A 288,358-nucleotide genomic window follows, 5' to 3' on the forward strand; every position below is an offset into this window, starting at 1 on the left:
AGCGGCCACAGTAACTCCTCCATATCAGACTCTGGCAGGCGGGCGGTGTCCTCCTCGCCGTTCCCGCACAAAGCGGGCCTGTCAAAGAAAAGAAGCGCAGAGGAGCAGGACAGGGCCCTCGACATGAGCGTCACCTCAGCCAGAAACCAAGGACACATCCTCGGCTTCGGCGCTACATCCTCGGTGCTGAGCAGCATGGGCTTCCATCCGGGTGTGCGCTCGGCCTTCAAACCCACCGGCGTCTCCAAAGTCCCGGGCGCGGACGCCTCCAGAGAGGACGCAAACGGGAAGCTGGGCGGCCTGGGTTTCAGCAAACTCATCGGGAACCACCTGAAACCGATCCGCAACGTTAGCGAGACTCTGAACGGGGGAGGGAGCCACCCTCACAAGCGCGCACCTGCAATCATGGACCCCGCATCTCCAATGGTGCCATGCACTAACGCAATCCGAGGTTTCCCGCTGCTGCCTCACATGGAGGAGACCTCGGCTTTTAAGCACGTCGAGAGTCGGATGCACTCCGGCCTGTCCCCGTCCCGCTACCCTCAGATGCCCCCCGGACTCCACTTCGATCGGTTCTCCCTCCCTCACTTCGACGGCGTCAAGACTTATGGCGCAGACTGTAACATCCCACTCATGCCCCTCACCGTCTATAACGGGGAGCTTCTGTACAGCTCGCCGTACTACCCGCTGAAATTCCACTTCAGCAACCTACTCAAGTACCCGGAGTCCATGTCCTACTTCGGCGCGCCCTCGCTGAACCACGACCTGGGCTCCATCACCAACATCGACCGGGAGATCGCGATGCACACGCAGCAGCTGTCCGAGATCACCGCGGAGAAGAACCGGACGAGGTTGGACTCGATGCCCGCTGGGAGCGCCAGCAACGCCGGCTCTGGCAAACCGAAAAAGGGACACCTGTGTCTGTACTGCGGCAAGCTGTACTCACGGAAGTACGGACTGAAGATCCACATGAGGACTCACACGGGGTACAAGCCGCTCAAGTGCAAGGTGTGCTTCCGGCCGTTTGGCGACCCCAGCAACCTGAACAAACACATCCGGCTCCACGCGGAGGGGAACACGCCGTACAGGTGCGAATTCTGCGGCAAGGTGCTGGTGCGCAGGCGGGACCTGGAGAGGCACGTGAAGTCCAGGCACCCGGGGCAGACCGTCAAGAAACTGGAAGAGAAAGCGGGCGGCCTGTTCGAGGACGAGGAGCAGAAGAGCGACAATGACAGTGACGTGGACGTGTGCTTCACCGACGACCAGAGCGACCAGGAGTCGAGCAAAAACAATGATGACTGAGACGCGTCCGTGTCCATTGACTTTAAATTATGTACACGAGAAAGAAAATGTAACGTTGTCCTATACTGAATCTAGATTTGTTTTTGTTTACACTTGAGACACTGGCCCGTCTGAACTATGGCACCACATGGTCTACACTTAATTGAATTATTACTTTTTTGACTGAAAGGGAATTATTATTTTTGTTGTTGTTGTTGTCTGTTTCATCATGCCATTCAAGAAAAAAAAGATCCATATATTTAGTTAGTCAAATGTTCTTTGTCTCGCTCATGCGCACTGCAACAACGGCCAAAATAACCCGTGGCCTTTGGGTTGTGTCGCGCGCTCCTAACCAACTGTTTCAAATGCAAAAGAAATCACAATTGGAATCCTATTTTTTTTCTCCATAAAAATAAACATTTAATGCCGAATATACCACTAAATTATCTCAGATATATATACTTGGCAATGTACAAAACAATAATAATATAACAGTTAATGCCTTTAAAAAAAAAAAAAGTCTCCCCATGAGGAATAATCTATGACTGAAGGCCCAATCCCCTAAAAAAAAAGACAAAAAAAGAGCACTACATTCCATCACACTGGATATGGACGATTCTAGTAAATTATAAGCCGCAAAAGAATATGATTCTTATTTTTCTTTTTTTCTTACTTGGTTTTTATTGTGAAAAAAACAAATGTCTTCATTCTCACCTTTCCCTTTTAAACTGTCAGTTGCACTTTAAAAACAGCAATGGGCATTTCATTTCAACAGGACGGATGCATCGCGATTATTTTTAATCGGATTTATGTTCAGGACTTCATGAAAGATCTTTGCGCCTCGCTGAGTCACACACTGTACTTATACTTTTGCACTTTCTCGCCGAGGTTACGCTTTTCTGAAAGAAGCAGCAGCAGCGCCAGTTTATTTAAGGAGTTATTTCTAGAGAGAGAAAATTGTATTGATTGCAGTTATTGTAAAGAAGTGTAAAGTATGATATTTCACATTTCAGTGGAGAAGTGTTGTATACGTTTGTTTATAAGTGATATTGTCTATGAGCACAATATTGTATTCCCTGTTGTTGGTTTTTGAATACATTTTAATTTAAAATATTAATTGCTTGAGGTTTTTCTTTTTAGCCATTCGTGAGATTGTTCAAAATGAATAACAACGTAATTCCATGTAAACCCGATTAAACTCTACAATCTGATATTCATTTGGTGTTTTCTTTTGTGTGGTACAGTCAGTCTTGATAATACGGTTGAACAGATGTATGCAGATGGTGTATTATAAATCATATAAAACATGTCGTCAGTTATGGCGCAGTAATAAATCCGCATCGAGGCTCAGTCAGTCGGGCCTGTTGAAGAACACCTTCATGACCAGCTGGAGCAAAGCTGTGGCTCCTCGTCATATCATTCCCTGACGTATGACTGAATAATAATAATAACAACAATAATAATAACTATAATATTTTCAGGTTTCAAGTTTTTATTGGCCATTTGTGCCTGTAGTCCAGACACATTGGATGTCTATAGGGCTCTCTTTAGAAATAACACTAGAATAAGAAAGAAAAAACTGAAAATATTAAACAAAACACCATACAGAAGGTGCAAGATATAAGAATAAGAAAGGTGCTATATGTAGAGTTTTGGATACATACAATGTATAATATATAAACAATCTCCTAGAGAAAGAGGTATTTGGATGCTTAAATTAAAGGAGCAACACTGCAATGTTAACATATTACAAGTTACAAGTTCTGCATTAAAATTCTATACTTAAAGGGACAGTTCACCCCAAAAGGAAAAAAACCTTAGTGCTATTTATCGATTTAGACTGTATTGGTGTGAGTTGCAGAGTTTGGTAAATATAGATGCGTCTTCTCCTTCTCCAAAATAAAGGCACCACATGGCACTCGGCTGGTGCTCAAAGCGCCAAATAACACATTTGCAGCAACAGCAATAATAATAGATCATATATAGTAAAACTGCTCAAAACAAGGTTCCATCTTGAGAATCCAGGTCATGATTTCTGGAAAGAGACGTTGCTGTTCAGAATTTTGTTGTTGTTGCCATATCCCATTATATTGGAGAGAAGGCCGACATATACAGATGGTATCCAACACTTTTGGCAACTCACACCAAAACAAGATTGATAAATATAATACAGGTAAGAGGGAACACATTGATTTGAGGTGAACTGTACCCTAATGTATTTAAGCAAATTGCACTAAAAGTAATTGAATACTTTCCCCTGCCAGTGTTAACCAATATTACAATATGTGTATTTAGCATTTTTCAGGGAGATATTTTAGACCAATGTATATGCTTTTATTGTAATATTCAACAATGCATCATATTCATGACATATTTTTACGTACCGTAACTATAGCTGTCAAAAAGTAGTGTTGTATTTCTCTGTGAAATGTAGAATATCAGAATAAACTAAAATGTTACTTCAGCCGTGTCCCATTTCCCCAAACAATCCCCTAATTTCGAGCCTTTCTTATTCATATACTGTACATATATCTATCTATATATATCTATATATCCATATATATATATATATATATATACACTACTGTTCAAAAGTTTGGGGTCACTTAGAAATGTCTTTATTTTTCAAAGAAAAGCACTGTTTTTTCAATAAAGATAACATTAATCAGAAATACACTCTCTACATTGTTAATGTGGTAAATGACTATTCTAGGTGGAAACGTCTGGTTTCTAATGAAATATCTCCAGAGGTTATAGAGGCCCATTTCCATCAACGATCACTCCAGTGTTCTAATGGTACATTGTGTTTGCTAATCGCCTTAGAAGACTAATATCTGATTAGAAAACCCTTGTGCAATTATGTTAGCACAGCTGAAAACAGTTATGCTGGTGATATAAGATATACAACTGGCCTTCCTTTGAGCTTGAAGTTTGAAGAACAAAATTAATACTTCAAATATTAATCATTATTTCTAACCTTGTCAATGTCTTGACTATATTTTCTATTCAATTTTCAATTAATTTGATAAATAAAAGTGAGTTTTCATGGAAGACACGAAATTGTCTGGATGACCCCAAACTTTTGAACGGTAGTGTCTATATATATTCAGGCACAGGTTTAAATAAGCTATCCACACACTTCTGCTCCTCTGCCCATTCAAACATATTTCCCTTCACACAGCAGGACAGACATCCCATAATGACAGCACTGCCTTTCTACAAGATGTAAAGGCATTGAAGATAAACTGTGACGCAGAAAACTGGATCTATGCGTGAAAAGTTGATAGAATCTCTCTCCCTATTTTTAATCTCTTCTGTTTCACCCGTTTTGTGAGACTGAAAACACAAAGAAATACATATAGCAGGACACACACACACACACACACACACACACACACACACTGCAAAGAGACTTGTGAAAATTGCTGTTTTTGTGTTGTTTGATATTGATTATCTAGGTCATAACATGAGTCAAAGATAATGTAATCACGGAGAAGTCAAAAACAAGATAGTTTTTGAACGTGGGCCTTGCCCAGCAGATGAATCGGAACGCCGTGTAAATATACCAACTTTGGAGGATTTCTGCTTAACAGCATCTCCAAACTGAACCTCCTTTTAAAATCCATCCAACATGAAACAAAATGTCGAAGGAGCCGAGTATTACTGGGATTATTAGAAAGTAATCTAATTCCTACATTTTAAATTGTAATCCTGCTTTACTCATAGAAAGCCATGTGGGAGTTTCTCCTCAATGTGTGGGTGCAAGGACACAGGATGTAATGTGCTGTCAGGATGGTTCAGCACTCCGTGGCATATTTGTCTTATTGGGCTTTACAAATAAAATTGAATTAAATGTGTACAAGAACCTGACACTGTTGGGACCGTTTAGGATTTTTTTTACTTCTTCACTTGGCCTTTATCTTCCCTGAACACATTCATCAGAAAGCGGCATATTGAGCAACAAGTGGCGCTCCATACCTGCCACCACTACCCCAATTGGAGCTCTGCACTGTTCCGTGTCAACGGACTCGAGTGGGCGCTTTGACTCCGTCTCTGAAAATAAACGTGGCCTTTTCCTTCCAGATAACAACGACCCAAAGTGAAGCAGAGGGCTGTTTTATCTTCCCATTAGTGAGGGTGAAATGGATGGATGGTGGGGATGACTGCGAGTCAGGTGCCTGCTGCGACGGTTGAGACATCGACCTGGACAACAAAGCCACGCTTTTGATTTGCTGGTTGATCTTTGTTCACCTGCTGGTCACAAGCTTCGCGCGGCGTTTGAAAGAATGAACCGATACCGGCGACCAAAGTAGAATTTTTCCCACAGGGGACGATGACCTCACTCTTCCCATAAGAAAAGTTCAGTGAAAGGAATTATCCAGGGGTGGGGGAGGGGGGAGCGTCTTTGCACTTGAAAGCAAACTGATGCCTACACTTTCCTGGCAGATTTATATCCCGTGCATATTGTCGTGCAGGAAAAGAAACGAAAGGCCAGTGTTTTGCTCATGACATCTCTCCCCACGGCCCCTCCCCTCCCCAACATGAATTATCTCTTCATGATTGGCCACAAATGCACATTCAACCCACAGGAATGATTGCAATGAACCCCAAAGTGTTTTTCGCTCCCAGCGGGGTCGGAGCTCTCTGTGTCCCTTTATGCGGCTGCCCCCCCCCCCCCCCTTCCCCGTGTCCACTGTACCCTTTATTATATCCACAATACTCAGGGTCTCTCCACCGTGGGGCCCCCCCCACATCAGGCTGGACTGAGTCCAGGCGCTGTTTGTGTTTCCTCGGCGCTCTCACACTATAACACCCTGCTCGCTCATCCCCTCCCACCAGCGTTCTCAATCAATTAGTGCCGTTCATTAGTGGGAACATTGGGGGGAAAAAAAAGGAAAAGAGTTTGATCGAGAGAGTTTGACTCCCAGTTTATAGAATTGGATCCAAAAAAACAGAATCCGCTGGCAGGCCGGCCACCGCACCGAGGCCGACTTGTTTTCAGGCCACGGTTCAGTCTCCTCCAAAAGGCTGATGCGGGTAACCTTGATCACAGGAATCCTTTTCAGACACTTTGTCTAAACTGAGCAACGGGGGAGACGCGGCGAAGGTAGCAGATATTTCAGAGACATGTCGGGGTTTAAAAACGACTAAATATGCCACTCAACAGCATTCACCGCAAGGGCTGCAGACCGTGAAGCGGAAAAGGAAGTGGCTTAAGAAGAGAGCTTCATCCGGCAGACGGCTTTTTGAAACATGGAAACGATGCACGGCACACGGCATTGTGTTTATGTTAGACATCGGATTATTGAGATTAACAGATTAATTATTCGTGGCTTTGATGGTTAAAAAAGAAAGAAAAGATGAGGGTCTTTTTATTCGCTATATTAAGACCGCATTTGGTTGGGTTTTAATGGTTGAAGGAGACTGGAGACAAAAGAACAACAACAAAAAAGATGAATATTGTTGCTTGCGCATTCAAATGAGATGCAGAGATCAGATGAAGTCACGAAGCCTTTCTCTTTCTTTTTGCTCTCCCACGGCTGAATGCGTTGCGTTAAACGATTTAACCTCCATTACAGCAGCTTCCGATCTGATGAAGAGGAGGTTAATGCCAAAAGAACATTAGGAATAAAGTTGGTGTGCGAGTTCGAAACATCGGGTCACAAAGTCCTCAGGCGTCCTGATGAGTGAGTCAGCTGTGTGAGGCGTATTCAACCTTTCCTCCGGCTGGAAGGTTAGTGTCACAGAACGACACGGCGATACACACTTTAAGTGAACCCTGACCTTTCTGACAGAGGGGGAAGGTCAGGGTCAAAGGTCGGGGTCAGGCCGGCTTAAAAATGTCTCATGAGCCAGAAAAACTTCATACTGAACTTTTGTATGTTCACTGTCACTGTTTAATACTTCATTTTGATTTAAAAACAGCATTTTATTATTATTTTTAACCACCAGACCGGTACCAGTCCATGGGGTCTTTAGTACCGGGCAGCACAGAAAGAATGAATGAAAACATTATGATTGATTACCAAGGGTCTAAATTAGTGCTGTGAAAAATAACGCGTTAACTCAGTTAATTAAATTACAGGATTAATTAGTTTTGTTTTTTTAACGCATTTAACGCATGCGCAGAATGAGCTTCCAATCCGTCTGTTGTTGGTCGTCTCGAACCAGCAGCATGTCATTCTGTCTCTACGTGTCGCGTAAACACGACTCCGATCTCCGTCTCGCGCGCCGCAGAGCTCGAATGCCGGGACGAAAAAAAGTCACTAGCACCCCCCTCTAAGCGTCTTGATACACCTCAAGAGGCTCGTCTCTGTCACGTGACACGTTACCCCAAAAATGAACAAGCTAGCAAAAATGAGTAAAAAACAAACGTCTTCGGAGAGCTTCCTCGGAAAGAGACAAAGGTCAAAGGGTCAAAGGCCCCACGAGGAGACAGAAGAAGAAGAAAAGACGACGACTTCCAAGAAAAGCTGCATTTAAAAGTCAATATCAGGAGTCCCACTTAAAACACGGGTTTACCGCTACAAATGATTCTCACACGCCCACGCTGCATAATATGTGGCCACAATTCAGCGTAATGGTGAGTTAGATATTTTTATGCACTTTATATTTGTTTTAATGGAGGTTGTATCATTTTATTTCGCCATATTTATCCCACACACCTTGATGCCCAACACCCAGACAACCTGTCAATCACTGCTTCATGGTCTATGAGGACCATCATTTATGAAATGATGATATCGTGCTGGCCTTTAGAAATAATGCGGGTTTAACTCTTGTGTTGCCTTAGGGTCATTTTGACCCGAATCAATATTACACCCTCCCCCCGCTTTAGGATTAATTTGACCCCATTCAATGTTTAATGTCGGTGTTCTTTCGGTAGTCAACAAACAAACATAAAGTGCCTCACACTTAAACTTGGAAAACAATGTTAATTCTAATAATTTTCTGGAGGTTTTAATTGCTGGCGTCAAATTGAACCCAAAGGGTAAAATATGTTAGTAAATATAAAGGTAACAGGAGGGTGAAACATTGAATCGGGTCAAAATGACCCAAAGGCGGGGGGAGGGTGAAATATTGATTCGGGTCAAAATGACCCTAAGGCAACACAAGGGTTAAAGCATTCCCCCGTTAAGAGGCCGCGTTGACATGAAATGCTAAATCAGGATTAGTTAAATAAGGTAAACACTACACCTGCTAAACCCCTGAATGTTGGCATTGTTACTACGAGCAGGTTTGCGTGATGACATCAGTACGAGATACCCGTCGTCGTGCCGACAGCGGCCTCGGTCTTCAGATTTCCACACCAGACACCTCACGAGCTCACGCCGGTTTCTCGTCCGTACTCTCCCCGCCTGGACAACAGGCACGAGGAGAGCTCCAATGACTCGGCTCCATACGGATCAATAAATACATCTACCTGTTGACGAATGAGAAGCTGTGGACAGATACACCTTCTCCGTCAGGGAATTTGTCGTCCTGTCTTCCGTTGCCCTTTAACCCTCGTAATGTTCTCCCAGTTGACACACACCTTTTGTCCTCTGGGGTCAAAAAGGACCCTCCTGGTCTGACTGTTATTCATGGTTCATGTATGAATGTTCAACACATTGTGTTTCACACCTTTAGTCGGACCTTGAATGTGCGGTCGGTCCGTGGGGCTCGTCTCTCTCTGCCGTCACTGGGATGGAAAAGCAGATCAATGTTTCATCTTTGACTGGATATATTCTTCTATCGCAGCTGGGTCCTCTTCCTCACATTTGACCTCATCAGTTGATTCTTCCTCTTCATCATCATGAGTGCAGTCCTTCACTTCATACTCTTCTTCCATTTCAGCTTCAGATGCTACCTCATAACAATGTTCTTCATGTTCCTCCACTTCATACTCTTCTGCATTTCAGCTTCAGATTCTCCCTCATGTTCTTCATGTTCCTCCACTTCATACTCTTCTTCCATTTCAGCTTCAGATTCTTCCCCATGTTCTTCATGTTCATCAGGTTCCTCCACTCATACTCTTCATCCATTTCAGCTTCAGATGCTACCTCATAACAATGTTCTTCATGTTCCTCCACTTCATACTCTTCCTCCATTTCAGCTTCAGATTCTTCCTCATGTTCATCATGTTCCTCCACTTCATACTCTTCTTCCATTTCAGCTTCAGATTCTTCTTCATCTTCCTCCACTTCACACTCATATTCTATTTCAGCTTCAGATGCTACCTCATAACAATGTTCTTCATGTTCCTCCACTTCATACTCTTCCTCCATTTCAGTTTCAGATTCTTCCTCATGTTCATCATGTTCCTCCACTCCATACTCTTCTTCCATTTCAGCTTCAGATTCTCCCTCATGTTCTTCATGTTCATCAAGTTCCTCCACTCCATACTCTTCTTGAATTTCAGCTTCAGATGCTACATCATAACAATGTTCTTCATGTTCCTCCACTTCATACTCGTCCTCCATTTCAGCTTCAGATTCTTCCTCATGTTCTTCATGTTCCTTCACTTCATACTCTTCCTCCATTCCTGCAGCAGGTGGTGTGGGGCCTTCTTCAGAGGAAGAAGTAGCATGTGGTCTGGATGTTGGATCTATCACCTCATCATGATTTCTCCTCTTGAGTTCTCTGAGTTCTCCTCATCAGTTGATTCCTCCTCATGATGTTCAGCTTTGTCCTCCTGGTCATTATTTTCCACCGACATAATTCAAAATGAGCTCACCAGCCTCCTGTGCGGTACAGAGCTTCTGCCTCATCGTGCTGCCTGTCTCTCTGTAAAATGTGAAATGACCCACACCTGTAATAATAGACCTGTTGTTGTTTGTTTGTTGTTGGAACCATTTCTTGACCCCAAACATCAGACACGTTTGGTGTGACACATTGACCCATTCCACCACTTTGACCCCACAGGACAACATACTTTTAAGTTAAATAAATCACCCATAATTCAATTAAATTACTTGAAATGCATTACAGTACATGTCATTTAGAAGACGATTTTATTCCAAACGACTTACAATAAGTGCATTTAACCATGAGTACCAACTATTCTAATCAACCCCTATTATTTTTAGACCATTTGATGAATACAAAATATATTTTAACGACAAAAGATTTCGTCCACGGTCCACGGTCCTCTGTTCTCTGTTCTCTGTCCTCGGTCCTCCATACTTTCTAACCGCACAACAGATTCACATGTACAGACACAATTAGTGCTGCTAGTGTTTCAGCTCTTTTCCCCATTATTGAGTGTGTGGCCTGTCAGCTGGTCGGTCAATTGGACCGAATCAGTTTGGTTCAGTGGATGTAGCCACATTATTTGAAGGTCAGGTCACCTATATTACAGAAAGAACACATTCCCTCACTTACATCTAGTTGCATCTCGCCGTCAAGATTGTTTTTATTTGTCCAAGTTTTGAAATATTGGTTCCCGAGACCTCTATATACAATGAACATCAATGGAATTTTGTCTTTGACCCTCATGATTAAAAAACAAACAAAAAACAAATAGATTCAGCAGCAGCATGCCTGTCCTTGTTACGTCTAGATGTTCCCTAGACCTCACTCCGTCCAATTTTAAACTACTGAACTTTCAACTAATGGGATAGTCTCTAAAACTGGGAACAGAGAAACTATTATTAACTATTAAACCAAACCTGTCTCTGTGGGAGAGGCAGCGAGTGCCCGTCTCACTTTCTCAGCCTGCTTTGGGTCTGATGTGGACTGATGTGCTCTCCTGGAGCAGGTAGACCAGGAGATGAACGCAGGTAAGAGTCAACACGCACAACTGGTCACATGTCCACATGGGCCTACCCACGTCCCTGAACACGAGCACGTGAACCTTAAAGGACCCGTCTGTCGATGACGACCTCCTGGCAATTTGTGCGGTCTCTGACAGAGCGGATGTGAAGTGACGGGGACGCTGCTGGCAGCCATGCTCTCCCGGAGCAGGAAAACCAGGTAGAGTAAACATGCACAGCTGGTTTCACAGAGCTGCATACACACACACACACACACACACACACACACACACACACACACACACACACACACACACACACACACACACACACACACACACACACACACACACACACACACACACACACACACACAAACACACACACACACATACAGCGCGGGAAAAGCACGGAGGAACACGAGAAAACACTGTAAATACGTCTTGACATGCATGTGCACGTCTGTAGGGAAGTTATACAGGGAGGTAGGAAGGACACAAGTTGTAATCAGAAAGATGGACTCATGCCTTTTACAGCCTTTGGCGTAAAGGTAAGAGAAACTGGCTTTGTTTCAGGGGGTAATGAAGGATGACTGCACTGGGGAGCACCATGTACTGGAATTTGTCGTCCCTCTTGCAAATAGTGGCAGGCAGGTGAGCTCGTAAGACAGCCAGCTGGGACGCAGATGGATAAACAAGGAGACATGACGGTAACAAGGCCGGTGCGTGGGCAGAGTCCACGGCTTCAGTCAGAGAGAGACTTTTAGTCCCTGGTTGTATCCCGGGCTGTCAGTTGTGATAGCAGCAGGTAGAAGGTCGAGACTGTGGCACACCAGCTGTGGCTCACTGGTACCCTCTCCGCCTCCGTCCCTCCACCACCTCTGCAACGCAAACACATGCTAAACAGGACACGGTCTCCACGGCCTCCCACATTCAGCTGCAAATGAGCTTCCAGCCTTGTTTGATGTCATGTATAATGAGGATGCATTTTCATTGGCGCAGGTTTCTGAACAACTAAAACCCACTATTGTTCAGGTCCCTCACATCAAGCAGTCAGGTCTGTGAGCTCGGGAGTCTATTGAAGTCCACGTTACAAACACATACAATTCAAAGCCACACATTAACAGACCTATTGTGTAAAAAATTATATTGTGACGATATCCGAGTTCAAGAAACAGGGACTTTCTGAGTAAGTGAGGGAGACATGTGGACCTCCTGGCAATGATGGGCCTCTGACAGAGTGGATGAGAAGTGGTGCGTTGACATGTCAGGGAAAAGAAAAGAAATAATAAACCACATTCAGAAGAAGCCAGTGTTCCACTTGAATGATGGATGACTCATGGGATGGCCTGAGTATATTTAGGGTGACCAGACGTCCTCTTTCCCCCGGACATGTCCTCTTTTTGAGACCTAAAATATGCGTCCGGCAGGGATTCCAAAAACGTCCGGGATATTGCTTCGTCGGATATTTGTGTTTCTCTGGGTCTTTCACAAACTAGTATTTACCCCTTACAAGTTTTGGAAATGGTATCTCCCTTACGTTCCACCTTCTTGCGCGAGCTCTGACTGTCATCTGACTGTCTGTCGAGAACAGTCATTGATAAGATAAGATAAGATATATACTTTATTAATCCCCAAGGGGAAATTAGTTCTCTGCATTTAACCCATCCTTAGTTATTATGGAGCAGTGGGCTGCAGTGATGCGCCCGGGAAGCAACTGGGGGTTCAGTGCCTTGCTCAAGGACACTTCGACTTGCAACAACTAATGGGGAGAGCCGGGATCGAACCGACAACCTTGGGGTTGCAGGACGACCCCCTTACCCCACTGAGCTACAGCCGCCCCTGTCGACCGATCTCAGTGTTGCCAGATACACGATAATTATCCTCCAAATACGAACATTTTGAGCCTTTGGTACGATACTTCACTATGTCCAATCTGGCCACACTGAGCACCTTGCCGCCTCCACTAGTTGCATTGTTGTTTGTGCGGCATGCTATACACTACTACCCCCCCCCCCCCCATCCACGAGTTTAAACTGATTTCTGCTCCTTATTTTCGCGGAGAAATAATTGTTTTAAAAACGGAAACAGTGTTAAACCGTACTGCCACTCGGTTTGAGTGTAAAAACTTCAACGAACACCGGAAGTAAACAAAGTTGCGTTAATTGCGTTAAAATATTTTAGTGCGTTAACGCGGCCAAATTAATCGCATAGATTAATGCGTTAACGCTGACAGCCCTACATATTATTAATGAAAACAATTAAAGGTGGCTAAATTCAAAACTCAGAGCATTTCTACTCTAACAACGACAGCAGTGCTGACAGAACCAACAGCATTAGCAAGTCTCACAGTCTTGCTAACATACCATACCAAAGTCTCCTTCCACACTCAGCTTCACACATCTCAGGACACACACACTCACATATGTACACTTTCTTTAACGCTGCAAAAGCGCGTTTATCTTTTTGTGGCTAAAGATGTGTCGAATGTGATTTACTCATTACACCATACAGAGTGAGAGAAACAAGTGTGAGGCAGTATAAGCTCTAGTTCTCATCGACTGACTGGCGGGTTAAAAGTTGGGTTTAATTGAAGCCCCACAGGCTGCTACAAGCTACTATCGACAGGCTGCTTCGCCCAGTCTATAAGGGAGCAACGGCTAACTGGTTGACTTATCATCCTGTTGGCATTGCTGAGCCGTAACTCAGCCACGGCATTCAGGCTGGAGTTATTTTGTGTCATGTGACTGTTCAAAATATGTCCTCAGCACTGAGGACGAAGGAGTTGCAAAAGCTCTTTAACTCTTTGTTCCTAAATCCGTGTTAAATGTGGTCCATTGATTTCCTCATTACACTCAGCCTACTAAACAACCGGGCGACTGCTTATGCACCGGTCATTACCGTTCAACTCTACATAGGCAAACCTCTCTCCATAATCCCCAAGGACATGTGCTGTGTTGTTGTATTCTGTCTGTGTGTATGCTAAGTTTACAGAATGGAAGTCACAGTAGAAGTAAAGATATCTTTGTTTTCAACAAAAACTCCAATAGTGGGGTTTCTCTAAGTAAACACACATGACATCCCCTTCAAGTGTAACTTAGTGTGAATGTGTTTGTCGATTTGTATTCGATAGCCCAGTGTTGTACAAATACATGCATGCATGCACTGAAGTGATTTCAGTTTATTCTTATTTCCTTTCGAGTGTCCTGTTTTGTGTCCGTCCCCGGCGGAGTCATTGCCATGTCACTCTAGATGTATTTCTCGGCCACTCAACTGGGAGAGGTCAATGTTTTCACGTAGGAAGCAGCGTCTGGGAGCACAAAGTCAACATGGAAACACAGTGAGTCCATCTTCTTGATGGAAAGCATCCACAAGGCTGGGGTGAATAGTTTTCATCCATTTCTGACCTATATTCAAATGCTATGAATGTAATATATAGGCACATCTATTCCATCGAAAGTACGTCAACTCCACCGCCTCGTCTTATTTGTCTACAAGGCAACATAGCAAGGGTGTGTGTGCATAAAGGGACCAAATATATATTTTTCCCTTTTCTATTTCACATCCTCGGGGGGACAATCATTACCAAACATAACAAAGGCTTACTATTTAAACCCTTGCTCCTATTGAGAGCCAAGTCATACAGGCTCAAGAGGAGAACTTAAAAAAAGAAAGAAAAGGAGGGAAACAAATAAAAAAGGAAACAAAAGCTGAGATAGACTCTGAGAGGACGCGGAGGAGAGAAAGAGGACGGGAACGACAGAGAGAGAGAGAGAGGGATGGAAAGAGCGAGACGCGTATAGAGAAGGAGATGGTGAAGAGGAGGCTCTTTTGGGGTGCAGTGGGCTGTGAGACAGGTCCATTCACTGTGATCTAAACACTGTGTCCCACTGTGCATCACTGCTCTCACCCAGGCAGCCAACACTGTGGCCACAGACTCAAAGTTAACCAGTCAACTCCATTACAGTGCAGGGGGCGTGTTCAGACCTGCCACACCAAAGGGATCACACCGGCCGGCCAAGAATATTAATTGCTTTCAAATGAAGTGGAAGTCTCTTTATTGGGTGTCTGGTGTTGGTTTGTTATCTGCGTGGCTGAAAAGGCCTCGCTGCTCTTTGGTCTCGCCGCCTTTGAAAGAGAAAGTGACTCTGGATGAGGTCATTGATCAGCAGGCGCTGTATACTCCCAGTGGGTTTTTGTGTGTCCTGCCCCTTTAACTACCGCTATTGTGCTTTTGCCCATTCAATCCTCAATGCGCTGCGGTCAATAAACATATTTGTTAATGATGCTTCCTCCCCAAATGAAGATTCAGTCCAAAGTATGTTTATGGATTACGATGTTCCAAGTGGCGACTTTTAATAGATAAACAGCTGATGCTCAGAGGAGCTCATTCGTATAGTCACATGTTGGAGAAGTGCAATTTAATTATTTATTCCTTCCTTTATTTATTTTATCTAAAATCTCCAAAATCACATCAAGCGAAAATCCTCTTTCTCAAAGATGCCGAGGTGCACACTGGAAATGCCATTAGAAAGGTGCACAAAGTATTCAAAATACTATAGGTTACTGCCAGGTGTGTCTGCAACGACAATACTACCCCGTCCCCCGTCCCCCGTCCACACTATTGGGACTTCAATCAAACTAAAAAACAAGAGGCAGCGGATGCAAGCGAAGACATCCTAAGATACACACAATTAAACTCACCTAGCTGTGTGGCCTCGAGGCAGCGGCTGAGCTCGGCTACCTGACCGTCACACCTCGCAGGTCGAAAGTTTCCCGTCGGAGAGCCGTGACCAAAAGAGAACCGACGCAACTCCCTTCAACTCCAAAGTTCTTGAATACAGAATATCTTGAGCTCGTCGGCGGCTGGCCAACGTTAGCTAGCTACTGGTGGGATGTGCTGTGCTAGTTTTGTTGTTGTTGTTCGAGGGTATTTGTATAACAGGAATACATCATGATCTAATGATGTCATTTTATAGATCCCGAAAGATGAACATTGTCCCATCACAACAGATTCCGCCCTGCACCGCACACCGGGCTTTATTATTGAGTCTGGTGGATAATCCGCCGCCGCCGCTGCCGCCTGGCTGTGACTGAATGCGTTTCCACCAGTGAGCCCTGTCGGCACCACAATGGCTGCTGCAGCTCAAATCATGTACAGTGTGTCCACCTCCCTGGTCCCCACTGAGCTCTGTGTCTGAGTCCTAGCAGGCTAGCAGGGGGAGAGGATGGAGGACATTATCTGTAATTCTCCTGCCGCCATCTCTCTCTCAAAAGGGGCCCGGGCACCAAACAATGCCCCGCTGCTATAGACTGCTCTGGAGATGAAGACGGAGCTGAGGTTTCACATCCCCATGAATACGGTTCGATATGAATCCAGCTAAGAGAAGAAAAAACATGCTACAGGTTGCTTTCTCAGCTTCCTTTGTGGGAGTATTTCTTTGTGTCGCTGTCTGTCTGGCTCCTGAATAGCACTCCCCCCCCCCATTCCTTCGTTCTTACTATGTTCATTGAAGAAGAAAAAAAAAGGCTTCTAAATACAAGCTATTAGAATATTTCTGTAGATGAGTAATAAGTTATTAGTTACAATTACTGGTCGTCTATTAGTTTGGTATAATAGACTGATTAGGCAGCAGGCCTTTTAACTTCTGAAGAAGTAATTTGTAAGACAGCCTACCTTTGACAAGGCAAAGAAAGGCTTCTTTATTCAAGCCATATCTGGCTATTGTACTAACAGACATGTTATAATGGGATTACTAGGGACTATGGTGGACTGATATAATCAATGGCGAACGCATCATTTTGTATGATTAACAGGTACTGGAGATGAAAAGAGATCTTGGCTAGTGAGAGGGCACTTCAAGCAGGATGAATAGGGTGTGCTATACGCATTACACAACCTATATTTAATGTAATTTACTGCATATGGGGAATGGTGGAGGGAGATTTCTCTCCCTCCATGTGTATTCTAGAGTGACTTCAACACAGTGATTTGTAGAGATTTAAGGGAGGTTTTTGGAACCAATGCTCACCTCAAAATGTTACATGTTGGCCTGTCTGAGAGTGACCTGTGTTTGGCCTTGGGGGAGATTGGAAGCATGGCCTCCTCTGGGCAGGTAGCACTGGTCCTTTGTCAAACAGGATGACAAAAACCTCCATTCACATCCTGGGTCGGAGTTTTCCAAGGACAACCCTCTTGTCGCCAAACATAAATCATATCCCTGCCTGAAAAAACAACCCAAGAAAATATTCATAAACTGCTCACATTTATGCATGGATAATAAAAAGCACATTTGTGTGCGGGGTAAACCTGACAGAAGGTGCCATGCTTGAGGATCGAGGTCCCCAAAGGGTATCAGTGCTCCAACACTACGTGTGTCCCTGAACACAACACGGCCAGTCGCTTCTGTTAAGGCTGTGTGGTACACAGATGAACAGGCGAGGTTCTCCGTACCTCTCCACCCTTCAGTCAGTGGTGCTCCAGGCCGCAGATGGAGCACTGGATTGACACCGGGCCAAATAGCCGGGAACAATATCATCTGTCCATTGGTGGCAGACAAGACGAGTGTATTGCTTTTCTCCCTACCCACTTGTCTCCTCTCTTTATACCTCTGCTTCTTTCCTCGCCTGTTGTTTATTCCAATGCGGCCCGGATTGGAGCAGCTGGTGGGGACACGGGGTTGATTATGCTGTTCCCACAGTGACATATTCAAAGGCGGCCGAGGACGGCGCCATTGTTGCCTCTGATCTGTGGCTGACAGCCCTGCCTGTTGCACCAGCTCCACCCTGGCGAGCTGCTCATGGTGAGCGGGGAGCGGGGCGAGCGTGCAGGGACTTGTACAGTATACGCGCCGGGGTTTGGCCGACAGGCGAGGGGCTTTTGAAGAGATACGCCGAAGGACCGCTGAGTACTTTTGTTATTATTTTATCCAATGCATTTAATGGAAGAACAAAAATAAATAAATCATCATACAACTCTTCTCTCACATTCTAGAAAGCCAGAATTAAACATTGTTTCTTTAGTTTTTTAAGGCCATTCGTTATTTATAAGTAAAAGCAATTTAGGAATTGTTTTTGTTGATCATAATAGTAAAAGAGCTTAAATGATCATCCCGCTTCAAAGCGTATGTCCACTCATCATTAAGGGTGATCAAGAAAAGTGGAAATTTGAACATCTGCGATTCCGACTGGACCCTGAACTCTCCGTTTATGAGCGATGCAACAAGTTCTATCCTCATTCAACCTCATTTTTGTACCAGGAATGACGTCAATAATGGACTATTCTGCACCGCACAAATGACTTCCAGTGATATATATAGTCCTGTTGCAGACTTTTTAGTTAAAGTTTGCCACTTCATATATTCTAACCACAATATTTTCTAAACTTAACCCAGAGTTTTAGTTCCCAGACCCTATTCTTTGTTAACTTGTCTTGTTGCTTTCCCCGAAATAGTATCTTCCATATGGACACGTTCTCAAATAATCCCCCATCCCCTTGTGTTATCAGACTATTCAATGCAAAGTAATCACACATACGCAGTTCATACATAGATCCTAACCTGGCAGCTCCGGTCTGTTCAAAAGCACGAGGACAATACTGTGCACACAAGCACAGAAGAATCGTGTAGCTAGTCACTAAGTCAGTCCGGCTACTTCATGGCGAGGCCCAGTTTGGATCATTCGGTCGGTAATTGCTGCCCACAAGTGAGCCACTCCACATGAATGGAAGTGCAGTAAAGCATCAGCGGCCGTGATCAGTGTCTGCTCCCAGGTAATAGACCCCCCCGCCCCCCCTCTCCCTGCTCCATCCTTGCTTCCCCTGTTGTGTGAGAGGATAAAAGTGGTAAGGGGTGAGGTGGAGGGCTTTCGCAGAATGGGAAGGAGGGTTGGGGGGGGGGGGGGGGGGTGGGATGGGGGGGGCGACGACGACGATATAGGCAGTCCATAATTACCTGTAATGAGACTTTTGTCTTGGAGCATTATAGGGATGTTCTTGAAGTCAGCCTGGAGGTGGTTTTCAGATGGAGGAAGAGCGGCACACGCCTCAAGTCCTCTCACAGCCCATCTCATCCATATGTGCAGTAATAAGTAATTACTGAAGTCTCATTGAAGTCCATGTAGAGCATTCTCCCTCTCTCTTTTCTGAGGCAGATGAATACCCGCCACTCGCCTATTACACAAAGTGACACTCCTGGAGATCCATCCAACGTGTCATCTCAATCTTTTTCTTCAGCCCTACTCGTTCCTGTCGTTCCTCTCCTCCAACCCCCTCCTCAGTTTGAGGAAACAGCTGGCACCCTTTGATGTCTGACTGGCCCCGCACGAGGTCACCTCCACTGCTGCCTCTGACAGGGTATCTATTCATGCTATTCTCAGGCCGCCGAAATCATCTTATATGGCACCATGCTGTAAATATCCACCGTGGGCTCCCCGCGGTGCTTCCCGACACCTAAAAATACTAAAAACTCGTTGGGCCGTTGAACGTCGTCTTTCTATATTCGCAAGACTACTCTCAGGGAAAAAGTAATCCACCAAAATCATCTTTGCGACTTTGGGTAAATTCTGTATTTGTTTTACATTCTGCAGGATGATTCCAGTTTATAAACATGAGTTTTCTATTTGTTACTGTGGTCATTTTTTAGGTTCATCTTTATTTTCTCGAAAAGGCAAGAAACAGGCGGTAACACACGAGCGGCTAATTTATCCAGATTGAATTAACCAGTTATTGCTAACAGGTACAGGGGCACAAACTGGATAAAGATGCTGCCAGTATATTAATGCTGAATATTAATCCTACAACTTCTTCTGTACTCGTCACCCACACAGCCTCATAATCACACATTATTAACTCTGCTTCCTCCCCGGAGTCTTTGTGACTTCTCGTCTCATAGGGTGCATGGGACCTGGATGTGTCTGATGCCTCCTGTCACGGACCTGCTGATGCCGCCCCCCCCCCCCCCCCCCTTTCCTCTTTACCTCCTTCTGTTTCATGGATATTGAAGGTCTGGATCGAGGTCATTATTCATACACTCTGTCATATTCATTGAATGTGTAGTAACTCTGTAACTCTCTTCATCTGGTGACATGACATCTATTCTTCTGTCCATCCTGGAGAGGGATCCTCCTATGTTGCTCTCCTGAAGGTTTCTTCACTTTTTTACCCTGAAAGGTTTTTTTCTATTTTTTGGGAGTTGTTCCTGATCCGATGTGAGGTCAAAGGTCAGGGATGTCGTATGTTTAGATTGTAAAACCAACTGAGGCAAATTAGTAATCTGTGATATTGGGCTATACAAAATAAACTGAATTGAATTGTTAGACTTATTTCTACTATGTGTCTATATGTTTTCATATTTGACCTAGTTTGACAGGTGGTCTGCAGTCTGGAGCTTCATAGAGCTTCCTTCTTTCAATAAAACCAAAACAATGAGCTAAAATAATTCTCTGTAGTTTTCAGGGGAACGGCAGAGTTGGTGAAAATAATTCTCTGTGGCTTTTTAACAATAAGCTCAGCTAGCTAAAGTAGTTTTTTCTGTCATGGATGGATATTATTATTCTATTATATATTGCAAACTAAATATCCATTGAATGGATATCATAATGTAAATGTGCAAAAGTTCCCAATGAGCCTGTGTTTATTACAATACGCTTCTGTTTTGCACATTATTGCATAATTATTGAGATATTAAAAAAAGCTCAGCTAGATATAGTAGTTTTTTCTGTCATGGATGGATATTATTATTCTGTTATATATTGCAAACTAAATATCCATTTGATATCATAATGTAAATGTTCACAATGAGCCCTGAAGTGCACACACACACCGCGATGCTTTCTCCCTCAGCCATCAGTTTGTTTCTCAAGGCCTCATGAACACCATTCGTAAATCAATGCAGCGAAAGAATCCTGCTAAGATGAATTGGAGAAGCTGAAATGGAGCGTTCTGAATGCCATAAGAAGAGTGTCATTATTTGACAAACTTGGAAAAAGTCACGCACTTGATATTTATACGAACTTCAGAATGGAGCTGAAGGGCTTTTTTTGTTGTTGTGAGTATAAAAGATATTTATCTCCATCTTAGCTGCGGTGAAAAAAACATGAGGTCACCAGTGGATACTCCAAACTTAGCTCTTTTTGTTTTGTTGTTTGTCTAGGGTGGTGTGTGTGTGTGTGTGTGTGTGTTTTGAGTTGTTGAGACTTCTACAAGACTTTCTGTTGTCATGGCAAAAAAATAACCCTTGGTGGCGGCACGTGCTTAGACTCTCACACACACACACACACACCTACACACACACACACACACATGTGCGCACACACACACACACACACACACACACACACATATACACACAAACACAAACAGCTGTGCGGGTGGGCCTTGTCATTTGTCCTGCTTGTTTTTCTTTTGATTGCGGGAAGTTGCACTGCAACTCTCAATGCCGGTTGTGCGAGTGAGTGAGTGTGTGTGTGTGCGTGTGTGTGTGTGTATGTGTGTGTGCCATGTGGATCCGTTCTCAGTGTCCACTCGGCACTGGGACTAATTTGCATTCCTTTGTGTATGAATAAAGGACACCTATTCTGAGGACAGAGTTTACCAGCTGCCATCCAGGACTAGTCCTTATTAGAGCCCTGCTGTTCCTCTGAGAACGCCAGCACATGTTCAACACACGCTGCCGCTCACACGGGCACACACACACACACACACACACACTCAAGGACACGTGCACCCCCACAGTCATAATCTATTCATACACAAATGAAAACACAGCAACACAGATGCAGAGGGAGAAACAAACACACACTTCACATGGAGACACTTGCAGAGGATTTGCAAAGCTGTGATTACCAGCACCAGTGGCAATATGCTGGAGGTATCAAAGAAAGGGCAAAGGTCACTGTCCGGCGCACGTCAGTTTAATTTTTAAAATTTTATTTGATACATCTTATGCAATACAAAGGCTTTTTGTGCTTACATTAAGGTCATAGTGGTCACATAAATCATGCAGGTTTAGATCTTGCAGACTCATTTACATTTTCACTGCACAAACTCAAACTTAACTCCTCGTAAGTCTGGTTTCATGTCTCTACATTAACTCCCTAGTCAGTGATTTTAATTCTATTTGGAGCGCACATGTGAGTCACTTTTCTCTCCCACCTCGATCATAATTACAGCTGCAATTTCCTTCTGTTTTTCGGCAAACTCGCCGTCCTCCTGGAATTTAACTCCCAGAGAGCAAGAGGATCAATTCATTCATTCATTTGACATCTACAGGTACTGGTCTTATGTTTTGAGCTGGTTATTAAGGCCATGTGTGTGGACTTCACAATAGTTGTGTCAGAACATTAATAAGGACAGGAATGTCCTCCGTGTTTTGTCCGTTATCCTCCTCAAAGGTGAACATCGTGACTTTGGGCTGATAATTGCCGTTAATTGCTCCCAAACAGCTGCTTCCTCTTCATGTTCGCAGTAGAATAATTATAAAAAAACTGAATTTAACTGCACAACAGCTGATAGCATATACTGTTGTTGTTTATATATTGTACAAACATTACTCTGCTGTCTTTAATGTCATTTTATATACTCATCCAGTTATTAGTAAATTCCATGTATGTGAGCGCATACTGTTTGTGTAACTCGAGTTAAATTCCATGTATGTGCACACAGGCCTCTTCATCATCGAGGTGTGACGAATCAGGGAAGGACCCAATCAAGTAGCCATGAGGTCAACGTGTTAAAACGTATGTGTTTACATAGGCGCCCCGGATTCAAACGTGTTCGTCCTCTGGAGCATTTTTAAACATATCCGTTTTCTGGTCTAACGTAGCAAAAGATAAATACATTCTAAAATGGAAACACAGTGGTGTGGATATGGCCATCGGGTTCTAGGCGTGGGTGCCTCACTCTGTAACTGGTTGTTATAGACTTCCTCACAAACAGAGCCAAGCAGAACACCTCCTCCCCTCTGGTGTTGAATACCGGAGCCCCCCAAGGCTGTGCGTTCAGCCCCCTCAAGTTCACCCACTAATGCTAACGCAAACATTAATTGAGCTTGGTTGTAAAGTTTGCAGTCATCGAGAGTAATGCACTAAAAACAACCTACTGCTTAACATCAGTAAAACCTGATTAAAAAAAAGATTGATTGTTTATTTAGGTTAAAAATAGGAGGGGGAAACACCAATGTTTGTTTGTGTTTTTTCTAATGTAGCAACCATCAACATAGTTTGAAAGAGTAGCCCACTAGAATAGTGTACTAAAGTAAAAATACTAAGTAAAAGATTTACATTTCAGCACAAGTGGGTCAGTTAAAATGTATTTTAAAATTTTTAAGTAAACGATTTCAGCTTTACATTAAAAAAGGTGTTGGGACTGATGATTACTGCATGGTAAATTAAGAATATCTGTATGCTGCAAAATTGATTAGATCAAATATGAACTTATATTAAACTGGCCCAACATCGGCAACAAGATCCCTTATATTTGTCTCTTATGATTATTAATATGAATATATAATTCACGAGAATTAATGGAAAGAGACAAAACTCAGACATTTAAACAATTATGATCAACAATAAATAAAACACACAGACTGTCAGACCCCTGCTGCAGTAAAATTAAACACTTTCTAAAGTGAATCTGATGCATGGAAACAATGCCGAAATATAGAAAATGAAAGTTCCTTGTAGTGTCTTTAAGTAAAAAAAAAAAGTAGTCTTTTAGAAAAGCCTACAGAAAAAAAGACTTACTCACATTAAATAGATTAAATGTCATTTGTCACGTCTCCAACACATTCACATTCGAGTGAAAAAAGCAAAACATGCTGTATTTCTTTGAGAAAGGAAGCAGAGGTCCGTATTACTTTTTAAATGTTCCATATTAGAAGTAATCTGTTATCGACCAGAAAGAGAGAAAGATATTCTGATACCTCCTCAGATTGATAAAACCAAATACAGGCACATGTTTCTCTGTCTGTCTAGCTGTGTTTGGTTTTGCAACTATTTCAGTGAACAGAAAACTATTTCTGTGCTGACGTGTGAAACCGCCAGTCTCTTTACATTTAGCACTTGAAAGCCCAAAGTAAAAAAGAAAAGGAACGAAATAAAACAAATAAAGACGAGATTATGACAAGTAGAAACAGAGGTTACCCTTCGTCTGTGTGTATGGTTCATCGTTTATGTGATGCAAACACAGGTTTTCATTTTAACCATCATTAACACTTGACTCATCAGGAGGGCAGACACGATTAAGTGCAGAGACTTGAAACTTTATTGAAAGTGTTTTGATAATAAGACAGCTTACAATAAAGTAAACTTATGCCGATAACATTTGAATCTTGTACGAGCATTCTTCTTGAGTTCAGAATGGTTTAAATGCACCGAGGATTCGTTGGGAAATTGTTGAATAGATAAATAAACTAACCTTCTGCACATCGTTTCCTTCTGTCGCCTGTCCTTGGATAGTGAAACTCACATACCGGATCATTTCCTCAATAACAAAGATATTGACTGATATATTACTTGATGTCAAAACATTATGTGAGAAACATGTTGATGCTTTTGTCTTTAGCAAGCCGGGCTCCTGCAGCAAACTGTTCACAGGTCTGTCTAAGACAGCAAACAGGCTTCCAGGGTTGTAACGAGGGACGAAAGGCTCAATATATAATAATAATAATAATAATAACTTTATTTATATAGCACCTTTAAAAACAATGTTTACAAAGTGCTCCACAGAGAGTCAAAGCAAAACAAGTGGAATAGCAAGAAACCTATATTACATTTTAAAGTATATTTTAAAATTAAAAATTAAATGGAAAATTCAAAATTAATTAATTAAAAACCAAATAAATTACAAATAATAAAAAAAGACAACTAAATTAGGGGAACCAAAGTTCTGCATAAAAAGACTAGATCACTTAAAAGCTGTTCTATAAAATGGGTTTTAAGAAGTGATTTAAAAGAAGTTACTGATTCTGCAAGCCTCATCCCCTCCGGTAGGTTGTTTCAAAGTCGAGGGGCTCTAACAGCAAAAGCACGGTCACCCTTTGATTTAAGCCTCGACTCTGGAACGGCCAGAAGGGCCCCCCACCGGAGGATCTAAGGCTCACACATATAACTCACAGATCAACTTCCAAATGCTATTGCTTGTCCATAAATCATAAAGATACCTTTCAGACCCGCTCCTGCGCTTCTCCCAGAGTCAGAACTAAAAGCGGTGAAGCTACTCAAATTGCACAATTGCCGGAAGAGTTAAGACATGAGACAATGCTGTCTCCTCTTAAATCCAAGATGAAGACAGTCTACCTGCTTTTAATTGTTGTTTCACTCTTTGTGTTCTTGCCTGCTTTCTTTTGTTCTTTTCATCATTTTGTTTATTGTGCTTTTAAAGCCCTTTGGTAGCTGAATGTGCCTCTTCCTTGCCTTAAAGTAACATTATGCAACAATTGTACCTTAAAATAACAGCTTGAAAAAAATTGTGCCGCTACAATGACTTTTAATATGGCGATTTGCGGCTCCGCCATTGCCATCGGGGGTCTGTGGGGAAATAACTCCGCTATGTAGGATTCTGGGGCGCCCGATCCGGGGCGGATGTACTTCGACCTGCTTTCTGGCAGTGATTACGCAATGTCATATAGTGCCAGTCCACGCTCGCAACTACAGTATAAGGGCGAAGCAAGCGAAGTCTCTTGTAATGAATTAGACGTTCCAATGTAAATTATGAATATGTAGCTTTTTGGTGTTGTCAACAAAATTGTATTCGATCACACGTACTCCACATTCAAACATTTAGAAAACGACGTATATCGGCTGAAAACGCAATCTGTATTTCATCTAAACTAAATGTTGTCATTCTTTTGGTTATGTTAGCATTCATCTCCGATATCACAATGAATAAAACAATGCAGTCATATTTATGTAAAATCTTTGAATATTCTTACCTTATCAGTTGACATCATTTCTTGGTTTCTGACTTCGTCTGGTCATCAATACAAGTGTATGCGAGGCTGCATCTATCGTAACTGGGTATTTACGACACTGAAGTAAACGTTAAATACCTCCAAAACTGAAGGGGGCGCTAAAAGGGAAAAACTCCATTATGGGGCTTTAAGGCTTTTTCATTATGCACAATAATATAACGTATCTTACATGCTAAGGATTAGCATTAGTACATAATGGATAATTTATAGTGAGAGCGAGAGAGAAAAAAATGAGTCCAACATACTGCAACAGTTTTCATGGGAAATGCGTCCATAACAAGCAAACCGCTGCACATGGCACCTTTAACTTTGGATTGTCGGTGGTGATTGTCAGGGTGTGATGAAGCTGCAGTGGAAGGTCTGTCAGTGTCACTTGCTGCCACTCCTCTGAATGTAGATGACTATTAGATTAGGGGCTGATTTGGGGTATAAAAGAAATAAATTGTTCAATTTGGGTCTAATTAGAACAGAAGAATGTAGCCGCTGACCAGCTCGGCCTTGGCTTGAATACCTAATTACAGAGTGGAAAAATGATCCAGCTCGCTCTCCAAAATTACAGTCAGGTTTAACAAACAGACTCTGACCATGACCATCCGAGGGGACGGACTCTCAATTTGTATATTTTATGCTGCTGATATAAAGCATCCACACTTCACGCCCTCCTGAACTCATGCATCTACTCGCGTGTGTGTGTGTGTTTGTGAAGCGGTTGCTGATATTCTGTACACATGACATCTATTGCACCTGTCCATCCTGGAGAGGGATCCTCCTCTGTTGCTCTCCTGAAGGTTTCTTCCCTTTTTTTCCCCCTGAAGGGTTATTTGGGAGTTTTTCCTGGTCTGATGTGAGGTTTTGGGACAGGGATGTCTATGTGTACAGATTGTAAAGCACTCCGAGACAAATTTGTAATTTGTGAAATTGGGCTATACAAATAAACTGAATTGAATTGAATTGAATTCAGGTCTATATAATGTGCTTCTCAGCCAATATCGTCCCACTATTGTTTGAGCTTTCTTTAAGCATTTCTTTTCACCAGTTCGCCTTTCTCTATTTTGCATAAATTGTGTCTCTCTTAATTGTTCATCTGTTAAATAGAGAGTTTGCGCGGCGCACGACGAGCGAGGAACCACAACGGCACTTCAGAACGTGTTGCACACGAGCTAACACCCTGCTACACCTTAGGGCGGTAACAAAGTGCAGCTTTGTGGTGCTTAATCACGATTAACCCTTGTGTTGCCTTAGGGTCATTTTGACCCGAATCAATATTACACCCTCCCCCCGCCTTTGGGTCATTTTGACCCGATTCAATGTTTCACCCTCCTGTTACCTTTATATTTACTAACATATTTTACCCTTTGGGTTCAATTTGACGCCAGCAATTAAAACCTCCAGAAAATTATTAGAATTAATATTGTTTTCCAAGTTTAAGTGTGAGACACTTTATGTTTGTTTGTTGACTACCGAAAGAACACCAACATTAAACATTGAATGGGGTCAAATTAATCCTAAAGCGGGGGGAGGGTGGAATATTGATTCGGGTCAAAATGACCCTAAGGCAACACAAGGGTTAAGAAACAAAAGATATGCTCATTGTGTTTGTTATTACACGCTAAACAATTGATTCAGACGTGCGGGTGAAAAGGTGGCGACGGAGTGAGCGAGAGCAAACGTGGATTAGCACGTGGTGAAGAAGAAGAAGAAGAAGAAGAAGAAAACAATTGCAATTTAATTCTTTGTCGGTGCTTCAGATTTGTTTATACTGGCATTTGGTTCATTTAAATATTTACTGGCCTGCTTTTTATCTTCTCTGTTTATTTATTTTATGCACCGTCTTTAACCTTGTATTGTACTTTTGCTATTTTAACTGTTGAAATGTTTTGGACCCCGTTATTGCCAACTTGTTTTAATTGACTACTGTACTGCACTTTGTGACACTTTGTCTGTGCAAAATAAATAAACTTCACTTACTTACTTACTTATTTACTTACTTACTTCGACCATGATTTTTGTGCAGCTCAGAGGATGCGACAGATACTGTATGTGACTTTTGTTTCCACACACGTCATTGAAAGAAATCAACATTTGAAGGACTTCTCTGGAGGCTTTTTCTCATACAATTAGCCTTCTTCAAGTAAAAAAAAAAAAGAAGAAAGTCTCACAGGTCACAGAGCAAATGGATACTGGTCATCCAAGGGACATGTCCGGCTGCCCGAAGCGTCCCTTATATTACTAAAGACAAGTCATCAAATAGAAGAGTCTGAATTTGTCCTGCTACAATGCATCGAGCAAGAGATTATTACCTTGCGGCGACACCAAGGCTGCAAGAGATTAATTAGAATCCCTCAATCCAGATTCATGTAATTAAAGACGATCTTTGAACCACCACTGAGAAGAATGCAAATGGGAGGCTAAACCTATTCTTCTATTCACGAGCTAAAGGTGACATGATGAAACCTCGTGGTAAATAGACTGTTTCCTCGGCTCTGAATTTTTTTCTTCTTCTTTCACCATTACTCCAATTGTGAGATACTACGAGCTGAGAGAGGAGCATGTGATGGAGTATGACCGCTGTCACAATACAGACAACAGAAAGGCTTGGTGAAAAATGTAATTTCCCCTCCTCTGTGGAGCTGCAGCAAAGGGGGAGGAAAAAATGAACCGGGCAGAATTATTTGCCTGCAACTACTAGAGCTTGTGGTAATTACTATAATGATGTCTCCAAGTCAAGGCACAGCCAGTGCCGCGATCACATAGAAGATGATCAGAAGATTACAATTTCAGGGGCCACACAAGGCAACTATTGTCATCTCGTTAATGCACGCTAAATGAGGAGCAATGGCAGCAGGGACCTTATCGGCCTTCACAAATATGAAGTGTGGTAAACATCTTTGTTTTTATTGCATTCTTATAAATGATAATGAGGCTCGGACATAATATATTTTGTACGCCCCCTACAAATCAAATCTCTTGTGTGACTGATATATTAATTACTGTATTTGTGCATCACAGCTGTTCTACCGAGGTCTTGTTTTCTGTATTCTTTCATCAGAATGTTTGTGGTTTTAATGACTTTAGTTTTCAATTGATAATGACACATCTATTCCACATAAAATAAAAAAAATTACACACTTGAGTTCTTCAAATTTGAGTGTTTTTAGTGTTCTCTACTGATATCACAAAACCGATCAGCGTTGTAAAGTTTTAGACAGCATTTTAGGTCATAATGGAGAAGATAGACATGAAAAGTTAAATTAATAATTTAAAAACAATTTGGCTTTTTGACAGTAGGCCTATAATATTTTGTTTGTCAGGTTAATATCTTGCACTTTAACATTTTCTAGTGAATTTATATAAATATACAACATTAATAACCTGCATGAATGTATTCTCTAATGAGTCTGTTAGATGACGGTTGAATGTCGGTTAATGCTAACTGTTAGCTAGCTTCAAACTTTAACTGTCAAGCACCCTGCAACATTAATGTAATTTTTATAAAGCAGATACTGTAGGTGGGTAAATAATATATAATATACAAAGGTGGATCACCAAGCAGCACACAGAAATGTAGAAAGGTTAGCCATTTCACGAATATAGCCTGCTAATGCTAGCTAACGTTAGCGAGGAGCTGGATGCTATGTCGGTTAGTCCTCATTTTACTAATGCAACATGGGTTGGTTGTATCATTTAATGATGTGTAAACCGACCTGACTACATAGCTATATTAGTCAGAGGTTGTAATAAGTGTGGCTCTGTTTTCATCTCTCAGTCCTTGTTTCTCAGATCGGCAGAAGAATAATGTCCTTAAAGTACTTCCTGTCCCCCAACCAGTACAATTACAAACATGCTTTATCTTTTAATCACATGATCAGGAAATCAGCACGACACTAATTGGTTTGCATTCATTTATTTGGTTATTGTTAATCTATTTTCCTGTATTATAGACCATTATTATTATTACATAAAATTAAAAATGTGTCTGTGATGTAAGAGAACCTTTAAATACCAACCAGAACCAGAACCAGAGTTTATTACACATTTATAACACACCCTCTTAAAACTAGAGTCGTTCTCAGGGTCTAGGAAAGGGATTTTGGGAGAGCGGAGATACGGAGGAGGTAACATGCAGAAACTCAGCAAACATCGCCTTGTGACCGAAAGCAATTTCTTTGTGACTCTGTGACTGGCCCGAGAAGACATGGCAGACATGCAGGGACATGCTGATGTGCACAGATGTTGCCACTCACATCCACAAGCGTGTGACCACAGCCACTGGTTGGCCCTCGCCCGGCGCCCGCTTACGCAGCTTGCCTCTTGGTCCTTCCGCATTACACACTGCCTAATGGTATGTGGCGCCGTACGTGATGGCGGCTGTGTTGCGAGCTCCCGGATTTTGTAGTAGTTTTTTGTTATTTATTCTTCTTATTGCGACTATTTTTGCACAAAACGTTAGCAGCCAGTTAACGTACGACAGATGCACACTTCTGGAGATTGGATCGGCAGTTGCTCGCCGCCTACCAGAGTTTTTCAACTCTTACTCGGACGTCCCGCCAGGAACAGTAGCGGAACTATCTCCGTCCATTTTAGGCGCGATCTCACGCAAACGTCGCCGACGGAGGGGGAAGCGAGCTGGCGTGCTGGTTAGGCTGAGACGTCGAGCCAATCGACCCCACTACCCACCATTTTACTGGCAAATGTACAGTCTTTGGACAATAAGCTATGCGAGCTCCAGGCTCGTATTCAATTCCACCGAAACTAAGGACAACTGCATCATCTGCCTTACGGAGACATGGATGTCGGAGGAGGTTACCGACTCAGCCATCGAGCCGGCAGGATTTTCCGTCCACCGCGGACAGAACAAAGACTCTCTCTGGTAAAGATCGTGGAGGGGTATGTCTCATGATAAACAGATCTTGGTGCAACCAAAGTCATGTACATACTCTCAAGTCGTTCTGTTCCCCGGACCTGGAGTACCTAATGCTCATGTGTCGACCATTCTGGCTACCGCGGAGTTTACAGCAGTCACCGTAACTGCTGTGTACATTCCGCCTCAAGCTAACACGGACATAGCGCTGAAGGAACTCTACGGGGCGATCAGCGAGCAGGAGTCGGCACACCCGAGGCTGCTTTCATTGTGGCGGGGGACTTCAACAAAGCGAACCTGAAGAAAGTTCTCCCGAAGTTCTACCAACACATAAAAAGCAACACGAGGGGGGAGCGGATTCTCGACCACTGCTACACTCCCTTCCGGGATGGATACAAAGCCCTGCTCCGCCCACCGTTCGGCAAATCGGACCACCGCTCCATCCAACTACTCCCCGCCTACAGGCAGAGGCTTAAGCAGCAACCAATCGCTGTGAAGGAAGTGCAACGCTGGTCGGACCAATCGGAGTCTATGCTACAGGACTGTTTTGAACGTACTGACTGGGATGTGTTCAGGGTCGCGTCGGACAACAACGTCAGTGAGTACGCGTCCTCAGTCACCGGGTTCATCAAGAAATGCATAGATGACGTTGTTCCTACCAAGTCGGTTCGGATTTATCCCAACCAGAAACCGTGGATAAATGGCGATGTTCGCGCTGCACTCCGCAGCGTAACACCGCCTTTGACTCGGGAATATGGCGGAATACAAAAGAGCCCGCTCGACCTCCGTAAGACCATCGGCTCTGCCAAGCGGGAGTTCAGGAACAAGGTGGAGGAAAAGCTCAAGAGCCATGACGTGAGAGGTGTGTGGAAGGGCTACAGACAATCACGGACTTCAGAGGAAAACCAGCGGTGAAGAGAACTCCTCTACCTCCCTCCCAGGCGAGTTAAATACATTCTTTGCTCGGTTCGGCGTGAGCGGCAGCCCGCGAAGGCAGCGCCGCCCGAGGAGACCAGCCTGCTGATCATCTCAGAGGCTGACGTGCGCAGAGCCTTCAAGCGGGTGGACATCCGGAAGGCGGCAGGTCCCGACCACATCCCGGGCGCGCCTCAGAGCATGTGCAGACCAGTTGGCAGGAGTCTTCGCAGACATCTTCAACCTCTCCCTGTCCCAGGCTGTTGTTCCTGAGAGCTTCAAGATGTCCACCATTGTGCCTGTCCCCAAACACCCCAAGGTAACCTGCCTGAATGACTGGAGACCCGTAGCCCTCACCTCGATTGTCAGTAAATGCTTGAGAGGTTGGTCAAGGACTTCATTTGTTCCATGTTGCCTGCCACGCTGGACCCATGGCAATTTGCATATCGTCAAAACAGATCCACCGACGACGCATTGCCATGGCACTTCCACCGCCCTTTCCCACCTGGAGGAGGAACTGTTGTGTGCGAATGCTGGTTGTGGACTACAGCTCAGCGTTCAACACTATTGTTCCCGCCAAGCTCGACACCAAGCTCAGAGGTCTAGGCCTGCACTCTACCATGTGCAGCTGGATACTGGACTTCCTGTCGGGCCGCCGCCAGGTGGTGAGGATGGGCGGTACCACCTCAGAGCCGCTGACCCTCAACACGGGAGCCCCTCAGGGATGCGTGTTGAGCCCTCTCTCTACTCCCTGTACACCCACGACTGCACGGCCATGCACAGCTCCAACGTCATCATCAAGTTTGCTGACGACACAACAGTGTTGGGGCTGATCACGGCCGACGACGAGACAGCCTATAGGGAGGAGGTTGGATCACTGGTACAGTGGTGCCAGGAGAACAGCCTCGTCCTCAACGTCAAGAAGACCAAGGAGCTGATCGTGGACTACAGGAAGCGGAGAGGAGAGCACACCCCATCTCCATAGACGGAGTTGCAGTAGAGAGGTCAGCAGCTTCAAGTTCCTCGGCGTGCACATCTCCGAGGACCTCACATGGACCACGCACACCACTCACGTGGTGAAAAGGGCCCAACAACGCCTGTATTTCCTTAGGCGACTGAGGAAATTCAACATGGCCCCCGCATCCTCAGAACATTCTACACCAGTACCATCGAGAGTGTTCTGACAGGTTGCATCACCGTCTGGTACGGGAACTGCACCGCCCTGGGCGTAGGGCACTACAGAGGGTGGTGCGGTCGGCACAGTACATCGTTGGAGGTGAGCTTCCTCCATCCTGGACATATACACCAAGCGGTGCGTGGCCAGGGCCAAACGGATGATGAAAGACAATAACCACCCCGCCACAAACTGTTCACCCTTCTACCGTCAGGCAGGCGATACCGCAGTATCAAGTGCCGCAAACAGACTGAGGGACAGCTTCTTCAGTCAGGCCATCAGGCTGCTGAACAAGGACTGAGACCCTCATTAACACTACACACCAGAACATATTCTGTGAATATCTATGGCCATGGTGTATATTTTATTACGTTGTTTATATATATATATATTGTATATATATATTGTATGTATATACATATATATATAGTCTCAAAAAAAGTGTATATTTTATTACATTGTTTTATATATATATATTGCCATGATGTATATTCTATTACATTGTTTTATATATATATTGTTAATACTTTCTTCTTTTTTGTGTGTGGATATTGTATAGTTTATTCTCATTCTTATTCTTTTTTTAGTCTGCTACTGCTGTCGGGTGTCTTGCACATAAGAATTTCACGAACCGATTATACTTGTATAAAAGGGGATGTGACAATAAAAACTTGAAACTTGAAAACTTGAAACTTGCCCTGTTTGATTGTGATGGGCCCTGAAAGCCAGGAGACATACGTGGCCGTAACAACATCAATGCGCTTCGCCAGGTTTTCAAGTCGGGGAAATGTCTTATTATAATTACTACCTACACTACCGTTCAAAAGTTTGGGGTCATCCAGACAATTTCGTGTCTTCCATGAAAACTCACTTTTATTTATCAAATGAATTGAAAATTGAATAGAAAATATAGTCAAGACATTGACAAGGTTAGAAATAATGATTAATATTTGAAGTATGAATTTTGTTCTTCAAACTTCAAGCTCAAAGGAAGGCCAGTTGTATAGCTTATATCACCAGCATAACTGTTTTCAGCTGTGCTAACATAATTGCACGGGTTTTCTAATCAGATATTAGTCTTCTAAGGCGATTAGCAAACACAATGTACCATTAGAACACTGGAGTGATAGTTTATGGAAATGGGACTCTATACACCTATGGAGATATTTCATTAGAAACCAGACGTTTCCACCTAGAATAGTCATTTACCACATTAACAATGTATAGTGTGTATTTTTGATTCATGTTATCTTTATTGAAAACGCAGTGCTTTTCTTTGAAAAATAAAGACATTTCTAAGTGACCCCAAACTTTTGAACGGTAGTGTATGTGTATTATTTATTTTGCTCCAAAGAGGTGGTTTTCGTGTTTGCCTCTTATGCTTCCTCAATCCCATCCTGCGGCGCCGGGAGAGGAGGGAAGACCACAGTTTGGGAAGAAGGCAAGAGGCGGTGGTGGTGGTGGTGGTGGGAGGAGAGGGGGGGACGGGGACGGTGGGGGCAGCAGCGATCTGCAAATCATTTATTTACGTTCCTCTGCGCTGCCTTGTTTCCTCAGTGAGGACACAGCGATCTGTTGATGTTGATGGGATGAGTGCGGACAGGCTACAGGAAGCACTGGCTTGTCTTTTCTAGTGCTTTGCATAGTGTGCATCATATCCAACCACTGAGGCTCTAATTAATTAATTGAAGCGCTTATCTGCACCAGTGGGGATTGATCCGCAGTCGTCTCATCAGCGAGGAACGTGTCGGCAAATCCACTTTTGACTGGAAGGAAAACATCCAACAGTTCCAGCTGTTGTGTTACCGTGTGCTTCCCGCTCCATGCCTTCTTTTGGCTGTTGTGGATGCATTTTGAGGGAGGAAAACAGTTTTCCTGTATAATACACAAACAATGGCCTGAATTTTGTGACTTTTGAGACTCTGAGAGAACCTTTCTGAATCAGATGTGGAGGGGAGTGCTCGACAATAACAGGCAAAAGAAAACAACATTGAGCTGAAGAAATGGAAATCCTCCTGCACGGCTGCACGGAGAGACATTGTCCTCTGCCCAGCTGTACTTAGAAATGGATCTTATGGGCACGAACATTTATCTGATTTATGGCAATCGGCCAATCCGCATCCCCATTGTTTGCCGCCTGTTTTAGATGCTCGCTCGTTTGCATGCTTTTGCGTGTGACCACGAATAAGAGACGAGACGGTAACAAGCCTTTGTCCACAGGCACCCACACACACCCCCTACACACACACACACACACACACACACACACACACACACACACACACACACACACACACACACACACACACACACCAAGGCATCCCACTAGGAAAAGGTCCCGGATACATACTGCTCACGTACCTCCGTTATTGCTCCCTGAAACATGAATGATTTGATTATTTGATGACAGCTTATTTCTTAAATCTGTTTCGGTACCATATGTGTCTAATATGCAGCTCGTCCGCCGTATGAGTGCCTTGCCCCGGGGTCTGAGGCAGGCCAGTGCAGTTATTCAAACCTGGAGGGAGGATTGGCTTGTGAACTCAGACATGCACACTGCGCTGGGCAAAAGCTCATCGGACTGGATTCAAGTGCATGTTCAAGGATTCTCTCTCTCTCTCTCTCTCTCATGATGAATTAATAAAGCTGCTTAAAGCTGTAAGTGCTGTTTTTGAATATCTTGGCCCCAGCAAACCAACCAAATCAAGCAGAATAAATCTATGGGAAGCCTCTCTTTCATTATTTCCGCCGCCCTCCTGAGGAAGTACTCTCGTTATCATAATTGGTTCCCAGTCTTTGCTCCGGCAGAGTTTTTAAAACATGACAATGTTTCAGGATCCAAACTAACTTTAACCAGCTTTGCAACCTGTGTCTCGTCACCCGTCACGGCTCTGAAGTTGATCTGACTGCATGGCAGAGATGATACGCCACGTTGACCTCAAATGAGTTGAAATGAATCCTATATAGAAATATATCATTGTTAAGTTTATTATAAACACCTCTAGGTAAGAGCCAGACCATCTAAATGTATTGTTAAATGTTCTAGTTACACCTGCCATACTGGCCCTGGCCGTCCCAGTGCACGAGGTGCACGGTCCGATCCCCGTTAGTTGGGTTTCCTGAGTGTGAGGACAACCCTTTTGATAAATGAACATGAAAATCGATTTTGATGCTTTTAAATGTAATAAACATAACCAGGATACTCCAAAGAAAAGATCATAGGTCAAAATGTCTGCTATTTAAAAGGCACATTAGAAGTGAATAGAAACGTACAGTATTTTCTGGTTCCATTTTTTGTTTCTCTAACTTTATCATTTACATGTTTATTATATTATTATAAAGTTCTATCTCCTACACAATACTACACTGATGAATAATATTTTAATATTTATACATGTTGTTGTAAAACTAGCAGATTTCAGCTAAACATATTAATAGATTAATCAATTAGTTGCTTAAGAGAAAAAAATATTTTGATAATAATTTCACTTTTTATATATAATAATATATAAAATGAATAAATGTTAATAATGTTATACATGTATAGTCAAACAATTTATATTTTGAATTATACTGTATATCACAAAGAGACATTATGCAGAGTATGGAACTCAGAATAATCATATATACACATGTATGCATATATACAGTATATTTAAAAACATATATATTTTTTCTTTTTCTTTACGTGCCATATTTGTACTAATCTGCACCGCATGCAACAGATTTGCTATATTTCATCATTTGCAATAGAATAGATTAACATTATCTTATCGACCTAATCTGATTATATTATTCATAAAGCATTTCTGACAAGAAGACAAACAATATTAGAATAATGTAATCCATCCATGAATGGATTGTATTTTATGTTGTGTAGTTGTAGCCTCTGGGGCTTTCAGTGCAGCTGGAGGTCAGAGGTCAGGCGTGTCCGTCTCTCATTCACACCTCGTGAGAAGCGGACAGCTCGCCATCAGAAACCACTGCAAGGCGCAGTTATTGGTTATGATCACAAACTGGAACTGACAGAGAAACAAAAAACAAGCATTCGAAAAATAAAGTAGAAACGAAATAAAAAAATATGTCCTCTGAGAAAAACTTGATATTGATACAGCCTGATTAAAAAACAAATACAATATCGCTACATAAGAAAGGAGACATGATGACATTAAGCCACATGAATTGAACGGACCTGACCGTACAGGAGATGTTGTGATTCTCTCACATGATTAAATATCCTATTGAGTGCTCTCCGCTCAGGTCACATGATCCAGCTGGGGTCGGATGGTCATTACAGGCGTCACCTTTTCTTGTGAGTGTGGTGGTGATTCCCCAGTTAAAAAGATTTAAACATATTGTACACGGTTCTCTTTGTATGTGTATGAAGATAGATTATTCTGAGAGTGTACCATAATAACAAATCAATAAATACAAAACTAAACCATTCTGAAGTACAAAATGAGCAAAAACATACTCTGTAAAAATTTTATGAGACTACAATTACATTAAAAAAAATATTATTGGAACATTTTAAACGGTTATAAGCTCGCTGCAGGGATATCAAATGCCCTGGTTCCAGTTCTTGGCTCCAGACTGGCTCCAAGAAAACCTCCGGAGCAGTCACACTCATCCCGATTGAAGCGTGCCATACAGTGGAAGGCATCGTGAAGTGGGATTAACAGAGTGCATTAAGAATTAAGGAAAAAAGAAAAGAAAAGTACATTAAATGAATACAGTTTTAACATGCTTGTAGCCATGCCAAATCCCACCAAATATTCAGACCGCTACTCGCAACAGGACCGGCCCTTTAACTGATTTACTGTGCATCCCTAAAACCTTTGAATGTAGCAGGAAGGAGGAAACTGGTAAACAAAAGGCTGTAAGAGAAGAGAAGGATTGGTCTTCCTCCTGCGTGGCTGGTGGCACGCTGAATGTCCTCCCCTCCCTCACGAGACGTACAGCAGTGGTTGACTTCATTCCTCCCAGCTCCTCTTGTCAAGGCGGAAAAAAGGAAGCTGACAGAATTCATTCGTCTTCAACGCGACAGGGAAACACAGCACTTTATCCGTCTCGCTCGTCGGTTTGACACGTGAGGAATAAACATGCAGGCAGAGTACGAAACACCCAAAATCACCAGCAGGAATCAATTCCTGCTTTAAAAAAATATATATTTTTGACGCAGACTTTCCATTTGGGTCGGCGGCTTGTCATCAGTGTGTAACAGTTTAGCTCTACGCCTTCCTTTTTGTAATAGTTGTTTTCATCCTGTCACACCATCTCGTCAATCCAACTCCCCTCACCTGCCTCTGATCACCTCGTTAGTCCCTCATTCCCTTCACCTGGTCCTCACGCCCTTCTCACCTGCAGCCCATCCCCTCATTAGTCCCTCACTATTTAGCTCCCTCACTTCCACTTGTCCTCTGCCAGATTGTCTTGTGTTTTCGTGCCAAGTTCTCCAGCGTTATTAGAGTATATTCCTGACCTGCCTGCCCTGACCTCTGATTCTCTGCCCCGCCCCTTTTTGGACTTGTTTGCTTCTTCGACTGATCTTCCGGTTTTGACCCAGCCTGTTTCCAACCAAAGACAGTTATCTTTGTTACTCCTGTCTGAGTCGTGCTTTTGGGTCCACTCTAATAGCGACGTGACACAGTGACTGTTTGACGTTGCTTGTTACTGCGGGGAAGCGAAGCGTTGAACGTTCATCCCGTTATTAACCCCGTTGGTCTGGAACACGAGTGACGCTACGCGCTCTCAGGGCAGGTTGTTGTCCCCCAGATAACAGAAGACGACAACGATGCTGCGAGTTTAGGGTTATGATATGAGAAAGGAGCTTTGTGTGGTTCCTTAAGACATCTTGCCCATTGTAAAATTTTTAATTTGTGATATTGGGCTGTATAAAATAAATTGAATTGAATTGTAATAACCTAATAGAATATGCTTCCAAAGCTGCGTCGGCCTTGGCTTCAAGATTATTGGGAAAAGTGTTTTTTTTCAAGTTTTTGGGGGCAGGCGCAATAAATTAGTAATTTGAAAAGCAAAATCTAGGCCTATGCCTGTAGTCGACTAATTGTATGGTCATCTTTTTTACTTGCGTACGGACGTGAGCCTCCAAAATCCATTCAATTCACTATATTATAGCTCACCAGTTATTATAGCCTAAAATTACAAACTCCCCTCAGAGGGCTTTACAATCTGTAGACAGATGACATCCCTGACCTTTGACCTCACATCGGATCAGGAAAAACTCCCTCCAAAAAAAGTGAAAACCCATTCAGGAGAGCAACAGAGGCGGATCCCTCTCCAGGATGGACAGAAGCAATAGACGTCATGTGTACATTGTTGGTGTTGTAATAAACACATCTGAGGAAACACATGAAAGTGTTGGAGAGTCACAGGTGAGATGCTCCGCCCCCAGACATCCATCCCCCCACCCCCGAAGGCTCAAACAGGTCGCAGTGTCATCATGCCCGTTTGAAGATCACAGTTACAATGTTCACACTTCCCCACGTGCTGCTGGCTAATTGGCCATAATTGCCTCATTAACTGGTCAGTGATTTCTCTTTAATTATTCAGGTTTTTTTACGTTACCCCACAACCCTTCACCCCCCTCCATATTGTCGGCTGTAAAGACAGGGCCTGTTTGTAGTGTCATGTTCAATAAAGTGCGCTGGGATGGGATCCAATTAATATCATGAGCTGAACCCTCGTACAGACGAGAAGGACTGGAACCTAAACGGGGACATTTCCCCGGGACATTATTAAATCTGATTACATCACATTTTATTTGAGCAATGGTGCCTGCAGGGTATACATTTGTCTTAAAGATACACCTTTTAGATCATTAAGCAACCTCTAATCCTAAACTAGTCACCTGTAAATGTCCCCGTGTGAGCTGGAAAGATCAGTATGAAACATTTAAATGTCAGCAATTTTTATATTTTCCATTCCATTCCATTATTAGTATTTTACTTGATTATTCAATTGACGCAGATGTAGTTGAAATCAAGTAATACTGCAGATAAAAAACAAAGAAGCACATTTTGCCACATTTACCATTGGTCTTTGTTGTATTGGTGTAGAATCTGAAGTCTCACGATTTACATTTTAAAACAAAGGTAAATCAAATTAAAACTAACTACATTCACTAACGCTAATAATACTTGAAAAAATGCAAAATATAAACACTTACTTCCTGAAATACCAGTACTTTGTGAGAATTTTTAAAACAAGCTGGACATAATGATTAAAAACATCAGTCAAAAACATACAATAAAGGCACGTAAGAGTTAATGAAATAAATGCATTAATCTATTCATTCTTAATCCATATGTGCTCCTATTGGGTGTCATAGGAGCGTATCCCATCATGCACTTGTCCCCGGATCTCTGTCACGTGACACACACCTGAGTTGGTTATTACCGGGCACCAGTTATTTGATCTTTACTTCACTTGCACATTTATAAACTCTTAACATTACAATTTAAAAGTAAACGTTTGTTTTTCTCGGCGGCTGCAAATTCTACTTACTTTACAAATGAAGGTTCTACAGAACAAAACACGTCATAAACAATCAAACACTGCCATAGATAAAGCTGATCAACAGCATATAAAACGGATACAATCACCTCCATATTGACTGTAAACTGCAACTTTAACGTTGATGCAACAGCAATTTGTTCTCAATGACTTGCCTGTTTAAATAAAGGTTACATTGAACAAATATATATGTATATGTAAAAAGCAAGGATATAATAAAAGATAGTATAACACTATATAATATAATAATGTACTAATATTGTGGACAAGTAGTACACTATGTAAGTAATACTTTCAATGGAGAACTTTTACTTGTATGAAGTATTGACACCGTGGTATTTTTATTTTTAATTTTTAAATTTATTTAACCAGGAAATGCCTCATTGAGATTAAAAATCTCCTTTACAAGAGTGTCCTGGCCAAGACAGTAGCAGTAGCACGTATTACGTCTCTCACCGCTGACGATCACAATGAAGAACACAAACGCCTCAGACAATGGACAAATAGCCAGGACTCAAACACCTTGGTCAAGCAAAACCAGAGGTCAACCAGAGGTCAGCTCAAGGTCTCTCTCTTTAACCCACAGCGTTTCAGTGTGAGGTTTGGATGACCACTTTTTAGCTGTATTTCCAGGCCTGAAGAGTCCTGTGATCTCTTCATCCCCCCCACTTCTCTCTCTCTCTCTCTCTGTCACTCTGATGGCCTTATAGCTCTTCTTTTCCTTGGTAGTCCTATACGAGTATCTCTGAGCCAAAGACCTTCGGATCCTATTACCCGAGGCTAGTGGAGACTCTTGAAATTGTCACCTTATGATCCTCCAGGCCAAACTTAATGGGGCACCAGAGTCCTGACCCGCCCCAACCAGCCCAGTGGATTAGTGCTACTCGGATCCGATCACATCGTGGCCCTTCACAGAGGCCCTTCAGACCAACTCGCCGCAAATCTGAGGCGGCACCTCTTGGCCCGAGACCTGCCCGAGTTTACCCATCGCCCCGGGTCGTGAGGCCGCGCTGACAAGGCCTCTGAGCCCTCGGGGAACTGAAACAGCAGCAGGGAGAGGGAAAGAGAGAGAAGCCGACCCAGAGAGACCAGCATGGTCCGACACATGATGGACCCTCAAGGATCTGAACTGAAGAACATCTGGAGTGCATCGCTGCAGGAAGAGAGAGGCTAGAGTAGTGAGTAGAGGAAGGGGAATATAGGAGGAGAGATATATACATATAGAGAGAGTGAGAGAGAGAGGGAGATAGGGGAAGAGGGAGAGAGAGAGTGAGAGAGGGAGAGAGAGAGAGAGGAAGAAAGAGAGAGAGACAGAGGCTAAAGTGAAGCTCGTCAGCAGAGGAAGGGGAATGAATGACAGAGAAGGAGAGAGAGAGGCAGAGAGAGAGGCAGAGAGAGAAGAAGAGAGGAGAGCGAGAGGCAGAAATAGACAGACATGAAAGATATTTTTCAAAGATAGATATCAAGTTCTTCTCCAATGGAACTTTTAAGATGAGGCTGGTTCTGTTTGTTGATGGACAATCGTGTTTGAGCAGGCTGATGTGTGTGTAACATGTATGTAACGTGTATGTAACATGTATGTAACGTGTATGTAACATGTATGTAATGTGTATGTAACGTGTATGTAACATTCAATTCAATTCAGTTTATTTTGTGTTGCCCAATATCACAAATTACAAATTTGCCTCAGCGGGATTTACAATCTGTACACATACGACATCCCTGACCTTTGACCTCACATCGGATCAGGAAACACTCCCAAGAAAAAAAAATAAAACCTTTCAGGGGAAAAAAAGAGAAGAAAACCTTCAGGAGAGCAACAGAGGAGGATCCCTCTCCAGGATGGACAGAAGAATAGATGTCATGTGACCAGAAGGAATAATTACAGAGTAAGAACACATTCAATGAATATGACAGAGTGTATGAATAGTTGGTAGTAGTCATGGACCACGATCCAGACCTCCGTGATCCATCAGGCAGATGGAGGAAGAGAGGAGGAGTGGGCGGGGCATCAGCAGGGCCATGGCATCAGACCCAGCCAGGTCCAATGGACCCTATGAGACGTGAAGTCACAAGGACTCTGGAGAGGAAGCAGAGTTAATAATGTGCAATGGAGAGATGGAAATTCATCCATAAGAAGAGAGAGAAGAGGAGATAGGTGCTCTGTGTATCCTAACACGTCTCCCACATGTATGTAACATGTATGAGACTATTAGCACTCGCTCATATAAAAGGTATGAATGCGTACCGAGACTCGGCATTACACATTATTATCAACATAATATTACTGATGTTTCCATTTGCTCTTTTTACTGCTCCGGCGTCATTTATGATGACGCTGCGGCGCACAGCTGCTCCACCGTCCGCCAGGAGACGAGAAGTATCTTCAGGACCTTCAGGGATTTCTTTCTGCAATTCCATGAACTTCTCCTCCGCTTTTTGTTCTACCTTACCTGTCCGCCGCCCGGCTCGCTGACCTTTAAGACGACCTGTCTTTGAAGCTCAACAGCTGATCCGCGAGACACTGCGATAACCAGCTCTGAACACAGGCTCAGCGTACACACGCGCACAAGGACACATCAGGACGAGCGCAGCAGCCACTTGGCGAGAGAGAACAAAAGATAGAATAACAGCGTGGAGACAGACGGCGTTTCTCAATCAGCGTTCTTGTGCGTACTTTCCTCTACTTGTGTCCTCGACTCTCGTGACTCGTGACACGTCATCAGTCACAGCCCGAGTACATGTTCCAATTCAAAGTTCGCTTCTCGCAAAGCACGGTCAAAATGCCCGGATGTGACTTGATCCTCCCACTTTCCGGAGGATGCATCAGAGGAGACTTGTGCGTACTTTGGCCATACCAGTAGATATCGCAGAATGCATTTCACCAGCAACCGGAAACAAGAGCGGAGGAGAAAATAAACTACTGACAGATTACTTTTTATAAATACTACTGTTGTTGAGTCACGGAATGTAATTTTAGGATGTTTTGTTTATTTGAATAATTAGAGTAAACTCAGGAGCAAGAACAGCTGATGTGGTGACGTCATCAAGTCAGCTGCTGTTCCAATCGCAGAAAGACAGTCCTCCCGTTCTCCCGTCCTCCGGAGTCTGGACTCCCATGACCAGACTCCCAAGTCCAGACTCCAAAAGAACACAAGTCTGTACTCGTGTACTTTGAATTGAGAAACGCCGAGAGAGACGTGGCGGAGGCTCTTTATTGCGCCTGAGTAGAAACAGAGGCACGGATCTGAGTCTAATCGCAAAAACCCACTTAAAGAACAACGTCAAAAGAATTAGCTCGTCGGCGCCGGGGCTCGGCGCGACGGAACCAATAAGTTGACAGGGAACTAGTGAAAGTGTGGCGGGCGCGCAGCGGCTGAGAGATCCGGCAGGAACTTGTATGTTGACTAGTCTTATATCTGATTGGATTACTGTTACTTAGACCACATGCAGTGAAGCGTGAGCAACACACGGCTCTTTTTTTAGATTGACTCTCTCTCTCTCTCAAGATCCTGGTGGGTGGAGGCTGCTCCTGAACGCATCATCTCACTCTTCCGGTAAGCTCTGGTTGCCAGCTCAACAGCGAGCATGACTTCTTCTCTCCTCCCTCCTCTCTCTTGCTCAGTGTGTAATGTCTTGTTATCCCCCCTCCCCATGATAATGCAACATGCAACAGCAACAATAGGGTTTTTTTTATTTATGGAGGCAGGTCTGGGTTAGATAGATGCACGCTCCGCTCCTCAGCGGCTATAGCAGCTAGCTAGCTCGGCCCCCCCGCCCCGGAGCGCAGTTCGCTGTTAGCTGTTGAGTAGCCCCGCAAGCCGGATGGTTTAAACTGGGTTGGTAACTGTTAAGTGTCTGGTACGCAGCAGCTAGGTACCTGCACACCACGTTTCAACCACCAAGTTTTTCTTTTTCAGCACCATTTCCTGCTCAGAGACACACTGGCCAGGAACACGGGGAGTGGGAAAATAGCGAGCGGCGGAAGAAAGAAACCTACGGAGGAAGTCGAGCGCCGAAGGGCGCTGCCGGCGGGCCAGGCGGGCGGCGTGAAGTGGGTTTGAAGCTGCTGATAATAAGAGATGGAGATTGCGGTGTGTGCGGCGTGGAGCCGGTGCCCGGGCAGTGAATGTGGAATGGGTATGTGGCCAAGTGTGTGTCGGTTAGACCAATTTGGACACCGTCCCTCTATTTTCTCGCCAATTTCTGGCCATCTTTCCTGTATAGCCGATATAAGAATCAGTGATTTCAAGAATATGTGTCTTTGTGGTGCCCTGCTATGTAGGGGTGATGAAGTGGGGAATAGCTCACCTAAAGTGTGATCTGATCTGATGAGGAGGAGCCTCATCCTGATGAGATGAGATGGCATCATTGAATGATATGACCTTTTGATCACGGACTCTGAATATGACCGACTCAGGTTCAGATCAGGAACCGGGAGCAGAGTTAAAAGTTTGTTCCCCTTCTCCCCAGTTCTGGCCATCATTACTTACCCACCCTTGACTTTAGAGTAGAGACTGTTGTCTCCACCTTAGAGCAAATTAAAGTCATCAAATAACCAGTAACAAGAATAGTAAAAAAAGTATTATACAAGTTAACACAGCAATAATTATTATACAACAACAAACAATATTGTCTCAGTAAAACTCCTAAATATTATCACTCTCTCGTGAATATAAAGCTGTGTATCTGACATAATCAATAAAGTGAATCACATTGATTTATGCTGACTGAAATCACCTGGATTTATGTGAAACCTGTTTGAGCCCTGGAATCACGAATCCTCGAGGCAATAATGACCCATTCCTCAGAGGCATAGTCGAGGTCCAGTAGTAACCGAGGCGAATCAAGGAGGTTAATTAATCCCTCTCCAAAATACAAAGTTTCATTCTTTCACATCCAACCTGGAAATTTCACAGCCAATAAAACAAGGATTTTCGATTTGTGATTCTGTACCGGCGTTTCGATTGTCCTGCGTTCTGATTTATCACTAGTCATCCAAGTAATTATTATAGTTTATATCAATTCTTATTGTTAAAGATTATTTTATAATATGATTGTTTTATATTGTGTTGGAGATTTTAATATCTCTTATGGCTTTAGTGTCCTTGTCTTGGTTCTTGGGTTCTGTCTTTGTTCTCACGATTGTCTTTTCTCGTAGAGCTGGTTGATTAACCTTGCACATGAACGTTTGAACCGATTCCTGTCCTTCACTCGTCTTCTCTGCTCCTCTTCTGAACCACAACTCGCCTACAACTCCAAATTTTCAAAGATTAGTACAAAGTAGTCAAAGATTTCTAACTGAGAATGTCTAACTTAAACTAGCTATCTGTATTTAAAGCGTTCGCCTTCAATTTTTCTTATGACTGCGTCTCTTTAGTTTAGGGACTCCTGGTCTAACTGTTGTCCGTCCCAGATTGGTCTCTTGCGAGACTGCTTTGATCTCTCTGATCTGAGATGGAGAAGAACGTGAGGGAGGAGGTTTGCTCTCTGGAGCCCCTCAGAGAGGAAGAGGAGTGAGACCCGCAACACGAAAGCTGCGTCACAACTAGACCTCGAACGAAAGCAAAATCTCTGGCGGAATAGTCTTAAACATATGTAAAACGCTTAATGCCGAAGAAGGCTCTTAAACATATCAATAATAGAAAAATAAAAAAAAACCCAGGAAAAAATAAAACGAAAAACCAAGCACTCCCAGGTGTAGCCTTGAATAACAGCTAGCTAAGCTCTGCAGTCCTATAAACCTTGGCAGTTTTTGACTTTAAAGACTTTCTTAACTAAGATTTTTAATGAATAATTAAAAGATTAATACCTTTCTCAATAATCTATGTAATAATAATCTCTGCAAGTGGAATGGCCTGATCTGGTGTATGGTTGGATCATTTTCTGACTGGAGTTTTCAAACCTTTCTGGATTCCCATTTTTTCAACTATTCTTGACACTTTCCTGTCTCTTGGACCCCGTGACCGTTTGCCTTTAATTGAGCTTTGGATTAGGTCTAATGCTGCGTCTCTATGTATCAATTATTTAGTAAAAATCTTGCCTATTATTATACCTCTCAAGTGGCTGTTATTAACACTCTGAAAGCTGCTCTGGATCGTACCCTCCTCCTTCCTCCTCTGGATCTCTACCCTCTCCAGAGAAAGCCCTCTCTGGATCCAAAGTTCCCTTTCAAAGTTCCTTAAACATACATTGTTAATTAGTTGTTGTTCATTTAGATTAAAGTGAAAGGACAGAGAAAACACAATTTAGCACTTAAATGAATCATGAATGGCAAACACCAAAAGATGTGAAATCATCACAACCAGATCTGTCACTCCTCACGACAGTGACCTACCTCTACAGACGATGGAGATGCATTACTAGATCTCTGACCTGACACTAATTTTACAGAGACCTATTTAGTCGATTTAATTCAGTTTTATTTTGCTGGATCGAATCCTGTCATTATTTTTGGCTCTAATTTGGTTTTTTAAAGGTTAATGCGTGGAACCGGAAACCCACAGTGCTTTTAATCTGTTATTTACCATGTTCCGTTATGCAATTTTTTTTATATACATTATTGGAAACACTCTTTTATTGTCATGCACATCCGATAAACTATATTAAACCATAAACTAAAATTCTGACTCATTTGAAAGACAAAAAAATATGAAGCAAAAAACTTAAACATGAAAACACTCAACATAAAATTCTTAAAAAACTCTGGAGGCAAAAACTCTTAATGATATACTGATGAGCAAAACCGACAAAAAAACCATCGGCTGTGATGTACATGATCACTCATTGCCTATTTGATGGATGTGTATCTGGTGATCTGGACTCTTTGCGTTATCTTCTGTAAAGAATCTTGGCAAAATCAATCTAAATGTCATCTCTTGGCACAACTGTCTAAAGCAAAAAGAAAATCTCAAATCTACTCAATTCTTCTACAATCACGATCCTAAAATCTGGTCTCAAGCACTGGATTACATTGGATCATAAATACGGGTTCTGATTAATATTAGCTTGGCTCCCTCAACAGAGCTGCACTAAAGCAGATCAAAAATGCCCTGCAACTCAAAATCACTGCACTGCTGCAGCGTGTTCTCAAAACTCTAAAAAGATTTTCTCTCACTCCACTGCTTAAGTGTCTTATGCGAAAACAGTAAAATCCCTTATCACTTTTAAATTCTTCTTAGGTGCCTGTTCATATCTTAAGATGAACTTCATTAAACATCAGTCTTGGAGCCTAGAGCTTGCTCACGATTGGAAGACTACTAAGACTTCCTAGCTTTGTTCAGTATTTCTGAGTCTGGGAAGAGCTTCAGTTATCAAGCTCAGAAGAGATAAGATAGTCTCTTTTTTCAGTCGTTTGACAGCTGGCCAGATCAGAGAATCAGTCCGTAAGACCTTCCTCTGACCTTCTGCACTGACACTTTATAACCTGCCATAGGTCCTGGTTTGCATGGTTGCTCCCCTTCTGCTGTCTTAGCTTTTTTCCTCTGGATTTTCAGGATAGTCTTTTTAACCCTGAGGCTTTTCTCTCCTTCCTCTGTTCTCCTTTTCATCTCTCAATCACGTGGATACGTCTGCTTTCTCCCCCTCTGTAATACTCTGCTCTCTGTCTCACTCATACCATCTACGCTCTGGTTGCCCCGGAGCTCATACTGATGGATCGTCTGGGTGATGGACTGCCCCCTCATCCTGCTCCCACTGTGACCTGATGGATGTTCCATCCCGGATCGTGCTCCTCTCTATCTATTCATACACTGGTCTCCTTTTTGGTCTCCATCTACTAAATATTCCTACTATGAACTATTCATACACTCATCTATTCATTGAATGTGACCCTCTTAAATCTGTTTCATCTCTCCTTACATCCTGCCCTCATTTGTCCCTAGGAGGTGTTTCCTCCCTTCCTCTTGTGCCCCTTTGCCCCTTTCCCCTTTTTTGAATTTTTTTGCCTTGGAGGTGACGGATGGATGTAGACTCACTGACCTCCATGAACGACGTGTCTGTCATTTAAAGGACATGCGATCATGTCTGTGGTTTCTGTGCCTTGAGGCCCGTGTGAGGGGCACAATCAACACAAGGGTTAAATGCATGAGTGAGCCCTGAATAAGATATTAAAAGCTAACAAATCAGTGCTGTGCGTCATCGACTTCTGTGTTTCATGATGGCTCACACGTCTCATCATGAACAGAGTTATCTAAAGTTAGACAGTTCAATGTTTGTGCATCCAAACAACATTCAATTCAATTAAATTCAGTTCATTTTGTATAACCCGATATCACAAATTACAAATTATCGTCAGAGGGCTTTACAATCTGTACACATGCAACATCCCTGACCTTTGACCTCACATCGGATCAGGAAAAACTCCCCAGAAAACTGAAAAAAAAACCTTTAAGGGCGAAAAAGGTGAGAGAGCAACAGAGGAGGATCCCTCTCCAGGATGGACAGAAGAATAGATGTCATGTGACCAGAGTTACAGAAACACATTCAAAGAATAAGACAACATCCAACTGTAGTGATAAAAGCACCTGCAGTTGGAGAACCAGTCAAAAACAGAAACAGATCTATATTCCAGACAGCCTGAGGATACACTGGATACTTTCACTGCTTTTCATTTGGAATACACTCCACAGATTCATTTATTTATTTTTGGAAGCCTATTCATCCGCTTTGTCCATCGTAGGGGAAAAAAAAAAAAAATGGTGGTGATGCTCGACTGTTTTCAATTAGGTTGCTCTGTGTTTACAGGTATTGTGCTCGGGGTTGATGGGCCGGCGCCGCCCGGCCTCCACGCCATTGTGCCTGCCGACAATAGATAATGAGCCATCCGCCCATATGCATCCAGCATAAGACGGACACACTTATACGCAGTATGATTTGACTAAGACCACAGCCACTCAGCCAGTGTTGTCCTCGGTCTGCAATGATTGATCTATTCCGCCTGCATTTAATACAAAAAATGTCTCCATAAAATAATCTGACCTGACCCGGTGAGCGTTTGCGGTGGAGATTCGGGTTCTGGAGTGGAGGGAGGCGCACGGGGTATTCGGCACGAGGTCAATAGCTCCATCAGGTGCTCTTCACGGTCCCGTGAGACGTTCAATGACCAGCACAACGGAGGACTATTTTAAAACAACCATTTGGGCTATTTCTGTTTTGCAGAATTTACTTTAGAGAAATTTTCAATTCAATTCAGTTTATTTTGTAGAGCCCATTCTCACAAATTACCAATTATCCTCAGAGGGGTTTACAAAGTGTGCACATAGACATCCCTGTCCCAGAACCTCACATCGGATCAGGAACAACTCCCAAGAAATAGAAAAAACCTTTCACGGGGAAAATAAAGGGAAGAAACCTTCAGGAGAGCAACAGAGGAGGATCCCTCTGAAGAAATGAAGGTTGCAAAGCTGTCTGAATGATACTGTAAACCGTTATTCACTTCTTATGGGGGCTCATTTATTGGGGTCGTGTTCCACCCTTCACTCTTTAATCCTTAGGCGCCAACCTTATCTTTAGGAGTAGCTTATGGCCGGTTTTTACTGATGTTTATTGTTCCGTAACACGTGCCTCTCGCATCTAAAACGAACACAAAGAGCTGAAAGAGGCTAAAGCTGCAGAGGATGATGATTCTGTTCATCAAGCCTCCTTCACATGCCGCAGAGTCATCGTCAGGATGTTGGTTATAGCAGCTTTAAGAGAAACAAACCACGTTTTACTCCCCTCTTGTTTGAACACATTGAGTTCAGTTACTTGGCACAAAGGTTGTACAAAGGCTGCTGGGGGACGTTTAAGGATACACTGAGCACCTCTCTCCTCTTCTCTCTCTCCTTATGGGTGAATTTACATCTCTCCATCACACATTATGAACTCTTCTTCCTCCCCAGAGTCTTTGTGACTTCACTACTCAAAGGGGCCATTGGACCTGGCAGGGTCTGAAGCCTCCTGTCATGGCTGACATCTATTGCTTCTGTCCGTCCTGGAGAGGGATCCTCCTCCGTTGAAGGGTTCTTCACTTTTTTTCTTCCTGTGAATGTTTTTTTCTCCGTTTTTCCTGATCCGATGTGAGGTCAAAGGTCAGGGATGTCGTTTGTGTACCGACTGTAAAGCCCTCTGAGGCAAATTTGTGATACTGTGCTGTATAAAATAAACTGAACTGAATCGAACAACGTCTTCTGTGGCTCTGGAGGGACCCAGAGTCCCCCTTAATGATGTCATCAGGGTTATCGTTTTGGCTGGATTACAACTAATGTATCGCCTGCGCAATAAACCGAAAGATGTAGAGATTCACCAGGTACTCAAAGTCGAGAATCCAATATATTTATGTGCTTTACCTGCACATAAGGATATCTCTGCTGCTCCGATTGGGATTATTAGATATCTCGTAACGTTATGGCAGTGCGTCCTAAATATCCCAGGTACACCTTGTCACCGTAAGATGTTCTCCAACATGAGAAACTGGTCCGTCCCCCCCCCCCCCCCCCCCCGCAGCTTGCAGCATTATATGAAATGGAAATCTTGTCGGTGTTCATTCTGTGCTCCAGATGGTCGGGTCGCTGTGTGACGGCAGCGAGGAACACGGCGACATGTTGATCAAAAAGAAAGAAATACAGCTTCTTTAAATTTGTCCGTCAGGTGGACAAACTCAGGTGGGCCCTCGAGCCGTGAAGGAGATAACACAGCGGGAGGATTTACACGCAACTGATGCAACACAAAAAAAAAGATTAAAAAAGAGGCCACCTAGCTCGCCGTGGCCACATCAAAGGAAACCTGGTTATTAACGGGCAGGAAGAGCACCAAAGGCCACATTACCATCACACACACACACACACACATCACACTGGCCTCATTTAGAATCAGCAACACACACACACACACACATAACCAACACAAGCGAGGACAAAATACTTTTCTACAACCAGACGCTGTTTTGTTGCCACTCACAATTAATTAGGCAACTTATTGAGCTCAAGATGCAATATGCATGTTAACTTGATGGGTCATGTCTGGTTTCAGAAAAGAAAAAAGAAAGGGGGAAACGCTTTGATGTTTACAGAACTTGGCAGTAAATCACTGGCAGCAAACAATTACAGAATTAATGAAGATCCGGAAACAACAAGCGCGGCTATTGTTGCAAATGCATGCATGTTATTATGTGAAAACACATGCATGTTAAATGTGATTTCAGACAATGGCGTGTGCTTCGGAGTGTATGCAAGCTTATTATTATTATTACTGGTCTTGAGGGGCTCAAGTGTGACGCTGGGCTCTCTTCTGACAATCAATCAGTTCTATTTATTTTGGACAATGGACGATACTTGTTGAAGATCACATTCAAACTGTAAGAGCATCCATTTGTCACACAATACGAATTATTTAAAAAGACACGCACATTACATAAAATAATACGATTAAAAGATGCATTAATTAAAAGCCTTTTATTCTCCCACATGAACAGTCCATCTTATTATTCAACGTTTACACAGAAGACAATACACATCATGTACCACGAGAGATTAAAAACTACATTGCAGCCACAGGAGCATCACAGGTGGCTTTAACTACATGATATACACTACCGTTCAAAAGTTTAGGGTCATCCAGACAATTTTGTGTCTTCCATGAAAACTCACTTTTATTGAATAGAAAATATAGTCAAGACATTGACAAGGTTAGAAATAATGATTAATATTTGAAGTATTAATTTTGTTCTTCAAACTTCAAGCTCAAAGGAAGGCCAGTTGTATAGCTTATATCACCAGCATAACTGTTTTCAGCTGTGCTAACATAATTGCACAGGTTTTCGAATCAGATATTAGTCTTCTAAGGCGATTAGCAAACACAATGTACCATTAGAACACTGGAGTGATCGTTGATGGAAATGGGCCTCTATACACCTCTGGAGATATTTCATTAGAAACCAGACGTTTCCACCTAGAATAGTCATTTACCACATTAACAATGTATAGTGTGTATTTTTGATTCATGTTATCTTTATTCAAAAAACAGTGCTTTTCTTTGAAAAATAAAGACATTTCTATGTGACCCCAAACTTTTGAACGGTAGTGTATGTATTAAAAAAGTGTATACTTGTTTTGAGTGTATATATGAAATACACTTTTTGGCTAATTCTGTGGGAAAATATGGCGTGGTGTGCAAATGTCCCGGTCCAGGGTCATTTAATAATGCCTTTGACTTGTTTGCATGGTGGAGCAGAAGTGAGGGATTTAGGTCACATGCAAATGTCTTGCTTGTCATATTTCCAGCATGTGTTGATCCATCTGGAGCTCGCAGCAGAATAATAAGCACAAGCCTGGCTAGCATGTGCCGACATTCAAAAGGCGGCAAAGACATGCTCGACAGCTAAAGGCGACGTGCTGCGTAGCTTATATAAACCAGGCAAAAAAAATACAAAAAATCACTATACTTGAATTATTAAAAGGGATGAACAGAATCCCGGTCCTAAAAATATAATATCTGACCTCTCACTTGTTGAATTCTCCCTGAAATGAAGATTCCAAGCGGAGGCGTCGCTTCATATCACTCACAGACTCATTGGTGGGGACAGCAGAGGTGGTTTATGATAATTGATAATGATGATAATATTCTCATATTCAGACCCCCACCAGCCGGGCGCTGAGAACTTGAAGGACTCTTGGTGTAACAAGGAGTTGTGCTGTTGTCCCAGTTAGAGCTGTCCCTCTGAACCCGCCGCACGTATAAGAAATAAATGTAAGGAACATAAAGAAAAAAAATATTAAATTAATTATTCAATAAATGTACACGGTTTTTGGTGTTATGGATCCTTTTGGCCACCGACTGGGGTCCATGGAGAGGTCAGAGGTCAAGGTGGCAAACTGGAGGGAAGGTGATTAACATGCCACATTTGTTATTATTGAAAAAAAAATTCAATAAAGGATTGTTTTTCATATAATTCATAACAATATACAACACATCAACGTATAAATACTTTTTGCCTGCCAGTCAAAACGACATCGATTACGTCGTAAGCTCTCAGTGTCGACATGTAACGATGTGCGGCTGACAGAAACACACACACACACACACACACACACACACACACACGGACACGCACGCACAAATGTTGTTCAACGAAACTGACCCAACATACAGAAATATTTAATCAAATGGACTGTGCAATAAGGCGACCAAACTATAAATCATTATCATAATTATATTGTGACATTATATGAGTTAATTAGCAGTATGGGCTGCAGTACACTTATAGGAGGAGAAAAGGAGAAAAGGTTGATAATAAAAAAATGTGTGCATTCAAATCAGTATTTTCAGAAACGCTACACCGAAGTGCCTTTAAGGCCCTTCACTGACCTCTGCTCCAACAATATGTTAGAGCGCCCTCTGCTGGTCTGTCAAAGGAGGACGCTCTCCTCCACAGAGCTGCACATCTCAGCAACGACAAGTTGTCGTGAAACAATATAAATAAATAAATATATAAAAATAAATAAATGTATTTTAAAAATAAAAATAAATATATATAACTATGTATAAATATGAATAAATATATATCAATATATAAAAATAAACATATATATATACAGTATATAAATATATACATATATCAATACATATACATAAATAAATATAAATGTATTTAAATAAATATACATAAATAAATATATATAAATAAATATATATACATACATGAATAAATATAAATATATATATATATATCTGCAATTTTAAAGGGGCAAATTAAAGTAAATCATAAGTTGAGGATAAAACAAATAATGGGCCCTGGGAGTAAACAAAAAAAGTCTGTCTGAACTTCTATGCGGTTCCACAAGCATCCAAGCAGGACATGCTGAGAGTGCGTTGGTGGCCGTGCAGATGGGAAAGGGCCTTTTCGGGCTCAGAGCCAGACAGGCGACGGGGAGGATGGGCAGACAGGCGACATTCCCTCAGGGGCCGTGCTGATTGGCACTGATCACAAGGTCTCCGCAAGGTGCCATTACATGTGAGACTGTAAACAAGGTCAACATGATGTCAGTTACAGCTGCTAATCACCGGCCTGTCTGTGACCAGCAAGGTGCTGCAGAGGGCTGCAGGGTGAGGGGCCAGAGAGAGGAGATACGGTCGTGATATACAAGGGGGGGTTACCAGAAGTTATATTTAGAATATTTAAGCTTAAAGGGTACCTGTAGTGCAAAACAACAACGTGCTACATCCATTTGGCGCATCAAATAAATCATATTTACCCCGCTGCTATTGTCAACAAGTCACGCATAGCCCGAGGATTTACATTTCTTTGTCAAAATTCCGAATCCGTGGGCGCAGCCATTTTGCTAGTTATTTACTCCAGCTCAAAGCTAACTATGACGTAGAGTCGTTGAAAGGAATTCAGCCAATCCGGAGCCACTTCTACACGCGTTGCTTCTTGGGATAGATCGGTGGCCTCAAGAATTACACAATCTATATCAGAGGTGCTCAATACGTCGATCGCGGCGACCTGCCAGTCGATCGCGGCGTAGTATTGGTAGATCGCATGACATTAAAAAAATTTGGCCCGCCCCCCTGTCACTTTCTCTATAGCGCCACATTACAGCAGCAGCATGTCATTTCTGTCTCTACGTGTTGCGTTGACAGTCCTCTGCCCGCCGTCTCGTGCGCCGCGGAGCTCCCGACACCGGTTTGCGCGCATCGGGACGGACGGAGCAAAGAAAAGTCACTAGCACCCCGAACATGTCGGCCGAACATTGCATCAATGAAAGACATCTCCAGCGCTGGCTTATGCGCGATGTAGCTATCAAGCTCACTCTTTTGTGTGAAGCAGATGAGGTCTAATGACACTATATCAGGGCTCTCAAGTCTCACGCATTGAGCGTGAGACTCACGCATTTCGGTCTTATCTCACGCACTCCCGCCACACATCTAATTCCTCACGCTGAAAAAACCTCTCGGCTATTTAATGCTTGAATGCAGGGGTGCTCAATACGCCGATCGATTGTTGAGTAGAAATAGTCACTAGCACCCCCCCCCCCCCCCGTTGACAACTCTTTTCGGCTCGATGCCGGCGCGCGCAACAGTCAGCTGTATCCAGGGCTGGACTGGGACAACAAATAGGCCCTGGCATTTTTGGCCCAGGGGCCCCCCCCCCGGGGACCACCCACCACCAAAACCAAAACACTAATCGTATAAATCTGTCCTTCTGCAATCTGTCCTTCTGTACACATTACATCTGTCCATCCTAGATCCTCCTCCTCCTCCTCCTCCTCTGTCCTTCTTTCCCCCTTTTTTCCCCCTTTTTTTGTTTTTTGGGGTGATTTGGGAGTTTTTCCTTGGGGCAGGGTGTGGGTGTACAGATTGTAAGCCAGATGAGACAAATTTCCATTGTGAATTTGTAAATAATGAAATTGGAATTAAAAATGAATTGAATTGAATTGAAAACTGAACAGTGATATATACAGTGCTGTACAGTCATACAACATGTATAACTACATACCGTACAAAAAGATGACTACATGCAGTACTGAATGGTACTGGTGGCGGTGGTACAGTACTGGTGACAGTGGCCTGTAGGTAACCTCAGGTAGGGGTAGCGTGTAGCTATAGTAATGTTTGTTTTGCTGACTATGACTCTTCTGGCTGACTGCGCCCTGTGCTCTTCTCCTCTGTCCCTGTCCTGCTCCTCTCCCTGCTCCTCCCTCTCTTCTCAACCTGTTGTATGTGTGTTGTGTGTAAGCAAACATAAATCAGCAATGCAGCAGCATAACAGCATCTCTATACACAGCATTCATCCTCTCTCCTCGAGTTTTTTTTTTTCTTTTCCCTTTTTCTTTTTCCTTTTTCCTTTTTTGTGTGTTTTTTTCTCCAGCTCAAGATCAAGAGTCAAGTATCCAGGCCGGTCTCGTGAAACTCCCTCTCTCCTCTCTCTGTCTCTCTGTTAGCCCTCTGTCTGTAAAATGGACCAATGCCAAGTCTGTATGGGCCATGGGCCACGATGGGATAGCCGGGCGGGCCCGGGCAATTTTCAGGCAAAACCCGGCCGAAAAACGCTTTTTTTTGGGTTTTTTTTTTTTTTTGGCAAAGCCCGAAGCGCCTCGCCGCCAGATAAATGCCCTGCAGCCCCGCCAGGGCTGTATCGGGTGCTGATGGAAATCTCACGCTTGCCTGTCTTCAAAACTTGAGAGCCCTGCTATATCATCGGACATAAGTTCGTACAACAAATGCACTCTATGTCTGTTTTCTGTGGCACACATTTCCCACAACTGCACCAAACGTCCGCCGACTTGCGTGCACGGTCCGCACGGTGAAGCATCTGGACCGGCGGTCCTTCGGCATCAACTTCATCAGAATCATCGCTATCATCGCTGTCACAATTCACTAAATGGGGATAGTCTGCTTTTAAAGGTTCAAACAAGTATCCAGTTGCTGAATCAGACAATCTTTCATCGTCCATATTCTCAATCTCTCAGCATTTGTTTGCGAGCGCTCGACGTTGTTTACATTGGTATCTGAACACATCCGCTGTGGCTGGCTGTCGATCTATCAACGATCTGACGTCACACCACCCGCGACATATTCAAGCTCCAGTGCACTGTCGCATGTCGGATTTGAGGACTTTGAACAACCTAAACTACGTATTGTTATTGAATACTGGACCGTCAGTGCATGAATAACCTGTAGAAACACATTATCTTTTGATCTGGCTACATATTGTTTTGCACTACAGGTACCCTTTAAAGTAAAGAAGTTAGCTAGTTGTAAAGGACAAAAGCTTAACGTATTTGATAGACTGGAGGAAAGCGATGGACATGGTTGATGATAGAGATATACTGCTAAAATAGCACTTAAATGGTTAAAAGTAACAGATGAATTGTTAAAATCATTAAACCAAGCTCAACGTATTGGGATTTGGTTTGAATGCCAAAGAAATGTTGAAACAGCATCACGATATATGAGCGTTTTATGTGTTTTGATGCCTACGACTGTGTGGTCGTAGGCGGCGGGTCAGCGGATGGTGTTGACATTGAGACATATCGATCCCCATGTGGAGTGGTGGTCGCCCAGGGCGATATTAAAAAGGGCAAGAGAGGCAAGACTAATGTTTGTCTCTCCAAATGCTGCCCGGGGCTCAACGCTGAACGCTGACTGGTCCGGTTGCTGCTCTATTGATTTCAGACTGGGCAGCAGGCCAGCCGCGGCCTCTGGTACTGACTGTCTGGCCAGTGATTGATTAATTAATGTAAAATAATCTCCCACTTTAAATCAGACAGTGAACACACAAAATACACCGATGGACCATGAAGCAGTTTGACTCCCCTGCAGCTTTGATTGTGTCTTGCATCTGTTTGTGGGTTACATGCGACACAATAATGCAGGTTTCATTAATAATTGCAGGAAATTATTTATTGCACTTACAGATCAACTCTCAATATGGTCTCCTTTCAAAATAGAGCTGAAAATACATACATTTGCACACAACGAGTTGATAATGGTACAAAGATGCTGTGCTAATTGTGTTGCAGTGACAGACATTGGCCTCCGGAGGGAGACAGAGCATCGCGAGATGCATTTCACAGGCACCGTGGACCATTTTCAAGTTGGTTCCTCTCAGTAAAGCGTTCCAGAGATGATGCATGTATGTTCTAAGGCTGAAGACTGAATAAATAGTCATATATTCATACATATCTTCGGTCTTGTCTGATGATAAAGCTACGGAAATGAATTTTGTTCACAGCGTTTCTCCATGGAGGCTAGTCCCTTTTATATCAAAGTCCAACTCTAAACACACTCGTCTTTATCCAGTACAAATGTATCAGTCAGAAATAAATCAAAACCATTTTTATTTGACAAAGAGTCTTTGGATTATAACTACTGTCATAGTCATACACTAGAAGTAACCTCTGAAGAACTCCCCTCCGATATATTACTGTAAAATGTAACTTAACTTGCAATATTTCACAAGTTGGGCAAAATGCTTTCCGTTTCATCAGCGCCTCTCAGGGATTCATACGTTTGCTATTTTTTTTAAACTGCCTTTAGCTTCTTGAGTGGGAGAAGCCCAATACATATGCGTGTGTTGCTACCTTTGATTTCACAATCACAGAACATTTGAAAACTCTACACACGGCTCCTTTCATATCTCAATGTCATACCCTGTGATGATATTGCATGTCGGGGCTCGTCGGGTCTCTCCGTCCCGCGCATTACAGTTTGCACGTCTGCACCGCCATGCTGTCCTCCGGCCAGCGGTACGAGTCCACGGCGAAGCGGTCGTAGTCGGTGCTGTAGGTGAGGGAGTGCACGTAGGCTTCTTTGTCGGACGGCTCCGGGTGAAGAGTCGCCATGTTGTGCTCGTAGGCGTACTCCATGACCTGTAATGCACAGGGTGTAAGGATGTTTCTTTAACTTTCACAAGCACTCATAAAATAGACTCGCAGAGGCGTGATGACCAAGGTACAACGTGACCCAACCTTCAATTCATCTGAGTTTCAAACACAAGGATGTCAAGAGTTTGGAGCTCCTGGGCTGAGGCCCACCTGAGCCTACCTGCCCATCCCGATTTAGAGTATAGATTTAGTTTGTATCCACAAAGACAACAAACTAACGGAGCTCACAGAAGCTCAATCAGGGAGTTGTTTTCAGTTAATTTTTCCCTGCTGGCTGCACTGCGGCACCTTAACAACCCCCCCCCCCACCCCCCCCAAACCGCATGGTGAGGTGCTGAGGCAATTTAGTCGTCGTCGACTCCTCCCAAAAAGTAATCGATAAATAGCAGGAGGTAAATCTTTTTTTCTTCTTCATTCAACCACATTGAATAATTGTCATCCAACAGGTCTCACATTCCACGTGTGTCACGGTGTAACTACTGTCTCTGAGAGGCTGTTTACAACCACATCCTGAGCAGGAGAAACTGTTTGACTGCACGAGCAATGCGCCGGGTACAAAGGAGCTCAACATTTGTCATTATTTATGTTCATGGTGTGTGCCGTTCATTATAAAATAATGCACTTCCAACAAAGGCTCAGCTGGACGGCACCGAACCGCAGCTGAGCGATGAGTCTACAGCGATGCTCCGGAAGCCCTTTGAAAGAACATCTGCTCTGTGCTGCTCTGACCTTGACAGCCAGCTTGAGAGAGACATCCCGGATGGAGCTGAGAGGAGGATACAGCCTTCCCTCTGCCAGGTCCTTCTCCGTCACCAGGTGAGCCAGAGCCTGTTGAAAAGGTAGAACCAGGAGATCATCCAAACAGCTACTTGTGTTTTACTCCCAGCCAAGTACAGAGATCAATTAAATCGGAAAGCTTCCCGCTATAACTGCTAATAATGTAGCATGAAGGCTCGAGGCGTTCATTACATTTTTATAACTTGTCCCTGGAGTGACAGATTTTATTTTTTATTCCAAAGTACAGAACCATGCATTAGGTGAACAATAAGGCTTTAGACTTTTTAAACGAGGGTGTGCATTTCAATTAAATTTAGTTTATTTTATACAGCCCAATATCAAAAATTACAAACTCCCCTCAGAGGGCTTTACAATCTGTACACATACGACATCCCTGACCTTTGACCTCACATCAGATCAGGAAAAACTCCCCCAAAAAAAAGAAGAACCTTCAGGAGAGCAACAGAGGAGGATCCCTCTCCAGGATGGACAGAACTATGTATGTCATGTGTACATGTACATGTCATGTGTGTATACAGAGTACATGTAGGTCTACCTCGGCCGCAGTGAGGAAGACTTCTTCACTGATGTGTCGGATGCCGCAGGCGGTGACCGCCAGGCCCACGCCGGGGAAGATGTAGGCGTTGTTTCCCTGACCGGGGAAGAAGGTCCTCCCGTCAGACAGGGTCACCGGGTCAAACGGGCTGCCGCTGGCGAAGATGCCCCGCCCCTGAGACACCATGAGGTACAGCGACGCATTATTACCATCAATTACTATTACCTCCGCCCAGAAGGTTATGCTTTCATTTCAACAGCATTAAGGTTCACAACTACGGGCCCAATTTCCATTGCTCGGAAAATGTCCTTCTAGTTACTATTATTACCAATTATGGCAATTATCTATGGGGTCAGATCAGTCTCAATAATTGCAAATGCAGACAGAGAGATTCACAAATGCAAACGCAAAGATTCACAAATACATTCCACTGCCCACGTAAATAAATTACGATTTGTTTGTCGATGGCGACACATTTGTTGGTGGGTTTTCGGGACTCCCCTGCCGTGGCTCGATTCGCAAATGCGTCATGTTCAACATCGACTCTGTAGCCAATCAGATGTCGCCCTCATTTTAAACCAGAATATATTTGTGAATTGTTCTTTGCGCATTTGTGAATCATTGTGTTTGCATTTGTGAGTCTCTCTCTGTGTACTTTTGCAATTATTGAGACTGATCTGACCCCATAGTACTCATTATCTCATTCCATAGAGATGACCAAGGAAATCATTCATAGCATGTATGGGACACTTCTTGTGCTGATTCAGGGCCCTCAGTACCTCTGTGAGTGTGTAACAGCTCTCGGCAGTGCATTCTGCTTTGCTGGTCGGGTTGCTGAGGGCGAAGACGATTGGGCGTTCGTTGAAGGAAGCCATGTCTGTGATGATCTGCTGGGTGAAGGCCCCGGCAACCGCCGCCACACCTGCGACACGCAGAAAGCCGTCAATGTGCGATACGATTTTCAGTCGTCCAGCATAAAGTCTACAATGATTTTTACCGATGATGGCAGTAGGTTTCAGCTCCCGAACCACGTCCACCAGCTTCTGCATCTGCGGGTGCTCATGAGCAAACCTCTCCTTCTCATGAGTCAGCTGCTCTCGACCCTGAGGGTTGGGAGAGGAGGCGGACATGAAAGACAAGAAAGCATCTGTGAAAAAGGAAAACAGTACCAAACAACGGATTGATCCTTGGAGACACTGGCATTGCTCCCGAACACTTCACTGCTCAGGTAAAGAAGGATTTCTGGGAGGCGAGACAAAAAAGTGGAGGTGAAGAGATGGGATGGACAAGAGAGGGAAGAGAGAGCGCTGCTGGTGGAGTGAAAGAACAGGAGGACAGTGAAGAGGATGAATCACATGGATAGGGTGGACAAAACAGATGTGCAACAGATGTTGATGCTTTGCAGGGATTCTAAGGACAAACCTGTCATGCAAATTAACCAACCATGAGAAATGTTTACTCTTAATTGTCGAGGAATCTCTGAATGTCAAACTGCTGCGGAAAATCCACCTTCAGAGTGATTACAACAATCAGGGTTCTTACACATTTTGACCAATGGATTTCCATGACTTTTCAATGCCTTTAAACCAAATTTCCACGACCAAACTGAAATCTCGGTATAAACATGAACAATTTAGAAAATGTTGTGCGTTTTTGAGCGTCTTTCTTTAAAAAAACACATCAATTATTTCAAACTTGGCGTAAATGAACATGTGAATATAACAACATTTCCATGACTTTTCCAAAACTTTTATGATTTGAGTTTTTTCCATGACTTTTCCAGGCCTGGAAATGACGATTTTAAAATTCCATGACTTTTCCAGGTTTTCCATGACCGTACGAACCCTGAACAATGTGTGATGCTGTCACATTTCCTTTCGAACTTCTACTTCTATTACTTGGACGCTTCATTCTTGTCAGGTTTCATGGAGTTATTGCGTTCACGCCAGTGTACTTACCTTGACAATGAGACCCTTCGAGTCAACCATCCAGATCTTTTTCAAGCACTCCCCCTTAGGGAGTCCCTCCTTCTCCATGGCCATGGTGATCAGCTCAGCAATCCCCATCGCCGCCTGAAGCAAGGAAGAGGAGTCGCATCATCACATATTAATAGTTTAAGGAGTTTTAGTCAGGATTAGGAAAACATCACAGCAGAGAGAGAGCATTGGGGAAAATTACAAATGACCTCCTATTGCATCAGAAACAGGACTCATCTCTGTACTTGTCTTGTTAGACCTTAGCCTTCAGTTATTAAGCTCCTCTTTCATGGAACCAGCGTCCACCTTCAGTTCGGGAGGCAGACACAGTCACCTCGTTTAAGAGTAGACTGAAGACTTTCCTCTTTGACAGAGCTTATAGTTAGGGCTGAATCAGGTTTGCCCTTGTCCAGCCCCTAGATATGCTGATATAGGCTTATAGGCTGCTAGGGGACATTTTAGGATTCACTCAGCACCTCTCTCCTCTTCTTTCTCTACTTATGGATGAATTTTCATCTCTCCATTGCACATTATTAACTCTGCCTCCTCCCCAGAGTCCTTGTGACTTCACGTCTCATAGGGTCCATTGGACCTGTTGATGCCCCGCCCACTTCTCCTCTCTACCTCCATCTACCTGATGGATTGTGGAGGTCTGGATCGTGGTCCATGCCTACTACAAACTATTCATACACTTTGTCATACTCATTGAATGTATTGTAACTCTGGAATGATTCCATCTGGTCACATGACATCTATTCTTCTGTCCATCCTGGAGAGGGATCCTCCTCTGTTGCTCTCCTGAAGGTTTCTTGACTTTTTTCCCCCATAAAGGTTTTTTTCTATTTCTTGGGAGTTGTTTCTAATCCGATGTGAGGTCAATGGTCAGGGATGTCGTATATGTACAGATTGTAAAGCCGTCTGAGGCAAATTTGTGCTATTGGGTTATATATATATGCTCTCCTGAAAGTTTTTCCTGATATGTTAGACCTTAGTGCTGATGGAAGACTCATCTCTGTACTGGTCTTGTTAGACCTTAGTGCTGCATTCGACACCATTGACCATGGTATCCTGTTACAGAGACTGGAGCAGTCGATTGTCATTTCAGGTACCGCATTAAGTTGGTTTAAATCCTATTTATCAGATCGATCTCCATTTATATTTGTAAACGATGAAGCCTCGATGATCACCGACGTTAGTCACGTAGTTCCACAAGGTTCTGTGCTTGGACCAATTTTATTTACCTTATACATGCTTCCTTTAGGCAATATTATCAGGAAACATTCCATAAACTTTCATTGTTTTGCAGAAGATACTCAACTATATCTATCGATCAAACCAGAGGAGAGCAACCAGCTCAGTAAAATTCAAGCATGTCTTAAAGACATAAAAACATGGATGACAAAAGTTATTTTACTCGGCCCTGAGCACCTCAGAGATCAATTATCTGGTGATGTGGTTTCTGTAGACGGCATTGCCCTGGCATCCAACACCACTGTAAAGAATCTCGGCGTTATCTTTGATCAGGACTTGTCCTTTAAACTCCCACGTGAAGCAAATCTCAAGGACTGCATTTTTCATTTACGTAACATTTAAAAATCAGGTACAAACTGCAGATACATATTGCTGTTGTGTAACTGATGTTACCGAGACGTCACCACACTTTCATTACATCGCTGCAATGTCAACTCGTCAATGGTTCCACCTCAAAAATAAAATATAATTCAACATGCTGTTGGAGACATATTTACAGTCGGCTTTACATACCTCTCCTGCACCTTGGAACACAATGGTATGGTCACACATTTTGCTCTTGGTGATGAGGAGAGCGGCCAGGAGTCCGGCTACTGCCACTGCAGCCGTACCTACGAGTATTATAGCTTTTAGTTTTCACTGATATTTTTCACAGGATGTGTGACATTCATGTTATTGCTGTACCTTCAAGAGCAAAACACAACACTTTAAACGAGGAATCAAATGAGCTGATGCTTTAAGGCGGATAATGAGCATATACATATATATATTGTAATGTATTACCTTTACATTAAGTTAATAAGAATATGGGGACATGATTAATTCTTAACGACTGTGGAGTTGGTATGACTAAGAAATACTCTGCAAATTGTTTAATCATTTCTGCAGGACGAGCACACAAGTTATTCACAATCAAATCTTGGACCCAACGAATATTATTCATATTTCACTTTCTCGTGGAGTTACCTTGGATGTCATCGTTGAATGTGCAGTACTTGTTGCGGTACTTGCTCAGCAGTCGGAAGGCGTTCACATTTGCAAAGTCCTCAAATTGAATCAGACAATCTGTTCCATACCTGAAGAGAAAGAAATAAAGGAGAGAAATAAAGGGTAAGTACCTTTATTGGTGAATGGTCATTTAATAGACACACACAGAGACAGAGACAGAGACACACACAGACACACACACACAGACACAATGAGACACACACACAGAGACACATACACAGAGACAAACACAGATACAGAGAGACACACACACAGAGAACCCCCCCCCCCCCCTCACACACACAGACACACACACACACACCTGAGGGGGGCGCTCTCCCACCACACTGCACCCCCCTGAGGCAGAAATGAAGACGAGCGATGTTAGCTTTTCTGTGCACAAAGTTATAAGAATGGATTTGATTGAGTATTCTGACTATGCACAGTTATATCACAAATATATCAATAAACAGAGAGGAATACTCTTCTGTTATTAATGTCTGAAGTGAGAAGTAAAGCCGCAGAACGTTGTACAGTGTTTGGTTTGGTCGCCGTTGGACAAGCTGACACCTGTTTCCCCGACTTCATAAAGAGAGGAGGTCAAAGGGGTAGAATCACAAACACACCCAGCTGGGGGGGACGAACGCCGAGCCCACCCAGTCGCCCAAAGCAGCCGCGTTCAGTTTGACAAGCTGCTGCTCAGACATACGGTCAATACAGGAGCGCAGGACAGCCAACAAAAAACATCATAAAAACAAAAATAAGCCCTCAGGCCTACTTATTAGTCTGTAAATTTGATTTAGCAGCGACAGGAATCCCGAGTTCCCTTTCAACAGACAGAGCTTTTGTTCGGGGACTTTCACTGGAGGCTTTGCAGAGCGGCCGCGAGATGAAAGACCGACTTCCAGCTGGAGGAACAGAAACAACGACCCGCTGACGGTGTGCAGGACAGCGTCATGTGTCAGAAGCTCGTGGCAGATAGACACTGGACTCCATTACTATATGTAATACTGTATATTATAAAGATGTTCTGACATTGGATACTACTGCAAAACAAGACGTGTCTTAATCATAATATCCGGTATGAAGTAAACTTTTACCTGTCGATGTTGATCAGCTCAAGCTAAGTAGCTACCGAAGCTAATGTTAGCTTTCTTTCGTTGATAAAAGGCTTTCAGGAGGAAGATGTAGGCAAGAGTAACAGCATCTCAGATAGTGAATTTGAACTTTCTCCAGTCCAGAAAAGACCCACGATAATAAACAGAAACTACTCGATCCTCCTTAGAAACCATGCTAGGCTACTTCAGTGCGCTAGTTAGCCAGATATGCTAATGTTTGTAGTCGGATGGTTGTATAGTTTTATAAGGTCTAGAAGCTATAAATCACTCTTCATACAGCTTTCCTCTCGACACACAAAAGCTTGACAAAACTGCTGTGCCTCATTACTGTTGCTAAGCTGTGATTGGACAATCCCTTTTTGGGGAAGGGGTTTCTCAAATAGTCAGAAGAAAAAGAAAAAGTGAGGTTGCATTAAACGTAGAGGATTAAAACATCAACAGAACTACTGAGAATGATTCTGCAGGAGATGGTTGGGATGATGAATCCCATCTGAAAGTACAACTTTGCAGCACGCCTATAACTTTTATTATGTCTATTTCTCAGTGAGAGACAATGGGAGGAAAGGGTGAGGTTGTCTGAAACCTGTATTAAAAACACCAGAGCTCAGGTCTCAGTGCCAAGCAACCCGACCTGAAGTCCTTCCTTGTCCCATTAGTTTAGCAGTTAAGACTGTTTTACTCTTTTTTTTCTCTCCATTTGGCCTTTTACTTTCCTTTCTTTTCATTAAACCCCCACCTCGTAAGGAAAAGGAGGTTATTGTTAAATTCACTAAAGCTGTTTCCCACTTGTTACAGTGGCTGTTAGACGGCTTAAACCTCCAGCAGGAGGGGGATGAAGCTGAGCGGAAGCGGGGCGAGAAAGAAATGCAGGAAGACGAGTTCAACCGCAATAAAAGTTGAATGTCTCGACGAGAGAGAGAGAGAGAAAGGTCATCGCCGGGTCGCCGTTTATCCTCAGGACACCCAAATCCTGATAGCACGACGGACAGCTGACTCACTGCCAACACGGCAGGAGCGACGAGGAGAGAAATGTGTTTTCCATCGAGCAGCGAGCAGCGCTAAAGCACACACAGCCTGTGAGGAGAGGAGGAATAATGAGGCCAAGAAGGGAGCTGTACACTTTTCATTGTGTTGGGGCTTTTGGAGACGGAGACAGGCGCCCTCTGGTTCGGTTTGGTGCAGCTCGCCGCCGGAGAGGTCACACCAGTTCACACAGAACCAACCTGCTGCTCAGGCAGAAAGACCAAAGAGATGCGGGAGTGCAGCTCTCTGTCAAAGTTAATACTCATGCTGCAACTATTCCCAGTACAGAGGATTAGACTTTGAGCTATTATTATACTAGAGTGAAAAACAATGACACGCTTTGAATTCTATGTTCGGTTTTGACATGTCAGCCCAGAAGGATCAGAGTCCTGACAAAGACCTGAGAACCAGTGAGCTGTGAACACGTGTTCACGAGCATCCGCCGACCTTAACTACACGGGGACTATCGGTGAAACATCCCTCTCCAAAATACTTATATATTTATTTCTTATATAGTACATATAGTGGAATAAATTAAGAAGGCGATTGTATTCTTGTTTATTGAGGTGTAAAATCCTGAAGACAAGACATAACCATTCAAAATGAGCTGCAGGATGAGAAGCATTGGGACAAACACAAGAGAGTACCGCGGAGAGAAAGGAGCATCGTCCCGATGCGGAAAGCTCTTTGGTCAACGACCGGAGCCCTAAAGAGAGGGGGACTGTTTTTGACAAAGTGTGTGTGTGTGTGTGTGTGTGTGTGTGTTTGGCCATTTGTGTGCGTCGTCCGCATTGTGCCTGAAGGTCTGTTGTCCGTCCTTGACGACGCTCTGAATGGAACGCCAGAAACTGACAACGCACCTCTGAACAGTGGGATTATTGTTGCTCAGAAGCAACTCACGGAAACTGGAAATAAATGTGGTAAAGGTGCCCAAAGTGCCGTGAAAGTTATGGTCTCATTACTTTTATTGCACAGTTACAATTCTCACATTAACATTACTTCAGGGAATTACACTGTCAAATGTTTTAGATACGAATGACTTATTATTATGGTGTGCATGATTATGTTTAGCTTGGAAACTAAACCCATGAAGACAGAGACGTACCGTTAGAGCCATAACATACATACGTGTATGTCTGTAAAATGATAAAATACTGGGAGGCAGTTATCTAGTTTTGGGCTCCAAATGATTAAGATGTTCAGAACTATGTTAGAGAAGAACTTTTGAAATCAGTTATAGATAATAAATCATCTCAATTCACTTTCACTCATAAACAAACTATAGTGAATGCTGTTGGCCAGTATTAAGAGTTATATTTCACTCACAAATGAGTATTCAGGGTGTGATTTATTTCTAAAAGCAATTTGTTGAACCCTTAGGCTTTCATATTGTGTATTTAGTTATTCCATTCATTGTTACTATACCCGTTATGTTTGAATTTAAATGTATTAAATAGCATTACATATGGCGGCCTCTGCTCCGCCTCTCATGGCCGTTATGATGAAGACATAAAGAGACGCTGGATCCCTGCAGATCCCATTTGGCGGCGAGATCTCTTTCCGTCTCTCTGGCTGGAGCTTTGTCGGCGGCAGCGTCTGTTCACTGACTTCTGAGACCAAAAGGCTGCTGGGAAAGCACTCGCCTCCTCCGGATGAGAACACAGAAGCAAGAACAACTCTGCCGACACCTGCGGCACGAAACCCTGATCACTGGCTGCCCCTGCGTGCGGCAGGTTTCCTCATGACCAGCGGTGATAATCAATAGTAACAGGATCACAAGACGACCTGCGTGCTGTTCTTTGTGGCAAACGCACACAGAATGATCCCCGACTGCACTCAGCTTCACAGTATTTTAGGATGTTTCAGCCCATTGTTTTGGTTCCCTGGCTCGGAGCTGTATTGTCTGGTTCCCTCTTGCTGCGCTCAGGATATTTGTTGTAGCTGTTTTCAACGTGCTCTAAAAACCACCGGAGACCAACAGCAGCAAACAGCTGACCGGCAGTGAGTGACTGCAGCTGGTGAACACAGTGGAGCATTTAGCAGCTAAAGAACCACAGATTGTTCTAAATATTGGACTTTGGACATTCATCAGGCAGACACTGATAATAATAATAATATAAATAATAATAATGTAAAAAATAAATAAATAATAATAATAGTATAAAAAAGAAATAACAATAATACTAATAATAATACAAATAATAATAATAATAATAATAATAATAAAATAATAATAATAATAATATAAAAAATAAATAATAATAATGCTGCTCTAAATATTTATAGAACTTTGTCCGAACAAGTTGGATCACACCACAAAATAAAATGACTTTTGTCAAGTCCTTTAGGTTAGACTCCTAAAAAGTGGGCTGGCTTAAAATGTAGTGTAATATGAAGCAACATGAATAATTGACAAATGGACATATATTATATTGCTGCTGAAAATTGGTCTGCATTCGCTTATGTCAGCACATGTCATATTAGGTTTTTTTGGGGAATAAAACGATTATTGGATTTTGATATAAAATATAAATAAAAGACAAAAAGGGATTTTTGTTGCGCACATATTCATTACATTACATTACATGACATTTAGCAGACGCTTTCATCCAAAGCGACTTACAATAATTCATCTGGGAAGTGATCTAAAAGCCTTCATCATCACTCACTCGCACCTTGTTGCTCGATGAAATGTGATTGACGGTTGCCTGGTAACCAACCCCACACCTGTCATTCAGATATGTTGATGAAAATATTGCCAAATCCTGATTTGTGCCAAGAAGTAAATTAAATCGCATTCTTCCAACCAAGCCCCGCCCACTTAAAACCAGTGAATCGAGCACATGTCAAAAACCTCACCGTTAAATTTACCCGTCACCATTTATTTGCATGAAGCATATGAAGGCAGGCGTTTTGACTTATTTGACGATCCCTCCGGAGACATCTGGAAAGAGGAAACCAGCAGCCGAGACCTTAAACCTCTCGCCGCTGGGCAATGAGAGCAGAACCACACAGAGCTCCTCTGGGCCGGAAACCTTACGACTGCTTATGATGAGAAATACCTGGACTCATTGTTTCCCACAGGAGTATTTCACTGTGTCTTAACACCAGTCCAATGCAATGAGAATAACTGCTGGTGACATTAATATGATTGTTTGACAGCATGAGACATGAGAGGTCACTCAATCCAGGACAGGGGAGTTAGAGTGACCCGGCTCCTTCGGGAGGCCCGGCTCCACGTGACACCTGATGAAATATGTATTATAATATTATCCCCCGGCTAACAGGAAGTAGGTGGATCTCGTATGTACCGGTGGGCGGAGACGAGAAGTGATTCTGTTAGTCAGAGCGCTGCAAAAGAAGGTCACACACAAGGGTGCTCTGTCCAAACACAGCTGTCCAACTTGTGTACACACACACACACACACACACACACACACACACACACACACACACACACACACACACACACACACACACACACACACACACACACACACACACACACACACACACACACACTTCATGGCTGAACCTTAATAAATCCCCAGGCCCCTCACAGCATCTCTCACACACGTTATTTCTCAAATCCAGAGCCGTCGTCGGACAAAGACACATTTTCCATTCTTTCTCCTCTCCTCTCATCCATCCATCCATCCAACTTTCCTCTGTGTTCTTTCTTCCCTCGGTGCCAAGAGTTTTAATAGTTGAGGCCGTTCATGTATTTGCTTGCTACCCAAATCTGTAGGGAGCTTGTTAAAATATACTTTACATAATATCAACATGAGGGCTAAAATACTGGGAATTGTGTTAACGGACTTTGCCGCCAAGCGTTGGATGAGACGTAGATATAGAGCTGCAGCTTAGCACCAACACTGGACCCAATAGAATAAAATCCCCCGACCAACCCCTCTAGAAGCTAAATATCTACTTTATTAACATGTTAGATCATTTGTTTGTAAAACAATAACAGCGTCATACTCCAGCACGTCGCTCCAGTTTCATCTCGACAGCTTCGTGCAGCTCGATTCTCAAAAATCTGCACAAACCAACAATTACAATTGGGATTAAGCGGGGATGAAAAACAGGTTAATGTTTCCCTGACATAAACTACTTTTAAATAAAAAGCCTTGTGTGCATGTGCAGGGCCAATGAGATTAAGGGATCATTCCCAAGACAAGAGCTAACACCTGCTAATTACTCAACAGGAGCGGTGACTGGAGAAGCTGGCCTGGAATCAAACACTCGGTTGCATCATTCCTCTTTAAACCTTTTTTAAATGTGGATTTAAAAAAGAAAATTCCTCCCTACTCCCGCTGTTTATTGATGATGAGTCAATCTGCACTATTTCAGTTCACGTTCCGTTTCCTAGAAAAAAACTCAATCGGAATAATATTTAAAGACTGCAGAGCTGTAATCATTCATTCAATCTCTGAGCCCATAATTACTCATTTTCCGCCAATCTGGCTCCTTTGGGTAAAAAGCTCCGCTGCTCCCTGTAGTTGAGAAGCCACCCGGTTATTAGAGTCATGGCTCCCTGGTGCCAGCTGGAGTGGGCCCAGGACTCTGGTGTGTGCCCATGTGTGTGTGTGCGATGGCTTCATGGCGCACGGGGGACGCAGACACACAGGGACGTGTCGGCATGCATGAAAGCCAAAAGTATACAAAAGTCTCATTAAGTGGAGGACCGACTGCTCCTCACTCCAGAGAGGAGAGGAAGAGATACGATCAGTGTACGAAGAACATGAAACACTTCAGTCTGCCGTGAGCCTCCAGATCGAGCCAAGGCTAACCCCTAACCATGACACCGGCGGTGTGAATTATGCATCCTATCCTTGGGGAAGATTTGGTGAGATGTGTTTCCTGAACACAGAGCTTCCTGTTTACACGCACAATCACTTTGCATTGGTAATAATCATGCGTCATAGTCTGTGCCATACACAGCCACCATACTGGGTTTGTTCTCCCATCACCACGAGAAGAGTCCGATTGGCTGAGTTTCCGTGCACTAACGAGCGAGGCGGATCATTGTCGGCAGGTTCAAAATACATTGCGATAACATTTTAATAACCAGTGTTCAGCTCGACCGCGTCCTGAGCAGTTGGTCAGCCACTCTGTCAGAATTCTGTCGGGAGATGAATCAATAGCGTTATAATGGAAACCGAGGCACGCTGATCACTTTTCAATGAGCCCGTGTTGCCATTCGGCCAGCGGGCAAGACTTGTGATTGGCTGAGCAACCAAAATGTAGTTCAAAGAATCATCTGCGCCTGAAGTTCCAGACCGCCGAGTCCCACGAGGTCCGCCTGGCTCCATCGCGCTGCACACATTTATTTTAACTGCCGTTTGTGAAATTAATTCGCAGACTGCGTACGGTCCTACCTGTCTGACACCGCCGTCATGAACTCATCCAGCAGGTCATCGTAGGCCGGGCCTCGCACTCGCTTGTGTCTCAGCCCAATGTAGAGAGGGTCCCTCAGCAGCTCCTACACACACACACACACACACACACACACACACACACACACACACACACACACACACACACACACACACACACACACACACACACACACACACACACACACACACACACACACACACACACACACACACACACACACACACACACACACACACACATGGGGTCAGAGGTCAGAAGGGAAGGTGAGAGGAGAAAACGGGAACACTAAGAGGAAGACTGAAGGAGAGGAGGAAAGGAAAGAGACAGCACTCAACTGATATCAAAAATTTAAAAAAAGCTCACGCACACACTCACACACATCATTTTTCAATACTCTGACTTTATGATGTTTTGTCCACTATTTTGTCGTTTGCACTGTTTTGTCGTCCTCTAGGTGTTAAGTCTATGTATTGTCTTTTGTCTAATAATAAAAAACTACAAAACCCAAATAAAAATACTGCCCATGGTTGTGCCACTTAGTAACTACACATACGTACAAGAGGAATTGTTTTACTAGCATAGCACTCCTAGAACACAACAGTGAAAATGATGCGGCCGAACCAGAGATACTGTCTTTTAGGTCCCCTGCATCCTTCTTCCTCGGTTTGGAGAGATTTGCGTGTGTTTTGCAAGTAGCTGCTAGTCTCGAGCAGAGATGAGAAGGCCACTCTGCTCGCTACTTTCAAACTCAACACCCCAAGATTAGTTTGGGAAGTATTACTGCATGTGAACACAATTTGAAGTTGGTCTGGCCAACCTTGAAAATAAATACTTTGATGTGTCCAATTCATGCAGCTCCCCTTTAAAACTGTAAGTCTGTAATGTGACGCAATTACATTATAAATAGTGGGTCCACACTTATTTATCAAACTGTGAGTATTTAGACATTTAAATTTAATTGGTGCGTTAAAGAAAGTTCACATTTCCACTACAGTTAGCACCAAAGTGCATCGTTCTACAAAATGATAAAGAAATTAAAGAACAAAAAAGAAGCTTTACCAACTTGTGTGACTTGACTGTACTCGAGCCATAAGAGAACGCATTTCCATAAAGTTGGGGGGCTTTTAATAGATGAATAAAAACCTAAAGTTAACATGTCCACTTATTCCCAAGTGTGCGCCAAGGCCCAAACACAGAGGATCCAACACTTCCCAGAATGCACTTTCATAGTGTCTCGTAAATGCCCACCTGTCTTTCAAACATGCTGCGCAAAGCTCATAAAATTCCTTGTTAAAATGTTTCAATATCTCAATTCCAAATAACCCTGATGCAATTTGTATTTATTCCGACAATCAAAAGCACTAAAGAAGCTTTTTACAAGTACAAACTGCTCTGAGGGATTTCTGTGCAGTCTTGACATTTGACCATGTTTAACCATTTTAGTTCAGTGTGTTAATAATTACACATTGGCACAAAACACATGGGAATGCCATTCCTTGTTAAAAGGTTTAATATTCTAAATATAGCAAACTTAGGTGTCGTAAACATGTTTTGCTGCTTCCTATATATATATACACATATATATATATATATATATATATATATATATATATATACACATATATACCTAGATGAATATCTAAACTAAATTGCCGGGCAATCAATCGAGTACTGTAAACAGTTTTACTGCATAATTACCAGATGTGTGTGTGTTTATGTACGTATGTAGACATCTGGCTCGGCGAAATGAGATGACCTCTTTTTATCTATGTTTATGTATTTATTTTCCTGTTCCTCTAGGTAGGGTGTCCCAGTCTGTTTGTATGTCAACAAAAAGGATGGAAATATCAGTTAAAGTACATGTTTACTGCGTTATGTACCGGTCAATATTTCCCCCCCAAAAAAAACATTAAAAAAAAAAAAATGTCAATGTGAACTCATTCAGAAATTAATTTGCCACAAAATTGTGGAAAATGTGGCAAATTTTTTTTAAATCATGACTCCTAATAATAATTGTACTGGCTGGATTCAAATGAAGCATGTACATATGTGATGTAGGGGGCTATAGAGTGAACTCTGACCTTCGAGACTTTTTTTTAAGAAAGAAAGGGACGCACAAGGAAGGGAGCAAAGAGCGACAGAGACCAGCACAGAGGACGACAGAGAGAGAGACTGTGATGAATGAAGTGGAAGCGGACGTCACCCAGCAGCGCTGATGGATTGCCGAGCAGACTTTGCTTTACGGTATCGGCACATAGTCCATCAGGTCTCTGACATGCTGCACCTGCCCGATACAACATGGCTGTGTCTCAACATACAAAGAGCTGTAGATTTGTACCCAGACAGACCTCGGAGCAGAGACTTGTAACCTGAACCCAGCCGCACTCCATAAACTTTGACTTGTGATCCAGAGCGTCGTGGAGCCTCGTTGGGACAGGCGACCTTTACTTCTGGAGATGGATAATTAGAGGGTGCCACTAAGATGAGCGCGACAGCCGCCTTTCCATGGCAGGGCCAAGAGTTGCCACGTCCAAGAACAGCTCAAATGGTTTATGTAAAGGCACGATTCATTTGAAGTCGACAACACGTTTCCTGGCAGGCTTTTAATGGACAGTTCTAGGCCCGAGTTGGCCAAGTTCAACAGTAACCAACACAAGCAAAACCTTTTCACGTGATGAGAGGTGGAGTGATAGCAGAGGACGCTTTTTTGGTCATTTAACAAGATGATGCAAGAGCATGCAAGGAGAGACGGAGAAAAGACCGTCTGCCATTGAGTTTATGATGGTGAGCTTGTGTTTCATTGTTTGGTCCGTCTCCACGCTGTTAGAAGTGAATGGGATAGTCCTGAGTGGGTTTCTAAAGTGGGCTGACCTCGTTGACATGAGTCTTCTTTCTGTGCCAATTATCTCCCGTTGATTGGGTCAGCTTTGTGTCCTACAGACCGTCCTCTCCCAGAAAGGGATCAGTCCTCGTGGATGGCTTTAATTGAATTGAATTCAGCTTATTTTGTATCGCTCAACATCACAAATTATGAATTCTCCTCAGAAGACTTTTCAATATGTTCACATACGACATCCCTGACCTTTGACCTCACACCGGATCAGGAAAAACTCCCAAGAAAAACCCTTTCAGGGGGAAATAAGAGAAGAACCCTTCAGGAGAGCAACAGAGGAGGATCCCTCTCCAGGATGGACCGAAGCAATAGATGTCATGTGACCAGAATAAATAGAGTTACATTCAATGAATATGACAGACTGTATGAATAGTGAGCTGTCGGCATGGACCACGATCAGTTAATGCCTGCGAGGGACACACTCTGCTCCACTTTTGCTGCTGCAAACCGGTTCAAAACTGATGACTGCTGCACTTTTAATGAGGGAGTTTAAGTCGTTCGACATGGAACCGTCCGCGTTTGAACTGCGACTGCAGCATCTACGCTGAGTTGGTTTTTAACGAAGCAGTGGAACGAGACCAGGGACGAAGAATAGCCCGGACCGGTCTGAGGTAACAGAACCCCGGCATCGGACACATGGAAGCACAGACAGCAGACTGTCCTGGATGACATCATTGACTCTCATTACAGCATGAATGTGTGTGTGTGTTTGTGTGTGTGTGTTAGTCCAGGCAGATAACAGGCTGATGCAGTAACAACTTGACTCCCTCTTGTGCTCTAAGAGATAAGAGCTGTCCAAGTAGTGAGAGCGTATTTATGGTTCTCACACAGCTACCACATTCCTCCAGAGAAAGAATAACAGTCGCACAGTGGCTATGTCTAAAACAGACATTGGAAAGACTCTGAGCCTCATCGTGAACTGATAACAATATTTAAAGGATATAGTTTTTGGGTAAAATGCCAATTCATTTTCGTGCCAACAGTTGGATGATAAGAAGTGAGTTTGTCCTGGTCAGTCTGCCTACTCCACTGCTTGGCTGTCTGCCCGCTTTCCTTTGTCTCTCTCTCTCTCTCTCACTCTCTGCCCCCATATCCACTCAAGGGCAAATATAATCCCATAATAACGGTCATTTTAATAATTAGATGGAGCTACCACTACCTCATAGCCTCCTACCTCCATCTGCTCCCATCATGCCTTCACAGTCACGGCTGCAGACTGAGGCAAGCGTACCGAGGGAAGAACCACTCACACACACACGCACACACACACACGCACACTATTTATCCCATTACAACTCATTGAGCCTGTCATCTCTTTAGAATAAGAGAACAATTTTAAAGTTGGCCAGGGCCGGGCAGACTACAGTAAAATCTATGTTATCGGTATTTCTTTTAAAGTTGTGTGTGTGTGTGTGTGTGTCCCTGTACATGTACAGAATACTTTCTGTTCGGTGCTGATGGATCACTGGTAATGACCTAGTTAATGGTAAATAATGTATTTCTTTCCAAGAGAAGTCTATACAGTAAGTCTCAAATCCCCCCCCCCCCCAACAAAAAAGTAATAATTTTGTTTTAAATACTCAAAAAGTACAACATCGATTTGCCCTCAAACAACTCCAAGCCCATGGTTACAGCTTCTGTATTTAACTAACACATGTATAAATGAAAACTGTGATATGATCATAGCAGGAATATTATTTAACTTTTCATTAACAGCAGCACTGTATGAATCCATTTCACACCTCCAACGTTAAACAAAACCAGCTGATGCTGAAAAGGCTTCACAGCAGCAACCACACGAAGGACAAAAAATTTTTTGTTTTATAATTTTGGAGTTGCATTTCTTGTGTTTTTTTAATAGGTGCTAACTACCTCACACACCTCCAGTCCTCCAACAAGCGTTGGGTGTGTACTCATAATAAAAGAAAGTAATTGCTAATCAGCCAACATTACTGCCCGATACTGAACTTCTGTGCACCGAGCGGCGAGCTGGAGCCGTGTAGAACCTTTTCTTCACAAACACTGTATCAACCGATCCAGTATCTCCAGCTCTTTGGCGAGTTTGCAGGACTCAGATGGTGATTTAAAAAAAAAGATTTACAATGTGTTCATTAGTGAGCTTGTTGAGGTGTTAGGAAAACGTCATTTTGAGTTTTGGACGGAACCAACTGGATGTTTCCACAAGGCCATTAGCTGCGCGGCTCATACTAAAAACACACAGACACAAGAGTGGTATCACTCAATCAGCGTAAACTCAACTATCCCTATAATCTCTCTCAGTATTCAGAGCTGTTGTGGTTGAGGTCCAACAGACAGACATATGTCTGCTGCCAAAATAGGACGAAGAGAAACAAAACAAGGGTTTCTCCTCTCCCAATATTGGCAGGAGATAGGTCGATTGAGGCAATTGGAGCAAATCAAACTGGGAGACAAAAGTTGTGCCGTTACTCATAAATGTCTAAAACAGCCAGCGTGCACCCAAGAATCTAACCTGCAGATGGTTTTATCCCACTTAACCAGAACCGTTCAGAGAAAGCTCAATGTGGAAACTCAGAACGCACAGATATGGCAGCACTAGTAGAGGTCAAAGGGTCGAGCTACATAACGTACTGTAGGTCCATAAAGATAAAGACATGGTGGGATGTCTTCATCCAGTTCCAATGGCATAAAGACGGCTAATGCAATAATGCATATTATATTATACATGAATGTACCAGTCTCCACAGAAGCTTCCAAACCTTCTGGTGTACCATTCTCCACAGAAGCTTCCAAACCTTCTAATGTACCATTCTCCACAGAAGCTTCCAAACCTTCTAATGTATCATTCTCCACAGAAGCTTCCAAACCTTCTAATGTATCATTCTCCACAGAAGCTTCCAAACCTTCTCATGTACCATTCTCTACAGAAGCTTCCAAACTGTCTAGTGTACCAGTCTCTACAGAAGCTTCCAGACCTTCCTGGTTTACCATTCTCTACAGAAGCTTTGCATGTGCTGCTTCCCTTTCACGCCAGTCTGTTGTCTTATTGTGAAGTCCGGCTGGGCCCAGTTTTACCTGTAGTTTCCCCCCCAAAGTTCTTCTCTAAAACGGGTCTTGAAAGGAGAGATTTTACCCTGTTAGGTTTGGGTCTTCTTGGAAGAGTAGTGTTCTCCATTTTGTTAAAGTAAGACTATAGCCCGGTTGAGAATATATTTAGCTTTGGGCCAAACAACTTTGTATGTCACTCATTTATATATTTAATCAGTAATTGGTTAACTAAGTAAGTCATAATGCAAGTGATTTAGTCTTAGTTTAAATTAGTCTCTTTCCAGTCTAACCCATTGTGCATTTACAGTACTTTCTGCTTATTACATTTGTAGTTTAATGAACTCATCCGTCTTCAGCAACATCTCTGATTCTTAATCCACGTGGGACATTTGCTTGAAGTGAACCTGAGTCATGTAAAGTTGGTCTTGGAAGACACAGGACAGCTACTGACGGGCTGAGCTCAGCACACACACATCTGAGGGCTACTCCGCCCTTGGCCGAGATTTGTGTATATTTAGATGTGACGCACGTGTTGCCCTGCCCAGAGTTTGAATCATCTTTTAAGAGACGCCGCCGTAGAGAACAGGGCCTCTAGGTGGGTCACTGTGGCTCTGTTGGCTGGCAGAGGTGAGAGGTGTTTTACCATCTGGCATCCATCAATGGAGCCGCTTACCTCACTCCTGTTAAGGGTGTTTCCGGATTGTTAAGTGTGAGATTAGTTTTCTTTTTTTTGGCAGATGTCTTAGGCCTACCTGGCTATGAAGGCTATAAGGAACATTTCCCTCCCGCCATCAACCATCATGTACTCATGTATTGTTAATGTGTTGGCGCAATATTCTGAGTTAAAGGTTCGGGAGCAGGAAGACCGAGCACACTTGATCATTACTTTTATAAATGACCTCATTTCTCCTCAGGGATGATTAGAGTTTCATCTAATTTAATGTTCACCTTGAGTTCAGCCCCTGCTGTTCTGAAGCTAACCTTCATCTCTGGCCTCAACCATTTCACACACATAGTTGTAGTTTCACTCTACATGAATACAATTAAAGTTAGAACAAATGTGCTCATCTGGAAATGTTTAGCAAAAAATGTTTCTGAAAAGAAGTCAAGTTGAAGTAGCAACGCCACACTAAAAATACTTCACCAGAAGCTATAGTCCTACACTCCAAATTCTACTTTAATTTGACATTTTGGGAAATACACTTAACTTACTTATTTGTCAAGGTTTCTACTAGAAGATTGATACCATCTAATGTTTGTGTAGTAAATATGAAGCTAGAGCCAGAAGCTCGGTGCCTTAGCTTCACATAACGACTGGAAACTCTGCATGTGATGACAAAATCTGCCAGTGGCACCTTTGAAGAGCAATAATAATAATACGTTGGATCTTTTGTTTGTTCATCCGCACTTTGTGCTTGTGCTAACTAGCCAATGTTAGCAAACTATCCTGCTAAAGTAAGATTACACTAAACCTGATAAATATCAGAATGTTTGCATTGTCACGTTAGCATTGAGCTAAACATGTGCTAGCATGACTGTAGACTAGTTACTTATTCTGTCAAATACAGGCAGATGCTATACTATACATGCGTACTGTATAGTTCATAAATGAATACTGTTCACCATAACTCAATATAGGAAGTAACGTATAATTCTGTGAATGGTCTGTTATATTGAGACGTCAGCTCTCACCTCATTGTCTGTGCCCACATCCAGCATGATGGGCAGGCACTGTTGTGGCGGCACTCCTCCGCAGGCCGTGTAGAGGGCCAGCTTGCCCACTGGGATGCCCATGCCACAGCAGCCCAGGTCTCCCAGACCCAGGATCCTCTCCCCGTCCGTCACACACACCACCTGTCGAGCAACAGAAGTGCCAGCTTTAAACAACCATCGCATCTAGACCAATCTGTGTTTAATGCGGCTCTAGTCCTAAATTAGATTTGACATCACATTTATACAACATTTTATGAGAACATAAATGAAGCAGCAGATCTGCTTCCTTGCCTCATGAATTCTAATGGTTTTGACCACAACATGTCCACCCTGCTACCCAGAAACTTGGAGTGTAAGCCAAGCCCTCCCACAGATCACCAGTCCTTTTACTAATTAAGCAAAACATCAGGTTAATTCCACAGCATGAATCAAATCGATTGTGTTCCACTTAATATCAGAAGCAGACGAGTTTCATTTAATATGTTCCTATTTGTCAAAGTGTTTATCTTTTTCCCATATGTGTGTGATGCAGATAACACTGGAACTACTTTTATTTATACAGCCTGTTTCCTCACACAATCTGACAAAGTGTCATTAGTTTTCCAATTTGAACGTTTAAAGCCAAAATGACCATAATTGAAACCATAAACTATTACCCTTGTTTGACTACCCTGGCTACCGTGTGCACTCCCTCTATGGAAATGTTAAAAGTTGGCCGTAATAGGCGAGTTTACGATAAGACCACCCTGGCAATGACAGGCGGCATGTCAGCTCTGAGCTAAATGCCCTGCTGTTGACAGCTGTGAACAGGTGGCTGAGGCTGCAGGTTTATTTGACCAGCCAGGAATGTCAAATAAACAAGTTTCGTCATTCTGAATATAACTAGATCGTGACTTCGCACATAGTTGCTCTATGCAGAAGATTAAAAAGGAAAATGTCAGGCTTTTGGGAAATTGACCAATAGAATAGGTCAAGAGGACCAATATCAAAATCATCCAGGGACCCCCAGTGGTTTGGTGGATTCACTGCATTCGTTTAAGATTACTGCCCTTCAGGTAAAAACATTATGTTGGTTTCTCAGAATGATATTATTCTGATAAATATCATAATCATATCATAATCTATGTCTTTCTACATCATAGAAACATGTGTCGTTGCTGTTTTTAATACTTTTTTGCTCCGCTGCAAAACAATATACAATAAAATAGAAAATTCCATCACACAAACCACCAATTATTTTCAGATCTGTGTCCACATCAGTGGCGGTGCGTCCATAGAGGGCGCTAGGGCGCCGCCCCTCTTAAAATTTTGAGATGAAAACAAAAATATATATATATATAATATATACTGTCAAAAAACATTATATACCAAATCATTTAAATAGTAAATATACCGTGTTGACGCGCTAAATGTGTGTGGGAGACCGTAAGCCTGTCAACAACCACTTAAGTTAAATGTGACATGAATAATATATCGCCACTCATCATCACTGAGAGAAGCCCCTCCCCATTTTCTGAACCTCTTTCATGTGAGGGTGAACCACTTTTATTTTGTAAACCTCTGAAATCCAACCCAATGTTCCTTAAAGCTGCTCTGAACCTCTCATGCCCAAAGTTACAGTGGGTTGATAGTTGTTATTGGACCGTGTTGAGCACGCTGTGTTCTTGAAATAAAGCTTTGTTTTTTACAATATTCTACTCAAAACCTCTTTTCTTCTCATTGCTGAGTGCTATTTAAACCGCGTCGCCCAACTGCGCCCCCCCCCAAAAAAATTCGCCAGCCGCCACTGGTCCACATCACTCATTTTATGTTGACCACCGAGTCAAAGCAAAACTTGTTTAGGTATTGTTAACATTGCTCTGCTTTATTGATGCAGTCAGACAGAGCAAGACTTAGTGTCAATGGGTTTTGTAATATTGGAACAACATGATCATTTTTAAATAAGACTGTTTGAATGCTATCATTTACCCTGACGTCTTTTTCTGGCCAGTTCTGGAGCACCGTAGAAATGTGGCCACGGTCATGTATAGTGATGAACAGCCCCCTAGAAAATGGAAAAACAAATGCAAGAATGCAATTTAGTCGTGTTGTTACGAGATGTGCCGACGCTTCGAAGCGTGTGTTGAGTAATGGAGGGGGCGTTTCCTCGAAGCGCGTATCGAGGCTTGCTTCATTTAGGGGAGGAGCCAAAAATGATGACTCCGAAGCCTCGCTGCCCGGCTGTACCACGTGACTGCTTCGGGAAGTGGTTCAGATATTGCCGGGAGGTTTGACAGCAATATAAACCCCTCAGGCTCCATTCAAAATGTGGGTTGTTAGTTGAGAGTTTGGAGAGTTTAGAGAGAGAGATAGTTTGGAGAGTGAGGAGAGAAGGATAGGTGAGAAGATGGAACTGTTGAGAAACTGTTATTTCTGAATAAAAATGAATAAAATGTCCCTTGTCCTGTACATCACTGTCCAAGTTACACAAGCATATTCAGTCCCCTCTTTCTAGTTACACACACACACACACACACACACACGTTCACTGTCCTCTGCCTGCTTAAGCCCATGCCATTTTCCTAAAGTGACATAATAACATTATTACACAACCTGCCGTATCATATAATACTACCATTTTGGGAACATTTACACACACAGAATACATTCAAAAAATATTTTATTATGCACATATGTGATAATTTATGATTTGGACATATATTTATGTAATTCATAGTCATTCCCAACAGCCATAACAGACACAACAATTCAATGCATCACATTATGTGGTTCAGATACAGCTGCCTGTGATTATACACTTGGCCAGTAGGTGGTTTCGTGAGCACATGAAGCTTCGAGAAATGAACCCTTTCTCGAACCAATTGGCTGAAGTGGTTCGATGCCTCATGAGGCTTCATCTCACCATCACTACAATTTAGCAGAAGCAAGAGAGAAGAGAAAACGACCACACGTCATGCATGTTCATCACGGGTCAATAGTCTGCCTCTTTCGTTTTTGTCTTGTGTCTTACTTTGAAGTCCTTGTGTCATCTGTCTTCCTGTGATTGTCTTTTAAATTTTTTTTTTTTACGGCGGTTGGCATCCATATAATTGGTGCATTACCGCCACCCTCTGGAGTTCTATTCCGTCAGTTGACGCCTTACCCCCAAAACCAACAAAACCCCCCCCCCCCAAAATAAATAAAATTATATATATCTATATATAAATAAATAAAATAAAAATAAAATATATAACAAACCAAAATGTAACCCTCATCCCTATATTTCAATTATACCCTATAATAAACCCCTGTGTCCTTTAAGAACGTGAACAGTACCCTGTGATTGTCTGCCCTGGTCCTGATTGTTTCCTTCTGTAAGATTGCTGGCCCCGCCCTCATTGTGTCCATCTGTGTCGCGTTCCCCGTTGTCCAATCACCTTCGCCTGCCTGTGTATTTAAACCCTGTTCGTCTCATTCCCAGTGTGGCTTCGTACCGTTTGGTCTGCGTGTTGTCGTCCTGTCTAGTTTGTGGAATTAAATATTGGTTTTTGCAGTTATGTCGGCATTTGGGTCCTCTCTCGCTGCGACATCCGTGACACCTCATGACAAAAGCTTTGAGTCATACTTAAGAAACTGTTTGAAGTTTATTTTCTGCCTTTCTTCCTTCTGACAACGACTTTAATGTTGAGCCCAGGGCCTCTGCAGGGAGTTTCTTTTGGACCCTTGAGTCCCCCCACATATTCATTAATCTTAGCATCACCCCCTCCGACCAACCCTCCCTCCCTGGAATGAAGGACAATCCCAGGATAAAGAGATCACCTCTGTGCGTGGGTTCCAGCTGCGGCGTCTTTCCTTCCCAACACACCCATCTGGTTATAGAATGGGGGGGTGGGGAAGCAAAACCTCCTCTATGGGCTAGTGACAGTAAACACATCACTATTAAAGTAAGAGCTCAGGTCCATGCTTGTGAAATAAGACAGTGGAGAAGTGTCAAAACAACACGACACATTGTTAAACGCAATAATAAAACCTAGTGAGAGACGTAAACGTGTCACATAAAAGTGCTTTGATGAGGAGGGTAGCCTGTCGGCTTCGGTTTCCACTGAACAGTCTCCAGCCAGGCAGGCAGCTGTGAGAGGCTAACGTGCTCGCAAAGACAATGCTAACAAGCTCACAAAGACGATGCTAACAAGCTCACAAAGACAACACTAACAAGCTCACAAAGACAAAGACAATGCTAACAAGCTCACAGAGACGATGCTAACAAGCTCACAAAGACAACACGAACAAGCTCACAAAGACAAAGACAATGCTAAGACGCTCACAAAGACAATGCTAACATGCTAATAGTTAGCAGGTATGTTTAGCTTGCTATCTTGAAAGGGACAAACATTTGTGTTCTAAATTTCATGGCAGTCTATTCAAGCCTTGTGGAGATATCTCACAAATGTCAAGCCTCACGGTGATGCCAGAGGAAAGCTTCCGCATCTGTTTAATATGAATGTCTGCGCAACATTTCATGGCGATGCATCAAACAGTTGTTGAGACATTTCAGTCTGGACTAAACCGACAGAGATACCTGCCATCCCTGGAGCCCAAATCAGCAATTTACAGAAAAGGTGTTTCACCATTATATTTTTCTTTCATATGAATTAAAATAGAAAACTTCTTCTATAAATAATTAAAGTTTATACTTACCCATACAAAAGCATGTCATCTTCTGGTCTAGTTCCGTATGCAAGTGGATCATTTCTAATACAAAACTCTCTGGATCGTGGAATATGCCTACTACCAACTATGCCATGGCCCTGTTGAGACTCGGCCCACTCCTCCTCTCTACCTCCATCTGCCTGATGGATCGTTGAGGACTGGATCGTGGAATATGCCGACTATCAACTATTTATACAATCTGTCATATTCATTGATTGTGTTGTTACTGTGTTTTAATTTGTGTGTAATGATTCCTTCTGTACACATGGCATCTATTGCACCTGTCCATCCTGGAGAGGGATCCTCCTCTGTTGCTCTCCTGAAGGTTTCTTCGGGTTTTTTTCCCTGTGAAAGGGTTTTTGGGGAGTTTTTCCTGATCCGATGTGAGGTTCAGGGATGTCTATATGTACAGGTTGTAAAGCACTGAGGCAAATTTGTAATTTGTGAAAATGGGCTATACAAATAAAGTGAATTGAATTAAATACCAAAATTACAATTGTCTTTGTCGTATGATACTATCGTTTTACACATTCTCTGCTTTCAGCTTCATACTATCCCTGTTTTTCTCCTTAATATTGTAAACTGAATATCATTTAACAACATCACCGTGGCCTTTGGAATGGACATGTTCTGACATTCAAATCGACTAAAATTAGTTAATTGAATAGTAAAAACAAAACACCAGATTCATCCATAATGAAAATAATCATTGGTTGCAGCCCAACATGTGGCAAAAAGGAGAGAAAAGAAGACATGGAGGCTGAATGGCTACATTGTCCTCCCTCGGCAAAGAGCTTAGCAGGTGACATACAGGTCACAGACATCTGGCCTTTAAACACTTTAAAAAAATGTTGGCAATAAAACGATGGACATCTGCATGCAGCTACACATCTGTGCACGAGTGGTGCTTGAAATGCACAGGATTCGTTTGTAGCCTGCAGTGTGTGTCTACCTGAGGCCAAGAGGACCACGAGCCACTGCCAGCAACAGGAATATTTGGGGAAAGAGAAGCAATAGGGCTGAAAGGTTGACCCGGCAATATGACTGTTTACATCTTCATGAGAAGGATCAAAGCACACTGGCAGTAATGCCTAATCTCTGTTAACAGCAAGATTATGAAAAACATTTCAGGTTCAGCTTGCCATTATTCCTCTCCTCCTCCAAACACTCATCTTCTGCCATTCTGTGTTTGCAGAGGAGCTGTCGACCTCCTGACCTTTGACCCTGACAAGTACAAAGAAGTAGAGCTGCCGGGGCATTGGTTATGCCTTTTTAACACACACACACAAAAGTAGACTCCTGGGATATAAGATTCCTCTCATATCAATGCCGTTAAAGTTTATATGTTGTGTGTGTGTGTGTGACTGCTGCTGCTGAAATACCACAGTGGATAGCGGGCGTCTGATTTTCTAGATGAGAGGAGGGCCACAAAGCATTGAGCCGCCACGTTTGTACCTTCCTGTAAGAGTGTGGCGAGAACAGAGAGGGTAAAGAAAACAACCTGGCGGCCTGAAACGGCACCGCCGCTGACCTGCAGCCCAACAAAACAACACACCCCAGGTCGTGTGGAGAGGCTGCCGGGGGGGCCGGCGGGAGGAGCGGCTGCTTTCCACGCCGTGACCCCAAAACACGGCCCGCACCACACGAGGAAGCCGGCCTCCGATCGTTGACCCGTGTCCACACAAAACACCGGCAGTCACCGCTCTTCACCTCCCAGCGCATGACCGTAATCTGTTAGCCGACCCACATGCAGTTCCACTGACACGGTGGACACAAATCATTGAGAAAAGACTGTCAAAATGGGGTTAAAGGTCAACGTCACGCTATGAGGAAAAAAATTCAACACAGAGGATTTTTAAACACTGTTTTCTAAATTAGTTTGAAAGGGCCTAATTGGAGCTGAATGAGTGTGACTCTGGCCAGAGGGAAGAGGTAAGGTGAGGTTACACCGCAGCTTCAGAGCCAACACACACATCCACTAGGTACTTAATCTAATAAATCAAACTACAAGGTTTCAATCACATTCAACCCGAGACCAGTCTCATTATACTGTATATACAGTACAATCTTTAATTCAATTTAGTTTATTTTGTATAGCCCAATATCACAAATTCTCCTCAAAGGGCTTTATAATCCGTACACATACGACATCCCGGACCTTTGACCTCACATCGAATCAGGAAAAACTCCCAAAAAATAGAAAAAACCCTTTCAGGGGGAAAAAAGTGAAGAAACCTTCAGGAGAGCAACAGAGGAGGATCCCTCTCCAGGATGGACAGAAGCAATGGATGTCATGTGTCTTTAATTGTATATGAATCGTCTGACGTTAACATGAACCGTTCGCCTGCAGTTGAACGAAATGGGACTTCTAGTTAAGACTTCTAGTTAAGACTTCTAGTAGATCTCTTCCATCAGCCTGCTGGAGCTGCCACCGACCCCAGAACTATGTATACGTTAGATTTATGACTTTCACATTTACCCAGAGCAGTCGAACATTCAATACACACCGTCTTAAAGATTATGAAACGAGACGGGTTCTGTGAGGCCGAGCGCACGGAGCGAAGGTGGGACACGTTTTGCCCATGCGCCACACACACGTGCAGGAACAACATGAACTTATTCTGGAAACTGAAAAAAGCAAGACACTAACTTCTGGAATATAAAAGCAGAGGGATGTCCAAGATACAGTCTGTGTGCTGGAAAAAGAAACACGTCTACAGTGAGAGGAGGAGCTCGTGGAGATCCGTGGCTTTTCAAGACGGGTTCAAACGGCTCCAACATTAACACACTGGATCCCTCTGCCAGACCAGCTGCTGGGATATGAGATATAATTTATATGAAGGCGGGGAAACTTCAACAGGCTTTCACTGAAACATAGGCATGCAGTTGCCAGATTAGCGTTTCTCATTTTGTTATCGAAGGTGAATCAATGTCCTTGGTTTAGAGTTCAAAAGGTCACTCGCGAAACAGTGACGAGATCAGAGACAAAAAAATATCAACGTGAACATATTACTGAGCACGTTTTACATTTATATAACGCGAGTTGACACGTTTTACAAATGAAAACAGAAAACAGAGCAGCAGCTGTATCTCTTTAATCCTTTATTTGATTTGCTACTTCATGCCTCGGCCTTCAGGGGTTACGCCCCCTCCGACCTTCGCCCCTTAAGGTCAAGCAAGAAACAGTCGTCTTTGTATTTTTCACGAACGCACATACCATAATAGAAAATGAGACTACGGTTAATAATCAAGTGGGAAGACTTCTGACTTCTTAGTTTATGGCAATTCTGTTTTCAATTTTCAGACTGTCATATCTTAATAAACTTGACTTTCATGGAAATTAATTCTTCGTGACGTCAAACTGACTAACAGATTGGACCAATTACTTAATAAATGTAAACAATGCACAAGAAAATGTATTTATTTAATGAGCATATTCTTGCCGTCGAACAGATGGAATGGTAGCTTGTGATGCAGCTCGGTGCTTTCTACAATACTGCAGTGTTTCTATCTGCGTTCAGTCAGGGCCACGTTGGAAGTTATAAAACAAACATTTCATCTCGGGATTTACAGGATCTCGACAGTTTGGCTCCATATTATAATTTGTAATGAATGTCAACAGGTAATTTGTCAACACCTTGTCCAATACGTTGGCCTGGTGTACCACACGATGTCTGTCATCATATCAGGTGAGGAGTATCCTTTGAGGACCAGCATCAAGTGAACCAGCCCAGCACACACACACACACTCACACACAAGGAGACATAGTCATTTCTATGGCTGGATGTGGTATCTGACCACACGCTGTAGAAAAGGACTGAGAGCACAATATTTAAGCAATGAGGCTTCTGGGTTTCAACTTTCTTGCTTCCTTCCCCGAGTGGTATTTAATATGTAAATGTCTTTCCATGGAAAGGGGAGATTGTTTTTCCGGTCACGTATTATTGCAAATAGGGGTAATACTTTTTTTTCACATCGATAACAAAATCAGATGTTCCTTCAGTTGGAACACACACACACACACACACTAAGTTACATACACAGATCCATACAACATTAAGGCATGTCCATTTTATTACTGAGATCATGCCCATGACTTTCTTCATACAAATCTTTTCTCAGGCAATTAAGGGAGTGAAGCCAAAGGAGTGAAGCAGTTGGCATCACAAATGATACACTCATGCTGCAGCGCACAAAGCCGCCAAGTGTGTGACTGAACCAATAGAAGAGAAGAAGAACAACTGGAGGTCTGGCAGTGCCACTCAATAACCATATTCATGGTGCAGCCTGAGCTGACGCCAACTGCCCATTTTAAAAATGCCTAAATGCAATGGAAAAGATGAGCGTCAAAGAAACTAAATATGCAACAGAGCTCTGGGAAAAGGGCTCTGTAAACACAAAACGGAACAAAATAAATAGGAACGGCGAAGTGATGCTGATGGCGGGGGAATTATGTCGTATCCGCTCAACAAACAGTCCTCCAACCCATAATCCACCTCTCTCAGTCTCGAAGCACACGTGGCCTTCAGTTCCCGGCGTTTGCTCAATCTCTTGTAAGATGGCCGAGGTTTTTTTAATGCAACCGACAGTTTTTGTTCAACATCACATCTCATCACTAGGAAATGAACCGTGACGGTCAGGAATTCTCTTTCCAGTCCTTCTCTTTCCTCTCTCCATCCAGCACGAATCTCCGAAGACAATGCACTCTTCTTCTTCTTCCTCTGCCTCCCACCCTCCATGGCCCGCTCTGACGTTGTCAGGATTCCATCACATTATAAGTATTCAACATGTTGAGTCACCAGCAAGAACCAGTTCCAGTGCCTGGCCTTGGAAAACCATAACCCGCCCCCATCTCATTCCACTGCAGCCCACTGAAATCAGCCCGGACGTCCACACAGCAACTAATCTTCCCTCGAGAAGCTTTTCCAGACTTGGCTGAGAAGGGGAAACTGGAGAGAATTTGGGGCCAAAATGAACAGAGTTTAGCCAATCTGATGGGTCTTTCACCACTTCGGGTAACACGTCGAGGCAACAGGCACGGAACCTTTTACACAGGATAAACCCGCAGGTGGTGAAAATAGCAACCAGACAGCGTGAGGTTCGGTCGCCCGGTGGTCTACTGGAGCCGAGACAGTCGAGTGTCCGGACGATTGCTGTGGACACCAAGCGTCTCTCTTGTGGGCGAGAACCAGCAGAAAAGGTTCCAGCAAAGCGGCCCTGCTAAAGGAATCAGGAGGCGCAGACCTGATGAACCCAGCTGGCTATTCGAGGAGTTCCAGCCCTCTTGCGAGCAGCTTTTCCATTAATTCCCCTCCGTCCAATGGCAATGAAGTTTCGTGTGGGTTGCAAAGTCACATTCAAAAGCAATTGGGTTTTATCTGTGTAAGCAACAGTGGTCAGAACCGGATATATAGGAAATATTCCAACATGGGAGACAGGTTAAGAGAATGTTGTAAAATCATTGAGCACGGTGTGGATGACAATGATGTATGGCCCGTCATATTGTCTGACATGCACGGAAAAATGTGTATTCAATTTCAGGCATCTCTGGGTTGGTGGCGGGCGAGCTGCTAGTGTCCACTGAAGAACAGATGGAGGAATGCTTTTAGAGTTTCACATTCTTCGGGGCTCATAGCTGAGGAGAATATTCACATACACTGACAAGTGAGAGGCTCATATTTTACATTGGAATATGAAGCCAATTGTGCTTTTGCTTTCCAATTTGGGCTCCCAGAACCATTTATGTCGCATGATGATCAAGCTGGTCTTCAGATTTGAATTGATATTTTGGTATTTTAAGCTGGATGAATGTCTTGTTTTGGAGAACCTGAATAAGGTACCTGTGGTTCATTTAGTGGTTAGCTCTGATTACGGTTTGGTTAGATTGGTGTTTTGGGTTCCAACTAAGATGTAGTCAAAATAAGAAACATCGGAAACATTATGGTTAAAGGATCTTCATTATTATGGTTACAATTGACACGAAGCTTTCCAGTTCAGTTCGTTAAACATTATAACTGTTATGTTTGTGGTTCATGGCGCAAACATTGTGGATATTACCAATAGAACCAGTCTTATTGGAATTATTGGTACGACTCTGTTGAGGTTCGGAAAGAGCAGATCCAATATCAGCGGGTGGAGTTAAAACGTTGCAGACCACTGATTGGTCAGAGAGAATCAACATGTATAATATGGGACATCATGCATAAATGTGCTGTTTTAAACAATTTATTTATTAACTCAACTCAGATTTTTTTTTTAATTGGCAGCTTTCAAAACTACACCAACCACTAACCTGACACACATCTCTTTAACCCTTGTGTTGCCTTCGGGTCAATTTGACCCGATTCAATGTTTCACCCTCCTGTCGCCTTCGGGTCAATATGACCCGATTCAATGTTTAACCCTCCTGTTACCTTTATATTTACTAACATATTTTACCCTTGAGGTCAATATGACCCCAGCTATTAAAATCTCCAGAAAATTATTAGAATTAATATTGTTTTCCAAGTTTAAGTGTGAGGTACTTTATGTTTGTTTGTTGACTCCCGAAAGAACACCGACATTAAATATTGAATCGGGTCAAAATGACCCGAAAGCAACACAAGGGTTAATGGGAGCAACGAGTTCAGACGCAAAAAATATACAAATGCTACATTTACATAAATCATTCCATTAAAAATAATGAGATTACAAGCTTCATAATTATTACTTTTTCATAAACATTAGTCGTACAGTTTTTCGAAGAATGCCAAATTCATTCTACATTCATCATCCGTCATGCAAGAGGAATATGTTCATAAGCAAAGGCCCGCCGGTGGTATTTAGCACTAACTGATGATATCCCGAAGCATAAATCAAAGCGCATGTTCAGGATGCCAGGGGATGCGGATCAAAGAGATTCAGAGGAGGTCAGATCCCATTCCTGTGGTGAGGTCAGAGGTCAGGCCGAGTCAGTCTACAACAGCACCAAAACCAATCATCTCGCAGTGAGATCATCCATAATATCCAGAAGTCAACTATTGTGTTTATTAATGGCCATGTCAGGGACATTTGTAATGTACAGACACTTTGACATAAATGTGCAGAAATACATGGGGGAACGTGAATGAAGCAGTCGGATGGTTTCAGAGATCCGTCTTCGAATCCAGCGTGCTCTGCCAAAAATATGCTCCACTGTCCATATAAATCACACGTGTCACATTCAAACACAATGTTATTACAATTCATTGGTTGGGATCAAATAAGCTTTTACAAGACGAAGGAAGTTGTTATTATATTGTTCGAAATGTGTGAAATTCTTTTGAGCTAACAGGCGTGGTGAATCTGCAGATGGAACAAAGTATGCAGCAGATTTGCTGCAGCATCTTAACATTATAATTACTGACAAATAAGCAAATTGTAACTTCTGAGCCAGTGCCAAAGAAGTGCAATTTGATGCCTTACTCATTTTCACAGAGCCCACTGAACTCCGACTGAATTAAAGATCATTTCACTTTTAACTATTGAAAGAAAGAAAAAGGATTTCATATTCAAGAACAGACTTCAGATGTTCTTTATGTCGTGATGCAAAAATAGAAGGCAAAACTAAAGTAAAACTAAATATGATTTTGCTGTCATTTTCCAATCAGTATCTGTTGTCCTAAATAGCTCTGAAATTATGTAGATGGCATGCATTATGTGCGAGTATGAAGCAATCATTTTGCACATAGTGTAGTTTTTGAGATCAATCTACATTATTAAGATACTGTGGTTGCAATCTTTTCCCCTTTTAAAATGATTTCAAGTATGAAAGAGTAATATTAGGTGTCACTCCCTAATAACAGCCATTGCAACATCTCTCCGGATGTGTTATTCCCTTGCAGAAAGTTGTGTTGACATGTTATAAAAGGATGTTTGTAGAATAGATTTTCATTTGAAAGCCTGTTGATCCCACAGCTCACGAGGCCTTCAGGCGCAGACGGTTATCTTCAAGTTTCCGGTTTCTAAGTTCGGGCCAAATGGATGACAGCTTTACAAGTGTTCACAGCTGAAGCCAAGCAAAGAGCTGATGGAGCCGTCAAAACAGAGACCGGTTAGATTTTAGCACTTTCTGACCTCATGCATCAACTCCAGATGGAGTTTAGAACCGACTAACAAGAAGCAGAGCCGTGAGGAGATATCAGTGTCGGATACTGTAGGCCTCATACCATTCTCAGAAGGTCATATCTAAGTGCAGATATCAAAGTTGTTGTTGTATGTTGGTCTGTGATTGATGTCTGATCTGTGGACTTGGCTCTTCTAGTCAGAGGGGAGTATCCCAGATCCAGATGAGGCAGACCCAGTTCAAGACAAAGGTTTCACAGGTCTGAGATTGGAAACCATTATGCCTCCATATCAATGTGTACTGAGGTTATGGCGGCAATCAGCAATTAGCTTAGCATAGCATAAAGTGTGCAAGAACAGGGGAAAGCCCGGCTCATATTTTCATTTGGGTGTTGGTTTGGATCAAACTAAGAAATCCATTGTGTTCATTAGTGAGCTGTAGAGGTTCTGTTGGACGGATTAAGTTACCTCTACAGAGCCAGACCTGCTGTTTCCACAGATTGTCTTGCATTTCCAAAATGTCAAACTATTATTAATAGGCACTTATATATCCTTGAGGTTTCCTTACCCAAAAGGCAGACATCTAGATTGTGTCGGCGGTGTAGAGTTGAAATAGTTTACTTTACTTGCACATGAATATAAAGAATGTCTATGTTTAAATTATAATATATAAGAAAGATATGCTCATTACGAAGGGTTATTATGAAGGGAAACTATGAAGAATGTATTCGGAAAACATCGAAGAAAGTCACTGCATGTTTATTGTTACTGTAAGATGATTCCGGTATGTATTGATTATAAGAAGTCAAATGTAAGGCGACTAAAGAGATTGGAGAAACTTGGTTGCGTCACCGGAAGTAGAAAAGCTAACGGAAGTAGGGGAACTATTTTTGAGTTGGACCGTTTGCTTTAGGGAGGACTCGCTGCCGTGAAGCCATTAGCCATTAGCGTGCAGTGTTATTGAGAGTATTTGCATGGAACCTGAACTAACCAATGGAAGCCCGGCGACTGGAGAGTATTTAACCCACTGAAACCTTTGTTCAGGCCGATATCGTCCTCTCACGAGAATACAATAGACCGCTAACTATTAGCAACCCGGTTGCTCTTAGTCTGTTGACTCCTAGCCAGGCGAGCGTCCTCGGCTGTGGAACACACAAGATGTTCATTATTTTTGTTATTAAATACTTTTTATTATATATCATTGGATCCTGGACTTTCACGCCGCCCAAGGTTTTTTTTAACTTAACATTTATAAACTTAAAATTGTTCATGTTGCATTTTTCTCTGCACTGTGTCAGACATTTGTGTAGCTTAGTTTAAGCCACTTCAGCATCGACTTCACTTTTCAGACCTAGGAGGTTGCCGCCTGATTGTAACACAGATATCGGAAAGTAACTTAAAGCCTTTTGAAATATTCATAAAATGTAATAACCAGATATTTGGCCTATTACGGTTATGTTTGAATTTTTATTCATTAAGGTGTAATGTGATATTTTGGACGGAGGTTGCCTCGCCACTAATGTGTTTCCCCTATTATTATAATGGCTTTTACATTTGAACATATATTTGAACACACTTACACTCCCTTGCCTTGCAGGTCATAGAGTTTCAGTAAAGAGACTGTGAGTGGTCAATTAAACATACCCTGACACGCCCTCTGGAGGGTGACATGAAAAGGAACACTTCTAATAATCCCAGAGGATCTTTTTATTCATACTACAATTTCAGTATGACTTCACTGGAGCTGCTAAATAATGCATTAATATAATAAACTCTCCTTCCCTGACCAAAGAGCACAGTTGTGTTTGGCTGCTATCCCCACACCATTTCAAGCCGTCACATTTACGTGCGCAGTAGTACTATTTCACCAGCTCACACTGGAAATAATGACTTATCTGATACTCGGAGTGCATTACACTCGGCCTGGTTTGTAGTTTTAAAGTTCAACCCTTTAGCGTGCAGCGGATAATCCATTTAGCATCTGTCACACAAGTTGGCAGCAAGCTGAGAGTCTCTCAATGCCTTTAGTGTGAATTAAGAATAAGTAAGTGAAACGTGACAAGTGTGGAAGGGCCAAAGGAGTGAGCTCTAAAGGACTCAGTGAAACAAGTGTGGAAGGGTCAAAGCAGTAAGTTCTTAAGGACTCAGTGAAACAAGTGTGGAAGGGCCAAAGGAGTGAGTTCTTAAGGACTCAGTGAAACAAGTGTGGATGGGTCAAAGCAGTAAGTTCTTAAGTACTTGGTGAAACAAGTGTGGAAGGGTCAAAGCAGTAAGTTCTTAAGGACTCAGTGAAACAAGTGTGGAAGGGCCAAATGAGTGAGTTCTTAAGGACTTGGTGAAACAAGTGTGGAAGGGCCAAAGGAGTGAGTTCTTAAGGAATCAGTGATAGTGTGGAAGGGCCAAAGGAGTGAAACGATTGCCAAAAGCTTCTTCTACAGTAATAACCTGAACTATATAAATTCACCTCCCACCTTGAGAAGTTGCGGCAGAACCATAAAACCGAGAAGTGAGAGAGGTCGGTGAGTTAATACGACGCCTTATGGAGCAGCCATGTGTTTGAGAGCGTTGACGTCCATCACTCAGTGCTACGCACACGCTCTGTGAATTTTAACGATGTTATCTTTCCTTCACAACTGCTGCTGCAGGGGACCCTTTAAATCTTTAAAGGGAAGTTCAAATTGAAATAAAAACCTCTATCACACTTTATCACACCTGTCAAGGCTGACATGTGTGCATATTGCTTGGGTGCCAAGGCCCATGTTGGCGGTGGCTGGTCGTGAGCTCGTGTAGGAGGGTAGCCAGCTCCTCGGCACAGTCTCTTCATGCTGCGACATGCTCGCGGGGTGAATGGAGAGTAGGGATGGGCATCGAGAACCGGTTCTGTTTTAGAACCGGTTCCCAGTGAACCGATTGTTTGGGATCGTTAGCCAAATTCTTTAACGGTTCTGCTAACGGTCCTCTGTGGCGTTGCGCATGCGCGAACTTTTTTAGTTTCTTCAGACTGCAGCAAACATGGCAACGAGGCAGAAGCGCTCTAAAGTTTGGCTCTATTTCACACGACAAAATGACAACTACGCCACTTGTAACGTGTGTCAAAAATCTATTTCGTCGAAGGGAGGAAATACAACTAATATGAAGAAGCATTTGAACACAGCGTGGAATTAAATGACAGGAATGTCATGTGTTCGATGCAGCAGCTCAGCTAACGTCGGCGCTTCATCTCTTTCTGTCCAAGGTAAACTCCTCCAAAGTGATCACAACCACTCACTGTGTGAAGCCATTTGCCTTTATTGTGTGTCGATCAAGTTATCTTCTGTCCCTTCGTTTGAAGCATACATTTGAGCTCCGGCATTGGTCTCCCATTATCGATCACTTCACGTTTGGATTGAAAGTCCAGTTTTGAGAAATGTTTGATCGTAACGGTGTTAATGATCGGAGGGCGTGTGTTATCAGCAAACGTTCGCGTTATCGTGTTAACCCATTATTAAACTGAGCATATCGATTTTTAATCCATTATTAAACTTAGCATATAGCTACGCTAGCTTAGCTACAGAATCTTCCATTGTCACCCTACATTGAGGCAGAGGTCGTGTTTGCCTCCCCTCTTAATGTGGCTTTATGTCAGCTCAGCAAATTCAGCGATTTTGTTAGTGCCATTTGTTTCATTGTGTAAACCAGCTTTCACTATATAAATAATCTCCATTGCCATCCAATTTAGCTGATGAGGTTCAGAGTCAGACCGGTTCAGAGGCTGGTAGTCTGTCTGGGTCACAGGCTACAGCACGTCTTGTACACCTCCTCATATCTTTGTGTTCAGGCATCCTCCACCCCATCTGAGAGAGTGTTCTCCACGGCTGGAGACACAATAAGTCCTGAGAGATCGCGTATCCTCCCGGAGAAAGCAGACATGCTTATTTTTCTGCACAAGAATTGTTGATGATCCATACAATTGATGGTGCACACTTGGTATTTGCCACTGCTAGTTTCATTTTTGGCAGCTCAGTTCATATACCCTTTAAAAAAAAGGAAGGAGCACTGTAATTTCTAGGAACATGTTTAAATTAAACAGAATACATTTTATTTAAGTTATGTAAGTTTTATTTTAAGTTCAAGAGTAATATCGTATAAATGTTTTTGCTTATTTAAAAAAAGTAAATGTGTATGTATACATACTGTGTGTGTGCAGCATTATATAAAAGAAAATTAATGTGAATAAACCCGTTTGTGCTCTTTTTTTCACCCCTTGCCCAAAAGAATCGATAAGAGAATCGATAAGGAATCGAATCGATAAGCAGGAATCGATAAGGTATCGGAATCGTTAAAATCTTATCAATTCTCATCCCTAATGGAGAGTCACACATGCTGTCAGAGGGATCCTGAACATGTGTGGCCACGAGCTGTTGTCGTTGTCGTTTCCATCATTATCGTGGCGCTTACGAGGAGCCTCAGCTGCACACGGATACGTGGGCGTGAGGAGAGCAGTGGTGCAACCGATTGAGCTTGTGGGAGCGGTCAGGAAATCAATGCGTATTCTTTCGTAGTGGCACTTCAATACTTTCTTTTATTGTTTAACGGCAACAGAAACATACATGACACTCCTCTTAACCCTCCTGTTACCTTTACATTTACTAACATATTTTACCCTCGGGGTCAATTTGACCCCAGCAATTAAAACCTCCAGAAAATTATTAGAATTAATATTGTTTCCCAAGTTTAAGTGTGAGGTACTTTATGTTTGTTTGTTCACTACCTAAATAGCCCTTTAAATATATAAACAAGTTGATATTTCCTATATGTTTGACACAGTGAAAAACCGCCTGGGGTCAAATTGACCCCAAGGAACACCGACATTAAACATCGAATGGGGTCAAATTGACCCGAAAGGTAACAGGAGGGTTAAGACGCTTCGTCTTAAATGCGGTTGAGAAATAGTTTGCCCTTCCGCTCTCTTGCCAAACACACCTGGCTGTACTCCGGTGACGTCGACATATAGCGTTAATGCCCCCTGACGTCATCATTGCGTCATCGTCATCATTTCAACAATATGTCAACATGACTAGGGATGGGTATCGTTTTGTTTTTTTCCGATACCAGTGCTAAACCGGTACTTTTAAAACGATACCGATGCCTAAACGGTGCCTGAACTGATACTTTTTTTTTAAACGCACAATGAGGACATTAAAAACCTCTTCGGCCATATTCCTTGTAGAAGCCGTTATCATGGAGCACTGACACACAACGGATATCTGTTAACATACACAATATATGTTCTCCATTATATGATGTGATATGTATTGTCATGTGCAGACATTATAGGGTTAATCCTGTCACTGTTTTGATGGGCAAAGAGAACAACAAGAGATTGGGCATTCTGAGATTTACAGATCTACATTTGTGTCAGACAGGAATTTTTATGTACAGATTTATGAATAATAATCTGCCACATAATCTGTTACGTATGTTCACAAGGAACACAAATGTCTACGACCACAACACGCGGCTGCGTGGTGGCATTCATATAAATAAACATACAGTCGACATTGTATTTAAAAGCTTCATCTGTAGAGGTCCAAAGCTCTGGAGACAAATTCCGGACGAGGTCAAATCGGCATCCAGCATCAAGGCATTTGCTTCTCGACTTAAACGCCATCTCACTTCATTTTGAAAGTTTTTAATATTGATTTACAGCCTGGCGGCACAGTACAATAGAGGAAAAATATTTAAAATAAAATGTATATCCATAATTTGATGTTCGTGATATTATTTTTATTTATTTTTTCTAAGTTATCATTAGTTCACATTTGTCTTCTATTATTATTTTTACTATGACTTTTTCTTTTTCTTTTTCCTGTTCTGGTTTTTTTGTTTTTTTGTTGCTTGTACGACATTTTATGTTTTCATCCATATGTGTGTGTACTGTCTGTGTGCCTGTGGTAGTTGGGAGGGGGGGTGAAAGGGTTAGGGGAGGGGCCGTCCAACTCCTCATCTCAGAGGAGCCTACAGACCTCGGTCTTTGGACGGTCCTCCATTCGTAAAAAAAAATTCTGTTGTTAATGTCTGTCAGTATGTACATGTTATGTATGTACTTATGGAAAATAAATTACTTACTTACTTACTAACCAATCAGAGGTACTGAAGATGACACGTGACAAATAAAGTTTTGCTTCTGACAGCGAGAGTTCCACTGAAACAAAGTGATGCCCCACGGTCTTAATTCCTCCGTCATTATATTCCCGGTAACACCGGGTATACAGCCGGGACCGCTGTACATCAACACATCTGCTAGCAGACTGTCACGCTCGTAGCTCGTAGCTAGCGCTAGCTACGAGCTAGCTTAAGCATGGTTATAATGGCTAATTTATTATTTCTTGGGCTACTTTTATGAATGCAAGACTTGCAATCAACGTTACGGTACTAATCTGAGTTAAGGCTGCTCGTCATCATCGGTCTCCACGTAACGTGTTCAGGGGGACCGGTGACGGTCTCCCCATCGCGCCCAGCCTGACGCTGGTGTGCTCGACACGGGCTCAAGCGACACGCAGTCAAACACGGCGCAGCCTCCGCTGTCAAAGTTAAATATGATAGGCTATCGTAACCTGCTGACAGGGCAGAGTCACCAGAGAAGTTCACAACAATAGTTTTTTTCAATTTCAATCGGCTCAGGAACCGGAAAGAAGCACCGAAATGTGCGTTGCGTTTCGGTCCGGGTAATAACGGTTGTATTGGAACCGGTACCACATTGGCACCGGTTTCCGGTACCCAACCCTAAACATGACCAAGAGTATTTCATTATGATCAACATAAGTTGATATATAAGCAATAGCATGATTATAATTCACCCACATGGTAACAGATCCAACTAGAACGGGCACTCGGTAGAGCGCATACCTTCGCATATCACAACATTGGGCATTGAATTATGAACATTTTGGCATTAGTTGCATGCCAATTGGATAGAAATTGACCGTGCTATGGTAAAAAGAAGATGTTGACCTTTTCATGACCTTGACCTTTGACCCAATCTAATCAAATGGTCCCCGGATAATAACCAATCATCCCACCAAATTTCATGCGATTTGGTTTAATACTTTTTGAGTTTTGAGAGTAACACGCATACAAATAAATAAATTCACGGTGATCAAAACATAACCTTCCGCATTTTCAATGCGAAGGTAATAATGAGGAACTCAAAATATACAACAGATAGGTATTCCCTTACATTGGAGAGTTGAACGATGGTCCTAAAGAACATAGTTAACATTGAGGTGTCAAATGGGTAAAAGATCCCCGTTACATCTCCTAGTACGCGTACACATACCGGGAAATACATACATGGAAACATGTAGTTTTAGTCCAGCTTTGTTTCCCACTGGATTGAGTAGAAACTCCCAAACCAAGATTTCCCCGAGTCACAGTCCAAGCTTCTTGGCACATTGTGATCTACAATCTCTGGCTTTCAGTTTCCAGTCGGGTGTAAAGCTCACATTATGGCCGACTGGAATGATGCAACAGCAGCAGCATCAGATCCAAACTGCTGCCACAGCGTAAAGTTTGATGGAGCTCAGCTGGCCTAAAGAGCTTTAGTGGAGATGATGGAGTTTGACAGTTTGTTGTTGCTGTGCACAACTAACATCTGATTTACTACTGTACAGTGGATGTTTTTCCAGGTGTGGCATTTCCACTCCAATACAATTGTGTTCGTGCAGGAAGACTTCACACATGTAGTATGTCCTGTCAGAGGATCTATGGGTGAACTGTGACCATCATAAAGCAAGCAATTAGATACTACAGGTCAGGGACGAGGCAGAGCCTCACCTGTCATCATGAGTAAAAAAAGTAAAAAAGAAAGAAAAAAAAGAAAAATAATTAAAGCTGCAGGCAGCGTTGAACGGGTCCTCGCTCACCTGCGCCGGTCAGGGGAGCCGGCGGGATGCCGGCCCGCTCGGGCGAGGACGCAGGCACGCCGGTCGGACTTGACTCAGGCCGTGACTTGTAACGAGCACGACAAGTTTGGGGCAGATTCGACAAAGTCCAGTTTAGCCACTAGGTGGCGCTTTAACTACGTGAACATATTCATGCATCATGTGTCCCTACGTGAAGTGTAGACCACGTAATGTAAAAAAAAAAAGTGATGAAAAAAAGCTGTCTTGTCTTGGAATCGATCACGGATCTCCGGGTGTCCAGTCAAACACTTAACATGCTGAGCTATAGATCTAGCTGGATTACAGGCAGCCGTAGGCGGTCACATTATTTTGGGCAGGACAAATTTGGGGTGGATTGAAGAAAGTCCAGTTGAGCCAGTAGGTGGCGCTTTGAGTCTGTAAACATATCCATGCATCATATGTCTCTAAGTGAAGTGTAGACCACGTCATGTAAATTAAATGTTAAAAAAACGATAACATTATTTTTGCCTTAACCTGGAATCGAAAACAGGTCTCTGTGTCACTAGGCAAGTACCTATTGCTCTGCACCACTGATTAGATGTAATTGCATTAGCTGTAGGGGGTAACATTATCGTGAAAGTGAATAATTTAGGGTTATTTTACTTTTTAATAGGTGTTCCTCTAAAAGATTTGATTCTTTCTTCGTGTGAATGTGTTCAAGCCTTTTTGGCATCATGCATGATATTTATTGGAAGGATTGGATGAGTTTCAGCAATAGTTTTTAACATAAAGAAATCACGGAAAGTACACAAAACGTAACTTTCCTACGGACGAAAAGTCTTTTTTTTTCAGTGTTCATTGTTCAAGTCTTGAGATTCTCAAACAAATTATTAGAGCTGATTCTGGTCGGGTTTTGTGGGAGAAATCCTGAGATGTATAAAAGTGGAAAATGGCAAAATCAAGCAAAACGCCAAAAAACGCCCAACTTTGATAAATTATTGTAGCGCCACCTACGGTTCAAATTGCAAGAAATTTGCTGTCTATGTTTCAGGATGCATTCTGCACATATCCTGAAAGTCTGTTATTTTTTTTACCAATAGTGTTGAAGTTATGATCATTACAAAACAGGACACGCCCCTAAAATATTCGTTGGGCCATAGATGCTTACCACAATGATATATTTGAAAAAAGATGATAGATCTTAGATGATATAGCTTCCATAATCATTATCTCCAATAGATTTGGGGCAGATTGAAGGAAGTCCAGTTGAGCCAGTAGGTGGCGCTTTGAGTCTGTAAACATATCCATGCATCATATGTCTCTAAGTGAAGTGTAGACCATGTCATGTAAATTAAATGTTAAAAAACAATAACATTATTTTGCCTTAACCTGGAATCGAAAACAGGTCTCTGTCACTAGGCAAGTACCTATTGCTCTGCACCACTGATTAGATTTAATTGGATTAGCTGTAGGGGTAACATCGTGAAAGTGAATAATTTAACGTTATTTTACTTTTAATAGGTATTCCTCTAAAAAATATGATTCTTTCTTCATGTGAATGTGTTCAAGCCTTTATTGGCATCATGCATGATTTTTATTGGAAGGATTGGAGGAGATTAAGCAATAGTTTTTAACATACAGAAATCACGGAAAGTACACAATTATTGGCAGTAAAAAAACGTAAATTTCCTACGGACGAAACGTCTTTTTTTCACAGTTTTCATTGTTCAAGTCTTGAGATTCTATAAACAATTATTAGAGCCGATTCTGGTCGCATTTTGTGGGAGAAATCCTTAGATGTATAAAAGTGGAAAATGGCAAAATCAAGCAAAAAACGCCAAAAAACGCCCAACTTTGGTGAATTATTGTAGCGCCTCCTACGGTTCAAATTGCAAGAAATTTGCTGTCTATGTTTCAGGATGCATTCTGCACATATCCTGAAAGTCTGTTTTTTTTTTTACCAATAGTGTTGAAGTTATGATCATTACAAAACAGGACACGCCCCTAAAATATTCGTTGGGCCATAGATGCTTACCACAATGATATATTTGAAAAAAGATGATAGATCTTAGATGATATAGCTTCCATAATCATTATCTCCAATAGATTTGGGGCAGATTGAAGGAAGTCCAGTTGAGCCAGTAGGTGGCGCTTTGAGTCTGTAAACATATCCATGCATCATATGTCTCTAAGTGAAGTGTAGACCATGTCATGTAAATTAAATGTTAAAAAAAACAATAACATTATTTTGGCCTTAACCTGGAATCGAAAACAGGTCTCTGTCACTAGGCAAGTACCTATTGCTCTGCACCACTGATTAGATTTAATTGGATTAGCTGTAGGGGGTAACATCGTGAAAGTGAATAATTTAACGTTATTTTACTTTTTAATAGGTATTCCTCTAAAAAATATGATTCTTTCTTCGTGTGAATGTGTTCAAGCCTTTATTGGCATCATGCATGATTTTTATTGGAAGGATTGGAGGAGATTAAGCAATAGTTTTTAACATACAGAAATCACGGAAAGTACACAATTATTGGCAGTAAAAAAACGTAAATTTCCTACGGACGAAACGTCTTTTTTTTCACAGTTTTCATTGTTCAAGTCTTGAGATTCTATAAAAAATTATTAGAGCCGATTCTGGTCGCATTTTGTGGGAGAAATCCTTAGATGTATAAAAGTGGAAAATGGCAAAATCAAGCAAAAAACGCCAAAAAACGGCCAACTTTGGTGAATTATTGTAGCGCCTCCTACGGTTCAAATTGCAAGAAATTTGCTGTCTATGTTTCAGGATGCATTCTGCACATATCCTGAAAGTCTGTTATTTTTTTTACCAATAGTGTTGAAGTTATGATCATTACAAAACAGGACACGCCCCTAAAATATTCGTTGGGCCATAGATGCTTACCACAATGATATATTTGAAAAAAGATGATAGATCTTAGATGATATAGCTTCCATAATCATTATCTCCAATAGATTTGGGGCAGATTGAAGGAAGTCCAGTTGAGCCAGTAGGTGGCGCTTTGAGTCTGTAAACATATCCATGCATCATATGTCTCTAAGTGAAGTGTAGACCATGTCATGTAAATTAAATGTTAAAAAAACAATAACATTATTTTTGCCTTAACCTGGAATCGAAAACAGGTCTCTGTCACTAGGCAAGTACCTATTGCTCTGCACCACTGATTAGATTTAATTGGATTAGCTGTAGGGGGTAACATCGTGAAAGTGAATAATTTAACGTTATTTTACTTTTTAATAGGTATTCCTCTAAAAAATATGATTCTTTCTTCATGTGAATGTGTTCAAGCCTTTATTGGCATCATGCATGATTTTTATTGGAAGGATTGGAGGAGATTAAGCAATAGTTTTAACATACAGAAATCACGGAAAGTACACAATTATTGGCAGTAAAAAAACGTAAATTTCCTACGGACGAAACGTCTTTTTTTTCACAGTTTTCATTGTTCAAGTCTTGAGATTCTATAAAAAATTATTAGAGCCGATTCTGGTCGCATTTTGTGGGAGAAATCCTTAGATGTATAAAAGTGGAAAATGGCAAAATCAAGCAAAAAACGCCCAAAACGGCCAACTTTGGTGAATTATTGTAGCGCCTCCTACGGTTCAAATTGCAAGAAATTTGCTGTCTATGTTTCAGGATGCATTCTGCACATATCCTGAAAGTCTGTTATTTTTTTTACCAATAGTGTTGAAGTTATGATCATTACAAAACAGGACACGCCCCTAAAATATTCGTTGGGCCATAGATGCTTACCACAATGATATATTTGAAAAAAGATGATAGATCTTAGATGATATAGCTTCCATAATCATTATCTCCAATAGATTTGGGGCAGATTGAAGGAAGTCCAGTTGAGCCAGTAGGTGGCGCTTTGAGTCTGTAAACATATCCATGCATCATATGTCTCTAAGTGAAGTGTAGACCATGTCATGTAAATTAAATGTAAAAAAAAACAATAACATTATTTTTGCCTTAACCTGGAATCGAAAACAGGTCTCTGTCACTAGGCAAGTACCTATTGCTCTGCACCACTGATTAGATTTAATTGGATTAGCTGTAGGGGGTAACATCGTGAAAGTGAATAATTTAACGTTATTTTACTTTTTAATAGGTATTCCTCTAAAAAATATGATTCTTTCTTCGTGTGAATGTGTTCAAGCCTTTATTGGCATCATGCATGATTTTTATTGGAAGGATTGGAGGAGATTAAGCAATAGTTTTTAACATACAGAAATCACGGAAAGTACACAATTATTGGCAGTAAAAAAACGTAAATTTCCTACGGACGAAACGTCTTTTTTTCACAGTTTTCATTGTTCAAGTCTTGAGATTCTATAAAAAATTATTAGAGCCGATTCTGGTCGCATTTTGTGGGAGAAATCCTTAGATGTATAAAAGTGGAAAATGGCAAAATCAAGCAAAAAACGCCAAAAACGGCCAACTTTGGTGAATTATTGTAGCGCCTCCTACGGTTCAAATTGCAAGAAATTTGCTGTCTATGTTTCAGGATGCATTCTGCACATATCCTGAAAGTCTGTTATTTTTTTTACCAATAGTGTTGAAGTTATGATCATTACAAAACAGGACACGCCCCTAAAATATTCGTTGGGCCATAGATGCTTACCACAATGATATATTTGAAAAAAGATGATAGATCTTAGATGATATAGCTTCCATAATCATTATCTCCAATAGATTTGGGGCAGATTGAAGGAAGTCCAGTTGAGCCAGTAGGTGGCGCTTTGAGTCTGTAAACATATCCATGCATCATATGTCTCTAAGTGAAGTGTAGACCATGTCATGTAAATTAAATGTTAAAAAAAACAATAACATTATTTTGGCCTTAACCTGGAATCGAAAACAGGTCTCTGTCACTAGGCAAGTACCTATTGCTCTGCACCACTGATTAGATTTAATTGGATTAGCTGTAGGGGTAACATCGTGAAAGTGAATAATTTAACGTTATTTTACTTTTTAATAGGTATTCCTCTAAAAAATATGATTCTTTCTTCGTGTGAATGTGTTCAAGCCTTTATTGGCATCATGCATGATTTTTATTGGAAGGATTGGAGGAGATTAAGCAATAGTTTTAACATACAGAAATCACGGAAAGTACACAATTATTGGCAGTAAAAAAACGTAAATTTCCTACGGACGAAACGTCTTTTTTTCACAGTTTTCATTGTTCAAGTCTTGAGATTCTATAAACAATTATTAGAGCCGATTCTGGTCGCATTTTGTGGGAGAAATCCTTAGATGTATAAAAGTGGAAAACGGCAAAATCAAGCTAAAAACGCCCAAAACGGCCAACTTTGGTGAATTATTGTAGCGCCTCCTACGGTTCAAATTGCAAGAAATTTGCTGTCTATGTTTCAGGATGCATTCTGCACATATCCTGAAAGTCTGTTATTTTTTTACCAATAGTGTTGAAGTTATGATCATTACAAAACAGGACACGCCCCTAAAATATTCGTTGGGCCATAGATGCTTACCACAATGATATATTTGAAAAAGATGATAGATCTTAGATGATATAGCTTCCATAATCATTATCTCCAATAGATTTGGGGCAGATTGAAGGAAGTCCAGTTGAGCCAGTAGGTGGCGCTTTGAGTCTGTAAACATATCCATGCATCATATGTCTCTAAGTGAAGTGTAGACCATGTCATGTAAATTAAATGTTAAAAAACAATAACATTATTTTGCCTTAACCTGGAATCGAAAACAGGTCTCTGTCACTAGGCAAGTACCTATTGCTCTGCACCACTGATTAGATTTAATTGGATTAGCTGTAGGGGTAACATCGTGAAAGTGAATAATTTAACGTTATTTTACTTTTTAATAGGTATTCCTCTAAAAAATATGATTCTTTCTTCGTGTGAATGTGTTCAAGCCTTTATTGGCATCATGCATGATTTTTATTGGAAGGATTGGAGGAGATTAAGCAATAGTTTTAACATACAGAAATCACGGAAAGTACACAATTATTGGCAGTAAAAAAACGTAAATTTCCTACGGACGAAACGTCTTTTTTTCACAGTTTTCATTGTTCAAGTCTTGAGATTCTATAAAAAATTATTAGAGCCGATTCTGGTCGCATTTTGTGGGAGAAATCCTTAGATGTATAAAAGTGGAAAATGGCAAAATCAAGCAAAAAACGCCAAAAAACGCCCAAAACGGCCAACTTTGGTGAATTATTGTAGCGCCTCTACGGTTCAAATTGCAAGAAATTTGCTGTCTATGTTTCAGGATGCATTCTGCACATATCCTGAAAGTCTGTTATTTTTTTTACCAATAGTGTTGAAGTTATGATCATTACAAAACAGGACACGCCCCTAAAATATTCGTTGGGCCATAGATGCTTACCACAATGATATATTTGAAAAAAGATGATAGATCTTAGATGATATAGCTTCCATAATCATTATCTCCAATAGATTTGGGGCAGATTGAAGGAAGTCCAGTTGAGCCAGTAGGTGGCGCTTTGAGTCTGTAAACATATCCATGCATCATATGTCTCTAAGTGAAGTGTAGACCATGTCATGTAAATTAAATGTTAAAAAACAATAACATTATTTTTGCCTTAACCTGGAATCGAAAACAGGTCTCTGTCACTAGGCAAGTACCTATTGCTCTGCACCACTGATTAGATTTAATTGGATTAGCTGTAGGGGGTAACATCGTGAAAGTGAATAATTTAACGTTATTTTACTTTTTAATAGGTATTCCTCTAAAAAATATGATTCTTTCTTCATGTGAATGTGTTCAAGCCTTTATTGGCATCATGCATGATTTTTATTGGAAGGATTGGAGGAGATTAAGCAATAGTTTTTAACATACAGAAATCACGGAAAGTACACAATTATTGGCAGTAAAAAAACGTAAATTTCCTACGGACGAAACGTCTTTTTTTCACAGTTTTCATTGTTCAAGTCTTGAGATTCTATAAAAAATTATTAGAGCCGATTCTGGTCGCATTTTGTGGGAGAAATCCTTAGATGTATAAAAGTGGAAAATGGCAAAATCAAGCAAAAAACGCCCAAAACGGCCAACTTTGGTGAATTATTGTAGCGCCTCCTACGGTTCAAATTGCAAGAAATTTGCTGTCTATGTTTCAGGATGCATTCTGCACATATCCTGAAAGTCTGTTATTTTTTTTACCAATAGTGTTGAAGTTATGATCATTACAAAACAGGACACGCCCCTAAAATATTCGTTGGGCCATAGATGCTTACCACAATGATATATTTGAAAAAAGATGATAGATCTTAGATGATATAGCTTCCATAATCATTATCTCCAATAGATTTGGGGCAGATTGAAGGAAGTCCAGTTGAGCCAGTAGGTGGCGCTTTGAGTCTGTAAACATATCCATGCATCATATGTCTCTAAGTGAAGTGTAGACCATGTCATGTAAATTAAATGTTAAAAAAAACAATAACATTATTTTTGCCTTAACCTGGAATCGAAAACAGGTCTCTGTCACTAGGCAAGTACCTATTGCTCTGCACCACTGATTAGATTTAATTGGATTAGCTGTAGGGGGTAACATCGTGAAAGTGAATAATTTAACGTTATTTTACTTTTTAATAGGTATTCCTCTAAAAAATATGATTCTTTCTTCGTGTGAATGTGTTCAAGCCTTTATTGGCATCATGCATGATTTTTATTGGAAGGATTGGAGGAGATTAAGCAATAGTTTTTAACATACAGAAATCACGGAAAGTACACAATTATTGGCAGTAAAAAAACGTAAATTTCCTACGGACGAAACGTCTTTTTTTTCACAGTTTTCATTGTTCAAGTCTTGAGATTCTATAAAAAATTATTAGAGCCGATTCTGGTCGCATTTTGTGGGAGAAATCCTTAGATGTATAAAAGTGGAAAATGGCAAAATCAAGCAAAAACGCCAAAACGGCCAACTTTGGTGAATTATTGTAGCGCCTCCTACGGTTCAAATTGCAAGAAATTTGCTGTCTATGTTTCAGGATGCATTCTGCACATATCCTGAAAGTCTGTTATTTTTTTTACCAATAGTGTTGAAGTTATGATCATTACAAAACAGGACACGCCCCTAAAATATTCGTTGGGCCATAGATGCTTACCACAATGATATATTTGAAAAAAGATGATAGATCTTAGATGATATAGCTTCCATAATCATTATCTCCAATAGATTTGGGGCAGATTGAAGGAAGTCCAGTTGAGCCAGTAGGTGGCGCTTTGAGTCTGTAAACATATCCATGCATCATATGTCTCTAAGTGAAGTGTAGACCATGTCATGTAAATTAAATGTTAAAAAACAATAACATTATTTTTGCCTTAACCTGGAATCGAAAACAGGTCTCTGTCACTAGGCAAGTACCTATTGCTCTGCACCACTGATTAGATTTAATTGGATTAGCTGTAGGGGGTAACATCGTGAAAGTGAATAATTTAACGTTATTTTACTTTTTAATAGGTATTCCTCTAAAAAATATGATTCTTTCTTCGTGTGAATGTGTTCAAGCCTTTATTGGCATCATGCATGATTTTTATTGGAAGGATTGGAGGAGATTAAGCAATAGTTTTTAACATACAGAAATCACGGAAAGTACACAATTATTGGCAGTAAAAAAACGTAAATTTCCTTCGGACGAAACGTCTTTTTTTTCAGTTTTCATTGTTCAAGTCTTGAGATTCTATAAAAAGTTATTAGAGCCGATTCTGGTCGCATTTTGTGGGAGAAATCCTTAGATGTATAAAAGTGGAAAATGGCAAAATCAAGCAAAAAACGCCCAAAACGGCCAACTTTGGTGAATTATTGTAGCGCCTCCTACGGTTCAAATTGCAAGAAATTTGCTGTCTATGTTTCAGGATGCATTCTGCACATATCCTGAAAGTCTGTTATTTTTTTTACCAATAGTGTTGAAGTTATGATCATTACAAAACAGGACACGCCCCTAAAATATTCGTTGGGCCATAGATGCTTACCACAATGATATATTTGAAAAAAGATGATAGATCTTAGATGATATAGCTTCCATAATCATTATCTCCAATAGATTTGGGGCAGATTGAAGGAAGTCCAGTTGAGCCAGTAGGTGGCGCTTTGAGTCTGTAAACATATCCATGCATCATATGTCTCTAAGTGAAGTGTAGACCATGTCATGTAAATTAAATGTTTAAAAAAACAATAACATTATTTTTGCCTTAACCTGGAATCGAAAACAGGTCTCTGTCACTAGGCAAGTACCTATTGCTCTGCACCACTGATTAGATTTAATTGGATTAGCTGTAGGGGGTAACATCGTGAAAGTGAATAATTTAACGTTATTTTACTTTTTAATAGGTATTCCTCTAAAAAATATGATTCTTTCTTCATGTGAATGTGTTCAAGCCTTTATTGGCATCATGCATGATTTTTATTGGAAGGATTGGAGGAGATTAAGCAATAGTTTTTAACATACAGAAATCACGGAAAGTACACAATTATTGGCAGTAAAAAAACGTAAATTTCCTACGGACGAAACGTCTTTTTTTTCACAGTTTTCATTGTTCAAGTCTTGAGATTCTATAAAAAATTATTAGAGCCGATTCTGGTCGCATTTTGTGGGAGAAATCCTTAGATGTATAAAAGTGGAAAATGGCAAAATCAAGCAAAAAACGCCCAAAACGGCCAACTTTGGTGAATTATTGTAGCGCCTCCTACAGTTCAAATTGCAAGAAATTTGCTGTCTATGTTTCAGGATGCATTCTGCACATATCCTGATAGTCTGTTATTTTTTTTACCAATAGTGTTGAAGTTATGATCATTACAAAACAGGACACGCCCCTAAAATATTCGTTGGGCCATAGATGCTTACCACAATGATATATTTGAAAAAAGATGATAGATCTTAGATGATATAGCTTCCATAATCATTATCTCCAATAGATTTGGGGCAGATTGAAGGAAGTCCAGTTGAGCCAGTAGGTGGCGCTTTGAGTCTGTAAACATATCCATGCATCATATGTCTCTAAGTGAAGTGTAGACCATGTCATGTAAATTAAATGTTTAAAAAAACAATAACATTATTTTTGCCTTAACCTGGAATCGAAAACAGGTCTCTGTCACTAGGCAAGTACCTATTGCTCTGCACCACTGATTAGATTTAATTGGATTAGCTGTAGGGGGTAACATCGTGAAAGTGAATAATTTAACGTTATTTTACTTTTTAATAGGTATTCCTCTAAAAAATATGATTCTTTCTTTCTTCGTGTGAATGTGTTCAAGCCTTTATTGGCATCATGCATGATTTTTATTGGAAGGATTGGAGGAGATTAAGCAATAGTTTTTAACATACAGAAATCACGGAAAGTACACAATTATTGGCAGTAAAAAAACGTAAATTTCCTACGGACAAACGCTTTTTTTCACAGTTTTCATTGTTCAAGTCTTGAGATTCTATAAAAATTATTAGAGCCGATTCTGGTCGCATTTTGTGGGAGAAATCCTTAGATGTATAAAAGTGGAAAATGGCAAAATCAAGCAAAAAACGCCAAAAAACGCCCAAAACGGCCAACTTTGGTGAATTATTGTAGCGCCTCCTACGGTTCAAATTGCAAGAAATTTGCTGTCTATGTTTCAGGATGCATTCTGCACATATCCTGAAAGTCTTTTTTTTTTTACCAATAGTGTTGAAGTTATGATCATTACAAAACAGGACACGCCCCTAAAATATTCGTTGGGCCATAGATGCTTACCACAATGATATATTTGAAAAAAGATGATAGATCTTAGATGATATAGCTTCCATAATCATTATCTCCAATAGATTTGGGGCAGATTGAAGGAAGTCCAGTTGAGCCAGTAGGTGGCGCTTTGAGTCTGTAAACATATCCATGCATCATATGTCTCTAAGTGAAGTGTAGACCATGTCATGTAAATTAAATGTTAAAAAAACCAATAACATTATTTTTGCCTTAACCTGGAATCGAAAACAGGTCTCTGTCACTAGGCAAGTACCTATTGCTCTGCACCACTGATTAGATTTAATTGGATTAGCTGTAGGGGGTAACATCGTGAAAGTGAATAATTTAACGTTATTTTACTTTTTAATAGGTATTCCTCTAAAAAATATGATTCTTTCTTCGTGTGAATGTGTTCAAGCCTTTATTGGCATCATGCATGATTTTTATTGGAAGGATTGGAGGAGATTAAGCAATAGTTTTTAACATACAGAAATCACGGAAAGTACACAATTATTGGCAGTAAAAAAACGTAAATTTCCTACGGACGAAACGTCTTTTTTTCACAGTTTTCATTGTTCAAGTCTTGAGATTCTATAAAAAATTATTAGAGCCGATTCTGGTCGCATTTTGTGGGAGAAATCCTTAGATGTATAAAAGTGGAAAATGGCAAAATCAAGCAAAAAACGCCAAAACGGCCAACTTTGGTGAATTATTGTAGCGCCTCCTACGGTTCAAATTGCAAGAAATTTGCTGTCTATGTTTCAGGATGCATTCTGCACATATCCTGAAAGTCTGTTTTTTTTTACCAATAGTGTTGAAGTTATGATCATTACAAAACAGGACACGCCCCTAAAATATTCGTTGGGCCATAGATGCTTACCACAATGATATATTTGAAAAAGATGATAGATCTTAGATGATATAGCTTCCATAATCATTATCTCCAATAGATTTGGGGCAGATTGAAGGAAGTCCAGTTGAGCCAGTAGGTGGCGCTTTGAGTCTGTAAACATATCCATGCATTATATGTCTCTAAGTGAAGTGTAGACCATGTCATGTAAATTAAATGTTAAAAAACAATAACATTATTTTTGCCTTAACCTGGAATCGAAAACAGGTCTCTGTCACTAGGCAAGTACCTATTGCTCTGCACCACTGATTAGATTTAATTGGATTAGCTGTAGGGGGTAACATCGTGAAAGTGAATAATTTAACGTTATTTTACTTTTTAATAGGTATTCCTCTAAAAAATATGATTCTTTCTTCGTGTGAATGTGTTCAAGCCTTTATTGGCATCATGCATGATTTTTATTGGAAGGATTGGAGGAGATTAAGCAATAGTTTTTAACATACAGAAATCACGGAAAGTACACAATTATTGGCAGTAAAAAAACGTAAATTTCCTACGGACGAAACGTCTTTTTTTTCCACAGTTTTCATTGTTCAAGTCTTGAGATTCTATAAAAAATTATTAGAGCCGATTCTGGTCGCATTTTGTGGGAGAAATCCTTAGATGTATAAAAGTGGAAAATGGCAAAATCAAGCAAAAAACGCCCAAAACGCCCAACTTTGGTGAATTATTGTAGCGCCTCCTACGGTTCAAATTGCAAGAAATTTGCTGTCTATGTTTCAGGATGCATTCTGCACATATCCTGAAAGTCTGTTATTTTTTTTACCAATAGTGTTGAAGTTATGATCATTACAAAACAGGACACGCCCCTAAAATATTCGTTGGGCCATAGATGCTTACCACAATGATATATTTGAAAAAAGATGATAGATCTTAGATGATATAGCTTCCATAATCATTATCTCCAATAGATTTGGGGCAGATTGAAGGAAGTCCAGTTGAGCCAGTAGGTGGCGCTTTGAGTCTGTAAACATATCCATGCATCATATGTCTCTAAGTGAAGTGTAGACCATGTCATGTAAATTAAATGTTTAAAAAAAATAACATTATTTTTGCCTTAACCTGGAATCGAAAACAGGTCTCTGTCACTAGGCAAGTACCTATTGCTCTGCACCACTGATTAGATTTAATTGGATTAGCTGTAGGGGGTAACATCGTGAAAGTGAATAATTTAACGTTATTTTACTTTTAATAGGTATTCCTCTAAAAAATATGATTCTTTCTTCGTGTGAATGTGTTCAAGCCTTTATTGGCATCATGCATGATTTTTATTGGAAGGATTGGAGGAGATTAAGCAATAGTTTTAACATACAGAAATCACGGAAAGTACACAATTATTGGCAGTAAAAACGTAAATTTCCTACGGACGGACGTCTTTTTCACAGTTTTCATTGTTCAAGTCTTGAGATTCTATAAAAAATTATTAGAGCCGATTCTGGTCGCATTTTGTGGGAGAAATCCTTAGATGTATAAAAGTGGAAAATGGCAAAATCAAGCAAAAACGCCAAAAAACGCCCAAAACGGCCAACTTTGGTGAATTATTGTAGCGCCTCCTACGGTTCAAATTGCAAGAAATTTGCTGTCTATGTTTCAGGATGCATTCTGCACATATCCTGAAAGTCTGTTATTTTTTTTACCAATAGTGTTGAAGTTATGATCATTACAAAACAGGACACGCCCCTAAAATATTCGTTGGGCCATAGATGCTTACCACAATGATATATTTGAAAAAAGATGATAGATCTTAGATGATATAGCTTCCATAATCATTATCTCCAATAGATTTGGGGCAGATTGAAGGAAGTCCAGTTGAGCCAGTAGGTGGCGCTTTGAGTCTGTAAACATATCCATGCATCATATGTCTCTAAGTGAAGTGTAGACCATGTCATGTAAATTAAATGTTAAAAAAAAAAAACATTATTTTTGCCTTAACCTGGAATCGAAAGCAGGTCTCTGTCACTAGGCAAGTACCTATTGCTCTGCACCACTGATTAGATTTAATTGGATTAGCTGTAGGGGGTAACATCGTGAAAGTGAATAATTTAACGTTATTTTACTTTTAATAGGTATTCCTCTAAAAAATATGATTCTTTCTTCGTGTGAATGTGTTCAAGCCTTTATTGGCATCATGCATGATTTTTATTGGAAGGATTGGAGGAGATTAAGCAATAGTTTTAACATACAGAAATCACGGAAAGTACACAATTATTGGCAGTAAAAAAACGTAAATTTCCTACGGACGAAACGTCTTTTTTTCACAGTTTTCATTGTTCAAGTCTTGAGATTCTATAAAAATTATTAGAGCCGATTCTGGTCGCATTTTGTGGGAGAAATCCTTAGATGTATAAAAGTGGAAAATGGCAAAATCAAGCAAAAACGCCAAAATACGCCCAACTTTGGTGAATTATTGTAGCGCCTCCTACGGTTCAAATTGCAAGAAATTTGCTGTCTATGTTTCAGGATGCATTCTGCACATATCCTGAAAGTCTGTTATTTTTACCAATAGTGTTGAAGTTATGATCATTACAAAACAGGACACGCCCTAAAATATTCGTTGGGCCATAGATGTGCTTACCACAATGATATATTTGAAAAAAGATGATAGATCTTAGATGATATAGCTTCCATAATCATTATCTCCAATAGATTTGGGGCAGATTGAAGGAAGTCCAGTTGAGCCAGTAGGTGGCGTTTGAGTCTGTAAACATATCCATGCATCATATGTCTCTAAGTGAAGTGTAGACCATGTCATGTAACTTAAATGTAAAAAAAACAATAACATTATTTTTGCCTTAACCTGGAATCGAAAACAGGTCTCTGTCACTAGGCAAGTACCTATTGCTCTGCACCACTGATTAGATTTAATTGGATTAGCTGTAGGGGGTAACATCGTGAAAGTGAATAATTTAACGTTATTTTACTTTTTAATAGGTATTCCTCTAAAAAATATGATTCTTTCTTCATGTGAATGTGTTCAAGCCTTTATTGGCATCATGCATGATTTTTATTGGAAGGATTGGAGGAGATTAAGCAATAGTTTTTAACATACAGAAATCACGGAAAGTACACAATTATTGGCAGTAAAAAAACGTAAATTTCCTACGGACGAAACGTCTTTTTTTTCACAGTTTTCATTGTTCAAGTCTTGAGATTCTATAAAAAATTATTAGAGCCGATTCTGGTCGCATTTTGTGGGAGAAATCCTTAGATGTATAAAAGTGGAAAATGGCAAAATCAAGCAAAAAACGCCAAAAAACGCCCAAAACGGCCAACTTTGGTGAATTATTGTAGCGCCTCCTACGGTTCAAATTGCAAGAAATTTGCTGTCTATGTTTCAGGATGCATTCTGCACATATCCTGAAAGTCTGTTATTTTTTTTACCAATAGTGTTGAAGTTATGATCATTACAAAACAGGACACGCCCCTAAAATATTCGTTGGGCCATAGATGCTTACCACAATGATATATTTGAAAAAAGATGATAGATCTTAGATGATATAGCTTCCATAATCATTATCTCCAATAGATTTGGGGCAGATTGAAGGAAGTCCAGTTGAGCCAGTAGGTGGCGCTTTGAGTCTGTAAACATATCCATGCATCATATGTCTCTAAGTGAAGTGTAGACCATGTCATGTAAATTAAATGTTTAAAAAAACAATAACATTATTTTTGCCTTAACCTGGAATCGAAAACAGGTCTCTGTCACTAGGCAAGTACCTATTGCTCTGCACCACTGATTAGATTTAATTGGATTAGCTGTAGGGGGTAACATCGTGAAAGTGAATAATTTAACGTTATTTTACTTTTTAATAGGTATTCCTCTAAAAAATATGATTCTTTCTTCGTGTGAATGTGTTCAAGCCTTTATTGGCATCATGCATGATTTTTATTGGAAGGATTGGAGGAGATTAAGCAATAGTTTTTAACATACAGAAATCACGGAAAGTACACAATTATTGGCAGTAAAAAAACGTAAATTTCCTACGGACGAAACGTCTTTTTTTCCACAGTTTTCATTGTTCAAGTCTTGAGATTCTATAAAAAATTATTAGAGCCGATTCTGGTCGCATTTTGTGGGAGAAATCCTTAGATGTATAAAAGTGGAAAATGGCAAAATCAAGCAAACGCCAAACGCCCAAAACGGCCAACTTTGGTGAATTATTGTAGCGCCTCCTACGGTTCAAATTGCAAGAAATTTGCTGTCTATGTTTCAGGATGCATTCTGCACATATCCTGAAAGTCTGTTATTTTTTTTACCAATAGTGTTGAAGTTATGATCATTACAAAACAGGACATGCCCCTAAAATATTCGTTGGGCCATAGATGCTTACCACAATGATATATTTGAAAAAAGATGATAGATCTTAGATGATATAGCTTCCATAATCATTATCTCCAATAGATTTGGGGCAGATTGAAGGAAGTCCAGTTGAGCCAGTAGGTGGCGCTTTGAGTCTGTAAACATATCCATGCATCATATGTCTCTAAGTTAAGTGTAGACCATGTCATGTAAATTAAATGTTTAAAAAAACAATAACATTATTTTTGCCATAACCTGGAATCGAAAACAGGTCTCTGTCACTAGGCAAGTACCTATTGCTCTGCACCACTGATTAGATTTAATTGGATTAGCTGTAGGGGGTAACATCGTGAAAGTGAATAATTTAACGTTATTTTACTTTTTAATAGGTATTCCTCTAAAAAATATGATTCTTTCTTCGTGTGAATGTGTTCAAGCCTTTATTGGCATCATGCATGATTTTTATTGGAAGGATTGGATGAGTTTAAGCAATAGTTTTTAACATAAAGAAATCACGGAAAGTACACAATTATTGGCAGTAAAAAACGTAAATTTCCTACGGATGAAACGTCTTTTTTCTCCACAGTGTTCATTGTTCAAGTCTTGAGATTCTATAAAAAATTATTAGAGCCGATTCTGGTTGCGTTTTGTGGGAGAAATCCTTAGATGTATAAAAGTGGAAAATGGCAAAATCAAGCAAAAAACGCCCAAAACGGCCAACTTTGGTGAATTATTGTAGCGCCTCCTACGGTTCAAATTGCAAGAAATTTGCTGTCTATGTTTCAGGATGCATTCTGCACATATCCTGAAAGTCTTTTTTTTTTTTACCAATAGTGTTGAAGTTATGATCATTACAAAACAGGACACGCCCCTAAAATATTCGTTGGGCCATAGATGCTTACCACAATGATATATTTGAAAAAAGATGATAGATCTTAGATGATATAGCTTCCATAATCATTATCTCAAATAGGTTTGGTATTAATTGGACCCCGCATGTCGGAGCAAACGCCTCTGATGTGTTTTTCACAAAATTCAAAATGGCCGACAATTTAAGTAGGCGGAGCTTAGGGTCCTGAGAGGCTTTTTGTAGAGCAGGTCCAAGTGGACTTGTGGAAAAAAGAACTAGTCATTTGAGCATACTGGGTGAGGGGCGTCGCCGGTCAAACTTCCAGGTGGCGCTAGAGAGCAATTTTTTTAAGCCGAATTTCGAGGTCGGTGTCATCCGTCTATTTTCACCAATCCTGACAAGCTTGCCAAATGAGTTTTGTGATATGATACGTACCCCCAATATGCCCCCAATGTTCTAAAATAAAAATCTTAAGAAGTGGAAATAATAATACCCCTAACAATTTCAATAGGGTCCTCTCGGACAGACTTCGTCTGTCGCTCGGAGCCTAATGATAACATCAAATATATATTCATATTTGTCCACCGATCTTTATGTATGACTAATTTCGAACATTATATAGTCAAAATCGCTGAATTTACCTATTTCCTGTTCAAATCCAGGATGAAACGAGAGTTGAGGCGACGAGTCGAGCCTCACCTCTGATTGCGCAATCCATCACAAGCTGGGTTGATGCATGTAATTGGACCGTGCGGGTTGCCGTATCTCTGCATGTCGCCAATATAATGTTTGCAGATATGTTTATTTGCCCTGATTTTCCACAGTCTGTCTAAGGTCTTTAACCATTACAGTTTAATGTTTTTAAGTGACATATTTAGTTTTGCTGATGGGAAATAAAACCGCAGTGAAAAGGCGCAGGGTGAGGCAGATAATACTCTGCCGCCCTGCAGGGGGCGCTCCTGAGCCAACGGGTACTTGTTACTGCTTCTTCTACGCAGAGGCGCCTGGCGAGTCAAGTCCGTTTGTTTTTGTATTTTGCTACGTCAGACCGCCAACATGGAACAGGATTATATATCTAAGCTTAAAAATGTCTCAAAACTGGACTTTCAGTCAAAAGTGGACGTGATTAACACAGGTAGACCAACACCAGAGCTAAAAGTTGTTCTTACCTTTACGTATCTGTAATATGTACCGTGCGTGTGTGTGTTGTGTGGAGAATGCTGATGAGACATGAAATAACCAGTAGCCAATTGAATAAGCCCCTTTTGGGTTTATATATTTGTAAATATGACACTAAAGGAGTCAGTGCCTCACAGTGTGTGTGTGTGTGTGTGTGGGGGGGGGCAACCATGAACCTCACATCACTGCTACAGGTTACGATTGTGTATTTCACATGATTCATTGCGTTATGTTTTAGCATTTTTGTATTCTATACACTATCTTCACATCATGTAACATCTAGTGTGGTGTTTTTTCTAGCCAGGCCATACTGGAAAACACTGCAAACTTTTGGATTTTCCCAATGTCATACAAAAATAATTCCTGTCAATCATCTCTTATGACCCACTAGATTGTCTCTTTAGATGTAGGCACCACCATATATAGGTGTAGCCGACGGTGCCGCCTTGTAGCAGACGCCGCCATGTAGCAGATGCCGCCATGTAGCCGCCGCCGCTGCCATGTAGCCGCCCCCGCCCTCTAGCCAACGCTGCCATATAGCAGACGGCGCCCTGTAGCAGACACCGCTATATAGCAGACGGCGCCCTGTAGCCGACCCCGCTATATAGCAGACGGCGCCCTGTAGCCGACCCCGCTATATAGCAGACGGCGCCCTGTAGCCGACCCCGCCATATAGCAGCCGGCGCCCTGTAGCCGACCCCGCTATATAGCAGACGGCGCCCTGTAGCCGACCCCACCATATAGCAGCCGGCGCCCTGTAGCCGACCCCGCTATATAGCAGACGCAGAAGCTGAATTTAGCAGTAAACTTCTTCCCGCTCAGAAAGCAGTAAAACATTTACACTATCAGCTCTCTGTCTGTTATTCATGGGCAAACATCTGGGATTTTGTAACAGTGTACATAGCTAATTCAAAAACCTGAGTTTGAGTGACAGCTCAGCCGATGACAGTTCACAGGCCCTGACTGGAACACACGGAGTCGGCCTGAGACATCTCCAAGGTGAGAGATCCAGGCATCCACCCAACCGAAAACTACACAAATATGTTTGCTATGATTTGGTGGTTGTTGTGTCTCTTGAGAAACCACGTTGCTCTCCAGCCGTGCTACACCGATCATGTCATGGAGAGTTATGGCATGTTGAATTAGTGATGGTGCCCTGCACTACAGGTCAAAAACAATTCCACCAGGTAGTCTTAGTAGTGTAGCTATTCAAAACATTTATTTAGGTGGATTACTTTCCGTGTTTACACAGTAAACTTTTAGCCGATTATTCCAAGGGATACTGCGGTAAAACTTCAGTGACAGTCTACAGTGCCCTAAAGTTTCTTTGCTTGCACTGGCTTTAAAAAGTCTTCGGACACGAGCTCTATATTGTTGTACACGGTCCGTTAAAGTCGAGGGTGTAATTAATCCCAAATGTTTGCCACGTTCCTCATGAGGTCAGTGCAATTCCAAACTCTTTCTCTCCTCCCTACTTCTCGAGACTATTCTGAGCTCTTCTCACACACTTACAGTGTGACGCCTTGTGTGGGCCTGAAGGGGTGAAATCACAACTCTGAAGGCCCTAATCTACACGGCTGGAGGACTTTATCATCCGGCATGTGCCACTTCAGAGGTGGCCGAGGCAGCGTCGGATGATGCCTTTCATTAGGCCGTCATAACCTTAGCAGCTCACCCTCGTTTTAAAAGACGGAATCATGGCTGTACTCGGGTGAAATTACATCTTCTATGTAGCCCCTAATGAATGAAATAGCACTTTAATTCTTTCATACGTTATTACCCTCACACATACATTACAACCTGATAAATACACCGTAGATTACTACTCATGATGATAGAGGTCAATATTTATAACAAGTTGGTGCCTTTGCCTCAGCCGGTCCGATTAGGCTAGGCTCTTTGTTGGGGGCGGGGCTTCACTTTGCAGGTGCAAAGCAAAAACATGGCGGTTATTCTGGGAATGCCACCAAATATTAAAGGTTAAAGAAGGAGCTGGCTATATTGTACGTCATATGTATCTGATTAAATGTATATGTATCGTTAGTGAATCCTATATATGTTTAGTTTCAGTCCCATTCCTATCAAATAGATTTATATCTTATAATCCCCAGATGGCCCAAATACAGGAAACATGGCAGAAGATAAAGGGAGCATCTGGGCGTTACCTAAAACTCTTTCCTCGATCTCGATCCCTTACTTTCCAGCTCCTGACAGGTAGCTGTAGTAGTAGAGTCGCTGACCCTTGACCCCTAAACCAAGACTGCACTAATGGGCTACTGTTGATCATCCATCTCCATCAGTAAGATGGATTGGTTTGTGTCACTAGAACAAGTGATTACTTTAAAAAGGCCATTTAAAAGTGTATTTAGACTCTGGGTAGCAATGCACCACAGAGGGCCCGGGGACACTGGACGTGATTGCAGTACGCCCAATTACACTCATGCAATACAAAACATTATCATTTATCACAACTGACACTTTCAGCTGTCAAACAAAGTACACAACCCACATTTATGGCGAAAACAGAAACAAACTGTGTGATGAAGACAGAGCAACTTTCTCTGCTCAACACTGCGTCGGCTCATGAGCTTACGAACCAATACAAGTGAGCATGACCGCAAATCTGCTGATGATGTGAATGTGTTCCTTTTTACAGCTCTGCTTCCTGCCGAAAGATCAATGAATCAGACGTGTTTTGAAACCTAATGGGGCTTGACCTTTGGCCTCTGTTACAGAGCCCGGTGTCGGAGTGTTTAGTCTTCATGAAGCAGATTAGCTGGTAGAGTCCAGGAAGACAAGGAGACGCTGCTGCTTCCTGCTTCCACACAGAAACTCTTTATACCTGAGAGCCAGGAAGCAGAGACCTAATCTGCTGCTCTGGTGGACGTGGATGGATGGATGGATGGATGGATGGATGGATGGACGGACACACACACACACACACACACACACACACACACACACACACACACACACACACACACACACACACACACACACACACACACACACACACACACACACACACACACACACACACACACACACACACACACACACACACACACACACACACACACACACACACACACACACACACACACACACACACACACTGCATTGGGCTTTGATATAAACTGAATAATATCTTTACAGAAATGTGAAAGTGTCTTAAACTTGCATTATTTGTCATGGCCATGAAGGGGCTGTATAGAATACTATGATTCATGTGTTAAATCTGCATTCTCTCTCCTGGCCACCAGGGGGCGACTCCTCTGGTTGAATAGAAGACTATGCTTTGTGTGTTAAAGCTGCATTCTCTCTCCTGACCACCAGGGGGCGACTCCTCTGGTTGTATAGAAGTCTATGCTTGTTATGTTAAAGCTGCATTCTCTCTCCTGACCACCAGAGGGCGACTCCTCTGGTTGTATAGAAGTCTATGCTCCATGTGTTAAGGTTGCATCCTCTCTCCTGACCACCAGAGGGTGACTCGTCTGGTTGTATAGAAGTCTATATAAATGGCTCTACTTCTCTCTTGATTTATTTCCTCAGTAAACATTGTAAACACGAGTTTATATCTCAATCTTTAGTTTCAAGTCTTCTTCAATCCAGCATGAAGGTCATTGAGTAAAGCATGGAGAGTAAAACAGAGCATAAAGAGGGGTATGCTTTAGGGAGGGGCTACCTTGTGATTGACAAGTCGCTTGTCTGGGTGTTGTCCATGTTTTCAGTGAGTTTTCAGTTCAAGAAAGTTAACATTTCATCATAATGAATCATGAATGTCTGTAGACAATGTTTAATAAATCCATCCAGTTGGTGCAGTGATATTATATTCATCACTTCAATTGTTAGGATTAATCCTCTGGGACCATGGATATGAGTAGCAGATTTCAGCAGAAGACATCAAATAGTTATTGGTGTATTTTGATGTAAAAAAATATAAATAACTCATGGTGGCTCTAGACAAATAGTCAGGGATCACCAAAGTTGGTAAACTTCATCCCCTGGGAACCATGGATCTGGATCTGTAACTCTTATGGCAATCCTTAAAACCGACATCTGTCAAACACGGTCGTCTGTGTCTTCTGCTAAGTGACCCCCTGATGCACGTTTCCTCGAGGCTCAACTTCTTACCCCGGGGCCTCTGGCAGCAGGTCTTGGCCACCTGTGCGGTGACTTTGAGCGAGTGTTTAAAATGACTCTTCCAGTCAGCTCAGTGAAAGAGGAAGGAAAGCATACTCGGCATATTTTCCACATCGTTCTGCAGGAATGGGGAAACGGGGAGCTGGTGGAAAACAAAAGCCTTGTGCATGGGAGAACTCCGGTTATTTAAAAATTTGTAATAAAACTGCTTGCACAAATTGAGGAAAAGTGGAGCTTCACAGCTTATCAAAATGATTTGTGTGATAACATATATATATATATATTAAAAAGTCATTATTGAATAAACTGGGAATATCCTGGGACTGACATATTTCTGATCTATTTTTAAGTAGTTCCCAGTGTCCTTTTAATATTGTTTTTAATATTGTTTACAATATTCATCACTTCTAGTTAAATGCAACAATCGCTTAAGCCACTGGGGGTTGCTGGGGGGATTGTCGGCTTACATGTCTTCTTTCAAGTACTTAAAGAGTCGAGGATTAAAGCAACCAGCAGGAAGTGAGCGTGAGAGCGTGAAACCGACAGTTGACAAGGTGGTCCTTTCCCCTATCGGTCGTACGAGTCAAAACAATCCCAACACATTTTACCACCTGGATGTTAGGTTAAATGCGGGGAGGCAGGGCCAAGTTAAACACAATGTGGCCCTGAATGCAGCACAGAGAAGGAAATCCTCATCAACTAAAGGACGATTAGTAACTGCTTCAGATGGACCTGATGAAACCATTTGAAGAAAAACAGATACTGGCAGAAAGGTGTGTAGGTGTAGGTGTGTGTGTGTGTGTGTGTGTGTGTGTGTGTGTGTGTGTGTGTGTGTGTGTGTGTGTTTTCAGTAGAAGAGGAAACCAATGAACGCCTGTCTGTTAGGAGCAGAGCCAGATCCACTCAAGGTGAACCCTAAACTGATTCTACAGCTCACAGCATTTAGCTGTCTGACCAAACTCCACCGCAACCTCTAAATGTGGTTCAGATTTGAAAAATGTGTACATAATGTACACATGCTTTAAGAGTCCTTGAGCTTCTGGTGTCATTGCAATCCTGTTGCAGTGTATTCAGTTAAGTAATAATCCTACTTTGGTAGGCAAGCTTGTAAACTTACAGGCTTTTGAGTTGGCCAATTGAATAGAGCCTCGGGGAAATAGCAGTAGTAGTCGGTAAAAGTTACCGAGCTGTGTGAGCCTACGGGTGATGTTATGTCTAAATAAAAATGTATATTATATTAACGTTATGAACCCAGACATGAGGGCGTTAGATAATCCAACATTTGTGGGATGGCCACAACAAGTATAAAGCAGAACTAGTGGTTCGTTTTTCTGTGGTGGATGGCGGAAATGATAACCGTTTCCACGGAGTAAAGACAGAGATAAGCCCCGCCCCCTCTCTGCGAAAGACACGAATAAACCACAAATAGTCAAGCGAGTAAACTCACGCGAGTAAATTGTGTGAACGCAGCATAAGAGTGGTGAGTTAGGGGTAGGCAGGCCGTATAAAACAGCCAATAAAAAGGTGTTTCGAGAAAAGTGAGAGGCAATCATGAGACGTCCTTGAGCGTGCAGCCATAACTGGACGCCTGAGATATTATGCAGTTTGCTACAGCAGACTGTGAGTTACTGCCGCCCTCGACTCGCAGCCGTCTTCATTACTTCATCTCCAAATATTTAGATATGAACAAGTGGGCTGTGAGTGGTGCAGCAGCCTGAAGCAGTGACACATTGAAACCACACAGCCAAGCAGAATAAGACAATGCTGGCTGTTACCATAACAAAAACAATGTGATGTAACAGGACACACTGAGGGGTTGAAGATTGACGAGTTGGGAAACCAGAGAGGGAAAACAGTATCAACAGCTTCCTGTCGGCCTTTTGCCTCATCACAGCAGCATTGGACGACAATATGGAAATACTCAACGTTATGTCAATACTGCGAGTCTTACCTCGGCCTTCTGAATATCAGGCCGTATTGCTGGCAGGCCAGGCCCACCGTGGGGGTGTAGATGATGGGCATGAACCTCTCGACGTCCGACAGCAGCACTCGGTAGAAGAGCTTCTCGTTGCGGTCCTGGAGCCCCATCAGGAACACATATCTGGGGAGGATAAACACGCGGCACGTTAATCTGTAACATCTTGAGGACTCATACCTGCTGGAACCGTGGAGCGGATTATTAAAGTCAGATGGTGAGATCTGTGTGTTTGTGCGAGGTGTGCTAGGCCGGACTGGGGGAACTGCAAGGAAACACTTCGTCAGAGAAAGAGAGGCGCAAAGGATAACACTTTTTAGTCTGAGATTATTGATATTATATTATATGGACACTGGGCCAAAGCAAAAGCAGTGAGGTTATGACATAGCGAGGGGAAAAAAAAGAGAACTGAAAGGGTTGGAAAAATACAGAGAATAGGAAGCGGCGCCTCAGATCGCCTACACAAGCTCATTGTTCTGAGAGGTTGCATACCACCCAAATTAAGCCACGCACGCCAGAGAGCTCTCTTCCTAATCAGAGAGGTTTCCATGAAGCCAGCAGCACAAGGTGCCTCTTGTTGAGGGGATAACAAGCCTGCTACAGGTTAGGGTGCAGCAGCTGCACAAAGCGCGGTGGGGACAGTTGCTCTTGAGGAGCTCTGTTCTCATATTAGTGAAGTCATTAGCTTCTGCCACGGGAAGGGTTTCCATATGCTGTGCAGTGTGGAGTAATACGTGCAGGCACACAGTGGTTATTGGCCGTGGACTCAAGTACCCTCCATTTAATTCTTTTCAATTATTTTGAAAGTTGTATTTTTTGGGTACTTTTTCCATACGTTTGAACTGCATGTCAAACTTTTGGGCTAGAGGAGAAATTCAATTCAATTCAATTCAGTTTATTTATTAGCAATTCCATTTCAAAATTACAATTTATTCGGAGTGCTTTTACAATCTGTACACACTGCCCCCCAAACCCCAAATCTCACACTGGACCAGGAAAAACTCCCAAATAACTCTTCAGGGGAAAAAGGAGAAGAAGAAACAGAGAGGAGAGAGGATCCCTCTCTCTGGGGGGATGACAGCAAGATGTAGAGTGTGTGAAGAAGGAGAGTTAGAGTTAAATACATACAATGAATGAATATGACAGAGTGTATGAATAATAGGTAGGCACCATATTCACGACCCGATGGAGACCACGAGCGATCAGGGGGGGGGAGGAGGAGTGGGGAGGAATCAAACAGACAGTGGCGATGAGCAGGCAGGCCACGTCGCAGGCAGTCCATCAGGCAGATGGGATATCCTGACGTCTCATGGGGCCGATGACTTGCGGGACGTAGGTACGAAAAAAGGACCAAAGGGAGTCCGCAGAGAGAAAGTAACGATTGAGATAGGAGAAAAATCATCATGGGAGGTAAAGAGAAAGAATCATGGTAAGAGCACATCAAGCGATCCCCGGCGGCTGCTGACTATAAGCAAACTATATTCTCTGCTGGAGCAGGGCAATCCCTGATTCAGCCCCTAACTATAACTCGCTTGCAAAGGGAAGGTCTTAAGTTCACTTCAAACTGAAACTGGTTGTCTACTCTTCTGCAGAATTGCTAAACCAAAAGGCTTGATAGCTAAAAAAAGGTTCTGGGAAAGAGCTTTAGTCTTTTTACTCTAGCAGACATTCTACTAGTAGGTGGCGTAGCTCTCTGCTCCTTACAATAATATATAACATATCGCTTAAGATATGATGGAGCATCACCAATCAAGGCTTTGTAGGTTAAGAGAATAATTTTAAAAGTGATTCTTGATTTACTGGTGCAGGGTGATTCAGGATTTTGCGGAGTTGAGATGTGATGCAGGCTCTTTCGTGAGGACAGGCTCTTCACTTTCCAGAGTTCCTGGATCAACTGGAGGCCTCTGGATCACCTGCTGGCAGGAAAGTTTATAATCCAATCTCGCTAACTAAACGTCTAATTTGATTACGTCTGCATCTTTGATTTCGAATTATACTTGAGAAGAAAGAGATGAAGTATTGCTTGAGATTTGCCAGGAATGGGAGTTAAAGAGACAGTCCAGATAGATCAAAGATACTTGTAGGATTCTTTAAAGTGAGGCTAAGATTCTTTGTTATGGTGATAAGAATCCACATCACCAGAGTCTTGTCTCCCCGATATTTGATCTGGATCTCTATGAGGTCTTCATATCAAGTAGTTGTGCCCATGTTTTTAACATCATTAACATATGTTTTTTTTCAGAGTTGGTTTTATGTCTTTAAAACTCTGGTTTTGAGTTTACAGTAGTTGGTGTCATCTATAACCAATGATAAATATGGTTGAGTGTCATCTGCATAACAATGAGGAGAAAGGGGTTTTTAAATAAATTAACCAAAGAAGCATGATTAAATTAACGTGAATCTGGTGCGTCTCTGAACCTTACAAATAAAACTGATCGGTCGATCTGATATTTAAACTTACAAATAATTCAAATACAAACTGAGATCGATCTGATAAATAAGTTTAAAACAGTCATGGTCAATGAGCATCGGTAATGCACTAACTAAGGTCAGACCTGTAGACAAACTGCTTCTCAAATCTAAGAATGTCATTTTTCTTTGTCTTACTTGATAGTAAACCCAATTCAATTCAATTCTTTCAGTTTTTTTGTATAGCCCATTTTCACAAATTACTCTGAGTGCTTTACAATCTGTACACATAGACATCCCTGTCCCAGAACCTCACATCGGACCAGAAAGACTCCCAAACAACCCTTTCACGGGGAAAAAGGGAAGAAACCTTCAGGAGAGCAACAGAGGAGGATCCCTCTCCAGGATGGACAGGTGCAATCGATGTAATGTGTACAGAAGGAATCATTATATACAAATTAAAACACAGTAACAACACAATCAATGAATATGACAGAGTGTATGAATAGTTGGTAGTCGGCATATTCCACGATGGAGACCTCCACGATCCATCAGGCAGATGGAGGTAGAGAGGAGGAGTGGGCGGAGTCTCAACAGGGCAATGGCATAGTTGGTAGTAGGCATATTCCACGACCCAGACCTCTTGATGATCCATCAGGCAGATGGAGGTAGTACGTGTACAAATGGACATCTACTTGTATAAATGGACCTGTAGTTGTATATATGGACGTGTACTTGTACAAATGGACGTGGACTTGTACAGTGCTTTTCTAGTCTTCTGACCACTCACAATGCTTCAACACATCATTCACCCATTCACAGCCATGCATACCCTGATGGGAGGAGCTACGGTTCCACCTGCACATCAGGAGTAACCAACATTCATACACACATTCATAAACTGTAGTCACAGGAGCAATTTGGGGTTAAGTGTCTTGCCCAAGGACACATCGACATAGCCTAGCGGAGCCGGGGATCGAACCGCTGATCCTCTCTGATTGAAGGAGGACCCCGCCCACCACTGAGCCACATTCGCCCCCAAAATGGTCAATGTTCCTGTGCGTCACGATAGTTTGTTTGCTGGCTTGTTTACTAGAAAGGTACACATGCCTTCCCCCTGTTTAATGTCACAGTAAACACAAAGATGGCTGACAGGAACTGTACACAGACGCTGCCCGCACCCAGGAAACAGGAATATTTACAGTACACACTGCTTTATAAAGCATCTTTCCTTTAGAGTCAGCCCACCGGAGCAGCCGGGACATAATCCATCTCCATCTTAATCTACTTCAGCAGCAGTGATCAAACGGCTCATCTTATTTCAGCTTTGGAACAACTACACTGGATACGAGGTTTTCCCCCCCTCAGCTTCAGCAATTTACATGCTGCAGCGCTTCGGCTGGCAGAGCCTCTGATTATCCATTTCCTCTGTTGACGACAGTCACAGCAGGCGCTGAGTCCCTCCACCATCTGGGATCATAAACGCGTCACTTTGCCGTAACGAGTCACAATTACTCAAAAAGCACAAGAAATTCCACCCAAAAAAAAAAGAGGGGAAAAAAAAGAAAGGTTCTAGATATTTATGGTCGTAGAAACGTCGTCCAGCGCTCGATACCAAAGAAGGATTCAGCGTGGGAGAACAGCGGTAAAGTAAACACAGCAGGCCCGTAACCCGTGGGACCAAAGACCGGCACTGGAACGCACTGCAGGCGGGTCTTCGGCGACACCGATAGGCCGCGGGAACGACTGATGCCCTGATGTTGCTAAGGTGAAGCTTTGTAGTTATTGTTGATCCTCGAAATCCTCGAAGTCTCTCTAGCAGACATTGGGAGTGACAGCTGATGGAGCGGTTGACTGAGCAGCCAGAGAATAAGAGTCCATTTAATATTCAGCACTCTGCATATAACTCCAAACAGTTTGCGGTCTGATCTTTGTTCGACCAACAAGCTCGGGCTGAAATGGAGTCATTACTTCCAAACGCCTAAGCACTGGAGGATTTGAGTTGGGAGGTTAGAAAAACACGTGTGAATGAGTGCAGGCATGTGACGGAGGAATGGGGGGTGAAGGCGATCTGTTCAGGAAGATGTAGACGGTGTTGGGAGATGGATGCAGATCTCTGAGGGCTGATGGATTAACCTGCCTCTCGGAATTTAAAGACTTCCAGATGTGAGGACTAATGCATGGAAACTGAACCCGCATTAAAAGGTCTATGCCGCGGCAGGAAGTAGAGGTTCCTGGCGGGGGCGTCGGCCTCACCTGTCCAGGTCGTCCCTCTTCATGTCGTAGTTCTTGAGCACCCGCTGTAGCTGGACGTCCTGGCTGATGAAGCAGGGCGGCAGCAGGCCGTGGATCCCCAGCTGGAGGCGCTCCTCCATGGAGAACGCCATGCCCTGTGAACACACACACACACACACCGTTACCCTCCGACCACCCGACACGTACAGCAACGAAGGACGCAGCGGTGTCTGACTTCCACCATGTCATGACTCATGTCCTCAGTAAGGTCATGTCCTCAGTAAGGTCATGTCCTCAGTAAGGTCATGTCCTCAGTAAGGTCTCTCTATTACATATTGCCATAGTACTATGAGCTTTACATGTTGAATCTTGGATCTGTCATATTCATTTAATGTGTTTATGTAACTCTGTTGCTCTCCTGAAGGGTTCTTCACTTTTTTCCGTGAAATTGGTTTTTCTCTTTTTGGGGAGTTTTCCCTGATCCGATGTGAGGTCAAAGGTCAGGGATGTCGTCTGTGTACAGATTGTAAAGCCCTCTGAGGGGAGTTTGTAATTTGTGCTATTGGGCTGTATAAAATAAACTGACTATTGGACCTGGACTGTCCCGTGTGAAAGTCTAACATACTGACCTGAACTGTTGGTGATAGGAGGCTGTACACTTTGCTCAGATTGTTGCAACCAAGAAATACAAACTAATTTGATTATTACTTATTTATTATCCCATTGCCTGCCTACAAAGCCGTCATGGTGGATCTTGTTGTTCACTCGTGGTATTCACCCCCCTCTGAAAACTCTGTTTGAACCTTTTCAACAAGGGAAAATATTCACCAATCGTTTCTGTTCAAACATTCCTGAGTGATGAGAGCGTCGATGAGAGCGTCGGGGTGCTCTCTGAGGGGCCTCCTCTCCACCTCCTGTCAACCAAGGGGCCTCCTCTCCACCACCAACGTGCCTCCTCTCCGCCGAGGAGGTCTCACTCCGGTGCCATGCCCGCCTTCCCCAGTGCACATCCTCACACACACGCCCAACGGGGTCAAGACCAACAGCCGCTTCACTTTGACCTTTCCTCTGGCTTTCATCTCTCTCACCCCCGAGTCTCCCCTCCGAGCGGGAATATTGAAAAACATGCACACGTTTAGTGTCAGCCCGGTTACCCTGTAGACTCTGACCTCTGAGGCCATTAAGCAGAGACAATGTCGTACGTTGGTGTGACATCGGGAAGCGGTGACAGCGTGAGACCGAGGTACTTCAGCTGCAGATTTTTTTTATTTTTTAAAGGAGATTTGTCCCCGAATCACCCAGAACAATTTATCATAATAATAACAATTTTATGGATTAAAGCACCTTTAAAAACACAGTTTACTCTCCAAGGTGCTCTACAGAGAATCAAGGAAACACAACTGGAACGGTAAAATCCAAATACAATATAACGAGCAACAGAAAAACTAAATTGGGGGAACCAAAGAACTGAATAAAAGGACGACATCACTTAAAAACAGTTCTATAAAAAAAGTGGGTTTTAAGGAGTGATTTAAAAAGAAGTATGGAGTCCATATTTAAATTGGGACCAGTGTTCTCTACGATCCTCTGCAAGTGATGCATGGTGCATTTCCATCCCCTCTCGGCCCATAAAAGTGCAGCGACCCGGTGAAACCTCAGCCTCAACATGCTACTGTTGCTCGGCGTAAACCTCTCTGATCTGGATCACCTCTACGGATGCCGAGCCAGGCCCGTACCTTGTTGTGTTAAATCAGTTCTGAGGTTATAAAAAAAGAAGAATGAAGTGCTTGATCACACGAGAGCGCTAGAAGAGAAGCAGTAAAGCATGGAACATGAATAAAAAGTCATTCCACGAGAATGTTGGCGGTCTTGACGTCAGAGGAACCATCACCACAGACCTCAAGGCCTTACGACCAAATCTCAGAAGTGTTTGTTGGTTTTTAGATGTAAATCGCAGTGATTCTTGAGGCTAATGATGCAACACAACAAAAAAAGGGGAATGAGAAGAAAAAGCAAGTATTTTTCTTGGCAGGGCATCTGAAGGAGCTGATGTTGTGTTTGCTTACCGTCTGCACGTTTACACAGAACATGCACACACACACATGCACACACACATCCACAGAAACAACGGTAGTTACTTGACAGTAAACCCTGTGAGCATGACTGAGGAAAAGTTATTTCAGACACCGAGCGTACGAGTCCCGACGCAGCCGGTACTTACAGCAGCTCGGGATTACAACCTTCCCCAATAATCTAAAATCAATTTCTCTCGTTTAAAGGGAGCGCCACTCTGCTCGGTCTGCTGGCCGGGAGGGACGGTCCGAAAATACTGAGCTTAATACGAGGATACCAAAAGAGGTTCACACCTCACGCTGCTCTGTCATTAGCTGAGAAACATTGTTTTTGTTGGAATCCCTCTCTCTAGTTCGTTCTCTCTCTCTTCACCTCCAGTTCTCTTTTTCTCCTTCTCTAGTTCTCTCTCTCCTTCTCTAGTTCTCCTTCTCTAGTTCTCTCCCTCTCCTTCTCTAGTTCTCTTTCTTTAGTTCTCTATTTCCTTCTCCTTTTCTCTCTCTCCTTCTCTAGTTCTCTCTCTCTCTCCTTCTCCAGATCTCTCCCTCTCCTTGTCTCTCTCACCTTCTCCTTCTCTAGATCTCTCCCTCGCCTCTCTCTCCTTCTCTAGTTCTCCTTCTCTAGTTCTCTCCCTCTCCTTCTCTAGTTCTCTTTTTCCTTCTCCTTTTCTTTCTCTCCTTCTCTAGTTCTCTCTCCCCTTCTCCTTCTCTAGATCTCTCCCTCGCCTTGTCTCTCTCTCCTTCTCTAGTTCTCTCTTTCTTTAGTTCTCTTTTTCCTTCTCCTTTTCTCTCTCCTTCTCTAGTTATCTCTCCCCTTCTCCTTCTCTAGATCTCTCCCTCTCCAGTTCTCTCTCTCTCTCCTTCTCTAGTTCTCTCCCTCTCTAGTTCTCTCTCTCCCTTTCTTTAGTTGTCTATTTCCTTCTCCTTTTCTCTCACTCCTTCTCTAGTTCTCTCTCCCTCTCCTTCTCTAGTTCTCTCTCCTTCTCCTTCTCTAGATCTCTCCCTCTCCTTGTCTCTCTCACCTTCTCTAGTTCTCCTTCTCCAGTTCCACAGCAAACATATTTTCCTTTCCTGCAACTCGCTTGTATATTTTTATTCTTGTATTTTTAATACTGTCATATCTTAGGTCGTATAGGACGCAACACAAAAAAGGACAAAAGTATATTTTAAATAATTCCTGGTTTCCTGTATGGACACAAGGCTTGAGTTAAGAAACTGTTGTTTTTGTTAAAATAGAAACACTTTTTTTTTTAAATCGCCTGTGCAAGAAAGGTTTAAAATGAATCCGTTAATCAATTTACTTTCCGTCACGTGATCTAAAAGAAGACAACATGCACAATGGATCTCTGCACGTCAGCGAGGATGAAAAGAGCGTTTGAGGCCTCATAAAGGGGCGTCGCCCTCTCAGCTCCGTGAGCCCTCAAAGGCTCCCAGTGTCACATGTGAATTAGACCCCGACCACGGAGTCGGGGACCCAAATGACCAATTAACATCCCCCACAAAAGGAGCAGGCAGCTCGGCGGTCCAAAGGGGGAAACCCCCCTCCGAGAGTGACTCCTGGTCGGGTCAGCTGGTGGGGGGTCGAGGCGAGAAAGATTAGCGTTGCACGGTTGGCAGACTTTGGCAGACGGGGGGGGGGGAAGCGTGGGAACGGCTGACATCTCTCATCTCTTTGCCTTTTGACGCGACGGTTGGCTCCACGGCGCCCTTGACCTCGGCTTGTTCATGGAGCCGCCAATCCGTCCGATCCCAAGGTCTTCTCGACGTGTCCGTCGGTCTTTAACTCTCTGAAGTCGACGCCCGCAGCACCACGTTTTTCACTGTTTACGTTTTTAAAATATAAATTTTTTACTTTACCCTTATTTCTCAGTCCCATTTTTATCATTCTGGTGAATGGTGAGACGGCCCACATCATTTCTACTCAAAAAACGATAAAACAAAATTTGGTTTTAGACCTTTATTTCTATGTATTTAGCATTGTATTTAGATAATTCACTGCTTTTAGGAACCTAGGACCTGTGGTCAACCAATTTCAAACACCAAAACGGTTCGTCCACGTGAGTAAAGGTGTGTTTTCCCAAGAGATATGAAGAATTTATAAAAATCGAACTTCAATTCTCAGCTTTAGGGCCATATTTTCTCTTTCCACTTGTGCCTGAGGACAATTGTGCCTCATTATATAGAGAGCTGAGATTGTTGATGTATAACACGTGGGTATGAGTCATATGCAAAAGCCTTTAAAAGGTGAATTTAAATTTTTGTGTAAAATCGAAAAAATGACCCCAGACTCCAGAGGGTTAAGCAGCGAGGCCGAGGAAGAAGCGTAGAGGTGACCTTTCCGCTTACTGTTGAAATGTAAAAGACGGCTTCACAACAACAATAGCGGCAGCGGGTGAATTTGTTTTCCTCCGTTTGATCCGTCGGCCCAACCCCCCCCCCCCCCCCCGTTACCTTCCACTGCGCTCGGTTAACGCGCTCACGGCGGCTTGCAATCACAAAGTGAACTCAACGAGCCGAACATCCGAACAGAAGATTGAGAGATTCATCAAACATGAAAAGAACAAGTGGCAACAGTTTAAATTTTGATATGTCGACTGTTCTTTTGGGGGTTTACATTCTTACAAAAACCAAAGCACGGGGACAAACACACACCACCACCCCAGAACATGAAGAAAAAAGAAACACACACACACACACACACTGCCTGCCTTCTCTCCCCTCAGGATGGGCCGGGCAGAATAAACTCGAGAGAGCTTCCACATGTCTCCGACCACATCTGAGGTGCCCGCACCCTGTGCCAACACATGTGGCGCCCGCAGCCTCGTGTTCCAGAAGCCGCGGTAACAAGCCCGGACCTGTAATCTGCCCGGCGGCCGGTGCCACCCCTTAACCCCCGGGCTGCTGCCGTGCCCACCCCGAAACACTCAGCGGGGAGGAAAGAGCTCATTAGTCCGCCAGATGCCCGAAGGAGAAAGATGAAAGCACAATGTTCTTTGAATCTTCGCTTCCAAAAGGGCGGGTTCATCGGGACTCTACAGCGTCAAGGTTTGGAGATCTCGGCCACCTCAACCTTTTAATTTCCATCCGCCATGAGCGCACAGAGCTCAGACTAACAGCAGAGCCACTCCCTTCATTACGGCCGGCCTCCTTGATCCGGAGAGAGTTACATTCCATGATGCTGCTGCCTGGTTGGCGTTGGCCCACAAGCGAAGGCTCCTTATCACAACACCAACGCCGCTACGAAATATTCCTCGCCACACTTTTCTCCCTCTGAAATGCTTCATCTCAGATTTACCCTGTGGGGAAAAGAACGTCGTAAAGGAACCCGAAAAGTAAGATCTGGGTCACACGTGGTTGGATGAATACATATGTATACGTGACGCAGAGCCACGGAAACACAACAACTTTTTCTGGTGGGTAACATGTTTACAGTTAGGTTACAGGCAGCAGCGACGGTGTTGGGTGAGAACTGAACGACTTCATCAAATAAAAGCGTTGTTTTTTCAATAATTCCACATATGAAAGTAATCGTTTATACATTTCTCAGCTCTGCGTCCTCACCCCCGACATCCAGCTTAAAGTTGACCCATTAATTAATTTGCAACTTTACCTAGAATGGCCTAATGGAGTAGTTCTCAAATTGTGGGGCACGCTCTAGTGGGGCGTAGTGGTACTGCAGGTGGGGCGCGGGAGGAAATGCAGACCGTTATTGAGAACCACTGGCCTAATGCACGGAGCCGTAAAAGAGCCACTGACTGCACCGCAGCCTCGTCTCACAATGCAAAAATTGTCCGCCAGTATTTTCTCCATGCATGCAATTTTGGAGGATTCTTTGGAAAGAAGCGTTCGGAAATATGGCAGATCATATCGAACGTGTGGCGAAGCGCAGAGCAAAACTTTAAATGTCTTTGTTTACGCGGTGGGAGCAAATGAAATCATAGCGGTGCCTCCTTGAGACCAAATAGCATTATTCAGACGGACATGTGCTGACGGGGGGAAAAAAAGAAATAAAAACTCAAAACCAAAAAACCCTCAAAAAGCCACTCCACTACGCTTTCTGGGCAAAACGTTAAAAAATGACGTAATCCCACACAAAACCCGGATTGATTCAGCCCGTGAGATTCCCAGATAACAGACGAGGAGGGGATCCTCCTCCCCCTCCCACCCCCGGCCTGTGTTTGCTGAGCTGCAGCTTCAATGGAAATGCCCTCTCTGCTCCGGGAGAGACGACCCCTATTGAGAGAGACCCGAGCCCGACACGACAGGGAGGCCTTCTCCTCTCCGGTCCCTCTGGACCGCAGTGGGGACAAAAGCCCACCGGCCTCCAGCTCAAATGTTTGCCACCTCGCACATTTGTGGCCACAGAGCCGTTCTCTATTCACCGCCGAGTGTGTGTGTGTGTGTGTTGGGGGGGGGGGGGGTCCTCTTTTCACAGAGAGGCAGAGCCCAAGCGCAACAAGAGATGGCTTTCCCGTGTGCCTTGTTTATCAGTAAGAAAACACTCGCTCAACGTGATGTAGAAGAGCGATGGCCATCTTGACCTCATTTGCCCGGCTCCTATTCGTGCTGCATCAGCGCTTTTAGCCCCCCAATGTTCAACTCAGTCAGGTGGACAATATTTTTCCGAGGCATCCAAAGGAGCCCATTAGAGAAGCGGATGAACCACATCAGTCACACTGCACAGCAATAAACAAGTTTAAAAAAAAGGTGTGAACACTTTCAACAACATGCTGTATACCGGATTCCAAGTAAAGCTGAATAAAGTCAAAACCTCGTGGTTTGACAGTGCAGCTCTTTTGAGAAACGTCACGGGAAGTCTTTACTCAGCTGTAAATCATCCACCATCAAATGCTTAACTGTTGGCAAACCTTCCCCCCATGCTGGCTTGTGGGTAAAGTATCTCTGATTACCTTCGCATTGAAAATGCAGAAGGTTATGTTTTGATCGCCGAGTATTTATTTATTTGTATGCGTGTTATTCGCATAACAAAAAAAGTTTTACACCGAATCGCATGAAATTTGGTGGGATGATTGGTTATTATCCGGGGACCATTTGATTAGATTTTGGGATCGATCGGGTCAAAGGTCAAGGTCATGAAAAGGTCAACATATTCTTGAATCGCATGAAATTTGGTGGGATGATTGGTTATTATCCGGGAACCATTTGATTAGATTTTGGGATCAATCGGGTCAAAGGTCAAGGATAGGTCAAAATATTTTTTACCATAGCACGGTCAATTTCTATCCAATTGGCATGCAACTAATGCCAAAATGTTCATAATTCAATGCCCAATCTTGTGATATGCGAAGGTATGCGCTCTACCGAGTGCCCGTTCTAGTTCACAGGTTGTTTTAATCTTCGGCCTGAGGCAGCGTACCATTGCAAGTCATATGGGGAAGTCCGAGAGGCCGCAAGCGGCTGGTGATGAGGTTCACACCTCCGCTACTATCGCTTTCATATTTACAGGCAAGATAAAGAAATGCAGCTTGTGGTGTTTTTAATGACACATAAAAGCCCCATAAACAAGCAATAAAAGGCCATGTCACGGCCATAAAGACACGACGACATCCCAACAGCTGCAGGTTGATCAAATAAAAAAAATGTGAAATCAGCGATTTAATGTGTTTTCTGTAACGTGTCACCGGTGCAGGGCGGTGACCTTCGTGGTGGCGGTTAAATGTGGCGCCTCCTCTGCGTTTGTTTAAAAATAAAAAATAAATCTTTCAGCCAACTGGACTGCGAGACTATCTGGATCCGCTTGGGCCGGTGATGTCAGAGCTCCTCCCACCGCCGACCCCTGTGCACAGGGTTCTTACACATTTTGACCAATGGATTTCCAGGACTTTAAACCAAATTTCCATGACCAAACTGAAATCTCGGTGTATACATGACAAATTTAGAAAATGTTGCGTATTGAGAGCGCACGCCGGCTTATATTTTGAGCGTCTTTCTTTAAAAAATATATTAATTATTTCAAACTCGGCGTCAATGAACACGTGATAACAAATTTCCATGACTTTTCCAAAACTTTGATTTAAGTTTTTTCCATGACTTTTCCAGGCCTGGAAATTACCATTTTAAAATTCCATGACTTTTCCAGGTTTTCCATGACCGTACGGACCCTGTGTGCAGCTGGCCAAACATGGACCGGGCGATCCGCAGAGGTTGCTCCATCTACTCCACCCCACTATTACGGCCACGTGTTCTCCCCGCGCGGCTCCGGGCCTCCGGCTGAGCGGCGTGTGTTGCAGTGGGACGTGTGCGGCAACATCTCCATCGGTTTGATTGATGGCTGAAGGGTTATTTGGGAGTTTTTCCTGATCCGATGCGAGGTTTTGGGGCAGGGATGTCTATGTGTACAGATTGTAAAGCACTCCGAAACAAATTTGTAATTTGTGAAATTGGGCTATACAAATAAACTGTATTGAATTGAATTGCAATCAGCGGGGAAAGAATGTTATCTTTGCGAGGGGATCGTGACGGAGATGTGGTCGCGGCCCCGAGAGTGGAAGGAGGTTTTTTCGCTGCTCTGCGGGTTCAGGCGTGCCCCACGTGAGCGTCTTCATTCTCCGAGCTTCAAAGCTCACATGGCAGGAGACCGCCGAAGAGTCCAGAGTCAGCAGAGTCGGAATTAAAAGCTCGCTATCGCGGGGGAAACCGCCCCATGAGTTAGTGACCCGCACCGACGCGACAGCTGGAGGAAAGACTGAGTCACAAGCCTCCCCCGGCAACACAGAGGAATGGCAGATTCTTCCCCGGAGTTATCATAGCTGTGATTAGAGGACATAATCCGAAAGATGAGCAAAACAGCAGCGTGAGGAGTGAGAAAAGAGATAAAAGACAAAGTGAGCAATCCGTTCATTTTGAGATTTCTTTGCACGAAAATGTGGGCGTTGGCAGAGCGCTGGTGACGTATGACGTGTTCTCGTGATTTATTCTTTTGATTCGAGTGTGAGTGTGCGCTGGAGGAGCGAGGAAAGGGAATAAGAGGGAGTGAGGGGGAAAATGAGAGCATTCATTTATCCCAGAATGCTCCTGCACATGTATGTGTGTGCGTGTGCGTGTGTGTGTGCGTGTGCGTGTGTTCACTGACCCTCATGCTTAATCTTTAACTTGACAGTCTACCCACTATTTCTGGTTGTGGTTTTTGCACTGCATGATGGGACATCTCTCATACAGTGGGGGGGTCTGGGGATCCGTATCTGTGCCAATCAATCAAAGTCTCCATCCACATGGAGCCGGTCCAAAAGGTGTTCTTGGGTTTCAGAAAAGGGGGAACTTGAACCCAATCTTTTCTTCTTGAGGAGCAACACGCTGCAACGGAATGCATGTTCTGGTTGTGAGGAAGCAGCTCGTCTTCACGGCATCACTGCCCTCATTGTCCCAGACGGCCGTAGAGGTCACCCGACACTGGACGACCCCTGGAGGCATCAGCGACCAAGTGGAAACGGTACAGCAACACAAGAAGGCCTCATATGTGACCTCACAGACATTTCATTTTCAATTCAGTTTATTTGTATAGCCCAATTTCACAAATTTCTAAATTGTCTCAGAGTGCTTTACAATCTGTACACATAGACATCCCTGTCCCAAAACCTCACATCGGATCAGGAAAAACTCCCAAATAACCCTTCAGGGGGAAAAAAAGGGACCTGTGACCTGTAGCCAATCACAGCTCCACGTGATGACCGTTACATCATTACATTAGAGTAGAGTGTGGAGATAAAACCAAGATGTCATGTTTATAGAAAAAAATCGCTTCATTCTATCCATCTATCGATCTAGTCGCTATTTTTTAGGTTTACATGCAGCGCCTACATGCAGCGCCTCCCCATCCAATGGCGCTGGTTTCTCTGCCCTTTATAAATGAGTGTGCTCTGGTCATAAATCTGCTCATGCTTAATCATCTCTGTGGCTTTGCTTCTTCGTATTTGTTCTCAATCCCAGATTCATCTGACACCAGAGCCGAGGGAAGGGCATCCAATGATTGGGCGCAGTGGGCACGTGGTTGGCCACACCTCCACCGGAAGTCAAAACGCTCGTAGATTGCAGAAAATAAATGTAATTTTGCTGTCATACATTTCAGTCAAAATGCAAATCTGGACGGTCCAAGTGATGCTCTCAACCTTCAGGAGAAGACGACGAGAGGAGCAGTCTGAAGGTCTGGAGCGGCGATGTGACAGTGGAGGTCAGAGATGTCTCCAGAGGAGACGAAACGGCAAAGAAAGAGGCCTTCAAGAGACCTTCTTACTCCCGGACACACATGCCAGAGCAGCATACGCTGTGTGACCTCTGACCTCGGACTGCTTTCCGGTTCAACGCATGACAGGTGCAACAGCGTTCCCCTTAAAGGAGAGCACACCCTTGTCCTCAAGACACCCGACCGTAAGCCAGCACATCTACAAGCTCCGTGAGGAAACGGTACGCACGGTTTTTTCTTTTACAAAAAGCCAACTCAAAGTGTTTTAAGTAAGAGTGAGGATTTCCATAAAGGATCCTAATTGTACACAGGTGTATTTATGGTCTCTGCCTGAAGAATGGAAAAGCCTGCGCAGCCTGGTGCACATTAGCGTGCATGCATGACTGCGTGTGCAGAGAGTTGGTTTGTTTGCCGTACCGAGGGGAACCTTGAGACTCTCCAGAGCTGCCTGGAGGTCGGTCCACGCTGTATTAAAATAAGGGAACTTCCCTGTTGAGAGGAAATTCCATTACAAATAGCCACAATGAGTCTACAGTGAGTCTCCTGTAACAACTTCATGGTAACGCAAATGCTCAAGTGCAACGAAGACCGGCACATGGCAGGGGAGCGGGGACATTTCTGCTGCTGCAGCTTCAGCCGATGTGTCGAAGCTCTTAGAATGGAAACACAGGCAGGCTATGAACGACTCAAAGACGTGCTAAACCAGACCTTAATCTATAGTGTTGTGTTTTTGACTGTTGGACCAGTGAATTGGAATATTTTATTTTTTAAGAGCGATGGAGTAACTCAATGAGCGCTACTTTATGGTAGTACTGGATTTGTTTGTGACTTTAGGGACGGCCATGAATTTGTCGGTTGGTCCTCACGGAAATATAACGACCGTTGACATTTTACACAACACACACACACAGTGTAGTCCGTGTCTCATCTTTATATTTGCTAATGGTCCAAAAGTATGCTGATGACCAAAGGTCAGACTTTTCTTCCAGTGCACCAGCAGGTCCAACATTTCACTTATCCCCTGAAACATATTCAACATCTAACAGACTGGCTTTGGCTCAACCAGTGACGATGAATCTAAATGACTTCCAGCTCCTCTAAAGGGGCTTGCTGGTCTGGGGTCATCGGTCTCTTATTGGGAGCGAGAGGTCGAAGGTTCAAATCCCAGACGAGCCCATAGCATGTCATAGTGGGAAAAACCACTCCAACATTAAAAGACGGCTCTACTCCAGTGTCCCAGTAAGTCATGACTCCAGTGTGACGGTGATCCAGCATGCACAATACCAGCAAAGCAGCTAAATAGAATTCAGCCATTATTAATTTAATAATTTGCACCTGTGCATTTCTTACAATGACGAAAATCTATCGCAGAACCCTATTTTCATTGTGCTGCAGGAAAAGACCAACACAGTGTTTTTAACGTATTCATCTGACCTCCTGCACAACAAAGCTGACCCGTTATTGACAGCCGAGCTAGAACGTCCAGAATGTACTCTCATGTCGCGGTTACAGTCAGTGCTTTGAGTCTCAGGGGAATCGACAGCGTGAAATCCAACAAAACCTCAGCATTGGTCGTAGGTACCTTATCAGATTAGATGTACAGTAACGGTTGTGAAAGAATTGTTCTGGGTTTTATTTACCATGTCTTCCATAATGACGTACTGTACTGCCATGTAGGGACCTAAAAGACAGTTCATTACCTCCTGTCAGTGTTCAGTGACAGACGGGACTGCACAGAGTCCAATAAACCTGCCAGAGAACCTGCATGAAGCCCCAGACAAGAGGGTCATTCAGTGAAGACAACGGCCCTGAGGCCGATCATCACCAGAGACGAGACGAGTCCCAGAGACTCAAACACGTTCCAGTTTTGAAGTGGAACTTTAAAAACGTCTACAGTAAATCATATGTCCACGAATAGAGCCTGCCGGCTGGTGTTGGAAGATTCAAATTTATAGTCTGTGTCTAATCTTTACATTTGTTAATGGTTCATCTTTCATAAAAATAAAACATCACAGCAAGAAGTTCAGTGATGTATAGGGCATGGACGTCACATGAAACACATGTGGAGGCTCAACCATATATGTGTCTCCAAGTCAGGATATGGTTGTCATTCCTTATTATTGACTAGACTTTGATACAGTTGAAAGCTCATAATGACTAAACTCAATCTACTGGTGTAGAAAAGATAACAGTAAAGGTCAGCAAAAGGTCACGTGCCACTAAATGTTTGAAAGCGAAAGACGTAGAGTAAGAGGCGTTAATAAAAACAGACTTATTGTGACTGGATATGAAGCCAGATGCCTGGTCAGTGTCATATTAGTGTCCGTGTAAGCTCTTTCTTCTGAATAGGTTTGTGTTGAGTACCCGTTTGCCCTATTGTTTCCAAAGCCTGTAGATGTTCTCACTAAGAAGGCTAACACCCCAATCCGTTTCCTGCAAAAACGGCAGCCGTTGCAGGATTCAAGAGGCCATTTAAATCCATGCCTTCCTCTCGGGGGGGAGAGAAAAAGCATCCTCAGCTCCGACCTCGTCTCCTCTCGCGATCTTACTGCCTGACCAAGCTTTTCCCACAGAATGCCTCGCGGCAAATGTGCCGTGTAAGGCCCACATGTGCACTCTCATTCCGAAACTAAATGTGGTCATTAGCGGACTACGGTGCTCCAAACTTTGCTTGCCGAGCCAAACACATCGATCAGAGAGATAACTAGTGTTTTCTCTATCAACGCTGCTGCACTGTGCTCATAATGAGGAGCCGTGTGCGTCTGCTTTTTAACATTCGTTTCATAGGTTTAGTTCAGAAAAAGAGCTTGACCCATCTCCCTGTTTGTTTGATTGCAGGTCTTCATGAAACACTTCTGAATAAATAAATACAAAATGTCGTTAATGCTGCTTTACTGATGTTGATGGTGAGAAACGTAGATGGTTACACGCTCAAGACCGCCAATGCAGATGGAGAGAGACCATGTGTAGGTCATGGTGGGACACTAATTGTGTAATTATGCCTGGGATTAAATGGGATTTGTGATTCATTTTTGAAGACATATTTTATTTGAGGCAGAAATTGCCGGCAACTTGAGAAGTAAAGTTGTCAAAAGCAGAAGTAAAGAGCCCATCACCAGAACTTTATTATAAAGCTTTCAAGATGGACTGCAACAGCGCATCTCTTGTCCCAATCTACCACTAGTGAGCAGATTCCAATGGACCTCTCGCTTTTCATTAAATCCACACAGCAACACTGAGCTCTGAGATCGACCAAAAAGAGCATCTTAAATTCCTCATCCAGAGCAAATATGAAAGCGCAGGGGCTCCTTAAATCAGGAGGTGTCAACTTGTGAATGTACAGACACGCTTGTTGGTCAATCAGCCTTGGAAACCGAGCCGCTGTTGACCGAGGGAGGGCCGCAGCCTTGAGTGGGTGGAGGTAGCGGACATGCGGGCTTCTTCAAACGCGGACCGACCCCCTTGAGGCAAACCCTTTCATGCTCCACAGTCCGGGTCTCTCAGGACCACGAGTGCTGCCGGGAAAACGTCCAAGACTTCCAAGCCAATGCACTTTGGGCTCCAGCATTCATTGGCCAAGAGACGGTGTTGGCCTCGACGGCCATGTAGATGGACCTGTAAAGCACTTTTCTAGTCTCCCGACCACTCAAAGCACTTGGACACTACATTACATCATTCACCCGTTTACACCCATCTGTACACTGATGGGAGGGGCTAAGGTTCCACCTGCACATCAGCAGTAACTAACATTCACACACATTCATAAACCGTAGGCACAGCTACAGGAGACATTTGGGGTTAAGTGTCTTGCCCAAGGACACATCGACATGGGCTGGCGGAGCCGGGGAATGGAATCACCGATCCTCTGATTGAAGGACGACCCTGATCACCACTGAGCCACAGTCTCTGTGTAGCTTTGCAGGTGTTTTCACAGCTACCTGCTCACAAAATCACATTTGTACTTTCTGTATTTTTTCTGTCTAAAAAACTAAAAGGAATAGTCAATTAGTTACAAAACAAAAGAAAAAATAACGTGTTTACAAAATTCACGAATAACAAGGTGTCTGTAGTCCCAGTGAAGTGTCCTCTGGCTCAACGCTCTTAAATGCATCTCTTTGCGGTCCCACAGAGCCATTCCCATTTGAGAGCTCAAAACAAACAGGCGAATCGCCGCGTTCAGTTTATTTGGTAAATCGTGAACCTCACCTCTCACCTCTGCCACTCCACTCCTGGAAGTCCACCTGTAATGTGAGGGCCTCACTGTGTTTTCACTGATAGTTCCTGTGATGACAGAAATGCATTCGGAACCAATGACCACCTGGCTGCAGTTTCTCTAAATGCGCCCCGACAGTAAAAATGTAGAAGAAAAGAACAAAGAAAACATTGCTACTGTGAAGCTACAGGAAAGCAGCCATAACACTGACACCAGTAAAGGCTTCCGGTGAATATTAAAGGGCACAGCTCATCACTTAGGAGAGAAACAGCGACAGTCCACATCGAGTTTTCTTTAACATCCTTGTTTGCGTTGGATCCGTTGGTGATGAGAGCATTTGGAGTCAGGGGAGGGGTAATGCTAGAGGACCGCTATTGTAGAAAATGATCCACCCGCCCGCGTTCACTAAATATTTGGTTTTGAAAAGCTTCCTTTTTTAACTCCGCGGCTCTCAGAAGGTCAGGGCGTTCAAGATGGTTTCGTGAAAAAAGTAGCATGTCAAAGTCAAGAGTTAAAAGTTTGCATCAATTATTAATTCATTTTATCCCCATCATCATTTGGGACGTTCGGATTTAAAATGGGGCCGCAACCACACAAAACCTGTGATTCCAGACAGCATCAGTCTCACTGATAGCCATCGCTCTGCTCGGGTAAAACCTCGTGTGTATCACGTCAATATAGATCCACTGAGTTGCAGTACGCTGAAGCCAAATACTACCTTTAGATTCTTGGTGCTCTGCGCCACTGACAAAAAAAAAGGGACAAAAGCAGCATTGACAAGAAGAGTGATAGGAGGGGTGAAAAGGATGCTTGAGATGAGCTCCATAGGAAGGTGATGAGGCTCAGACTGTCTCCTACTCTCCGTCCGTCTGGGACGAGCTAATGGCTCCTCCGTTGTCCACATGTCACATGAATGAGCACCACTTTACAAAAAACACACACAGGCTGTGGAGGAAAGAGCTATTTAGAGGGACCTGCTGGTGAATACACACAGCATCACAAGTGTGTGTGTGTGTGTGTGTGTGTGTGTGTGTGTGTGCGTACAGAGACAGTTGACCTGACAGTGTGATTGTATTACTCTCATTTGAGCCAGCCATGAAAAAAACACTGATAAAAGCCCTTATGGGGCCGCAGGTTAAGCTATTTAAAGTGGTTTATGAGGACGTTAGAGTATGTGTTTGTGTCTACATGTGCCAGTATGTGTGTGTGTGTGTGTGTGTGTGTGTGTGTGTGTGTGTGTGGCTCAAGTTAGGGTTGGTTACTGGAGGGGAACGTAGGTGCACTTTCTTTCTGTCTGGCCGATCCACTCCAGTCTATCGGAGGAATGTCTGGTCGCCAGCAATGTGGTCAAACTGGAACCCCTGGCCACACCTGTGACAACCCCCCACACACACTCACACGGACACAACCACGGAGCTCTGGCTCGTGAGGCGGTTCGACAAGTGCAGCTGCTCTGCAAGACGTCTGAACAGAGAAAGGGTTGTTCCATTTTCACCGCTCAGTTAAACGAAGGCTTGTAATCTCGCCGCCAACATCATCGAGTTCAACCTCACATAGCCACACTCACTCTCTCTCACTCTCACACTCACTTCTCCTCTGCGCCACCCGGCGACAGTGCAGTGATGTCAGCCTCGCCTGCGCAATGGCCTTTGGACAAATACCTCTTTCTCTGCATAACATTTCCCATCCAAATCTGAACCCGGATCTGGGACACACACCAGATTGTGCTCCAGTACAACGAGTCAGAACACGTTGGGGTTTACTCCAAACGTCACACCATAGTAATCCTGATGTCTATATTGATCCACATATTTGTGACTGGGATTTTCTTTATTTTGCCGAAATTGAAAAAGACCACGATTGCATCTTCAGTGGCACTTGGATGGCAATTACTCATGGTATTACTCATGGTATTACGTATGGTATTACGTATGGTATTACTCATGGTATCACCCGTGGCATCACTCATGGTATTACTCATGGTATTACTCATGGTATTACGTATGGCATTACTTATGGTATTACTTATGGTATTACGTATGGTTTTACTTATGGTATTACGTATGGTATTACGTATGGTATTACTCATGGTATCACCCGTGGCATCACTCATGGTATTACTTATGGTATTACTCATGGTATTACTTATGGTATTACATATGGTATTACTCATGGTATTACTTATGGTATCACCCGTGGCATCACTCATGGTATTACTCATGGTATTACGTATGGTATTATTCATGGTATTACTCATGGCATCACTCATGGTATTATTCATGGTATTACTCATGGTATCACCTTAAGACCTTGAGTGATACCATGAGTGATAGCATAAGTAACTTATGGTGTCACTCATGGTAGCACTGAAGGTATTACTTATGGTATTACACATGGTATTACTTATGGTATTATTCATGGTATCACTGATGGTATTAGTCATGGTATTACTTATGGTATCATTAATGGTATTGGTATCACTTACAGTATCACTCATGGTATTACTGATGGTATTTTTGTAGTTTAGCTTTCTTGATTCTTGTTGTTTGTACTCATTGTTGATGCACTTATGCGTCTGCTAAATGACATGTCATGTAATTCCCAAATGTCCAACTATTTTGGGGTTCATGGGGTATACATGGAAATATTTAGCATCATTAGAGGCTCATAGTTTACTCTCCTTATCTCATCAAGAAATACCAACTATCCATGAGAGGGTTTGGCTTTGATCGTTAAATGTTGATGGCATGAAGGTCAGGGTCCAGAAAGCCGAGAGACGGTTAAATATAGAAAGATTTCCGAGGTCCATGGGAACCTCGGCGAGCAGCAGAGACAAAGCATGGCTGGAACGCTTCAGCAGCATCCAGCTGTCAGGAGTCTGGACTGGGCAGAACACAAATGATGTCCTCGTGTCGCAGAGACTCAGTGACTCGGTGGGAATCAAGGCTCCAGCCTGCAAGTCAACGCCGGGTCATCCAGCTGTTCCCTCACCGCCACCTTTTCCCAATTGTGACATCATTCTATTAGAGTGCATGCACGCTTATAAAACCCTTATCAGGACTTGCTTGAAGCGCAGGCCGGCTGGAGCGCATTATGACCCACATGGAAAACTCAGCCGATCAGACGCCGTGCAGCGACCAACAAAGCATGACACATAACCAGAAGGAAAAAGGGTTCAGACACAAGTATTTCCACTTCAGAATTAATAGCCGGGCATTTTTTTGTTACCATTTGTTTGCTGCTAAATCTATTTAAAGGCGGTTTGGGGTTAGAATAAAATGCAAACTGAGGGAAAAGAAGAAAAATAGCCGAAGACTGCAGCGGCCAAACAAGAACCGATCTAACAGGAGGGCCTAATTACTTCCAGTTGCTGCGGAAGGTTATCAGGAGGACCGTCTTCATTGAGGCGCACAGCCTCGGTGCCCAAGGGGATACGCTGTCGTTTACTCCAGGAGCGAAGCCTCTTATGCTGCGTTCACACCAGAAGCTTTACTCGTGTGAGTTTACGCGCTTGACCATTTGTGGCTTTTTGCGTGATTCGCGCCTAAAAGGGGGCGGGGCTTATCTCTGTGGCTTTACTCTGTGGAGACAGTTATCATTTCCGCCATCCACCATGGAAGAAATAACCACTAGTTCTGCTTTATACTTGTTGTGGACATGCCTTAAACAGCGGAACACCTAACACCCTTGTGTTTGGATTTATAACATTAATATCATATATACACACACATATATACAGTACATCCGGAAAGTATTCACAGCGCTTCACTTTTTCCACATTTTGTTATGTTACAGCCTTATTCCAAAATGGATTAAATTCATTATTTTCCTCAACATTCTACACACAACAACCCATAATGACAAAGTGAAAACTGTTTTTTGCAAATTTTTGCACATTTATTAAAAATAAAGAACAAAAACATAACATGTACATAAGTATTCACAGCCTTTGCCATGACACTCAAAATTTAGCTCGGGTGCATCCTGTTTCCACTGATCATCCTTGAGATGTTTGATTGGAGTCCACCTGTGCTAAATTCAGTTGATTGGACATGATTGAGAAAGGCACACACCTGTCTATATAAGGTATCACAGTTGACAGTGCATATCAGAGCATAAACCAAGCCATGAAGTTCAAGGAATTATCTATAGACCTCCGAGACAGAATTGTATCGAGGCACAGATCTGGCGAAGGGTACAGAAAGATTGAAAGTCCCAATGACCACAGTGGCCTCCATCATCCGGAAATGGAAGAAGTTTGGAACCACCAGGACTCTTCCTAGAGTTGGCCGCCCAGCCAGACTGAGCGATCGGGGGAGAAGGGCCTTAGTCAGGGAGGTGACCAGGAACCCGATGGTCACTCTGACAGAGCTCCAGCGTTGTTCTATGAAGAGAGGAGAACCTTCCAGAAGGACAACCATCTCTGCAGCACTCCACAAATCAGGCCTGTTTGGTAGAGTGGCCAGACGGAAGCCACTCCTCAGTAAAAGCACATGACAGCCCGCCTAGAGTTTGCAAAAAAGCACCTGAAGGACTCTCAGACCATGAGAAACAAAATTCTCTGGTCTGATGAAACAAAGATTGAACTCTTTGGCCTGAATGCCAAGCGTCATGTCTGGAGGAAACCAGGCACTGCTCATCACCTGGCCAATCCCATCCCTACAGTGAAGCACGGTGGTGGCAGCATCATGCTGTGGGGATGTTTTTCAGCGGGAGGAACTGGGAGACTAGTCAGGATTGAGGGAAAGATGAATGCAGCAATGTACAGAGACATCCTGGATGAAAACATGCTCCAAAGCGCTCTGGACCTCAGACTGGGGCGACGGTTCATCTTCCAACAGGACAACGAAGCACACAGCCCAGATAACAAAGGAGTGGCTTCGGGACAACTCTGTGAATGTCCTTGAGTGGCCCAGCCAGAGTCCTGACTTGAACCCGATTGAACATCTCTGGAGAGATCTGAAAATGGCTGTGCACCGACGCTCCCCATCCAACCTGATGGAACTTGAAAGGTTCTGCAAAGAAGAATGGGAGAAACTGCCCAGAAATAGGTGTGCCACGCTTGTGGAATCATACCCAAGAAGACTTGAGGCTGTAATTGCTGCCAAAGGTGCGTCAACAAAGTATTGAGCAAAGGCTGTGAATACTTATGTACAGGTCATGTTTTCGTTCTTTATTTTTAATAAATGTGCAAAAATTTGCAAAAAACAGTTTTCACTTTGTCATTATGGGTTTTTGTGTGTAGAATGTTGAGGAAAATAATGAATTTAATCCATTTTGGAATAAGGCTGTAACATAACAAAATGTGGAAAAAATGAAGCGCTGCGAATACTTTCCGGATGCACTGTATATACATATATATATATGTGTGTATATATATATATATATATATATAAATACATAGACATATATACACACACACATCTATATACATATATATGCATGTGTATATATATATATACTCACACATATATAGATATATATATGCATATATATACATACATATATAGATATATACACACACACCAACACATACATATATATATGTCTTGGTGTGTATATCTATATATATATATATATGACTTTCACCGACTGTCTGAATAACTGGTGCTTCCAGCGCCATTAGAAGAGCAGCAGCCAGTTCGATTCACCAACGGCGGAGCGTCTCAAAGCCGATTGGCTTTCGCAACTTGGCGTCTGGGGAGGCGAAAGAGGCACATTTTTCGCGCCGCACAATCAGCAAAAAACGCATACAATTTACAACAATCGCAACCACTCTCGTCTGTGCGTTGACTTTGCTTAAGGGATCTACTTGTGCCCGGTCGCAGCGGGCTCTCCGCTTTGTTTGGCGTCGGCGGGCTCCAGCGACGCTTCGTGTTCAACTCAATGAGCAAAAGCATCGCCGCTTAACCGACGGCATCGCCGTGAGTTCTCATCGTTTCTCACTCGCTGCTGCATTTTGTCAGGTTCTGATGCGTTCGCTCAAACAAATGAAACGTGCTCCCCAGATGTCGAAGCTCCGGTTCTCATTCTCCCCAAACCTTTCTGACTGACTGCGCTTGTTAAAGTCCCCCTCACCTCCAGTGGAGAGCCTGTGAATGGGCATCTGTTGGACCGCCGACACACCGGCAGCTTCAGCCGCGCGCTTCATCCCCGATTGGGATGCTGAGAGCACTTCTTTTTTTTTTTTTAAAGGAGCCTGTTGTTGTTGTTGGTGTTGTTGTTGTTTTCCAAGGCCTCGAGAGGCGGAACCAGCGTGAGAGCGACACGCCGAGGGCCCCGGGATTCACACAGACGCCTCATTAACCACGCGATCAAGCAGCGGGCGGTGGGGGGGGGGACAGAGGACGTCTGTGGAGCGCTCTCCTCCCCGTCACAAAGAACCCTTTCTACGCCCCTACGCACCCCACTCCATCTCTTTATTGCGAAGCGAGCGCACACAAAACACACCTATAATATCCGGTTCCACCTCCGGAGAGGGAGGAGGAGAGTGTCGAGGCCGCGGGGCGAGGCGAGGCCGCGCATGCATCATGTAAGCGTGGGACTGGGGAGATTAAGAGGAAATCCAAGTCTGCAGATGTGAGGACAGGCCGCTTTCAGCACTGGGTCCCTCAGCATCAATTGTGCTGTGACTGGCTCCTGTTCGGGGGTGAAGTGGGCCGGTCCGGGGAGGTAAACACGGCTCGTCCCCCGGGGTGGGAAGAGGGGGGGGCATTGCTGAAATCAGAGGGAAGGGCAACTAATATGCCGTGGCCAGAGCCACAGAGGCCGGCCTGTGCCTGGCCACCAACTCTCTTTAGCAGTCATTTCCTCGCTTCTCCTCCAATTTCCTCGGCCCGGTTCACGCTGACAGTGGACGGTTCACCGGGCTATGACTCTGACCTGTGTGTGTTTGAGCGAGCCTGTGTTTCGGGGTCCCCTTAACCAGGTGAGAGGCTCAGGTCGATCAGATATAAAATCAGATAAATACTTTCCTTCGGTAGGAATAGTTGCGTTTTTATATTTCCTATGACGACAATAAGGCGATTTTATGAATCATGTGATCACAATAAAACTGGCTCCTCAGATCCTTGATGCCGCTACTTCCAAGCCCAGTTTAATCTCGTGACACCGTATCAAACAATGGAACAAAAGAAACTGTGAGCTCATTTTACAAAGGAGTTCTCCTCCCTTTCAGAGTTGGCCATCCTCAGCCTTCTTGTAAACGGAGGAACAAAAGAACTTCGGCTCTCATAACTTTGACTCTTAACATCATTTTTTTTTTTAACTAAAGAAAGAAAGAGAACAGCGAGTGCAACGTATAAGAGAGTGAGAGTCTTGTGAGGAAATAATATGTCTGTGTCTCTGTCTACACATCTTTGTGTTCCAGTAAAGTTTTACAATTTGAATGTCTGAGGCCTGGTCCTCAACAGATATTTAATGAAACGCACAAAACGTAGCAAAACATCCGGAGGGCCAGGCCGGTCACATGGATGTTGGTCAACCCATCTCACCCTCTCGTACACTGGGTGCATTCAGGACGCCGAGGTGTAAATTGAGACGTAAACAAATGGTTTACTGGGCCAGGTTTAGGCGCTGAGGTCCCGGTTTGACCTCCAGAACCAGACCAGATTTAATTTAATTAAATTATAATTTCATTTCACAAATTCAGTCAAAAGAGGGAATTTCAAGATGGCAAGAATGACTGTTAGCGACAGTACCGAACACGATTTCCAACCCGAAGACACGCCGGCCAACATTAACACGGAGCATTCAGAAACCATACAGTTACAAAAGAAAATTAGAATGGGCACTCGGTAGAGCGCATACCTTCGCATATCACAAGATTGGGCATTGAATTATGAACATTTTGGCATTAGTTGCATGCCAATTGGATAACAATTGACCATGCTATGGTAAAAAGAAGATCTTGACCTTTCATGACCTTGACCTTGACCTTTGACCCGATCGATCCCAAAATCGAATCAAATGGTCCCCGGATAATAACCAATCATCCCACCAAATGTTATGCGATTCAAGAAGATGTTGACCTTTCATGACCTTGACCTTTGACCCGATCGATCCCAAAATCTAATCAATTGGTCCCCTGATAATAACCAATCATCCCACCAAATTTCATGCGATTCGGTTTAATACTTTTTGACTTAACACGCACGCACGCATACAAATTCAATGCGGAAAGTAATGTAATTCAGGAATGTTCTTCAGGGATCCCATCGGTTTAGGTCGACACACCATAGTTCAACAATACTATCAATATTATGATATATGACAGCCCATCTGTGTTCAAATCTGTCTTTCTGCGAGTATAATAGGTTCACATAGAGATCACACCAGCGTGACTTCCTCCCCTTTGCTCAGACCACACCCACCTTGGAACTCGGGCCTGCAGCTAAACGCCTGTAAAGTTAAGGAACTACATTTTGCATGGCTGTGACACCATGGTCCTCAGAACCACTGGAGTTCTCCAGGACCATGTTTCGCCATGACCACATTAAGGTCCCGTTTCCAATAAACCGTATGTCAAAAAAGAGGATGTTGCTTCTTTTAAAAAAAAAATGCTATAAAAGAACAGAACCGCCCTCTGTTTTTGTGCTGCGATACAAATTCAATCAACTTCCTCTCAAGTGACACAACAGAGAGTATGTGCACATTGACGGCCTGGGTTTTCTTTTGGTAAATTTACCCCGACTGATTGGTCACATTTCTACACGGTAGCATGTTTATTTGAACGTTTAACACAAGGTGCCTCAACTCGTGCCTTATTAGTCGTGAAGCAACCGGTGCACACACACTTCACCTCGCCCCCAGCACACCATAGTGCACATGTGAAAACAAACACAGTGCGGCTGGCAGTTTAGAAGTGGAGTGATTAACTTGCCCAACAAGCGCGTCTGTGTGCCGCCCCCCCGCTCGCTCCACAGACACGGGCCTGTTTGAACTCCTCTGTCTCACTTATCGGCCTGCTGTTCACGCCACCCGACTGCGGCCTTTTATCAGAGTGGAGCATCTTTGAAACTAAACATGCACGGCGGGCAGGTTGGACTATTGTAGGGGCAAACTCGTAGTGAAAATAAACAGAGCAGATTGAAGATTAGACACTGCAGGGCCTACAGGTTCTCCTGTCGCTTCCGGGGGGGGGGGGGGGGGACGCACGTTTGGCCCGCTGAGGACGCTTGGAGGGAAAACAGCTCACAGGCAAGAAATAGAAGGTTCAAGTGTTCTAAAATTAGTCTGACTTTGTCAAAGAGCGGTCCGACTAGGCTCTGTTTGTACGCCACCCTTGACAGACGAGTGGCCCCGAATTCAGCCGGTTGTTGGGATGGTCAGTCAGCACCATGGACAGAGATGCTGTCACCGCAGCTTGACCTCTGGGGGCCACCACACAAACCAGGAGCAAACACTGGAAAGTCTCAAACGCTGCCAGAGTTTTGTTCGGCATGAGAAAAAGAAAAAGAAAATACATAAGGCTAATTCAACTGCAACGAGTCGGTCAGATGAATCGGGTTCGGAGTCTCAGCAGCGCCGGTCTTATCTCGTGATCCGCGAGGAAACTGCTCAACATTATATTTGCTGCACGATTAGGCAACTTCTGTTCCTCCTTGTTGTGATAAGAAGCAAGTGAAAACCCCCTTTAATATAAAAAAATTTGGCCTCAGTAACTTGACAAGATACTAGCTCCCACAGTGAGCACAATATGCTGACTCACACATTCTCATGTTTACTGTTGGAAGACAGGCCTGGTTCTCCATTCATTATGTTAAGCTCTTTCTACACCACCATAGTCTCTGTAAAGCAATGCGTGACCGGGCAGTACCAACAAAAGCCCCCCTCTTCTGTGTGTGACAACGCTTGTTGGTCTCTTTAAATCTAAATATAACCAGCCTAAAGCTGATACCTAAACCTGCTGACTAATGTTGCGTTCACTGGCCTCTCAGTGCTCTGTACAACGGTCCAGAAATGAAAAAAGAGGATTTATACAGCTTAATAGAGTACATCAAAACAGTATTTATTATGTTTTTTGTTTTTTTTTATGTGGGGAAGAAGAGAAGGAAGGTCACACATTACGTGGTAAATGGCAACTTAGTGTGCAAAGTGTCTATCTTTAGCATTAGCTTAGCACTGTTGAAACTTATAAACAAAACGTAGTTGGGGGCCTGTAACTCATCCCTAGTTGAGTATTTCTACTCCCTAAAAGCCTCCTGACTACGCGCTGCTATTGCATGCCATCACGTCGAGGGTGGTCGTGGCCGTCACTACTATTTCCGACGGTACCTGAAGGCAGCAGCTCGCATGTTCAAAGAAACTAGCCGAAAACTCTCACAACTTCGCCTCCACACTGACCTTGTTGAGGGAGGGGTTCCGGGCCACGTCGTAGCCCTTCTTCTTGGTGTAAACGAAGGTTTTGTCTTCGGACTTGTACATCTCCGTTTCCACCGACTCCCGTCTGACCTGACCGGCGCGTGCCATGTTGTCGCCTCTGTTAATAGCGCGACGGTGAACCGTTGTGAGCGGAACAAGTGGATGAGCAGGTCTGACCGCGGAGCTCCCGTCGCACGCGCTTGTTGTCACTTACGGTCCTTTAACAAGAACCTTATCAATCAGGCGGTTTATTGTTTTCAATAACTCTCTGAAGGTCTTAGTAGTGCAAAGTCCCTCCGTAGTATCATCTGACAACAGGTGTGTGGCATATTTATATATATATATTTATATATATATATGTATTTGTTAATATATATTTTTTAAATATATCTATATAAATATTTATATATATTTAGAATAATACAGATTTGTTTTTCTAATACTTGTATTTACATATATATATTATGAATATGTATATATATATTGATATATACTTATTTATAGATAACTATATATTATTATTATTATGAATATATATACATATATATATATACAATAAGAACACATGAAATGTACGAAATGAACTAAAGTACACTTTGTTCTCTATATGCCTTAACTTGTTTCTGTTCAATAAAGTTGTATTGGGTTAATTAATGGCAGAGTATTGATCAGCCTCCAGGAATATTCATGTCAGGGTATTGCATATTAAAATATATATCTAAAAAATACGTAAGACTAAATAAAGACACATTTTAATTAACGTACACCATTATTTTTATGAACATATGATTTCATATAAGTTCACTTATATGGATTGTTATTTTCTTGGTGAACTGTCAACAAAACAACCTTGAACCAGCACTAAATGTTCTGTACTAAAAGTAATAGTATATATCAACAGGAGATACAGCTGTAGCCATTATAATAATTATAACTAACACAGTAACTAAGTCCCACTGCAACGTTTCCAGGAATATGAGGTCTAAAATAAACAGTTCACATATTGTACCGTGTGATAGTTGGACTATGCCCATGTTTTTTTGATGAGTCATGACATTTGTCACAAACACACAGCCAAGATGGTTTTACCACTTTGACTTTTCTCAGGTCCGTGACAGGAGTGAGGATGTCAGAAGCCAAGGTCAACCTTCAGCCTTCACACTGTTTCAGGTTACGCAACATCTGGCAGCAGACTCTGACAGTGGATATACCCAGCAATGCATTCTGGGAGTGGAAGAAATGTCATTCAACCCTCAGTCCATATGTCTGACGTTGATGAGGTGACTGGAAACAGGACGTACACTTGAATGTAAATACATTCGTCCTTATCAAGGATTCCCTGTCAGTGTGCGTCGCCGAGATAAAGGAAGTCTGAACCCTGAAGGGAACATCTGAAGGTTGGGCTGGTGTAAAAATGTGTAAAGTCATTTGGCCTGATTCAATTAAATTCAATTCAGTTTATTTGTATAGCCCATTTTCACAAATTCCAAATTTTTCTCAGTGTGCTTTACAATCTGTACACATAGACATCCCTGTCACAAAACCTCACATCGGATCAGGAAAAACTCCCAAATAACCCTTTAGGGGAAAAAGGGGCGAAACCTTCAGGAGAGCAACAGAGGAGGATCCCTCTCCAAGATGGACAGATGCAATAGATGTAATGTGTACAGAAGGACAGATTTAGAGTTAAAACACATTCAATGAATATGACAGAGTGAAAAAGTCAGTGTCTGCAAAAACCTAAAGAGTGTGGGGGGCAGTTGAACCGCTGGGTCCTCATGCCGTGATGTAATATGTATGTATATCAAACTTTCATGGTTTTTCAGGTATATGGATGAAGTTACCCTTCGTGTGCCTTTGCCCTCACCTTACCCATAAAGTCGGCCTACTTTAGGACAGAATGAGGGGAGAATATGTGAACCTGCTGCAGTCAGAAGTCACGTCATCCTTAAATCATGCCATGTTGTGTCAACGTGGTCCACTCACACGACTATCAGAGTATTGACAACATCTCCTCTCTGATATACTTATCCATGCACTGTTGGACATACAAAACAGTACAGCACATGAAGAACCCTCGGGCCTTTCTTCCACTTAATTTCATTTCAGCTGCACTGAAAATACAATAGTATCTCCAATACATGTGGGCACCAGTAGGCAGGAGTAAGAAACATAGGCCACCGACCAATGCGTTTCAACAGGCTGCTGAGGTTCACATGGGGTTGGTGTCTGGGCTCCCTTGGACAACAGACAGACTGACTACTTTGTCCTTGAGACTCTGAGTCAACACCAGACTGTTGCTGCATCCGACCAGCCTGTGAATCCACAAGTTAATATGCCTCATCTGGTTTGTCTGATTAGTGGAATGCAGCCATAAACAACCCATCAACACATTTTGATTAAACTTATTGGAAACACTGCAACCTGGCAACAATGGAAATAGGTGTCACTGGCTGAATATTGAAGGGAACAATGAAAGTAGCGGTTGCATTCTTCGTGTCAGTGTTTGATATCAAAGAAGATGTATTTCTGTTGTAGGAGTCCAATTATGGAATAATGTTGAAATGGATGTAAGAATGGTGAACTCCTTTTTGGTTTTCAAGGGAATTATTTACAAAACAATTCTTGAGAGTTATAAATGTAATTAAAAACGTATTAATATGGAAGATGTATGTGGTAGTATATATAAATATATTTTGTTGTTTTATTTTCTTCTTTATTTTATATTAATTTTCTGATTTATTTTGATTTCAATTTAGGATAGGAATTTATAAGCTTTTTTTGCTTCTACCTATACCTTTTCAGTCTTTCTCTTTTGTATATTATATAGGATAATATTGTATTGTATTTGATTTGATTGACTGAATAAAATACACAAACAAACAATATTGATCAATGACCTCGGCCTTCGTAGTACTGCACAGCGTTCCGAAGGTGAACCCTTTCTGATCACCTTGTTTATCAGTCTGTGTTTGAATGACTCATCTGGAAGACGTCTGCCAGTTGTTCCTGGACCAGGAGCAGGAAGTGTGTTGAGGCAGGACGCCAGTTGGCAGTGTGGGGCATGAGGAATGCTGGGAGAGTTTGGGAGGCAGACTCAGCCGACCCATTGAAGGCTTACCACAGGACTGGAACAGATGGATGTTGTCATCAATCAGATTCTAGAAATTTTATTTTTGTATCCCAACGGTTAAAATTTGGCTAAAGACCTACAGTTGTGATGTACCGTTCTGCGCGCTGGGCACCAACACTGCTGGAGCCCCCCGTGTGCTCCCATGCAGTACAACAGGTGGTTATAGGATAGACAAGTGTATATTAAAGGCTTCCGTGAACCAGGTATAGGCCCCATTTTACAAAATACAGCACGACAGGCAAATCCTATGAACAAAGAAATTCCTCCAGGAGATGTGCCAGTACATGCCGTCGTGTGATCATTTCTACCCCCGCACTTTATTTCCCCCACAGCTAACAAATCGTCAACGCCTACATGGGTTGCAACACTCCTGGCAGTCTGACCATGAAAAGAGAGAAAAAGACGAGCATCGCAATAAGACTAAGAGGCGTCAGCCATAGGGAGGCTGTACAGCAGTGCAAACTTGAAGAAAAGTCACTATTGTTATTATTATTATCATATTATATCTTGAGTGGAACATTTCAGTGACCAATTTATTGCAGACATAATCATAACCAAGGAGCCACATTAATAGCACGACTATAAGTATTGATGATAAAAAAATCTTCCTTCATTAGGATGTGTTAGGGTTTGGCACGGAGTGCGAACCCAAGCGCAGAACCAGAGGCAGAGACAGGCGTTGTACAAAAACCCCTAGAAGGGTGTATTTATTATAGGGATAGATAATAATTGTCCAAGGGGGATAGGAGAGGAGTAGTCCGGGGCTGTGGAGGTTGGCGATGGCGGGGCGTGGGTTGGCGTAGACCAGTGGTAGAAGAGCTGATGATCCCAATGGAGATCATCCAGCCATGTGATGGAGGGAGAAGTTTTATCCTGAAGAGATGATTAGTGAATGGAAGGCAGGTGTGCTGATGACCAAACGGGAGCAGGTGTGTGTAGTTGGAATGAAGGGCCACGCCCACGCCAGCCAGGAAGGTGAGGAAGTAACAGTCAGGCTGGGGCCTGACAGTAGCCACAAGGTGGCCCTTGAGGCTTGTCTGGGTTGAGCCGTGGAAGTCCTTGATGAGGAGGGTCCTCCCAGTCCACCAGGTACTGGAAACCCCGACAACATCTAGTAGCTGCCGGACCGTGTAGGCGGATGATCATCGATTATGAGGTGGTGGTACCTCAGTGGGAGGAGACAGAGGGCAAGAGGAAACGGGTTTGATGAGGGAGACGTGGAAAGTGGGATGGATGCTGAGGGAAGCGGGTAGCTGGAGGCGGACAACAGAAGGGTTGATGATGGTGTCAATGATGTAGGGCCAATGAATCTGGGTGCCAGTTTCTTGGATACCCCTTTAAGACGCATGTCTTTGGTGGACAGCCACACGCTCTGACCTGGTTGGTAAACCGGGCATTGGATGACGATCAGCGAAACGCTGGTTCTTCTCGCCACACCTTCCGGCAGCGACGTAGATATGCTTGGACCGACGGGACCGCCACTTCCTTCTCCTGGGAATCAATGGAGCATTCAAGGAGACATCCGGTGGCTGCGCTGGAGAGGCACCCAGGGTAGAAGTTTGCTCCAAGATGATGGATTCTGGGCTGTGATGCAACGGAGGGCTGCTCCCAAGTCCTGGTTAGCTCTCTCCGTCTGGCCGTTGGTCTGTGGGTGATACCCGGAGGACAGACTGACCCCTGCTCCCAGAGCTTGGCAGAACGCAAACCTGAGCGGTGAACTGGGACCCCGATCCGAGACCATGTCCGTGGGAATTCGTTTAACCATTAGGTCAGCAATGTACCGCCTTGGAGAACCGGTCAACGATGGTGAGGATGACCGTGTTAGATGGTGGAAGGTGACAAAGTCCAGGGCGAGGACCATGGACGGCCTGGAATGGGAAGTGGTCGTGGAGACCAGCAGGAGGTCGATGGGACCCCTTACTCTGAGTGCACACCTTGCAGGCGGATACGAAGGCTTTAGTATCTTTATCCATGGTTGACCACCAGAACTGTCGAAGAAGAGCGAAGGATAGAGTGCGCTTACGCCCGGATGGCAGGGAAGCATGAGCCCACTGAAGAACTTCGGACCGGACAAAGAGTCGGTTCTCCGGCATGTTCTCTGGGACTGTCTGATGTTTTGAGCCTCCTTGACCACGGACTCAATACCCCAGGTGACAGCTCGGACCACTGACTCAGGGATGATGGTGTCAGGGATCTCAGGGTCTCCACAGGAGTGAAGAAAGAGCATCAGGCTTCACGTTTGGGAACCCGGACGGTAGGTCAGGGTGAAGTTGAAACGTAAAGAACAATGCCCAGCGAGACTGGCGGGTGAGACGTTTTGCAGATTGTATGTAGGCCAGGTTACGGTGGTCCGTCCATACAATAAATGGCTGTTCAGTACCCTCAAGCCAATGCCTCCACTCCTCCAAGGCCAACTTCACTGCCAGCAACTCATGGTTTCCGTAGTTCCGTTCTGCTGATGAAAGTCGACTTAGAGTAGAATGCAAGCACAGGTGGTTTTGGTCTTTGACGAGAGCTGGGACAGCACCGCCTCTACTCCTTCGTGACGTGATCAACCTCTACCACAAATTGTCTTGTGGAATCCGGGTGGACCAGCACAGGGCCGAGGTGAAGAGCCTCTTGAGCTCCGTGAAAGCTCTGTCAGCTGCTGGTGTCCAGGAAAACGTGATGGTGGATGAAGTGAGTCTGGTGAGTGGAGCTGCCACTCGACTGTAGTCTCTGATGAACCAGCGGTAAGTTTGCAAATCAAGGGAAGCTGGGTTGCTTCAGATTTGACCTTCAGAGGATCAGTCTTGACTTGCCCTCCTCGATAATGTAGCCTAGGAAGTCAACAGAGGTGACATGGAACTTGCACTTCTCTGCCTTGACTCTCCATGAGTCTCTGGAGAACGAAAACGACATGCTGAATGTGTTCCTCTTTGCTGTTAGAAAAGATGAGAATGTCGCGAGGTACGAAAACGAACTGGGTTCAGCATGTCCCGGAGGACATCGCAAGGCTTGGAAGATGGCAGGGGCATTCAGAAGGGCGAAGGCATGACCCTGTACCAAGTGACCCAGGGGAGTGTTGAATGCGAATCCGAACTAGGTGGTAGGCATTTCTGAGGTCCAGTTTGGAGAATATGGTGGCCCCATGAATTCAATTCAATTCAGTTTCAATTCAGTTTATTTGTATAGCCCAATTTCACAAATTACAAATTTGTCTCGGAGTGCTTTACAATCTGTACACATAGACATCCCTGCCCCAAAACCTCACATCGGACCAGGAAAAACTCCCAAATAACCCTTCAGGGGAAAAAAGGAAGAAACCTGAGAGCAACAGAGGAGGATCTCTCCTAGGATGGACAGATGCAATAGATGTAATGTGTACAGAAGGACAGATTTAGAGTTAAATACATTCAATGAATATGACAGAGTGTATGAATAGTTCATAGTAGGCATATTCCACGATGGAGACCTCCACGATCCATCAGGCAGATGGCGGTGGGGAGGAGGAGTCTCAACAGGACAGTGGCGATCCATCAGGCAGATATCATAGGGTCCGAAAGGACTTCGGGAGAAAGCAGAGTTAGTAACGTGTGATTGAGAGATGAAAATTCATCCTTAAGGAGAGAAAAAGAGCAGCATATCAAGGGGCTGGACCAGGGCAAACCTGATTCAGCCCTAACTATAAGCTCTGTCAAAGAGGAAGGTCTTAAGTCTACTCTTAAACGAGGTGACTGTGTCTGCCTCCCGGACTGAAATTGGAAGCTGGTTCCATAAAAGGAGCTTGATAACCAAAGGCTCTGGCTCCCATTCTACTTTTTAAGACTCTAGGAACTACAAGTAGTGGGCAATATGGTACGACAAGCTCCTTAAGATATGATGGAGCATCACCAATCAAGGCTTTGTAGGTTAAGAGAAGAATTTTAAAAGTGATTCTTGATTTTACTGAGCCAGTGCAGAGCAGCTAGTGCAGGAGTGATGTGATAGTTTTAGTGAGAACACGAGCTGCAGCATTCTGGATCAACTGGACCTAAGAGATTTATTAGAGCAGCCTGCTAATAAGGAGTTGCAGTAATCCAGTCTCGGGTAACGAACGCGTGAACCAATTTTTTCTGCATCTTTTGAGACAAGATGTGCCTGATTTTGAAATATTACGATGAAAGAATGCAGTCCTTGAGATTTGCTTTACGTGGAGTTAAAGGACAAGTCCCGATCAAAGATAACGCCAAGATTCTTTACAGTGGTGTTGGATGCCAACAGAATCCACATCACCAGATAATTGATCTCTGAGGTGCAAATTACTTCGTTTTGTCTGAGTTTAACATCAAGAAGTTGCAGGTCATCCATGTTTTATGTCTTTAAGACATGCTTGAATTTTACAGAGTTGGTTTTATCGATAAATATAGTTGAGTGTCATCTGCATAACAATGAAAGTTTATGGAGCAAAGGAAGCATGTATAAGGTAAATAAAATTGGTCCAAGCACAGAACCTTGTGGAACTCCGTGATTAACGTTGGTGGTTGTCGGCGTCATCGTTTACAAATACAAACTGAGATCGATCTGATAAATAGGATTTAAACCAAAACTGCTCCAGTCTCTGTAACAGGATGTCATGGTCAATGGTGTCGAATGCAGCACTAAGGTCTAACAAGACCAGGACAGAGAGGAGTCCTTTATCTGCTGCCATTAAGAGGTCATTTGTAATTTTCACCAGTGCCGTCTCGGTGCTGTGGTGTTTTCTAAATCCTGATTGAAATTTCTCAAATAAACTATTATGATGTAGAAAGTCGCAACTGATTTTTTGACACCACTTTCTCAAGGATCTTGGAGGTTAGAGATCGGTCTGTAGTTAGCCACTCTGGATCCAGAGTGGGCTTCTTCAGGAGAGGTTTAATAACAGCCACCTTGAAGGAGTGTGTGGCCTGTTAGCAGAGACACATTGATAATAGATGGGGTCCAAGAGACAGGTAGACGTGTTCAAGTAGAAACCGTTGAAAATAATTGGTCACGGTTGATACAAATATACACCAATTCCACTTGAGGATCGATTGGCACTGGTTATGGGCAAGAGATTATTAATCTTGTCCCTAATAGTTAAAATCTTTTCATTAAAGAAGTTCATAAAGTCATTACCACTAAGGTTTAGTCAGCCTGGCTACAGTGCTGAAGAGAAACCTGGGGTTGTTTTATTTTTCTATTATTGATGAGGGCCTTCTTATATGTTTTAAGACTATCTGATTCTTCGAGATTAGTTGACAAACCTCCTCTTCCTCACTGTCTTCTTCTTCAGAGGGGCTATCGAGTCCAGTGTCATTCTCAGAGAGCCTATGGCACTGTCAACAAGATGATCAATCTGGGACGGACTAAAGTTAGACCAGGAGTCCTCTGTTATATTGGTATCGAATCAAATACAGAAGGAATCGCTTTAAATTTAGCCAGCACTATCAGTTAGACATCTAGTGTAGAAACTTTTGACTAACGGAGTACACTGCGGTAGTATAAATTCAAAAGTTATGAGGTTGTGGTCTGACAGAAGAGGATTCTGTGGGAAGACGTTCAAATGCTCAATGTCAACGCCATAAGTAAGAACAAGACAAAGCTGTGAGTGGGTTTCGACAGAAGCCAATCGAGTCCAACAAGGAGATGAATGCAGCACTAAGGCAATCATTATCAACATCCACATGGATATTAAAATCTCCAACAATAATAACTTTATCGGTTTTAAGAACCAAACTTGATATAAATTCTGAGAATTCAGATATAAACTCTGAATATGGACCTGGTGGCGGTACAGAATCACAAATTGAATTGGCTGTAGTGTTTTCCAGGTTGGATGTGAAAGACTAAGAACAAGGCTTTCAAATGAGGTGTAGTGTAATTTTGGTTGAGGATTAATTAATAGGCTCGATTCAAAGATGGCTGCTACTCCACCTCACTCGGTGCCTCGAGGAATGTGAGTATTAATATGACTTGGAGAGTCGATTCATTCAGGCAGACATATTCTTCATGGCTCAGCCAGGTTTCAGTTAGGCAACATAAATCAATGTGATTATCTGATATTAAATCATTCAGTAACACAGCTTTAGATGACAGAGATCGAATATTTAGGAGACCACATTTAATAGACCTATTTTGTTGCACTGCTGAAATAATTGTGTTAACTTGTATAAGGTTTCTGCTTACTTTTGATTTATTTAATTGAAGTGGCCGTGGGACAGACACAGTCTCTACTCTAAAGTCAAGGGTGGGTAACTGCTCGAATGGAAGAGCAGAGAAAACTCTGCTCTGATCTGAACCCTGGGTTGTCATAGATTAAGTCCGGTGATCAACTTGGTCATATTCGCAGAAATGGCGCAGCGCAAGACGCGTCCAGGGATGAATGTCCTCATCAGATCAGGTTTTCCCCAGAAAGTCTTCCAGTTGTCTACGTAGCCACATTATTCGCTGGGCACCACCTCGACAGCCAGCGGTTGAAAGGTCTGCAAATTTGGGAGAGGGCCGTGTCCGACAACGTCTTGGCATAAGCACACACCGATTCCACATTAATTTTAGTGAGTTCCATTACCACCGGCGTGTATTACAAACTGACTGTATCTCCGCTTATCCTTAGCCAGCAGCTTCAAACAAGACTTTTTCACGTTCCTGACTATAGAGCTCCCGATAACCGTGTTCCTCAGCGGGTGTGTCGCTGAGCAGGAAAACTGGTTCGAAACGTGAAGTGGTTGGTACAGTTACCCAACCATCCGGCTGCACGGTTACCGCGGCACAGCTAACAGCTGACTGTAGCCATAGCTGTCTGAGCTCGATAGCGAGCCGTGCATCTAACCCACTTAGACCTGCCTCCAACCTAGCAAATAAACTACACTTGTTGCATGTATCGTTATCATTAAGGAGGCAGGGGATAACTATACATGAGACACACTGAGCAAGAGGGAAGGGGAGGGAGAGAAGAAGAAGTCATGCTCGCTGTTGAGCTGGCGGAAGAGTGAGATGATGCGTTCAGGAGCAGCTGGGAAAATCAGACAACAGGCAGCCCTGTTGAAGTGGGTTCGAATGCTGAGCTGATGAGAGGTAAGGGATACTTATTCTTGATGGTGATGTTATTCAAGCCCCGGTAATCAAGAGTCTTATCCTTCTTGCTAACAAAGAAGAAGCCAGCTGCGACAGGAGACGAGGAAGGCGTGATGAGTCCGGACTCTCGAATATATTTCTCCATGGCTTCCTTCTCTGGTGGGACAAATTGAACAATCGACTTGAGGGCAACGGGCTCCTGGAAGGAGATCGATTACGCAATCAGGGGACGATGAGGAGGAAGAGAGTGCCCGCTCCTTACTGAACACATCTGCCAGGTCATGGTACTAGGACAGATCGGGTGGAGATAGGTCTGACCGTGGTCCTGCCAGGTGTTTGGGCGGACTGCAGACAGTGAGAGTGACAGAACACGCTCCATCCATTGATCATGCCGGTGGTCCAATCGATTGGCACTCCAGCCAGGGCGCCCTAGAACCAGACGCGTAGTGGGTGTCTTGAGAACATAGAGCTGAACCATCTCCCGATGATTACCGGACAATAGGAGAGTAACAGGAACTGTGCGATGGGTAACACGGGCCAGCAGACCTTCATCTAGTGCACGGGCTTCTAGAGGACCTCCAGGACCTCCGTGGAATGCCGCTTCTCTTCTCTCCACATCAATGAAGCTTTCATCGGCTCGAGTCAATCAGAGATCCTCCCACAAGATGGAGGCATCAAGCTGCCACGGGGTTGAATGGGCAGTGTGGATCCCATTGCTACTGACTTTGGCCGCTGGGGACACAGTTGCCCAGGAGCTCCACATTCCCATGGAAACTCTGCGCTGTCGCTCTGTTGGAGATATTCTGGTGCGACCCAACTGCATGGGCTCCTCCTCACGTGGCTCTAGATTGGGAGTTCTGCTCTGGGAGAAGCGCTGATGCCAAACATGGGAATTGTAGTCTGTGGGTCTATGTGACTTCTCTCCCTGACCGCTAACCCATCCTTCACCTCATCATCATTCCATCCACTATTAGAAGCTATAATTCTAAATTCAACTGCGATTTCACGCTATGACTAGCCTGGGAGTGGCAGCATCGTGATCAAAACTCTCCTAAACTCTTCTGTAAAAGCCGATCCCTAGACAACCAGACAATAAATTTGTGACATATGCTACTCTTACCTGCTCAGCTGCCATCGTATTCCTAGAGAGAGTCCAGAATGATGATCGCTGGTTAGGTGGAAAGGTGATGGGGAGAGAGCTGAGCTGGGGTGGAGGCCCAGTGACCTCTCCGGAGGAGGTAGAGGAATCGGGGGGGAGGACTTGGTCCACCTTGCAGGTGAGGTGCTGGACCTGTTAGGGTTTGGCAGGAGTGCGAACCGCCAAACCAGAGGCAGAGACAGGCGTTGGGGCTGTGGAGGTTGGCGATGGGCGGGCGCACAAGGAGACCAGTGGTAGAAGAGCTGATGATCCCACGGGAGATCTACAGCACGATCCAGCCATGTGAGGGGGAGAACGGGGTCCCAATGAGATTCACAGTACGATCCAGCCATGCAGGAGAGAGTTTATCCTGAAGAGATGATTAGTGAATGGAAGGCAGGTGTGCTGATGACCAAACGGGAGCAGGTGTGTGTTGGAATGATGAAGGAGCCGGAAACCACGCCCACGCCAGCCAGGAAGGTGAGGAAGTGAAGCAAAAACTAACAGTCAGGCTGGGGCCTGACAGGATGGAAGCTTTCAGTGGAGGAAGGAGTGCTGTACTTATATAGAATGTTGTACTTTTACTTTATTTTGTAATTACTGTCCTACATTTATTTGATAACTTGAGTTACGCGTTACTTTGCAGATTCAGATTGTAACACCCTGTTCCGTTTCTCCTGTTTCAACCCTGTGTCTCCTGTCTCCTCCATGGGCTCGATCACACCAGATGCGCCTCTCAAAAACGTGCCGCTAGCAAAACCATTGATTCCCTATGGTACGGCCTTTCAGACGCGCCTTTTAAATGCCGCGCGGCGCGTTTTTTTTTTTAATTAACAAAAAAACAAAATTTCAAAATATTTGTAGTGAAATAGCATTTACATCTTGTTATGCTGAAAATATTATTTTACAAAAAGAAAATATACAAATGTATAACCTTGTAGAAATCACCACACAAGGATGATGTGAAAAAAAAATATATATATATATTCTCAACTTTAAGCGCGAGGCGTGGAGGCGCGCCGCTCATCAACGTCACACATGGCCAAGGCAGCCAATCGGATCAAGCAGGAGGCTTTCCTTCCTGTTTTCCCGACGAGAACCTCATGTTAGCGGTATTTAATTACGAAGAGCTTTATAATTCTAAATCTAAACACGACTCAAACTGACTCCTTCTCGGTCGGAAGTGCAACTGGAAGCGCTCGCCATCGAGACACAATTCGCGGAATAGATGGCGGTATTCGCCGTACTCTTTCCTTTCTTTTTTTAAATATCTTAAACCCATAATTAATGGTTGGTTCCACACGCAGGTCCGCTCCACCGGCGCACCGCGCTGTTTTGCCCGGCATATTTTTGACAAGGCGTTTTTGGTGCGGCTGCGTTTTTTAGAGTCGCGTCTGGTGTGATTGTGCCCTTATGGTACGGCCTTTCAGACGCGCCTTTTAAATGTCATTTTTTAAAATGTTTTTCAGCCGCGGTTAAAAGTTAAAATATTCTCAACTTTAAGCGCGGAGGCGCACAGCTCATCAATGTCACACTCGGCCAAGGCAGCCAATCGGATCAAGCAAGAGGCGGGCTTTCCTTCCTGGATATTAGCGGTATTTAAATCTCATTCTGGTAATGGCTCTGTGTCGATGTCTCACTCTCAGTCTTTGTTCGCATGGTGATTCTTGTCTCGAGTTTTTTTTGATTTACCTTTTTTCGAAGTAAAGTGTTTTTTGTTTCACTCAAACCTGGAGTCCAGCCTGTTTCTCTGCACCTGAGCCTCACCTTGTGACAAACCTGTGACACAGATTGATAATATAAAATAGAAAGTATATTCTGATATATAGTGATGTTTAATGGAAGACTTCATGTATCACCAGGTCGACATTAACAATCTATCCAGCAGTCTTTAAAAAGATAAACATGAACCCCACCTTCACCAGCTGCAACAATAAAGTGATACTTATCTCTATATTACGATTCTAAAAGGGACCTGTCTCCTTAATGTGAATTTATTTACTCATATTTATCGTATATTTTGATGCTTTTACTGTTGAATGGGTGACTTTTACTCTGGTGGCATTGCTACCTTCACCACAGTAAAAGTTCAGAGTGCTTCATCCGCCACTGGACTCCTTCTTGGTTTTCAGTAGCTGAGAGAGTGTCTGGCTGATAATGAAAGAGAAAAGAATGATTGGTGATTCTTAAATAAAGGTGCCAACGAGCAAAGCTACGCTTATAAAAGGCCTTTTGAGTCCATGTCATCACCTCTCCTCATCAACTCTTCACGGCCCGGTTGAACCAGATGTTTTATAGACGTAAATCTGCTGTTATTGCAACTCAATGAAAAGCGCTGTGCTGACTCACACACACAGAGACACACAGACACTGAACTGCCTCAACGTAGGATCTGGGTCCACGCTTTGTTTATCCCAGTCAGGAAGAGGAGGCAGACAAAGACAAACACAATTACTGAGAGTCAAATCAACCCACACACACACACACACATGGTTTTCTCCCTCACCTCCAGTCGTTCTGCTGCACACTGACAGTGACACCTGGTCGCGCTGATGGCGGAGGATTCACAAACCTGGTGGTTAAATGTAATTACAGCCAGAGAGGGGGAAACCCTATAGCCTCTGATTGCTTTGGCATCTGCCCGTATAAACTATAGAGAGAGCATGAAGGTTTGAGCATCGTGGGTTATGAAGGATTGTGTGATGAGTCATCAGCTCTTCTGAAGGGAGACAGACTCTTACTCAGTGGAATAAATACGGCACACCAAAGATATCAACTCGTCCATATTGACAAGCTTTCTCACATCTCGAAGTAAAAAAATAAAAAGTAAAGTTAACCTTTGAGATCTCTTGCACAGCTTCATGCTGAATAAGCCCAATAAAACGGCATTTATAATCAATAACCCATGCATGGCTTTCATGACCTTATAATCAATAACCTATACATGGCTTTCATGACCTTATAATAAATAACCTATACATGGCTTTCATGACCGTATAATCAAAAAACTATACATGGCTTTCATTACCGTATAATCAAAAAACTATACATGGCTTTCATGACCGTATAATCAATAACCCATGGATGGCTTTCATGAATTCCGTATGCTAAGGCCATTAGCGTTGCATTTTAGATTGTAGATGTCCATGTTGCTGTTATCAGGAAGGAACCTCCATCCTATGAGCAGACCACGGGGTAAAAAAAACCCAGAATGCACTTGATACATCAGCAAGCAGCCCGGTCACCTGAAATCCACCTTCCCATGATGCAACAGAACTATGTTGTGAAGTATGTTTCGAGGGAGAAGGAGGTGATAGAATGAGGTAATAAAAAAACACAATACCCTGTTCATGCCCGAATGAACCAAGTGCTTCTGTTGCCTGAACACAACCAAGTAGATTTGTTGCCTTTCTGTCGTGTTTTGTTGAAATTTCGTAGTTATTTTAAGCCAAACAACAATGTTTTCCACTAAACTTAACGAAGTAGCTTTGTAGCTTTTGTTGTTTTGTTGCACTATACAACATAATCATGTGTTCCAAACTGCGATTGTCATCGTAGGAGACAGGGTTAAAAGTTAAAGTTAATACATCGTTCTAAATATATCAAAGAAGCAGTGAGCTGCTACTGCACACACACTTTGAGCATCATCGCCTGATGGAAACAAATGAACATGCTCTCTGACTTTAAGTGAAGTAGAGAAAAGTGGATTTATTTCAATGGCTGAAGTAAAAGCTCCGGGTGTTAAATGAGACGTGGATTAATGAGAAATAAGGAATAGAGCCGACGGGGTCACAAAGGTCAACGTGCCCGGCAACACGAGAGCTAGAGGTGACACGGCCCCTCTCACGTGTACGGACTGTAGGTGCTCTACCTGCTTCAGGCCTCCAGGGTATTTTGACCTTTCGGTCCTTTTCACCGAAACACACTGGTGTGTTTCTGCTGTGGGTTCTCAGTGGGTTCTCAATGGGTTCTCAGTGGGTTCTCAATGGGTTCTCAGTGGGTTCTCAGTGGGTTCTCAGACCGAGGGAACAAGCATTCCCACAGTCACAGTTTTACCAACTGGCAGCGCATGGATTAAAGTTTGATCACTTGCGAGGGGGAAATTCTTAACAAAAAGCACACTTCCTCCTCCTGGGGATACTTTTACGAGGCCGTAATTGTTGTTGTTTTGACCCTGAACACAACACGCACAAAAGAGCTGAGAGGGGGCCTCGGCCCCACTGTGCACCTCCAGTGCTAGAGGAGGAAATGGGTGGAGGTTTTGGGAGGGGCTCCTGAGGGACGCTGCACTTCCAAGCCTGCTGCCATACATACTTACATGACTGCCCTCGTTCGCTTTCTCTCTCTCTCTCACACTCTCTTTCTCCTACAAGTCCATACATGACCTTCCCCGCCAGCCCCCCAAATCAATGGGCCCTTTCACTGATCACTCCTCATAATGACCCACTGTTTGAGCCCACGGATATTTGGGGAGGTGGAAAACGAGAAAGCTTTGAGCGGCAGATTTTCTGTTGTGCATTATTCGAGAAAGCTGGGTTGACAGAAATGTGCTGCGAGAAGGCACTTTGATCATAATGGTCCAGGTTGAGTGCAGGACGCCCTGAACATATCCTGAGGAAGGGGCTGCTGAGCCCTTTGCAGGCCCTATGCATACCTCAAGTGCAGTGAGTGTAGTGATTTGAGAGTTTAGATATTGTTTTAAAGTTACTGGACTGTGTTACCTGGTTACCTGGTTACCTGGCCTCTAACACACACGTTGCCACAAAGGAGAGGCTGCACTGTTTTTACATGGCGTGTGGCGTGTACACACAATTACGTTGCTACAACAAAGCGGTTGTTGGCGTCACCGACCGGAGAGATTTCCAGTGTTCTGTTGCTCTCACCTATCGGAACGGGTTTACCACAGTCTGCTCCAGGTTCCAACATTTATCCTCTAATGGGAGGCGTCCAGGATGTCCAGGAGCCATTTGAATGAAATGCCCAAACAGCCTCAGCTGACCTTTCGACACAAAGGAGTAGCGCCTCAACTCCAAGCTCCTTTCCCTTTCTCTAAGGCAGAGCCCCGTCCCCTTACAGGGGGAAGTCATTTTGGCTGCTTGTATCCGAGACCTCGTTTTCGGTCATGACCCAGAGTTTGTGACCATAGTTGAGGGTCGGAACGTAGACCGACCAGTCATTGGCCAAAACTGCCATCATCACTACCTGGTGACAAGTTTGCTTGTCTGAAGAATGCTGAGTGGAGGAGGTTAACTATTCAGAACGAACGGAAAGACAGGCTACTCTGATAATCACTGAGTCACCACAATGCACTTAACATAACTGAAATAGAGTGAGCAAGGATCCTCCATTAGACGTTCGATGTTCCAACATGTGAGCGTTAACGATAAGTTAACAAGGCTAATGTGACTTAGGAGGTTCGCTAAAACGTACCCACCAGGAGAAGACGTGGTGGCTGCAGGATGCTCGTGCGTTGCCGTGGTGCTGCCATGAAACGCCAGAACCGTTTTGCAGACGCAGCGTTCCGCGGTTTTATTTGGCTGAGTGACAAACGGCTCCCATACTTTTGAAATTCTCCGAGTTTTTTTTGCCTCTCCCACGTCACGTTCCGCAATACTTGTTCAAACAACTTCTTCTTTGTCTTGGTGCATGTAACTTTAGACAATGGAGGTGATGCTGCCCCCAGCCCTTCATGTAGAGCATTGCAATGCCGAATGATGATTAGCGGTAGCTCTGAATCTTTTTAATATATACGATCAGTGCCGCCGCTCCCATAACATGCACTCCGCGCTGTGCGTAGGGCACCAAGTCCTGAGGGGGCATCAAAATATAGGCAAGAGGCTTCCGGTTTGGCGCATGGCGGAGTAGGCAGCTCGTCGGAAGGGCTCTGTCACTATTTTACATTTATTTGGCATTTGCTTTTATAATTACAAGACAAACTTGAAAAACCAGCTTCTAAAACGTACTTCTTTTACGGGGTACACTGTATTCACTTCAACATGGGCAAACCCAACGCAGCTAGAGGAGGAAAAAAACCCAAAAGCGAGAGCAAGCAAGTCCACGATGGCGACCTAGCATCAGACCTAGCTAGCGACGACACGACACATGGAGACGGCAACGGCAGTAATGCGGCGCTCTCCCTCGCTGACATGCAGAAACTACTCGCCGGTATGGAGGAGCGGATAATCAACACTCTGACAGCGCAAATTTCAGCCAACCACGCCACTATTGCCAGACATGACCAGACAATTCAAGCTATTGAGATGTCAATGAACGACTTTCAGGGGAGAATAACTACACTGGAGGCCGCGGTCGGCAGCTTCGTGAAGGAGAACGAGCTACTGAAGTTTAAGGTCGACGATCTCGAGAACAGATCACGGAGATGCAATATCCGTATTACAGGCATACCCGAGAGAGCGGAGGGCACCCGACCAACGCCTTTCATTGAATCCTTCATCGAGGAATGATTCGGCGCGGACGCTTTCCCCCGTAGCTTAGCCGTGGACAGAGCGCACAGGGTGGCTGTCCAGAGGAGACGGACGGCGCGCCTCGGCCCTTCATCGCCTGCGTTCATCACTTCCAGACGAAGCAGCGTATAATGCAGCTGGCACGAGAGAAAGGTCCCTTGTCCTACAGGGGCTCGGAAATTCATATTTACGCCGACTATAGCGCTGAAGTGGCTAAAAAGAGAGCTACCTTTTCCCCCGTCAAATCCGCGCTGAGGAAAGCAGGCTCCCAATTCAGCCTGATCTTCCCGGCTAAGCTGCGAGTGATCGCCGATGGAACCAGGCACGAGTTCAATACCCCGGGTGAAGCGGCTTCCTTCCTGGAGAACATTCGGAACATTCAACCGGCAGTATGAGACTCCTCGGCAACTATAACAAGGACCTTGGTGACACTACCTTTTCTTAGCTTAGGTTGGTTGGGCTAACCGGTGAGTGAATACTTTTGCGTTCTAAACTGATACGTTGTATAAATAGTCAAACTTATGAACAGTATATTACTAAACTGATCGTGTTCATATAACGCTGAACATTCATATACTCTTCACTGAACCTTATTACCCGAATGTCAAACTGTCCTAAACATTACTTAAAAACAGCATTTTGGGTCAGTTGAAAGTGTCACGCTCTCTAGGTCTGTGTTATTAAGACTGGCGTAGATTACAGGGATATTATATCCCCACTCTGGGATCACAGTTAATGCTCCTTGTTCTTATTTTTTATTATCTTACTATCTAATTTGCGTTGAATGTATATACCATCTCCTCTTGTTAAATTCTAACCCCATAATATACAGAACGGCTGTTTGTTGTGTTGACCAATGTTTAGAAAATGTCTTTCACGGTACTGCTCCGTAGATTCTTTAAAAGAAGCGGTTCACAAGTTAAGATCCTTTCCTTTTTTTTGCCTTTACATTCATTCTGATAGACAGAGTTTAAAGTGCATGATAGAGTTATGCACAAAGTTTTCAATAGTGCAACAGGTAGGGTTAACAGGTTTAGGTACCAAGGACTGGAGCCTTTTATTCTTAATGTGTTTTTGTTTTTGTGTTTTTTTCTTGTTTTTTTCTTCTTCTTTTTTTCTTTTTTCGTATCTTCCTTTGTCTCCCCCCCACACCCCTCCTACTCCCCCACCCTTCCATTGGTGCTCTGTTGCTATATCCCTCAATTTAAACTATGAACAGTCGGTCCAATAAGGTGACTAATGTGCCAACCAAGTTCATATCCTGGAATGTAAAAGGTGTCAATAGCCCAGTTAAGAGACAAAGGGTCATGTCTCATCTACAACAATTGACAGTAGACGTAGCATTTCTTCAAGAAATCCACCTTTGTAACATTAGCGTTGCTGCTCTCAAGAGAGGTTGGGTGGGCCAGGTGTTCCACTCTAGATTTAATGCAAAGGCCAGAGGGACAGCCATATTGATTAACAAAAACACCTCTTTTCATCCCGAAGAGATTATTAGCGACCCAAATGGGAGATATGTTATCGTTACTGGACAACTCTGGGCTAATCCTGTGATTTTGGTAAATGTTTATGCCCGAACTGCGACGACAGTAACTTTTTTGATAAGCTATTTCTTTCCATACCTAAGCTTGACAATGGATTGCTTATAATAGGAGGTGATTTTAATCTTGTGCTTGATGTTACCTTGGATAGGTCATCCCAGAAGCCTCAGAACCTTTCCAAATCGGCTGGAGTTGTAAATGATTTCATGCGTAAGTGTGGCCTCTCAGATATTTGGAGATTTAAGTTTCCCAACACCAGAGCTTACTCCTTTTTCTCAAATGTGCATCATAACTATACCCGCATAGACTATTTCTTACTCGATAATAGATTGCTCCCTCAGGTTAAATCCTGCTCGTATAATAGTATTGTCATATCGGATCACAGTGCCTTTCTATTTGATTTAGACCTCCCAAACTGCCCCCCCCCAAAACAGAATCTGGACACTCAACCCTCTTTTACTTTCAGATGACGATTTTGTGAAGTTCATTTCAGCCCAAATACAATTCTTTCTAGAGACTAACTCCTCCCCAGAGATCTCTCAAGCTACATTATGGGAAACTCTTAAAGCATACCTGCGCGGGCAAATCATAGCCTATTCCTCTACGATCAAGAAATGGAAAAACTCCAAACTGACTGAAATTTCCCAAAAAATCCTGAATGTTGACTCTAAATATGCTCATTCCCCGAATACAGGTCTGTATAAAGAACGGTTGAGACTCCAAACTGAATTTAATCTTTTATCTACCGATGAGGCAACACGTCTCATCCTAAAATCCAGACATAATGTGTACGAATTTGGAGATAAATCCAGTAGACTATTGGCTTTGCAAGCCCGCCAAGTAGCTACCACCCGCAATATCACAATGATTCAATCTGACGCAGGAGAAATGTTGATAGATCATAAAGACATAAATAAAGCATTTTTACAATTCTATTCCAACCTTTACACCTCAGAACTTAACAACGACCCCGGCCCCTCATGTGCCTTCTTTGATAATTTGACTATCCCTACTGTATCGGAGGAACAAAACACCAACTTGAGTGCAGATATCTCAGCTGCTGAAATCAGCATGGCTATAAAATCTATGCAGAGCAACAAGTCACCAGGCCCGGATGGGTTCACAACAGAATTCTATAAAAAGTTCTCCTATCAGCTGGCACCAACTCTTAAAGCAATGTTTAAAGAAGCACTGTCCTCAGGCATTCTCCCTGTAACGTTGAGACAGGCCTCTATATCCCTACTAGCTAAGAAGGATAAAGACCCAGTATTCTGCTCATCCTATCGCCCTATCTCCCTACTTAATGTGGATTTTAAAGTGCTGTCTAAGGTCCTAGCTAAACGCCTGGAAAGTGTGATCCCAGATATTATCTCGCCTGATCAAACAGGATTTATCCAGGGCCGACACTCCCACCCAAATTTACTATTCAATGTTATCCATTCGGCCCCATCAAGGTGCCCGGAGGTAGTGGTTTCTCTTGATGCAGAGAAGGCCTTTGACCGGGTCGAGTGGAAATATCTATTTGCTGCCCTCAAAAAATTTGGTTTCTCTGAGGAATTCACTGCCTGGATTAGACTACTATATTCCTCTCCCTTAGCAGCTGTAATCTCGAACAATACTAAATCTGACTACTTTCCCCTTGGACGGGGAACAAGACAAGGGTGCCCTCTTTCTCCTCTTTTGTTCGCTCTCGCCATTGAGCCCCTAGCAGTGGCACTGCGACGCTGTGGGGGCTTTAAGGGTATACCTCGGGGTGATTTGGAACTAAAAGTTTCTCTTTACGCGGATGATTTGCTGCTATATGTCTCTGACCCTTCTTTATCTCTTCCCTATATTCTAGATATCCTGAATCAGTTTGGGAAAATATCAGGATATAAGTTAAATTTGCAAAAAAGTGAACTTTTCCCTCTAAACTCTGAAGCAGAGGCACTCCCCTCCAGCCTTTTCCCCTTTAAGGTGGCCCGGGATGGCATTAGGTACTTGGGGATTGAGGTCACGCGGTCCTTCCACTCTACTTTTAAAAATAACTATATTACCCTTTTGAATAAATGCAAACAGGATATGACTCGCTGGGCCTCATTACCATTATCATTAGTGGGTCGTGTTAACCTAGTTAAAATGATAGTATTACCCAAATTTTTATATCTCTTTCAAAATATTCCTATCCTGATTAAAAAATCTTTCTTTAAAAATCTTGATACAAATATAATCTCGTTCATATGGGGGACCAAACCTAGTCGGATCAGCAAAACTCAACTCCAAAGACCAAAGCGAGCGGGAGGCTTAGCTTTACCTAATTTTCTCCTTTACTATTGGGCATGCAATATCCAGAAGCTACTACACTGGTGTGAAGACAGTCCAATTGAGGGAAAGGCGGACTGGGTACAAATAGAATTCTCCTCCTACCAGCACCATCTCAGCTCAGTGGTCTGTGCAGCCCTGCCTCTTCTTAGCAATAACTTGAGTACAAACATAATAGTAAATCACACAATAAGAATATGGGCTCAGTTTAGGAGACATTTTGGGCTGCAAGCAGCCTCCACCCGCTCCCCCATGAAATGTAACCTTATGTTTACTCCCTCATGTACAGATAACGCATTTGGTCTGTGGTTTGACAAAGGGATTAGATCAATCCATAATTTATACATAGAAGACACGTTTGCTTCATTCTCCCAATTATCGCAAACCTATGATCTACCGAAGAACAATTTCTTCCGCTACTTGCAGATCAGGAGCTTTGTAAGAAACACGTTTAACTCTTTTCCAAACAAGCCCTTGAAATCTCATGTTGACAGCCTCCTAGAAGTGAACCCGAATAGTAGAGGATTGATATCCCAAATTTACGGGCTCATTAATGATATCAACCCACACTCCTTGGAAAATGTAAGAATGGCCTGGGACTCCGATCTTGGAGTGGTTATAACAAATGACCAATGGGACTCTATTTTAGATTTGATATACACGTCATCTACATCCGCTAAACACAACTTAATACAGCTGAAAGTGGTACACAGGGCGCATTACTCTAATGCTAGACTGGCAAAAATTTACCCTAACTCTGACCCATTATGTCCTCGATGTAGAGGCCAGCCAGCAGACTTGTTGCATATGTTCTGGCTGTGCCCTAAACTCGCCAACTTTTGGTTAAGTATTTTTAAAGCGTATAGTGAGATGTTTGCGGCTCAATTTGACCCAGACCCAATTTGCGCACTCTTTGGCTTAATTCCAGAGGAAGTCCGTATCCGTTTACCAAATAAAGCCAATGTGATCATAGCCCTCACGACGCTTCTTGCTCGACGTTTGATCCTTCTGAGATGGAAGCAGCGCACCCCCCCATCGTTCCCCCACTGGATCAAAGATGTCATGTATTTCCTGACACTTGAAAAAATCAAATATACCCTCAGAGTGTCCTCCCAAACCTTTAGTAAAGTATGGAGACCTTTTCTAGAATACTACGACTCCTTACAAGAACCTCTCGACATAGACTAAGGTGGATCCGCTCCAGAGCAACAGTGAGCATCCCCCCTCCCTCCCTCCCCTCCCCTCCCCTTGTTGTTTTTTGTTGTTGTTTTTTCTGTTTTTGTTTTTTTGTCCTTTAGCCATTACTCATTCTCTTTTTTACATGCAACTTCTCACTTTGTTAATTTTCATTTCCAAATTGCTTTACATTACCTGATGGATTAATCTAATTATTTGATTCTGTTTACATTTTCGTCTCCTGAATGTACCTGAAATTACCTGAATGTATTGTATAAATTCTGTAGCCTGTAACCCTATGGTGAGTGGGTGGGTGGGGTAAGGGGGGGGTCGGGAATGAGGTTTTAAATTTTCAATCTGTAATTGCCCTGAGACAAGTGTGAATCCTCTTCCCTGGTGGGATAAAAACTGTGAAAATCAATAAAACATATTTAAAAAATATATATATAGGCAACTAAAAAAATCATCATAGTTATAATAATTATAACGCCGATATTATTTCAGTATAGAACTATTTAGGCACCTTTTAGGCATGTATATCACAAAACAGGCAGAACAAGAGATATATTTAATTGCTCAAAAAAAGTTACGCACAGAAATGCTCCTTTGTGCAACGAGAGGTCACACTTCTGGGGCACAGGCTTGGGGGCGGTGGTGTCAGCACCGTGGATGAGAAGGTGCCGACTGTGAGGGAATGGTTTACCCCCGGCACTGTGCGGAATCTGAAAAGCTTCTTGGGCCTAGCCTCCGACTACAAGAAGTTTGAGAGAGGGTTTTCCTGCATAGCTGCACCTCTGTTCTGCCTGCTACAAAAAAGGCTGGTTTTGATTGGACAGGAGTGCCATGCAGCTTTCACTTCACTGCAGAGAGCCCTTGCAACATAGGCGTGATATAGAGGACTACTGCTGCCACAAAAAGGCTTTGCGGAAAGATCTCATGCCCAGCTCCAGCAGTTCTCAGCGGGGTGTCCCATGGAAAGGGTGGGGATAAATGTTCTCGTTCATCGCTAATGTATTTAGGTTATACAAGCATTACGCGCAATATTTTTCAGCTCATTCCGGGGGTTCCCAAGGCATTCCCTGGGAGATACATGCCCCTTCAACGTATCATGGGTCTTCCTAAAGGTCTTCTGTCCCAGTTCAACCAGTCCACTCTGCGTCTACTGTCCCTGTAGACAACCAGTCCGCACGAATGCTAATGATAGCCACTCCCCAGTAACGACAGTACATTTAATCCCTTCCATCCCTACAAGCCCAGTTTCTAGCTGTGTGTGTGTGTGTGTGACTTTTACTTTTACATGCATTAACCTATATATATATATATATATATATATACAGTATATATATATATTTATATATATATAGAGAGAGAGAGATGTACAATTTTATTTACCTTATACATGCTTCCTTTTGCCAATATCAGGAAACACTCCAACAACTTTCATTGTTATGCAGATGATACTCAATGAAATCAATCGATCAAACCAGAGGAGACCAACCAGCAAAACTACAACCGTGTCTTAATCCTTGTGTTGCCTTAGGGTCATTTTGACCCGAATCAATATTACACCCTCCCCCCGCCTTAGGATTAATTTGACCCCATTCAATGTTTGATGTCGGTGTTCTTTCGGTAGTCAACAAACAAACATAAAGTGCCTCACACTTAAACTTGGAAAACAATATTAATTCTAATAATTTTCTGGAGGTTTTAATTGCTGGCGTCAAATTGAACACAAAGGGTAAAATATGTTAGTAAATATAAAGGTAACAGGAGGGTGAAACATTGAATCGGGTCAAAATGACCCAAAGGCGGGGGGAGGGTGTAATATTGATTCGGGTCAAAATGACCCTAAGGCAACACAAGGGTTAAAAACATGGATATCCTGCAACTTCTTAATTTTAAACTCTGACAAAACTCAAGTTATTTTACTCTGAGCACCTCAGAGATCAATGATCTGGTGGTTTCTGTAGACGGCATTGCCCTGGCATCCAACACCACTGCAACATTTACATTTTACCGCTTCATGGATTGTGGAGGTCTGGATCGTGGTCCACGTCTATTAATCATTATTCATACATTCTGTCAGATTCATTGAATGGGTTGTAACTCTGTAACTCTTTTCATCTGGTCTCCTGAAGGGTTCTTCCCTTTTTTCCGCCTGAAAGGTTTTTTTCAGTTTTTTGGGGGAGTTTCTCCTAATCCGACGTCAGGTCAAAGGTCAGGGATGTCGTATGTGTACAGATTGAGGATAATTTGCAATTTGTGATATTGGGCTATACAAAATGAACTGAAAACCGAAACTGAAACATACAATGACCGTAGAACGCAAGGTGTGCCTCTGAACTAAGAATGTCTGCAGAATGAAAAAAAGAACCTTTGCAGTGGACATGTCTACATTTGCCAAACACAACTGAACAAGACATTGGACATGAGAGAGAGCGAAGGTTGGGCCTGAGAGGCTGGTGGAGCTTCTCTAGTCAAAACTACGACATGGCGCACATGTAGGCGTCATCATTGCACTTCAACAAAACCCCCTTTCTTCTCCTGGTAAGAGGACAGGGATTAGTGTGTTAACCTCGTCACACAGTGTGTTGATGTAACCTTTTGACCCTGCGCAATATGTGAGTCTCTCTGTCTTTCAACGCGCAAACACTCCGAGGCATTTCTACTTTCCCCGCTTCATTCCTCTTGTATGAACTCATTGCAAACTTCTGAGCATTTGTTTACGTGTTAATGTTTGTGTTCACCCCAAAAGAAAGACCCAAATGTCCCAAATGTTGCATGCAAGATGTCAAACGTTCCAAACTATTCATGTATTTATTCTAGGGCTGTGAAACGATTAAACATTTTAATCAGGTTAATCACAGGTTTCTGTGGATTAATCATGATTCATCACATATTACCGATATTCTATTTTTTTCTGTCCCGATGTGCGCGCACACGCCGGCATCGGGGAGCTCTGCGGCGCGCGAGACGGAGATCGGAGTCGTGTTAACGCGACACGTAGAGACAAAATGACATGCTGCTGGTTAGAGACGACCAACAGAAGACGTATTGGAAGCTCATTCTGCGCATGCATTAAATGCGTAAAAAAAAAGTAACTAATTAATCCTGTAATTTAATCATAACGCGTTAACGCGTTATTTTTCACAGCACTAATTTATTCTTCTTTTTTTCTTTCTGTTTACCCTCAGCTCACATGTATATCAAGTCCTTGCAGCGCGTTGTGAAACGAAAACACACCCCACACCCCTCAATCCAAATCCTCACGTAAACAAGAGCTCAGCCGGGGATGGATGTCACATTTCACCGTGTTTGTCTCGGCGTGTCCAAACAGTTTCACACACTGCAGATCCCATATGTGATGCCAAATGGCTGCCGGAGCGGCAAGTGTATAATCTGCGTGAAAAAATATGTGTTTGGCATGTACGGTGTTTAAGTCATCGTGGAGGAACTGGAGCAACATCTTGTTTAGGACGTTTGCTCCTCCTGGTGTGTACACATCATTATCCTGATAAGAGGCATAGGCTTTGTGGTGTTTGTTTTCTGCTTCCTCTTTGTCCAGGCCAGATTTTTTTTCGGCTGAGCCAAATGTTTTGACACTGTTTTGGGTGTGATGGATGAGGAGAGAGGACTGTTTTTTGACAAAGACCTGTTCTCTTGACTTGAGCGCTTGGAGGAGCGTCGACGGTGGAACACTGCCATGTGTGTGCTGCACAGCAGCAGCAACAGGATCTCTGTATGTGACGGAGAGGTCGGTGAAAGAGCCTCCTGTGTTGAGTTCAAAGGAGGCTCGACTCCTTAAGGCCATTTGCTTCTTACACGGTTTGAGCTTCTGAACCATCACATGTAGCGGAGCACGAGTTACAGGTTCATCAATCCTGGCTGTAAACCTCAAGTGTCCAAATACGATCCCCGTGCAGCCGTTCGAGATAAGAGGCACGGTGTGTGTGTGTGTGTTTGGTTGAGAGGGGTTGGTGGATGTTTCAGGTGCATGCAGGTTTGTGATGTGGAATGATATTTTTTTAATTCATTTTATTGCAGGAGGAGAGGATGACCAGCCTGTATAAACATCAGGCCACACACAGAGAGAGAGAGTCCCGTGAGGATAAAGGCATACATGCTGATCTGTCGTACGGGACGGGCTCAGGCTAGCGTGCTAATATCAAAGGGCTGCACACCTAAACCAAGGAGGATTCATGTATACGTCTGTCAGCTTGTCCGGAGAAAAGACCAAGAATCTTTCCATGAAATGTGGCGCAAAGATACACAGCTAAGTGCTGCTGGATGTTTCACAGTTTGGACTTTGTAGCCATGCTAGAGGTGTCAGCCTGTGTGTTAGTTGGTTCAACACAAGAGGTAACTATAATATCTCAACTATTGGATAGATGGTCCCAGAGGATCTATGCTTGTGACTTTGGTGACGCTCTGACGTTTCCTTCACCACCCTCGGCAGGTTGACATTTGTGGTTTATAGTGAAATACCTTAACTATTCTATGGATTACTAATTTGGGGCTTTGATTTCTGACTTTGCAAATCGAGATATTATTTATCAAAATGTCACGTTTTTGAATACTTTGGTTTAAGTAACTAATATGCTGTTAATGTGGCTGGAGACTACCACATGTGTATTTTCTACAGAAACCACATCCCCAGATAACTGATCTCTGAGGAGGAGTGAAATAACTTTGTCTGAGTTTAACATCAGGAAGTTGCAGGTCATCCATGATGTTTTGTCTTCAAGACTTTTAGCGAGTTGGTTGGTCTCCTCTTGTTTGATCGATAGATATAATTGAGTATCATCTTCATCACAATGAAAGTTTATGGAGTGTTTCCTGATAATATTGCCCAAAAGGAAGCATGTATAAGGTAAATAAAATTGGTCCAAGCACAAAACCTTGTGGAACTCCGTGATTATCAGGGTCCGGATAGCCCATTCGACCTTTTCCTAACCCACGTCCCCCAGCTTTTCCTGGGGGTTGACGAGGACGTTGCTATGCAGGCCACATGGGACATGCAATCCAAATCAGAGGCCCGGACCATGAGTGAGGTTTGGAACGTCGATCAACAGGTTGGTGCTCCCTCTTCATCACAGACGGAAGCGATCTGTCCGTCGCTCTCATGCTCCATCTAACCCTCAGTGTGGTTGAACACGTCGTGCCAGGTGCTCGGACTCCATCATTTGGGGCGGTGACAAGCCTCCGACGTCAAAGAGAGCAATCAAGCATAATCTCAAAATCTTTGGCATAGACGTAACTTCCTTGAAAGGTTAAGTGTTTCTCGAAAGGTACTGACCTGCCTTCACAAGTCCATCTTTGCAGCAGGACTGTGGTTGCCTGTTAATTTGCACATTAGATTCAAAGGAATCACGTAGACTCAGTCGGCCTTTCATCACACACAGTCTGTGTTTGAAAGCTGGCATGCCAGCCATTTACCCAAATATTTACAATCAAAAAAGGTTATAAACTGCATGTGGATCTAAGCGAGACCTTTAGCCAACTGTCCCATTACTGTGTATACATATATATTTACTATATATACTGTATTAATGTGTGTGTATGTGTGAGAGTTAGTGAGGTAGAGAGTCCTATCATATCAATGGCGGTCTGTTTGGCGTGGAGCGGAGCTAAAAGACCATTCAGTTGTCAAAATAAAGCCGGTGGAAGTGAACTGCAGGTCACTTCAGCCTTCCCTATTGGTTTATAGTGTGGTCTGTGTGGAGGAGGAGGAGGAGGAGGAGGAGGAGGCATCCTTTAATGAAGAGGCCAACGAGGTCCTCTAATGCCACTGCATGGTACGGCTGTGCGCTATGGAGGACTCAAAATGACTTATGTATAAATAAATAAATGCATGAATAAATATAGGAATAAATAAATAAATGCATAAATAAATGTATAAATAAATAAAGGTGGGCTTGAACTCTCAGTCTGTTCGAATTCCGCCTCCGTTTCCCTCGATGTTTTCGTCTCTCCCGTAGTGCAAGCGGCTCCACTGTTGTTGTTGTATGGTTAAACGCCAACAAATGCGAATCTCTGCCGGCCACGCTGGATCGATGGAAAAAGTGGACAAAAACCCTTGTTTTGCGCAAAAGTTTATGTCCAAAAGTGTGCTGTGGTCGTATTGTGGTTTTAATTGCTGGCGTCAAATTGAACCCAAAGGGTAAAATATGTTAGTAAATATAAAGGTAACAGGAGGGTGAAACATTGAATCGGGTCAAAATGACCCAAAGGCGGGGGGAGGGTGTAATATTGATTCGGGTCAAAATGACCCTAAGGCAACACAAGGGTTAAAAACATGGATATCCTGCAACTTCTTAATTTTAAACTCTGACAAAACTCAAGTTATTTTACTCTGAGCACCTCAGAGATCAATGATCTGGTGGTTTCTGTAGACGGCATTGCCCTGGCATCCAACACCACTGCAACATTTACATTTTACCGCTTCATGGATTGTGGAGGTCTGGATCGTGGTCCACGTCTATTAATCATTATTCATACATTCTGTCAGATTCATTGAATGGGTTGTAACTCTGTAACTCTTTTCATCTGGTCTCCTGAAGGGTTCTTCCCTTTTTTCCGCCTGAAAGGTTTTTTTCAGTTTTTTGGGGGAGTTTCTCCTAATCCGACGTCAGGTCAAAGGTCAGGGATGTCGTATGTGTACAGATTGAGGATAATTTGCAATTTGTGATATTGGGCTATACAAAATGAACTGAAAACCGAAACTGAAACATACAATGACCGTAGAACGCAAGGTGTGCCTCTGAACTAAGAATGTCTGCAGAATGAAAAAAAGAACCTTTGCAGTGGACATGTCTACATTTGCCAAACACAACTGAACAAGACATTGGACATGAGAGAGAGCGAAGGTTGGGCCTGAGAGGCTGGTGGAGCTTCTCTAGTCAAAACTACGACATGGCGCACATGTAGGCGTCATCATTGCACTTCAACAAAACCCCCTTTCTTCTCCTGGTAAGAGGACAGGGATTAGTGTGTTAACCTCGTCACACAGTGTGTTGATGTAACCTTTTGACCCTGCGCAATATGTGAGTCTCTCTGTCTTTCAACGCGCAAACACTCCGAGGCATTTCTACTTTCCCCGCTTCATTCCTCTTGTATGAACTCATTGCAAACTTCTGAGCATTTGTTTACGTGTTAATGTTTGTGTTCACCCCAAAAGAAAGACCCAAATGTCCCAAATGTTGCATGCAAGATGTCAAACGTTCCAAACTATTCATGTATTTATTCTAGGGCTGTGAAACGATTAAACATTTTAATCAGGTTAATCACAGGTTTCTGTGGATTAATCATGATTCATCACATATTACCGATATTCTATTTTTTTCTGTCCCGATGTGCGCGCACACGCCGGCATCGGGGAGCTCTCTGCGTGTGAGACGGAGATCGGAGTCGTGTTAACGCGACACGTAGAGACAAAATGACATGCTGCTGGTTAGAGACGACCAACAGAAGACGTATTGGAAGCTCATTCTGCGCATGCATTAAATGCGTAAAAAAAAAGTAACTAATTAATCCTGTAATTTAATCATAACGCGTTAACGCGTTATTTTTCACAGCACTAATTTATTCTTCTTTTTTTCTTTCTGTTTACCCTCAGCTCACATGTATATCAAGTCCTTGCAGCGCGTTGTGAAACGAAAACACACCCCACACCCCTCAATCCAAATCCTCACGTAAACAAGAGCTCAGCCGGGGATGGATGTCACATTTCACCGTGTTTGTCTCGGCGTGTCCAAACAGTTTCACACACTGCAGATCCCATATGTGATGCCAAATGGCTGCCGGAGCGGCAAGTGTATAATCTGCGTGAAAAAATATGTGTTTGGCATCTACGGTGTTTAAGACATCGTGGAGGAACTGGAGCAACATCTTGTTTAGGACGTTTGCTCCTCCTGGTGTGTACACATCATTATCCTGATAAGAGGCATAGGCTTTGTGGTGTTTGTTTTCTGCTTCCTCTTTGTCCAGGCCAGATTTTTTTTCGGCTGAGCCAAATGTTTTGACACTGTTTTGGGTGTGATGGATGAGGAGAGAGGACTGTTTTTTGACAAAGACCTGTTCTCTTGACTTGAGCGCTTGGAGGAGCGTCGACGGTGGAACACTGCCATGTGTGTGCTGCACAGCAGCAGCAACAGGATCTCTGTATGTGACGGAGAGGTCGGTGAAAGAGCCTCCTGTGTTGAGTTCAAGGCTCGACTCCTTAAGACCATTTGCTTCTTACACGGTTTGAGCTTCTGAACCATCACATGTAGCGGAGCACGAGTTACAGGTTCATCAATCCTGGCTGTAAACCTCAAGTGTCCAAATACGATCCCCGTGCAGCCGTTCGAGATAAGAGGCACGGTGTGTGTGTGTGTGTTTGGTTGAGAGGGGTTGGTGGATGTTTCAGGTGCATGCAGGTTTGTGATGTGGAATGATATTTTTAATTCATTTTATTGCAGGAGGAGAGGATGACCAGCCTGTATAAACATCAGGCCACACACAGAGAGAGAGAGTCCCGTGAGGATAAAGGCATACATGCTGATCTGTCGTACGGGACGGGCTCAGGCTAGCGTGCTAATATCAAAGGGCTGCACACCTAAACCAAGGAGGATTCATGTATACGTCTGTCAGCTTGTCCGGAGAAAAGACCAAGAATCTTTCCATGAAATGTGGCGCAAAGATACACAGCTAAGTGCTGCTGGATGTTTCACAGTTTGGACTTTGTAGCCATGCTAGAGGTGTCAGCCTGTGTGTTAGTTGGTTCAACACAAGAGGTAACTATAATATCTCAACTATTGGATAGATGGTCCCAGAGGATCTATGCTTGTGACTTTGGTGACGCTCTGACGTTTCCTTCACCACCCTCGGCAGGTTGACATTTGTGGTTTATAGTGAAATACCTTAACTATTCTATGGATTACTAATTTGGGGCTTTGATTTCTGACTTTGCAAATCGAGATATTATTTATCAAAATGTCACGTTTTTGAATACTTTGGTTTAAGTAACTAATATGCTGTTAATGTGGCTGGAGACTACCACATGTGTATTTTCTAGAAACCACATCCCCAGATAACTGATCTCTGAGGAGGAGTGAAATAACTTTGTCTGAGTTTAACATCAGGAAGTTGCAGGTCATCCATGATGTTTTGTCTTCAAGACTTTTAGCGAGTTGGTTGGTCTCCTCTTGTTTGATCGATAGATATAATTGAGTATCATCTTCATCACAATGAAAGTTTATGGAGTGTTTCCTGATAATATTGCCCAAAAGGAAGCATGTATAAGGTAAATAAAATTGGTCCAAGCACAAAACCTTGTGGAACTCCGTGATTATCAGGGTCCGGATAGCCCATTCGACCTTTTCCTAACCCACGTCCCCCAGCTTTTCCTGGGGGTTGACGAGGACGTTGCTATGCAGGCCACATGGGACATGCAATCCAAATCAGAGGCCCGGACCATGAGTGAGGTTTGGAACGTCGATCAACAGGTTGGTGCTCCCTCTTCATCACAGACGGAAGCGATCTGTCCGTCGCTCTCATGCTCCATCTAACCCTCAGTGTGGTTGAACACGTCATGCCAGGTGCTCGGACTCCATCATTTGGGGCGGTGACAAGCCTCCGACGTCAAAGAGAGCAATCAAGCATAATCTCAAAATCTTTGGCATAGACGTAACTTCCTTGAAAGGTTAAGTGTTTCTCGAAAGGTACTGACCTGCTTTCACAAGTCCATCTTTGCAGCAGGACTGTGGTTGCCTGTTAATTTGCACATTAGATTCAAAGGAATCACGTGTGACTCCAGTCGGCCTTTCATCACACACAGTCTGTGCTCTGAAAGCTGGCATGCCAGCCATTTACCCAAATATTTACAATCAAAAAAGGTTATAAACTGCATGTGGATCTAAGCGAGACCTTTAGCCAACTGTCCCATTACTGTGTATACATATATATTTACTATATATACTGTATTAATGTGTGTGTATGTGTGAGAGTTAGTGAGGTAGAGAGTCCTATCATATCAATGGCGGTCTGTTTGGCGTGGAGCGGAGCTAAAAGACCATTCAGTTGTCAAAATAAAGCCGGTGGAAGTGAACTGCAGGTCACTTCAGCCTTCCCTATTGGTTTATAGTGTGGTCTGTGTGGAGGAGGAGGAGGAGGAGGAGGAGGAGGCATCCTTTAATGAAGAGGCCAACGAGGTCCTCTAATGCCACTGCATGGTACGGCTGTGCGCTATGGAGGACTCAAAATGACTTATGTATAAATAAATAAATGCATGAATAAATATAGGAATAAATAAATAAATGCATAAATAAATGTATAAATAAATAAATGCTTAAATAAATGTATAAATAAATAAATGCTTAAATAAATGTATAAATAAATAAATAAATATAGGAATTAATAAATATAAGTTATAAATCAACAGGACATCATTAAATAAATATATCTCTACATTTCTGTATTTCTTCATTTATTTATTTCTCTATTTACGTGTCCACACGTATTTCTTCATTTATTTATGTGTGACATTTACGTGTCCGTATATTCAAATGAGCTGGGCGGTCCGAACCTCTGTCTAAAGCATGATTGGTCACAGGAGTGTGATGCACCTGGTGTGTTATCCTCGACTACTTCTGCCTGGCACATGAAGCTGAAGTTGGCTCGCTCAGCTAACCGTTAGCAGAAGTTAGCCTAGACAGCTTTTTGACTTCAGCCGTTTATCAATTCCAAGTGCACTGAGTACAGACTCGTGTTCTTTTGGAGTCTGGTCTTGGGAGTCCAGACTCTCGAGGACGCAGGACGGTCTTTCTGGTCTTGTGACGTCACCACATCAACTGTTCTTGCTCATGAATTTACTCCAATTATTCACTGTAAAATACTTTACAGTGGAGTAGAATGTTGCGGTGTTCACTGTTGTTTGGCGTAGGCTACGAATAAACGGTAATAACTATACAACGTCACGTAGCTTTCCTGACCCAGGGTCGCTACAATATGAAGTTATGAATCTTAACCCTCAGTCAAATTGACGTAACGTTATCTTTTAATCAATAATAAACTCTTTGTTCTCTTTAGATCCTCCAAAACCTAATTATATCTCATGTTTAGCCGCTACGGAGACGTCAGAGCCAGCGGAGCATTTCAAAAAGTCCTGCCGAGATCAGGCTGCTCTCGGCGGCCACACAGCGCGCTGAGCGCCCGGAGCTCCGGAGCTCAGAGGTCCCATGACAGGACCTCAAATCTCCGTCGCATATCCTTATTAGGCTGAATCTCGAGAAACCGACCACAGATTTGATGCTTAAACTACTAACTTATCGGCTGAAAACATCCTTAAATTAGATTCCGTGACTCAACAACAGTAGTATTTAGAATGTACAGACAAGAATGCATTATAAACACTGTTCGTCTACAGGTCCAAGTGCTAGGGATCGATTGCTTCTGTCTTGCTCCCCGACTTGACCAATCCTGTTTAACCCTTGTGTTGCCTTAGGGTCATTTTGACCCGAATCAATATTACACCCTCCCCCCGCCTTTGGGTCATTTTGACCCGATTCAATGTTTCACCCTCCTGTTACCTTTATATTTACTAACATATTTTACCCTTTGGGTTCAATTTGACGCCAGCAATTAAAACCTCCAGAAAATTATTAGAATTAATATTGTTTTCCAAGTTTAAGTGTGAAGCACTTTATGTTTGTTTGTTGACTACCGAAAGAACACCGACATTAAACATTGAATGGGGTCAAATTAATCCTAATGCGGGGGGAGGGTGTAATATTGATTCGGGTCAAAATGACCCTAAGGCAACACAAGGGTTAACAATGAGGTTCGGACCGCCCCAGCTCATTTGAATATTCGGACACATAAATGTCACACATAAATAAATGAAGAAATACGTGTGGACACATAAATAGAGATATAATTAAATGAAGAAATACAGAAATGTAGAAATACATTTATTTAATGATGTCCTGTTGAGTTACAACTTATATTTATTCATTCCTGTATTTATTTCTGTATTTATACATTTATTCTTGTATTTATTTATTTATTTATACATTTATTTAAGCATTTATTTATTTATTCTTGTATTTATTCATGCATTTATTTATTTATTTATTTATACATAAGTCATTTTAAGTCCTCCATAGTGCGCAACGTAAATATGCAGGCTGCCATTGTTTAAAAAATTAAAAGTAGAGCTTGGCTATTTGTTTTAAATGTCTGGTTCTATGCAGGCTGACCCGTGTCGCATATACTCATGATTCTCTCTGACCGATCAGTAGTCTGCGGTGTTTTAGTGCTCGCGTGGAACATCGAGCCGGTACTCCAAACAGTACCAAGTGATATCCATAACTTTTGAGAACGTGAAAAAATAGCACAGACTAAACTGCACTGGGTGGGTTGGATTAAAGTGGACTGGACTAACTGGACTGGATTTGACTGGACTAGACTGGACTGGATTTGACTGGACTAGACTGGGCGGGACTGAAATGGACTAAACTGCACTGAACTGAACTGGGATGGAATAGAGTCTATTGTCCATCCCAGTCCATTGTAGTCCAGTGTAGTCTAATCATTAGACTACACTGGACTACAATGGACTGTCTGATGACTCCTGCCATGGCCCTGCTGATGCGCCCCCCCCCCCCCCCCTTCCCTGCTCTCTACCTCCATCTGTCTCATGGATTGTGGAGGTCTGGATCGTGGTCCAGTGAAACTCAGCTTCAGATAGAGTTTCAATTGAAAAAAAAAGCTTTGAAACACAAATCAGGAAGCTCGCCATCACTAAACATAATAAACCACACGTCCAGAGGAAGAACTCAGCGGCAGCATTATGAGATACAGTGAGTCGAGACTGCTCATAGATGAAAGTTAACGCGAAGGCTATAGTCCCCCTAAAACCTTCACTGGCACTCCATTTCAGGGCCCATTTACAGATTTACTGCTGTGAAGAAGGACAAGGCCTCATCTTCAACACCCAAACACAACTAATGAAATTCCTAAAACTTAGCTCCCACCAATAGGCATCCATCGTCCGCGGCAGAGCGCAAAGGGAGCACTTCCCGTGGGGGTGCGCCGCCGGCACAAAAGCCCCTCTATCCGCACCGCACCCCCCCCTACCAGGAATATCCCTCTCTGCTTCTCTCTTTGGAAGCCACAGGGCCGAGAGCAGAGGCATCTCTCTCACTCTATTTTTCTCTTTTCACGCCACTTCTGTGACCTTTGACCTTGATCTTAACTGGAAACAGGAACTACTACTGTGCAGTTTTTTTGTGTGTCTGCAAGTGTGAGGATTGTGGTAACAGTGGTGTGTCCTCTGAGAGATGAGGAGCATGTTGCCAAGGACACAATAATAATACAATACTCAGGAGGTGACCATTGACATGATTCATGGATCCCCAGACCATTTGCACCTGAAAGACAGTGAAGAAAAAGAAAGAGAACAAACACAGCTCCTTGACAGCTGGCCATGATGTTTTTATTAAATATTGCAGCTGGCGTACCATTTATTTTTCAACTCACTAGTCGTCTGTAGAGCTGTTTCAAGTTCTCCCTTTCTCTGTGTTAGAGAATGCTGCAGGTCTCCTAAGAGTGAAGCACCAAGGCCACTGATGAAGCACATGTACAACGCAGACAATGTACAGATGAAGATCTTAACCGCGCGTTGGACGAACACGACTCATTTTAGAATGAGGCCCAAAATCTGCCAGTTAATAAATTAACCTGAACGACCGAAGGTCTGGCTTCTGGGTGATGGGTTGGTTTTCTGGTATTTAGGTCAGAAATGTTGGTCGGCTGTCCATGATAAATAGAAAGGGACAGTGTTGGCACAGTTCAAAGGTACCCTGCTATCTTTCAGTGTCCCTCCTCATATAACATTTGCAAGTCTTTTTTATTTTAATTCTATATCCCACATTGTATAAATTCATGTTTACGAGCTAGCAGTTTTTGCTGCCACCTGTGAACCATTGAAACAGTGAGGAACCATTGGAACAGTGCGGAACCATTGGAACAGTGCGGAACCATTGGAACAGTGCGGAACCATTGGAACAGTGTGGAGCCATTGGAACCATTGGAACCATTGGAACAGTGCGGAACCATTGGAACAGTGCGGAACCATTGGAACAGTGTGGAGCCATTGAAACAGTGCGGAACCATTGGAACAGTGCGGAACCATTGGAACAGTGCGGAACCATTGGAACAGTGCGGAACCATTGGAACAGTGTGGAACCATTGGAACAGTGCGGAACCATTGGAACAGTGTGGAACCATTGAAACAGTGTGGAACCATTGGAACAGTGCAAAACCATTGGAACAGTGCGGAACCATTGGAACAGTGTGGAACCATTGGAACAGTGTGGAGCCATTGGAACAGTGCGGAACCATTGGAACAGTGCAACTCACTAGTCGCCTGTAGAGCTGTTTCAAGTTCTCCCTTCTCTGTGTTAGAGAATGCTGCAGGTCTCCCACCAAGGCACTGATGAAGCACATGTACAACGCAGACAATGTACAGATGAAGATCTTACACGAGAGGCCAAAATGTTAATAAATTAACCTGACTTGGGTTGGTTTTCTGGTAGGTCAGAAATGTTGGTCGGCTGTCCATGATAAATAGAAAGGGACAGTGTTGGCAGTTCAAAGGTACCCTGCTATCTTTCTGTCCTCATATAACATTTATTTTAATTTATATCCCATTGTATAAATTCATGTTTACGAGCTAGCAGTTTTTGCTGCCACCTGTGAACCATTGAAACAGTGAGGAACCATTGGAACAGTGCGGAACCATTGGAACAGTGCGGAACCATTGGAACAGTGCGGAACCATTGGAACAGTGTGGAGCCATTGAAACAGTGCGGAACCATTGGAACAGTGCGGAACCATTGGAACAGTGTGGAGCCATTGAAACAGTGCGGAACAGTGCGAACCATTGGCACAGTGCGGAACCATTGGAACAGTGCGGAACCATTGGAACAGTGTGAAGCCATTGAAACAGTGTGGAACCATTGGAACAGTGTGGAACCATTGGAACAGTGTGGAACCATTGGAACAGTGTGGAACCATTGGAACAGTGCGGAACCATTGGAACAGTGTGGAGCCATTAGTGAACCATTGAACCATTGGAACAGTGCGGAACCATTGGAACAGTGTGGAACCATTGAAACAGTGTGGAACCATTGGAACAGTGTGGAGCCATTGGAACAGTGTGGAGCCATTGGAACAGTGCGGAACCATTGGAACAGTGTGGAACCATTGGAACAGTGCGGAACCATTGGAACAGTGTGGAACCATTGAAACAGTGTGGAACCATTGGAACAGTGTGGAGCCATTGGAACAGTGTGGAGCCATTGGAACAGTGCGGAACCATTGGAACAGTGTGGAACCATTGGAACAGTGTGGAGCCATTGGAACAGTGTGGAACCATAAGATGGGTTGGATTTCAGGTATTTAGGTCAGAAATGTTGGTCGGCTGTCCATGATAAATAGAAAAGGACGGTGTTTGCCCAGTTTAAAGGTACCTTGTTTTCTTTCAGTGTCCTTCCTCATATAATTCAATTCAATTCAGTAATTGTATAGCCCATTTTCACAAATTTGTCTCAGAGTGCTTTACAATCTGTACACATAGACATCCCTGTCCCAAAACCTCACATCGGATCAGGAAAAACTCCCAAATAACCCTTTATGGGGGAAAAAAGGGAAGAAACCTTCAGGAGAGCAACAGAGGATATAACATGTGCAAGTCTTTTTTTATTTTGGAACAGTGCGGAACCATTGGAACAGTGCAGAACCATTGGAACAGTGTGGAACCATTGGAACTGTGTGGAACCATTGGAACAGTGCGGAACCATTGGCAGGACTGTGTATTCACCGTGGTGTGTGTATCCCGACAAATAAAACAGGGGCCCCCTCATCAAGCTGCTGCATAGCACTAGTATAGAGGTCAGTAGAGGTCAGACTACGGGTTTCTGAAGCTGCAGTCCCATGAATGGCCACTAGACGTTGGCCACGAGAGTTGGACACGAGCCCCCCCCACACATGTTTCCAGTGGACGACCTCTCCGCTGTGGTGGTTCCGACATGCTCATCCTCCCGGCTCCTTGCCTAAATACTTGAGACGCTGTGGCTTCAGTAAATTGCAGAGGATGGCGGTGGGTGGTGAACCCAAGCGGAGCTACAAAGAGTCTCCTCACAGGGCTGTGGGTGATGTCACATGCCCAACGCTTCTTTTCCCACAGTCGGCGTGGCCTTCTGCATAACTTAATATGAGTTGGCAACAAAAAACTAAAAAAACGGCACTCGAGGGACCACAGTGTGGACACAGTCCAAACAGTATGTTTTCATTGGCCAGAAGGTCAAGCCCCTAACATGAAGGAGTGTCATTAATGTGCTACGCCTGAAGGAGGGGACCACACCCAGAGAGAGAGAGAGAGAGAGAGAGACAAAGCTCATATTCCCAACACAATGCGATTGGTGCCCATGTGATGAGCGTCCATCAGGATACCAACATGTCGGTCAGGTGTGCAGCCCACCCAAGTCCTCTCTCTCTCTCTCTCTCTCTCTGAGAACTGATGTACATTTACAGCCAGTGGTCTGCTGTAGAAGCCTCTTGTAAATCAAAGTGACTGACAGAAGTGATTACACAAAAGATCAGGTTCAAATTCCAATGAGATCCTGTCCTCCTCAAGACAGATGTGTGTCATCACACTCCCTTCTCCTCTCCCCTCCATCTCTCTCTCTCCTCTCTCTCTCTCTCTCTCTCTCTCTCCTTCTCTCCCATTATTAAACACATATTTTCAGTGCTTTTTTCTTGGCTCATCGAGACATCCACGAGTCACTGTGGCGTCCTTCCACCGTCGGCCCATGACTTCTTCCCCAAACCGAGAGGTTGTTGTCCCAGTTCGGCTCCACACCCTCTTCACTCTCGTTCCCTTCACCTGGTCCTCACGCCCGTCTCACCTGCAGCCCATCTTCCTCATGAGTCCCTCTCTACTTCGGTCCCCTCACTTGTCCTCTGACAGATTGTCTTGTGTTTTTCCCACCGAGCTCTCCGGCGTTCTGTACTGTGTTTCCCTGTTTCTGCCGGTTCTCTTCCTGCCGGTACTCCGGTAAAGGACGATTACTTGTAACCTCTGTCTTGTGAGTCGTGCTTTGGGTCCCATCAGGTTATCGCCCTGTGACACGTGTTGCATTGGTGAGGCAGCACCAGGGAACTACAAACCGACTGAACGTCTTCATTCAGTACTTTATCATACGTGGGAGTAATGTACATTTTGAGGTTAGCCCCGAATAGCTTTCCCCAAACCTGAATCTCTGGCCGAAAGGAAGGTTGTCAAAATGCATTGTGGTCAATCAAGGCACAATGTTTGGGCAAAGAGGAAGTGTCTGTCCAAACATTATAGCTCACCGACAATGAGTACAATGCTAAATTGTTGGAGCGAGTGACATTCTCCATGTTTTAAAACGGAACTTTGAAGGAAAGGGGAAGTGATTCCTCAAAAGCTTCTCGCACTGTTTGATGAGAATGATTGTTGGAAGCCTCAGGTAAAAATGTACAGTATATTTTACCAGCAGAACTAAAACATTTTAGAAAAGTTATGTGTCTGTCCTCCTGGTATAGGCTACTGCCTCGTGAGCAGTCCAGGTCCCCATAGGCTCCATCCCCCTGTGCTGGTTTTACTGCACATGAGCAACAACATGTTGTCTATCATAATGCCCTTGTATTCTTATATTAAATGATTGCATGTCTTCTCTTTGAAAGGTCATCACCTTTCTGTTCAGAATGTGTGTGCATTGTAGGTACAGAACACAAACTGCTAGTGTTTACACCTTACTGGACTCAAAAGTGCTGCAGATGTTGAGGCTCGCACGGCCCAGAATGGAAACGCCCGGGACTCTATTGTGGAGGCAGCGGCAGAACTAATTCCTCCACAGAGCTCTGAAGGTCTTTTGACTGAGGCGCTCTCCTCCCGCTGTACACCGGCTCACCTCCCAGGGGTCTGAATAGACCACTCACTTCACCCAATTCAGCCTTTAGTTACAACGGGCCGGTCTGGTCCCACCCATATGTGGACAGCTTTTGTCACAAGTAAAAGAAAGAAATTTAAAAAAAATCCTTTTCAGATATATATTTTGTTTCCCCCTCTCCTCCTCCTCCTCCCCTTCCTTTCTTCCCTCCCTCCCTCCTTCTTCAGCATCAAGTGCAGCCTGAGCAGAGAGCGTCGCTCGCGGCTGTGACTCTCCCTCTCTCTCTCTCTCTCTCTCTCTCACTCTCTCTCTCAGCAGACGCGATGAAGAGAAGGGAGCCATCGCCCTGCTGATACCAGGACGTCTGGGATGCAGTAACACATCGTGTGTTGTCTACTGAGATCATATTTGTATATTTCTAGGGAAAACAAACAATACATTGCGGATTTGGCATATCCATCAATCGGATGCAAGCAGGTAGGAAGCCTTTGTCATGTGTTGCTTTCATTATTGCGACCCCTTGAAGGAACCATGGGGAAGTGTTATCTTTTTTATTGGATTAAGGTGCACAATATTCCTTATTTATATCGATGATTTGAGAGATGTTTTTGTTTGTGTTACAGACTTTTATCAATTCTTAAATCAGAAATACTTTTATATACAGTTTGCATAAGTTGCTTTGCAATTATTATTGTCCATATTCTTTCCAAGTAAAGCATAAAGCAGATGTGGAATTACAGATGTAGTTTCTTTACATTGGATTGTATATCTAATTTGACGAGGCATTTACTTGCGAAGCTAATATTGTTATTTGTTAATTTTTAAAAGTGAGGAGAGACTCGGTTTTGATATTTACGACAAAATTCTTTGTTTAAATTAGACTTTTCTTTTGCACATTATTTTTAAGAACTGAGAGTGTCTTTCCCCTTGCCTGTCACACTGGGAGACGTCGTGTGAACCTCTTAAAATGAATGAAACAATGAATATTTCTTTCATTGAACATGACGACAGAAGGAGATCCATGACTCTTGACTTGGAGATGGACACTTGTGCACATATATAGCGCCACCCGTTGGTCACTCTGCCTCCTGGGTGCCTCTGTGGGATGCAGAGGGGGCTCAGCCTCTTGTTCAGCTGACTGCAGTGGAAAAACTGCTCCAACGAGTCCGTGACCAAGAGCGTGATGGCAGCGTATCAGTTTCCACTTTATGCTGAATATAATTGTAGGCTCTCTTCTAGATGTGTGTTATGTCTGCGTCTGGCGGTGGGACCGTGAAGCCGAAACAGAAACCTAATGTCACTTTTGTATTCTCATTTATTGAGGCTGTTTTACAGCTTGTGTTTTATCACCGTCTGCTATGGTCTGGTTAGATGTTGGCCACTGGGCACGTTTTATTGGACTCCGTGGTCAACTCGAGCCGAAGCGGTCTCCTTTGCAGTTGGATGACAATGCACATGCTGGCCGAGAAAATAGAAATATAAAAAAGTATTCTTGGAAGTTTCAACTTTAAAAAAGAAAAAAAAAGTGCTTTGAGGACTATCTCTGCAGAGGAAGAGGATGATGCATTCAAATGGTCCAAAGGAGATGCTGCAAAGCAGGCACAGTCATTTTCATTCTGCACTTACATCTCATTGATGGGGATTGTGTGGTTGTGGACTGTGTCAGCTACACGGTGGATCCCCCAGATGGCAGTCTGTCCGTCACCCACCAGCTAACCACCTTAAAAAAGACTAAGTGAATGCAATCACTGTGACTTCTGTTGGACATCGACTGTTCAGTGCTCCACAATGAACGACAGCCAAATGCTTTCCTCTCCCCATGTGTGACTTCACCACCCAACCCTCCGACTCTGTCGTTAAGTGATGGTCTGCTGAATGTTTTAAAGCTTTATCAGGGTTATTGGCGGCGGCGCACTCGTCCAGTAGAAGCATTAGAAGCAGCAGGCTGTCTGCGGTCCACGACGAAGAGCGGAGTGGAGTGAAGGAAACCAGATATGGTCATTACTGCAGGAGAAGGTTAACCATTGGGGCAAACCTCCAAGCCACTGTCTCAGCGCATTCAGAGCATCGGGGGTTCATCCTCAAGCAAGACTCAGAGGATCTCCTCTCAACCACACGACGGCTAATGTTTTATATGTTTCACAGAGAAAGATATTTCTTTCCGTACATAATGAGTAGGAAAGCTCTTTTAAGAAAAACTGGACAATAATGAGTGTGTTGTGCTGTCACGCAGCAGATGCCTCTAATATCCTGGGCTGCATTGCCTCCCTGTGGCCATACATGGGGTCTGTGTTTATTTGTTCTCGACCTGGAGGCCTCAACATCTCAGCTCACGGGAGTCTGAGTGTTCCCACATGTTGCATTCGTTTAAAGCCGATTTAGGACTCCAAAGAAGAAGCGTTGTGTGTCCTAGTACTCAAGCAAGAGTCGCAGAATCCTCAATGTCACAAGCCAAATAGAAAAAAGAAAGGTGTTTGCAATCATGACGTGAAAACGGTCGCAGATTGTTGAGCTGACGAGTCTTTTGCGGAGCAAAAGGAAGCAACGGATTGCAGAAGCAATATCATATAATATCAACAAATGATGAAACATATGCTGATATCTGATGGTGATGTGATTACTGAGCTAAAATAAGGCAAAGAGTCTGAAGATGATGTTAGAGGTAATGTCAGATGTGCCAGAAGAGATTGGCACACAGATGGATGTGTGCCATGTAATGTCACTCCAGTAAGTTAAAACTACAGACCCCATGGCGGCGCATGAACAAATCTCCGAGGACAACGAACATTATTGGGGTTCATCCTCTGGGAACCATAGATGTGTGTACCACATGTAGTGGCAATCCATTTAGTATGTGGAGATATTTCACTGGATAAAGAAAAGCCTTGACGTGGTGGTGGGACAAGATGATAATTAGGGGATCATCCTCTGGGCACCACGGGTACCTGTACTAAATGTTACGGCAATCCATCTTATACTTGACCAGACAGCTCACTTTAAAAAAAGTAAGCACAAACCAATTGTAGGTGCAAGAGGAAAGGTTAAAGATCGGATATTTCGTGTAAATCCATCCAAAAGTTCCGGTGATATTTCATTCTGGACCTAAGTGGATAGCGAATACGTTCAATCTATGAATCTCTGAGTCTTTCCACCTCTATTACAAAGTGTCCCTAAGTCTTCCTCTCTTTCTTTATCTTCCAGAGCCAGGCCCAACTTAACAATGGGCCCCATGACCCTGTGTGTGCTGCTCCCGGTGACGGTGCTGGCTGTGGTGGTGGCTATAGCTGCTGAGGGCAATGCGGTGGACGACGAGTACACCTGGCCTCAGTGGAAGGTTCCTCTGCTAAGAACAAGACGCACTGTGCCTCTAAGCAACCCAAACTTCTCAGCCCATCCTCAGCCGGAGCTGAGTGGCACCTGTGGGATCGAGTGTCAGCGCCGCCTCCCCGCCAGCTCCCTGAGCGACCTGGAGCAGTTCCTGTCCTACGAGACGGTGTACGAGAACGGCTCGCGCACCTTTACCTCAGTTTCCCTGCAGGGCCTCAACGAGGTGACCGCCTTGCCCGGGAACATCTCGTCCAGCTCCCGCCGCAAACGCGAGGTCTACGGCACCGACACCCGCTTCAGCATCTCAGATAAGCAGTTCTCCACCAAGTATCCCTTCTCCACCTCCGTGAAGATCTCCACAGGATGCTCCGGGGTTCTCGTGTCACCGAGACACGTGCTCACCGCCGCCCACTGCGTCCACGACGGGACGGATTACCTGGACGGGGTGCAGAAGCTGCGCGTTGGTATTCTGAAGGAGAAGTCCAGACGAGCGAAAGGAGGCAAAGGGAGAGGAGGCCGAGGAAAGGGCAAGCGGAGGAAGGGAGACAAGGACGAAGAGGAAGTGGACCAGAAGGAAGATAATGGAGGGAAAGGGGACCGGAAAGGGAAAGGTCGAAAGAGCCGCAGTCGGCGAAGTGCGGAATCAGGGAAACCTTCGTTCCGGTGGACCGGAGTGAAGAAGACCCAGGTGCCGAAGGGCTGGTTCAAAGGTGTGTCTGATGGACTGACTGCGGATTACAACTACGCTGTTTTGGAGCTGAAGAAATCCCCAAAGGTCAAGCACATGGATCTGGGTGTTATCCCTTCGGTGAAGAAGCTCCCAGCCGGGAGGATCCACTTCTCTGGCTTTGATGACGACCGTCCCGGCAACCTGGTTTACCGGTTCTGCTCCGTCTCGGAGGAGTCCAACGACTTGCTTTACCAGTACTGCGACGCCAAGCCCGGCTCCAGCGGCTCCGGGATCTACATCCGCCTCAAAGAGCCCGGCAAGAAGCAGTGGACCAGGAAGATCATTGGGGTTTTCTCCGGTCACCAGTGGGTGGATGTAAACGGGAACGGGATGCAGCAGGATTACAACGTGGCGGTGAGGATAACGCCTCTCAAATATGCCCAGATCTGCTACTGGGTCCACGGGGATTCGAGTGAGTGCCAGGTGGTCTAAGAAAAACACAATATCCGTCCCCTTAAACCAGCACCTCTCTCTGCAAGGGACACCCCACCTATGCCCCCTCAACGGCCACCAGGGGCCCCGGCGACTGCCTCTCCTCTTCCTGCTTCCCTTTTACCTCCTGTGCCTCTTGCTACATCGATACACACACACACACACACACAGACTAAGTGTTGACAACGACAATAACTCGTCATCAAGAGAACTGTGGCTCTTCAGCTTTTCTAATTTATTTCTGAAAGAAAAAAAGAAAAAAAAACATATGTATTGTATTTAAGATCGTTCAGATCTGCCGTTTTGCTTTCAATTTTTGCTCTTTTTTTATTTAAATTTTTTAAAAGATTTTACATTTTTGGATACGATGTTGGAAGAGTGTATATTCAAATATTTGTGAGCGAAGCCCCTGGTGAATTCGTCAACTCGGCTTTGTATTCAACTTTTTCTCCACCACTGTAAAGATGGCTTTGACAAAAGACCCAGAAGAAATTGATGTAAGTTTTGTTTTTACTAATTAACTATAAAGAGATATTGAGATAACTGTTTTCATAAAAATAGAAAAAATAGGTGGAACTGGTGTTTTGCATTGTGTATATCTAGATTTCTTTTCTCATTTTTTTCAACTACCTTTTAAGAAAAGATAGTTTTCCATCTTTTCTCTGTTCTTGCAGCGCAGTGAAATGTGGTTTCATTGTTGTGCACATAATTATATTATCGGTGTTTATCCAGAAGACGTGGTACTAATTTATGGAATTGTAAACTTTTTGGGGGGGTGGGGTGGGGAGGGACAGAGAGACTTCTCAGAATATATTTTGATGGCCCAGTACTGTAACGATGTATTTCATGTGAGGCGACATATTGGGTTTTTGTTAAAATGGGGAATGAACCATTTATTGATTTACTTGAGCTGTTGAGATTCTTCTAATTCTAAGGGTTAAATGAGATTACCGAGGCAATATTGTAATAAAAAAACAAATCTAAATCTGGGACGTGATATTTTTTACCTTTCAAGTTGATGTTTATGTTCCAAAAATTCATGCGAGTACCAAATACCTGAAATCAATGATGCCGATTGAAGACTACCAACCATTAAACCAAGATTACTACTTGTGTGCGTGTGTGTGTGTTTGTGACGATCAAAGAATCATTTCTACTATTACATCCGGTTGTGGGACCCAGTAACTGTGCCATTTAACGAACTGTTCAACTCACAGAAACTTACTCAACAACTAATGCATGTCAAGTCAACTGAAGCAGGGCCTCATTATTTTGCTTGGGGCAAAATGTATTTTTGGGCCCCTTTTGACCTCTGACCTCTGGCCTGCAGTACATGATCTAGCACCCTGTTGCCTCTATGACCCCATTGAAGGGGAACAAATCATCTTCTCTATGTTTAATGTGAATGATGTCATCAAATCGCAATGAAGTGCTGATAAAGGGCACTTTAGTAGCACCACTTTGGTACTGTCCAGTAGCAAACTGCGGGCAGATAAAGTTGGCAGCTATATATCTGGTGCTCAAAATGGAGCATGAAGCAGCTAAAGAGACACATTTCTCTCAGGTGATGAAGACCAAATAAAGAGTGAAGGACAGTGAATATTGGACGTATCAGCTGTACAGAAAGTGTTCTGTGTCTGCTGGAGGTGTGAATAAACAGCTGTACATGTTTAGGAGTCTAAACAGCAGACTACACATGGCAGCGCCATCATATTGACACAGGACCTTTCTATATGTTTCTTCTACTATAAAGGGTCCACTGAGGGTTCTGGGGCCTTTCCAACTTTACCAAGCTTCCAATCTGGCCTTGGTCATGAACTTACTGACTTACTTACGAAATACAGCTTCAAACTGGCACGTCTAAAATGGTCGTAATACGGAAGAAAAGGAATCTTCATCATGGTTAGTTCAATCCGTCATTGAATTTATTGCACCTCAAAGGGCTTACATGCACTGGGGCGGGGCCATCGTAAATAAAATAAATGTACAACTAAACAAAAATACAATTTTGATAATTCAGTCATGAAAAATGTTAATAATCTCATTTTTTTCTTCTTCTCTGTATCATATCAGATCCTCAAAACCAATTGCTTTATTCAGTGCACTGAACAGACAACACACAGTTAGTCTGGTTTACAGCACAGGACGGGGCCCCTGGTGTTACCGCCGTCCACATGCATATCCACACACACATTGTTGTTCTGCGGGAACACAGGAGCTTTGAGTTATGATGCTTTTCAGGGGACATGGTCATCAACTAGACGGACGGGGGCCACTGACAACATGTACTGGTCAACTGACAATGGGCCAAAGGTCAGCAGTGATCAAATGGAACAACATCTATGTTCAGAGAGAACTCAAATATATTGCATTTTTCAGGTGACCTCAATTCATGTGCTGTAATTACAATAGTGTCAAAGCAGCATTGCAGGCATACACGGATAGTACAGTGTCATGGAACTTAAAGGTACCCCTTGGAGTTCCGTCCTGAGGAGCCCATCTTGGATGTAAACAACGTAGCTTTCAGAGTTTTCACAAAATAAATGAGCTTCTCAAATATTTCATGAGGAAGTAAACTCATTCATCACATGTGTTGGTCCTCGTGAGGGACCTAAAGCTTATTTGGTGATAGACAGTGAGAGTAAACAGAACTTGACCACTGAAGTCCTTCCTGCTGGATCATTCTTTGAAATCTTTTGATCGGCTCTGTTTGAACATAGAGTTTAGTATGGCAACAAATTAATCTACTCTAAATACAAAAGGGATCATACTGACCTGGTCGTAGTTATAATGAGAGCACAGGCAACAGACATAAGTCCACATAGGTAGAGACACAACCGCATGTACAGTTATACCGAGGAACAGTTTGGGTTTACTTCTCTGATGAATAACTAAAGCATTTTCTCTGGGAGTTAGTTGTAAGATATGTTCTTTAATATCAATGCCACCAAATATCGACAGCAGTTTTAGGAGGAGCATTCTAACAGAGACGGAACATGTTAATTTAACACAGGACAAATGAATCAGAAAAATAAGCCACCAGGACAATAAATAAATAAATAAAAAGGATCACTTGCTGGTCTGGTATGATTCAGAAGACCAAAGTGTTGTTTCTTAATATACAGTAATCATGTACCGGTAGTCATATTTGTTTCCAAATACTTTCAAAGGATGACGGGAAATACTCACACGACTTCTTACAATTTCATGTCAGATTCACATTTATATTTCTCTTCAACAGACATACAGAATAGAGAAGGAATCCTCGCCAGAGAAATCTATGTACATCACGGAGGACCTTTCTGTAAACAACACACAACAGGTTTCTCCCAAAGAAATTTACCGGGGCTTTGTTTACCACTCTCGTCTAATCCGAGTGGGACAAAGAAGAGCTCCTCTCCCGTCATGAGGAGACGGGGGCACATATGGGGAGGTGGGCGGGGCTCAGGACACCAAAGCACATCCATCATTCAACACGGGAAAGAAACCTAAACACATACGCCTTCACTTTCTTTCACTTACTTTTGTGGACTTTTTTTTGTCTGAGTTTTGAGTGATTTTGTATAGACAAAAGATTAGTACATCTACATAAGCACACACTTGTATTTTTTTTCTCACATATATATACATATTCATATATATATATAATCCGCTAGGGTTCACTTTCACAGTTTGTGCTACAACATCACACAGGCGAAGGGTGGGGTGTTGATAAGAGGCTCTTGTTGTAGCTGAACATCCAGAGATGTTGACAGACACCAGGTAACATGTGTGAGGGCCCGGCTCCAGAGAAGAAAGCAGCTGGAAGACAAGAAATGGAGAACATTTTTAACATCAGTCATGAGGTCAAAGGTCACAGACCGTGATTTCCTTTTTGTCACGCTTTTCCATGAATACCGATACTGGTGTGTATATTAAAATAAATAAAAGGAGTTTCAAGGACTCCACACACACTGAAACGGTCCCTTAAATGTGTGTAGGATCTGGCGACATCTAGTAGTGAGGTGGCAGACTGCAACCAACAGAAACTTCTCTTGGCCAAGCGTGTAGAGAACTACAACTACAATGGCCGACGTGAAAATGCAAATGTCCCCGTCTCCAGCCAGTGCTTGGTTTGTTACGTGAAGAGACGTAGTTTTTTTGTAAATTCTCATTCTAACGTAACGAAAAAACATCAATCACGTAATTATACACTATAGAAAACATATTTAACAATAACATATTCCATTTTTGTGTAATAAGGTGCATGTCTCAAGTCTCTGTCTCTGTTATTTAGACATTGTCGTGGCACAGACATTTTAACCTTCTATCCAGCTAATCTATACATCAACCACCACAAAGGTAATGCACCAAAGCCCTCCAGCCACTACGCTACTGCATGTACTACTGCATCTACGGGTCAGAGCTCCCACCTGGGGCGTTATAAGAAGTCTTTGAGGTTGAAATCTGCCAAAGGGTCTTTTGGCTTCTTGGGGCTCTGGCCTGCAGGTCCTGGAGGAATCTGAGAAAAAGAAGAACAATAAATGGATAAATTGACAGGATAAATTGATTGATTATTCACTGAGGGTGTCACTGCGGGTGGTTTGTTACCGGTGCTCCTGGTGCAGCGGCTCCGGGTGCAGCTCCAGCCAACCCAGTGAAGGGCGGTCTCATCATGGGCTGTCCCATCATTGGCTGCCCCATCATGGACTGCATCAGGGGAGCTCCAGGCCCTCCTGCTAGAGGCTGGTAACACAGGGATAATGCAGTAAACGTATCAGGGCTATGCCGATTTACCATAATCTGTCATCACAATGATATGGCTACTAAATGGAAACGTCAATGGTCTATCCTGCTGATTAAAAGCTGATAAAAGGTTCTCGGTTTAAATTCTAGAGAAGTTTCAATGCATGAAGTGAAGCTCACCAAGCCAAAGCCAGGCTGAGCGCTCATTGGTGGCATCATGGCTGCCACTGGAGCCCCAGGAGCTCCAGAGGCTGCTCCCGCCTATAGAGGGACACAGAGAAGAGCCGGTGTGAATTATAAATGGTTGCAATGGCGAAAAAACTCTCATCTTGCTATATGTATCGTTGTGCTAGTTCCTTTCTACCTTACAGCACTTTCAAATGTGCCTCTCCTTCACCCATTTGCCTCTCATTGATATAGCGATGGAAGCGTAGCTGCCATGCAAAGTCCTGGCCTGCCCATTGGGAGCGAGTTGGAGTCCAGTGTATGTGTTTGAGGACACTTCTTCACACAAAGATCGAACACCGCCCTTCTGCCTCAGCCAAAGCCACCAATTGTTTGCAGCAAAGTGTGATGTCACGGCAGGGGGGGCGGAGTCAATGCTTTACTTACCATGGGGGCTGTAGCCCAGCTTGTGGGAGCTACATGTGGCATCCAGTTGGCCCCTCCTGTCAGCTTCTTCTCACTCTGTGGGTCCCTAGCGAGAATGAAAACACAGGATACACCTCACCTATACTGTGCTATGTGTCGGTCTGTCACTGCAGATAATCTGTTAGATAAAACGACGATTTTTGCTCCAAAAAAATCCTAAATAAATCAAACAACTGCTGTGACATTCTTCACGTGGTATTCCATCTTATCGTATCTATAGCTGTGAAATACTTAATAACAGAGACTATGATGAAACAAAAGTAAACCAAAGAAATTAACTCGAAACAACATTCAGATTAGACGCTAACTAAAAGTAAAAAGCTCCCATGATAAAATGTGTCAAGAAAACGACATTTTCCTCTTCTTGATCGAGTGTGTCGCTTCCCCAATTTAGTTTTTCACAATTACCAAAACATTGCAGCATTGTGGGAGCTATGCATAAATGTCAAAGCCGACTCAAGTAAATGTATAGAAGTTACACTTACTTTTTCTTTACTCCGAGGTCTGAACAGAAGAAAGAAAGAAGGAGTTATAATTCTGCTTCATGAGAAACAGAAATAACTGAGCTGCGGACAAACAACGCTGCAGTCTACCTCCAATCAGGTTGGCCAGTGACGAGTCCAGGTCGCCTCCGACGGTTTTCATGGGAGGTGGGGTGGCAGAGGGGGCAGTGGCAATGCCTGCCGCTGCGACAGGGGTTCCCATGCTTCCTGCTATACTTCCAGAAGTGCTGCCCCCGGTGCTCTGGGGCGTTATGGAGGGCATCAGCAAGTCGCCTAATCCACCAAACACTTGGGGAGAGGGTGGAAATGACGAGATATCAGAAAAACAACGCAGATTATAAACCTGCAGATCTCTGATCTAGTTATAATACAGGCAGAGGACAGATGTGAGACCATCAGTACAGTGAAGGGGACAATCCAGCTGTGACAACATGAGTAGTCAGCTGTGCACCGCATGCACAATGCAGGACTGTAGGCTACTGTAATTATATTTAATTCGTAAAATGGACATAATTACAGCAACTGCACTCACAGTGGCTCAGACGGTTTACACATCTCAGGGGCTTAAAGTGGCTGATTTTGGAAGAAAGCACTGGTTTTGAACCAGATGTCATCAAGACCACAGAGTTTTCATTCCAACTAACCTTCATGGAAACGTTGTTAACATTTTGGTTGGGGTGTATTCACTAAGGCAGTGGCCCTGGACCTTGTCTGATGGGTACATCAGACAAGGTCCAGGGCCAAAGCCCATAAACATAACACCACCTTCCAAATATGTTCATCTGAATTGATTTTAAACCGGATGTTGTTGAACACGGAATTAAAGCAAAGATGTCTTAACCCTTGTGTTGCCTTAGGGTCATTTTGACCCGAATCAATATTACACCCTCCCCCGCCTTTGGGTCATTTTGACCCGATTCAATGTTTCACCCTCCTGTTACCTTTATATTTACTAACATATTTTACCCTTTGGGTTCAATTTGACGCCAGCAATTAAAACCTCCAGAAAATTATTAGAATTAATATTGTTTTCCAAGTTTAAGTGTGAGGCACTTTATGTTTGTTTGTTGACTACCGAAAGAACACCGACATTAAACATTGAATGGGGTCAAATTAATCCTAAAGCGGGGGGAGGGTGTAATATTGATTCGGGTCAAAATGACCCTAAGGCAACACAAGGGTTAATACAATGTAGCCCAATTAACAATGTCAATGTCATGGTATGTTTGGTCAAATTTTTTTATTTTAGCTCCCACACTGGAATTGGCAGAAGCTAAACATTTCAACCATTTCTGAATCTATAAACTTTTGGCTATACTATTTAGCTTTTAATATCTTAATCTCACAATTTCCACCTTTAGTTCATCACAATTAGCTAATTATCTATTGTAAGCCTAATTTAAGCTATATTTCAACTGTTAAGGACTTTTAGCAAGCTTCTATCTATCCATCACTTTTAGCTAACTATTGACTATTTTTTTGCTCCGTCCCGATGCGCGCAGACCGGCGTCGGAGCTCTGCAGCGGAACAATCGATCGGCGTATTGAGCACCCCTGCATTCAAGCATTAAATAGCCGAGAGGTTTTTTCAGCGTGAGGAATTCGATGTGTGGCGGGAGTGCGTGAGATAAGACCGAAATGCGTGAGTCTCACGCTCAATGCGTGAGAGCCCTGCATCCACTAGGCTTCACACAGGGCCCAATTAAAAAAAGCTTCTTACAGTTCTTAAAACCTTATAGGCCCACAGTGTAGCAGAACTATCAGCCTCTAACCAATAAGATGCCATGTTCTAAAAACACATTAAATTGTGTTTGTGTTTATGTTTGTAGGCTTTTCACTACAATGTGATGCTGTTTGATGCACTACTTGTAAAAAAAATATAAAATATATAAAACCTGCAGACTAGCCTGCAGGCTTGGGCCTTGATGGTATGCGGTTACTATAAAGGCCACTGCTCTGAATGACAAAAGGCAAATAAACAACGATACAGTCGGTCTTGTAGGAGACAATTGGGGGGGGGGGGGGGGGGTCATACTGCAACATGCAAAGATGCAGATTGCACATGCTGCAACGCACTGCCTGGTGGAACTCACCGGTTACAGATTAGAAGAAGCAAGCAATGACCCAGCAGAGAGGAAGGGATGGGGATAGCGGTGAAGTAGGACAGTATATGAAGCAGAAGATTAAAGGTGTGAAGCAGAGAGAACAAGTAAGATACAAAGAAAGAAAGGTTGCAGAGAGGTGGTGGGCTGAGCAGGAGGTGGAGAAAGCACAGCATTTGTGAAAGTGCGAGAAGTGCAAGAGAGACCATTTAAAAGAAAAGATCATTGCAAGAAAGGCCACCGCGCTGAAGAGTTAAGCAGCCGGCAGGAACGACCGTTTTGTATGTGACAGCAGCACATGTCAGTGTGTCCTTCATGTAGTACAGTCTGGCTCTCAGCAGGAAGCGTTAACTAGGTCATGGTAGCTCAGTTTTAATGAGCCACAGCAGCGTATTGTGCATCAAGCAGATGACCTGTGCAAACATGAAGAAAATACTGATTGAGACTCTCTAATAGTTCAGAAGGCATGACAATGAGACAAATTCCCAAAATGAAAAACAGAAAGAAACCCACGTCACAATCCACACTTACTTGAAGCATCAAAGCCACCAGAGGGCGCCGGTGTGGTGCTTGCAGGATCTTTTGCAGCTGGTACCATTGGTACCACAGCAGGTACAGGCAGTGCTGGAGAGGTGAGGGAGCCCAGAGCATCAAAGCCCGACTCCAGGAGATCGTTCTGCATGGGAGCCAAGACTGGAGTGAGAGCCGGGGCAGCAATGGGAGCCAGCGTGGGGGACATCAGGCCTGGGGGGGGGGGGGGGGGGTGATAACAGACAGGACTGTGATATCACATGGAGAACTGTTGTCTGACTCACCCTAATTCCTCAAGGAACACACATTAAATATGATTATTGAAACAACAGATGGCACGCGGGACGTATCCGAAGCAACATTTCATTTGGGTAATGCCTGTGGGCAAAGTATCAGCACACAGTGCAGAGAAATATAATGCAAGACAGCACATAACCAAACGAGATCTTATGAATAACAATAAGTGGACTACTTGATATGTATTGCAGTATCTGAGCGGGACCCAGTGAAGTAGACCAAACGAAGAAAATAGATTAAAACATCTGCATGCTTTGCCAAACATTCAATGGAATATTAAATAGCAGAAAAAGAAATTGATTAAACTAATCAGGACAACTTTGTTTTTTCGTCTTTCCTCCTCATCAACCATTGTGTGTCTCAGATTTACATTGTGACCCTGTATAAAGCTGCAAAAATGAAATACTGCTAATCTGTCTTAACAATAAAAACATTCTGATAATACTATACCATAACTTCAGTAGGATTCAGAAGGCAGGACTCTTTAATAGTGTTGTTGTTTTTATATTGTTGTACTGGTTTTGTACTGTGACAGTTAAAGGACCTGGATACCTCCCCCACTACAGAACCGTACAGGTATCGGCAAAATATGCTTTAAAAAAAAAAATGCTTTAAAAAAAGAAGAGATAATACAGAGACAGACAGATACAAGTACACAAAGTGTCTGTACACGTTACACACGGTAACTTATCCATACAACACATTCAGACTGTAATGTAACGTACAACTGAAAGGTGATACATCAAAGATTACCCTCATCCTGACGAACACGTTCGGTGCACAGGATATTCATAATTGCTCCTATCATTATTCATTTGGAAAATGCATCTCCGTCACGACTTCCTGCCTAAAAAACCTTTTGCAAAACTGTGGCCACCTTATTAAAACGTGTCGGTCCCTTCAGCGTTTCCAACACAACCGTCGTCTCCATTATAATTAATCAGAAGCAGACTCACCTCCCAGCAGATCGTCCCCCGGCCCTCCAGGAGCAGAGCTCTGCGTCTCCTCCACAGGACTGCCGAAGGAGTCTGCAGTTATCCACAAGGCAGCATGCAGGGCAGAAAGGGGTGAGAGGTCAGCCCTGGACCACCCACTGGGACATAATGAGGGGGTAGGACACAGGATTATCTTCATAACACAGAACTATAACTAAGAGAGAGAAAAGAAATGAAAAGAAAAGTCACGTGAAATGAAGGAAAAAGAAAGCTTAATGTGGTTAGAGATTGATTCCTATCATGTTGATGTCTTCTATGCACATCAGGCCCAACTGCTGAGGAGACCCTCTCTCTTATTATTACTATCAATGCTATCATCACAGGGGCTTAACATCCCAGCCTGCTGTTCCATCAGCCGCAACATCCTTTGTTTGAATTATTGAGAGCAGCACAGGTCTTCCAGGCGCTGTCCAATAATATTTCCAATAATAACGGCTTAGCAAGATGACATATGATATCTGTTCAAATATCATCCCAAAATCATCCCAATCTATGCCCGAGTTAGGCCAGACATATCGACATATCTTTTGAATGATTCCCATTGTTTCCAAAATAATAAAGGTCCGATGCCTGTCCACAAAAGGTTTCACCCTGAAATCTGCAACAAATGTCCCCGTGATCCCACGAGGCTTTCACCAAGTACCAGAGACGCCAATCAGACGATGCGTTCAAGGACCCCTGGGAAGCATATGTGTCCATCCAGGAGGAGTTGAGATGATTACGATGTGGACCAAAGTCGTGAACCGACTGACCGACCGGTCAACCGACTGACTGTCCAACCGACGCTAAAAATCCTCCCGAGAAGATGAACAGCTCTTATTTATACTCCAGTACGATAAACTTTCAGCAAAAAAACAACTTCAAAATCAATTAAACGTCGACACACACACACACACACAGTCTAATAATTATTTTGGGAGTGTGGCTACACTACCGAATACTGCAATATAATCTAAACTGAACGCATAAAGAGTCTATCGCCACATCTGGACACTGTCGGCCTCACCGGCACAAACATTCACTCGAGAACTCTGCATCAACTGAGAAAGAAAGAAATACCCAGAAGAGGAAATGTACAATTACAAAATGCACAAACAATTATCATGCGGCACATGCTGCCGTAAAAGAGAGGTGTGTGTGTGTGTGTGTGTTGGGAGGTGTACAGTACCCAGCAGGTCAATGACAGAAGCTGGCTCTGCTTTGGGAGGAGAGAAGTCTTCTGGGGAGGAGTCCGAGTCGGGGGCGTCGGCGGCTGGAGACGCAAATGAGTCTGAGCGGCGACACAGAGAGACAGAAGCAGGAAAGGATTAAATTACTCTCTGAACGCATTGATTAGTTATCAACTTCATTTCTAAAGGGACAATGCTTTGCCCGTGAACCTTTATGCCCTGTTCTAAAAAGGCGAGCGGACATGCAGAGGCCACGAAGGCCTCCGCAGAGACCACAAAGGCCTCCCTGCATCTCAACCCGCAACCTTGAAAGCGTGCATGGCTCCGGCGTACAGGGCTGGGTGTGCATGTGCATGCTCACACAATGCGCGAGGACACAAATTAATGAAATAAAAAAAACCCTGTCAGGATAAAGTGGAGGCTGGCTGCACACTTTGGAGGAGAGTGATGCGGTAAAGAGGAAGCAGCTTACCGGTCACGATGTCTCCAGGCGGAGCCGGCTCGGGCAAAGGAGAAGGGCCGCGTGAAACAGCAGGGAGGTCTAATTGACCAGCGCAAGCAGAGAGGCAGAATATACGAGAAAGAAAGAAGGAAGAAACCACGGAGGTCGGAGGGAGCAAAACAAAAAGGTGTTAGCCTGGCAGGTAGAGAACGACAGCGTGGATAGAAAAGCAGCCACGGGGACATTCCAAGACTTGACGAGTGGGTCACATGCACAGATCTCATACCACTATGGGGACAAACCAAGACGGGTGTGTGTGTGGGGGGGGGGGGGGGGGGGGGGGGTCGACAGAGGAGTAGACGCATGGAAACCGGAAGAGATGATGAGAGGTTTCACACACAGAGAAATGGATATCGACTCCTGTACCTGAACCAAACAGGCCTACGCTAGGAGTGGTAGCAGCTTTGGATTCTGTGGTAGGGCTTTGCTCAGGTATAGAATCAAACATATCTAAGAACAAGGACACACAACCATATGTACGTTCAGAGGTCAAGTCCAGTGCAAACAGAGAGATGAGTTAAGAAGGAGGGAGAGCAGAGAGAGAGAGAGCAGTTGCTGTGCATCTATTGAGTGCGATGCAAAAGGAAACAGTGCAAAAGGTCAAAGGTACATTGCTCAAGTTCAACAGGAAGATTCTTTAGGCTTAACTGCAGCGATCTGTAAGCATTCTAACATGCTCACCGCCACTCAGCTAAGATGCTAATGTTTAGCAGGTAATATTTACCAGGTTCGTTTCATGAGTTTAGCCCGTTAGCGCGCTGACGTTAGCAAATGGACACGAAACACAAAGTACAGCTGAGGCTGGATGGGAGGGGAGATGATTCATCCCCTGGGGAACATGAACATCTGATGGCAAGCCATCCTCCAGCTGATCGAAGATTGAAGATACTGAAGAGCAACCACACAGCGTATGTCCGTCCATCCGATACCGATGCACTCTTACTCTGTGCAGGGTCACAGGGGGCTGGGTCCCATCTGAGCTCAGACTGGGCCTGTATGAATTCTGACGTTGAGCAATATTTCCTTTTAACTGAAGTGCATAAGCGAAAACAAAAAGCATTCTCAGCGGTCAGTTTCTAAAACATCAGGCACAAGCAGGAGAAGAAAACGTTCTTCCTCCTCCTGTTCGTGTTAGTGGTTAATAATCAAAACAAGTTGAGCAACCTCTGAGAAGAAGAAGAGATGCAAGTACATGTTGGTCCCTAGAGGCCAAATTAACAATGACATGTTGGTCTACAACAATAAATAAATAACTACTGGACGTTACATGGACCACACAATTGATTTTTGTGGATTTTTTCCAATATTTTTGTTTTGTTTTGCAGAGGAGGTCAAGTTGCTTGATTCATTTGATTAAATGTATCTCAAGGAAAGACATAATGGAAAATAAAGAAAAAAACAAATCTGAAATGTAGGGTCTGAACAGGCTCATTGTCACTACTGTCATCATCATCATCAAGAGCAACGCAGTCATCATCATTATCAAAAGGTACATCATCATCATCGTGCAGAGGCATAATGAGAGCGATAGGACTTTACCACCAAAGATATCTAGAGTCGGAGCGGCCGCAGACTCTGTGGTGGTGGTGTCGATGGTGATGGTGGTGGTGGTGGAAGAAGGGGTGGGGGCAGCGATGGGGGCGATGATGGTCGGCGCCTCACTAAAGGTGGGAGGGCTGACGACGGGGGGCCCTGTGTCGGCTGGCATCATGGCGAACAGGTCCAGCTCTTGAGCAATGGCCCCGCTCCCCTCCGTCGTAGCGAAGGGGTCTTCAGGAAGAGGAGGGGTGTTGATTGATGGGGAGAGGGGGAGGGGTGGGGGAGGGAAGGTCATGATTAGAGAAGAAAGGAAGGGGGTGGTGAGTGGATGAAGAAGAGGATTGAGGGTTTGCAACACACACTGTAAAAAGCATATTAGTGAGGCTCCCAACCAGAGTTAGATACAAAGAAAGTAAACCAAGCATACAAATCTCAAATAAAGCTCTGAGCCTTTACGCCAACATGTTGATAATCAACTGGATTTCAAGATGGAAACAGTTTGAAGACAAATCTAGAGCAGATGCTCTACAAACATCATTAACTTCAGCAGACAGCGGTGAGCGTCTCTTCAGGAAGTCACATCTGACTCCAGACGGTAGAGGAGTTCAGTCCCATTGGACAATACGTTTATCAATGAATCACCCATGATCCGTGTGTCACAGCTACGTAGTCGGCATTGCGCTGCTAACGTTGAATAAAAAGGAGATAACTACCAAATACGTTTAAGAGTAGAGATATTTGCTATTTTCTTAGATTGAAACTACTTCCTGTTTGGTTCAACTACCCACAGACTGAAACCTGGAGTGATGCGTCTTTCTCGTTGGGGATATTGAAGCGCTTCCATTCAAGCTATTAAAAGTAGCTAAATCCAGTGTTAGCTTTGTTTTCACTCACCAAGGCAACAGCTAACATCATGTTTACTAAAGAACATTCAACATAGTACTTTACGTTGTGTTATGTTTGTATACTCTCCGTCACTTGGCTACTTCCTTTTTTTTGTTACCAACAGGTTCGATTATGTATTTAAGCTGAATAACAGAAAGCTAACCGGAGCTAAATGCTAAAGTCAGCATGTGGACATCACAATGAACATGCTAACACGCTGATGTCTCTAGATTAGGCTATTAGAATGCCAACGATAGCTAACCACAAAAAGCAAAGGTTGATGGGGATGTCATTAATTGTGCAGCTATTGTATCCCGAAACAAATGATTGGTCAAATACAAATATTGACCTCATGGTGGCGCAACACGAAAAGTCAGAGACTCACCACAGCCAGCAGGATTCATCTTCTTGTGACCATGCATTTCTGTACGGATGTGTTTTGCCACACAAATTTCATGTCGGGGACACGTGGCTCACTTAAGAGGCTACGCGTATCCTCTTATCACCGAGAAGGTTAGTCGACCAATCGAAAACGTTCTCCTGGTCTGTCCTTTCTAGACTGGAGGTCAAGTTTGGACGAATAATAAAAATGCCGAAGCATTTTTAATATTTTTAAATGTTTGTGTGACTGCTGTGGTTCAAAGTCATGTGATGCACAAATTAGATGTACCGTAAGAAAGTGCTTTTATTTTATTATCGGCTAAAGAGAATAAATGGAGTTACCCTCCTGTTACCTTTCGGGTCAATTTGACCCCATTCAATGTTTAATGTCGGTGTTCCTTGGGGTCAATTTGACCCCAGGCTGTTTTTCACTGTGTCAAACATATAAGAAATATCAACTTTTTTATATATTTAAAGGGCTCTGTAGGTAGTCAACAAACAAACATAAAGTACCTCACGCTTAAACTTGGGAAACAATATTAATTCTATTAATTTTCTGGAGGTTTTAATTGCTGGGGTCAAATTGACCCCGAGGGTAAAATATGTGAGTAAATGTGAAGGAGGGTTAAAAAAAGAGAAGAAAAATTAAAAAAGGCTCGACAATGATTAATGTAATCATTAGTATCAGGTAGTATCAGGGTTAGGGTATGAAAAACCCATGGTATCCATTCTGGCACCACCGTGCAGTTATTTGCTGCACTGTGCTTTTTACTGCAGTATTCAGTGGTTGAATATCAGGAGGAAGACGAGTATTTGAGATGAGGGAGTAGAGGGTTTATGACTGGGGCATTAAAGCAGGATTCAGGGTGACACAGTTTGTTCTACTGTCAAAAAACAACAGCTTTCCCACACACACACACACTGACACACTTGCACAAGAGGCCGTTTTGTCACCCACCAGATCCACCAAACGCATCGGCGGCGGGGCCCGCGGCCGCGGCGGCAGGACCGTGTCCTGGGGAGGGTGCAAACGCATCTGGGGTATTGCAGAAGAAAAACAGCAGGAACGCAAAAAACAGACCAACCGACAGGACACATGGATGTAAAGAACAAAAGATGAGTCAACAGATGGAATGAACGGGAAAACAGAAATGAGAGGTCAGCATCAGGAAAAAAAAGCACAGAATACAAGAAATATGCAGCCCGGGATGATCTGATTGAAGCATCAGTCACGTGGTGCGTTGTGGGGGGCTGCATAATGCTGCATTCAGGGAGGGCAGCATGTACGTGTTTGTGAAATGAGGAGAGTTGTCACAAGGTACTTGTACTCTGTGACAAGAGGGGAAAGTTCAGGGATGGACGAGGCAAAGTCTCTGTGACAAAGAGACTCAACGGTCTCTTTTCAGCGGATACTTCCCCGACGATGATGGGGTTAAAGGGCCAAAATATCATCAAATGAAATCCAGCTACTCATCTTTTTGAGATATATTTATGAAACTGTTAGTAGGCCTTTAGGGGACAATCATTCATGGTGATGAATACAAAATTAAAAAAGGAAAATGCGACAAATCCCCAAAATACCAGTCATAATGGCAGATTAATGACATTGCAGAGGGTTTATTGAGTCGCACGAGAGAAAACACTCGGGAGAATGTTTGTAACTCGTTAATGTCAGAACTCATTAGGGGGGTTGGTTTTTCTCTTTTTGCAATTGTGCAGCCTCGAAAAAAACCCCAAAGAAAAGCAAGTAATCTACAATACAGGCTCATATTTTTTGGGATGTCCCACAAATGATGCACAGTTTGCTCGGTGCCGTTATGTCATCAGGTTAGTGCACATGGTCGCAGAGCAAAACGGTGAGGATAGGAAACCACGACATGTGAGTCACAGCTAGAACACACCGACCCGGGGTCAAGGTTTCTGGAAAGTCCGTCAAACAACAGTTTGTGTTCTTAAACAAAACTCAACAATGTGTCATAAGAGACATTGTTAAGATAATGTCATTATCTTTTGTTTTTAGCTCTGTGGCTCACATATGACGTAATACAAGAGAGGCACACTGGGGCTGTGGGATTACTCAAATGTCATAATGTACATTTACATACTTATTTCTAGCAGGATCTTCAAGTGCTGTATGTTGCATCAAATATATCACATTGCATACATCTCATAAATGTGTCATCTGTGGACCTTTTGTGGCCTTATAATGTAGCAATATATGGTTACAATGAACACTTTGAGTGATAATCTACCCCTAATCCTCTAAATACCAACTTCGTACTCAAGTATGAACTGGAGCATCCTGGTTCTGTTTTGGACCAGACTGACCTCCGAAAAGGTCCATGTCAGCGGCTGAGGCGGGAGCTGAGACGGGCAGCGAGGTGGGTGCCGGTGCGGTGGCGGCTTTGGGCGCGGCAGGTGCAGCAGCCACTTCATCAGCGGCATCAGACTCTCCCTCCTCCAGGAGAGCTTCGGAGGCCTCGTCAGGGGGCGCAAGAGGAGCTGCTGGGTGGACAAAACCCCGGGATCCAAGAGTGAAAAAATTAAGAAGAAAATGAAATGAAATGAAGAAGACGAAATAAGAAAAATATGAAGAACAAAAGAAGACAGACTTAGCAGGTGCTAAAGGTGAAATTATCTTGAAGCAAAGACAATGACAACGTCAGGTCGAAAGTCAGGTGAGTTTAGTCTGTAGAAAGTGAACAGAGTACTCACCCTCAGCCAAGAGATCTGCACAACAGACAGAGAGAGAGAGAGAGAGAGAGAGAGAGAGACAGGTGAAAGAAAATGAATGATTTTAAACTACGGAAATGACCTGATGACATTTAGCCAACTATTTACCAAAGCATACGTTTTTTAAACGTTTCCATTAATTTGACCGTGATATGAAAATCACTCTGCAGGCGCATCGTTTTATGACCTAATATCAAGTAAAATGGTTTGAGTTAAAGGAACGAAAGATTTGATGGAATTGAAGTGTGCCATATCATTTATTGAGGGACATTCAAGTTTTGGCCAATCGAGACATCTATTATTATGTCCATCCTGGAGAGGGATCCTCCTCTGTTGCTCTTCTAAAGGTTTCATCCCTTTTTTCCTGCTGAGGGTTTCTTCTATTTTTTGGGAGTTTTTCATGATCCGAATTGAGGTCAAAGGTCAGAGATGTCGTATGTGTACAGATTGTAAAGCCCTCTGAGGGGTGTTTGTAATTTGTGATATTGGGCTATATAAAATAAACTGAATTTAATTGATAATCAATATTTGATATCAATATCTAGTACTATATAAGAATAGAAGAAGCTGCAATCTTTAGCATGTCTGACTAGCTTCGTACCTACAGTAGTAACCCAGCAGCGTGTCATCAGCCCAATACATTATTATGTAGAGGAACAGGTGACATGGGACACAATAAAACCTGTGTACGTCCTACTGACGTTATTCCCCTAGTGGTCTCCTCTTGTAACGTTTACAGTGAAAACACAGGGGCCATCACACAGGCCGGAGCCTCGACAATCAAAAGTCCTCACCCCCCCATCCAGTCACGGAGGAAGTCGCTGCTGTGCCCTTTGAGGAGGACATGGGGTCTAGATCCAACAAGAACCCGTCATCAAGAGCACTAAACACAGAGAAACAGAAGGAGGGGCGGGGCTGTTGATGGAGGCGGTCCGTTTTTAAAACACGTCGTCATACCGCTGCGTGGCTCTTACTTGCTGGTCGGGGTGGCGGTGGGGGCTGGCGCGCTGTGGGTCACCGAGGGCGGAGGAGGTTTGGCAGGTGGCCCGGGGCGAGCAGGGGGCCCGCCGCCCGGGGTGGGAGGCGCACGCCTGGCCGGCGCCACGACGGCAGCTGGCGGCGCCGGCGAGCTGTTATTGACCGGAGCATCCTGCCGCATGAGAAGGAGTGAGAAAGAGTGAGCTGATGCTATTCAAGACATGAATCAGTTCCTGTCCGTAGTACAAGGTTCTGTGCTTGGACCAATTCTATATATATATATATATATACATGCTTCCTTTGGGCAATATTATCAGGAAACACTCCATAAACTTTCATTGTTATGCAGATGATACTCAACTATATCTATCGATCAAACCAGAGACTGATCAGCTCACGAGAATTCAAGCATGTCTTAAAGACATAAAAACATGGATGACCTGCAACTTCTTGATGTTAAACTCAGACAAATCTGAAGTTATTTTACTCGGCCCTGAACACCTCAGAGATCAAATATCTGGTGATGTGGGTTCTGTAGACGGCATTGCCCTGGCATCCAACACCACTGTAAAGAATCTCTGTTATCTTTGATCAGGACTTGTCCTTTAATTCCCACGTAAAACAAATCTCAAGGACTTTTTTTTTTTATCCTGATCCGATGTGAGGTCAAAGGTCAGGGATGTCTCATATGTACAGATTGTAAAGCCCTCTGAGGCAAATTTGTAAATATGCAAAATAAACTGAATTGAAGTAGGAAGTCAAATGACCCTTACTCTGCAAAAATCTCAATAGCTGTGCTTTGACATTGAAAAGTGCTACACTTAAGTAAGGACCGCCATTAGTGAGGCTACATTATGACAGAGCCTTCTCCATTTCTGCCCCCTCCCTCTGGAACTCTCTCCCCAAAATTCATCCGAGACTGCACCGAACTTTCATCATTTAAATCACTAATCAAAACCCACCTGTTCAAAACTTTACTGTGTGATTGTGTGCTCTGTACGTTCTTATTTGCTTTTATCGTTTGTTTTTATTGTAATTTTTAATGCATAGCTTTTAGGATTTTTTAAATTATGTGTTGTAAAGTGTCTTTGAGTACTATGAAAAGCGCTATAGAAATTTTATGTATTATTATTATTATTATTACGGTGAAACGTAGCTTACCTTAGTGGGCGACCTGCAGAGACAAGGACAGAACGTGAGTCAGAGAGTTTAATGAGGGACACGATGAACGCTAATGGAGGCAAAGGGACAGCTGAGCTATCACTGTGGAGTTGTTCAGGCAGCCAGCATTTCAAAGCAATTACATTCAGTACCCATCTGTAATTAGTCAATATATATATAGCATCTCGGCCTCTGCTCCTCTTTAAACAAAGCTAAGCTTATCAACATTGCAGACAGGAAGCGGGAGCTGAATGTTTCTGAATGGCGTGCGTCTGAAGCTTTGTGAGAAGTCAGGGCCGACTGCAGTAAAATGATTACGAAAATGAATATGGACTGAAAAGCAAGGCTTATCGTTGCAGTTTGTGATAATGGTGATGAAAATTATTTAAAAGGTCAAACATGCGAACAACAGGATAGAAAGGAAAATAGTTTTTTCTGTAGAAAAACCTTCACGAGCCAAATTAAAGTTTGCAACGATACAAAATGTCAGTCGCTTGCTCGGAGGTCATTTCTAGAGACTCACTGAAAAACATATTTATCACTACATGCAATGTAAATAATACTATATAAGAATACTTACCTATCCTCTCTGAGTTGAGGAAAGAGAGAGGAAACGACACGTTAGAGAAGTAACGCGGGAGGAGAAAGAATATAATGGAAATAGAGCCGTCACCGTAGTAAAACGAAGACCAAAGAGTCAACAACCCCAGGTGACATAGCAAGAAGCATTAAACTCTATAATTACAGGATTATTGAAGCTTCAGCTCCGTGTTACTGCTGGTAAACGATAACAACAGGATAGGACTTGCAGATATATATATATTATAATAATTATATTATTATAATAATTATTATTATTTTATATAATATTATATTAATATAATTATATAATAACATATAATTATCATAATTATATATAATTATTTATATATACATATATATATAAACATATATTGAGCTACTTACGGCTTCTTCCCCTCCAGCGTGTTCAGGTGGGTCTCCAGGGATTCCAGAAGGCTTTCTGGGGCCTGTCGGATAATAAACACAAGGGTGTGATACAATGAGGACCGTGTTAGGAACGGGGCCAGAAGAAGGACAACACCGATCACAACCCGCAAAGAAAAAGCCTTAAATGGAAACGCTGGTGAACTGGGTTGAGGGTTGAGTGGTAATGCCTCCTCTTGGAATAGGAGTTTGTGTAACACCCTGTTAATGTTGTGTCTGTCTCCCCAGGAATTGGTCATTCCCTACACCTGCCCTCAGCCTCTCCTGATTGTGTCATTCCCTACACCTGCCCTCAGCCTCTCCTGATTGTGTCATTCCCTACACCTGCCCTCAGCCTCTCCTGATTGTGTCATTCCCATCACCTGCCCCAGCCACTCCCGTCTCGCTGATCCCTGATGTCCCACACCTGTGTTTCCCCACCTTATATATTCTCCCAGTCTTTGCTTTGTTCCCTGCCAGATTGTTGTGTGTTTTGCCCCTCGTGTCAATTCGCTCATGACCAGTCTGGTTTCAAGTAAAACATTTGTTCCTCAAACCCAGAGTCGGACGTTTCTTCTGCACTTGAGCTTACCCGTGTGAATCTGTGACAGTACAATCTGGTAGTGATGGTGAGATGAAGCCTCATGAGGCATCGAACCACTTCAGCCAATTGGTTCGAGAAAGGGTTCATTTCTCGAAGCTTCATGTGCTCACGAAACCACCTACTGACCAAGTGTATAATCACAGGCAGCTGTATCTGAACCACATAATGTGATGCATTGAATTTTTGTGTCTGTTATGGTTGTTGGGAATGACTATGAATTACAAAAATGTATGACCAAATCATTTCTGTACATAAATTATCATATATGTGCATAATAAAATATTTTTTGAATGTATTCTGTGTGTGTAAATGTTCCCAAAATGGTAGTATCATATGATATGGCAGGTTGTTTAATAATATTATGTCACTTTAGGAAAATGGCATGGGCTTAAGCAGGCAGAGGACAGTGAACGTGTGTGTGTGTAACTAGGAAGAGGGGACTGAATATGCGTGTGTAACTGGGACAGTGATGTACAGGACAAGGGACATTTTATTCATTTTTATTCAGAAATAACAGTTTCTCAACAGTTCCATCTTCTCACCTATCCTTCTCTCCTCACTCTCCTAACTCTCCAAACTATCTCTCTCTCTAAACTCTCCAAACTCTCAACCAACAACCCACATGTTGAATGGAGCCTGAGGGGTTTATATTGCTGTCAAACCTCCCGGCAATATCTGAACCACTTCCCGAAGCAGTCACGTGGTACAGCCGGGCAGCGAGGCTTCGGACGTCATCATTTTTGGCTCCTCCCCTAAATGAAGCAAGCCTCGATACGCGCTTCGAGGAAACGCCCCCTCCATTACTCGACACACGCTTCGAAGCGTCGGCACATCTCGAAACAACACTACAATCTGGCCATGAATAGCTCAGCAGAGGACAGCGCGTTCCACTCAGCTCTCCAGACGCAGGAGGAGCGTCTATCTAACATCGAGAAGTTTCTCTCCGGCGATTGCAAGAGTCTCCACGACCGTCAGAGTGTGTTGATGGAGCAGGTTCGGGATCTCCAACTCCAGAGGGAGCCAGTGCAGGCCGGCCACAGTTCCCAGTCTCCAGCTGGGCCAGCACCGCCAGAGCCCCGAGTTCCTCCCATCGAGAGGTATGATGGCAACGCTGCCACATGTCGCTCTTTCCTTTCTCTGTGCGGCCTGACCTTTGATCTCCAGCCCTCGTCCTACCCCACCGAACGTTCCAAGGTGGCATTCCTGATCACCAACCTCTCTGGGAGGGCACGTGAATGTTCCGATTGTAAAGCCCTCTGAGGCAAATTTGAAATTTGTGATAATGGGCTACACAAAATAAACTGAATTGAATTGAAAAGCTTGTCTTGTCACTAAATAGTAGGGTAGACCATTTATTATCCAGAGACTTTAAAGCAGTGGTCCCCAAACTACGGCCCGCCTCCACATTTGGACCGGCCCCCTGAACAATACCAGAGACGCGTTCCGATTTATTATTTTTTTCACCTGGCCCGCTGCCGTTGAGATTGCAGTGAGACGTGGAGAATATGTGAAGTGGTGCTCTTCGCAATAAAACATCTTTGATGGGACGTGTCGCGTCTCGGCCAATCAGGGTTCAGATGTCCACAGCGTTTGGGAAGTTAGGTTAGCTTGAATGTTAGTCTGCTACATCTGCTGCTGTCACGCTGCACGGTGTATCGATACTAACAAAGTACCCGTACGTTAAACACGATGTGATTTAGCATATTTTTAGTATCGATACTTCATTAAAAGAGCGATCAGAGCGCACGCGCTGCTCCGCTCCGTTAAATGCTGTCTGCACGCGCAGCGCTTACAGACAGCGAGTGGCGCGCGCATCACTCAGCACACTCTCACCTCTCACTATCCAATCAGCTCTCCCCGTCACATCGTCCCACTTCATCAGGGCGCCCGATGTCTGTCTGCTGGCTGAGCACTCGATGTGCAGCGTGCACTCAGAGAGAGTTCAACATGTTGGCCCACCTCTCAGTGAATGCCACGGATATTATAATCAATAACAGTGAGCATGGCAGGGGAAACAAACAGATGGTAGCTTTAGACATTCACAGGACGTGCAGTAGAGTTGGAAACACAACACGGGCACGCCTTGTTAGCATGCAGCCTTCAAGAAAACTGAAAGGATCCAGAATAACAATGAAAATGAATAAATGTGAGCTAATCTTACCCGAGTGAGTTCAGGTATGTCATTTTTGTCTATTCCCACTTGCTATAAAGGAAGAGAGTGGCATGTCAGTGCAAACAGTTACCAAGCAGAACCAGATGTTGCTGCTGGTCAGTCATAAAGGCTACCTCAGCAATTTTGAAGAATTCTGAAACCCGAGTCATTCGCGTCAGGAATCTTTTGTAGATCTCCAGCCCGTCTTTACACTGGCTTCTCTTCATCTGGAAGAACTTTTCTGGAGAACAGAGAAATGTCAAATGTGAGACTTTAGCTTCGTTAAACTGAAGAACACATCGAAGGGATATTTAATGTTCGTTTTTTCTGTCAACAAACACGTCGCACTGGGGGACGTGTTCTTGACTTTACACACACACACACACACACACACACACGCACACTGTAGGTGTTGCCATAAATATCACTCAAACTCACTCAGTGGCAAACAAACACATTTATTTACTCCTGTTGGAGTAATGTTTGCTCACAAACACAGAGCTCACTGTTTAGAAAATAACTTTAATATATTAAAGATTTATTTATTTTGTCAGTATTTCCATAAATGTCATAAGTGCAACATACATATTAGGTAAATTGGAAAATATTGAGAGTATAAATATTGATATACTACACATTGATGTTTATTTCACAGTATTTTTTGAAAACCAAAGAAATCACATTTTTTAATTGATTATTTAAATATCCGATATTTAAAAGAATTATAATACCGGTGACAATACCTGTACCGATGCGTATAGACTACTTCATTTGATATAGTGTTCATCTATCACTCTGCACACTTAATCGAAAAATGCATGTGTTGCTGCGAGCGAAACGAGACAAATAGTCTTTATTTCTGGGTACAACAAGGATCATTTCACACGGGGCGTCTCCAGCCAGAGAGAAGAGTGATTCCTTACCGAGCAGGTTAATGATGCCGTCATTGTAGCAGGCATATAACTTTATCAGATCTTTGAAGAGTAGGAGGAAGCAGGCGTTTATCACCATATTGTTCAGTTCTGGTGCATGCACCTGTGGACAGAAGAGAAAAGCCAGGAGGAGCAGCGTGATGAGGATTGTTAAAGATGAACAGATGGAATACAAAATAGCTTGAAGGGCGACAACAAACTCACTGAAGCTGTATTACAATAAAGAGGCAAAACAAATTCAGCAAAAGCAGATATTGTTAAGGTTCAAGGTTCAAGGTTTTTTATTTGCCATCTGTGCCAAGACCAGCAGTCCAGACACATCGGAATTATTTTTGCAGGGTTCTCCGAGTCAAGGGTGGTACAAAACAAACACACAATAATAATAATAATAGTAACCGTAATAATAATAGAAATATGAAACATATATTTTAAAAAACACTGTACAAAAAACACACTGTACATAGTTACAGGTTAATACTGGTGTGAATGTATCAGTGCAGGTCTATGTTGTATTGTTCTCGCCCTTCTGTTGAAGGTCTACCAAATAGATGACTGTATAATACACTGTGAGGAATAAGAAGGTGGAAATCCACCTTATTTATACACGTTTGTTTCAACAAAAGGAGACATAATTAAATTCAACCTTGTGAGAATGGTCCTCGATGTTAAAGGGGACTATAATTGGCAAGTCTACATAGATGAGCTAAGCTTTGTTGAACACTGCCGGCACCTTTTCTTGTCCACTTTAATCCACTCTTATTATCTCTCGGCGGATTCAGTAACCTGATAAAGTGACTTTGTTCCCTAAAAGCAAATCCACTTACTTCGAAATCCAGCAGCGCGTCGATCTGGCTCTGCAGGGTGGGCATTCCTTTCAACAGCTTCTCCACTGACATGGTCCTCATCACCCCGTCGGCTCTGAGCCCCGAAGGAGGTCGGAAAGAAGTAGAACATGTGAGAATGTAACTGTAATGCTTCCTTCTGTACACATGACATCTATTATTCTGTCCATCCTGGAGAGGGATCCTCCTCTGTTGCTCTCCTGAAGGTTTCTTCACCTTTTTCCCCCTGAAAGGTTTTTTCCGATTTCTTGGAAGTTTTTCCTCATCCGATGTAATAAGGTCAAAGGTCAGGGATGTCGTACGTGTACAGATTGTAAAGCCCTCTGTAGGAAATTCGTAATTTGTGAAATTGGGCTATATAAAATAAACTGAATTGAATCGAATAGAATTGAGCAGCAGCTCTCAGATTCATTTACTGTCTTTAAACACATGGAACACGTGTATGCCGGCCATACTGTCCACAAACGTGTCGGATCTCTATTCTGTGGACTGCAGTTTTCCTCATGTAGCCAGAGGGACCTTGTGTCTGGCGGCGAAACAGATCTGTCCACTCTGCGAGCATGAGTTATGAGTAATAACCCACTCTGTATTCACCGCTGCACTCAGTAAACGCAGTATAGAGCGTATTCACGTGACGTCAGAATCTCAATCGCGCCATCTTGGGGTCCCACTTATTAAATGTCAGAAGAAGTTGACCTGGCTATCGTGTCCGCTGTTTGATTATGCGAGAGCCCAGCAACCTCATGTCCTTCTGCATTACCAAAGAAAGATTTCAGCGGTTGGAATTGAATATTTGCAACGCTTTTTTACCTGATTTTACTCGCTCAACACTTTGTGGTTAATTCGCTAGTTACCAGCACATAGCCCGGTCACATTCCTGTAAAACAGTTTTCATCTCCGCTATCGACCATGGGACATTAACAACTATTTCTGCGTTATACTTGTTGTGGAAATACCACAAATGTCGGAACATCAAGCGCCCCGTGTCTGGGTTCATATATGATCCGTAGTCGCACAGCTCCGCCTCCAGGACGAGTGTCTGATGAAGCCGCTTCCAGCTCATTCAGGACCAGCAGTGACTGTTTGGTGGCCGTGCTGAGTGCTGTTCCCATGGAGCCAGTGTTTTATTTTACCTTGAAATGAATCACAGAGTAAAGGCAGACATCGCCCGACGGAGTTGCCATGTTCATGGCTTCCTCCCAAGTTTCCATCCACAGTTCCTTTTGCGCAAGTGAAAGACATTGATTTTTGCTCGGCGAAAAAAATCAAAAAGAGATTATTGACGAGTGTGTCAATGGAAACGTGCCCACAACCCGATGCATCAACAGAAACACATGAGAACAGTCGTAACGCTCATACGCCGAGTGAAGCCGAAGTAGATGCATGACAAGTTGAAGTCATAGCCTGTCTTGTTGAGCTGATAAACCCATATTCTGAATCATTAGTCCCACATCCAACAATGAGGCACCGTATAATCACAAGGCACACCGCTTTGAACTGAAATCGTGTCTCCTTCAGGATATAATGGTCATTTCTAAGGGAAGAGCGGCATACAAACAAGCAAAACAATGCTGTGGTGGGACCCCAACATGGCCGCCAGAGTTTGTTGTGGTCACGTGAGTGAATACGCTCTATAGCCATGCACTTGGCCCAGCGCCGGGCTTAAATCCATCCCACGCGTTAACAGCACCCCAGTGGGATGTGTGTTATTCTGATAGATGCGCAGGGCAAGAGGGCATGTTCAGGTCCCGGTTAAACTAACAAAGTAAAGTTATTAATAATGCTGAAAAATCGGTACCCTTTCTTGACCCGGCCAAAGTCGAAAGACATCTGTCTGTAGGCGAAGGCCTTCTCGTTGAGATAGCGGCTGTAGCGCCTGATGAACGTGGACATGTCGTAGCCTGAGGAACAAACACATCGACGGTCTGTCACTTCAGTGCAGGGGATGAGTCGGCTCGGAACAGGCTAACAAATAAATCCCCCCGATTAAATCACAACATGAAGACAATATTGTCTATTGGAAAGTTTCAAAATGTCCAAATACTTCTACTGTGAGACATATACGGGAGATTAAATGTAATCAATGGATTCATATCTCATATCTTCAGTATTTTGGGAAATCTGCGTACTAGTTTTTTTAGAGTTACATAGCCTAAGCATGTACGCTAGGCATGGAGCTAAAGCTAGGAGCCGATTAGCTTAGCACAAATATTATTAATAGAGGGAAACAGCCTGTATCTACTAGCATCTCTAAAACTTGGCTTAACATGTAGCCTACCAAAACAAAGCTACATACAATTTAGAGGATCAGGCTAGCTCTGCTTCCAGTCTGCAACTTCATATTTAACAGACCGATATGAAAGCGGCATCAATTCTTATCTAGCGTGGGGGGTAGTAGTAGTGTACAGCAGGGCTATTCAACTTCAGTAGCAAGTGGGCCGAATAAGAAAATCACGGGGGGTGTGAGGGCCGCACAGAATATTGATCAAATAATGGCTAAAAATTTAAAACAGTAATGTATATTTCCACAGGTAAACAGTCACACACGAAAATGCGTCGGTATTGTGTGGCAAAAGTGTTGCGAACAAGCATCACTATAAACATGTTTCAAAGTGTAAATATCCGCTCAAGGGAACCAGTTGTTTCAGATCCCTTCAACCAAACTGTTCCCATGAAAACATAAGAAATGTGACTTAATGGATCAATATATAAATGACTTGGGATGAAAATAATATCTGGTGGCGCAGCACACAGACTGCATGTCTTTGAGTGCAGACTCCTTTTGCGTGAAAGGGATCGAAACCAGGTGGGGCGATCTTTTTATTTTTATTTTTTCGAAAATGTATTTCTTCATCCGTGGCTGTGATGCGCTGCTCACTTATACAATCGTAATCGCCGACATGGATATGAACGGTGGCTTGAAGATCTCCAGCAATATGTTTGTGAATGTGTGACGAATCTGGTGAGCGAGACAGAGCCCCGCTGCAGATGTTAAGAAAACACAACGCACGCACGCGTAGGGAAACCAGTAGGTTTGAAAACCAGTAGGGGTGTAACACCGGCAACCAACACGGGTGCGTAACATAAAGATGTAACCATACAGGTTTGGTTGAGGCAACAGTGAACCTCAATGGCTCTGGGTTAGATGTCTCAATGTATAAAAGAGGCGTGTCCGTCAGTTTTATTTTTTCTTACCAAGCTATACTGATTTGCAGGCAGTCTTGCGGGCCGTAGTTAAACTCAAACGGGCCGTATCCGGCCCGCGGGCCGCTAGTTGAATAGGCCTGGTGTACAGCATGCCGCACAAACAACAATGCAACTAGTGGAGGCGGCAAGGTGCTCAGTGTTGCCAGATTGGAGATGGTGAAGTATCGTACCAAAGGCTCAAAATGTTCGTATTTGGAGGATAATTATCGTGTATCTGGCAACCCTGAGATCGGTTGACCAATGACTGTTCTCTCTACGGTCAGAGCTCGCGCAAGAAGGTGGAACGTAAGGGAGATACCATTTCAAAAACTTGTAAGGGGTAATAGTTTGTGAAAGACCCAGAGAAACACAAATATCCGACGAAGCAAAATCCCGGACGTTTTTGGAATCCCTGCCAGACGCATTTTTCAGGTCTCAAAAAGAGGACAAGTCCGGGGAAAAGAGGACGTCTGGTCACCCTACCTTAGCCCGTGTTTAGATTGAATGTAATCCTGATTAAAATGTCAAAATAAATATCAAATTGGCTTCTTAAACTGTGTGTTTATAACTATGGAGATGGGTTTAATTGAGCGGGAGCAATTATGGGCGCTGGAGCTGAGGGATAGAAATATGACTATATATGAGTGATTAGGCTGGTTGTGACATTCAAGCTCATTCTGCACGAATTGTAGCTGCTCGAAAACACATGTCAAATGTACTAAATGGAAGTAAGAGAGTGGAACACAACATTAAACAAAGGAAAGGTCAGAATGAAGGGGGGTTGAAAATGACTGGAGGGGCGGGTGGAGAAAGAGGAACGTTACCCACCGTGGGAGCCAGTTTTGTCCAGGAAGTTGCTGAGGTTGAACAAGGTGTTTCTCGATGCCAGGAACTGCAGGAATCTCTGCAGGAGGGAACACGTGCACAGGGTTTAGTTCCCTTCCTCTGAATGACAAACGGGGAAATGTTCCCAATTTAGGCAAGAAAAAGCGTTCGTCAGCGTTCTTGATGAACCAAAGTCAAGATGCCACGAAAACATATAGCAACGAAACTAAATTTGATTAACTGAGAATTCACCATAACTTACACCACACAGTTATATGAATGCACACATTGTATCCCAGCCGTCCTGGCTAGATGTGTTTTCATGGTCATACTCAAACAGATGGCTCCATTTTAAAAAATGAAAAAGGGAAGGTCTGTCTCCAAACGGGCTGTTCAGAACTCAACCTGTGAAAGCGCCTGGAGCAGCAAGTGGAATGAATATGAGAGGTGTGATCCTCTACTCGTGCTTTTCGTCAGCGATTGGGGAGAAATCCAGCATTAAGTGAGCAATGCTGCAGCTTTCATGAGTGGGAGGGTGTGAATATGAATTAGACACAAGGGGATCAGCGAATACAATAAAGACAAACCGGCTCTCTCTGCACCCTTGCAAGAACGTGATTACAACACACACACACACACACACACACGATGCTCATTCTGCGGCTGCATTTACACAAAACGGAATATACACACATGAGGGAGGTTTAAGGAGGGAACCCCTCCCCCCCTCCCACCGTCTTCTCACGTTCATGGTCTCTCTTCAGTCACTACGTTCTTGTCATCAGGGACACTGCAGCAGCAGCAAAGCTCTGACACGCAGCACTGCGTACATACATCGGCTTGTGTCACATAGTTATGAATCACAGTTGTGACATGGTCCCTTTGAGCGTTTAGGTCCATTGAGAAATGTGTGTGTGTGTGTGTGTGCAAATGAGATTGCTATTTCGACTGCAGAGGTTAATTCTATTATCTTCATATCATTACATGTCTCTCTGCTTTCCACCCAATGCATGCTGGGAAGCCAACTCCCTGTCTTGTCAATCTGCATCAACTCCAGCACTCTCTCTCTCTCTCTCTCTCTTGCTCTTTCCTCTTGCACAATACTTCCTCCTTCTTTCTCCTGCATGGTCTCTCTCTTCCTCTCTCTCTTTGGCTGTATTTGATGGGCTGTAAAGGAGCATCTGTTTATGTCCCTTGGTGCCATTCAGAGGTTTATTCAGCTCTTAGGACATACCTATTGGTCAAGGGTCAGGACCAGGAAGCAGAAGGCCAGTATCTTTGCTAATTCCATTACTGCTGTGGAGGTCAACATGTACAGCCATGCAGCAAACACCACCATGTTTAAAGGCGTTACAGAGGGGACACTGGGGGGAAGTAATGCTACTTATAACTTTGTGTTTTCCGTTTTCATTTCCCTTAGGTTTAAAACTGCATTAATTGATATTTGGCCACTTGAGGGCAGCGTGACAAGCTGTGAACACAACACTGACATATTGTCACCTTATATTATGTCATGGTTCTTAAGTGATAGTCAGCATTTTACACATCCAACAGACAGCGGTGCAACAGGAGCATTCATGCCTCTCTCCTCCTGGTGAATGTCCAGTCGCCTTGTTGCTCTCGTTTGGTCTCTTTCAACTCAACAAGTCGTCCGCATCCTTAGTTGCTAAATGGAGCTAATGTCGCTAACTGTGGTCTGACGTTTGTTAGCGTACAGAACCAAACTCTGAACGGACATCAAACGATGTGGTCCATGAAACCAAAATCTAAAACAACTTGTTCCATCTCTTCATTTAAAGCTATTGACATGTTTATTTAAAAATATTAATGGATGCAGACACCCCATCAGTCAAATAACTTAAATATACTTCTGTGGGGTTGAATAAGTTAGAATATGAATTCACTTGACTGGCAGAAATATAACAAATACATATAAAAAGAATGAATTGGTGGATGAAAACGATTTTATCACTACCATATTTTCTGGGATTGCCCCGTTGTCATGGGAGAGGGATACACACCGCCATACAAAACATTGTTGAGGATCAAATAGCTTTGGAAAGTGAGACCATGTATCTGGGGTATTTACCTCAAACAGTCAAAAAGAGACAAATGTTTAATAAATGTACTTCTGGTGGCAAAAAGTTAGGGTTATCACATGAAGCCCTACTCTGAATACATGGACATTTACAACATGGAGAAGATAATCTGTCAACGACAAGAGAACAGTTTTTGGCATACTAGGAAAAATGGGTAACATACATACCATTACATTACATGTCATTTAGCAGACGCTTCTATCCAAAGCGACTTACAATAAGTGCATTTCAACCTAGAGTATAAAGTAAGAACAACAAGAATACAGGAAGCAACATTTCCTCAACTCAGTCGAACTACAAAAGTACCATAATAAGTGCTATCCCAGTGCCACTGAAGTGCAAATCTGTGTTCTAATACCACTTCATATTGATTTCATTTTCATAAATCAATGAATGTACAATTGTAACAGTTTAGCTCCACGCCTTCCTTTTTGTAATAGTTGTTTTATCTGGTTAACCATCTCCGCCATAGTCTGCCGTGTCTCCTCGGCGAAGCTGACCATCTGCGTCCGCTCTTGCTGGAGGACCTCCTCGATCCTCTCAAACCGGCTTGCTGCAGGCGGGTGTGCTGGGTCCATGATTTGGCCAGATTGTAATGTCACGACGCTATTAGAGTGGACCCAAAAGCACGACTCAGACAGGAGTAACAAAGATGAATGTCTTTGGTTGGAAACAGGCTGGGTCAAAACCGGGAGATCAGTCGAAGAAGCAAACAAGTCCAAGAAGGGGCGGGCAGAGAATCAGAGGTCAGGGCAGGCAGGCAGGGTCAGAACAGGCAGGTCAGGAATATACTCTAATAACACTGGAGAACTTGGCACGAAAACACAAGACAATCTGGCAGAGGACAAGTGGAAGTGAGGGAGCTAAATAGTGAGGGACTAATGAGGGGATGGGCTGCAGGTGAGAAGGGCGTGAGGACCAGGTGAAGGGAATGAGGGACTAACGAGGTGATCAGAGGCAGGTGAGGGGAGTTGGATTGACGAGATGGTGTGACAGGATGAAAGCAACTATTACAAAAAGGAAGGCGTGGAGCTAAACTGTTACAACAATAGAGAATAGATCACTCCCTAGTTTTCTTTTTGTTTTTTTGTTTCATTCTGTCTCTTTTTTGTTGTTTATCCTATGTTTTACACTTCTTGCTCTAAATATGTATATAACTAAAATGAGCATCATCTACTAATCTGTGCATGCAATGTCATTTATCTGAAAGACATCTGTAAATGTCTAATTGATGCCTCCTTTCAATTAAAAAAATCAAAAGAGTGACAGGAATGCAGTTATTTCCACCTTTTTGCACTCAAACTCGTATTTATATGCATGTGGGTTAAACTGTGCTGCTGCTACATTGTGTTTTAAAGCAGGCAGGTGTGTGTCTACCCTGATGTAGCTACGACCACTAAGGTGGTGGTCAGCGGGTCAGCTGGGGGGAAAGTCCCCTTACCTTTAAGGATAAAGGGGCCGACCTGACATTACAACCAGCAACCAACACAAGGCATGTATTCAGTGTGTGTGTGTGTGTGTGTGTGTGTGTATCAACAGTGCGTCATCGCCTCACCTCGTTGCCAGTCACCATGAGGTGGTGTGTGGTGATTAGGGCCTTGAACACCACCACCCAGCTGGCGTTGCCGACCCTCTCCATCAGCGTGTCGGCCATCAGGGGGACGTTCACAGTGTCCTCCTGGGTGGCCTGGAGCAGGTCTGAGGAGCATCGAGGGGAGGAGAGACAGAAGGTCAGATGGTGGATACTAGCGGGGGGGAGACTCGGCGCTGGGACGGCGTGCGCTGAAACACTTTTATTGGATGGCAGCAGATGGGAGCCGATGCGGTGGTACTGGGTGTGGGCTCTGCTGCAGCTCACAGCCGCACTCTTGCATCCTAATTTTCTTTTACTTAAAATGAGCAAAGCGTCTGCAGATGGAATGAAATCAGTATTACATGAAACCAGTAGCAAGGTGCTCACGTAATTTAATACCCAGTTTAGATTTAGAAAGTGTAAAATGGGACGGCTTTTGCCTAAATGTGTTAATCCCTCTTATTTTGACATCAAACCTTGTTAGTAAATTGCACACTTATTGCCAGCAGGCGGGGTCAGTTTTCATCAACAGTGTGGCCCCCGGAGTCTGCCGTTCTCTATCTTATTTCCTTCGCATTGAAAATGCGGAAGGTTATGTTTTGATGGCCGTGTATTTATTTGTATGCGTGTTACTCGCATAACTAAAAAAGTATTAAACCGAATCGCATGAAATTTGGTGGGATGATTGGTTATTATCCGGGGACCATTTGATCAGATTTTGGGATCGATCGGGTCAAAGGTCAAGGTCATGAAAAGGTCAAAATCTTCTTGAATCGCATACAATTTGGTGGGATGATTGGTTATTACCCGGGGACCATTTGATTAGATTTTGGGATCAATCGGGTCAAAGGTTAAGGTCAAGGTCATGGAAAGGTCAACATCTTCTTTTTACCATAGCACGGTCAATTTTTATCCAATTGGCATGCAACTAATGCCAAAATGTTCATAATTCAATGCCCAATCTTGTGATATGCGAAGGTATGCGCTCTACCGAGTGCCCATTCTAGTTGAAATCTATTAAAGTGCTTCACATTGCACCACCACTGCCTGGTGTGAGTGAGTCACGCCGGCTCCTGCTTTGTTCCTCCCTGCAGTCACATTATAAATACCGGCTCACAGGCAGGGTGGAATATTCCAGACGGACTGACAGGTTGACGTAGCGGTGCGGAGATAACATGATGTAATACAGCAATATCTGCAGATTATCGATGTTCATTCTATGATGATGAATACAAAATGAAGGTAATAATGCTCATGAAACAATCTGCTGAAGTTTTTCTGCTCCGTGTTGTCCGAATGGAAGCTGTCCTGTCAAATAATCTTTTGGAAAAAAAAGTTATAAAATACCAAGTCTAGACAAGAGTATGAACATTTTACTTAAAATCTGCACTAATCAATATTTTTCACCACGTGCAACACAACGAGGCACAATTTCCTCTGTTCCCCTGAGCTTCAATTTGTATAGAAGTCTATAAAATGACTCTACTTCTCTCTTGATGTATTCCCTCAGTCAGCATTGTAAACATGAGCGTATGTCTGAATCTCTAGTTTCAAGTCTTCTTAAAAAAAACATGATGTTCATTGAGTGTATTATGGTCTCATTTAGAGTAAAATACATAATGAAGCAGGTTTATGCTTTAGGGCGTGGATACCTTGTGATTGACCGTCTGGGAGTTGTCCATCTTTTCGTCTCAAAACTTAATATTACATAATAAACAAGACACATTATGTAGTTGTGTGGTGTCAGATGACAGCGAAGCCTTTGTGAAGACTCGTGTATTCACTGGCAGACACACAAGCTGTCCTCCGCGGGGTGTATCTTCAGAGAGTCTGAGGGGTGTAGTGACCGACAGAGCGGGACAGAAAATATGACCGCCGTCATCTTAAAAGCTTCGATTCAGCCGAGCAGCGAAGAGCCACTTCGATGAAGTGATTCACTCATCGTGTCATATCCATGCTGCATAATTACCGCCGGCAGCCGGCTGAGAGGTGTCTATTGGATGTTCCCTCCCCGGCTTGATATAGACTCACTGACAGTACACCGCAAACCTTTAAACACCTCAAATATGGAGCCATCTGTCACTTGTTAGAGTGACATGGAGTAATATCTGGTTAGTTTGATGAAGTGGGCTCAACTTACGAATGCATTGGACGACAGAAACATAAACACATGGTACAGATACAGAGGGGTAGTATAGTACAACTACCCTACAAGGGTACTATTATAGCTCGATGTACGACTAATAACTTACAAAAGGCCCCAAGAGCCACTATACTACATCTATATATATAAAAAAAATTATATGTATTTATTTATATATATATATACTGTATATATATATATAAATATATATATAAATACATAAATAAATATAAATATATACCAATATATATATATATATACAGGACTGTCTCAGAAAATTAGAATATTGTGATAAAGTTCTTTATTTTCTGTAATGCAATTAAAAAAACAAAAATGTCATGCATTCTGGATTCATTACAAATCAACTGAAATATTGCAAGCCTTTTATTCTTTTAATATTGCTGATTATGGTTTACAGCTTAAGAAAACTCTAAAATCCTATCTCATAAAATTTGAATATTTCCTCAGACCAAGTAAAAAAAAGATTTATAACAGCAAAACAAAATCAAACATTTGAAAATGTGTTTCCAGGTGTTTCGAGTTAATTAGACGATTCAAGTGATTTGTTTAATACCCTACTAGTATACTTTTTCATGATATTCTAATATTTAGAGATAGGATATTTGAGTTTTCTTAAGCTGTAAGCCATAATCAGCAATATTAAAAGAATAAAAGGCTTGCAATATTTCAGTTGATTTGTAATGAATCCAGAATGCATGACATTTTTGTTTTTTTAATTGCATTACAGAAAATAAAGAACTTTATCACAATATTCTAATTTTCTGAGACAGTCCTGTATATACTTCAGAGGACAACATTGTAGTCACCTGACAAAGAAATGTTACTGATCATGTTGTCGATTCAGATTTGACACAAAACATATAACAATTAAAATATGGTGCATAAAATGTTCCAGCATTACAATTTGAAGCCTTAGTATATTTAAGTAGCCTACATAGTGCTGATAATGCCTCTCTCTAACGCTGCAACATGTGTATTATTAGCTTTGCTCAAGAAAATAAATGTGCAGTAGGGCTTTATCTTATACTTATACTTATCACTCTTTACTTATGGATGCATTTACATCTCTCCATCACACATTATTAACGTCTCATAGGGTCCATGGGACCTGGCTGTGTCTGATGCCTCCTGCCATGGCCCTGCTAATGCAGCCCTACCCCCCCTCTCTACCTCCTTCTGCCTGATGGCAGGTTCATGCCTACTACGAATTATTCATACACTATGTCACATTCATTGAATGTGTTTATGTAACTCTGAAATACTTCCTTCTGGTAACCTAACATCTACTGTATTCTTCTGTCCATCCTGGGGAGGGATCCTCCTCTGTTGCTCTCCTGAAGGGTTCTTCCCTTATTCCCCCTGAAAGGGGGTTTTCTGTTTCTTGGTAGTTTTTCCTGATCAGATGTGAGGTCAAAGGTCAGGGATGTCGTATGTGTAAAAGCTGTGAAGCCCTCTGTGGATAATTCGTAATTTGTGATATACAACATAAACTGAATTGAATCTTCTAATACTGACTTTACCAACATTCACAGTTAGAGAAGTCAAATGAAATAGGCCTGCAGCCCCAAATCCCTCAATGCGCCGTGAAAAACACGGAGCACGCTCTGTGTTTACATTCCATTCGTTATTATTTCTGACCCTTGTTTTTTGTGTGTGCCCACGGAGCATCCATGACATGACCTTTTTTTGGTTTTCAAGGGAATTATTTAAAAAACAATTATTGAGTGATAAATGTGATTAAAAACGTATTTATATGGAAGATGTATGTGGTACTATATATAAATATATTTTGTTTTGTTTTTCTTCTTTATTTTATATAAATTTTCTGATTTATTTTGATTTTAATTTAGGATAGGAATTTAAAAGCATTTTTTGCTTCTACCTATACCTTTTCAGTCTTTCTCTTTTGTATATTATATCGAATAATATTGTATTGTATTTGATTTTATTGACTGAATAAAATACACAAACAAACAAACAAACATGCAAGGGGACTCTCTCTTCAGGACATCAGTGGTTTTCATTCTAAAATGGTGAACATGATTTATTTTTCATCATAATGGATGTTTCTGTTACCATGAATACGTCACATCCAATAGCCCACGTGGATGTGGTTGGATGAAGTCATGCACAAATTATGCATTCAAGGTCACGCTGCTTCGACAGACATGCTACGAGTCTGCTCGGGCTTCTGCTCCCTCCATCATGCTTTCATCATGCGGTAATAAAAAACACACACACACACACAGATAATCCCTATTGGTCTGATGAGTCAGCAGCCTGCATCATCCCACGCTTTTCATCTCTTCCTGTCTCTCCGCCTGTCTCACTCTGTCATTCCCTCGGTGAGGGGGAGGCGCTGATCGGACCGTGAGACAACCTGCATTATCATTTACTTATCTACACACGGTAGTCAACCTCTAATCTACTGTAAATCATGTTCTAGGAGTCTCATTCGATGACATGTACATGTAAAAGAGATTACAGCTCAAATTCGGGAGAATATTGTAGTTTTTTTATTCTAATTATTTCTTGTTGCACGGAGCTTGTCAATCAAACAGGGCTTTCATGCTTTTTCTTTGTCTGTTCAGCTACGGCGGCCATTGCTGCTCACGATTGATACCGCACACAGGTGGAACCTTGTTGTGTGTCACAAACCTTATTGATGATGAAACATTTTCACAGTGACATTTTTTTTAAGTCACTTCTCTGTGAATCACCAACGTACCGAACGGATATCAGTTTGTTGAACAAATGTGCTGCAAGAGGCCTCGGAGGAAAGAAGAAAGAAAGATCTCTGTTCTGATTGAGATGCTGAGCAGGAGCTCCTGACTCCTCTTTCCTCTCTCTCCCCCCCCCCATCCTCCTCCCGTCTCTGCACCTTCCTTTTCTTCATTATTAATTATGTGTGAGTGTGAGCATGACAGAGAGACAGAGCGAGGCCAGCTTGATGTTTGGTTCCTTCTCAAGCGCTAGCACACAATCCCAGTTGCATGGATATTGTGTACGGTGACTTGTATCATGAATATGTTATTATCAGTACAGTGGGAATATAAACCGGCCCTCATTTTGAACATTGTAGAAACAAGACAAATCTCAAAGCTCGACAATTCGTCTGTGTTTTCTAACAACAATTAGATGAACCTACAGGTAATTAACCCCCCCACTCGCGAGCGCTTTTAAGCCTTCCAGCTCATTCTTTCATTTTTCTTTCTTTTTTATGACATGTGTTCTCTCTCACATACTACTCACATCTACTGCAGCAGCAGCAGGAACAACCTGTACAAAACCTCTGTAGGCTCCCTGCTGAGCACCGGAGGGCAGACAAAGCTAGCATGAAGGTGGAGACCAAAGCAGAGCTAAAAGACTGTGTTGAAACCAGTGTATTTGTATATTTTATCTGCCCTAGCAACACCTAGTGGCGTTTGTGAATAGCTGCACGAAGTAAGCTAATCGTAAACACACAGAGTAACTGGAAGTGACTTCCAGGAAGTTCCTTTTGCCCACAAACGAGTGACAATCTGTTTACAATCCGCGCAATCCTCGCCTTAAAGTCCACTAAATCGACTTCATCCATAAGTCATCCACTGTTTACATTTGTATTAACATCTTTACCTTCATATTACTTTGGTTTTAATACAATATTGCCAATTTTGTGTTACTGTCAACTGCATAAGGATGTATTATTGTACTTACGAAGGCTTGTGTTTTGTGCTCTTCTTCAGTTTTACTAAATTAGATTTTCCTGCTGTACAACAACTGTCTGTTCCTTGGTGAATTCGATGCTGGAGAATCTATTGTCAAGCTGCTGTTTAACTGGAGAATACGTTTTATACAACAACCTTTAGTGAGAACGGGACAAACTGGACGTTGGACCAGGCACACAACTCCAAATAAATCTTACCATTAACAATAAGCAACATACGCCACCTGCATTAATTACATTTTAATTTAGACGTTAAGTTGAGTAAGAGGCATTAATACGATTGGTGTGAACAAAAAAAAAGTGGAGAAGATCAACTGCTTCAACAGGCCTCTACGCTGCGTTTCACAATGTAGGAGATTTATGGGTGCAGCACCGTCTACAAGATATGTCACGAAACAACATCGATTCTCCTAAATGTTGGAGCAGCCCAACAGCTCTTCAGTGTGACATTTCTGTGTCCTCGCGGACAGCACACAGGACACGTCCCTCACAAAAAGCCTGAGGATTTATATATGTTTTGCACAAGGTTATTCGTGACATGAGGATTACAAGAGCCTCGACTTATTGTTACATTACATTGTTATACACAGCTGCATGCACTCACTCCAGCAGGAGGCAAACACACACACAATTTATAATCACAGCACCTGAGCGGTCATTGTGTAGTGTAGCGAGCAATGAGAGGGGAAGCAGTGGTGTCACGTGATGGGGTGTGGGGCAACCACCTATGAGTCAGCGCTTGTGTGCATATGTGTGTATGTAGTAGTAGTAGTAGTAGCTTTATTGTCAATTTCTTCACATGTTAAGACATACAAAGGAATCGATAGGACGTTTCCCACGGTGAAACATATAAAAGTGCACAGGCACAACAGATAAGACAAGACATTTCCTAATACTAAGTAAACATAAAGATTCACGTACAGTTGTTATAAATACTATATATATATAAATACTATAAATACGTCATACAATTTTAAACAAGTGAATACAAGTGATTAAAGTGCAGAGTTTTGAGTGATTTTTTAGGGGGGCGGGGGGATTTTCAGCTTCCTGTCAGACTGGAGGATATGGCTGGGGGGAGTGAGGGGAGAGAATTCAGCTTCCTGACAGCTTGGTGTATGAAGCCATTACTGAGTCTGGTGATGCGGCAACGGAGGCTCCTATACCTTCTTCCAGAGGGTAGGAGGCTGAACAGACTGTGTGCAGGGTGGCTGGTGTCATTCACAATCGAGGTCGCTCTCCGGTTGAGGCGGGTGGTGTAAATGTCTTGCAAGGAAGGGAGTGGGGCACCAATGATCTTACCAGCAGTGCTTTCTTGCTGTGTTCAGTGCAGCTACTGCCCCACACAGTGATGCAGCTGGACAGGATGCTTTCAATGGTGCCCCGGTAGAATGTGTTCAGGATGGGTACGGGAGCTTTCGCTCTCTTGAGCTTGCGGAGGAAGTCGAGGCGCCGCTGGGCTTTCTTCGTCAGTGATGCAGAGTTGGTTGCCCAGGAGAGGTCCTCACTGATGTGCACCCCCAGGAATTTGGTGCTGCTCACTCGCTCCACAGCAGCACCATCGATGGTCAGTGGTGGGTGCACAGTGTGGCTTTTCCTGAAGTCAACCACAATCTCCTTTGTTTTGATGACATTCAGCAAGAGGTTGTTGTCTCTGCACCACGTGGTCAAAAGGTTGACCTCCTTCCTGTAGTGGGTCTCATCGTTCTTGGTGATGAGACCCACCAGAGTTGTGTCGTCCGCAAACGTCACCATGTGATTGGTGCTGTAGGTTGTTGTGCAGTCGTGAGTCAGCAGGGTGAAGAGCAGGGGACCGAGCACACAGCCTTGTGGGGCCCCTGTGCTGAGTGTGATGCTGCTCGAGGTGTTGTTGCCGACTCGTACCGCTTGTGGCCTCTCACTGAGGAAGTCCAGAATCCAATTGCAAAGGGAGGTGTTGAGCCCCAGCTGGTCCAGTTTACAAATGAGTTGTTGTGGGATTATGGTGTTAAAAGCTGAACTAAAGTCTATGAAAAGCATTCTCACATGTGAGTCTGCTTTTTCCAGGTGGGTGAGGGCTGGGTGGAGAACAGAGCAGATTGCGTCCTCTGTGGAACGTTTGGCCCGGTATGCGAACTGAAAGGGGTCCAGGGTGGGGGGGAGGATGGACTTGATGTGAGACATGATGTGTGTATATATATATATATATTTGCATATATATAAACACATATGAATATCTATATATATTTGCATATGTATACATATAAATATGTATACAGTATATACATATATATACATGTTTTATATTTATATATATCTACACATGTTTTACATATATACATGTTTATATATACACATTTATATATATGTATGTATACATTTATATATACAGGACTGTCTCAGAAAATTAGAATATTGTGATGAAGTTCTTTATTTTCTGTAATGCAATTAAAAAAACAAAAATGTCATGCATTCTGGATTCATTACAAACCAACTGAAATATTGCAAGCCTTTTATTCTTTTAATATTGCTGATTATGGCTTACAGCTTAAGAAAACTCAAATATCCTATCTCTAAATATTAGAATATCATGAAAAAGTATACTAGTAGGGTATTAAACAAATCACTTGAATTGTCTAATTAACTCGAAACACCTGCAAGGGTTTCCTGAGCCTTGACAAACACTCAGCTGTTATAAATCTTTTTTTTTACTTGGTCTGAGGAAATATTAAAATTTTATGAGATAGGATTTTAGAGTTTTCTTAAGCTGTAAGCCATAATCAGCAATATTAAAAGAATAAAAGGCTTGCAATATTTCAGTTGATTTGTAATGAATCCAGAATGCATGACATTTTTGTTTTTTTAATTGCATTACAGAAAATAAAGAACTTTATCACAATATTCTAATTTTCTGAGACAGTCCTGTATATAGCACTATGCAATCCAATGGCCCTTTAGTATCTTCTTAATTGCTTTCAGATGAGCTCCAGCGGAGAGGTGCAGCATGTGTGAGACAGCACATACGCAGACAGTTCTTAGTGAGCTAGACGCATCCTTGTTTTTTTTAAGTCGGGTTTACTAATAATAAAACAACCATGAAATAATGCTGCACTTAAAGTTTAACAGGACCTCAGCTTTTCCCTCGCTTATGGAATGTGTGAAAGTACACCAGAGCCGTCTACTTTATACAGACGAGACCAATGAAAAGTCCAGCATGGCGTAAAAAACAACAACACATAAATACTATTGCACACGTGTCATTTGTTTCTTCACTGAAGGTGGGAACTGTAGTTTATTTTGAGTCAATCCCAAACGTCGCCCCCCCCCCTCCCGCCCCCCACCATTTTCCGATAATACTCCACAACAAATGCACTCTTGCATGAGTGCGGTATACAGGGGGAGGGAAAGAGTAAGGCATTGTGGATTTGGGTAATTGTATTTATTGTCAGACAGCTGTCACTGAATACGACATTGACAATGTCAAATAGCAGCCCTCAAACATATCAATCACTGTGAGTTATATTAAAGCTCCTCCTGTGAATGTGTGCGTGTGCGTGTGCGTGTGTGTGTGTGTGACTGAAAGCAAACTGCACCCCTGGACACGCATAAGCATATATATACGCAAGCCTGCGTGACGCACATGCAACATCCTCCTCATGTTTTTCAAAGACAGATTTTGTTGGTGTAAAAAGCACCAAGGAGGGCATGTCAAGGTGGTTGCCTAGGCAACAGGCTCGCACATTTGCAGTGGCATCAAGAATGCCGAAAAAGTCCATTATGAAATTGAAAAGTTCCATTGCAGAAAACAGACAGGGGTCATCCGGCCAGAGCCAGATGTCATAACAGCTGCAAGATTCAACACTGAACTCGGCAACAAATGAATGTAAATATTCAGCAATGCCTTTCACGTACATGAGCATTTATGGTTCTTCCTATACTATTTTTCTATATTCACATACTTCATGAAGATTGAGATAGGCGACTCATAAACATGGGGATCGGTGTTTTCAGGGAGCGCTTCTTCTGCGGGTAAGAGTGCAACGCCGCGCTGCATGAGTGATGCCGTGTTAATCTACATGGACCATGAAAGCACAGCGCTTATTTATAGCTCCTCTCAGCCTCAAGCAAAGTACAGGGGGGAAGGAAGGGAGAAAAAAATACCCAGAATGCACTCCATCCCATCGTAGGGTACAAACCAATGTGCTGGGGCAGCCAAACAAAGAAGAAGGCATTGGGATCTGGACACCATGGAGGATGGGAGTGACATCTGGGGGGGGGGGGGGGGGGGGGGGGGGATAGCAGCACTGTCCTCGTATTGATGCTTTAGCTCCTCAGTGACATTTCAGCTTCTGGTGGAGTTTGTTTGTTTCCTACGTACAGTCTATGTGGAGCTCATGGGAAGAAAATCCCACGTTCGACCGGTTCTTTTTTTTATTTTAACAATTCGTTGTTTCCATTTTGAACCTTTTCTCATCATTCTACTGAACTAACACCAATCAATCAATCGATAAAGGTAACGGATATAAAAAAAACTATGTACAACTGAAGATAAACCGCCAAGTTCTTAAACCATTATGAAGATAAACCGGCAATAATGGTGACGCGGACAAGGTATGTACTAGTCAGCTAACGGCGGCGTGTTCGCTGTGTCGTCGTTGGACCCACCGAATGTAGACAAGTCTGCTATTGACCGCGTATTTCACTCGGCGTTCCTCTTCCGCTATCCATTTTGAAAAGGCGCTGTCAATGTTTACGCGTCACCCTCTCAGATTGTTAAGCTAGCAATTTGCGTTAAGAGAAAGGAGATTTTCTATCAAAGCTTCAGAAAAAGACAAATAACACCCAAATATAAAATAAAAAGCAGTCACTTCCTGTGAATACTCCAATTATCCTTCACATTGTCTACAGCTTCAATGCATGCTAACCGTCACTCTCAGACAAAGGAAGATCCATAACCAGATTGCAGCCATTCTTCCTCCTGAGAATCACAGAGCAAACATTATTTCCCGCGTAAGCAACATTAATGTGGTCCTCTTTAGCCCCCTTCATCCTTTGTATCACATCGTATGGCACAAACTCCTTGTGGCTCGTGTATTTCTGTTGGGTTCAGGTTAACAGATATCACACTGCATGCTGAACCAAATGATGCCGCCAACACACATTTATGGATTTCTAGGATTCTTTTTCTTAATCTGTATCTGTTTGGATGCAAAAGAATAAACCGAAAGGAAGCACGGGAAGCTGCAGAACTAACAAAAAAAGCCATTCCCTGTATGCATGATCATTGTTGTGGAATATCAAGTCAACTCATGAAAAGGCAAAACATGGACGAGATGGAATAACCTCTTAAGTACCTCCTGAAAAGATTCAAAACTATTAAAATAAATTCATAGCCAGGTGACTCGCTGAAGAACGTTGTATTCCCAGTTGTGTCGAGTGTTTGCGTCTCACTGTGCTGCAGGTCAGGAGGTCAAACATTATTCATGACGACCACTCTCTACTGCCGCTGTTGGAGATGGGTTCCACGTAACCAATGCCAATGTGTGGGAAACGAATAAATCCATATTTCAGGTTTATCAGAAAGCCCTTTTGCACTTTTTGTGACAAAAGTCGTCGCTTAACCCTCCTGTTGCCTTAGGGTCAATTTGACCCCATTCAATGTTTAACCCTCCTGTTACCTTTATATTTACTGACATATTTTACCCCTGGGGTCAATTTGACCCCAGCAATTAAAACCTCCAGAAAATTATTAGAATTAATATTGTTTTCCAAGTTTAAGTGTGAGGTACTTTATGTTTGTTTGTTGACTACCTAAATAGCCCTTTAAATATATAAAAAAGTTGATATTTCTTATACGTTTGACACAGTGAAAAACAGCCTGTGGTCAAATTGACCCGAAAGAACACCGACATGAAACATTGAATGGGGTCAAATTGACCCTAAGGTAACAGGAGGGTTAAGTCATGGTTAAGTGCTGCTGCCCTGCTGCTTACCTGCATGCCAGGACAGTTTACCCATATTCTATTCTAGGGTACGGCAAGCAGCATCAGCATCTTCATTCTGCCCATTTAAAGTGCAATGAACCCAAGCTGCGCTGTCATATGAATGTTTATTTATCCTCAGACGAGCAGACTCGAGGGCATCGCGACCTCCGAAGAACACCAGAAAAAAAGAACTGAGGGTCTCGAGAAGAGGTGGGAGGTACCGAGAAGGGGCCGCCAATCCATTTGAATCGGCTGCTCAGATTCAGAGTAGATCATGGTCTGATAGCAGCTGTCCCAGCTCATTATCCAGGACACACACTGTCGGTAGGACAGTCCACCTCCCACACAGTGTTTTACATCAGAGAGGCATTCTACCCGCTGTGAGATGCATGCTGGGCCCTCTTACCAACAAGCATTTCTCTTTCCTCCCTTCACGGCGCTGATTCATCGCAAAGTGGTTAGGGAGGAAGGAGAGGCCGAGAGGGAGCGTGGGCGAGGCAGAGGAAGGGAAACACGAGAGGACCGATTGAAGGAACGGAAAGAGAAGACATTTCGTCTCTTTACTCTGACTCACACTGACTCAACCAGAGAAGAAAAAGGAAAGCTGAAAGAGAGAATCGATGAACATAAGTATGCAATTTGCAGAGGAAGGGATGAAGGCCCTCCGGCCAGGCGTTATACTCAGCAGCATGGATGTAATCCAGACTCACTGTAAGCAGTAGATGTAGAAGTCATACTAAAGACACTAAAGGAAATACCTAAATAAGTTACAGGCCATTGCGAGTCCATTCCTGAGCTGGACTATGTTCCATAAGATAAAGAACTTGCTGAGGAATCACCTTTATCATTATACATATTGCGTATATATTCTATTCTAAGATATCGCGTGTCAATGTGTTTTTAAATGCTATTAAATAGAGATCTTAACCAGTCACGGCCTATTCTACTGATCCATGTTCATAAACCTCACGGCAGCGAGCCGTCATGGCCGTTTGAAACCTGTCCTCACACACGGGAGTGTAGCTGTGAAGCAGCATGCAGGAATAACATCCACACTGACAGTGCTGGGTCAGGCTGGAGGTGCTTGAACTAGAACATGTCGACGTTTTCCCCGGCATGCACAAACAAATGTGAAAGCTGTACTTTAAGTCGACGGTAGTATTCATGCTGGGAGTGAAGACGGGCCGCCTAAAGCTTCGTGTCACAGTGTGTACAGACCGACGGTCCACGGACGCGGTGGCCTCGGGTCGGCCTGCTGTTGCCAGGCGACATTAAATCCTCTCTACACATCATCATACCTGAAGCATCAACACGATCTCAAAGCCGATCGATGACAAGAGGAGCTGCGAAGAACTCGGAATGATGTTTCCAAACTGCTATCACAAGTGTTTCTTGGTAAATTGATATTTCCAGTGGCTCCTGCGACTTTAAGCCAAGTGCTTACACAGCTGTCATTGGTTCTCGGAGGCATTGATAAGAAAGTTGATACCGACTGATTAATAAGTGAGTTATAACATCTTACACAGGTTTTCTTTACATGGACTGACCCAGGTTGCTAAATTAGCAATCCTGCCCCGGTAAAGGTATAAACCGCCCTTATCTGCCTCTGATTGGCTGGTGCTCATCGATTGGTTAGGTTTAGACATCAGGAGTGAGATGGGTTCTGTGAGCCAATCAGAGGCCGGGTTCAAAAAGAAAAATATCGTAGCCCGGCTAGCTGTTTCCTTGTTTCCAGCCTTTTTGCTAAGCTAAGCTAACCAGCTGAAGCTTCATATTCATGCCCAAAATGTCAAACAATTCTTTAAAACAGAAGAAAAGAAATAGTCAGCTATATAATATGTAATGATATTGCTCTACTAATTTCACCGTCAGAGATATTGAGATACACATTTGTGTCGTCTAAATCAATAACAATAAACACAGAGTTACACAAGTCTCTCTATTCTTCTACGGAATGAGGAAATACTTTGAAGTCAAGTATTTAATTGCACCACACCATGTTTCATATATACCATGTATTTATTGCGTTGCGAGAAAGCGATATCATTTATACAGTATATTTATATATATCGTGATCCAGATCGGATATGATCGACTCTGTATCGTGACGGACGATTTTGTAAACATCGCCCAGCTTCATACGCAAGACAATAAAAGTATCAGATGGAGACGTGAACGTTCTACACACATGAAACTCCTCCCCTCCCCCATTTCAGGGTGACAGTCTGTTGAAATCTGGCAACACGTCGACCGTGACTCACGTTGTGGTAACGGCGCCTCAGCCGCCAAAGGGGACTCTGCTTACCCCCCCCACACACACACTTCCCCCCCATCGCCAAGCACACACCATCTCCCTCACACACACACGCCCAGCAGGTCATGTATCCTGTTAGAGTATAATCGCCTCTCTGTGTTAGAAGAAACACGCTAATTGGAGCGACGAGCTTCGGAGCGGCAGCGGTGATGATTATTACAGCAAACACACGCGGACTGAATCTGAGCCGAGAACCAGAGCAACGTCATCCGAGAAAGGAGGCAAACGTGCAGGAATTTTGGGGAAAAAGATAACCCCTCCAGCTATGAAGCCTCTAAACAGCAGGCAGGAGTACGAGCAGCGGCCGATAGAGACGGGGGTCATTAGGAGAAGAGGTGGGGCCCCGTCTCCGGAAAAGCAGAGCCGTCTTCATTCGGCAGGCGGCTCGCATATTCGCGACGCTTTACTCGACCATTTTGTGGATTTCCGCTTCATTCGCGCCTGAGAGGAGGCGGGGCTTATCTCCGTGGCTTGTCTCCGTGAAAACAGTCGGCAGTTAGACTCACCAGCGGCGGCGCGTCTCAACGCCGATTGGACTTTCGCAACTCGGCGTCAGGCTGTAACAGTTTAGCTCCACGCCTTCCTTTTTGTAATAGTTGTTTTCATCCTGTCACACCATCTCGTCAGTCCAACTCTCCTCACCTGCCTCTGATCACCTCGTTAGTCCCTCATTCCCTTCACCTGGTCCTCACGCCCTTCTCACCTGCAGAGCATCCCCTCATTAGTCCCTCACTATTTAGCTCCCTCACTTCCACTTGTCCTCTGCCAGATTGTCTTGTGTTTTCGTGCCAAGTTCTCCAGTGTTATTAGAGTATATTCCTGACCAGCCTGTTCTGACCCTGCCTGCCGGCCCTGACCTCTGATTCTCTGCCCCGCCCCTTTTTGGACTTGTTTGCTTCTTCGACTGATCTCCCGGTTTCCAACCAAAGACAGTATTCTTTGTTACTCCTGTTTGAGTCGTGCTTTTGGGTCCTCTCTAATAGCGTCGTGACACGGGCGAATTTTTTTTCCCTAACTTTAGAAATTTCAACTTGAGGCATATGAGGTGGAATTCGCGCCAAACGCAACCTGCCGCGTGCGTACATTGACTTTGCTCGTGGGATCTACTGGTGCTAAAAATTAAAAACGCGTTTGGCATAAGCCCCTATTTCTGAGTCGGATCTCGTCCCACCTGATAACAGAATGAGAGCCGCTGCACAGAGGCACGGCGCCACGACTGAGAAACTGAAGGTCGCTTTCTTTTTTTCTTTTTGACCACAAAGATTGTTTCACGTTGCGGGCACAAAGAAGAGGAAGAGGGCATCGTTGTGGATACACGATCCGTTGGGGTCCCTGACAGTAATTATCCTCACAGACAGCTGACTCACAGCTGCACCTCCTCCTCTGCCAGCTCCGCCCCCCTCCCTTCCCAAAACGTTAAAAAAAAAACGACGCTCACTCGCATCCTCATTCAGAATTCCTTTTTTGATTTCTGGCATGCCGCCAATGGCATGTGGCAAACTTTTGCAACGCTGTGTATGTGAAGCCGCGCATGCATTCACACACACACATGCACAAACACCTACACACACACACGCAGCCAGTAAGCTATCAAGAGCCTTCTGTAAGACACAATCTGTGCTGCTGCCTGAGCTCTAATCTTTGTGAGTTTAGAGTACTTCCGATCTGCATCGCAGTCATCTGTCAGATGCTAAAATAAATGTGTGCCCTGGAGACACTCGTACCATTGTGCTGCGACTGGGATCACTTCTTTCTTCTTGCCTTCCGTGGGCAGTTTGTTTGTTGCTAGAGGACACAAACCATTTGGCCACAGTCTGTGATCCTGAACCTTTAAAAAGGGAGAAACCATTTATGTGGACGTCAAATCAGCGCTGATGGTAAATGTTTTCCATCTCCTGCTGCAAAATCTGTTGTATATGTTTTTGGGGGTAACGGTGATGAGGGCGAGGAAGAACGACAGCTACTGTGGAGGAAAGTGTTCCTCCTCACTGGGATATGCCTATACTTCGAACTATTCATACACTGTCATATTCATTGCATGTGTTTTAACTCTAATCGGTCCTTCTGTACACATTACATCTATTGTTCTGTCCATCCTGGAGAGGAATCCTCCTCTGTTGCTCTCCTGAAGGTTTCTTCCCTTTTTCCCCCGTGAAAGGGTTGTTTGGGAGTTTTTCCTGATCCGATGTGAGGTCAAAGGTCAGGGATGTCTATATGTTCAGATTGTAAAGCCCTCTGAGATAAATTTGTAATTTGTGAAAATGGGCTATACAAAATAAACTGAATTGAATTGAATTGGGACAGAAACGATGAAGACTTCCTTCTGGATCCTGAAGATAAACCGGAGAATACAACCAACACCACCAGGGCCGAGAGGGCCGATGGCCCATTGAGCGCTGCGCAGCGTTGGGCTTTTATTGTGAAAGGTAAAGAAACGGGACAAACTAAGCTGTCATGTGCTGCCGTTGACACGGTTGAATAATAAATAAATGTTCCGTGTATTTTATTATCTGCATGAGTTTAGGTGCAACTCGGCTACACTACGTCTTGGGTGGGGGTCGGCAGCTTGCGCGCAATGCATCCTGGGAGATGTAGGCTCTGTCGGCCATCGTAGCTGCACTGGAGGGATTTATTGCCTCAATGGAGTCGATGAACACTGAATGGATATATAGATACAGAGACGGGGGGAAATACATCTTTCCCTTGAAAGAAACCGTCTTTACAATCACAGGTTTATAACCTTAGGTTATGAAGACAAGTGTTCTGTTCATACCTGCATCACAGAGGTTTCTATTTACGGTGCGTCGGGATGCTGAACGACCTCAATCAGTCGGAAAGCTCTCCGATTTCTGATTCTCTGTTTTTGTGTTTCCCTCCATCTCCGTCTGTACGGGGTCACAGCATGAGGAGCTTACTGCCGCTCTCTGGAAGTCGTCTCCATGGATCAGCCGAGCAACAGACCAACACACATGTGGCCGTCACTGGAGCAATCCATGAGAGATTATTTATAGATTATGGTCTCTGTTAGAGACCTGCCTGGGTTTAGGTCTAGGAGAGTAGAGAAGAACTAATTGATCTGCTACCGTCTCATTTCAGCCTGAACTCTCTCTTTCGATTGCAACCAGAAACGCAAGAATATGGAATAAAACAAGGACTTAGTACAATATAATTATAATATGTAAAGTACATTAATAGGAGTCAAAATGTCCATGAGACCTGTGCGGTTGATATATGTGCATATTACCTGCATTAGTCGTGGACTATAGGATGATTTGTGATGCAGTTTTATTGATTTGGATAGCGTAGAACATAAAATATCAGGAAGAGCATGACAGCTACTAGTTTGAGGGGACATGTGGGTCGGTGGTGAGCAGGTCTGTCTTCCAATCAGCGGGTTGGCGGTTCAGTCCCCGCCCTAGTCGATGTGTCCCTTGTGATGATCTGGAGTTTTGGTGTCTTATTTTGAAGTCCCTGTCTCTCGTGTCCCCTGTCCCTGTTCCTGATTGTTTCCTCCTGTGTGACTGCAGACCCCACCTGTACCTCGTTCCCTGTGTGTTTAGTCTGTCGACCCCTTGTTCTGGGTCAGTTTGTCTCTAAATGTTTGCCGAGTAAAGACTTTGTTCTTTTGAATCCCACTACCTCGTCTCCAAGTCTGCTTCTGAGTCCTACTCCCTGTGGCTCCCAGGCATGACTTAACATCCTTGAGCACTTAACCCTGAATTGCTCCCCGTAGCTGTGTGAATGAATGTAACATGTACAGTGTCAGAACCTTAAAAAGCACTCTATAAACTAAATGGATTCTTATTATTACTATGGCTTTATTGGGTAATGTACTTAAGGCTCTTTTTTGTTCTCCTCCATGTGAAATAGGGCTGAGAACAGAAAGTGTGGACAGGTTTCAACAGCAGAAATAATCACACACTCTCTCTCTCACACACACACACACACACACACAAAGCTGGACCGGAAAGTTTGCCCCAAGGTGAACATCTGGTAAATCTCAGCTATGGACCTTGAAAATTGAAAATGCGGAAGGTTATGTTTTGATCGCCGTGTATTTGTATGCGTGCGAGCGTGTTATTCGCATAAGTCAAAAACTATTACACCGAATCGCATGAAATTTGGTGGGATGATTGGTTATTATCCGGGGACCATTTGATTAGATTTTGGGATCGATCGGGTCAAAGGTCAAGGTCAAGGTCATGAAAAGGTCAACATCTTATTTTTACCATAGCGCGGTCAATTTTTATCCAATTGGCATGCAACTAATGCCAACATGTTCATAATTCAATGCCCAATCTTGTGATATTTGAAGGTATGCGCTCTACCGAGTGCCCGTTCTAGTTTGATATGTATATATAATATCCCCTGAGGCCTCTATAACAATGTTAATCCATCTTTTCGAGGAGCGGCTCATTAAAGTAACCAAGTGACCCTTTGCTCTGAGGACTTTCCGTTTGTGTGTGAAGTGACACGTTACAAAGAGAGTACAAAAACGTCCACGTGGTACTAAAACGCATCGAGCCATCGCAATTAAGTCACATGACTTATTTCCATTGCACTCACTCTTAAACTTAAACGTGACCCATTCTACTCGTGGAATTTACTGCACACGTGGAGCAATAATTTCGTTTAAAAGACGGTAATCAGGTCAAATTAAAAGTTTTATTTCTTCGTGTTTAGCTTTGAAGCAAGGCTAACTTTTTCTGAATGAAAGAGCAACAGGACAGGACCCTGAATTTTCCTTCATTTCCCAAGATTATCTCAAGGCAGTTGCTTTAAAGGGTACCTGTAGTGCAAATCACTATGTAGCCAGAGCAAAAGATAATGTGTTTCTAAAGTGTATTCATGCACTGACGGTCCAGTATTCAATAACAATACGTAGTTTAGGCTGTTCAAAGTGCTGAAATCCGACATGCGACAGTGCACTGGAGCTTGAATATGTCGCGGGTGGTGTGACGTCGGAACGTTGATAGAGCGACAGCCAGCCACAGCGGATGTGTTCAGATACCAATGTAAACAACGTCGAGCGCTCGCAAACAAATGCTGAGAGATTGATAATATGGACGATGAAAGATTGTCTGATTCAGCAACTGGATACTTGTTTGAACCTTTAAAAGCAGACTATCCCCATTTAGTGAATTGTGACAGCGATGATAGCGATGATTCTGATGAAGTTGATGCCGAAGGACCGCCGGTCCAGATGCTTCACCGTGCGGACCGTGCACGCAAGTCGGCGGACGTTTGGTGCAGTTGTGGGAAATGTGTGCCACAAAAAACAGACAGAGAGTGCATTTGTTGTAAAGAGCACGAACTTATGTCCGATGATATAGTGTCATTAGACCTCATCTGCTTCACACAAAAGAGTGAGCTTGATAGCTACATCGCGCATAAGCCAGCGCTGGAGATGTCTTTCATTGATGCAATGATCGGCCGACATGTTCGGGGGCCTGCACCGAGGAGAACTGTCAAATCGGTAAGTTAGCCAGTTGCTTCATGTAGGCTAATTTGCGATCACCAGAGTTGGTGTGATTATTACTAATATTCTGAATATATTCACCTTTATTCTCCCATAAGCGAGAGGCCTAACATTTGCCTGCATACTATCGCATACTATCGCAGTATCTCCATTGATTTTGACCATATAGATTGTGTAATTCTTCGCTACGAATGTTTCACGATAGAGGGAAAGACATTTATTTGTCAGTAGAATACATTGTTTTCAAGTATACGTTTTAATATTTCCTCTTTTTTTCAGCCAGTACAGGTTGATGGCCTATCGCACGTTTACCAGATACATCCACCGTGGCGAGCTTTTGGGAAGACACGTCAGAAGACCACTACCTTCATGCTGTGTGGAGTATATCCATAAGAAGTTTCCTTCTGAAGATGGCCACTACACAGGTTTCAAGGAGTACTCAAAAGCCACTGTGAATGACTAAAAGTACAAGCAATCCTAAATATATTTGAGCGTGAGGAACCAGTAATATATATAATGTGTCATTGTTGGGCAGTGCCAATTTGTACTTGGTAGAAGGAACACATGGTGCTGATTCACGAGTATTTCACAAGTTATTGAATTTGGAAATAAACTTCTGTTATACATTCATATCAGAAAGGAAATATATGCATGTGTGTTTGTTATTTGTCATAGTTCCATTTATATCTCAGACCCATCCTCTAATTGCTGAAACATGTTATACCTAGCACCACTGAGCCCTTTTGTATCTACCACTTGGCATCCTTACACAACCTCGCTTCTTGAATGTAGGTATAAATAAGCTTTTGCATTCATTATGATGGGACTAGCATGTGCATCACAAACTAAAGCTATACAGACTGTATAAAATAACACAAATATCAAATCAAGTCATAATATTTTGTGAAGATTATCTATTTTATTGATTATTTATGAATATAACGAAGTGTTCATACATACGATTTATAGGCAGCTGGTTTCTATTAACATGACAAGATAATTTTCTTACATATGAATTTTAGGTAAACAGTCCATACAATTTTGGCCCAGGATTTTCTGGGAAATAATGTCTGTACTGATAAAGAATGCCGAAGAATAACCAGGCCTTTCGGATTGCTGAGGAGGACCATGGCAGATCAAAGGTGGAGTTCTGGGTGATGCACATGGATGTATGTTTGAACATATATTTACAATTGTAACGTCTTTTGACACCCTCAATGACCTTGTACTTGTAAACAAATATCACACAGTTAATTGCTTCCTCAATTTTGTTTCTACATGAGAGCTCACATCTTGTTTATTGCTATTTCCATAATCACACAATTATTTTTTCATAGTTTGCACTTCCACTGTAAACCAAACAATCCCCATGTATATTCAATATGTAATCTTATAACAAAATCGTTGTCATTTCAGATATAATTATTGCAAAAGTGAGGAAATTCTAGCAAATAACTAACTGGCAGAGTATCGACATCAGATTAAAATCTGGATGTTTGCTTATGAATGAGCTCCTGTTTAGAAGGAGCTGGTTTCATAGAGATGTTTTTGGCACCTGGTTTGGGAGCTAGTGGCAGAGCAACTCTTCGTGACCTCACTTCCAGTGCCCTCTGCACAAGACCTTGTAGGTGATCCTGGGATGTCGCAACATAAGTTGGTCTTGCATGATAAGCCCCCGAATGCTTCTTGTACTCCATTCGGAACCTACTTTCCCCAACGCTTGCTGATGTTGAATTTTCTGCCAGCACAACTGCCTGCTCCCTCCCAACATTGGCATTGTGGTCTAACACAGCCAACTGGTTCCTGCCTAACATGCACTGAAAATCAAACTCTTGTCTTTTGGGGCAAAATACCAAGAGTTTTGAATGAAACGTCTCCAGTTTCCCTGTATGGCAGAACAAACTAAGCTGCCGGATGTCCCTGACTAGCTTAGGCTCCAGCACAATATCCTTCAAAGCCAACAGAGAGGGACCCTTCAGCCACAGTCTTTCTTGCTGTTCTTCCTTTGTCAATGGTTTGTGTGGACACTGGTTGACAAAAGTGCTCCTGACCATCTATGTATGCCAGCTACATGGTAAATCACACTAGTGAATAGTTCTACCAGTTTATCAGGGTTTCCTTCACAATTTCTACTGCTAAACCACACATGATTTAGGATACTCCTCACCCAGGGGGCCAAGTCTGCATGTTTCTTTTTCTTTGTAAGTTCCTTCAACTTCTTCCTAATACTGTTTACAATGTGGAATACATCGAACTGGTGGTCAATGCCCTCCCACTGTAATCCTTCTTTATCACTGCTCGAATTCCCACATGCCTGTCTGTGGCCACAGTGCCAACAGGTACACCCTCCTCCAGAAGTCTATCCAGGACCTTACAAAAACCATACTTCTCCATGGATTGAGAAGTGCCTGTTTGTGTCACTTGAACCAACTCAAAATCTAAGATTTTTTCAGTCTTCGAATCCATGAAGGAGTATGTGCAGTACTTAGCACAGAAACCAGGACTATCACATCTGCCATCTCCACCTAGGGTCAACTTTTCACTTGAAACTTGTGCCTCATCTACCAATCTCTGCCTCTCTGCCACCCACCTCTCATTAATCACTGGTAACAGAATATCTCTCTGAAAGCCATAGAAAGTTGACTCTGAGATGAAGGCAACATTTATCAAATCTGCAAGCTTCTTTACTCTGGTGTATGTTAGCCCAGAGTAGAGGGTAGCAGCACTTAACAAAAGATTACCTGATGCAATTTTGCCATTTCCCTTCCCAATGAATGCTTGGCCTGACCAGGTCACCTCGTTATGGTTACACAAGTATTCTATATATATGAGGATATTTGTGCCAGAGATGACTGTACGAGTCTTGTGGACTGGGCTTTTACATTGTGAACAAACAGTCAAGCTGACAAGTTTGTCGATAGACTCTTCAAACACTATAAACTTTCTACATTGTACTTGAGTCCAGAATTCATCATTGTCGTCATCCATGCTGGACTCGTTCGAATCGCCAGAACCATTTAGAAAGCTACCATCTAACTTTTCTTCCAGCTTGGTTGGTTCCTCTGCACTGTCCGTGTCCACATACATATCACTGGACTCCGAAGAAGTTTCTATGTGTATGTCAGTTGACTGCGTGGAGCAAAGCTGTAAACCCTTTGATGATGAAGGCACAGGGCTACATGGATGCAAGAAATCCTTTGGTGGATTATTTATCACGGGTGTGGAGGTAACCACAGCGTCAGCTGAAATGTCATCAGGCCGCTTCATACTGTAACAGTGGTCATCATCTACGGCAGGGTAGCTGGCCTGCTTACTCAGCAAAATTTGTGTGCCTGGTTCAAGGACATATATTGATGATTCGGCAGGAAATATCTGTACTGGGTCTGTCTGGACCTCACGATGACACACCTGAAACAGAAGAATTGTACAGATAATTAAAATAAAAGAATTGTGCTATCTGATTTGGGTTTTCGGGAATCAAGGTTGCTAATTCATATAGAACTGATTCAAATTGTAAAAACAATTGCAGTGACCTACGATAAACCTAAGGCAATATGTGTAGGCAGAGCTCACGGAAACTCACTGGTACCTTCTAGTACCTCCAGAGTCCAGACTCCAGTACCTTCTACCTAGTGTCAAGTAAGCCTGCTCCCTTAGCAGCCTAGATACTATACTTTAGTGTGTATATAGTAACATGAACAATTTCAAATATATTGTATTCTTAAAATTAAAGAGGTCTCTGTTCTGCATTTATTACATAGGTACTGGTCTGATTTCTATAAACTGCAGGATCTTTCAGGTCTAATAATAAAGTGACTAAGTTTTAATATGTTTTCCACAACAGAAAAAGCAGCTTTATGAAAATGTCACTTACATTGGCAGGATATACAGGATCTGGCTGTCCCAGCTGAACTGGTTCTTCAGAGTCACAATCACCTGATGATGGAGGGCTTTGTGCTGGTGCTACTGAACTTGCTGCTGAGGCTTTTGACAGTTCATGAAGAAACTGAAAAATAAATGACAATTAATAATGTATATTGTGAATGTCTAAAAGTGGGAGGATCGTAGGTAATATAAATGGTTCTACCCCATACTTTAATAGTTATGGAGACTGTAAACCAGAAAATGACCAATTACAAACAAACATATATATGTCATAATTTGGTTTATTTTACCTACAAATAAGCCTAATGGGTGTAGCACGTTGTTGATTTGGGCTACAGGTACCCTTTAAAAACCATGATAACATTGATGCTAGTCCTAATTTTTCTAGGATTATTTATCATTATAATAATAATTATTATTTTATGTTAAGTATACCTTATGGTAGGATGGCTTATTTCCACATATGATGTTATAGCCTATATGTATATAATCTATATATAATAATTTAATTAACAAATAAAATTAATTATGTTTATTATTAATAGGCCAAGCACATTGACATTCCTCTATAAAGATCTAATTATACCACAGATACGTGGTCAGTTATAATATAAATTAGTCATCCAAATTAAAGTAAATTTACATTACATATCACAGGTCCCATAATAATATTTATGCCAGACTTACCTTTTGTTTATCTCTGTTCGCAACACGAACATTGCGGCCTTTATCTGATGCTGCTGCTTTTCGATGAACAAATACTGTTGGTACAGCATCGGGCTTCAACCTGGTCCGGCCCTGATATCCCAACAATTCGGCCTGCATGTTTCTCTCATAGCAATCTGGATCGAAGTGATCTTCACATACCACGGAGTATTTGCTGAATGTAAATGTTTTAAAAGTATGCCCGGTTCCTAAATTGTGCAGCCACTTCTTCGCGAGCACCTTCTTTTCCTCTGTAGTAGGTTTGGGCACGCAAAAGAACTTTTTAGTCTTGTGACTCCGTTTATTATTGAGACAACCGAACGCCTTGCACTGCGCCATCTTGGCGTGAACTCCAGACGTGAACTGGTTTGAGGCCACCGATCTATCCCAAGAAGCAACGCGTGTAGAAGTGGCTCCGGATTGGCTGAATTCCTTTCAACGTTCCTACGTCATAGTTAGCTTTGAGCTGGAGTAAATAACTAGCAAAATGGCTGCGCCCACGGATTCGGAATTTTGACAAATAAATGTAAATCCTCGGGCTATGCGTGACTTGTTGACAATAGCAGCGGGGTAAATATGATTTATTTGATGCGCCGAATGGATGTAGCACGTTGCTGTTTTGCACTACAGGTACCCTTTAAAGTCATGTTTATTTACGACATGCAAATCGAACAGTAACCAAACAAAACAAAATAAGTCAACAAATTGATTAATTTCTAGTCTCTATGCTAATGTTTATACCAGTAAAGCTGAAGGAGCAACACCTCTATGTCAGGAACTCTGCAGAGCATCATCCTGCACATCAACATTTCATTAAAGTTCACACCAAAAGCGAAGCGATTTTTCGCGTCGCCCAAAACGCGTGAGTTTAGTCGCTCGACCATTCGCCGTGTTCTCACCATAAACATCGAGACGCTCCGCGAGGGGCGGGGCTTATCTCCGTGTCTCGTCTCCGTAAAGACCGTTATCATCTCCTTCATCCACCAGAATAACTCACCACTAGTTCTGCTTTATATTTGTCGTGGACGTCCCACACACTGACGCCCTCGTGTTTGGGTTGATGACATTAATATATATATATATATACTTATACATGACATCACCCGTAGGCTCACTCAGCTCGGTCACTTTCACCGATGAAGTTACTGTTACGTCTGAAAGACTTCCGCCTCCAGCGCTACGAGAGCGGAACACGAGAGCTGATTGGCCCGAGATGACCGCCTCAAAGTTGAAATATTTCAACTCGGGGCGAAAATTGCGCCACTGCAAACGCATCGCCCGGGAAAATATCACGTCTATCGCAGCCACGCGCGTCTGTACGTTGACTTTACATGAGATTCGGTCGCGTGAAAAAATAGTTTTGCTTTTGGTGTGAACGCACCTTTATACGAGATAACTGCAACTCAGAGTGTGAAAGACTTTTTAAACTTGTTGTTGCTGAGGGCGATTCGAGGCGGTCAGTGCTCCCTCTGCACTCTCCACAAAAGTGCTGACACAACATCTGGACATTGGTCTGGACATTAACAAATTGGTGGAATCGATTTTTTTTGAGGATTTGAGATTGCCAACTTCAACTTGCTGCCATCTCTTCAGATTCATCCCGAGGAATCGCCGACGACGTCGCCTGTACGGTGACTCGTTGTTAACGCGATGGCACAACATCTGTCTAACATAGTTATTACCTAACTGGGAAGGCCCGTGTGTGTTCACTGCGTCAGGCTCCAGTTTCTCTGTCTTCATTTCTTCTTCTGTGGTCTCCACCATCATTTCTTTTGTGCGTCCTCCACCATTTAATCTCCGAGGCGTTATCCTTAAAATCCATCCTGCTGTTTCTCAAACGTCAGCATGTCGCACGGTGTGTCGTCACATTCGTCCATGTAGATATTAACGTACATTCACACTTTTATCTTCACGTTGTTGCACTAGAAGCTACATGCTGCTAGCTTCATGCTACGGCTAATAGATAGATAGATAGATAGATAGATATATACTTTATTAATCCCCAAGGGGAAATTTGTCGAGCCAGTAGCAGCAACACACAAGAATAAAAAAAAAAAAAAAAAAAAAAAATATAGGGTTGGGTGATCTAAGAAAGAGGAATTGAACTGAGAACTGCTCATTTCAGAGCTACATTAGCCTCTTTTAGGATGCTTCTTACAAATCGGGGTACGTAACGTATAGATAAAACACGATATAAATCAATGTCTAATAGAATGATAATGGTTTAATGTAAGTAAAATGTCCAATAATAACATAAGCAAACACAAAATGAGCCACACCCCAGATTATTTGGTGTGATGCTGCGTTCAATTCAATTCAATTCAGTTTATTTGTATAGCCCAATTTCACAAATTACAAATTTGTCTCGGAGTGCTTTACATTCTGTACGCATAGACATCCCTGTCCCAAAACCTCACATCGGACCAGGAAAAACTCCCAAATAACCCTTCAGGGGGAAAAAAGGGAAGAAACCTTCAGGAGAGCAACAGAGGAGGATCCCTCTCCAGGATGGACAGAACAATAGATGTCATGTGACCAGAAGGACAGATTTAGAGTTAAAATACATTCAATGAATATGACAGAGTGTATGAATAGTTCATAGTAGGCGTTCACGTGCATTTCATGCAGAAACCCTTCCAGCAGCCACACACAGTTCACCTTCCTAAACACCACCTCCCTCACATCCACACGCCCTCACTTGTTGGTTCGTGCATCGTGCTTTAACATGTTCATCAACTTTACGTCAGGATGCTCACCGGGGACGGTGACTGTGTGACTCCGATGTGAGGTCAAAGGTCAGGGGTGACGTATGTGTACGTATTGTAAAGCCGTCTGAGGCAAATGTGTAATTTGTGATATTGGGCTCTACAAAATAAACTAAATTGAATGGACCGTAACTATGAAATAAATCGGGTTTGCAGCATATCTGTGATTTCTGTTCGAAACTGAACCTTTTTCAAGCATTCACCCCTCCCCAGCGTTTGGAATTGAATTGGCACCGTAACTTTACATTGTTTCCCTTCCCCTTGTTCCGTACTATTATATTATATTATATATATATATATATGCAGCAGTGCCACACACACCTCTTTGTGCCATCACAGGGAACAGACAATGATTAGAAAAGGCCTGTGTGGAGTCACCAACATGATGCATTCATCAGCACTGGGGTGACGTGGGGGAGACAGTCTCCAGTCAGAGGGGCTTAAGTGGTTTTTAGGGCATCGTGACTTCCTTCTGGTTCTACTCTCCGGCACCATGGGGGAAGGACCCCCACGCTGTGACAAGGTAATAGGTTTGTCGTTCAATTAAAGCCTGCATTAAATGAATGGCTGCCTCAAGCATTATGTGTGTGCATGTGTGTGTGTGCATGCATGTACATAACATGTGAGCCCCCCCCCCCCCCCCAGTACATTAACGCTGGAGGACTGGATGGGGGGAGGCATCCGTCATGGCTTCTGTGCGTGGCCTAGTTGCCCACGAGGATGGATGGGCGGGTTGAAAGGACACATAATGAGATGGCTCTATAGATATGATCAATACATCGATACAGATCGGTCGATACATGGATAACTCACATTCCAGGTGCTTTTTCTTGGGAGCCGTCTGTTCATGCGTGCTGGCTTTACACACCGCCCGGGCCACCTCGGATCCCGTCAGGGTGTACTGCGCCGCGGCGATGCGGTCCGTGAGCGTCTGACCCGACATCTTCTCTCTCTTCTGGAGCCTCGACTACACCGAGCGTCCACGGATGGTCCGACCCCCCCACCCCCACCCCCGTGCCCCGTACACCCTCCACACGGAGCAGAGCGACCGGCCTCAGAGATCCCAGCAGCCCTCGAAGGCACCGCAGGAGGAAACAGCAGAACCCGTCAAAGACCTGCGGATGATCCGAGTTGCATAACAACACTTTGCGCTTCTGGAACAATCCGGAACGGACTTTCTTCCCCGAAGACCGATATCCTTTGAATAAATAAATAAATATTGAGGCAATTGGCTGAATAAACGACAATATCCAACCGGGTAATCCTTGTCCAGGTTTCCCCCCGCCGCTTCTTCTTTGATTGTCGATTCTTACAGCTCCGTATTATTCGTCGGCTAGCCTCCCTGGCAAAACGGTCCTCTCCGGATGACGCGTGTCGCTGCCTCCCCTCGCTCCCTGTCTCCTTTCCTCCTTTCCTCCAGCCTCCCGATAATCCTCACCACCAGTCCGACGGTCCTTGTGTATCAGCGGGGCGCGCAGGGGAACATCAGGTCCTGGATGGCATCATCATCATAATCATCATCATCTCCCACCGTCCAGTGCAGCGGTGTTCCCTCCTCCTCTTCCTCTCTGCTGCGGCCCACCGTCAGCCTGCGAGCCCCGGCGATGCGCGCTTTCAGCCCGGTGTGGTTGGATGGCGGTGCTCCTGCTGGTATCTTTTTTTTTAAACTAATTTTTTTTACATCCTCTTGTTTATTTCATTATTAATGCATTTAGACGTCTCCCCCAGCCCCGCCTCCCCCCTCCCCTCTCCGAGTCAGGTGACGCAGCATCGCCAACCCCTGCTGCTGCTCCTGTCATCGCGAGAGCTGGGCTGGAGGTTGTGGACGGGGGAAAGGACGCGAGGGGGTTAATACGAGTCACGTCACGCTGCTATCACACCATGAAGGTCACGCACGTGCTGCCTCAGTTAACGAGTTTTCTTCATCGTGATATTTGTGGATAAACGTCAAACACAACCTCCTGACAGCAGCCTGTGTGTCGCTGTCCGTGGTGCTGATGTGGGCTCGTCTCTGGTCATCACTCAGATCTACTGAATGGCTTTTATTTCACGAACCCTGATGGGCAATGACAATACATTGACCTTGTATCTAGTTAGAAAGTAAATACCGAGTCAATGTGCAGCCTAAGAAGAATTATTCAGTTGCATCTGGTCGGCAGAACTAGTTTATAGTCGGGTAGTTCTCCACCCAGGGATCAAGAAGAAGCTGTTCTGAGACACACATTTGAATTGTATGAACACTTTTTTGTAAAGGCACCGAAGGTTTCATTCTTTAACATTGTATTTGTTTTAAGCTCATCACATTTTCTTTTAATGAAAAATCCTGATATAAAAAAAAGTCAAAAGATTTCCCTCACATGAAACCGTTACACATTGTACTTCCATTTAGTACCGTGTACATATGCGTTAGTAAATGTACTTTTCTTTTGCAGAAATCTTTATTATTTTTTAATGGAGGCAAAGGCCATGGGGTCAAGAGCCTTTAGCTGCTCTTCCCCTCACCTCTGGAACTCCCTCCCCCCCCCGACATCAGAAACATTGACTCAATCATTTTATTCAAAACTCACCTTTTCAGGCAGGCCTATGCCTGACTTGTTCCCCGTGATGGTTGCTCTGCTGCAGACTGCTCTTCTGTTTTAACTGTTCTGCTTTTTTAATTGTGTTCATCCTTGAACTGTTTTAATGTGTTGAACGGCGACCTTGGGTGCCTTGAAAGGCGCCTTATAAAATAAATGTATTATTATTATTATTATTAAGGTAGATCAACGTCGTGCACAAACTGCCATCCCAGTGGGTCTTTAGCACAGCAGGAAAAGCACAGGTGTAAAGAAATGTGATTATTTACAGATGAATTCCATTTAGCCGTTTCAGTTTCAGGCTCCTGGTTTATCGCAGGCAGGTTCATTTTCACACGGTCACAGCTCACTGGGACATCTGAAGATGACGGCGCCGTCGCTCATGTTATTGGTAACACCTCAAAATGTCTGCAGTGAATAAGCCTTTTGATTGATTTGTATTTTTACCAGCACGCACACACAATTATCAGATTGCCTGCAGAGGGAGCGTAAGGTAAATGCATTTTAAATGTCATGACGAGAGAGAGCGTGTTTACCTTCCATTAGAAATCTTTATTAAGTCACATCGACATGGAATGGCACAGCATTTTCACTTTGTCCAAAAGGACTCACATAAAATGTTAAAAGTCAGTCGTCAAAGCTGCTCTATATATACAAATAATTAAAAGTAAATACAATAGCCTTTGAAAAGTAAAATAATCATTTTAAATACAAAACAAAAATGTACAAACTTTGTTCCCCCAGTTGTATTTCCCTTGTTCTTGAATGTACAAGTTGAGGTTGTTCACTAGTGTTGATCAGTGGCGTGTTAATCCTCTCTGTGTTCTCACGTCTTGATGAGGCCTTCTAGAAAGTCCTTCTCCACCATCTCCTCGATGTTCTGTCGAGCTCGGCTCCAGAACACTTTCTGGCTCTCCAGCTTGTGGCCCTCGTTGTGGAAGGAGGCGTCGGCCGGGTTGTGGCTGTAGGCGGGGCCTGTGCGGTAGCTGGCCTTGCTGTTGAACACCTGGCTGAGCAGGTTGAAGAAGGGCAGCAGCTGCTCCATGCTGCGGATCACGTAGAGGGTCAGCGTCAGGTGGCCCGGCTCCCAGGACAGGGTCCGGGTGGAGCAGTCCTCCTCGGGGTTTTTCTGTGGGAGGTGAAGTGGATTATAAAAATGTTCTGTGCCTGAATGCTACAGCATAGTGAGAATCGTTTGACTCCATCCTTTAATAACCGTGTGTGTGTGGGGGGGTACCTTTGCTCGTTTCCTCAGCAGCTTGGCCAGTCGGACCACGTAGGGTTTAAACTCTCTCTGGTGAGTCCCCTGGCGTCTCACTTCCAGCCCTGAATCATCTGAAGCCTCTGGGATGAAGGCCCAGCGGTACCTGGAACGAAGCAGCACTCACTCAGAAATAACACCCGTTTCATTTAGTTAACGCGTCACCTGAGCTTTAAAAAACAAAGGAGCAATATATTTAAATGTATTATTCAAACGCTATTCACAAACTGAGATTTGCAAATTCCTCCATTTAAAACGATCCATGCTGCATCCCAAATAGTGACAGGCTAGCATTTGTAACTAATCATCTCTGTAACTGATTCCCTAAGCCCATCATCTGTACTGACATCTGGAACTGAGGCAGGCTCTCGGGGGGCAGGGCCAGCGCCAGGTCCAGGAGCTTGCAGGCCGACAGATAGAGGTTGAGCCAGCGCTGGCTGTTGTAGGAGGTGGAGAAGCCGTTCCCACCGGAATAGGTGGTCTCCAGCCCGGCCACAGACGGCCCCGACGTCCTGAAAGACGGACGGGAGAGGAGAACTCGTCATCGAACACGGGCAGAAGAGGTTCCGTTACAATCCAGTCCGTCTGAGCAAAGGGAGAACACACCTCGATATGTCTTCATCGGCTGTGAGCTCCTGCTCCATGAGAAGAAACACCTGAACCTGCAGGGCAACACATGGAGAATGAGAGAGTGAGTGTGTGTTCGTTTGTGTGTGCGCACCGGTGTGCAAAGTTTGTGTGCTTTTGTGTGTTTGTGTATATTTGTCTGTTTGTGTGTGCTCATGTGTGTTTGTTTGTAAGCTCGTTTGTGTCTTTGTTTGTGGGTAAAATATGTGGAGAGGGCTGCAGGAAAGAGACGTGTCCAGATGAAGTGAGCCGAGCGTCATGGTGGTCCTCACCAGCTCCGTGATCATGGTGGGCCACAGCGAGGTGAGGTGCTGAGGTGACATGCGCAGCAGCAGCACTCTGAAGAACAGGAACACCTGAGCGTGAAGGATGGGCACCTGAGGCAGCCGCAGGGCCTCCACCAGACGCTCTGGAGAGAGACACACACACACACACACACAGAGATACACTTTGAAGCATCTGCTCTGGTTCATATTGAATCATTTGGAAGGCTGTAGGACCCCAGGAAACATTTGTTCTCCTGGAGTTCCACATCGGAGGGGGCAGTTTGTAGAACGCATGACCCCACAGACTCACCCCTTCATACACAGCAGGTTGAGATCTTCAGTGCAAATCATTAGACTTCATTTCTGTGCCGTTTATTGTGGGACCACGCGACCACTAGAGCACACGTGTGCGTTGTGTACCTTGTATGTCTGGCAGGTACTTCTGGTACTGGTCCACCTCACTGCTGTAGATGGTGAACGACAGGCGTTTCATCAGCATGGCTCTCTGCTCCAGCTCCGCGTCTCTGTTGGTGAACAGACTCAGAGAGCTGCTCTGGGCCACAGCCACCCGGGCTGAGGGGAAACACACACACACACACACACACACACACACACACACAGGATTGGTGGTCCAGCTAGTATCCAGCTATCCTGTTAAAAGGCTTTTCTCCTCATCACATCCGTGGGTGTCACAGGTTGTACAGATTGTAAAGCTCCATAGAGGAAAATGTGTGATTTGTTGTATTTGTTGTAATGTGAGAACGCAGCCGATGCCGAGCTAAACGGCCCGTTATCACACCCAGTGGTAATATGCACACTTTTATTAATTAAGCTAAAGAATCGTAAAGCTTACTCATGAGGTCTCTGAATGTGGTCTTGTCATGAGTCATCAAGTGGTCAATAATGGCTCTCCAGCTGAAAAAATAGGAACATTTAAGTTAGTAATGAATTAACAAACACAACCCCTTTACAGCTGGCAATAACATGGACCATTCAAATGTGTTCACTTTGTCCTCCGCCAACATAATGATACTGTATGTCTCTTCAAACTGAACACACGCTCAGGCTTCTGATTCATTTAGAATGAAACATTTACAACAAAATAATAAATATAGGATTTTGCTTGATTACACTTTATGGATGAATGTATAGAGTCCTATAGTTCATAAGCAATTCATAATAAAAGGATGCTCAAGCTGTTTGAAGAAATCAAACAGACAATTTATAACAAACTATATCAGTGTGCGTTTTAAGATCCCTCTCTCTCCCTCTCAGCCAAATGTTACACCAGTCATAAACAGAAGTTTCCTCTCCTACTCACTGGCTGACGCAGGAGGAGTCCATCTGGAAGAAGGTGTGGTCCATGAAGAGGTCGAAGGCCTCTTTCTTCCAGGCCCGGCGGGTGTACTGGTACCCACTGAGGCTGCTCAACAGCTGGATGCAGGCCCGGTAGCTCGGGGCGTTGTGACCACTGCCAGGAGAAACAGGGAATCACTTCACATAGAACATTGACATTTACATGTTGCACCCTGTAAAAAAAGTTAACAGTGGCCTCTTTGTTTTAGGTTAAAGCGTCCCACAGTTGACGTGTGAACTTTGAAACATTTTGCCAAAATCCAACGCAGTAAGAAGACGTCCCCACCTGTGGTTGCGGAGGTAGGGCACCACGTAGTGCATGATATTAACCAGCAACGGGATCACCTTCTCCTTCTCGTCGCTGTAGAACACCATGTCCAACAGATGGGCCAGCACCTGGTGAACACAGCAGTCACCCACGTCAGTCTCACCCGTGCACTCAGTCGGCATGGCAACATTGATGAAGTTCTTCTTAGAAAGTCGCCATTCATCGTCAACTATCGAGCTCCTTTAATGGAAAAGTACAGACTGCACATGCCGTATGACGAAATGCACTTCAGCGTTATGTTGATGTTTTGAATAAACACATTAATCTATAAAAAGGTGCCAACAAGCAGTGAAGCTCAGGCAGAACGTGCATGAGCTTAAACAGTCCAGGTGGAAGACGGTGGCCTCTGGTTTCAAGGGTCCAGCTCATCACCACAACGAGTCCAGCATTGGTCCACAAATAATAAGCAAGTCGAGGCGATTGTGAATCAGCGATAAGGAGCTTAGTTGAAATGTGTTAGTGTGCTGTAGGGCTGCACCCAAAACACTGCTGGTAGATGCGAGTGAGAGAAGCTTGGGATGAACTCTGGAAAAAAGAGGCGGGGCCACTGAGAAAACCACAGGAACAAAGGAGTCACAGAGACAAGAGTGCTTTACCTCGGCCAACAGCGTGAGGGCGTGAACGCTGTACACTGATGGAGTGAAGCTGGAGGCCTCCATCACTGTGAGCATTAAATCTATAAAACACACATGCCAAACGTTAGCAGCAGCTACATCGCGGGGGAAAGTATTAACGTGCTCGGTGCTCCGCTCTGACCCCTCACATTCAGATTATGATTTTTACACTTCATTTAGCTGGATTACATTAATCCCTGACATTAAAATACATCTTTGGTAGAAACACAGAAACGATCTTCCCCTTGACAAAATACAGATTCCCCTGAGCTCAAATACATAAGGGCAGTATCCGAGCTGCCCGCTCAGTAACGACTACTTTCCAATCAACTGAAGGGTTCATTCTTGAATTTACTAAATCGTATGTCAGGAGAGACTCACTGGCAACACAACAGTGATTAATAAACATGTTTCTGTACGCATTGTTTTGAGTGGCATGAGTGTAAAATGTCATCCTTAATGACAGATACTTCATTGGCTTTCTCCAGTGCGATTAGTGGCTGTGAGCAGCGTTGCACCTTCTACATCAGCTTCCAGGTTGGCTCCGTCCACGACTATCTGGGGCGAGGCCTTCACCTCCAGGTTCCTCCTCAGCCACGTGGTTTGCTCCAGAGAGGAGCCGGCGATGGTGCCGATGGCCTCCACCACCTTATGGGTCACGTCCTGCAGACGCCAGTTAAGCTCAGTTACATGTTCTTAACTCTGGTTCACTCCATAATCCTGTATGACTACACGCCATGAAATGAAATCTCTTCATTAAAAAAGGGTGTTGATGCAAGTTATTAAAGTTAAAGGAAATCAATGTAATCTACAAACTGTGATGGAAGGTTTTGAGAGTTGAACAGTAGCCCAGTTGGTGACAGTAATTACCTGCAGCTCCCGTTGGTCCTTCTTGCTCTCCAGGTTGGGATTCTTCAAGATGAACTCATTCAGAACTCTAGAGAAAAGGAGGAACATGTCAAATAAACTAAAGCCGGCGAAATGTTGGCGGCGGTGTAGAGTCTCCACAGGCGGAGTTATTCAGAGACACACTGGGACCATTTAACAAAGAGCAGCACACTAACATCCACAAAACACAGTCAACACAGATGATCTTGAGTAAATTGGTACATCTGGACCACATCTAAGGGGAGAGGAGGAAGAGAAACCAACCCGAGTATAAGGAACTGTCCAGGGGCCGGCAGGCCTAACGACACAGAGTCCTTCAGCAGCGCCAGCAGAGAAGGCCAGCTGTCAACTAAACTGGACACGGGGATCCTGGCACACAAACAAGGAATGACGATGAACACAAAGTAAACAAGGTTAGACGCCACAAAGACGACCTTAATATAGAAGAAACATTAAAAAGGATATATATATAGTACGGCTGTGTGCAGTGGACTCACCGCTGGACGTAGGCATAGAAGAACTGCAGCATGCAAACCTCCAGAGAGAGGTGCTTCTGTGGGTGAGGAAATAACATCCCGTCATGATGGCTATGGAACACGATGAAACTAAAACACAAGTGTCAAACGAATCCAAAGATTGCACTCAAACAACAACCTTGTCCTTTGCAATGGCGGGCGGCTGCTTCAGGACCTCTTTGACCGTCTGCATGACCGTCTCCGTGCGCATGGCGCTCACCGAGCGGACCAGCTCCACCAGCAGCAGCTGCTCCTCACTGGCTGAAGGAATCACCTGAAACGCATGGCATGCCGTTTAAATCACTCTTTGAATACATTTTACTTTTACAGGGCAACAGAAATGACTCCACAGCAGCTAAAGGCAGGACACCCACCTTATTTCTGACTGGAGTTTTGACTTGTTTCCTCTCATTCCAAACGTAGGCGATGGCTGCCATGAAGTGAGCACCGTGGTTCATGGAGATTGGACCCAGCAGCTCCAGGATTTGCTGCCGCAGGTTCTGTAGAAGAGATGCAAGCAAGGAGGTTAGGTTAGACCAAAACAGCTGATAACTTAGCATGCAACACAGCTGAATGCAGTAAATCAATCGAACACTTTGGTATTTCCTCAAATTACTAGACATTTAATTTTCAGATATGCCACAATCCACAAGATCAATTGTAAAAGGTTATCTGCATTCAAGTCCAGCTGCTGTTACATGTGTGGAGTCGACGCAATGCAAAATACTCAAACTGACAAAGATGTTCATTGCAAAATTAACTTTCATAAGCAGGTTTTTATGCCTCGAATTATTCCTTCTGCAGGGGCACAGGCCATGTAATCATTACAAATTATGTTCTGTAGATCACAAATGAATCACCATATTATCTCATTGAATATTAGATTAAAACCCACCTCCAGAATAACAAAATCAAATCGTCTGGACATGGGTAATAACTACTGCGTTAACCGGAAGAAGCTGATGGCAATCATGGTGAAGACAACTCCCTCCATCCCTCTCAACCAATCACCGCTGCCCTTATTCTACAGTCGAGTATGACATTACAAAGACTCGTTATCGCCTTGCTAGACTGGCCTGGTGCAGTAGAATATGTTTGAGTACCTTCGTAGAGCCCAGGTTGATGTTGGACGTGGAGGCAGCAGAGGCAGCAGCTGGCTTGTCGGAGCTGTCCGCCTGGTGGAGGACGCTCCACAGCAGGGTGACAGAAGACATGATGGTGTGGAGGATGGACAGGATGCCTGAACGAGCCTCAGCCAAGTGCTTCTGGTCAACGCTCACTTGTAACTGAGAGATAAGACAGTCAGTATACCGTTTTGCAAAGTAGATCATATCGACTCATCGTCTTAATGCAAATCAAACTCATGAATGTAACAAAATAATGTGTAAACTGCAGCAAAGGAGGTTAGGAGGTGTGTGCAGAGATTGGAAACAATCACTGACGATGAAAGAGTAACTTGTTGGTGCTCGGCGCCCTCACCTGGTGGTACTGGGAAGTGGGGTCCTGCAGGCAGTAGTGGATGATGGCCGTCACCCCCTCCAACACCGTCAGAATCAGGTCAGGAGGGATGCAGAGAGCCATCCACTGGGGTCTAGGACATAGAGGGCAAATATCTTTTAATAAAAATTATAATTTATATGCAAAATTCTGAATGCCAAACATTTTCATCACAATTGGTACATCAGAAAGATGATATGCAAGACAGCTATTGCATCTTGTGGCCAAGAGCGCCATCTGGTGACCCAACCCAGCCATTGTATTGCACTGTACTGCCAGTGTGATGTATGATAGTGTGTCATAGTACGAACTGCAGATGTTAATACCTGGTGTCAGTGAGTCCGGTCTCATAGCGGTACTGATGAAGAAGATTATCCAGGTTCCTGCACAGCTGCAGCGTGACGGAGGCGACCACCCTCCTCAGCACCCTCCCCATGTACGGCAGGGTGGCCGTGATGAGTCCGATCCACTGGGGATGCATCTTACACGCGTGGTGCTGATGCAGCGCACGGATCACGGCACACAGGAACATACCCTGCGCTGTGATAGGCTGTCCGTGGAGATACTGCAGCGATGTCATTGGCTGCTGAGGGTTGACGTGCTCCACTTCCCCAACCAGGACCTCGAACGCGGCCCCGCCTCCCGTCGCAGCGCCTCCCACCCCTCCTCCCACGGGCGCCCCATCGCCCCCTTCTTCAGCCGGCACCAGGACTCTGTGCTCGAGGACCACGAGGCTCTGCAGCAGTCTGAGCAGCTGAGACTGGACGGCGCTGCAGCTGTCGATCTGGTCCTCCGACAGGTTGATGACGCTGTCCTCCGACAGACCTTCCTCCACCGTGGCCACGTTGGCCCCCGCCGCCTGCTGCTCGTGCCACTTCTGGGCGCTGAATATGGAGGAGAGCAGGCAATGGAGAACCACTTTCTGGACTTTGCACTTCGAGAGGACGTCGCTGATGAAGCTAGCGAAGCCCTTAGCGGAGCTACCGGTGACTTTGACCAGCTCGCTGAACAGGAGCGTGAGGACCTCCACGCTGGTCAGCTGCATGGCCCGGTTCCCTGCCAGGTCCTGAGGGCCTGCGGTCAGGTGGGCAGAGTAATAGCTCCTGAGGAAGTACAGACAGAGTGAGATGATGATCTCCAGGTACATGGCGCTGCGGAATGAGTGCGAGTGGGAGTCCTGGGGGATGGGGCAGTAGAAGTCTTTGCCCATGACGGAGACCCTGTGACGGGCCAGGAGGTTTTGGAGCAAGGACAGCTGCGGAGTGTACGTGTTGTTGATGCTGGTGGTGGAGATGGCACTTACGAACCCCGAGGGAGTGGCTCGGAGCATGGCCGCGATGGCCGACAGGGCGTGGAGCGCCCGGGAGGAGTCGTACAGCTGGAGGTAGAGCAGGACGTGCTGGTAGAGAGGATGGATGTTAAAACGAGGAGGGGCGGAGGAGGCCCTGCGTCCTGAGACACCGACTCCCCCGACAGTCCCAACAGAGCCCCCGCTGGGTGAGCCGGTGTCGCTCTCAATCTCTGACACCTCACCTTCCCCACAGCTGTACCAGTTCTCTAGATCCAGGCTGTCCCCAAAGAAAATACTGGTCGGTCGCAGTTTTTCAGCTTGACTTGCCATCTTTCTCAGCCTCTCTTCCTCTTTCCTCTTGGCCTTCTTGACCTTGGGCTTGGCCCCGGTGGATTTGTCTGCCAGCCTCTCCATGATCTTCCCTTTAAGGCTGAGCTGGGTGCTGCTGTGGCTACGTTTACGGGCCTGAGGATCGTCCACCTGCAGGCTGTGGTCTGGGGTGGCGGGGTCGGAGCAGTCGGGCAACGTGACAATGGAAGGCGAGGAGCTGTGACGGGTGATGCCCTCTCTGTGCTCGTCCTTTGCAGATACATCGGCCCGCGTGACAGAGAAGAACTCCAGCGTGCCTCCAGCCAGCATCTCGGGCAGAGTCTGGTTGTTGGAGCCTGAAGGAGGTCCAGAGTCAAGACGGGGACCTATAGAGGTATCTGAGGAGGTGCTGTCTGTGTCCGTCTGGGGCCAGTGTCCAGGTTGTGATGAGACTTCAAAAGAGGATCCCTCGTCTATTAAACTCAAAACATGGTCGATAAGCTCTTTTATGACAGAGGACACAGCCTCCTCTATAGGGTCCTTAAACGTGTCACAGGAGGAACCAGGCGGTTGGTCCGACCGAGTGACTGTGCTGCTGGGAAACTCTGGTTCCTCAAAGCTACAATTTTCCAATGTAGATGATCGAGAACCACTAGACTCAGAGCTCTGGAGCTCCCCCTGTTGGACCACATGCTGATATTCACCAGCTAGTTGCAAGTTCTCACTGCTCAGGCTCAGCAAGGACAGGCTGTCACTCAGGGGGTTGACAGTCAAACAGAACAGCTCCATGTCACCCATCACCAGGCCTCGGAGCTCCTCCTGTGTCCTCATCTCATCTTGGGTCTGACCAAAGTCTTATGAAAGAGAGAGCAGAAGAGTTCTATCACAACCAGTCAATATGGAAACAATGTGGATAAGAAATGACGCAGGAACTGCCAGTAAAACAAAACAACAACAAAGCAGTATTATTGGCATTTGCTTACTATCTGAAAAGCCAGAGTCCCTGGTGTAAAGGGCTTCTGAAGGCCCTTGTTCAGGTGGTTCAGGGAAGACCTGGGCCCAGTGGCGCTGGGCCTGGACCCTCTGGATGGATACTCGGTGGGTCTTGGGGTGGAGCAGAACTAGCAGGAGAGGCTCTAAAACCCGAGCAATGTCATGTCTCTGGAGAACCTGATTGAGCCAAGCCCGGCCAACAGCGCTAGTACACGGATCCCAATAGCTCAGACTGTCGAGCATGATGAAAAGAGATCTGTGGAGACATTTTTTGTAAAAAAAAATCACAGAGAGGGCACTTGATAAACTGTATTCATGGAGAAAAACAATCTTTAAATGAACTAAAAACATTGCTGTGGGGCCGAGTACCTGTCAAAGGTGCGATTAAAAGGAGAGGACTTGGTGATGTTCAAGTCTCGAGTCAAATGCCACAGCACAGAGAACTTCACGTGGGCCTCCAGCCGGATTCTCTGAAAGCAAAAAGGAGCTTGAGCATGGACTTCACTGGCAGATTGTGATGAAGAGTCCACTGTGACTGACTTTGTCTCTGTGCATGAGCTGCTGGCTGATGACATCCTCACAGATGCTGGAGGAAGGCACCAGGTTGTGGAGCTGGTAGAAGAGCTCGACGCTGCGCTGATGGTGCTGAGGAGTCCCTTCACTCAACTGCTCCCAAAGGATCAGAGCTACACCCTGTGGACAACGATTGGAGAATAAACATGGTCAAGACAATAAAAGAAAGGAAATGACTCCACGTGACCCAGATTGAGAACTCTACCTTGAAGAAGTTTGTCTTGTCAGCGATGTACTTTAGGATTCCCTGAGTGAGTGGAGGCCGGATGACGACAGCGACTCGACCCTGGCTGGGGCTCATGGACTGGGCGGAGTCAGAGCTGCCCCCGGATGCAACGCTCTCGGCGGTCACCATGGCGACTGACTGGGTGAGCCCCACGAGGTCCATGAGGAGCGAGATGGCCACGCCCTGCTGGCTGAAGTCCCCGGCCAGGCAGCAGGCATCCATCAGTGTCTGCAGCCACACTGGCAGACGGACCTGCTCCCGGTCTGTATTGAAAATACCAGATTGAGAATTCAACCGTCATGAATCAAACCTAAAAGCTGTAAAACAGCTCTACATCTTAGCACTCCATTACTCTCTACCATTAGGCTTCACTGACTCACGGCTGTCATTTGAATCCATATACATCAAAACCAAGGTTAACCTTTCCGGTCCCTTCCCACTGAATCTGATAGTTATTGCATATTGTGCTCACTTAATTATTATTTTTATTTGTCGTGTTCTTGTGTTCTTGGCACTTACCAAACTGCTCGTCCTGCGTGGGTGACGAGTTGAGATTGCCCTCTGCGATGTAGACGGGGAAACTGGAGCATTCCAGGAAGAGCTGGCAGGCAGCGGTGAAGGCGGCGACCCCCTCCCTCTGGACCAGCCCGGCTTCTGAGCATGACTCCATGTGCTGGGAGCCTTCTGAAACCAGGGGCCCCGACTTTATAACGTCGCCTCTTTCCCCCCCCTCGGCTTTGTCTCCGTGCCCCGGCGTAATGTACAAGGAGATGAGTCGGGAGAGAAACTGCTGGAAGTGCTCCAGGCAGCACTGCATAACCGGTTTGTCCAGCGGCTTGGCCTGAGATGGGCCCGAGGAGCGGCGGGCCGTTCTGAGCGGGTGAGCGCTTTGCTCCGACTCATCCGGGCCGTCGCCCTGGTACTGGACGAAGTCCGTGAAGCCGCCTTCGGAAGAGCGACCGCCAGGAGGAGTTTCTCCGTCCTCAAACATCTCCCCAGCCTGCAGGAGGACAGAGGAGGTGAAGAAGAGTGACAGAACCAAAAAGATGGGGAAAGGTGTTGATCAGTAAACTGGTAATACTAGGAACATACTGCTTGTTTTAATGCCTTTAAGAGCCTTCACAACCACACGGGGGTTGTCATTATACAGGCTGACCAGACCTCGGGTCAGCTTAGAGCGAGAAAGGGCTAAACTGGGAATGACATGATGCCGCCAAACTCTATTTGATCTAGAGAGATGTCAATCAATCTGATCGGGTAATACAAGTGAGACACCTTTGTGAGGGGATGTGCAAATACTTTCATGATTGCAGCCTGCCAAACATGAGTTGGACAGATCCTTAAATAGAGACGACTATATCGGATATATTGATGTTTTGTCATGCAGTTATATTCAGATGAAAGATGTATCCTTACATGTGCAGTATATGACCATAGTAGCATTGGGCAAACTGAGCATATTGAATGTGAGACAATGTCGATATGAATTAAAGATTTGGGCAGAGAAGTCTATCCCTTTGCCATTTCACTATTTAGGGCCCTTGAAGGCAGAGCTGAAAGCCTTCTTTGAGGCAATATTGTCTTTACAGGATTTTTTGCAAAGATTAATTTCCAGTGTGTGACTTATTTTTCAAGGTACTCAATTCGAAAAGACCGAATTCCTATCGAGAACTTAATTTTGAAACACCATCAGCCAGACACTGATATAAGATGTAATCCACGTCACATTTTCAGTAAACGCAGAACTAACTGTTAGCTTTAATAGTCTCATTGACCTGGTCAATGCACTGTTCTGTCCACTGGTCATTACATAGTGACATGTACATGGACACACAGCTGGGACTTGTGTAGACTGAGCTGAACACCAGGTTTCCATCCTGCCAGACAGACTGAGATGTAACTTCTTAATATTGTTTGTCACAGCTTTCAGGGCCTGAGGGCGTCCTGGGAAGCGTTCTGATTGAGGCAGCATTCAGTCTGAAGCCTGGACTCAGATGGCACGTCGGACGGCAAATTCTCTACATGTCCCTCAGGGTGGGGGGGTGGAGTTTAAAGTATTCAGTGGATGCATGTGGAATCTTTTCCACTCCGATGGATAGGGCTCACCCAGGAGGCATCGCTTGCTCTTATTCCGCAGAGACAAAAGGCGAGCCGGGCTCAGCTGTCGGTTAACCATCTTCTGTCTTTCTACGCGTCCTCTCCTCTGTCCCTCGTGAGCCTCCCTCAATCTCGCAGCACGGGACCGATTAAATGAACTTCAAATCGCGACTCACTGAGCTCTCGAACATTTCAACAGCCAGGTTGCTGGAGGGGGACCAGGAGCAACCGGATGGCCAGACGAAGCGTTTTGGTCTGAACAAGTCTTCAAATGCCTCGTGTCGAGGGAGTGCTGGATGACGGGGCCGGTCGTGGGACCACCAAGCCGACTACCGCAGAGACAACAGAGCCGGAGGGGGCCCTGTTCTGGGACCAGGGAACACCATCAGAGACTGAACTGATGGATTTTTGGGCAGTAACTTGTTGGGGAAGTGGGTCAAATTGGGAGTCTGTGCTTTTATCAAAAGATGTTGTTCAAAGACCAAGCAGAGTTGTCAGCTGGCGGGAGTTTCAAAGTACGAGATTGGCATAGCGGGGGCATCACTTTAGTTTTGGTGGCTTGTGAACTAATTTTATTTAAAACTGGCCACTAAACCGAACACACACTCTGATCTTATAGTGATTTAAGTGGCAGGACAAACATGATACACGCAACACTTTGTTTATGATGGAGAGGAGCATTTCCCTTTCATGATTGTGGAACTTTGTTTCCCTCACCCGTTTGTCCTCCTTGCCTCCGCTTGCCGAGTTTGAGCGGTTGGCGGCGGGGTTGGCGTGGCCCTGGGGCCCCGATGGCAGCGCCAGAGGGGACACCAGCGGGGGCTGCACTTTGCTGAGGATCTTGGAGCAGAGGCGAAGGCAGTGGGTGAGCTCCCCGAGGCCCAGGGCCTGCAGGTGAGCGGTCAGAGCCGCCACCATGCGCAACAGCAGCTGGGGAAGATGCTCCGTCTGGATCTCGATGTAGGTCTCCTGGGAATGTTGGGGACAAACGGAAGGCAAGTCAAGACTCGGGAGGATGTGAGGGGCAATTATTGGGCATCTGGAAAGCGGTGAACCTGATCCAACGCAATTATGGCCCTGAACCTAACTCAAGCTGATGGTGGAGCTTCAAATCGTTGATTTTATGCAGTTTGCTTGGTTAAATATTATGAAATACAAATTAACATCTCAAATGATTGACTGATTACTTTTCTCTCGGAGGGGAAAGATGCTGAAGAAAATATCTCAAGAAAAAATATCATCTGCTACAGTCCAAAAAATAATTAGTAAAAAGCTTGTGATAGTTAGGATACCAAAATGCTGCCGTTTATATGTTGAGACTATTTTATCCAAAGATGTCCCCATAGTTTGGGGATGTTTTTGTACTTTGGCCGTTCCTTTATTTAAGTCTAGTAAAAAGATATACAGCTGTCGTTGTTTTCCCTAAACAAAGAAGACTCTGCACACTTGGATCCACTTCCAGCATTTAATAATGCATTTATCATTAAATAAATTGGACCTAAATGTACAGACCCTTGTATTCACATCGACTCAACAAGCACAAGACATTTTTATGAAAGCAAATAAAAGCACAAATTAGAACAAAGAAAACATAAAATTAGCATTATACATTGAAGTCAATTAGAAGTCATATTTCTTACAAATAAGCGAGCAGTGCAATAAAATATATCTGCATGCATGCTGAACAGGAAACGTATACCGTATTTTTTGCACTATAGGGCGCACTTAAAAGCCTTTAATTTTCTCAAAAAACGACAGTGCGCCTTATAATCCGAAAGCCGCCGTATATGGATTTTTCTTTTTTTTTACTGACTGACCTATAAGCGATTTGTGTGCAAGGCGCTCCACGGCGCTAAAGTCCAAATGTTTTACGACTTTTTTAAAAAAAACAAAAGCCGCACCGCTTGCGGCATTACGGAGCCCAGCGCCAGGCGCGTCGGGGAGTAATACATACTGGCGACCCTGGGGGTCGGGAACGCTACCAGACGAGAGGGGGTGTTTTAGTGTTTATATAGAACATAGAACAAGCTACTAGCCACCCCTTAAACAAAACGAAAACAAACGACCGTGAAACCTCAACCGCAAAACTCAGCCTCACTCCGGGTCACAGCTCCGCCCCAACACAATCACACACACAACACACAACACATCTCTCATGCTGTATCACACAGACACGCCTCACAGCTACCAGCTCGTGAGGACACGTTCACCCATCGGACACAACATTTCCACATGATATACTGTCACAACTTGAATAACCACATACAGTTGGTGTTGGTAATAAATAAAAGAATAATGTTGGTAGTTGATGTATTATTGTGAATACGCTCATTAACGTTTGAATAATCGACTGACTATATTGATTTTTTTTTTTGTTTGTTTTTGCCTTATAGTCTTATAAGACTTTTTTCTTTTGAATGAAAATAGACCATTCATGATTAATTTAAATGACGCCAATAAATAGAATATTCATAATACACTGGGCGGAGATTTCATTTTCACAAGATCCACACCACAGCCAGGGTAAGTTTACACCATTAATGACTGTTAGAATCCCACTTCTTCCTTCGGATCATTTGGTTCTCCATTAACAGTTGAGTTAATATATATATATAAATATAAATATATATATAAAGTCAGTCTGAAATGATCACTCAAAGCAGGGCAGGGACAAAGATGGCCTGAGGGGATGTCGGCAGGACGTTGAAGAAATGTTATCGTAGCCTCAGTGAAGCAGGGTGAGGTGAAAGGAAAGAGCAGCAGTACTTTACCTGGCAGATTACCCTCATGCTTCTAGTAGGCTTCAGGAGAAAGAGCAGATAGATTGAACAGACAGGAGCAAGCAGAGGACACACACACCTGGTTCACACACACCTGGTTCTCTCTCACACACACACACACACACCTGGTTCTCACACACACACATGGATTTCCAAACTGTTCACATTGGAAATACTGTATATTCTATATTCAAGCATATTTCTATGAGGATGCAAACAATATTTTGGGAGGGAAACACAACACAGGTCATGTTTGTAACCTGTGTGGAGATTGCACACACACACACAAAGCCCGAGCATGGGCGGGAGAGGAGGGACAGGAGGAGAGCAGGATGTGGTGGCGAGACAACAAAAGAAATCTATAAAGGATCCGCAAAGGAAACATAAAAATTTAGAAAGAGAGACTGAATAATGACAAAGACAACAGAGTGTGAATGGAAAATTTATGGATGGAACAAATAGGTGTAATGGTAAAAAGAAAGTCATGGTGGAGAAAAGACATTTAGAAAGACAGAAAAACAAAGATGGACAAATAGAGAAAGACAGATATAGAAAGAAAGACAGATAGAAAGAAGAAAAGAAAGAAAATCATTAAAAGAAAGAAAGAAGAAAAAAAATCTCACCAAAGAAACAATATCCAGCAGGAAATCGACCAGCTGACAGAACTCCACCAATGAGAGCTCTGGATGATCCAAGCTCCCAGAATGCCGCGGTGCACGTGTGTTGCTGTTCACTGTCCTCCTGCAAGAGAGAGGTATGTGAGAACATTTTAAGATGGTGAGCAGTGACCTCGGGTGTTGGATGTGGTGTTGAGGGTGTAAAGGCAGTGAGGAAGACATCTTGGCTCACATTGGGTCGGTATCAGCTGAGCAGTGTATCGAAACACCACAACACTCGATCGCAATCTCTACACGGCTCCATAAACATGACGCTCCGGTGTTTGGGCCTGTCATAACGAGTGTTTGCGCACACGTGAATTTTAACAAGCAAACCTGCAGCACTCCTCAAACCAGCGGGCGATGTAGTCCCACATGTAGTACGGCTCAAACGAGTTGAACAGCAGGTTGGCCGTTTTGATCAGTTCTGTCGTCTTCTTGTTCTCTCGTAGTTTACTGAGAAGAAAAATTAGCATCTTGGTGTGTATGGAAAGAAATTTAAAAAAATGCACATCTATTTTAATGTTAGCCATGATTTAAGTTACTCGTGTAGAAATGATGACAAATGTTTTTTCTATGTTGTAATTTTTCATACACCTTTTTCTAGTACGTTGTAAAGACGTTTTCTGCACACCCAGGATAAATCCCATCAGTTACGGTATTACTGAAAATGTCCTAATGTTGAAATTATTAGATGTTCTTGGTAAACATATCCCAATTGTTATATTCCCCCTTTGTTTTTCTACAATGATTCAATAACCAAACTTTCATTATTGGGCACATTTAATTTTCTTGGACTGACCTGCTGAGGTGTGTTTGGTCTTTACTGAATGGACTCTGGTTCTGGATGTCCAGCTCTGTTCGGCATTGTGTGTGAAGAGTCCGAAACACCTCGATTAGAACGTCCTCGAGGATCGCTGGACCTGGAGAGGCACACACCGATGGGAGAGGTGACACCATGTGACATTTTGACTGGACTGTTGGTGTCTACATGGCGATAGACTGGTTACCAAGTTCCGGTTTGTCCAGCAGACTGATGAGGATGCGAAATGGCTTGAGGTCGTGCATGAGGATGCTCTCCTCTTCCCCGCCCCGGGCCTTGCCTTGCAATATCCCCACCATGGCCTGAAAACACACACATCTCTATTACAGTAATCTGAAAACTCCAGAGCATTTTTTTTCCCGCTTCGTCTGCCACTTAATGGTGGAACGCCAAGAACAGATGGTCTCTGCAGAACCAACCTTCTCCCAATGGAGGGAACTGCAAGAACTATTTTAGAGCAGATGGTGGATGAGCAAAGTAAAACACATTGAAAACTAAACTTCCCCTCCTGGTCGCTCTGTTTGCCGCCCCCAGGAGTACCAGAGCTGGAGGCCAGAGGCTGTTGTGAGCGTAACAGACAACACAAGTGTGTGTATGCTGGAAAGGTATTTGGGAACTTCAAAAGGACACACTACTGGGAATAGGAGAAGAGAGAGAAACACAAACAGACAGACACACACACGCACACTTCACCTGGACGAGCATGTCTTTAGAGAAGGTGTTGAAGTAGTGGCTGGCGTGCTCCTCCGGGTTGCTCTGCCGGGTGCTGCGGGGGCCTATTTTCACCCCGTTGTTGTCAAAGCCTTCAAAAATAATTACGATGGTGTAAATACTCAGTTGTGTAGGAAAAAAAATTCTAATGTATTATATTACATGTAATTTAACAGATGCTTTTATCCAAAGTGCATTCAACCACGAGTACAAACTATTATAATCAACTCCCATTATTTTCAGACCATTTGATGAATAAATATATATTTTAACAGCTAAAGATTTTGTTTGGGGTCAGAATGACCCCAGGACAACAACGGTTAAAAACTGTCACGACATTCAGAAAGCTGGAGCTGGCAGCAAGATAATACATCCCAGTCATTGTGGGAAGAGAACCTCTTCTGACTGGCCCAGAATTAGAGTCACACTGCACTGTGGGTCCTAATTTGAGAACCTCACCTACAAATCCACATTTTATTTGTTTCTTATCTCTTCTGTTGACCTAAAATCAGACTTATCGTAATGCTGCCGATTATGCTCGATAAAGGCCGGGCCCATCCTTCGCATTCACACACTTACCATCATGTTCATCCCACAGAGGTTTGCAAAGAAAAGAAAATACAGTAAGATGGTGATCAACACAACAAAACAACCATGTGGGCATATATTTCTGTATTCTTTGACTCCCCCAAAGGAAAATGTCTCTCTAAACTTCATAATGTTTAAGAAATAAAATGGCATGTTGGAATCCTGTCAGCACTGTGTCTGTGTGTGTGTGTGTGTGTGTGTGTGTGTGTGTGTGTGCATTTCACACCCAGCAGCCAGGCGTAGAGTCTGCGGTTGAGCGACATGTCTCTCCTCAAAACCACGTGGAGAGCTGCAGACAGGATCCGGATCATGTCGGGGCGAGTCGCCTGAACACAACAAAAGAGAACACAAGGTTTGTGACTTTCACAAATATACATTTGTACATACACACTTTGATTCACGGCCCTGAGGGTCCAGGAATGTGAATGAAAGGATTTAACAAGCAGCAAACATGAGTCACCACTTGGCTGACTTTGAGCGACCTCATCATGATCAAACCCTTGCAGACACATAAAAAAAAAACATATCGACACTAGCCGATATATGAATAGTTTGATATATGAATATCCACCAGTTAGATACTTTGGTCTAATAATTGTGAATATACTCTACAACAAACAGGCTGGTGGTTTTCACCAGCTTTCCTCACCTGGCTCATGTGGAAGGGGAAGCAGAAGAGGATCAGGTCCAGGGTGCTCCTCTGCACCAGCACACTGGAGTCCTGGACAGAGGTACTGACCGCCTCCACCTGGTGAGAACAAAGACACTATCATTCAACCTGCCTTTTTACATTTGTATTTATTTTTTTCAAATTGAGTGCATTCAACAACATAACACTATTTGAATCATATTTGAACCTATTAATTAATACCCAAGGTAAAAAATATGTCGGACAATACTCAGCTTTGGAGGAAAGTGTCCAAACCTTATTTTCAGCTCAGGAGCACGCAATTGTATCGTAGTGTGCCGTCACGTACCATGAGCTCAATGTCACTGCCAATGACGTAGAGCTGGTCCTCCATGGAGAGCTTGCGATTGAGGTGCAGCAGAACAAAGGACACCCCGGGGAGACGCACAGCGGGGCTGGTCAGGATGCTGCCCCACAAGGCGCTGTAGAAGGCCGACTGCTCCACCGCCGCTGCCACCTTCTCCAACAGGGTGTTGGTTCTACGAAAGACACAGAGGGGACACAGTGAACATGGGACACACACACTGGTTATGTGTGTGGTCTTGTAGGTTTGAATGTACACATGTAAATTATTAAATAATATTTACTGAGTTGCATTAGTTGCGCCGGTTTTATTGACCCCTTGGTCAACGTAACATCTCACAGCACAATCAAAGCAGCAAGATATTAAAAGGAACACACACACAGAGAGAGAGCGAGAGAGAGACACACAGAGACAGAGAGACAAAGAGAGAGAGCGAGAGAGAGAGACAGAGAGACAGAGCGAGAGAGAGACAGAGCGAGAGAGAGACAGAGAGACATCATTCAATGCTGATGAGCTTTCTCTGAACAGAGCGCTCATTCACTGCTGTTAATGAGGCCGTTGGGATCTCCTGGTGAAGCTTTCATTTACCATTTCCACATAGTGAGAACATAATACATTTTGAGAAGAAAAACAAACTAAAATGAAGACTGCTAGATACTACTCATCTGACCTATAACTACTAAAACAATATAGTATGAACTTAATGGAAAAAAATATGTCACTTCATGACGACCCCGACAAATAAGCCTTTTGGTGGAGGATGTAACAGGTGTAACTCATAACAAGTATTACAGCTGGCATTGCTCACTAGGACAGTAGCTCTAGTGGGGCCATTGTTAATTGAATAATCACCTGTGCTTACCTGCAAAATACAAATTCAATATTCTCCCATGAAAATGATGTCACTGTGGCTGAAGCTGTAAGCACAGCGCCCTCTAGGGCTTGTGGGACTAATTGGCGGTAGTGCTGATGAGATGAAGCCTCGCTCTGTTTTTGCAATATCTGAGATATCATTAAATCACCATATGAACAAACAACAATGCAACATTAAATTACTAAATCAATCCATGACAAATACAAATAGATGCGAGGAAAACACTGTAAATTTAACTTGACACACGTCTGCAGGTAATTCCTGGAATCAAACTATAAACTTGTTCTGAACTGTAGAGGCAGAGGTCTGTGTCCCGAGTTTAATCTTTTAATGTTATCTTGCAATGACTCACACGTCTCATATATCATTCAGTCGATCTTAAAATCAATTCACTTCCCCATTACGCTATGAAATGCCTTCTCCTAATGGACTGTTCCGTTGCCTGCATGTGCACATTAGAGGCGTTTTCTTTCCGCCCCTGCTCTTCTCACCTGTCGTAATACTCGGAGCCCTCCTCCAGGCCAGGCAAGACCCCGGTCAGCAGTCCCTGTAGGCCCGGTTTCAGAGTCTTTCCCAGGGGCAGGTAGTAGGTCTCGTAGAGCCCCAGCAGCACCGGCTTCACAGACATGGCGGCATTGGAGAGTAAAGGGAAGAGCCCAGAGCTGCGGTGAGAACAAAAAATTGTTAGAATAATAATTATATATATTCGAATAATGGCAGAAAGCTTTATGTCCAGCAAACTACTGGCCAGTGCAAGTGAAACTCCAGTATCACCTGTACAGAAAGAGGTCTTTGGCCAGCCTCTTGGGTCCAATGATCTTGAAGATGATCTCGTACGTCTCCAGGGCCTTGCGGTGGACCCCGCTGGGCAGGGCCGGGTGGAGGCATTGGGCCAGACGTTTGCCTATCGTCAGCTTCTTGGGAACCACTTGGTATTTCGCATTGTTCTGCAAAACCTGAGACGGGGACAGTTGATAAGAAGCAGGCACTCGCAACCGGGTACAGAACGTTCGTGTGTGTAATTCGAGAGCAGATTGGATGTTATTTTATGCTTCTAAAAGTAAATGCTGTTTATTAAAATGAATTCAACCCTTTTGGCACATGCCATCTTTATACATCTTTGAGATCCTCACCTTGTTGAGTTTGCCCAGTGCAGAGATGAGGTCGGCCCACTCACTGGAGTACTCAAAGTTCTTGAGGGCTTTGTCCACGGCTGCCACATAGTTCCTGTACTTGGAGTCACTGAGCAGCTCCACTTCCTCTGCATTCATTCTCCTGGGTGGTTATTGCGCTAATGTGATACACCAGGCACACATATGTACATCACACCTGTAATGGAAAGGAACAGAAAATCAGAAACACACGTAGTGAGTTAAAAGTGTCTCTACATGATTGACCTTGAAGAGAGAGAGGAGGTGGGGGGGGGGGGAGCCTGAGCATTGTTTGACATAAATTATGGCAGGGTGAAGCAGGGGCCATTTAAAAATAATAAAAAGTAGTATACATCAGGAGAAGATTCTGGGGGAGGGGTATCCACGTTCACACAGTAAAACACATTTATTTTTTAGAGGAATGGCAGCCCAAATTAATGTCGGAGTATCAAATATAAACGTGACTTGCCCCAGCAGTGAAGGTGGAAACATTAACACCGAAGAGGGCTCAGCCAACACCTGACCCACTGTCAGCGAGCCAGTCACGCGCAGTTACAGCTAGGTCGGCGATGACTAATTAATGTTATTACTCACACCTGTGCTTTTCCTGCGGTGGGCCACGTCCAACATGTCTGCGGTGAGAAGCGCCCCCAGGTAGACTGGGAGGAGTCTCGCGTGTTTTGAAGCGTTTGAGGGGTTCGCTCGCTCAACAACAGTGGCTGAAGGAAGTCTCGTGCAGCTTGAGATCACGCGTAACACACCGTAGAGCAGGTACACCTGTCGTCCAAGCTACGGCAGCCGTGGCATGCCAACGTTCGCATTGTGTCGCGGAAATTACAAACCGAGCATTTAATAATAAACGCACATTCAGCTCAGGAAAATGTGCAAAATGGTATTCAAGGCGTTGTACTGTCGTTTTGATGGAGCGAGGCGAACTGTTACAGTGCAGCGCTGTGGCTCGCGGAAATCACCTCACCTCGCTCGAGCGAGGTGAGGTGATTTCCGCCAACGTGACGTCACGTTACGGCGTTAACAAATGGAGGCGGGTGTGAACGCTTACCGATACAGGACGGCGACTGTCATTCAATCCCGGAGTAGAAACGGCAGACAGCGGCAACGATGTGACGAGCGAGCTAGCTAACGTGACCGTTAGCAGCGGGTCGTTTAAACGCTCGAGACGAAGGGCCCGCTGTCCCTTGACAGGAAGGCGTGGGAAGCAGACGGTGGGTACTTGTATTCTACATATTCTTCTTCCTCTTTGTGTGGTCCGGCGGTGTGTAAATAAACACTGGTGAGCGCATCGGTAGCTTCCTGTGCCAGAGCGCGAGCGAGACGATTGACAGCTCCCAGACTGCACTGCAGATTAGCTATACGTCCAACCACAGCGTCCAACGGCGCTTCCGCGTGGAGGTCTTCCGCCTCTCAGCGGTGTCAAGTCACCGGATTTACACACAGTTCATTTTTCAAAATAAAAATACAAATGTATAGATTTTTTTTTTAAATTATCTATGATCTTAAGTTACCAAACGATTAAACTAACACATATCTAAATAAATTATAATTTGGTAGATTACAATAATTATTGCTCTCCCAGTCCATTGTAGCCAGTGCTCTATGACACCAACAGATTCACTAAACTGGTCCGGCTCCATCATTGGCTGCAAAGAGAACTATCCGGAACAGGTGATGGAGAGGAGTACACTGAAGTCATTATTGTCCATATACATACCCGGACCCCCCTCTCCACCACATACTGCAGGGACAGCGTAGCATGCAATATCAAAATGCTAAATATCTACCACTACTCGAAGAACGCTAGTTAGTTAACTTTCTTTTATTTTGAAATGTCTGACCGGATGCTTCTCTCTTACCGTAGTGTACTTGATGTCGGCGTCATAGTCACGCTGCAGACGAGCAGCGTTACCAGCCTCTGGATACCACGAGCTAGCTGAAGCAGATTTGTCGTCTTTTGGATGCTATGCGGCAGAGTCTCACAGCTATACTGAGTTTTGATTAGTGCGTGATTCTTTTTTATTAATAACTTCAAAATATTGCGTTGCGAAAATGGCAGATGTGGCAAAGCCAGCTAAAACACATGGAGTTGGAGTCTTCTTAGAGCTGAGAAAAAGACTGGAGACTGGACTGCTTATTGTCGGGTAAGTTAATTCATTATGTCTGATAGAAAGCTCGCGAGCTCAACAGCTGCTTTAGGGTTAGGGTTGCTTTTCTAGTTTTCCAAGAAATATATTATGAGTAACGTTAGTGAAACGTTACTTGCCGGTGTGCGGTATTAACTGGTTTTTGAATTAACTGGTTTTGGTACGCGTGCATGAGGCAGATGTGCCGTAGGAGTGGCCTCGAGTTGCCTCTCAGGACCCGTCTGACTAACTAGGAAAAGCACATTTCCATCGCTTAGCCTCTCTGTCACGTTCTTTTTATGTAACGCTAATGTTTTAAAGACTAAACACGGATGACTTTGCTGTAAAATGTGATACCTGTTCAGGAGGCTGTAGTTGAGACGCCGAGGACACGGAGCGAGGACAAAGTAGGTGACTCTGCTGGTGCCTGTTCAATATACGACTAACTTCAATAAATAATTGACAAAATGCTCTTGTTGTCAGTTTGATATTTATGTTATACGTCGTTATCTGACGTCAAGTCGATGTGAGACCAGTTTACTCTTCATACAGTGTGTAATGAAGCATGTAGCCCGTTGTTTACACCCAGCTCGCCCACCGCTGTGAGCTGGGAAACTGATCGACTCAGATTAAGTTGTGATACCACAACAAGACTGTGTGCTGTCTTCACATCTCTTATGTTTTATATTCGAGACTACGGATCAACATATATCCTCGTAACTATACTCTACCCTGTGCAGCACTCACTGTCCAGATTAAACATGACTGTTACCTGTTGTTTTGTTACGATAAGCACACACATAACTACACACAGGAGTGAGCGTGTCTTTTGACACATGACGGGTGAGCAGCTTGCTCCAGCCTTCATTTAGGATTTCGACGGCATTAACGAAACGTTTTCCACCTTCATGACGAACATATCACTTGTTCACTGGCGATACAAAAAATTAAAAAATGGATTAAGATTAACGCCAAGAATCGAACCTGCGATCATCTGCGACCACAGGGCCTCCTAACTTGCATCCCAACTACCATTGAGCTATAGAGGAATATGGGTTGATTACAGTCAGTTTAAGTTTTAGATGAATAGATAAATCACTCATAGTGATAATCAGTAACTGCGTTTCCTATTGTCGCATCAACTTGAATGCACAATGCGGCTGTTGCCTATGCAATCACGTATTTGAGTTAGGTGGGTCTATGATGTTAGAAGAAAAGGCAATCGGTGTTAGAATATATTATATAAATATTAATGTCTTCCAAAGTTACTATATTACTTACTTAATTTGCTCAAAGTCAGTTGTTGGTATTGTAAAGTACATTGTAATGTAAATCGGGTAATCGGGTGAAATACCCTATAGCTCAATGGTAGTTCACAAGCAACGAACAGAACAGCAGGTGCACAAGTCGGCTGTTCGATTCTTTGAGAAATCCGTGTTTATATTATTTTTGTATTGTCGGTTTAGATATTTTTTTATCACCAGTGAACAAGTGATATGTTAGTCATGAAGGTGGAAAACGTTTCGTTAATGCCGTCGAAATCCTAAATGAAGGCTGGAGCTGCTCCCCTGTCATGTGTCAAAAGACACGCTCACTCCTGTGTGTAGTTATGTGTGTCCTTATCGTAACAAAACAACAGGTAACAGTCATGTTTAATCTGGATATATGTTGATCCGTAGTCTCGAATATAAAACATAAGAGATGTGAAGACAGCACAAAGTCTTGTTGTGGTATCACAACTTAATCTGAGTCGATCAGTTTCCCAGCTCACAGCGGTGGGCGAGCTGGGTGTAAACAACGGGCTACATGCTTCATTACACACTGTATGAAGAGTAAACTGGTCTCACATCGATTTGACGTCAGATAACGACGTATAACATAAATATCAGACTGACAACAAGAGCATTCTGTCAAGTACTTATTGAAGTTAGTAGTAGACCGGTGTGCGGGATTAACTGGTTTTTGAATTAACTGGTTTTGGTACGCGTGCATGAGGCAGATGTGCCGTAGGTGTGGCCTCGAGTTGCCTCTCAGGACCCGTCTCGACTAACTAGGAAATGCACATTTCCATCGCTTAGCCTCTCTGTCACGTTCTTTTGATGTAACGCTAATGTTTTAAAGACTAAACACGGAGGACTTTGCTGTAAAATGTGATACCTGTTCAGGAGGCTGTAGTTGAGACGCCGAGGACACGGAGCGAGGACAAAGTAGGTGACTCTGCTGATGCCTGTTCAATATACTACTAACTTCAATAAATACTTGACAAAATGCTCTTGTTGTCAGTCTGATATTTATGTTATACGTCGTTATCTGACGTCAAGTCGATGTGAGACCAGTTTACTCTTCATACAGTGTGTAATGAAGCATGTAGCCCGTTGTTTACACCCAGCTCGCCCACCGCTGTCAGCTGGGAAACTGATCGACTCAGATTAAGTTGCGATACAACAACAACACTTTGTGCTGTCTCACGTCTCTTATGTTTTATATTCGAGACTACGGATCAACATATATCCTCGTAACTATACTCTACCCTGTGCAGCACTCACTGGTCCAGATTAAACATGATGTGTGTGCATACTACTGTTTATAACAGCTGTTATAAACAGTAGTATGCACACACATAAGTACATATATACATACACAACGTGTACATGCATATAAAGTTTAAACAGGTTTCCTGGTGGAAGTCACTTGTCAGTGCCTTCGATCTCCGTGACCTTGTCCGTCACCATGGAAACGTGGTCACATGACATGTCTGTACTCTGGTTCTGTGACGTCGCTAGTGACGTCACGGAGCACCGAACCAGAGTGTATATAGAAGTGATTTCCAGCAGGAATTCAGTGTGTGAATCTTACAGAAACCCCCCCACCCCTTCTCCATTCAGCCACTTCCCGGGGTGGGGGCCTCTGATGGGATATCACAGACAGGGTGGGTGGGAAGGTTTATTATATATTATTGGTGATTGGATCAAATAAGGAACAAAAGGAATTAATTTCTAAAATAATTTAGAAATTAAAAAGTGTTCAAGTGCACACAATTCAGGAAGTTACTTGATTTGTAAAATAGTGTAACGTGAGACTTGTTAACCTGTGATTGTCGCTCAAGTGGGCCGTAGAGATTTCTCTGAATGGGCCTCGCTCCTATTCACACCTGGGCCCATGCAAAATAAATATTACTGAATATTTCAAGGTGTGGCGGCCATATATATATTATATATATATATACAAACATCTATTATATTCTTATTAGAAGGGTTTGTGGGCACTGACTTAGTCAGAGCAGAGGACCCCCACCCCGTTGTCACCTTTTTCACCCCTCATGAGTTTGCAGGTATGAATTCAGTATCTCTATTAAATTATACTTTATACATCTCTTGCATTTCAAATGCAACTATTGCACCTTTTGTATCACTATGTTTAGCAACAGTTACAGCACTGTATATATTTTATGTTGGAATTGATTAGACTACAGATTATTTAGTTCTTACATTTCCTCCACCTTGATACACTACATTAAAAAAATACATCTGCATGTATAATAGTGACCCTTCAACTCTGGCAAAGGCAATTCTGCATATTGAGTTTTCATACTTTGGAATTAGATTTTGAATTCAGGACTTTTACCAGAAGTGTAGTATTTTGTGGCGTTATATTGGTACTTGCGTAACTGATTGACTGCTTCTGTATGCATGAGTTCGTACTAATAAAGTAGTAAAGCACCTCGTAAATATACAACTACTGTTTCAATGAAGATTTGTGTTCATAATATCAATTGATTAACTACATTTAAATGATTCAGAAGCAAAGGTCAGGGTCAGAAGAATCTCTCTGAATGTGGGTGTAGTACACCT

The 288,358-nt window shown here is 43.5% G+C and overlaps 6 protein-coding genes across 8 annotated transcripts in view; 3 read left to right on the forward strand and 3 right to left on the reverse strand.

Moving 5' to 3' along the window:
* Window positions 1–2,498, forward strand: part of prdm13 (PR domain containing 13) — a 6,916-nt gene extending 4,418 nt beyond the window's left edge. Inside the window, exon 4 of the mRNA XM_056444426.1 lies at window positions 1–2,498. This exon is cut by the window's left edge and continues 194 nt beyond it. Coding sequence (XP_056300401.1) covers window positions 1–1,302 — 1,302 coding nt within the window. The 3' untranslated portion in view covers window positions 1,303–2,498.
* Window positions 2,499–57,824: 55,326 nt separating this feature from the next.
* Window positions 57,825–153,988, reverse strand: me1 (malic enzyme 1, NADP(+)-dependent, cytosolic). Its single transcript, XM_056444309.1, has 14 exons — window positions 153,779–153,988; window positions 128,974–129,107; window positions 124,285–124,434; window positions 81,527–81,602; window positions 79,538–79,699; window positions 71,904–72,007; window positions 64,361–64,470; window positions 63,908–64,005; window positions 62,126–62,239; window positions 61,165–61,270; window positions 60,947–61,089; window positions 60,168–60,341; window positions 59,564–59,662; window positions 57,825–58,819 (listed from the first exon to the last, which is right to left on the reverse strand). The coding sequence occupies exons 1-14, from the start codon at window positions 153,902–153,904 to the stop codon at window positions 58,652–58,654; spliced, it is 1,764 nt and encodes a 587-aa protein (XP_056300284.1). The 5' UTR covers window positions 153,905–153,988; the 3' UTR covers window positions 57,825–58,651.
* A 40,909-nt stretch (window positions 153,989–194,897) lies between these two features.
* prss35 (serine protease 35) lies at window positions 194,898–199,110 on the forward strand. The gene is made up of 2 exons (XM_056444107.1): window positions 194,898–195,036; window positions 197,761–199,110. Exon 2 carries the CDS (start codon window positions 197,780–197,782, stop codon window positions 199,046–199,048), a length of 1,269 nt encoding a protein of 422 aa, XP_056300082.1. The 5' UTR covers window positions 194,898–195,036; window positions 197,761–197,779; the 3' UTR covers window positions 199,049–199,110.
* Window positions 199,111–200,945: 1,835 nt separating this feature from the next.
* On the reverse strand, window positions 200,946–259,328 carry snap91a (synaptosome associated protein 91a). The gene is made up of 29 exons (XM_056406019.1): window positions 259,191–259,328; window positions 231,379–231,521; window positions 227,728–227,803; window positions 225,512–225,614; window positions 223,696–223,789; window positions 222,863–222,974; window positions 222,074–222,180; window positions 221,949–221,990; window positions 219,166–219,227; window positions 218,780–218,788; window positions 218,200–218,212; window positions 217,035–217,210; window positions 216,855–216,943; window positions 216,043–216,057; window positions 215,656–215,832; window positions 214,286–214,363; window positions 212,062–212,292; window positions 210,889–210,972; window positions 210,493–210,561; window positions 210,020–210,121; window positions 208,813–208,884; window positions 207,560–207,772; window positions 205,018–205,215; window positions 204,910–204,928; window positions 204,386–204,470; window positions 203,954–204,034; window positions 203,639–203,773; window positions 203,461–203,549; window positions 200,946–202,849 (listed from the first exon to the last, which is right to left on the reverse strand). Exons 1-28 carry the CDS (start codon window positions 259,318–259,320, stop codon window positions 203,469–203,471), a joined length of 2,796 nt encoding a protein of 931 aa, XP_056261994.1. The 5' UTR covers window positions 259,321–259,328; the 3' UTR covers window positions 200,946–202,849; window positions 203,461–203,468.
* A 2,156-nt stretch (window positions 259,329–261,484) lies between these two features.
* Window positions 261,485–283,725, reverse strand: dop1a (DOP1 leucine zipper like protein A). Of its 3 annotated transcripts, none has more exons than XM_056406015.1 (38): window positions 283,430–283,725; window positions 282,352–282,547; window positions 281,993–282,174; window positions 281,710–281,880; window positions 280,330–280,519; window positions 280,002–280,100; window positions 279,579–279,678; window positions 278,747–278,856; window positions 278,241–278,355; window positions 278,033–278,153; window positions 277,567–277,686; window positions 277,198–277,315; window positions 276,566–276,595; window positions 274,512–274,763; window positions 272,217–272,697; window positions 271,677–271,960; window positions 271,439–271,591; window positions 271,268–271,368; window positions 270,889–271,154; window positions 268,632–270,759; window positions 268,288–268,399; window positions 267,912–268,094; window positions 267,183–267,308; window positions 266,948–267,082; window positions 266,791–266,846; window positions 266,558–266,662; window positions 266,276–266,342; window positions 265,924–266,068; window positions 265,388–265,467; window positions 264,750–264,859; window positions 264,429–264,578; window positions 263,961–264,022; window positions 263,528–263,680; window positions 263,114–263,250; window positions 262,821–262,876; window positions 262,562–262,726; window positions 262,191–262,320; window positions 261,485–262,082 (listed from the first exon to the last, which is right to left on the reverse strand). In XM_056406015.1, the coding sequence occupies exons 2-38, from the start codon at window positions 282,487–282,489 to the stop codon at window positions 261,780–261,782; spliced, it is 7,434 nt and encodes a 2,477-aa protein (XP_056261990.1). In that variant the 5' UTR covers window positions 282,490–282,547; window positions 283,430–283,725; the 3' UTR covers window positions 261,485–261,779. The 3 variants fall into 3 exon arrangements, with proteins under 3 accessions (XP_056261990.1, XP_056261992.1, XP_056261991.1); XM_056406017.1 differs by having other exon boundaries at window positions 278,747–278,829; window positions 283,430–283,724; XM_056406016.1 differs by lacking the exon at window positions 276,566–276,595 and having other exon boundaries at window positions 283,430–283,724.
* Window positions 283,726–284,279: 554 nt separating this feature from the next.
* Window positions 284,280–288,358, forward strand: part of ube3d (ubiquitin protein ligase E3D) — a 19,626-nt gene continuing 15,547 nt past the window's right edge. The window contains exon 1 of the mRNA XM_056406018.1: window positions 284,280–284,525. Coding sequence (XP_056261993.1) covers window positions 284,434–284,525 — 92 coding nt within the window. The 5' untranslated portion in view covers window positions 284,280–284,433. The remainder of the gene's footprint in view (window positions 284,526–288,358) is intronic.

The sequence above is a fragment of the Pseudoliparis swirei genome, chromosome 22 (genome assembly GCF_029220125.1).
Source record: "Pseudoliparis swirei isolate HS2019 ecotype Mariana Trench chromosome 22, NWPU_hadal_v1, whole genome shotgun sequence".
Classification (NCBI taxonomy): Eukaryota; Metazoa; Chordata; class Actinopteri; order Perciformes; family Liparidae; genus Pseudoliparis; species Pseudoliparis swirei.

Excerpts from the sequence above, each read along its gene's own strand:
- me1 (XM_056444309.1), bottom strand. The coding sequence starts at position 153,904 with ATGGCACGCGCCGGTCAGGTCAGACGGGAGTCGGTGGAAACGGAGATG. Across the intron at positions 64,471-71,903 it reads ATGACGGCGGTGTCAGACAG|GTATGGAACAGATTGTCTGA; the intron begins GTAGGACCGTAC and ends CTTTCTCTTCAG. Across the intron at positions 61,271-62,125 it reads CGAAGGGTCTCATTGTCAAG|GGTCGAGAGCAGCTGACTCA; the intron begins GTAAGTACACTG and ends CCCAACCCTCAG.
- prss35 (XM_056444107.1), top strand. The coding sequence starts at position 197,780 with ATGGGCCCCATGACCCTGTGTGTGCTGCTCCCGGTGACGGTGCTGGCT.
- snap91a (XM_056406019.1), bottom strand. The coding sequence starts at position 259,320 with ATGTCGGGTCAGACGCTCACGGACCGCATCGCCGCGGCGCAGTACACC. Across the intron at positions 231,522-259,190 it reads CAAGAAAAAGCACCTGGAAT|ACCTGCTCCAGGCCACCCAG; the intron begins GTGAGTTATCCA and ends GATGCTCCTCAG. Across the intron at positions 216,944-217,034 it reads ACCGCCACCCCGACCAGCAA|TGCTCTTGATGACGGGTTCT; the intron begins GTAAGAGCCACG and ends CTCTGTGTTTAG.
- dop1a (XM_056406015.1), bottom strand. The coding sequence starts at position 282,489 with ATGAATGCAGAGGAAGTGGAGCTGCTCAGTGACTCCAAGTACAGGAAC. Across the intron at positions 280,101-280,329 it reads GCAGTGACATTGAGCTCATG|GTGGAGGCGGTCAGTACCTC; the intron begins GTACGTGACGGC and ends TGTTCTCACCAG. Across the intron at positions 266,343-266,557 it reads GGACAGTTCCTTATACTCGG|AGTTCTGAATGAGTTCATCT; the intron begins GTTGGTTTCTCT and ends CCTTTTCTCTAG.